General features: G+C 39.8%; 8 protein-coding genes and 1 pseudogene across 18 annotated transcripts in view; 6 read left to right on the top strand and 3 right to left on the bottom strand.

The window, feature by feature from the left end:
• The window catches only part of EPB41L4B (erythrocyte membrane protein band 4.1 like 4B), a 122,409-nt gene extending 108,766 nt beyond the window's left edge, over positions 1-13,643 (top strand). For 2 of the 4 annotated variants that reach the window (XM_036903323.2, XM_036903322.2), the window contains exons 23-26: positions 2,505-2,621; positions 4,983-5,051; positions 9,698-9,843; positions 11,017-13,643. In XM_036903323.2, the coding sequence (XP_036759218.2) occupies positions 2,505-2,621; positions 4,983-5,051; positions 9,698-9,843; positions 11,017-11,086 (402 nt within the window). In that variant the 3' untranslated portion in view covers positions 11,087-13,643. The remainder of the gene's footprint in view (positions 1-2,504; positions 2,622-4,982; positions 5,052-9,697; positions 9,844-11,016) is intronic. The other 2 variants (XM_036903325.2, XM_036903324.2) reach the window with 1 other exon arrangement.
• A 3,757-nt stretch (positions 13,644-17,400) lies between these two features.
• On the top strand, positions 17,401-37,432 carry FRRS1L (ferric chelate reductase 1 like). Of its 2 annotated transcripts, none has more exons than XM_036903321.2 (5): positions 17,401-17,765; positions 28,413-28,497; positions 30,244-30,382; positions 32,973-33,219; positions 37,294-37,432. In XM_036903321.2, exons 1-5 carry the CDS (start codon positions 17,528-17,530, stop codon positions 37,296-37,298), a joined length of 714 nt encoding a protein of 237 aa, XP_036759216.2. In that variant the 5' UTR covers positions 17,401-17,527; the 3' UTR covers positions 37,299-37,432. The 2 variants fall into 2 exon arrangements, with proteins under 2 accessions (XP_036759216.2, XP_036759215.2); XM_036903320.2 differs by having other exon boundaries at positions 17,402-17,765; positions 35,822-37,432.
• Positions 37,433-46,340: 8,908 nt separating this feature from the next.
• TMEM245 (transmembrane protein 245) lies at positions 46,341-148,311 on the top strand. 2 transcript variants are annotated; one of them, XM_036903317.2, is made up of 18 exons: positions 46,341-46,981; positions 54,300-54,417; positions 55,964-56,065; positions 73,227-73,343; positions 75,679-75,894; positions 78,233-78,402; positions 81,182-81,205; positions 85,840-85,944; positions 90,983-91,065; positions 95,976-96,066; positions 97,151-97,249; positions 99,224-99,355; positions 102,923-103,045; positions 103,172-103,317; positions 123,475-123,575; positions 124,940-125,114; positions 127,426-127,620; positions 143,287-148,311. In XM_036903317.2, exons 1-18 carry the CDS (start codon positions 46,385-46,387, stop codon positions 143,330-143,332), a joined length of 2,640 nt encoding a protein of 879 aa, XP_036759212.1. In that variant the 5' UTR covers positions 46,341-46,384; the 3' UTR covers positions 143,333-148,311. The 2 variants fall into 2 exon arrangements, with proteins under 2 accessions (XP_036759212.1, XP_036759213.1); XM_036903318.2 differs by lacking the exon at positions 81,182-81,205 and having other exon boundaries at positions 46,342-46,981.
• Positions 134,142-135,950, bottom strand: LOC118921517 (eukaryotic translation initiation factor 3 subunit J-like; annotated as a pseudogene).
• Positions 148,312-149,506: 1,195 nt separating the features above from the next.
• On the top strand, positions 149,507-201,261 carry CTNNAL1 (catenin alpha like 1). 3 transcript variants are annotated; one of them, XM_057498911.1, is made up of 19 exons: positions 149,508-149,760; positions 161,022-161,211; positions 166,347-166,534; positions 168,120-168,239; positions 172,348-172,437; positions 173,453-173,623; positions 176,570-176,731; positions 178,821-178,907; positions 182,058-182,216; positions 184,862-184,954; positions 186,285-186,435; positions 191,346-191,383; positions 193,164-193,214; positions 193,302-193,456; positions 196,942-196,990; positions 199,805-199,861; positions 200,003-200,116; positions 200,795-200,878; positions 201,008-201,261. In XM_057498911.1, the coding sequence occupies exons 1-19, from the start codon at positions 149,620-149,622 to the stop codon at positions 201,071-201,073; spliced, it is 2,166 nt and encodes a 721-aa protein (XP_057354894.1). In that variant the 5' UTR covers positions 149,508-149,619; the 3' UTR covers positions 201,074-201,261. The 3 variants fall into 3 exon arrangements, 2 of the variants coding, with proteins under 2 accessions (XP_057354894.1, XP_036759210.2); XM_036903315.2 differs by having other exon boundaries at positions 149,509-149,760; positions 176,531-176,731; XR_005028365.2 differs by lacking the exons at positions 200,003-200,116; positions 200,795-200,878; positions 201,008-201,261 and adding an exon at positions 195,282-195,531 and having other exon boundaries at positions 149,507-149,760; positions 176,531-176,731.
• A 1,282-nt stretch (positions 201,262-202,543) lies between these two features.
• On the bottom strand, positions 202,544-208,496 carry ABITRAM (actin binding transcription modulator). 2 transcript variants are annotated; one of them, XM_036903316.2, is made up of 6 exons: positions 208,212-208,496; positions 206,990-207,041; positions 206,268-206,397; positions 204,066-204,142; positions 203,918-203,987; positions 202,544-203,824 (listed from the first exon to the last, which is right to left on the bottom strand). In XM_036903316.2, the coding sequence occupies exons 1-6, from the start codon at positions 208,438-208,440 to the stop codon at positions 203,687-203,689; spliced, it is 696 nt and encodes a 231-aa protein (XP_036759211.2). In that variant the 5' UTR covers positions 208,441-208,496; the 3' UTR covers positions 202,544-203,686. The 2 variants fall into 2 exon arrangements, with proteins under 2 accessions (XP_036759211.2, XP_057354895.1); XM_057498912.1 differs by having other exon boundaries at positions 203,918-203,978.
• A 92-nt stretch (positions 208,497-208,588) lies between these two features.
• On the top strand, positions 208,589-260,058 carry ELP1 (elongator acetyltransferase complex subunit 1). 3 transcript variants are annotated; one of them, XM_057498910.1, is made up of 37 exons: positions 208,589-208,810; positions 212,127-212,289; positions 213,057-213,209; positions 213,401-213,482; positions 221,259-221,339; positions 222,030-222,115; positions 223,501-223,597; positions 223,951-224,041; positions 225,114-225,237; positions 226,112-226,205; positions 228,646-228,876; positions 229,738-229,908; positions 230,698-230,797; positions 232,457-232,639; positions 234,700-234,806; positions 235,131-235,234; positions 236,396-236,449; positions 236,534-236,639; positions 237,531-237,646; positions 237,996-238,069; positions 238,790-238,868; positions 238,966-239,045; positions 240,272-240,409; positions 240,518-240,603; positions 240,946-241,094; positions 242,684-242,807; positions 243,724-243,821; positions 245,242-245,443; positions 247,538-247,599; positions 250,030-250,092; positions 250,477-250,537; positions 251,900-252,013; positions 252,501-252,612; positions 253,737-253,864; positions 254,320-254,474; positions 256,513-256,588; positions 259,419-260,058. In XM_057498910.1, exons 2-37 carry the CDS (start codon positions 212,140-212,142, stop codon positions 259,484-259,486), a joined length of 3,999 nt encoding a protein of 1,332 aa, XP_057354893.1. In that variant the 5' UTR covers positions 208,589-208,810; positions 212,127-212,139; the 3' UTR covers positions 259,487-260,058. The 3 variants fall into 3 exon arrangements, with proteins under 3 accessions (XP_057354893.1, XP_057354892.1, XP_036759209.2); XM_057498909.1 differs by having other exon boundaries at positions 208,589-208,857; XM_036903314.2 differs by lacking the exon at positions 208,589-208,810 and adding an exon at positions 209,134-209,213.
• A 3,707-nt stretch (positions 260,059-263,765) lies between these two features.
• On the bottom strand, positions 263,766-266,326 carry ACTL7A (actin like 7A). Its single transcript, XM_036903269.2, has one exon. It carries the CDS (start codon positions 265,906-265,908, stop codon positions 264,589-264,591), a length of 1,320 nt encoding a protein of 439 aa, XP_036759164.1. The 5' UTR covers positions 265,909-266,326; the 3' UTR covers positions 263,766-264,588.
• Positions 266,327-271,174: 4,848 nt separating this feature from the next.
• ACTL7B (actin like 7B) lies at positions 271,175-272,957 on the top strand. The gene has a single exon (XM_036903268.2). It carries the CDS (start codon positions 271,685-271,687, stop codon positions 272,936-272,938), a length of 1,254 nt encoding a protein of 417 aa, XP_036759163.2. The 5' UTR covers positions 271,175-271,684; the 3' UTR covers positions 272,939-272,957.
• Positions 272,958-288,358: the final 15,401 nt, after the last annotated feature.

Here is a 288,358-nt window from a genome sequence, read left to right as displayed (position 1 = left end):
CAGAACCCCAGTCTATTCTGCACCAGTGAATGTTGGTCACAAGCTCACATGTCAGGGAGGAGACTGGCATGGCCAAAGAAGGCTGTGTAGGGTACAGAATAGGCCCAGGGTTGGGTGTCAGAAGGACTGGTTTCTAACTCTCTTAGTAACTTAGTTTTTAATTGGAACCTCATTCTATTAGGAGGACTAACTCTTAATCTCAAGTCAAATTAGGGTACCTCTTCCATCTCCCTGGGGGCACATTCATATTCTCCCGGGTACAGGGGAACAAAGGGAAGTCTAGTTAGTTCATGATGTCATCTGTTTGGCTGATGTATCTGAGGTTACTCCTTTTTGGGTGGATGGAAATAACTGTCTGCTAGGATGTGAATCCCTGTTTGCTGGCATACCACACAGCCATTCTACCCTGGGACCTGCCTGCTCTTCAGTCCCTGTTCCCCAGCCTTAGTGCACAGAGGAGGGCCACAGGGCCCCTTTGCTCAGTACTCCCTCCTGTCTACCCCTCTGTCCTTTCCCTCTGACTTTTCTCCTCTAGCCTCAGACTGGCACCTTCTTCTCTTATGTGAATGACAAAGAAGCCTTACACATTTTCATCATCATTTGTCTATGCCAAAAATCTTTCTTTTCCCCAAAGAGTCAGATTTTAAAATTCAAAAGCCAAATAGCTTAGCAGAACCTAGTTGCCTACACATGGAAAAGACCCAAGGAGGAAAGGAAATACCTGGAGAAAAAAAAAAGGCATTTCAATGTAGTGCCCTACTATATGTGTTATCTTACTTATTGTTCACTTACAAAGAGTCAAGAGTACGGGAGCCCCAGGGATGTTCTTGTGTTTAAATCCGCTCTAATGCATATTTAGAAAGGTCAGAAATGCTTGTAGGATGGATCAACATTTCTTTACTATACAAGTCCAATGATGGGCAAAAGCGTAAGTCATTTATCATAACCTTCAAATAAGACACTGGTGGTTACTATACCTTTTGGCCTCTAGGCAGTATGTCCATGTTTTTGGCCATTTATGCCAACTTTCATTTTCTTCAAAAGCACACGTTGAGTGTGTGCTGTTATCTGAAAAGGCAAAGGCCCCGTGGCCTGGGATCCCTGGTACAGCTGGTTCTGGCTGGGGCAGTGTTGAGAACCGAGGGCAGGCCAGAGCCAACTTCTCACAGGTCTTGGATACCAACTTGTGGAGTGTTGGATTCAACCTGAGGATGACGGGATGGTCGGGGTATTTTAAGTAGGCTGGTAAAACTTCACTTCAGGTGACTAATATGGATGGACTCCCTTGTTTCTGAAGAAAGGATTCAGAAAGAATCAATAAGAGACTCTAGAACCATGGAGTTAGACTTTACACATGCAATTTTTCTGCATCTCCCAAATTTGAATAGTAAAACAAGCCTGTTGTGGAGACCAATGTGAGATAATGGTTGTAAAAGCCCTTTGGAAGTTGTCCAGGACTGAACAATGGTGAAAAGGATGGAGTTAGATTAATTTGGAGACAGAAAAGAGGCCTGCACATTTCTTGATTATTTTTCAATACAACTTACCCAGAGGCTGTCCTTTATTCATTATGTCAGGATGTTACCAACTATTTAAAGATACTCTTGAACTAAAAGAGGCATGTATTTATTCTTTGGAGTGCATGGTTCCTCCCGGAAGCCCAAACTCACCCTGCTAGTGACCCCTCTGTGAGCATTCTCTCTTTGCCATCCATACCCTCACTGTACAAGCTGTTGGACCTGGTCGAGGAACCCAGTATCCCAAGTGACATGGCATTTGCCCCAAAGCTTGCAATCTGCCAGCTAAAGCAGCAAGGTACCCCCGTGGCAAGATGAAATGCCAAGGCCTGGAGGAGGGGGATGTTTGGGGCTAGAGTGTTTTCTGAGCACAGACAACAGCACCATGACAGACTGAATCCTAAACTCCGTGTTCCTCCTCGCTGATAGAGCTCCTTCCTGGAGCACTGTTGGACATCTATTCACTTATACACCATAACATGGGTCTTAATTGAGGAGAATACAGGAGGCCACCAGGCATGGAAGACAGGTGCCCTCAAGTGTGGGGCCATTCCTCATATTGCCCCCAGGGACGACATCAGTAATCCATCATCTCTTCCTGGCTTGGCCTGGGCCATGCTTCCAGTTCTGTCGCTGCGAGCCAGGGAGCCGCTGCCGGTCCTGTGCCGCTGGTGCGGGACATGGCGCCTGCCTGCCAACCCCGGGAATGGGGTTTTGATGTGTGTCATTCTGCTCAGACAGCAGAGGAGACAACTGAGTGCCAGAGAGGAGGAGAGAAGGCAGAGAGGAGGGAGGAGGGAGGGCTGAGAAGCCAGTTGGCCAGAGGCGAGAAGGAGGCTGCGGGTGAGGCTGGTTGAGAGCAGTCTGGAGTTGACAGATCCTCTTGCACTGTGCTATCTTTCTCTCCTTCCCGCTCCCTTATCTCCTCTTCCTCCTCCCCTTCTCTCACCACCTCCTCTTCCCCTTCTCTCCTCTCCGTGTGAGCAGGCAGAGCCCGCCAGCGCCCCCCACTGTGCCCACTCTCGCTGTTCTCCTCCACTCTCTCTCCCCATGAAGGAAGAGACCACTGGAGTTTGCATGCACCCTCCAATCAAAACGAGGCTGGTAGGTACCCTGGCAGGGAGAGGGGCCTGGCCAAGAGAGGTGAGGTGGGCAGGAGCCACCAGGCGGCGGCCTGGGCAGGCAGGACCACCGGACCTCTGGCAGCGCCGGCGGACAGGTGCTCTCACTCCAGGTTGGATGCAGTTTGGAGACCAGCCAGCCCTGGGCAAACTGGGACACATGGCTGCGGTCCTGCCCCTTCGTCATTTAGGTCTCAAAAACCAGGAAGAGTTTGCTTTTTACCTAGAGCTTTGATGAACATACATGCTTTTCCCAGAGAGAAAATCTTAGTTGCATTTCCATCTACAATAAAAACTTTTTGAAAAGTTGTCTTTTCCTGCTATTTATCAAGATAGCAATATGAGTATTAATTTGAAAGGAATCACCCATAATCCTAATCTAGCCCAATATTTTTTTTCATTTTTGCCTGTTTGCTTCTAATATTTATTCATACTCTTTAATAATTTTGCATAGTTAAATCATAGTACCCATATCTCCTGTTTTGCTCTTTTCACTTAATGTTGGATTGCTTCTATCTCGTTCTTGTTCCCACATTCTGTACGACTGTTTATATTCCATCAAGTGGACGGTCTACCATTTACCTAACAAATTCTTTACTGCAGGATTACATGATTTGTTTCCAATGTGTCACTATTCGAGGGAACGCATATAGCTTTTGTGTCGGGTATTTTATTTTTTTAGGCTAGACTTTGCTGGATTCTATATTGAGATTCTAAAGTAATTGCACCAAGTGACAGCATACTGAGAAGAATGAATATTCTTTACCACATCCCAGCAACCCTGAGTATAACTATTGGAAGACTTTTTTTCTTATTTAGAGCAGGTATAAAATAATTCTTTCAAGTTGCCAACTTTCATATTTCTTTAACTGCAATAATAAACCTCTCTTCCTCTCTACCTCCTGATGGTCTGAGAGTCTTAACAGGATGTTACTTCTCACTTTGCTCTTGGTCTCAGACACCAGGTGAAATCACAAGGCTTCCCCTACCCCCGAGTCCTCTCTCTGTGTTGCAGGCAGCCACTGCCAGCAACCTCAATTGGCACCTGAGACTTAAGACAATTTGGAGGCCCATTCTGGGAATTTGGAGACGTTTAAAGAGGCTGAAGGGAGTTTGGGAAGGGGGGCAGGTTCGGACTGGACATCTCAGTATGCACTGCCAGGACATTGTTATTCTCTGATTTTTTAAAATCTACTCTCATTCAGAAAACCTCAGGAGATTTGGGTCTGGTCTGATGTGTTCTTGTTCATCCCTAACTTACCTCCCTCCCCCACTGTTGGAATACCTCAAGGGCATTAAGTAGCTATCCCAGGGTCATAGGCAAGACCCTGTGACACACAAAAGGAGCCACCGATGGGCCATGCTCACCTCAGTGTCTCGGCTGCAGCCCTCAGGCAGCCAGTGACATGGTGTGTGTTCACCAGCTGGTGTGCAAGCAGTTTCTGTGCCCACGGGGTCGCAGGCAAAGCTAGTGCCAGAGTCATCGAGCCCAGGCCTGCTGGCAGACTTTTGGGCCAGCCTAAAGAAGCAAGTCCCCCATTCCCTAGGGCCTCAAGGAAGCCAAAGACAAAATGACCAGAGAGAAAGAAATGGAAGCAAAGGTTCTTCAGGGCCACCCACCACTACCTGCTCAGGCTGAATACACCCTATTGCGGCCGAGGCCCTGTGCTGCAGCTGCTCCCAGCACTGGGGGCTTCTGAATCCTGTGCCTTCTGTTCCCGAAGGCCACAGGGGCAGGATTCACACATGCTTCCATGGGTTCCCCCTGAGGTTTCCTTCTGTTGCCCAGAGCTTACAGGGAATCCAACAACTAAAGTGAACAGATGGAATAATTTCTGGCCTGATTAGTCCAGACTTCTTGGCACTCTGTTGGCTGTGGTTACTATGTCCCAGGGTGTGACCTCTCTGCAGCCTCTAGGCCATCCCCGCAGCTGGGGAGAAGCCAGTAGCAGACACCCCAGGCAGGGCTGGCCTGCCTTAGGGGCCACCAGATCACAGCCTTTTGTGCATCAGGCCATAGATAGGGCCCAGCATGCCTGGGAGGCCCCAGCAGACCCCAAGAAGGGAGTACTAGGGCGAAGTAAGTGTGGGGTGCCCTACAAGCACAAGACTCCAGCCTGTGCCCCCTGCTGAGGCCTGGTCCTACAATACCATGACAGGCGCAGACATAGCCACTGGCCACAGTCCTGAGGGACCGTCTGTGTGTTTTCCTTACACAAACCATGAAGGCCCTGCATGGGACACCCTGAATCTTTCAGGTCGGTTTGAAAAGTACACTGCCAAAGACTTCAAAGCTTTGTTTTCTAATCTGAAAGTAACTCTCTTGTCTTTCTCTTTTTTGAAGATAAAAACATTCCCAGCTGATACAGTGACCCCGTTTCCTGACCCTTTCGTTACAGGGCCACAGTTTACTGTAAGTAGATCCAGAAAACAGACCTGTGTTTTAAAACATTGTCCCCATGTGGCGTGCTTTTCTGTGGAATGCCAGACGGCAGTGCTGGCAGCTTCTTTTGATCCCTGTGGCTTCGGAGAGGTTGGGAAGGAGCTGGGATTTGGGGCCTGCATTTTTTACTTATTTTATTGAGGTGAGCTTCACATAACATAAAATTAACCATTTTAAAGTGACATTTAGTACTGTTAGTGTCATGGAACTACTACCTCTATCTAGTTTCAAGATTTTTTCATCACTTCCAAAGGAAACCTCACACCCATTAAGCAGTTGCTTGCCATGTCTGCCTCCTTCCGACCCCGGCAGCCACCAATCCGTTCTGTCTCTGTGGATTTAGCTAGCTTGGATACTTCATATAAATGGAATCGTATAATATGTGACCTTTTGTGTCTGGTTTCTTTTACATATCAAGTGCTTTTGAGGCTCTTGCATGTGTAGCAGGTGTCAGTACTTCATTTCTTTTTATGGGGCAGTGATAGTCCATTGTACACAGACACTACAGTATATGGATCTGTTCGTGCACTTAGGGTATTTGGGTGGTTTCCACTTTTTGGCTATTGTGAATAATGCTGCCATGAACATGTGTGTACATGTGTTTGAGTCCTTGTTGTCCAAGTCTTCTGGGTTGGCTCTACATCTCGATAATGGTGTGATCTTAGGTAGGTTGCTTTACCACTCTGAGCATCAGTCTCCTCTTATTTAAAGTGGGAATAATAATAAGAATATCCTCTTAATATCCAGTTGAGATGAGGATCAAAAGGGATCAATAACTTGAAGGTACTTTACCAACCATAGAACATCCCACAAGTGTCAAGTATGATTGTTGTTCCTTAAGGCTGAAGAGGCAGAGTGGTGTAACTAACAGTAGCGGGTAGTCATGACAACCAGCTTCACGTCACCACTTCTCTCAGTGTCACTGGGCAGCTTATTTAAACTCCTTGCAAATGTAGAAATGTTTTTAAACATGTAAATGTTGTAGTTTCCTCATCTGCAAAGCGAGAGAGTTTGACGGTTTTCAGGCCTCTTTTCAGCTGCTCTGCTCAACTCTTTTCTCTAAATGAAAGCTTCTACAGAAGCCCACAGTGTAAATGAGCAGCTGCATGGAAAAGCAGTGGAGAGTCTGGGATTCCCTCTTCTTTTCCCTCACCCTCCTTTCCTCCCAGGGTCAGAATTTGTCATCCCTAGCACCAAGTGACCCCTGCGGCTCCTTCCAAAGGGTTTCTGGCCAATCTGGAGTGCATGGGAGGTGGGCGGGGTGGGCTAGGAGTAGCTCAAAGTACCATATCCTGAGCTGGAGGATGCTGGTCACTACCTGAGGTGGCTTCAGTCACTTGGGGAGGAAGGAAGTGAGTAGTTGCTGATTCATCTCTTCGGGGATGAACAGAGGTAGGAAGGTGTCCAGCAGTCTTGACGGAGGCGAAAACAGATTCTTAGAATAGTCCGTTTCTAGGGGTGTGAGCTGCTTCGAGCACCTGCCTTTAAGAACCAGTGGGGAGACAAAGGGGCTGGGCCGGGCTGTTCAATGCTGCTGCCCTGAATTCCTACCACCCCTGTAGTTTTGCTGGGCATGGCTCTCCAGCTGGAAGCTCCAGCCCCACTTCCGTCAGTTGGCACATGGCGGGCACTCTGGCCTCCTGCCCAGCCTTGGCAGTGCCGTCAGACACACAGGGAAGCCCTTCCTGAAAAGCTGGGGGCTGAGATGGAGCAGGAAGCCAATGTCAGAAACCACACTTGGACTTTTAAGAATTGGCAAGAATGGCTTGAAGGCAGCTAAGCAGGCAGAAGGAACAGCATGAAGCAGAGTCCTGGGGCATGAGGGATCATCCCACATTCAAGGGACTGAAATGAAAGCCAGGGGGGCTTGAATGCAGGGGAGTGCACCATGACAGGAGGAGGCAGAGGAAGGCAGGGACAAGCACAGTAGGGCAAAACCATGCTTGGCCTTCAGGGATTCTGATCCATATCCTAAGAGCAATGGGAATTCTTTGAAGGACTTTAAGCCAGGCAGTGTCAATCACAGGGCAGGTGCATTTGGAAATGATCCCTGTGACAGCAGTGGGACAACAATTGGGTCCAGGCAGAGTGGATTTGGAACAATAATCTAGAAATCTAGGATAGTAGTTCAAAGGAGAGAGGACAAAGCTTGGCCCAGAACAGTTTTGATGGTGGAGGTAGAGAGAAGTGCACAAATCGGGGAGATAGTTATGAGGTGGGGGAGATATTTATGAGGCTGTAATTGGAACTGGATTAGATTAGGGTCAAAATGGCTCTCAGATTTCTGACTTGCAAACCTTGGATGGATAGTAAGTACATTCAGTGAGATAAGGAAATCTGAAAGAAGACTGGATTGGGAGGGATAATAGGTTTGCCTCTGGTCATGATGTATTAGAAATGCCTTGGAAACATCCAGATGGACACAAGGAATGGGCAGTTGGGTATCAAGACACTTGACCTGGCTCAGGGTTGGCCTCTCCACAGGCCTTCAGACCTATTCTGGCCACAGTTATTCAGTTCAGCAGCTGCAGGGTTGTCTGCACAAAACTAGTCTGGTAGTTGATCCAGCATTGTCCTTGGGCCTGGTTTCATCGACTGGGCTCCTTGACGGGTCCTAAGACCAGTTTCTACCTTATGTTAAGGCCTGTTAACTGGGTCTCTGCTTAATACGCAGCTGAGAGCCTTGGTCCTTCTGAGATGAGGGTCTCTGGGTGGCTCTGGTCAGATTTCTGTCTCATGTTCTTCCTAACCTGGGTCGGTTCCTCTGTTATCTGCTAAGTGAAGCTGGCTTTTCTTTTTCACCTTGAGTGCATGTGGTGACGAATACAAGGAATGCTAGTGTAGTTTGATAGCATTGCTTTGACTCACGCCCTGAAGAAGGCCCTGGCACTTTTGCTCACCATTGCCTTTATGCCTTATTTCCCTCTTTTTCCAGAAAGAATAAAAAATGGGCATCAAAAGCCCAACCTCTGTCCCCTTCACTGAAGCAAGAAGCTAACTTCTTACCCAGCTCCTACATCAGGAAAGATGGGCTAAGTCATGCTTTAAAATGACCGTTGAGTTTCCTACTCCTCCTGCGTGACTGTCATGGGTGGGCTGAGGGCTGCGCTCTGTGTAGTCCTCTTCCTGGGTCCTCTCCCAGGCTGAGGGAGCAGCTGCCATCGGGACTAGTCAGAGTGGCAGAGCGGGAGAAAAGAGGCAATAAATCACACACTGGCTCTTAAATCTCTCAGAGGAAACGAAACATGGCACCTCAACCCGCATGTTCTCGGCTAAAGCAAAGCACATGGCCATGCAGGTAGGGAAGTGCCACCTTACCGTGTGCCTGGAAAAAAAGTGAGCCAGAAATTTCTGGTGAACTCACCAACGAGTACTGTGACCCAACATTTGTGAAAGCTCTTTGTGGCAAACATCACGTGCTAGCAACCATAGGATGCTCCTGTTCCCATTGCCAAGTCTTTGGTATTGCTCCATTCCAGGCCAGGTCAGTTCTCCCTCTGGAGGCGTAAAACAAAGAGGGGCTTGTATTTCTTAGCAATAGCCTTTCAGGACCCCTCAAAGATAATTCTCTCCCCACTGTTCAAGCCAGGAGAACCCTTACAGAACTGTAACTGTACTTGGTGTTTTCAGTGGCTTTCCACGTTTCCCCAGGAAGGACAAAGGATATTTTGCTCAGTGGATGATCTCAAAGTATCTTCTTCAGAAAGCCATATGATAGATTTTTCTGAGTTTCAGGACAGGAACTAGCATGAAAAATCAAGTTATAAAATATATAACTAGCATTATCAAAAGGATATAAAATAGAATGTATTCATAGAAGAAATAATACAAGGAAATATACTGACAACAATAGTAAGGGATTATGCAATTTGTTCAATGAGCATATCTTGCTTTGTAGTAAAAAGAACAAATTTTCCTCTCTAAATAAGGCAGTGTACTCTAGACCAGTAGTTCTCAAATTTTACTATGTATCACAGTCATCTGGAGTCTTATAAAAATATAGGTTACTGAACTTCATCCCCAGACATCTGGTTCCAAAGATCTGGGGTGATGTCTGAGAATTTCCATTTTCACGAAGTGTCAAAATAATACTGATGCTGCTAGTCTGGGGTCCATACTTTGCTATTATGGTAAAAAAAACAAAAACCACCAATTATGGAGTCAGCTAATCCTGGTTCTAAATACTGGTTCTTAGCACTTACTGTGTGACCTTGGTAAGATTACTTAACCTCTCTGAGCCTCACTTTCCTTTTCTATAAAATCAGTACTAAGTGCACATTTTTTCACCTCTTAACATCTCTAAAATCAGAATGTTCACTACAATAGTGGGTACAGCAAAGTTTGAATGGCCACATTTTTCTTTCTCTTGTGGCACATGCAAAAATGGTGTATCTTACGATGTTGTCTAACATGATGAAATATCTCTACCTTAAGGAGTATCAAGAAGTAATGTACATATTGGGCAAAGCATAGTATCTGGCATGGAGTAAAATCATTTAATAAATGGCAATTGATTTTAGCCATTATTGAAAAATGGCAGGAACTGTTTGGTAAGGCTTGGGGAGCAGCTGACAGTGTGAAAATGGAACCCAAATTGAGATTGATTTCCTCTGCAGGCAGACTTTAGAGATGGTAAATTGCCATGCTGTCCTGGCCAGTCTTCCCCACTGATTCCAGCAGCAGCCCTGAGGCCTTTGACAGAGACCATCTCCACAGTGCAGACCGTCTACACCACTCGGAAGCCTGTTTCTCTGGCAGCCAGGTGAGCCACATCAGCAGCTACTGGTAGGTAACTCTGGTGACAGGGACACCAGGTCCAGGATTTATCTTCATTGTTTTTGTGACATCTACAAGGTCACAAAATACAATCCTCTTAATCACGCTTTCATTCTCTTATTCTGTAAGTATCTGCTGAAATGTCTACAAAGGCTAGTAGTATTCTAGGTCCTGGGGATGCACAGTGAACAAAAAAGATAAAAGCCCTACCTATATGGAGTTTACAAGTTCATGTTGGGGGAGGAGAGACAGACATTATAATCAAGTGAGTGTGTGTGTGATGGTGACAAGTGCTTGAGAGAAAAATAAAACTGAAGGGCAATAGGGTATGCGGGGATGGCCTCATTGAGGTGCATTTAAGCAAAGACCTGAACACGGTAAGGGAGCAAACTGCAGATACATGGGGAAAGAGTATACCAGGCGGAGGGAACAGCCAGAGCTAAGGCTTCAGAGGTGGAGCATGCCCCGCAAGGTTAACAGAGAGGAAGGGGCTCGTATGAATGATGGGAGAGGAGGCCCGTGGAGTTGCATATTGGGGCCAGATTGTGTAGGGCTTCTTTGGCCATAGTAGAAACTGATTTCTACCCTGAGTGAGATTATTTAAAATCTTGATTTGTGTCTTTGTCTTTAAAGATGTATACTTTAGACAGTGGAGACAGATTCCATAGACAGGCAACTGGGCCTGAGGGCCAAGAAGTCAGAGGCAACCCCTCAAAGCAGCCAGTTTTATTTTATTCAATTTTATTTATTAAAACACAGGGGGACCCCTGGAAGAAAGTGCACATGAAAGCAATTTAAAGTGTGAGTGAAAGAAATCTAAGCCCTGGACACCTGCCCATTCACTTAAAAGCTGAGAGGCTGTTATGCACTAGATCCTGTGCTGGGCTCTGGGGCTTCAGAGATGAATGACATACACACAGTCCGTGCCCGAGGAGTGGTGCCATGAGGAACTCAGTCTGGTGCAGAAACGGATAGGCAGCCAGGCAATTTCAGGTCACTGTAATGCTAGCAAATGTAGGGGTCCCTGGAGGAGCCTGGGAGGGAAAGTCAAGAACGGAGATGCAGAAAGAATCTGGGAGATGACACTGAAACTGAGGCTGCTCATGCCATTTTTTCGAGGGTTTATCTCACAATTTTATCACCTGCTCTTTCTTTTCAGTGCAGAGACACTCCGACAAGAACTGGAGAGAGAGAAAATGATGAAAAGACTGTTGATGACCGAACTGTGAAATTCTCCCCTTGTTGCCTGGAGGATGGCATGGTGCCTTCTGTCCGTTTTCTTTCTTCGGGCTTTGTGTGCTCACCCAGCACGACATACAAATGTGTGCTCTGTTTGCCCGGGCCTCCGGGGGTAGTTGAAGCCAATATCTGGCTTGACCTCTAGTGGAGAAGTTATTTTATGTCTCCTGAGTATTAGAGTTTTTCTACTACTCACTGTAGTTGAGACAGGATTTGGTAAGCCTAAGAGAAGAAAGATGGGGAAACAGGGATTCCTTTTCTGAAGTACCTGTATGTATATATTAATAACCACAGGGCTAATACAGCATGGAATCCTTTGCGATCAATCTCAACCATGTGATTTTGTATGACTGAAACTTGCACCAAGCTTTGACTGTTTGTTAATGAGTCATTTTTAATGAGAGAATAACTCTTTCCTGCTAGTTTTTCATTTACACTAGTAATTCCCCAGATCTTATAAAATCCTTAACATTCATTTTTATTCAGACGTGAGTAGATGAACTAAAAAAAAGAAAGTTGAAAGCACCAGGACTGAAGGTACTTTAGCTTAATCTGAAATACTAGTTTAACTTGTGAATTTCTTGGATACAATATTATTTGTGATAAAATAGGATTTATCATTGAACCCAAAGTAGGAAACTAAAGCTTAACTTGTCTAAAAATCCTTCCAAGGTTAGGATGATTTACTATCAAGATTCGTTTGGGTGTTCCACGAAGGAAAAAATTATTTCTAAAGTTGGTCATGTCCTGTTGATAGAACCTTGACCAGGAAACACTTTGCTCTCTTTTTATATAGTTTCAAGAAATGTGTTTTTAAAATTTTATTATGCACTCCAACTTTGCAGGAATAAAGGAATCCCCTAACCACAAACCTGCCCTTTAAAATGTTTCCCAAGCTTTCTCAATTAATATGCACTCAGTTTTTCATAGCTATGATCAGTGTGTACATACTCTTTGGTTGTACTTCTCCACTTAACATATATCTCCTCTTTTCAACACAGATCCTTCTCTCACCAATTTAAATGTCTTTATAGCCATGTAACATGGTTAACCTCACTTCTCCCCAGTACTAGATATTTGAGTTACATCTAATTTTTCATGCATATAAATAGCACTGCTATGAATGTTTTTGTAAAAAATGCTCCTTCTTTTGGATTCTTCCCATGGGAATATCTCCAAAGAGGGATTAAAGTTTAAAGAGCAAGAAGTATTTTATAGCTCTTGTTTCATATTGCTAGTTTGCTTTCTAGAAAGATCCAGTCTCTGGGTTGGAAGGACCTTAAAGGTGATCTAGTTCAATCCCCCACACCCTCTGATGCTTGAAGCCCTCTACAATTTATGATGCCACCAGCAATGTGTAAGCATTTCTATTTACCAATCGCTCTGCCAGTATTGGGTTTTGACACTTTTATTTATTTTTGCTGATTAATTAGGTGTGTATAGTTCTTGAAAGGTGTTGTTTTGTTTCATTAATTGCTAGCAAGTCTGAGCACATTCCCATGTGATGATTTACCAGCTGTATTTCCTTGTGCGTGAAATGTCCATCCATTTCTTATGACCACTTGTTAAGTGGAATCGAAGTCATATATTTGCATCAGAATTGTATTTTTATGTTGTATTGTATAGTTTGCTCTCCTGTCCCTGTCCTTAAAACTGAATGGTGCCAATAATTTGATACCGATGATTATAAAAAAAGTAATGCCTCAGTTATTACTAGCATTGTTGTAAAATGAGGCATGTAAGCAAAGATAAATAGAGGATTAACCTTTTAAGTGCTGAATCTTATAAATTTTAGTATCTTTTTGAGGGAAATCTTTCTAAAATGTATCACACACTTCCCTGCCTTAGTGAACAGAGGATACTGGAGAGTATTTAACCTTTTCTTGAGGAGTCATGGTCATCATTATAAACACCCACCCCTTTTGTACCTTGGTGCGGTGCAATGATGTCATCAGAAGCTAACAACACGTGTAGGTAGGGCTCAGCTTTGCCTTTCACAGACTATTGAGCTGTTCTCATTGATGGATTTTTTTCTGCTGTCTGCTCTCTTGGTGAAGCCGTCTGGGGCAGTTGTGGTGTCTGGGATCTTTTACCCCCATACTACATGACCCGTGGCTGTACTTTAAAAACAGCGTCAGCCATTCTTTATCTCTTGTGCACAATACAAAATGTTCCTGTACAATACGGGGGAAGATATCCATGTCTGGGGTTGTCATGTCCTCCTCTTCTGACCTGCTTTCTTCACCTCCTGCTCTCAGATGGAAAGCCCCAGGGCAAAGCCGGAGTCTTCCTGGGGAAGCCAGGAAACCATGTATTATGTGTGTGCCGTGGGTGCTTTGCTTCTGAGGAAGGGTGCATGGGCTTTTTGGCTGCTGTTTTCAAGAGGCCCTGAGCCTCCTGCTTCTTCCCCATGTCCCCCTGGGTTCACAGATGTTTCAGGTTGAAGTCACTGGAAGTCTGATCACAAGTCGGCTGTTACTGTATATGAAAACCCAGTACCTTTGGCAGCTCAACTCTAACCAGTAAAATCAAGAGGATTCCATCGTTTCAGCAGTTGTCCTGGTTATTTGCCTGCTTAAGTGTATGATGGGTGTTTGGCATGGTGACCTAAGAAGATGACATTGTGTTGGGTGGATTCATAGAAGCAAAAATGAATTGGTACAATTGTTTCACCTTTTAAAAAGATAATTAAAACCCAAACAACAGCACCATCCAGTCACGCAACACATACCTTATGTCTGGGGTGTGCATCACGGGAGAATCTGCTTGCTGACATAATTATTCCAAAGCAAGGGTTACATACTGAAGCCCACAGACTCATGGTAGGCCTGGGGGGCAGGTTCTGCAAGGAACCTGGGAATCCTGTAGCTCACAGGTGTGTGGATTGTAGATTGCACAGGAGATCCTTATGTTTGAAGAGTTTTAAAGTTAGGTCCTACAGCATTCAGAAGATTCCACCTGAATGCATCCAAAAGTTTATATTCCCCAAAGTAGCACTGGAATATTCTGATGTTTTTCTTTCGTTCACCATCTCAAAGATCACAGCTTTTTAAAAACTTGAAATTCACCATTTTTAACCATTTTAAAGCATCCAATTCAGTAGTTCTTAGTACATTCACAATGTTGTGCAAACATTACCACTGTCTAATTCCAGAACATTTCCATCATTCCAAAAAGAAACTGTATCTACATTCACTGCCAATTTCCCCCTTCCCCTGTCCCCTAACAACTACTAATTTACCTCTGTCTCTGGATTTGTCTATTCTGGACATAGCATATAAATGGAATCATACAGTATATGGTCCCTTGGGTGACTGTTTTCCTTCACTTAACACAGTGTCTTCAAGGTCCATCCATGTAGCATGTATCAGTACTTCATTCCCTTTTATGGCTGAATAATATACCATTGTGGGGATATACCACATTTGTTTTTCCATTCATCCTTTGACAGACATTTGGGTTAATTCCATTTTTTGGCTATTATAAATAATATGAACATTCATGTGCCAGTTTCTGTGTGAACATATGTTTTCAATTTTCTTGGGTAAATAATGAAGACTGGAATAGCTGGGTCATATGGCAATCCCATGTTTAATTTTTGGAGGAATTACCAAGATCACAGTTGTTATTTTGTAAGCAATCAAAAATGAAATCACCTATATGAGGCAGTCAGAAGCATGTGCAGATCTGTTACTGGTCAGATGCTGAGATGCAGCACTGATTTGCGGGACTTTTTATAACAGAAAAAATGTTTTACAGGCATGGCTTTGATAAGAAGAAAGCTGTCTTTTAAAAATGAAAATGAAATTAAACTCAGTTTCATCTCTAAGTTCTTGTTTGAATAGCTGACTCTTGTTCAGCCAGTGGTCTCAGAATGTTCAGGAAAAGTTCTTCCCCACAAAAGAGAAAACCATGGTTTTTCTTGACCATTGAGTGGACTCACATTGCTGGGGAGCAGAGGGCATCTGCAAAACGTGTGATGTAACAAAGAGGGGAAGACGTGCTGAGGGTGGGAACAGGTCTCTGTCCAGGGCTCAAATCTTGTAAGATAACACAAAGAATAAGAAAATCTCCAAACACAATTTAAGTGGGTGGGAGAGAACCTCATGTAAGGAAGCAGCCAAATCAGTAGGGAATTGGAAACCAGAGAAGGCTTTAAGCCCCCTGAGAGGCATGCAGGTTTTGAGTGACCCATGAAAGCTGTAAGTATTCTCTCCAGAAAAATTCTTATATCACATTATTCCAGCACTTCTATAGTCCTCATGCCACCACTGAAGCCTATCTGTGGCCCCCTTTGAGTCCATGGACCCCAGATCCTTGATCATAGATAGATCATTGAAATCCACAAATTACCTACAAGCCTCATTTTAGACCTACAAACCCTCCTCCAACACTCCCACAGGAGCCCCTACAAAAAAACAAACAAACAAAAACACCTGCCTGCTTTTATCAGTCTGATTTACCCGAAGAATGACCTGATTTTCTTTTGCCTTCTATCTGGCACCAACACTATTAATTACAGTAATTAAAAAGAAAGAAGAAAGTAATAGATAACAGCTTGGATTTCCTAACCAGAGAACCAACATTGAAATCAAAAGTCCGGTACTTGCTATTTTTTTGCTGACTGTTGGTCCATTTAAAACTGACCATACCTTTCCTGGTACACAGGAAAAAAAGAAAAGAAAGGAGTTTCAATTTTGAAGAACAAGTCTTTTTTAAGGACTACACTTTAAAGGATTTTCAATTAATTGGCTTTTTTGTATTTTAGAATTTTATGCATTGCAAAGCTATACTTTGTGGGAAGAAGTCTCTTTGTTTTGATTTTTAAAGTAATTATAGTTCATCTTACCTTTTTAAAGCAATAAATCTATTTCCTGCAACATCTGGCATGTTGGGAGACCTAGTGAAGCCCAAGGTTTACATAAACTACACCCCATTCACCTGTCAAGATAAACATGTTTAAATTCCTGTTGGACAACCCAGCACGAGTGTTGGCTAATACCCAGTAGCAAACACCTGACCGATGGGTTTGCACAGCACTTCTCACAATATCCACAGCAGCACCCCCATGCCCATCTCCCCTGGGCCAAAAAACATTGAGATAAGTGGTTGCTTCTTGAACATTTCATAATCTTATGCATATTTATTCATTCCTTTTATACCTTTGAACCCTACTGATCCTTACCTCTACCAGCTTACCTAGTCTATATTGTCATCATAGAGGTCACTGATCACCACCCCACACAGTCTGACTTCTGGGCCTGCATTTGGAACCTCTATGCTTTTCTGCCTCCATAGGTTTCCTTTGTTTATGCAATAAAATAATTTTAAAAAGCAAGCTAAAATGCTGGCTCTGCAATACCAGTGTGGAAGGAATTGTGCCTGTGTTTTCTAACAGGAAACAGCTCAGATGTTTGAATGTGCTATCACTCCAAAGCCATCGTTAGAACAGAACTCAAGGAACCGGCCTGTAGTAAGTGGGATGAATAAGTGGATAGCTGAGTAAACAACAGGAATGAACTGCAAGTGGCAGGAATGGAGTTGAGAAAGTTGAGGATTCAGCGTAGCCATCACACACAGCATGGGCTTGCCAAGGCCTGTCCATGCTTACTGCAGAGAAACAGTAAACCAGGTGCCTAGTTTTGAAGGGGGCAGGTAATGCAAGGGTACCAGCCACTTCTGTTGATTACATACTCCAAAGGTCTGGAAAGGAAGCAGTCTAAAGAACTGGGTTCCAGGATCTCCCTTGGCTGTAAGCATCTCAGTTCACCTATCTATATAGTGGGGATCCTGCTATTTCAACTTCCTTCTGTGATCATCCCGAGAAATAATGGGTACAGTAAGTGCCTTATATAAAGCAAAAAGTAATGGGGCAAGGTTGGGGTTGGGGGTGGCAGGAGGGGACCAGCAATTCTGACAAGGTGTATTCAGGGCAAACCCTCTGGAGGAGCGCTTCTTAAATTTGGGCATGTATTGGGGTCTCCTGGGGAATCTTGTTAAATGCAGGTACTGATTGATGGGTCTGCGGTGGGGCCTGACATTAGTGATACTAACAAGCTTTCTGGGGATGCAGATGCTGCTGGTCCGCAGACCACATTCTGAGTAGCAAGGGCCTAGACCGGCCAAATCTATGTCTGTGGGAGACTCCTGGAGAAAGGTAGGGTCGCTGGGGAGAATGGAAGAAAGCACGCAGAAGGAAGCCGCAAGGAAGGAGCTCCAGCGGGGAGGAGAGGATACGAGGAGAAAGCGGGAGGGCTCCAGTTGGATGGAGGATGCGCAGACCGAGGCCGGGAGGCGGTGTGCGCGGGCGGCTGCGCGGCTGCGCGCGGGGTCGGAAGCGTCGGGCGGCAGTGGCGGCGCAGACCCGGCCCCGCGCCCCCGGCGCCCCCGCTGCGGCCCGAGCGGCCTGGCTGCGGATCCTTGGCGCTGCGATGGCGCGGCCGCCCGGGCAGCGCCCCGGGGCCTGGACGCCGCTGCTTTGGCTGCTGCTGGCGGGGCCCGCCACCTGCGCCGCTAGCCCGGCGGACGACGGCGCGGGCCCGGGGGGCCGGGGACCCCGAGGCCGCGCACGGGGGGACGCGGTCGCCAATGAGGCGGTCTCGCGCCACGACTCCTCCTACGGCACCTTCGCGGGGGAGTTCTACGATCTGCGCTACCTGGCGGAGGAGGGTGAGGCTGCGGGAGGGTGGGGTGGTCGCTGGGGGACCCCGGCGGCGGCGGAGCAGGGGTGGAGGAGGCGGTGTGGTAAGGATGCGAACAGAGGCAGCTCTGGGACAGTCCACTCCGGGATGGGGAGCGCACCACTCAGACACCCGCCGGCCTCCAGGTGGGAGCCGAAGCGCCGACCCTCGCAGCCCGCTATGCAGGCCGGGAGAGGGAGGTGGTCCGCTGTCCTGCGAGGCTCAGGACAGGTGGGGCTTAGCCTAGACTCCCCCAGTTGTCAGCATCTGGCCTCCACCCTCCCTTGCCAGGGGCTTGTAGAGGAGAGAGTGCCATCTGGCCTGGGGTGTGTGAGATAGGGGCAGCTGGTGGGAAGCAGAAATCCCATTAAAGAGATGGTGCCTTATTTCCTCCCTGTCAGTGTTGACCCAAATTTGCAGAGACAGGGGCACAAAAGCTAAGCTGTTTCTGTTCACAACGAGTGGAAACTGGCTTACTGCCTCAGAGATTTGGAAAGTAGTGATTTTCCTTTTCTTCTGCTAAAAAGAATGCTTAAGAATCAAGTTGAGGTTTGAAATAAGTGCTCCAGCAACTGATAAGATACTGCGTATATATATTACTTAGAATTAAGTTGAGCTGCATACAAACTAACAAACATTCAAAGGTTAAAAAATACAGAAGTTCTTCTGTCATGTAAAAAAATCTAGTAGGCAATCCCGAACTGGTAGTGGAGGCTCCATGCTCATCAGAGACACTGGATTTATCTTCTGCTTCTTTGCAATTCTTAGCATGTAACTTCATGGTCCAAAATGACTGCTCGATATCCAGTCATTATATTCGGTTTTCAGACAGTGGGAAAAAGGAAGTGGGAAGGTCACTGACTGCTTTATCAAGAGACTCATAAATCCCATTTAACAATTACACTTATGCTTCATTGAGCACAGCTTTGTCATGTGGTAACACATAGGTGCAAAGGAGGCTTGAAAATGTGGCCTTTTAGTTGGGACGTAATATGCCCAACTAAAAAATTAGAATTGTATTAAGGAAGATGGAGAGAATGGACTTGGGGAAATACATTAGTTGGGTAGAAGCTCAAGTACTGAAACAGAAACCCCCATCGTATAGTTGCTTAAATAGGATAGTTTTTCTCTCACATGTCTGGCTGGTCTGGGCCTGTGGGACAGCTCTGTTCCACAAGGTCATTCAAGGACCCAAGGTCCTTCCATCCTGTTGTGCCATCATCCCCTAAGGTTTTGTCCTCATCTGTGTGGTAGTAGTCAGTTTGTTTCCATGTCTTGTTCAAGCTTGAAGAAAGGAAAAAGAAAGTTCAAGACAAGTAATTACCTTTTAGGCTGGCTGCACAGATTTCTGCAGCTCACATTCCTTTGGCAAGGGCATAATTATGTGACCTAGCTGAAAAGGAGGCTGGGAAATGTAGTCCTCTAGCTGGGCAGCCATGTGGCAAGGGTGGGAGGAGGACAAGCAGAAGCAGAACCTGTCACTCTGAAGAATAAATATTCCAAAGCCCATCTGTTTCTGCAAGCATCTAATACATACTTATTCTGTTCATTGTCAGCCTAGCACACTGCCAGGTGACACAAATGTGGCATATGAGAACTTATATTTTCACTGGGCACATGTATCTACCAAATGGAGAACAAAATCAGATGCTGTATGTCAATTTGTACATACAGAGAGAATGAAGTTAGTTATATTGTCCAGATGGTTTTGTGAACATGAACATCAGGGGACTGTAGCTGTAAGGGAGGCTTTGTAGAGTTGAACCAGGAAGTATGAAAGACTTGGGTGGAGACTGAAGAGGGAGGGCATTTAGGTGAGATGCTACAGGGGCAGCGTGGCCGGCCATATGTGTATAAATGCCCAGTTGTCTGTTTTCCACTCTCACCCATTTTGTACATACAACCTGAAGTCCAGTTCTAACCCTCAAAATTCTGGTGGTTCCAACTTGCTCCTTGGATGAAGCTTCAACTCCTTCATCTGAAATATTCTCTCTGGCTCAACTTCCTTTTACAACCTTGTCTTATTCCTTCTCTTCCCTCACCCTGAGCTTTCACTGTCCATTCTTCTTCTAATCTCTGACAGTTCCAGTGATCTTCAAATGCAAGTCCTGCAACCATCTGGCGGGTGCTAGTGGGGATGTTTCAGGGGTGAGTCTCTCGGGGGCTTGGGCCTGTACGTTAGCCCTGTGGGCCCTGAATAGACTTCCCCAAGATCCTTACAAGTAATTAGTGACATTGTCTTAAAAGGATGGTTCCAGAGAGGGAGAGGCAGAACCAGGAGATGTCCTAGAAGGGTGTCCCACCCAGAAGGCAGAGGAAACGAGGGTGTCAGGAAGCAATGTCCAATGCCATGGTGAGACCCAATAGCATGAAGGCTCAAAATAGTTTATGGATTCTGGAAATGCGAGGTGAAATTTTCTGGAATGAATTCACTGGAGAAGGAAGGAGGGAGCCTGAGTGTTTTTGGAGGAAGTGACAAAGGAAGAGATGTAAATAGTACCTTAAACTATCCTTTCTTTATATCAGTACAAATGGAGTTGTCTTTTTCTAGTGATTGGACCCTTTGTTTCCTCTATGCAGGTATGCCCGTCTTAGGTTCAAAGTAGCCAACAAACTGAGTTTTTAGTGAAGAGATAGCCTAGTAATATGAAATCCAAAAAAGGGAATTAAAATAATGGAGATGGTGATGGAGAGTTCACCGAAACTTTGCGGGAGCCCACTGATGATTACGCACTGTGTCCAGAGACCATTTCTCTAGTGTCCAAGTCAGAGGTTGAACACTGGCTGATTTGGTGTCTCTATAATCACCCTCTAATGTGTTCATTGTTTAAGTTAAATTATGTTTTGGTTTAACAATGCTCTTTTCAGATCCCTTGGGAGTTCCCACTGTCTTAGCCTATACTACTCACACTCAGAGCCCAGGCACAGATGCCACCTGTCTTGGGGAGCCTTCTGCCGCTAGGCAAGGATATTCTCTTACAGCCCATGATTTAATGCTGCCACAACCCTTTTTGTTCTCTGTGGTCAGGAATTTCGATAGGACCTTAGTGCTTGAATCCTACTACTCATGCCTCTTCCTCTTGAAGTTCTCAACCCAGAGTCTATATATTCAGAACAATAGAATATAAAACAGATGACCACATGATTATGGGCAAAGACCCTGTTCTGAGGATTCTCTGAAAAACCTGAGTTGGGTTTTGTTGGCTTGGTTTTAAGACCCAGTCGAAGCCTCCTGGTGCTAAGTTCTGCAGTCCGGGTCTGAAAAGAACACCCTGTGCCTGACCAGCCACAGGGATGTTGGCGACTGGCTTTCCCATGGGGCCGTACCCTGCCTCAGAGGGAAAAGAGGAAACACCATTGATAGTTGCTTATCTTTAAGGTACAGTAATCTGTCTACTTGTAAAATGTGTCCCAGTCAATGAGTTTCTGACCATTGAGTTCTGACCGTAGTTTTTCCTATGTGGGAAAGAGCTGGTACAACAGTGGAGAGAAGGTCAGAGCTTGGGGACAGTTCATTCATCTGCCTGTATTCCTCCTATATTTACCATGAATTACATGTGGATACATAACTCATCACTCTACCAATCTGCAAGTTCTTTAAAGGTAAATAATTTATACTTCGTTTCCTGTGTTGTAGCCTCCATGAATCTAGCCTGATGATAACACCAATTGGAGCTAACATTTAACAAGTGCTTATTGTGTGTGTGCCATGCGCTGTTCTAAGTACCTTATCCATTTTAACTTTAATCCTTAATAGCACCTCTGACTTAGATGCTTCTCTTATCTGCACTTCAGAGTTAATCAAGGAAACTGACCCACAGAAAATTTATGTATCTTAAGTCACATGGCTAGAAAGTAGCAGAGAACTGTGTGGAGTTGTTGATATACTTTATAGATAAGATGATGTGAAGTGTCCACCTTGCAGGAAGTGAGGGGTCCCTGTTGACAGGCACTAGAAAACGCAGTGGGACAGGTGAAATGGGGTTTTTTAATGGGTGAACTTGGGAAGAGGAATTTGAAATTGTTAGGGTAGGCATTTGGAAACTGCAGGTTCCTAGGCAGTAGAGTGCCTCAGTGAAAGCTTTGCTAAATACACATTCACATGTGTGTGGAGTTTTCCATTTTACAAAGTCCCTTGACATTTTTACTTCACAGTATGACTCTGATAAGTAGAAACAATGATTCAGGCCATCCAGATAGAGAAAGAGGCTGATGCAGTAGTTCTTAGAGATCTGAACAGACAATTTCTGGTTAAAACTTCAAGGAATCAAGTACTAAATTGATAGCTGAGGGCTGTGATCCAAGCAATTAATTAGAAGCAAGGAATCAAGTACTAAATTGATAGCTGAGGGCTATGATCCAAGCAATTAATTAGAAGCAATAAATAGCAAGCCAGAAACCATTAACCACCCAGTGGAGTATGGTGAAACAGGCTCAAGGGATTACAAAATAGGAACAGGTAATATCTGTTATTTAGACAAGTATGGAAACTACAAAATGATGTTGAGAAACTGAAAAATCAACCAAGAAAATAAATACCTCCCATGTTATAGAAATATCTGATGGGAGAAGAAATGGCTTTAATCATCCTGCAAAACAGAACAGTTATTGGAAGGGTTTATGGAGCACATATGAGAAGAAAGAAAGATAAGGAAGAAGAAAAAACTTTTTATTGCCCCAAACCAGTATCATTTAATCTAAATCCAAGTTTTTATTTTAGAGAAGAAAAAAATACACCAAAATGGAAGGCGTAGGGAAAGGGAACAAGCCAAACCAAACCAAACAAAAGCAGCCCCAGTAATCAAAAGCAGAGGAACGGCAAGGTCGAGGGGAGAAGGAGAAGCTGGCCACGTCTAGGTGGGAGCTTAGAGGATCATTTATAGCTTTGAACACATTTATTAGAAAAATAAGAAAGATTGACAACAAACGAGCTAAGCATTCAGCTCAAAATGGAAACAAAAAAGAAGGAAATAATACAGATCTGGCTTTAGGAGTAAATGAAATGGAGAACACACACCCAACACGAGTGAGGGTGATCACCCAAACAAAAACTGGCTTTTTGTAATTCTGTAACATACACAAATTTTGGGCAGGATTAATCAAGGGAAAGGGCTGAAGGTGCAAATAGGACACATACAAAATGAGCAAGGGGAGATTTGGCAGGTAGTGGGCTGGCTCCCTCTGCATCTGTCCCTGCCTCCTTGCCCTGACTTCAGAAGCTGGGAGGACTCTCTGAATCCTGAGCGTGATTTTGATTCTGTCAGTTAGATCACGACTCGGGTTCAGAATTAGGTTAAGCGAAGCAAGGGAATGGTAAGAAAGACATCTGTTGCTTTTTTTTCTCTTGCACCTGCTTTATTAAGGTATAATCCATCTACTATACAATTCACCCATTTAAAGTGTACAATTCAGTGGTTTTTAGTACAGTTACAAAGTTGAGCATTCACACTCCCCCACCAAAGAAAGCCTGTAACATTCAGCTATCACGCTATGGTCCCATCATCCCTCTCCCCTCTTCCGCCTCCAGCCCTAGGCAACTGCTAATCTTTGTGACTCAGTGTTTGCCTATTCTGGACCTTTCATGTATATGGGATTATATGACATGTTGTTTTTTGTGACTTTCTTCTTTCACTTAGCAAAATGATTTCGAGGTTCATCCATGTTGTACATAACAGAACTTCATTCTTTTTTATAGCTGAATTATACTCTGTTTATGGATATGCCATACTTTGTTTATCCATTTGTCAATGGATTGACTTTTGGGTTATTTTTGGCTATTATGAATAATGCTGCCATGGACATCTGTTTATGAGTTTTTGTGTGAACATGTATTTTTATCTCTCTTGATATGAATTTACATAGAAAACCAAAAAGAACCAACAAACAGATATAATCAAGAGAATGCAGTAAGGTTGCCATACACAAGGTCGGCATACATAAAGCAAAAGCTCTCTTCTCTAGCAACAAAAAGCTACAGAATGTAAAAGGAAACAAGATGTTATTTAAAATAGCCACAAAATCTGTAGTGTCCAGATTTTGCGTAACAAAGAATGCACTGGTCCTGTATGGAGAAAAATTATAACTATTAAGAGATATAAAAGATACAAATAAATGAGAGCTATACCATGATCTTGGGAGGAATAACTTGGTATCATAAAGATGTCAATTCATCTGTACATTTATAGACAAGAGTCCAGCAGTACTTTGGGAGAGAACTACACAAATTAGAATCTATACTTCACATAGAAAAATCAAGTTCCATGAATTGCTAAGATAGATATTAAGATATGTTGCAAAGCCTGGTAATTAAAATAGTGTGGTCTTAGCTCAGGAACAGTCAGATAAACCAAAACAAAACAGAAGATCTAGAAATAGACCTTTGTTTACATGAGACTTAGTAAATTATTGAGGTGGGTCATAAATACTAGAGAAAAGATTAATTACTTTAGTAAATAGTGTTCAGAAAAATTGATTCGGTGTAGGGAGAAAAAAATTAATTGGGTCCTTAGGGTGGAGGTTAATTCAGACAAGACTCTGAAAAGCACAAACCAAAAGAAGAAAAATTATTTCCTTGACTGCATAAAATTTAAAGATTTTGGTCCAAGGAAGACCATCACAGGAAAAAGTAAGATATGTGGCATACTGGCAGAAAAAAATTACAACATCTGAAATCAACAGTGAATTTCTATCTGGAACACGCACAGATTCCTATGAAAAAGACTGAAAACCAAGTAATGAAACAGCAAAGAACATGGCTATACACATGGAAAGGGAAACCCAAGTGGCTAATACAGATACAAAAAGATGTTTAACCCCACCAGTACTTAGGGGAAATAATGAGAATGTGAGATGAATACCAAGTGCATGGAAGGCTGTGGGATACCAGGAACCTCATGTACTACATGGGAGTATACACTGGTGTTGTCTCTCTGAATACTAATCGCATTCAACTCTGTGGAGTCAGAAATGTGACCCAGCCATTGCTCTCTTCTTGCATATGTCTACAAGAAACATACATAAGGATGTTCATCTCATCATCATTTGAGAGAAGAAACATTGGAGACAATTTAAGTGTCTAAACTGGGAGGATATTTCAGAAAATGTGGTTATGTGCACGTCATGGAATACTAATCAGTCAGGAGTAATAAATAATAGGTTTCTCATTTACATATATGGGTAGATTTCTGAAGGAAAATAATAGGAGAGCCACAGCACTGTGCCATTTATGTAGACTAAAAACATACACAAATCATATATTTTTCAAGTGCACACCTATAAAAATATAAACATATGGACAGTGGATGGTAAGTCAGGGTAGGTCCTTGCTGGTCTGCTCTGCTCAGGTGCTTCCAGACCTTGTACCTGGCTATGGAATGGCCAGTGCAGTGCAGCTGTGGACCCTGTGGTAAGGTGGTACTGTTGGCATAGGGAAAAATTGTGCCTGGTACTTGAACTGTAGATCCAGGTTCTGCTGCAGGCACTTTTGGTTATTTTCTTACAAGGTAGTCATGCAGGAGTTTCAGGACGGTGTTGTCAGGAATATGAGAGGCTTTTTGCAAGAAGGCAGGACATTACCCTGGACAGGCACAATTCCATGACCTTGGAGGAACTAGCAGAGATGAGAAGCTTACCCCCAACTCATGTTGTTTGGTATCCATTGTTACTAACGTGGCCTTTCAGTTTATCACAGTAAGATGTTGTGTCGGAATGCTCATTTTTGTTAAAATTTCCATCCTTTTCAGAAATGTATATACAAAATACACTAGACAAACTAAGATGGGGAGGAAAATGGAGTTAGGGATGGATTTGGAGAAAATATAAGATAGGCTTTATATAGACTGATAGGGGTGTCCCAGAAATCAAGAAATATGAATTTAATTCTGTGCACTTAAAATTAATTCTGTGTACTTAAAAGTTAAAATTCTACAATCAAAAAAATTTTCGCATAAAATTGTACAATGCATGTAAAAGAGATCCTACTGGATAGGCTATTCTCTAGCCTCTGAGATGGTAACTGTTAATAGCTACAGTGTTTACAAATAGGTTGTTATAAATATTCAAGGATTAATCCATTTAATCTATATCCATCAAGATCCAGTCAAAGTGACAGAAGCCATTTTTTAAGGTTTTTTTTTTTAACAGGATGACCTGCCCAGGGAGCTGTTAAAGTAGGTGCTGGGGAAATGGAGAAGCAAACAGGGAGCAGAGAAAGTAACTGCAGGAAGCAGGTACCACCCCTGAAACTGCGGGAGCAAAGTGAAGGGCTTGAGGTTGTGAGAACCTAGAAGCTCAGGCAAGAGACCCCCAGAGCTGCAACCCATCCTCTGAGAATGGGGCTTTCTGCCCATTTGCTGCTGGTTCCTTTGAGTTCATGATGGGGCTGGGACGGAAAAAAGCTGGAAACTCAAACCAACTGCCACTGCAAGGATGAAGCTGAGTTGCTGAGCACTGGCTTGTTGGACAGCAAACAGGAAGAGATGGTCCTCGTTCCCTCCTGCCTCCCAGCCTCCATCTAATGTTAACATTTAGCAGAGCCAAGCCAGCTGGCAACAGAGAAATGTCATTTGTAGAGTACTCAGCCTATCATAAAGCTGGCTTAGAAGACTGGGTTGAGCAGAGAGACAAGAGCTTACATACTGGCATATGGTCCAAGTTTATTTTATATGCCAAATAGGTCTTTTGAATTCAGGGAAAAATTGTAAAAAAATATTGCTCTGCTGATTCTAATGCCAACCCCACTTATTATACTGAAACTCATTTCTGGCACTAATGACCCAGAGTTCAAACAAACCCCGCAAGTTAAAGGGTATTACGGTCCACACGACAAGATTGCTTTCACTTCAGACCCACTGGCTACAAATCCAGGGGCTGCTCAGAAACCCCCTCAGGTTCTGTAACTCATTACAATGTCTCACAGAATTCAGAAAGCACTACACTTAAAATTACAGTTGAATTATACAGGATACAGCTCGGGAAAGCCAATGAAGATGCCCATAGGCTAAGGTGTGTGGGACTCCTGAATGCAGTTTCCGTGCCCTCTCCTCAAGGAATCAGGACATGCCACTCTCCTGGCATATCCGTGTGATCACCAACCAGGAAGCTGCCCTGAGCTTCAGTGTCCAGAATTCTGTTGGGGTTCCAGTACAGAGGCATGGCTGATTTAATCATTGGCTATGTAATTGAACTCAGTCTCCAGCTCCTCACCCCCTCCCTGGAGGTTGAGCTAGCTGAAAGCCCCAAACCTCTAATCACGTGGTGGGTCTAGTTTCTAGTGACCAGCCTCATCCTGAGTCATCTCATCTCCTAGCATAAATTCAGGTGTGATCCCAAAGGGCTCATGAATAACCAAGTCCCTATTGGGAAATTCCAAGGATTTAGAGTCTCCCAGGAACCTGGGACAAAAAACATTCGAATTCTTTATTATACAGCATCTTACACTATGAGAAAAATGTGTTAGTAAATGGATGCCCAAATGCATTTGACAACCCTTTGTCACTCCAAGTTTTAGAAACACGCAGGGTAATAGGAAATTAGTGATAGAAAACTCCTGAGAAGGAAGCTATTTGCCAACAGTAATAAACTGGAGCTTTGTATAAATGAGCTTTGTTCCGAAGCTTGCTCTTATTCGGAGATGATCTTACCCAATTAGTTCTCAGTTCAGTTCACAAGGTTTAATAGTAATAATCCAAAAGTATTAATAATTGGTGTTGATTGAACTGCAAATCTGCTGTATGCAGTGTATTCTAGATGCTGGAGAGTAGTAAGGATGATGGAAGAAGACGGGAACCTGAGACAGGAGCAACATTAGAAGAGATTGTCTTTTTCAATCACACTATAGAATCCTAAAAACATAAGCTGTCATTGTATTCCTGGATAAACATTCTGAGAAAAAAAATGGCCTCAGCATTGTAGTGAGAAGTAAGAGGAAGAACATACATGAAGGTGCTTAACATAGTAGCAATGAACAGTTTCTCTATAGATATTGAGAGTGCCAAGCACAGAATACAAAGTGAATCGCACACGGTTCTTATGTGCATGGAGTTGACAGCGTGGAAGCTGTGTGGTAACCCTTCAATGTGTGGTTTAATGTATTAAGTAATCTTACAGGAACTGATACACAAGTTAAGAGATGATTTGTTTAAAGGATTTAGTGAGATAAGAAAATGTTCTATCCAGCTTTAATGAAAATGGAAGTTCAGAGAAATAGAAAAATCCTTTTATCATTTATAGATATAAATGGAAAACCTCTACTGTCAAATATGTAAAAGTTTCATTGTTAATTTTTTTCCTCTTATAGCATGTAGATTGTACTAAAACTGGTTTTCACACTCCCAGGGGACAGTGGTGAGCCAGTTGTTATATGAAATTACGCCATCTCTCAGGGCCTCAGGTTCCTTGCCTATAAAACGGGGGAAAAGCCACATACTGTCATTTAACAGGTAAAGCTGGGTTCAAAGATGTGTGCCCTACAAGTTCCCTGCATGAGCAGGGTGATTAGGCTCAAAGCCCTTTTCTGAGTCCCTAAACATTCCTAGGTGTGTGTGATAGAAAACAATGAACATACTAAAATGAAAAATATCTCCTCGGAAAAATTGTTACTAGATTTTTCTAACCCTTATTTATTCTCACTGCCCAGGTTACCCTTTCCCTACTGCTCCTCCTGTGGATCCATTTGCCAAAATCAAAGTGGATGATTGTGGAAAAACTAAAGGATGCTTTAGGTGGGTAGATCTGTGAGTTGGATAACTTTTTAGGGCTAAGGTATTGATTTATTTCTCAAGGTATAATTTAAATTGCATGCTTGTACCCCTTCATAATTTCAGCAGGAGTGTGGCCTGTTTCTGATGGCTACCATAGTTTTCCATCTTAAAGGCCTTAAGCTCCAGCATGCAACTAGAATATTCTTCTCTGGTTTTTCATTTATGACTGTGTGCCATTGGCCCAGGTGTAACCTGTTGGCTGTATGAAGAAGAATCACATGACACAGAATATGTCTGTGCTTATTCAGCTGAGGCTGTAGGCAAGACAGGAAATGGTAGATGTGTCTAAGTCTCAATTCCTTTTCAAATGAAGAGTCACGACTTTGTATGATACTAACACGTCATTAAGTACTGATTATTGTGGCAAGCTTGTTATCTCAGCTGTAATGAGTCCCTACACGGTTATTAGTAGGATTCTATTAAGTCATGATGAGCTGGAGCTAGAAAACAGTAATAGGGACAGCAGGCCTCCTGTCTAGGCAGCTCTGCTTTGGTGGAAAGACTCCTTCTCTTTGAGTCTGTTATTTCCTGAAACAAATTGTCCTTGACTAATGATTTTGGTGGCCACTGCACTGAAAGTGCAGAATTTTTTTTTGATTCAGTACTCAAGGTCTAAGGAAAGAAAACAGTATAGGGGTTTCGAGTTTCCTTTGAATTGCAAGGGTATTTCTAAGGAATTTAAAAAATTCAGTAATACTATTATGGCGGAAGATGGCCAGCAATGTATTATTCTCGTGATGCAGAGATATCTTTAAGAAGGGAAGGAATCTTAGTGCTCTGCTGGCTTCATGGTGATTTGTTTCCTGGTCCATTTACTCCTCCTTTAGCTTTCTTTATCCCCTTTCAGCTTTTTCTCCCCTGTTCTGTGATGTCTTAAGCTTACATCTTTTCCTGACTGCTCAGGGTATCTGCCAGCATTATAACACATTCCTTGCCTCTCCCCTTAAAAATCCATACTTTGAAGCCTGTGGCCTGTTCCTTCACATACCTCCCACCTGGCTTAGACTGTCTCACCCATTGCTACAATTTTCTGAAATATACAATTTTCTGTAATATACTATTACATTCTGAAAATAGTATAAAACCATGTTCCTCAGACTAGGGCTTGCCAGTTCTTAAAGGATTCACAAGTCTTTTTCTGAGTCCTTAATTTGTATTTTATTTAAATTTGTATTTTCATTTCAGTGATACTCCTTAAAAAGATTAATGTATGCCTAATCTGATTATCTGGATAACCACTTTATACTGCTCTAGTGTCTGAATTTGTAATTGTATTAGCACCAAATAGTCTGATAGAGCAAAGGCACATTTTTAAAATAAATGATGCATTCATGCTCAGTGAATACCAGATGAGCTTCCTCTAAAGGGATTCAGAAGTAATTCAGCAGTAACTAATATTTGAGCAACTATATATAAATATAATGTGGAGAACACTGGCTGAGAATGGAGGCCCAATTCAAGCTCTGTTGTAGCTCCTGACTGTGCAAGCCCATTGCCATCTCTGGACCTCAGTTTATATGTAGATAAAGAGGAATAGATCATTTCCAAGATCTCTCTTGAGTGGAACTATGGTTTTGAGATCCCAGGTAGCAAAGATCTAACTTGTGTAATTTTGCTTAGCATCCTGCCTGATACATAGGTGGTCTCTTAATGTATTTCGAATGCATAGATGAAGAAGCAGTAATACCGTTTTGATATATCCCGTAGATATGGCAAACCGGGCTGTAATGCAGAGACCTGTGACTACTTCCTTAGCTATCGGATGATAGGGGCTGATGTGGAGTTTGAGCTGAGTGCAGACACAGATGGTTGGGTAGCAGTTGGATTCTCTTCAGACAAGAAAATGGTAAGACACAAATCACAATAGAAGCTGATTTTTCTCTTTAGACTTTAAAGAATGGGCATAGGTTATGTTTCTTTTAGCTACTGTGCCACTTTAAATGAATTTCTGGCATTTGATCATCTTTTCAAAGAAAAGCAAGTAAATTGATCAGTGTAGTGTAATGATTTTGTTAGTTATGGCTCTCTGATTGCAAGGCAAAATAAATTCAAGCTAGCTTAGGCTGACAAGGAAGGGTTGGTTTTGAGAATATAAGATGTCTCGTGGTACCTGTATTCATTAATTATTTCCACAGTAATGCTGCAAGAAGGGCCACCAAGGTGACAGGGCTAATAGCAGTAAGCGTTTATTTCTGGCCTACATGTGTGTGGACTGGCTGGGGCTCAGCCGGGCTTGGCTCCAGTCCATGGATTAGATTTAGGTTTTCTCTAGTCATTCTGGAACCAGCAGCTACCAAGGTCCATGTCCTTTTCATGGCAGAGGCCGAAAGGCAAGAGCCATCCAAGCTTATTTAAAACCTGTGCTCACATCACATCTGCTAACATTTCATTGCCCAAAGTCTCACACAGCCAAGCGCAAAAGGAATGGGCAGGAAGTACACTCTCCCTACCATGAGGCCCTGCGAAGATGTGAATATATTATACTTCTACAGGGGAGAATTGGGTCTAATGATTCCATCTTCTACTGTATGTGAGGCAAAAACACATCTGGACCCCAGAAAAGACTGTGATAGGTAACAGGCAGAGCATCAGGAACCCAGGCAACTGTCTATCTCTGCTGCTCTGTGATGCCTCTGTGGCATTCTTCCCTCTTTCTTCTATAGCCCCATCATTTGCCACTTCACTGTGCCAGGGCGCTTCCCAAACAGCCAGACTTTCTGGCCATGTACCTTTGCACATGCTGCTGCTCTGTCTAGAATACCCTTCTTCTCTTTACAGGGCCTGTTGTGAGGCTCTTGCAAGGAGAGGGCAGCTCAGACAAGGGTTACAGCAGTGGGCATGGTGAGAATGCTTAGATTTGGGGTTTGTTTTTAAGGTAGCACTGACAGGCTGCCCTGGTGGATTGGATATGGGTTGTAGGTGGGTGGAAAGAAGAGACTGGGGTATCAAGTTCAGCAATCAGAGCTCCAGTGGCTTTGTTCTTGAAGAGTTCAATGGAAGAATGAGGTTCTACCAATTCCCATTCCAGGGCAGTAAAACAGTGGGTCCAACTGGTAAGACTGCATGAATATGAATCTACATCACTTACTCCTACTTTAGGGTCAGTGGGAGAAACAGCAGGTGTGTGCCAGCCCAGAAGCTGGCTTACAGTGCAGTTGACCATTTCCTGCCCTGGTTGCATTTTCACTTAAGCTGCCCCTGTTAAGATTAGGGGACTCTGAGGAGGGAGGTTGAGTGAGGAGCATTCAAATTTTATGCTTGACATCTTATTATCTAAAGGCCTTTAAAATACAGGTCTTTCCTATTATCCCAAGAAGAAACACAGATTTAAAAATTTTCAAAACCTGATGTAAAGGAAAAGAACTTGGAACCCCTTTTTAATAGCCTTTAATTTTTTGAAATGGTGAATTACTTTTTTTTTTTTAATTAGACTTTACTTTTTGGAGCAGTTTTAGGTTCACAGAAAATTTAATAGAGGGTACAGAAAATTTCCCTATATACCCCCTGCCCACATATGCATAGTCTTGCCCATTATCAGCATTCCCCCCAGAGTGGTACATTTATTATAACTGATGAACACATTTAACTTTTCTACCTTGTTTTGAAAAAATTTTAGACCTACAGATAAGCTGCAAGGACAGTACAGTATATATGCTTTACCTAGAATCACCAAATGATAACTTTTACAAAATTGTAGTAAAATGTATATAATACTAACTCTACTGTTTTAACCATTTGAAAATGTACAATTTAGTGGTATTAATTACATTTACAATGTGCAGTCATCACTATTTAGTTCGAGAACTTTTTTATGCATGAGAACATTTTGTCATGCTTTATTTTTATTTTATATAACACATGCTTTATACTACTTTTACCACTTAATATTTCATTATTCTTTTGGAAACTTTGGGGATTAAATCAGTTTGTTTACTAAATTCAGGAAGTTTAACCTTGATACAACAGTATTATCAACTATATTGTCTATTCTCAAATGTTGCCAGTTGTCCTGTACTGTGTTTTATAGAAATTTTTGTTTTTTGACTCAGGATTCTATCCAGGAACACTATTAGTTATTATGTATCTTTAGTCTTCCTTATTTTCAAATAATTTCTTAGCCCTTTTTTTTTTTTTTTTGTCTTTTATGACATTGACCCTTTTGAAGATGACAGCCAATTTTCAAGCAGAAATACTAGGTGACTTGTAGTGTATTCTTCTCCAAACATCACGTCAGGAGGCACTTCATGTCAGCTGGTGTGATGCTAACTTTGGTCCCTTGGTTAAAGCTCTTTAATGGCATTTGAAATATTTTTGGGGGGATGGGATTTCAAACAACAGAGGTAATGAAGTATATTTATCTGAGTGAAATTTCTTTCTAGCAGAGAAGTTCGCACCAGACACCCTATGGCCTTTTTCTTTATCATCTCTCATGTTAGGGCGGTGACGATGTCATGGCCTGCGTCCATGATGACAACGGCAGGGTCCGCATACAGCACTTCTATAACGTAGGCCAGTGGGCAAAGGAGATCCAGAGAAATCCTGCCAGAGATGAAGAAGGAATTTTTGAGAACAATCGGGTCACCTGCAGATTTAAACGCCCTGTGAATGTTCCCAGAGATGAAACGATTGTTGATCTGCATTTGAGTTGGTATTATCTGTTTGCCTGGGGTCCAGCCATTCAGGGTAAGCTTACATTTTGGCATCTGGATTAAACACCAGGCACCACTATGCACGTGTTCATTATTTCTTGAGCCAGAGAGTGATACAAACTTTGGATAATATAAAAGAAAAGGGAGATGTGATCCTGCCTTCAGAAGGTTATAGTGGACTTACTATATATTTGGACTTCACATGGGCAAATTATACACATGCAGAGCAAAAACAGTTCGAGATAGTCTGTGATGCTTCATATGGGCTGTGATTAATACAATGTTCTCATTTACTCCTTACTGCATCCTTGAGAGAGAGGGGTATCATCACCTTCATTTCAGAGAGATTAAGGAATTTGTGCAAGGCCATACAGCTAACTAATGGGAGAACTAAAATTCGATCTTGGGTCTGTCTGACTCCAAAGTCAGTGAGTAGGCTTAGTTCTTGTGCTCTAAATACAAAAAAAACTGAACAGGAAAGGGATTCTGGAGACTTTTCTAGGGATGGACAGCAAGCATTTCTTAAGTGCTCACTTTATGGCTGTCTTGGCCATCACACAGCCCCCAAATTTTCCTATCATTGAGCCCACTGCACCCCAATTTTTAATGTTTAAAGGAATTGCTGGCTTTCTCGTTAAAATGCAGTTTCAGTAGGTCTGGGCTGGGGCCTGAGATTCTGTATTTCTAATAAGTTTCCTAGTGATGCTGGTCCGTTGATGGGTGGCAAGGCTTTTCACCATTTCCCCAACAAAGACCTTTTAGAGGCTGTTAAAATCAAGTTACAGTGTATCTTCAGCAATCCTCCTGGTTGGTCAGCCTGGTGGCCTGAGAATGGAAGTGAACTGTTTGCAGTCTGGTAATTGCATCTTTCTTTACTGTGTGCTCATCAGCATTCTGTTGCCTAATCTGGTTTTTTTTCTTCAGATTGTTTGCACTGATTGGCCCAGAGATTTCATACCTTTTGTTGCCTGTTTATAATTGGGAAAACATTTGGACACCTCCAGATTTGTGATCCCTTTCCCATTTGCTTATTTCCCAGTTTACCACCAATGGATCTGCAATGATATCTTCCAGTACTTTCAGTATGCTGGGAAATAAATTCTTTCTCAGCCTGGAGAAATGAACTCATTTAAAATGATGGGATTTGAAGTCTAAAATTTTGGATTTGAGAGTTGGTTCTGTCTGTTGGTAGCTGTATTTAGCCTTTTTCTAAATTTTGAACTCTTAACTTCTTTGTATATAAAAAAGGGATGATGATAATACCAACTTCAGAGGATTATTGTAAGGAATAAATGAAAGCAAGTATTTGCAATTGCTTTACAGATTGGAAAGTGCTGTACTTCAGAAGGCCATCTTCTTACATATATGGCACAATCGTCTAGCATTCCAAGCCCTCCCCAAGTCTGATCCTGCTTTGCCCCCGTAAGCCTCTCAGGAATTCTGTTCTTCTCACCATCTCTGAACAAGACAGAAACATTCCTACCCCATATATATAGGATTGTGCTGTTCCTGTTTTTTTGGACACCCTTCTAATGTCTCTCCATTGATCAAATCCTGTTCCTCTAAAGGTCTCTCAAAGGGGATAAACTTTGAGTCAAGATATGAAGGGAATATGGGATTAGATTTTCTAAGGATGTCATGAACTGGAGGTATATGATTAAGCCTAGTCCATGAAGGTGACCAGTGAGTGAGGTTAGGTAGGAGAGGTGAGTGAGATTGGTTGAGAAAAATCTCCACGCCAGCCTGAGGAATTTGATTCGTGCTAACAGGAGCCGGTACAGACACTGGAGCAGGGAGTTAACAGGTCATATTCAGCAGGGCTTCCCGGCAAATATAATACCTTAAAAATACTCTGAGCCATATTTCCAAGGAGACCTTTTCACTGAACTCATGTACCTTAGTTTTCCTAACCCATTTCAGATGGAGTATTCAGGAGGTTAGGCAGTCCTAATCAACTTCAGCTTATTAAGCATTCCTTAGGCACAGCCTTTCTCTCTTTTCACGTTAGCCAGGTAAAAAAAAAGTGTCCAGCCCCTCTGTTCTCTACACTATTCCATCCCACTCTGCCAGACAGACAACAGACACACACACAGCATACACCATACACTCTCGTCCAGCCTGCACACACTACCACTTACGTGCCACAGACAATTTGAGAGGCTTCCATCTATGAGCCAGTCTAGTGTGGTCAGGAGTTGTTGATGATCCACATACAAAAGATATATTTGAGGGAAAAAAAATCAGTAGCTCTTGCTGTTTGAAATCAAAATACAATTTTCCATTTTGTAGTCATAAGGTAAAACTCATCAGAGACCTTGCAAGTAGGCATTCATACAATACTTTGAAGCAGTCTTAATTAAAATTGGGGTGCCATGGAGAAAAAAACAGTGTTGTTCTGGTAGGGGGTGTGCAGATTCATGAGAACATCTTTTTGGATAAATTTAGCTAATTTTCACATTTGTCATATGTACAATTACAGAGACTGTAATGTACAATTACAGATTCCAGATCTTCATAATCACTGCTTAGGTATTCAACACTAAAGACTTTTGTTTAGTTTCTCTGTTGTTTGCATATATCCTTTTTAAAATGTGCTTTTCTCTATTGCCCCCTTCGTTTTTCTTTCTTCCTTAAAGGCTCTATCACCCGACACGACATAGACTCACCACCGACTTCAGAGCGTGTTGTCAGTATTTACAAATATGAAGACATTTTTATGCCGTCCGCTGCCTATCAGACCTTCTCCTCTCCGTTTTGTTTGCTCCTCATTGTCGCCCTGACCTTCTACTTATTGATGGGAACCCCTTAACCACAGCTGCAAAGCCAACAAATTAAATGGATTAGAAAGTCTTTACTATAATATATTTTTAAAGAATATGCAGTATAATTTTAGCTTCTATTATTTAAAAAAGACTCATATGATTTCAGCTTTTGGGGAGAAAGGACAAGCTTCTTTTTTAATCAAAGAGGATTGTTTAGTGATGACTCCTTACTTTTGGAAAGTACTTAAAACTTTTCTAAGCACTTTCAAATGTTCTCTCACTTGAACATTCACATCATTGAGTTGGGATGAGGAAAATTATTACTGCCATCTGAATGGGATTTGAGACCCAGGAAAGCTGCTGTTTCGTGATCCAAATGCCATGTAGCCTTCACTACATGTTAGATAACACAGAGCAAGTCAGGGAAAGAGCTAGGCATAGAGGTCATGTTCCTAAGCAACCTTTACTCTCTCAACTACAGCTCAAGAGAGTGACTTGGAGTATTAACTAAAGAGAACTTCCCTGGGTGGCCCTAGTTCAGAGGCAGCCATTCAGGCAGAAGAACTTTCAAATTCCCATAAATGCTTTTGGATATTTACACAGCTGATGGGGAGATTACAATAATAGAAAAATGGTTCATATTTATTTGAACTTTCTTCTCAGTGAGTAGCTCTGAGAAAACATTTTTATTACTGTTTGTAAAGGTTAGAAACATAACTGTGAGTGTTCCTGAAGATGTAAAATTATATTAATGCTAAAAAATATGAGCATTTTTAGCAGTTAGAATATAGACTTTTCTACCACTATGTTTTGATAAATTAAGGTATTCATTTGCTGTTACAGCTATTTCTATTGTCAGAGTCCACATACACAAAGTATGAATACATATTATAATAGGAAAATCATCTTAATAAAAATCTAAGGCATTTTGATAATAAATTAACATTTTTGAAGATTGTTTTGAGTGGAAACTTTAAAGACAAGATTGTTTGTTTTAATTAGAGAGTGGGAAATGACCTGCAAAGGGAATGCGCCTAGAATATCCATTCACAATGTTTAGACTTATAAATTGGCCTGTCAGTAAGCATAATTTATAATAATGCCTTGACTCAATGCATTTCCTTTTTTCAAAAGAGCCCAGATGTTCCTTTGTTCCAAATGTCTGTGCTAACAGCGCATTTAGAGGAAAGGAGTCTGAGTGTAGTTAAACTGCTGAACTCCATTGCACAGTTCTGGAGTCCTCTGGCTTGCCCCCGTTGCTTTAAAGTTGGATCCAATTTTGTGGTTTTTGTGATTAAACAACTCTGAAGACTGATTTCTCATACCATCCTCAAAATTCATGGCAGGGTGAAAGTCTGCCTGTGGGGAGAGCCTTTAAAGTCTTCTGGAGCTGCACAAAAACAAGGAAAACATCTAGATTCTGTGACATTGTGCAGTTTACCAAGCGCATCCAAGGAATGTAGGAGAAATAAGACGGTGAGAGGTGAAATGACATCAAGTGAGCCGTGGAACGAGGTGAATTCAAACTCAAGTCACCTGGTGCAAGTGTGTGGCCCCACCTGACTACCCTCACCTCATAACTAAGCCCACTGGGAACAACTGAGTATGGCCTCTGCCTCACCTTCTGTGCTATAGTGATTGTTTAGTAGTGAGGATGCTGAGTGTGCAGGCACCCATGTTGTAAATAAGAAGGCAAATATTTCACTCTGTGTATGTATGTTGTTTCCTCTATAAATAGGTTAAAGCTGAAGAGACACTGGCTAGCCTCTGTAGCTGGCCCTGAAGGAATGAATTAACAGCTTTTCCTTCTGCTTACATTTCAAGTCAAGCTAATTACTTAATGAACTGTTCTACTTTGTTGACCAGTTTTGCATATCTGAGCGTAGAATTTACCATGACTTCCCATTACCTTTAGGGAGAAATGCATACCATTTTGAGTACGTCCAGTATCATTTTTGCCACTGCTCCTCACTTGTTGTGTCCCAGCAAAACAACTGCCTGCAGTTCTTCAGACCTGCTCTCTCATCTCTCATGTTCCCTGTGTCCAAACATTTTCCACTTCCTGTTCTTGCTGAACATACTTATCTTTCAGGTCACAACTTAGATAATTCTTCTGACCCTCTGGACTAGGTAGGTTTGGGTCCCCGCCCAGTGCTCCCATAGCACCCTGCGCTTCCCTGTCATATTACTCATCACACTTTACTGTGCTGCCGCCTCCTCTCTGCTAATGCCCTAAAGCAGGGACCATTTCTTGTTACTCATCATCGTACCAGATACCTACAAGGTACTCAGTAAACATTTGTTGAATGAATGAATAAATGAAACTATACTTCTATGGTGAGTTTGTGTGATTCAGAAGGCTTATATTTCAAATTGCCAGACTGGCCAATATTTTTATATTCTATTCGTGATCAAACTATAAATCGTGCCTGTAGCAATATTGAAATTTGTCCTTTGGAACACAAACAGGTCATTTGTCACATCTGTTTTGCCCTGCAGTGAACCTTAATTGACAGTAACTTTTTTTTTTAACAATAATCATTGGTTGGAAAGAGTTCAGAGAACAGGGATGCAGAATGGCATTTGGCCATCACCTCAGAGAATCATCAGTTTATAGACATGCTGAAGTTAAAACTCTGTGGACTTCAATTTCATTCACTCTTACCTAATATTAGAATAAACTTTTATCTTTTTTTGTTTTCTAGCATAGTACCTGGCACAGGGGAGTGCCTAACCAGTGCTTTTGTAAAATGCCTGAAGAGAATAATAATGCTAGGTAAATATACTTAGGTGCTGTTCTAAGCACTTTACATGGATTAACTCATGAAAGCCTCACAACCACCATTGGAAGTAGATTCTATCAACCTGATTTTACAGTGAAGAAAACTGAGGCTTGTCATTTGGCATAAATTACCAGTGCTGGCAAGGACTTTAGAGACCATTTAAATCGAATGCACTTCCTTTATAAGGGAAGCTGAGGCCTAGGGAAGTGATAAGATTTTCTACATATTCATGCCTTGTGCACACTCATCAAAGCATTTATTAAATGGAACCCACTATCCACACTCAAATTAGGAATGTGTTTTTATACCTCTTTACTAATTTACAAGGAATGAGAGGACTTATATTTGGGGGAAAAGATACATTTTACTTTCATCTTTCTTCTCTTCTTGAAAACATTTAGGTTCTTCATTTTTACCAAGCATTTAGTGCTTTGAATATAATAATATGCAGATTGGACAAGACTGGAAGAATGTATTTGTCTTAGTTGATTTTTAGAAGTGACTTGCCCAAAACCCACTGGAGCCCAGTGCCCTTCTAATTGCTCCACCAGAGTTTCAGAGATGAATTTACAAATACAATTTCAGACAAAATGCAGGAGCCATATTTAATGATCCTAAGTTGGCTTTTGTCATTCAGGAAATCAGAAAGTTTGGACAACTGAGGGATGAATTTCCATTCCAGATGGCTTTTATTACTATTTCTGTAACTAAGTTTACTGTCTATATTCAGGAGTTTGGGCTTAGGAGATACTTCTACTGAGTTGGTCATTCTCAGCTCTAGTGTGGGGGTCAGCAAACTTTTTCTGTAAGGGGCCCGGTGGTAGCTATTTTAGGCTTCGCAGTCTCTGTTCCAGCTCGTCAACTCTGTGGCAGTACAGGCAGAGCTGGTTAAGCAACAGTTGTATTTTACCTAAGCTGTGGCATTGGTGAAGGACTTCTACTGTTGAATTGCTCTTCATGGTGGAGACTACAATGTTTCAGAGTCATTTATTTCCCTGTAGACATTTTTTAAAGTGTTAGCAAAATCTGTTACATCCATGGGGGTATTTTACACATGTGACTATAGGTTTGAGAACCCTGCAATAGGCCAAGTGCTATAATGCATATAGTTTGTTGTATATAATTATATCTTTTTGTTTTCCAAACAGAACTGGTTATGTTTAGTGAACAGTTTATTTTCAGTGTGCTTGCTTGTATATATGTTTGTACATACATGACAAGGTCTGTGTGTGTTTATACATAAATGCCTATATACACATCCCATGACTATGTGAAAGTGTCAGGATTATTTCTGTTTCTGATCTCTTGAATACTTCAAAACCCAAGAGATAAAACATTGTGCGTATTACAGGCAAAACTATCCTTGAGTTTATAGTAATTTAGAATGTAGAAAGGATTCCGGGATCTTTTCGTAAGTTTTGCCACCTCTACTCAAATTTACATGAATCGTTGAGAATGTATAACATATCATCTGTTGAGCCTGACTTTTCTATACTGTTACTTCAGGAGCTAAGACTAGTATTAACTGAGTAAATGGCATGTTGATATAACCTATACATGTTTTGCATTTAGATTCTTTATTCAGTTATTCAATTATTTAGTTTCAAATTAGACTTCGTTTTTATATTTATAAATGACTTGAGTATAAGTACCTTTTCATAAAAATAGTGGCTATGCGGATGTGATTTTAAATATATCTGGAGACTGAAAATTGAAGTGAGTCATCAAGCTCTTTGGGATTTTTCACTTAAAATATCCTGATGCTTGACTGTTTTCAGCTTTCCCCCTGGATATTTGCTAATTGGTGAAGAGCTGTTCAGTCCCATTCTCCCAGCGAGGAGGCAGTTCCCTAGGGTGTGGGGCACTGTCTGCTGTAGTTGTGGCATTCACGCAGCTCACTAAAGCAGTTACCGTTTCATCACACACAACGTCCTGGCCACCTGGAAGAATGAATGCAGCTTCTCCACATGCCTTATTCCCACAGATGTGCTGATATGCTGGAACAATCTGGCTCCAGGAGTATTAACATACTTTTTTGAGACTGTCTACAAAATACTATTTTGTAAAAACTATGCCTTTAAATAGACATTGATAGGTTATATTTGTTTTATAGTAATTGTGTACCTAATGTTCAATTGTGATTGATTTTGAGATTTATGTGTATTTATAAGCTTGTCTTACATGAATTTTTACTCCAAGATGTGTGGTACCTTACTAATAAAGACATGGGTTTCTATTTATGTGAAGTAATTGTAGCAGTATTCCTAGATGCTACCTAAATGATTGTTCTATCCATTTGCCATCACAAATACTTTTATCTTTAGAGGATTGTGTTATAGTTAGAAAATGTTACCTAGATTAAAACTTTAAAATATAAATTCTCAACACGGTTTGACAAATCTTCCTGTTGATGTAATTAAAATTAGTTTATAATTCCTTATTGCTTTGCTCTGGTACATTTTTGGTTTCCCATTGGTATTGCATCCTTTCATTAGTAAACTCTCCCTGAATTTATAGGTCTTGGAGAAAATGACATCCTGTTGTATCTGACAAAGAGGTAAATTATGTTGCAGTAGCCAGGTAAAAATCCTTGTAGTAAAATAATTTGCAGAATAAATCTGTATTTATAGCATCAGCTTAATACCTTTATCAAATAGGTGATGGATGCCTGTAATCCCATTTAAAGTGTAATAGTTGGTTAATAGTGCATAACTAGCTCTAGGCATTTCAGTTATGAGCATCATTGGTAACTAAATCATACATTAAGAATAGAGTTTAGTTGTAGAGCCTTATGAATCATCAGTGGGGCATGGAAATTTCAGAATGTAGTAGCTGAACTGCTGGTATTACTGGGGTTAGGTTGAGAAGCTCAAGGAATGTCATGTTAAGAATTAGGCATTACCACATTCTGTGGTATAGGCTTTAATCCTCACACCCTCTCCCCCCTCCCCAAAAGACCTAAAATATTTTGAGATTTTTTGGTAATCCAAGCGTTTCCTGTGGATTTTTTTTTTTTCAGTATTCTCAGTGGGTAGCCCAGCTGTTAGATCCAACCCTGGCTTGTATTTGGCTTAGAAATTTCTTAGGGCTCAGTCCCAAGTGCAAGGGGCAGGGGATAAACTATAAGAAGAGATGGTGAAGTAGAGTACATATGAAGTCACCTGCATCCAGGAGGTCAAGAAGCTCTAAGCGGTTGTTCATTCCTTCATTCCTTCATTCCTTCAATAAATACTATTGAGGAATCATATGCCAATTCCTGTGCTAGACACTACACATGGAGGAATCCAGAAAGAACAGCTGACTTCTGTCCCTGAAAGGCTCACACCTTAGTTGGAGAGGTGGGCACATAGACACCATGAATATCCTTTTTGGTGACTGCAGTGGTAAGGAAATGCTCAGGTGTGGTGCAAACCTAGAGTAGGGACCCCTCACCCGAGCTGGGGCAAGCAGGAAAGTAGGCAGTAGTACCAAAGCTGAATCTTAAGAAAGGGGTAGGAGTAAGGCCAGCAAAGGGTGTGAAGAAGCATCTCCAAGAAAGAACGACCCCAGCAGATATCAGCAGGATGTGTTAGGGACCCAGTGCCATTTGAGAAAGTTTGGATTAGTTTCCTACTGCTTCTGTAACCAATGGCCATAAATTTAGTGGTTTAAGACAACAGAAGTATATTCTCTTGCAGCTCTGGAGGCCAGAAACCTAAACTGAATCTTATGAAGCTAAAATCAAGGTGTTGCCCAGGCTGGTTTCTTCTGGCAACTCCAGGGGAGCGGATCCTTCCTTGCCTTTTCCAGCTTCTGGTAGCTGTGGGCATTCCTTGGCTTGTGGCCTCATTACTCCAACCTCTCTGCCTACTTGCTCAGATCACTTCTCCTCTTCTGGAGTCTGTAACTCCCTCTCTCCTCTAACAAAAATACTTGTGATTACATTTAGGCCCTACCTGTATAATTCACACAAATCTCCCCATCTCAAAATCCCTAGTTTAATCATATCTACCAAGTGCCTTTTACCGTGAAAGTTAGCACACTTGGCAGGTTGTAGAGATCGGGACTAGGCTATGCTTGAGGGCTGTTGTTCTTTCCACCACAAAGCTGGAGGATAAAGGATGAGGCAGGGAGTGAGAAGAGGTGAGCCAGCGTCATTATGGCCACATCACAGAGGACTTTCGAAGTCCTGGTAAAGAGATTGGATACCTTCCCGTGGGGTAAGGAGGCTTTGAAGGGTGAGACTGTATTTCAGATCCCATTGGCTTCAACGCAGAGAACTAATTGGAGTAGAGCAAGAGCGCCGCCCTAGAGGCTGCAGTGGCATCAGTGGGGTGCCAAGAGTGTACAGATACATTAGCACTCAGGATTCAAAACCAGATGGACTTGATTCTCAAAAATAATTAATTTACAAATAAAAAGGGATTAGTCTGGCCAATTTGAAATACATCCACCATCTTCTGGTTTTCATTCCAGCTCTGATTTCCAGCAGAAGGCTGCTTGTTTATATACATGGGGTAGCTCACCCTTAGTCTGAGTATATTGCTGGGGGTAGAGCCACGCCAGGGGCAGGCTAAGAATTCCAAATACTGATCCCTAACTCTCAAACTTCAGCTGTTCCAGATAAAATGGAAATCACTCCTGTGAAGATGAGGAGCCACCAGCGAGTGATGGTGCTTAACGCCAGCTGCTTTATGGACAGGCACTTGGGCTTTCAGCACTTAATTGTTAACCACAAAATCCACGTTGCAGATGCCCATCCTCCCTTCCAGCTTCCTTCCTGCTCTAGAAGAGGAAGGGGAGATACTTGTTTGCAGACTTGAAAAAAAAGTTGTCTCTCAATTTTGTTTTTTCCCAAAATGACTCAAAAAGAATTCAGTGGTTGATTAGCAATATCTGCCATGGACTCAGGAAAGAAAGGTGGTAACTTACATTTGCCATGTGAATGCATGTCTGTTTGATTACATTTTCACATGGTCTATCCTGCTCTGTAAATACCACTCTATACATGAAATGCACACTATCGTAAGCACAAAGCAGGTGCTCAGTACAACTCAGTAAATATTTGTGGAGAATTTGGAGAACTCTAAGAAGACACAATGCCCTGGAGAATCTTTTCCTGCCTATGTTTGTTTTTGTCTCTGGCTATTATCTTGGTATCTGGGGAGTCTGTGGGCATCAAGTGTACTTAGTAGCTGCCTCTTTGGCTTCTCTAGGACGATATGCAGAGTCACCCTGAGAGTCACTATCAGGTTCTCACCATGTCCCAGGCACTGTGCTGCTGCTTTAGACATTCTCGTTTCATCCTCATAGCCACTAATGATGTAAGTATTCTCATTTTATAAACCAGAAAGCTGTTCTGTTGCAAAGAAATGTAAACCCCAACTAAAATTGGCTTAAATTATTCAGAAATTCATTGGTTCATGCAACAGCAAGGCCAAAGGCAGTGTGGTCCCAGGGTCAACTTGATCCACCCCTCTGAGTCCATTTCATCTCCACTGCATCCCAGATGTCCATGGAGGCTGCTTTTCCTTGAGACCATTGGTGGGAGTTGCCTTGTGGAGTCAAAGAAAACCCAAGTAGCCTCACATTTTGGAGATGCCCAAAAGCACATGCCCTGTGAGCTAGAGATTGGTGTGGACTATGTGTGTCCCTCACAAATTTAGTTTATGGGTCCCACATCCCAGTATTTTGATTTTTCTCTGATCTCAATCATATGAACTCCTAGCAGAAATATCCACAGCATTTCATACCATTTCTTGCAGGAAATACTATTTCTAACAGGTTTTTTTGAAAAGATACCACTCATTCATTCACTCGCTCAGCAAATGCTTACTGAACTTCTACTCTGTACTGAGAATGTCCTGTGCTGTGTCACATGCTGGGGACACAGAGTGAAGCAAACCCAGATAAACCACTGACTTTGACCACAGTGTGGTAAGTGAAATTAGAGAAGGGTGAGCAGAATCCTGTGGGAACCCAGACTTATAGTTCGTTTCTAGTGCTTCAGCCCTCACTTGTACTAGAGGTCCATTCTTGACTATAAATTCTGTCAGACTTGTCAGTTCTATTGCTTTGGCCATTTAGAACAGTTCTGAAATGTTCAGCAATTTTGCTTTTCTTTGAGACTTGGAAGCAGAGCACCATGACAGGGTATTTTTAATTTGCTGAGCTGGGGCCCCAACACAGCTTAGGCAACATTACTCCTGCCCATCATATTCAATGCGTACATATGTCAGTCTCTGTTTGTAAATATTTTTGTTATGTAACATGACAGCTTTCATTTTGCAACTAGATAAAGAGAGCTGGTCTTTGGTTAGAAGACAGGTGTGGTTGGTGATTAATACTATGTCTTTGGGTGTATGTGAGGTACCCAGTTTGGGATTCCCTAGAAATTATTGAGGACTTTTTGGGAGGGAGGCTGAGGCCTTGTTATATAAATGGAAGCTTGGGTCAGTATAAAATGGGCACAGAAAGCAAATGTGACCATAATTTATAATCATAACCTCAGCAGCCCTACACAAAGTAAAGAAGCAAAGCAAACTGTAACAAAATATTTGCAGAGTCAAAGTCCATAGACCACTTGAAAAACAAGGACTATGACCTGAAACCTCAGAAGCACATGAAAAGCAATTACTTTTTATTTTACTTTTTAAAAAACTGAGTCCTCTTGTCTCCTAATCTTAGTAAGCAAACGTTTCTTCATCTGAAACTGGATTATGATACCTGTTCTGTCTACTTTGGAAAATAAACAAAAATTATGTTGAAATTAATACAAAAATGTACTGAAAACAGAAAAGGGATAACGTGCAGGGATTTCTCCCTTCCTTTCTCTCTTTCCCTTGCATTCCCCCTCCCTCCTACCTCTTTCTGTCCTTCTTTGTTCAAAAAAGATCTGAGCCTCTGATTTAGGGTTTTTGTCATTGCTCGCACAATGACACCTACATCAACCATTGTCAACAGGAGCTACACATTACAGTCCTCTGAGAAGCTGTAAAGGCTCCTTTGTTAGATCAAATAGCATGGCAGGTAAGACAATAGACTTAGGAGCTAGACTGCTTTGAATCCTGCCTCTGTCACTTACTAGCTATGCGACCTTGGCAAAGTCCTTAATTTCTCTGGGCCTTAGTTTTCCTCCTGGTAAAGGGATAGTAACACCACATTATTTGTAGGGTAGTTCTAAAAGAGTTAATGAGAATGGGGCACTTAGAATAGGGCCTGCCGTATGCTAATTGCTATTTAAAATCCTGCCAAATACACCAGAGCACTCTAAGTGTTTATTAAATAAATCAGAAACACAGGATGTGGAGAGTCGGCCTTCCCTAAGTACTCCCCCACTGGGCTTCAGTCTGTGAGTGTAGTGTCTCTTTGGGATTCCACCTCCCGAAACGTCGACAGTAGCCAAGGGATGAAAAGAGCTTTTTTTTTTCCTTCTGGAAGATGTTGGGCCGAAACCTGTTACCTGGGTCCTCCAGGGACCAATGAGCGAAAGGAGGCCGGCGCGAAGGACCGCTCCTCTTACTTTCCGGGAGTTGTAGTTCCGCAAAGGCCCTGTAGGCGCTAGGAGGCCGGCCGGGAACTACAGCGCCCACAATGCCGCGCGCCGCCCTCCCAGCCTCCCCGGCTTCCCAGGGTCGCCTTCGGCGGCGGCGGCGGCGGCGGCCATTGAAACGCCATGGCCGACGGCGGCGGCAGTGGCCGTGCTGGTGCGCGTAGTCCGCGGAGCTCCCCTGGCCGGGCGCCGCCGGTCCCGCGCGCGACTGGGCCGGGCGGCGGCGGTGTTGGCGGCTGCGGGGAGACACCGCGGGCGGCGGCGCTGGCGCTGCGCTTCGACAAGCCCATCAAGCAGGCCTTCTACAACACCGGGGCCGTGCTGTTCGTGTGCCTGTGCTGCGGCGCCGCCGTGCTTGTCTACTTCATCCTGGAGGCCTTCCTGCGGCCCCTGCTGTGGGCCGTGCTGTGCGGCACCTTCCTGCACCCCTTCAAGAACTCGCTGACGCGCCTGGGCCGCCACTGGCTGCAGCGCCTGCACCGCGCACACACGCCCATCGTGCTGGCCGCGCTGCTGCTTCCGCTGTGCTTCGCGGACTACGGCGTGGAGGCCCTGGGCGAGCAGGCGCTGCGCCGCCGCCGCCTGCTGCTGTTACTCGGCGCCGGCGGTCCGCTTCTCTACGGCCTCTACAGCCTCGGCAGCTACCTGGGCGTGCAGGTGCTGCTGGCGCACGCCGGCGCGCTCATCTGCCGCGGGCTGGACTACTTCAGCAGCCTGTGGGTGAGTGAGGGGCCGCGCCTGGGTTCCTTTGTGGTCCCGCAGGGGCTTGCAGTACCTTTCACCACTCCCCTAGTTCTCTGGGCTGCGGTCCTGCAGCTCCGGCTACCTGTGCAAGGCTCACCAAAAGGTACACCTGCGTGTGTGTCCGTTACCTCCTTCCATCCCATGCACCCTAAGAACTTGGCACACTTCCTTCCAAAGAGATGGCCGGTGTGGTTTGAAATCGCCCCCTTACCCCGCGTCCCCAGCCTAGTTGGGGGGACATATCCTCTGGTTGGGAATTGTTTGGCTTTGCACGTAGGGGCTCTAGACCATCAGCAGATGGAGTTGAATTTACACCTGGTCAGAGAGAAGGGTTGCCCTGGTCATGTTCATTTCTGTTTACGTGGGACTTCTTTGGCTGTCAGAACTGGAAGGGACCTTAAAGATCCTAGTCCAGCCTGTCATCTGCAGATAGAAGAGGTGACTTACCAGGCCAGGGCTAGTTAGGAACCAGTTAGGACTGGTTGAATTAAGTTTCTCAGGTTCTAAAAACTTTCACAGGCTGGTGGTGCCTCTCACTCAGTTCAGGTGGTCTGAATAAACGTTGTGCTAGGCAGTGGATGCTCAGTGGCCTGGGCCTCTTCCTGGCCACGTTCTACTTCTTGGGGATTACTTCTCTTGTGCAGGGACTGCAGTACCACACTACATCTCCTCCTGCATCGATTACTTAAGTAGACTGGGTGAGGGAGAAGTAGATTTATGATTTTTGGATCACCCTGAGGTTATTCTTAGAAAATCAGGGAGCTTTAGAATTGGAAGGGATTTCAAAGATAATATAGTCACACATTTCCTAATTTAGACCAGACTGTAGAGCAGTTAATTATCCAAATACTTAACTGGGGACTGTTAAAAACAAGTGGGTATTTAATGCATAAGAATGCTAGTTTGTCAGTAAACAGCACCATTTAAAAATAATTTTATTCATTTTGTCAGTATTCAGTGGACCTTTACATAAAGTTGCAAAATAACTCTTATCTGTCAAGCAGGGTTTTGATTTGCCCACGTTATTGGTAGAGTGCTGATTTATCCCAGAACTCCTTTCTCCTCTTCTATCAATAAACCTGTTCAAGTGAAAAGGTGACGGAGCATATAGTTAGGTACTGGGCTTTGTGAAGGATTTAAAAGGATAAGATGCAGGCTGTGTCTTCAAGGTGCATATAATTATATGTGAGCCTATTCTCATGGAAATGACAGACATGCAAATAAATTCATTATCCACCAACTATGGGCCAGCAAGGTATTGGGGAGCACCTCTATAATGTTGGGATGCTGCCTGTGTGTGCTAATGCTAGGTGATCAGACAGAAGCCTTGGCTTCCAAAAAGCCTGGTCTGTTTGAATTGTGGTAGGAAGGAGGGATATGGAATGACCTTTCAACTCTTGGAGCTTGCTGGATTGGTTAGGTGGTAGTAATGCTAGAATTTATCCACTTTTTACTGCCGGATGCCTGCCACTCTTCAGGAGAGGCTTTTGAGGCCCAGAAAATGTGACTGTCCCAGGGTCACATAGCTTGTGAACAAATACGCAATTCACAGTTGTGGGGTATGCAGTTTCTCCTTTACCATGTTGTTTCTCAATCCAGTTAAATTGAACTTATATAGAAGGCAAAATCTATATGCTGTTAAGAAATATAAATACAGTGACATGATTCCTATTCTCAAGAAATTCAGTCTTGTTAAAGTCGGACATCTGCAGTTTTTGCTAACGTTTTTGACTGTTGAAACTGTAATTTAGTGTAAATTACTGTAGGCAAGACCAGGTAGCATATCTACCAAAATGTAGGAAACTAGAAAATAAAGGTCTAATATATATGAATAATGTATTTTCATACGAGGGTAAGATGATGGGTAAATTGCCTTAATCTGATTAGTGGAAAGCGTAGCATTTCTGCCTGTTATTCTTAGTGAAAAGAGATGAGATGAGTGCTTTTGAAGAAGTGCTCACATCTCAGTGTATGTAGCTTTGAATACTTTTTATTGAAGGTAAACCCTCATTTCTGTATGGGTTGTGGATGAGCAGAAGAGCCAATACATTAGACTACAAGTGGGAAGGAAGGTCAAGCCAATGAGTCATTTTTAAAAGGCTTGAGACTCACCTTTTTGGCTAAAGTGTTGGGGCAAGGGAAAAGAGGTTTAAAAAAAAATTGCAGGAGGGATGCTGTGAGTTAATAGGAGTAGTAGTGGTAGAGGGGTAAATTCAAAGAGCAGATCCCTCAGGTTGATCTGAGTTAGAAACAAGGTTTGCAGTTGTGTTTTTTTGAATCAGCACTTGTGGTGGGTGGTTGGATGGGGGTGAGGTGCTCCTGGGGAGCAGAAACCTGAAGTTCTCAACTCTCAACCAAAAGTGCTGATTAATGCCTGACTTGACATGAAAGTAGGTCATGTGACTGGACAAGGGGCAGTAGACTTTTCTATCTGCTGTTTTGCTTTTGTGAGCCCAAGCAGCAGTTGCTTCTTACAGAAAGAGTATGCTTTCTACACAGCTTGTACATTTGAGCCTTCTGCTGAAGAGAGGTAGAGGTGGGAGGGGCAGAGAGAAGAGTTACATTTAAGCAAATTTACATTTTGGAGAGCTGACAGTTCATACATTTAAGATCCAACTCTTGAACACCATGTGCCAGGCACTGGATTAGGTACTTTTGTACCTGTTAATTCATTCTCACAACAATCCTGTGGAGTTGGAGGGATTTCATAGGTGAGAAGACTGATTTCAAGATCTGTTCTTTCTGTCAAGAAGTGGTATTCAGATCTGTCAGCAATTTAAGCCCCTTTGTCATCAAAACTCTTTGTAGTAACCTTGATAAGGATTTTTAAAAAGTTTTTCCCAATGGGTTGCGTTAAAATTTTTTTTAGTTTATTTTTTTTTAATGTAAATGGATTTTAGTTATTAGGAAAAAACCAGAATAATATCAGGATTGGGCTAAACCACACATGTTCCCTCAGAGATGTCTAGATTATCATCATCTAGAAACCTTAGTCATCTCTTTTCTTCTCTTTTTTGTTCAGTTATTTACAAGTTCTGCCCAGTTTTCCTTTGTCTTCAGTACCTGTATTTTCCTTTGTTACCACTATATCTTCCAGTTCAGTTCCTCTCATGTCGGTCACTCCAGTCTCCTAACGCTCCATCCTGCTTACATGTGAAAGGCTTATCATTTATTGTATGAACAATTCTTTTAAATAGTTTCAAATATGTTAGAATAATGTACTGACTTAGTAAATTATTTCTAAACACGTAAAAAGAAATCATCTGTTGCACCAAGCTGACATGTGACTCAGCCCTTGGGGTCCTTGGCATGGTATAGTGTTGTCAAGATAAAACTGAAAAGTTGATGGTGCCTCCCCTATCTCCGCCATTTTTCTTTGCTCTTTTTGATTTTCCTCTCCTTGTTCAGATTTGTTAGAAAATTTGAAGACCATTTACAGTTTCTGCAGTAGTAATAGATTTGTTTTCTCCATGGTCTCTGATCCCGCTGTTGCCATTTTACTTTATAAAGAAGCATGAGGTGGAAAGAATAGTGGCTGAAAGATGAGAAGACTAAATTCTAAATGGAGCTCCGTCACAGGCCTCTTCTCTGGGCTACGCAACCCCAGCTCTAGGGAGTGTGGGCTTGGCTTGGACAATTTCTAAGGTTCCTTGATGTTCAGTTTTACAGATACCAAGAGTTTGGCAGTTCTTTCCAAAAGACTCTTAGAAGGTGACGTTAGTCAGCCGACCAGGCCTACTCTATTCCACTTCTGAACACTTTCTAGGTGTGTTTTGCTTGCCTGGCAATGGTAAGGACGGTTTCCAGTGTTTAAGGTCTTTTTCAGTGGAAGACTTAGATTTATAAAAGATTCTTGACTCTATGTTATAGCCACATTACAGAGATAACAATTTTCGATTTTAAATAAAGTTGTTCTAAAGGAGAATGCGGCATTTGAAGTGTTGTTGTCCAGCAGACTGTGGTGAGGGCTGGGGCTCCCTACCTTGGGAAGTTCTCTCTGTAAAATACTTAGGGAATTTTTTTTTTTTTTTTTTGGTGTCAGTAATCTACAATTACGTGAGGAACATTATATTTACTAGGCTCCCCCCTTCACCAAGTCCCCCCCACAAATCTCATTTCAGTCGCTGTCCATCAGTGTAGTAAGATGCTGTAGAATCACTACTTGTCTTCTCTGTGTTGCACAGCCCTCCCCGTGCCTCCCCCAACATTATACATGCTAATCGTAATCCCTTAGAGAACTCTTTTGCAAAAACATGCAACAGAAGCAAGCCATGTTTTTCCAGCTAATGCCTAGATGACAATAAATAAAGCAGAGACACAGTCTAAAAGGCAAAGTTCATTTATGTTTTATACATTTAATATTATATTTAATCAGAAAAGTTAATGTGGTTAATAAGGTAAAGGAAAAGGTGATTTTTTTGTTAGTTTGCTTTACTTGTAGTGCTAAATAAGTGTTGCCAGTTTTCATGCAGTTTTATATAGTACTTAGCACACATTGGTGCTTTAAAAGAAATACTGAGTGTATATTTTGTAAAGGACTTGTTTTAAATAACTGAAGATTGGGAAAGTATGCCCTCCTATATGTAAACTGTGACTCATTGATTTATGGCTGGAAGAAAATTCACACTTGAACAGATTGGCTCAGAGGCTAAATATCTCTCTTAGCAAAAGAAATAAACTCTTAACAGCATACTTTTAGGAATCCATACTGGAAATTATGTGTGAAATTTGAAGTGCAGAGTTTTATTTTCAGTAACTTATTTTAAAGAATATTTGGTGATTTAAAAAACTGACTCAAGTAAACATGCTTTTTATATTAAAAACAGTTTAAGCAGCAAAGAAGTTCATATGGGAAAAGTGAATTGTCTCTTTTCTCTGCCACCTTTCCCACTGTATACATGTTACTGTTGGTGTTTATGAATAGTCTTCTAAATTTATTTCTGTGCATATGTGGACATACAGAACTTTTGTTTTTTAAAATAGAAATGGTGTAACATACATAAATTTCTGTATTTTGCCCTTTCACTTGTAATTGTATAGTGGATGTCATTCCTTGTTAGCATTTATAGAAACACTTATTTCTTTTCTATAGTATAGAAACTTTTTTTTTTCTAGATGCGTTTTAGAAATTGTTCCTAACAGATTATTTTAGCTTTGAATTTGTATTAGGATAATCTGATAAACATTCTTAAACATTGGTAATTGTATAATTATAATGGTAATACAAACTCTGAAGTGTTTTTAATAAATGGTCATACCTTTTGAACTAATAATATTTTGTGAATCTTTTCTGAAGAAGCACTTAAGAATACTGAAAAAAAAATCCATAAGCCTAAAGAGTTTTTTTTTAAGTTAAAAACATTACTACTTATGAAGATGATAATATTCTTAGGAGAAGATTCAGTACTTGAAGAAAAGCACAAAGCAGCAGATTATCCCCTGAAATCCATCCAGAGATAATATTTTTTAAATATTTTGGTGAATATATTTTCACCATTATAAATTTGCACATGCATGAATTTATGCTGTGTCGTTTAATGTAGATATTCATCATGCCTTTTGCAAGTCTGAATAATTCCATTTTTGGAAATACCATTATTGAAAGTGATATCATTAGTCCCCTATAAAGTGACATTTAAGTCGTTATTTTTAAATTGCTGCAGTGAATATTTCTCTATCTATCTGCGCAGTGTGGAGTGCTTTTGTAAATGAAATTCCTGGAAGTGGAATTGGGGAGTATATTTAACCGGCAATGATTTTAAACTGAAAAGAGATTAGCTGGGAGTTTTCAGGTTTACTTGGTGAAATGCATGCTTCTCTTTAGAACACGAGTTTCCCTTAAAAAATCTGAAGTATGCAGTCTCATTTTTTTCTCCTTGCAGTTTTACTAATTCCATATAAGTCCACATAAGAAATGAAACTTGGAAATTGGTTTAAAAGTATCATAGGCTTAAAAATCTGAGAGTATTATGTACCTCTTGCAATCCTCTAGTTCACCTCTTACTGAGGAAGACTCTCCTGCTTTGTCATCCTTGACTTCTGGTCATCTTTTGCTCATTTTTAGAGATGGTAGCTTACTCTATTTTTAGACAGCTATAGTTTTAGACATTTTCAGTAGTATAGTTTAATGGTTGCATAACATTTTATTGAGTGAATCATCCCTGGTTAACCACTTCCCAGTTGTTGAACTTTTGGTTTATAAACTTTTCACTCTTCTAAATTATACCCTGATAAGCTTCTTTATACTTAAGCCTTTTTCAGAATTTATTATTATTTAGTGAGGTTCCAAAGCTGAATTCTCAAGTCAGAAGCTATAAACATTTTTAAGACCTGAAGACTAATTTTATTGATATGACCAAAATAAAGTAGGAGGTAGTTTTTTTCTGGCTTTTGTCATAATTGTATTAGTTCCTTTTTCTTTATTCTCTGAATTAGAAATTTTTTTGTTACAATTTGCTCTGAATTTTTTTGTTATAATTTGCTCTTTTTTTTTCTCAAGGTTCACATTATTTTAACAAGTTTTTGGTGCTCACATTTGTTCTGGATTATGTATCCCTGCCATCTTTTGTAAGTGATATTTGAAAGACTTTTTCTATGTAAGCTGTGCTGATACTTCGGAAGTTTTAGTGTAGGGACTGCTGAGGAGGGAACCCTGGCTGATTCTGTTTTCAAGTCTTGCTGTTTCTTCTTCTAGTGATACTTTTTTCAGCTACACTTCAACTGTGCATATTACTCTGGACTAGATTCTAGCCATCTGAAACCTAGATTATTTCAGTAGGCTGCCTTCCTTCCAGCTTTTAAAAAATTCATTTCATGGTGATGAGCATAGTTCATAGGCTGTAATGGAGTTTTTAAACTGATCCTTTTCAGGAAGCTTTCCATGTTCTTTTTTTTCCTTTTCTAAACATTGATCTATAGAAAAAGCATTAAGAATTCCACAAGATTAATTTCTTAATTTAAGTCCATGGCTTAAAAATTGAATCTTTTATTTTAGGTGTCTTTATGCATATGACAGTTTTTGAAACTTTAACATATCTTAAATTAAAACTATATTTATGTGTTATTAAAAATATTTAAATTCCACTACATGGGATTTCAAATGCCTGTTTATTTCAAAATTTGGTTTATCTAAACAGAAGAGGAAAATCTATACACAATCATTTTAGCACCATCAATCTTCATCTTATCTGTGTTGTATCTCTCATGCGATATAGATGCTGGAAAATTTTGTATAATTGTATGTTTATTTTCATGTGTATATATTTTACAACTGTCTATATTTCATTTATTTAAGATCTGGACGTTGGTAGTTGGCTATGTGTTGACTGTTTCATTCAAGTGGAATGCAAGCACTGAACGCTACTTGAGAGCAATTTCAATTCCTGTCTGGATTATATTGCTTTTTCACTTAGGTGGGTCCCTTTTTCTAAGAAAGTCTAGCTAAGGTCAGCAGAGGCTGACACTGAATCAAAGTGAATTTTTTGTATATTATATGTTGCATTTAAAATTCTTTGAAATGATCTTTAGGAAATGTACTGCTTTAATCTTTAATGAAACTGTAATGCCTTAAAATGGTTATCTTTTAGATCCGTTGAGTGTTCATTTTCAAAAAGGTCTTTTGAAAATAAAAAGTATATTAAAGTATACTTTCTAACTCTTATAAAATATCTTATACTTTTTATACCTTAAAAAGTAGAGCACACTTGGAATATCTTGGCCATTTCTGAGTGTCAGACTTGAGGAGACAGTCAAGAAAGATAAGAGGTGCTCACAATCATGTGTGAGAAACAGTTACAGGAACCAGGGGTGTTTACTCAGTATAAGAGAAGGAGATGGGGCTACAAGGGTGAGGATGGGATAAGGAGGATATAAATACGGAAGTGTGTTTCATGTACTTGAAGGATCGTCCTGTGAAAGTGATTTAAACAGATCTCTAGCCACGAGGGAGAGATGTCAGAGCAAGTAGCGGCAGGGAGACAAAAATCTGTTCAAGGACGGTCAGTGTCAGAGCTGCTCCAAGGAATGAGTTCCCTGTTATGGGAGACTCTTCACTGTTAGCTGAGTGGCTGCTAGGATGCTGTAGAGTGATTTTTCAGGGACTCTCTTTTCTCCAAATCTTGTCTATGGAAACATTAAGTTCTAATTTAAAAAACAAAATTCAGTAACCCAGAGCAGTACGTGGTCTATTTAAAGTAGTTTTTAGAGCTTCTTACTGTTACAAATAAAATAAAATCCAGAGTTGATTGAAAATATGTCTTTACTTAGAGTCTGATGTGGAACCGAGTATTTGCTTGCTGACTGGGAATGTTAAAAGACTTTATCAGCAAGATCTTCTAATGTCTGATGTGACTCATTTTAAATTGGGGGAAGGTAGAAGAGGGAGGCTGGCAGGTATGTCCTTGAGATTCTAGACCTAGTCAGGGAAATGCAAATACCTGTGGGTAGGGACCTGATCTTTGGCCTTGTTAGCATTTGTTAGTGTTCTTGTCCTTGTTCACTGAGGGTACAAAGGAGCTTTTTGCTGTGTTCTTTTGGGCTATTTCACCCTTTCTTGAGAGAGAGAGTTTACACCCAGTGTTATTTCCAGGAATCCAGTTCAGGTTCCATGACTTTAGGTTCTAAGTCCAAGTCAGGTCATTCTGGGTTTAAATGGGGGATTTGAGTTGGGGATGGTCTTAAATTTTGGATGTGCTTTAGAACAGATTCCTCAAGTGATGCAAGCCATTAAAGGTTGTCTGGGACACACTCAGTCCTGTAGACTAGGGGCCTCTGAGAGAAACCCTGAATTGAGGTTTCATCTGTTTGTTTGATGGCCTTTTAAAAAGTTTTTTGTCCTGTGAAACGATTTTGTTATTAACATATATGCCAGATTGTTCTGTTAGTGTACTAAACCTAGTTTTTTAAAGACAGTGCTAGATTTTTATTTCACTAAAAATGTTAACTCTTAATAATTTGCAGCATCCCTGGCTGGCTCATGGAGAATTCCAGTATTCCTGGTTATTGTTTTCCTGATATCTGTGGGCACCCTCTATGAAAAACACAATGGAAAAGAGTCTTCTGGTAAGAAATAGGGCATTCTGTTAATACTACTTTTATGAAGTATTTGGGAGAGTAGCTTTATTAAAAATGCTACAATGAAACATTTAAATCTGAACAGAAAATAAATTTATTTAAAATATTTTAGGTTGTTAGACTGTGCCTCACCTCTCCCCTCTTTTTTTTGCATTTTTTTATTCAGCTGTAATTCATATAACATAAACCATTAACATTTTAATGTGGCGTTTAGTATAGTCACAGTGTTGTGCAACCATTTACTTCCATCTAGTTCCAGGACGTTTTCCTCACCCAAAAGGGAACCTTGTAACCAGTAAGCAGTTAACCATAAAATTAGGTTATTTGAGATCTTTATTTTTTTCTTAATGTAGGCATTTATCACTATAAACTGCCCTCATGGAACTGATTTTGCATCCCATGAATTTTGATATGTTGTGTTCCCATTTTCTTTGGCTCAAGATAAGGTTTGATTTCCCTTTTGATTTCTTCTTTGACACATTAGTTAATCAGAAGTGTGTTGTTAACTTTCTACATATTTGAATTATACAGTTTTTTGTTGCTTATGTTTGTGGTATCCTGTCTAACAAACCAGTGCCAAATCCAAGGTCATGAATATTTAGCCCTATTGAGCTTGTATCCTGCAACTTTGCTGAATTTATTGGCTTTAATAGTTTTTTTTGTGTGGTTTCGGTAGGATTTTGCATATGTAAGATCTGCAAATAGAAATACTTTACTTCTTTCTTTCTAATCTGGATGCTGTTTATCCCTTTTTCTTGCCTGATTGCTCTGGCTAGAACTTCCAGTATAATGTTGAATACACCATGTTCTTTTAAGTTACTTTTGAGATACTCTGGTTGCAAGTGACCTATACCCACAGTTTGTTAAAGATGAGGTTTCTAAGAGTTGTAAGGGGAGGTGGGCAAGTGGTCAGATATCGTAATGGTCCTCAGATCATCAGACTGGACTACAGTTATCCAGCCATTCAAACAGCTGTGAGTGAAGAGGTAAATCTGAAGGGACACAGTTTCTAGAGTGACTGATGTATGTTCTTTGCTTCTTTCTAATGTTTATACGTAAACCAAAAGACTAAATTACTAGTTGCAACATATTTTTAAAAGAAAAAAATTAATTTCTCAAATGAGTTTGTTATAGTTGAGTTAGAAAATGCAGAGAAACAAACAAAAAATCACTCAAAATCCCACTGCCTACCAAAATGAAGGCTTCTATGACTTCAGACTTCTTAAAACACAAGAAACCTGGATCATAGTGAACATTCTCTTTTGTAACTTGCATTTTAAACTCAATTATGTCATGACCTCCTTTCAGTGTCAATGTACTTCTGCAAAATTGTTTTTATCAACCTCATTTTATGCTAATCACAGGGCTATTTGTGGTACTCTGATGTATTTGTACAGCTACCTATGGAAGTTTTTAAAAATTAAGTTGCTTTTTGTTATTTGGTAAGTAAATAATGTTTGACAATTGTAAGAAATCTTCTGTTCATAAATACTTAGAATTTATAAACAACTACCTGAAACAAAGAAACCTTAATTACTTATCTCTCTGACAGTGGAAAATAGGAAAGATTTTATTTTATTTATTTTTTAATTAATTTTTTATTTTTTGGTATAATTAATCTGCTGTTACATGAGGAACATTATGTTTACTAGACTTCCCCCCACCACAAACCCCATTACAGTCACTGTCCATCAGCGTAATAAGATGCTGTAGAATCACTACTTGTCTTCTCTGTGTTGCACGGCCCTCCCCGTGGCCACCCCCCCACATTATACATGCTATATATGCTATTCGTAATGCCCCTGAAAAGATTTTATTTTTTATTTTGCTGTTTTAAGTTTTCTTTGCTCAGCCTGTTTTTCTCATCACAATTTGTTAGACACTGTGCTTATATATCAGACTACTAGAAGTCAGCTTCCTATTTGACAACTACTGTAGAAAGCTTGGTTGTTTCCACTTGTACCTTTGGTTAGCATTATCTCCTTTTCCCCCCTTTCTCCAAATAGTAGTGATTCAAATAACTCTGCTTATCTCTCACTCTGTACCCCAGGACAGTTTACCTCTTATTTATTTATTTATTTTTATTTGACATATAACACTATATTTCAAGTGTACAACATAATGATTCAATATTTGTATATATTGAAATGATTATATGTCTAGTTAATCTTATGTAGTTACAAATGTTTTTTTTTCTTGTGACAAGGACTTTAAAGATTTACATTCTTAGCAGCATTCAAATATGCAGTACAGTGTTACTAACTATTGTCACCATGCTATACATTATATCCCCATGACTTACTTATTTTATAACTAGAAGTTTGTACCTTTTGACCCCCTTCACCCATTTTGCTCCCCCCTCCAACCTTCTGATCTGGCAACCACACATATATTCTCTGTATCTGTGAGCTTGGTTTTGTTATTTGTTTTTACACAATTCCGCATAAAAGTGAGATCATATGGTACTTGTCTTTCTTTGATTTACTTCACTTGTGCGTCCATCCCTGTTGTTGCAAATGGCAAGTTTTTATCCTTTTTTTCTGAATAATATTCTGTTGTATATATATGTATACACCACGTTTTCTTACCCACTGATGGATAATTAGGTTGTTTCCATTTCTTGAATATTGTAAATAATGCTGCAGTGAACATGGGGGGTACATACATCTTTTTGAGTTAGTGTTTTTATTTTTTCATGTAAATATCCTCAAGTGAATTTTGGGATCTTGTGGTTATTTTATTTTTAATTTTTTGAGGACAGTTTTCTCCTTCTGACTGCTTTTGTCCAAGGCCAAGTAAGTGTTTTGTTGCAGGTATATGATGATGTAAGTCTAAACCAGGGGTTTCAGGTGGGTTTTCTCTTGGGTGTAAATTTTGCCCAGCTTTTGAGGCAGCCTAGGAAGCTGTGAAGACAAGAATTCTAGGACCAGATTTTGACGTTGGGGAAAAAGGTGTTCATGTTTGATTATTATTATGAGCCATTAACCCAGGATAATAGTGTGTGGGCATGCAAACCAGATTTCTGGTGTTTGTATTTGTATTTGTATTCTAGACTATTACAAGGCAGGAAGTCACAGAGTAAATGTTGAAAGCAGCTTTGGAAACATTTGTTTTCCTTGTTTCCTAACTCTTATTCCATCCTACTTCAGAATAAATTATTCTTGATCTAGAATTCTTTCATGAACTTCTAGTCTGGATAGTCCTCATCATAAAATAAACTTTAAACATTTTTTTCTGAATTTCTGAATATTTTTTTTCCTCTTGCTCCTTACTCAGCAGTTTTCTCTTAGACCTTGGGAGCTCTTGTGTGGTAATTCTCTGGAACTCCAAGATAATGTAGGGGAACAAATATTGAGTGTCTACCATGCTTTTAAATTCTTTCTTAATCCACCAACAAATAAAAAAATCCCTAAACCTTACACAATAGGTATCTCCATTTTGTGGATGAAGACATTTAATTTCAGAGGTTAACTGTCTTGCCCATAATCACACCGGATGACTGGTGGAGCCAAGATTTAAACCCAGCTCCTTGACCTTAAACCCAGCATTCTCCCTTCACCAGGCTCTTTGAAGGAGGAGCAGTCATCCTGCAAAAGTACTGACTGCCCACCCCTCTCCCACTCAGTTGTACATGTCTGCTCAGTTCTCTACATTGGTCCTGTTGGCTCACACAAATGCAGGACCTAGCTTCTGTGCCTCCTGGATCCTGGACATCTCATTGACTAGAAACCTGTACCCCAGCTTTGGTGTGTTCCCTTGGCCTATGAGAAAGAGGAACAGTAGCATTTGTTGCAACAGTAATATGGGAGAGGCCCTGTTAGGCTCTTTGATCATGCTATCTTATTTAAATTTTCTTAGTAGCCCAGTAAGATTGGTATTATACTTATTTTGTAGATGAAAATACTTAGGCTTAGAGAGCCATTTACTCTGAATATGAGAAGTGCTTGTTCAAAAGCTAGGTGAACAAGCACCAGATGTATCTTTTATAGCTTAGACACCCAGCCTGAGGAAGTATGGGCAAGTACAAGTGGGTCTGTTCCTTTTAACATTGGTAATTGTTTATAAATGATCAGAAATACCTTTGCAGGGAAGGTGTGTAATCATTTTGCGATAACATGCAGTATGAGTGAACAAGTTTGGTTCAGTTAAGCCTAAATTGGAAAGAGAAAAGGAACAAAATTAATCTCTTTATTATTTATCTCCCACTCCCCAGTTCTGACACTGTCAGTTAAACTGGCCTAGAGAAATTCCTGCTTGTCCGAATCTCAAGCCCTTGTTACTGATCGGTAGTACAGTGAAGTGATACTGGAAGCCACTGTGGAGGTGTATTTTCCACATTAGTAATGCAAACCGAAGCCTTCTTCAAAGGGAACTTTGCATGCTGGGGAGATTAAACTTGGTATGTAGGGCCTCCTTCCAGTAAGCATCTTTGGATGTATTTCTGGGAACAGCCTCTAACCCTGTGGAAGAGAACAAGTAGAACAAGTATCTCCTTATGTAGACTGGTTTCAAAATAAATTTTCGCTGATTATTAAAAAGTTATTCTGCCCATTTTTGAGTTAGCCATATTAACGTAACTGAATATGTGCTGCTGTTTATGTGTCTGACTCTGAATTTCTGTCCCCTAGTGTTAGACTGCTAATGTCACTGGCCTGTTTGTTTAGACTTGTGTAGATCCCTGTTGTTTGAGCCTCCACCTAATGCTGGCCCTGGCCCAGGTAGATTGACACTTGAGACCTTGGATGCTCTTTCCTTTTTTGTTTATAATTCTTGGGTTCCAAGATTATGTTCCCTTGTCTATGTGCCTATTTTTAGCCGGGCTTTTTTTCCAGTACCATGACTTTGCCTAGGTAGGTTCTCAATCCTGGCATTCTTCTGTCTAGTTTATCATCTCTCTGCCAGAAGTTCTTGCAGTTTTAGAAGTGCAGGAAGATAGCACTAAGATAGAGATTGTTTAAATGCCTATCTTTTGATAAGTAAGAGTAGTTGCCAAATCTTATGTTCATAATTTTCAAATACTCTTTGTTGACTTTCTCTGTGTGCTATTTTTTTTATTCCTGTGTCAGGACGTCTCAGGCACTTAAAATATGCGGAATCATTTGTGTATTATCTAAGTTGATACTGCATAGTTTTCATTGATTTAGCTGTGATGCATAGAATATTTACTGCATAGTTTAGTGACATCAGCAATGTGGAGAAAGTCTTTAAGCCATAGTTGTGAAGGTTTAAGTTACTGGTCTTAAGTTTTCCTCAAGTCTTTCAGTGCCTACTGTATGAAGATACTTTACATAGCTCTGTGGGGAGATGGGAAACTGTGTGCTAAGGGGGTTAGACTTAGGAAAATAGCTATAATATAAAGTAGGAAGGGGATGAGGTACAAATACTATAATGAGATACAAAAACTGTAAGCCTAAGCTTATAGTTTAAACTATGAAAGCCAATAGTTTTGATTCAGAGGATGATGATGATAGCTAACATTTATTCAACAAATCCTACATTGCAGGTGTTGTTCTAATCATCTTACATGTATTAACTTAATTCTCACATGAGATAGGAATTAATTTAAGCCTTGTTTTACACATGAGACTAAAGCACCTAGATCATAAGCTTCTTGCTCATGGTCGTTCAACTAGTAAGTAGTAGACCCAGGACTTAAACCGGGGTAATCTTGTTTCCTCACTGTGCTCCCAACCACTGAATTGTACTGCTTCTGTGTGTAGTGAATATGAGACCTTCTGTTCTCCCTCTGCTCCCTCGTGTCTCTCCACACTTCTCATTGCACCCTGTGTTCTGGCCTTACTGGATTTCTTAGAGTTCTTTCAGTAGCACACATTGCTTTTTCTTGCCTTTGTGTCTTTGTGTCTGCTCTTTTGTCTTCCTGGAAAACCGTTCTACCTTGCCCTCTAAGACACGAGCCTCTCCCTTCCTCCTGGAGATAGACTTGCTCTGTCTTTTTTTAATCGGCCTAATTTATTTAAATGGATTTAAAAGATGGTGCTTTCAAGCATTCTTGTCAAATAGCACCTTTGGAAATCCTTCCCAAACCTCCCAAACATGTATTAGGTTTCAATGCTCTGTGCTTCCCAAATATTCTACACTTTCCTTTACGTTAGCTCTTAATATACTGAATCATAACTGAGAGTTTAAGTATTAGACTGAGCTTGAGGCTTGGGTCTTAGTGTCATATCTCAGCATCTAGCCTACTCATTTGTTTGATGAGTGAATGTTTAGTGGGAGTTTAGAAATGCAAGTCAAAATGCAGCTGAACTGAAAGTCCGTATTTGTGGAACTGTAAAATGATCTTGTTTTAGAGCTACTTAAAAACCATCAAGGGACCGACTTTTCAGACTCTCAAAGATGAGTTTCCACTTGATTAAATTACTTGTGAAGAGTTTGGTTTATTCAGGACCCTTGACTAGTCTTTAATCTTATATGAGAGAGTACTTAGTTTTTTTGAATTTTTACTGGAAGTGGGTTTTTTTGTTTGTTTGTTTTGTTTTTCTTTTCTACGCTGCTGTCCCAGGTCATTATTCATTAAGTGTTTCCAATCTTTGCTCTTAAGTGGAGCTTAAGAAATCTTGTGGGTGCATAAGAAGCTAAGTCCCATCTGGTCTCTGGTGTAGTCAGTTTGTTTTTGAAATGAAATATTTATCTGGAAGTCTAAAAAGAACTTCAATATGTCCAAACTCTTCTTCCATTTCCCCTACATGGTTATCTACATGGTATTCCCCTATGGTTATCTGTCTAACCATAATCTGGAAATTTTGGGGTCATCTGTGATACCTTCATCTCCTTCATTCCCTTATTGGTTCATCACCCAGTCTGGACCACTTTGAGTACTCCAGGTCTCTTAAATTCAGCCACTTTCCCAACATTTCCCCTGTTAACCCTGCAGACCACACTATAATCATGTCTTGCCTGAAGTATTGCATAACTTAAATCCCTGTACCCACTCTTGGTCCCCTCCAATCTATTCGTGGTCAAATAGCAAGAATTACCCTTTCCTATCTCAAAATTGATAATTAATTTACAGAGTGGAGATGTGGGTATGGTTATAAAAGGGCAACGAGAAAATCCTGCAGTGATGAAACTGTATTTTATGTGCATGCTGACATCCTGATTGTGATGCCGTGCTACAGTTTGGCAGTGGTTACTAATGTTACCAATGGGGGAAAGTGAATAAAGGGTACATGGGATCTCTATGTATTATTTCGTACAACTGCATGTGAAGCCACAGTTATCTCATATTTGTAATATCTGTAATAAAGTTTCGTTACAAAAACCACTGTTACCTTTTTAAAACTAAGTGCTTTCCTATTCCTTTTAAGATAAACACTAAAGTCCTCTTTATGGTCTTCTTCGACTTGGCATCACCTGTCTTACTGTGTCCAGCCTTGTTTATTCAGCACCAGTTCCTGCTACCTGACTGTCCCAGACACACCTCCGGTCACTGTCTTTAACATGCCAGGTTCTCAGGTTCTTTATTTACAGTCTTCCTACTCACTTCCTTCTGCCCAAAATATTATTCTTTCGGTTAATTCCTACTCATCCTTTGTATATCAGCTTTATTTCATTTCTTAAAGAGAAGCCTTTCCTGATTGTCCAGACTCAGATTTCTTCTGTTAAGAGCTCATGAAATAACTAGTATGTTGCCTTTATAGCAGTCATTACAGTTCGTGTACATTTATATTTGTGTAGTTCTTTAATTCGTATCTGTCTCTTTCACTAGAATGCATGGGGACAGAGTCTTGTGTTTTAGCCCCAGCATCTAATACAGTAAGTAATGGGAGCATGTAAGACATTAAAGGCCCTGTCTTTCTCTCTCAGCCCTTATTCTCTCTTACTGGCATCTAAGAAACACCTTAGATACTCAGACCAGAAGAATAGGTCCCAATCTAGATATGTTGTTCTTTTCTTCTTTCTTTTCTTTTTTTTTTGTAGATAATTATTTTTTACTGAAGGGTAGTTGACACACAGTATTACATTACATTAGTTTCAGGTGTTCAACACAGTGATTCAACATTTATATACATGATAATTCCAGGTACCAGCTATCACCATACCAAGTTGTTACCATATTTTGACTATATTCCTTATGCTATACATTACATCCCGGTTACTTATTTCTTTTACAATTGGAAGTGTGTACTTTTTTGTTGTTGTTGTGAGGGCATCTCTCATATTTATTGATCAAATGGTTGTTAACAACAATAAAATTCTGTATAGGGGAGTCAATGCCTAATGCACAATCATTAATCCACCCCAAGCCTAATTTTCATCAGTCTCCAATCTTCTGAAGCATAACGAACAAGTTCTTACATGGAGAACAAATTCTTACATATTGAATAAGTTACATGGTGAGCAGTACAAGGGCAGTCATCAGAGAAACTTTTGGTTTTGCTCATGCATTATGAACTATAAACAGTCAGTTCAAATATGAATACTCATTTGATTTTTATACTTGATTTATATGTGGATACCACATTTCTCTCTTTATTATTATTATTTTTAATAAAATGCTGAAGTGGTAGGTAGATACAAGATAAAGGTAGAAAACATAGTTTAGTGTTGTAAGAGAGCAAATGTAGATGATCAGGTGTGTGCCTGTAGACTATGTGTTAATCCAAGCTAGACAAGAGCAATAAAACATCCACGTATGCAGAAGATTTCTCTCAGAACAGGGGGGTGAGGTTCTAAGCCTCACCTCTGTTGATCCCCAATTTCTCACCTGATGGCCCCCCTGCGACTGTGCCTGTCTTAGGTTGTTCCTCCCTTGAGGAATCTTACCCGTCTCTGGCTAACCAGTCATCTTCCGGGGCCATACAGGGAAATGTAAAGTTGGTAAGTGAGAGAGAAGCCTTATTGTTTGAAAAAGTTAGCTTTTTACTTCTTTGCATATTTATGCCCTGTGGCTTCTATGCCCAGCATTTGTCTTGAGGTATCTTTACCACTTGGAAGAATTATGATACTCGGTAAATTTGATATGAGGCACGAATTCTATTTAAGGGTTGCAATTAGGAAGGAAGAAGAAAAGCTATAGAAGTAGCAGGCGGAAGAAAACATGGGAAGATTGATTATTTCTTTGACATATCTTCTTGTAGAGTAACTTCAGCATGTATAGGTTTTAAACTACTAATTAAATTGTGCACACACATTAACATAATAGGAGTATAGTTACATAACTAAAGCATACCTGTAATTACCAGCCATCTCCAGTGAAACCAAGAAAACCAGTTAGGCACCTTAGGCATTTGTGAAAACTTATGTATGATATGGTGGATATTGTCCAACTGAACTTGAACAGTCTGAGAGAAATCAGACAAATTAAAACAACCCATTCCTGGGGACTGTTCACATCCCATATGTTCTTTCAACAGTAAATAGTCTGTAGTTTTAAGATTTTGGAGTGCTGTAATTTGCACTTCTCTTAATTCTTGGTTGAGTTCCAACAGTATAGATCCAGTCAAATTTGTTGTTTTACTGTATGCACAGGCCAGCTTAGATATCTCCTTCATCATTCCCATGGCAAGTCCAGGAGCTGGTGGGATGAGTGCATCTACAGCTGTAGCAGTGCGTGGATCTTTGTTGGGGTTTTTTGATGATCATCTTCTGGCATGAGTCTTCCAGAGAGTGCTGATGTTGGAAGTTCTTTTTCATATTGTATCTTAGTTCATTTTCGGGGTAGCCCAATTAGGCTTTGATCCTCTGTATAAACACAAACAGACCCTTTGCCTACAATTTTTTTTTTTTTTTTAAATAATTATTTTTTATTGAAGGGTAGTTGACACACAGTATTACATTACATGAGTTTCAAGTGTACAACACAGTGGTAGAACATTTATATACATAATTCTAGGTTCCAGCTATCACCCTACCAGGCTGTTACAATATCTTGACTATATTCCTTATGCTATACCTTACATCCCGGTTACTAATTTATTTTACCATTGGAAGTCTGTCCTTTTTTTTTTTTTTGTGAGGGCATCTCTCATATTTATTGATCAAATGGTTGTTAACGACAATAAAATTCTGTATAGGGGAGTCAATGCTCAATGCACAATCATTATTCCACCCCAAGCCTAATTTTTGTCAGTCTCCAATCTTCTGAGGCATAACAAACAAGTTTTTACATGTAGAACAAATTCTTACATAATGAATAAGTTACATAGTGAACAGTACAAGGGCAGTCATCACAGAAACTTTCGGTTTTGCTCATGCATTATGAACTATAAACAGTCAGTTCAAATATGAATACTCATTTGGTTTTTATACTTGATTTATATGTGGATACCACATTTCTCTCTTTATTATTATTATTTTTAATAAAATGCTGAAGTGGTAGGTAGATACAAGATAAAGGTAGAAAACATAGTTTAGTGTTGTAAGAGAGCACATGTAGATGATCAGGTGTGTGCCTGTAGACTATGTGTTAATCCAAGCTAGACCAGGGCAATAAAACATCCACGTATGCAGAAGATTTCTCTCAGAACGGGGGGGTGAGGTTCTAAGCCTCACCTCTGTTGATCCCCAATTTCTCACCTGATGGCCCCCCTGCGACTGTGCCTGTCTTAGGTTGTTCCTCCCTTGAGGAATCTTACCCGTCTCTGGCTAACCAGTCATCTTCCGGGGCCATACAGGGAAATGTGAAGTTGGTAAGTGAGAGAGAAGCCTTATTGTTTGAAAAGGTTAGCTTTTTACTTCTTTGCATATTTATGCCCTGTGGCTTCTATGCCCAGCATTTGTCTTGAGGTATCTTTACCACTTGGAAGAATTATGATACTCGGTAAATTTGATATGAGGCACGAATTCTATTTAAGGGTTGTAATTAGGAAGGAAGAAGAAAAGCTATAGAAGTAGCAGGCGGAAGAAAACATGGGAAGATTGATTATTTCTTTGATATATCTTCTTGTAGAGTAACTTCAGCATGTATAGGTTTTAAGCTACTACTTAAATTGCACACACACATTAACATAATAGGAGTATAGTTACATAACCAAAGCATATCTGTAATTACCAGCCATCTGCAGTGAAACCAAGAAAACCAGTTAGGCACCTTAGGCATTTGTGAAAACTTATCTATGATATGGTGGATATTGTCCAAATGAACTTGAACAGTCTGAGAGAAATCAGACAAATTAAAACAACCCATTCCTGGGGACTGTTCACATGCCATATGTTCTTTTAACAATAAATAGTTTGTAGTTGTAAGACTTTGGAGCGCTACAATTTGCACTTCTCCAAATTCTTGGTTGAGTTCCAACAGTATAGATCCAGTCCAATTTTGTTGTTTTACTGTATGCACAGCCCAGCTTAGATATCTCCTTCCTCATTCCCATGGCAGGTCCAGGAACTGGTGGGATGAGTGCATCTACAGCTGTAGCAGTGCGTGGATCTTTGTTGGGGTTTTTTGATGATCATCTTCTGGCATGAGTCTTCCAGAGGGTGCAGATGTTGGAAGTTCTTTTTCATATCGTATCTTAGTTCATTTTCGGGGTAGCCCAATTAGGCTTTGATCCTCTGTATAAACACAAACAGACCCTTTGCCTACACTTTTATATGCCCTTTATACCCTTGTGTAGAACTCGTTGGAGGTTACCACACAGGAACTGCCCTTTTTTTTTTTTTTTTTTTTGCTATCACTAATCTACACTTACATGACGAATATTATGTTTACTAGGCTCTCCCCTATACCAGGTCCCCCCTATAAACCCCTTTACAGTCACTGTCCATCAGCATAGCAAATGTTGTAGAATCACTACTTGCCTTCTCTGTGTTGTACAGCCTTCCCCTTTCTCCCACCCCCCCATGCATCCTAATCTTAATACTCCCCTTCTTCTCCCCACCCCTTATCCCTCCCTACCCAGCCATCCTCCCCAGTCCCTTTCCCTTTGGTACCTGTTAATCCATTCTTGAGTTCTGTGATTCTGCTGCTGTTTTGTTCCTTCAGTTTTTCCTTTGTTCTTATATTCCACAGATGAGTGAAATCATTTGGTATTTCTCTTTCTCTGCTTGGCTTGTTTCACTGAGCATAATACCCTCCACCTCCATCCATGTTGCTGCAAATGGTTGGATTTGCCCTTTTCTTATGGCTGAGTAGTATTCCATTGTGTATATGTACCACATCTTCTTTATCCATTCATCTATCGATGGACATTTAGGTTGCTTCCAATTCTTGGCTATTGTAAATAGTGCTGCGATAAACATAGGGGTGCACTGATCATTCTCATACTTGATTGCTGCATTCTTAGGGTAAATTCCTAGGAGTGCAATTCCTGGGTCAAATGGTAAGTCTGTTTTGAGCATTTTGATGTACCTCCATACTGCTTTCCACAATGGTTGAACTAACTTACATTCCCACCAGCAGTGTAGGAGGGTTCCTCTTTCTCCACAGCCTCGCCAACATTTGTTGTTGTTTGTCTTTTGGATGGCAGCCATCCTTACTGGTGTGAGGTGATACCTCATTGTAGTTTTAATTTGCATTTCTCTGATAATTAGCGACATGGAGCATCTTTTCATGTGTCTGTTGGCCATCTGTATTATCTGTATTTCTTTTTTGGAGAACTGTCTGTTCAGTTCCTCTGCCCATTTTTTAATTGGGTTATTTGTTTTTTGTTTGTTGAGGCGTGTGAGCTCCTTATATATTCTGGACGTCAAGCCTTTATCGGATGTGTCATTTTCAAATACATTCTCCCGTAATGTAGGGATCCTTCTTGTTCTATTGATGGTGTCTTTTGCTGTACAGAAGCTTTTCAGCTTAATATAGTCCCACTTACTCATTTTTGCTGTTGTTTTCCTTGCCCGGGGAGATATGTTCAAGAAGAGGTCACTCATGTTTATGTCTAAGAGGTTTTTGCCTATGTTTTCTTCCAAGAGTTTAATGGTTTCATGACTTACGTTCAGGTCTTTGCTCCCTTTTGAGTTTACTTTTGTATATGGGGTTAGACAATGGTCCAGTTTCATTCTCCTACATGTAGCTGTCCAGTTTTGCCAGCACCATCTGTTGAAGAGACTGTCATTTCGCCATTGTATGTCCATAGCTCCTTTATCAAATATTAATTGACCATATATGTCTGGGTTAATGTCTGGATTCTCTAGTCTGTTCCATTGGTCTGTGGCTCTGTTCTTGTGCCAGTACCAAATTGTCTTGATTACTATGGCTTTATAGTAGAGCTTGAAGTTGGGGAGTGAGATCCCCCCTACTTTATTCTTCTTTCTCAGGATTGCTTTGGCTATTCGGGGTCTTTGGTGTTTCCATATGAATTTTTGAATTATTTGTTCCAGTTCATTGAAGAATGTTGCTGGTAGTTTCATAGGGATTGCATCAAATCTGTATATTGCTTTGGGCAGGATGGCCATTTTGACGATATTAATTCTTCCTAGCCACGAGCATGGGATGAGTTTCCATCTGTTAGTGTCCCCTTTAATTTCTCTTAAGAGTGACTTGTAGTTTTCAGAGTATAAGTCTTTCACTTCTTTGGTTAGGTTTATTCCTAGGTATTTTATTTTTTTTGATGCAATTGTGAATGGAGTTGTTTTCCTGATTTCTCTTTCTGTTGGTTCATTGCTAGTGTATAGGAAAGCCACAGATTTCTGTGTGTTGATTTTGTATCCTGCAACTTTGCTGTATTCCGATATCAGTTCTAATAGTTTTTGGGGTGGAGTCTTTAGGGTTTTTTATGTACAGTATCATGTCATCTGCAAATAGTGACAGTTTAAGTTCCTCTTTACCAATCTGGATTCCTTGTATTTTTTTGTTTTGTCTGATTGCCGTGGCTAGGACCTCCAGTACTATGTTAAATAACACTGGGGAGAGTGGGCATCCCTGTCTAGTTCCCGGTCTCAGAGGAAATGCTTTCAGCTTCTCGCTGTTCAATATAGTGTTGCCTGTGGGTTTATCATAGATAGCCTTTATTATGTTGAGGTACTTGCCCTCTATTCCCATTTTGCTGAGAGTTTTTATCATGAATGGATGTTGAGAAATCTGATGTTAGCCTGATGGGTTTTCCTTTATAGGTGACCTTTTTCTCTCTAGCTGCCTTTAAAACTCCTTGTCCTTGATCTTTGCCATTTTAATTATTATGTGTCTCGGTGTTGTCCTCCCTGGATCCTTTCTGTTGGGGGTTCTGTTTATTTCCGTGGTCTGTTCGATTATTTCCTCCCCCAGTTTGGGGAAGTTTTCAGCAATTATTTCTTCCAAGATACTTTCCATCCCTTTTCCTCTCTCTTCTTCTGGTACCCCTATAATACGGATATTGTTCCTTTTGGATTGGTCACACAGTTCTCTTAATATTGTTTCATTCCTGGAGATCCTTTTATCTCTCTCTATATCAGCTTCTATGCGTTCCTGTTCTCTGGTTTCAATTCCATCAGTGGCCTCTTGCATCCTATCCATTCTGCTTATAAACCCTTCCAGAGTTTGTTTTCATTTCTGTAATCTCCTTTCTGGCATCTGTGATCTCCCTCCGGACTTCATCCCATATCTCTTGCATATTTCTCTGCATCTCTGTCAGCATGTTTATGATTTTTATTTTGAATTCTTTGTCAGGAAGACTGGTTAGGTCTGTCTCCTTCTCTGGTGTTGTCTCTGTGATCTTTGTCTGCCTGTAGCTTTGCCTTTTCATGGTGATAGGAATAGTCTGCAGAGCTGGGACGAGTGACGGCTGGAAGGACTTCCCTTCTTGTTGGTTTGTGGCCCTCCTCTCCTGGGAGAACAGCGACCTCTAGTGGCTTATGCTGGGCAGCTGTGCGCAGACAGGGTTTCTGCTTCCTGCCCGGCTGCTATGGAGTTTATCTCCGCTGTTGCTGTGGGCGTGGCCTGGCTCAGGCAGCTTCTCCAAAATGGTGGATTCCTGTTGGAGGGGGAGTGGCCTGGAGGGTATTTATCTCCAGAAGGGGCCTCCGAGCTCCCGGCAGCCCAGGGGTTAGGGTGCCCAGAGATCCCGGATTCCCTACCTCTGGATTAAGTGTCCCGCCCTGCCCCTTTAAGACTTCCAAAAAGCACCCGTCAAAACAAAACAACGACCAGAAAAAAAAAAAAATTTGTAAAATTAAAAAAATAAAAAAATAAAATAAAAAATGGCCGCTCGTTTTTCTTCATTCTCCGGCGCCAGCCTCATGCATCTGCTCACCGGTCTTGCTGTCCTGTTTCCCTAGTATTGGGGTCCCTACCCCTTTAAGACTTCCAAAAAGCGCTTGCCAAAACAAAACAGAAAAAAAAAATGGTCGCTCGCTTTTCTTATGTCCTCTGGTGCCAGGCCTCTGGTACCCGCTCACTGTTCTTGCTGCCCTGTTTCCGTAGTATCCAGGCCCCCCTGCGCATGCACTGTGTCTGCGCTGTGGCCCGGATGGCTGGGGCTGGGTGTTCGGCAGCCCTGGGCTCCGTCTCCCTCCCGCTCTGCCTACTCTTCTCCCGCCGGGAGCTGGGGGGAGGGGTGCTCGGGTCCCGTGGGGCCGGGGCTTGTATCTTACCCCCTTTACGAGGCACTGGGTTCTCGCAGGTGTGGTTTTGGTCTGGATGGTGTCCTGTGTCTTCTGGTCTTTATTCTAGGAAGAGTTGTCTTTGTTATATTTTCATAGATATATGTGGTTTTGGGAGGAGATTTCCGCTGCTCTACTCACATCGCCATCTTGACTCCTTCAACCTGTTCTTTTCTTAGATTGCCTAAAAATAAACTTTCAGGTCACAGAAGCATTGATTGGAAGAGGGAGAGCATATGGTTGAGCACAGTGAGTATTCTTAATCCTGATGACCGAATCTACCAACGAGCCATCTCAGGCCCTAGTCTACCTATGTCTGGAAATGGCCAGCCTTGGATTTGTTGAGTAGTTGGACTTCATTTAGAGCCAAAATTCATTGGCTTTCTGAAGGGTCATGGCTTTTGTCACTGGCCTGGCAGAATTCTGTGTTGACATACTGAGTATTGGCCTACGAGAGTAAGGCCCAGCCATATGAATGAGAGTGTTTGATTTGGTGACCAGGAATGTGTAGTGTTCTTAGTTGTGGACAGTGGAATCCTTGCTAGCTAGTCCAAATAAAAAAGAGGTATTGGTTAACATACAGATTTTTGGAGAGACTGTACAGTTAAGCTTAGACGCAACCAAGGCAGAAGCAGTGCAACCAGAAGTTGTCAGTGACAGTAAAGGAATGTTGGAGCAGAAGTGTCATGGCTGCTGACCCCTGCCACAAAGTTAGAGATCAGCCAGCAGAATCTCTGGAACTTCTGCCAAGTTCCTACAGGAAAATCCTGCCTCCGTGATTCTGTTTGACATGAGAGGTATGTGGCTTCCAAATTAGAGTGAGTTACTTCAGTTTTAATAAGTCTTGCATAGTGTGCCTGCTTGGTAGAAATTGCATTACATGTGGGGCTTTAGCTGCAAGGGAGCTCAAAAAATACAGTCTTTAGCTTTCCATTTTTGGGTACAGGAAGGCGTGCTAGAACCTGGTATTGTGTGAGCTCGTCTTTGTTATCTGCTGTAGCAGATTAAAAGCTGATCATTACGTACAGACCTCATTGGCCAGTAGAAGTTTTGAGTATAGTGGAAATAATTAAGCTTGGTGTGTTACCTGTTAGGAACTTAACATGGGAACGTATAACATGAAACATAAAATCTTTTAGATTTTAAAGTGGTAGATTTTGCCTGTGTTTGTGTACTTTATAGATCTCTGTGGTTTTGCATGATACCAATATATTTGCATATTCATTCATGGAATGTTTGAGAGCACCACATGTGGCCTGTCCCATATGATACTAAGAGCTAGTATTATAAAGGTGAGAAAGACAGTCAGTAGCAGGAAGGTCACAGACTTGGTGTGGTAGTGTTTTTCAATAGAGATGTGCATTAAAATTGTGAAGTTGAAAACTGTAAGTGTGGGATTCTACATGTATATGTCCACTGTCTGCCACTTGTGCCAGTGTGAAGGTCCTAAATGTGAGAGATACGCAGAGTTCGGACACTTCTGTGTTTAGCAGACTTCCCTGTTGATTATTAAACATTCTCCCTTGGTGAAGAACCACTGGTCCAGTGGGTCAGTAAAACCATTTTGTTTTATTGCTGTTGAAAACTTAGGACTATGTTTCATTTGCAGCAGTTATTTCCCACTTGGTTCATTTACTTTAAAAAGGTCTAAAAATGTGTGCTTGTTTTACAGGAGCAGAATTACCAGGGCAGGTTATCTCCATGGCAGCTTCTACTCTAGCAACATTGGCCATCTCTATCACAGGGTATGAATCAGCCACTGAAGACCAGCCATCAGCCCAACCTGCAGGTGAGTGACTTCATGAAGGCATGCCTTCAAAGTCATTCTGGAAAATGAAATATACATAGATGAAATGAAGAAGGATGCATCACAAAATGCTGCGTACTCGGTCCTTCATTTTTCTCTCTGATTCCTATTTTTACATGTTTTCCCCCCCTCATCTTTGTCCTCATGTATCACTTTTTAAAATACATTTAGTTATTTACCTTCTGGGGTTTCTTACCTTGATTCTTTTCCTTTAAAAATTCTTTTCTGATTTTTCTTTTGCAATTCTCTTTCATTATCCTTTCAGATTTTCCTTTTCTTGGTCTCCCATTTACTTTTATCCATATTACCCCCCCATCCCACTTAATCTTTTTTTAATTTTCCATTTCTTATACAACTGTCAGTTCTCTTCCATTGTTCTATTTTGCTCTTTTTGTTGCTTTTTTGTTACTGTTCTTTTTATCCAGCTCTTTCTTTCAGCATTTATTTTCCATCTTCTAGTTATCCTTTTCTCTGACATTTCTTGCTTTTCTTAAAGTTTGCTTTGCCTGCCTCATGTTGTAAATATATTGACCCTTTCCCATAAAGCAGACCCCTCTAGTTGTCCTGGATTGATGAGCCTGTGATATCCAGCTGGTAGATTTATATCAGCTTTAAAGTCACACTGTACCCACAGGGAGTTCAGGAATTTAAAAGACCATCTCTATGCCAAGAGGTCCATTAGGGGCAGAGGATTTGGAGTTAAAGAATATTTTTGGTGAGCTCTTCTTGAAGAACTGACTTTAGGAATGTCTTGAAGGGGAAGGGATTTGGGGTAGTAGGAGCACTTCAGCTAAGAAAAAGGCATTTGAGATAGTGGGAACACTTTCTTGAACATTGAATCATGTTTTCAGTGTGGAGGAAGGATGATATTTTAGTTACAGACCTATTACCTTTCTAAATAAATGCCACATCTACCAATATGAAGTTCCCAAATTAGGAAGACACTCAGAGAACAAAGTCAAACACAAGGATACTACAACTATCTTGGGCTTTAGCCCCAAACCTTGGGTAGAATGTTCTGGTAATACAGGCTGACTTACCATGGTGTTAGTTATATCAGTAGTAAAAATTTACCCACTGCTAAACATTTCACATTAAAAGAAACACTAAAGATATGATGATAGAGCACTCAGAGGGCTACCATGTTGTTGTTCATGAAATTATCAAATAATATAAAGAAGGCACTCTTTCAACAAATATTTATGAGCACCTATTTATTATATGTCAGGTACTATTCTATGTGCTAGTAGTTGAGTGGAGGGAGAGCAAGCAGACAAGGTTTTAGCTCTCTTGGAGCTGACACTCAGCTGAAGGGAGGAGGTGGAAAAGGGTAAGTGGAACATGATAAGACAATGTAAAACTGGGGGCAGAGAGGGGGTTGGGATTATGGGTGTTTTTGTTTCTTTTCTCTTTTTCCTACTCTTTATGAAATACAATAAACTTTTAGTAACTTTTTATGTGAGGCAAAATGCAAGTTTTAGGATTATTAATTTTCATCATCATGGTATATATACTGAATAATAATGCTTTAAGAGTTATATAATTTCTGACGTATATTATGTTTTGCTAAAACTAGGAAATAGAAATAATATAACCCTGTAGTAAAATGTAACATAGTAGTTGCATTGTTAGAAAAAAGTGCCTTAAGTGAAATAATTCAGTATCATTTTCTTTATTTGAAAATCCTCACCCCCAGCAATATGTCATTGTTTTATCTCATTCTAAGGGTAAGACATGTTTCAAAGCCCCGAGTTCTTTTTAAGAGCAGTTGGCTTCATTTTAGGTGAAATGACACTGAAAGGTCATACTGTGTCAAAAAAACCATATGAATACATCTAATATAAAGTTATATTGAAAGATAAATTTTTAAATATGGAAATTCTGTATTTGTTGCTTTTGTATGGTTTGAATAATTTTCTTTTTTTGCTGTGTATATATAATTGGTAATTATAATTCTCAACTATTGTCATGTTTTTTGAGTGATAAATATGTATAAATAAATGATATATTTAAGTTACAAAAAACTTGAACAGTATGAAGTATGTAAGGTAAAGAATAAAAGCATTCCCCATGTCAGTCCCACCCCATGTTTATTTTTCCTAGGTTCAAATACTATCAGCAGTGTACTTCTCCACACATTTTTCGTTGTGTACACAAACATATATCCAGATCTTTTTTTTTCACTCAATGTAATCGTGTCAGTACATTTTGAGGGCTTAAGATAGAGTAGCCTAGCGAATTGCTCTGTATTACTGATGACTCTATATTACTAATATAAACTAATAAGGTAGGTGATATTTTTTCTTTCCCTCTTCAGAAACCCTGGACAGAGGAGAACCACCCCCAACACTGTCCTCATCTTCAGCTTCCGCCCCTTCACCCACTCTGGGCAGACAAAGGCCTGAAATTGGAACATTTCTCAGAAAGAAGAAAACCAGTGATATCTACTTTGTGTCTCTTGTTTGGGCCATCGTTGGCGTCCAGATCTGGTTGAACCTGTGGATTGTGCAGTTGCTGCCCGTGCCTATTGCAGGTAATAAGTTAATTAGGATCTAGTGTTTGAAGACATTTTTTTCTTCAACTTCTGTATTTCAAAATCTGAGATAATTTTACTGTCTTCTAAATAGTCGTATGTTTGCATTTAAACAATAAACATTTTAGAAACTTACCACTTTCATACTTCCTTACTATTTCACTTTTAAGCCTGAGCTTATATTGAGCCTCATAATTTTGTGTGGTGTTAGAGACTGATAGTTCCATGTGGAGTGTTGACTCTTCAGCTGTCCATGATTGTGTGGAAGAGAATGTTAAGAACAATCTGGATTTTGGGGTTTATGACTGAAATTTGAGAGCTGCTTTTGTGAAGTGCAGTTTACACTGAATTTTTTATTCAAAGGAAATGTAGGTTTTGAGAAATATGTGTAAAATCTTGATTTTTCTTTTGTTTGGCAGAAAATTAAATTACTTGAGTATATATTATATTAGAATGGAATCTTATGCTTTCCAAAATCATTAAACTAGGTCTTTGCACCTGAATACCATAGTATTTTAAGACCTACCTCTGTTGTGTTGACTCTAAAACTGTCTTCCAAGACTGGCAAGAATAAAGAAGAGTTTTCTTCAACCCTGGTGCATTATAGATGAGTCTTTTGATACTTCACTGATTGTTTGGGCTTTCCTTTTACTGCAGTCATAGTCCATGCCAAATTTGTTAGGTCCTCAGTTGATCGCAGGGTTCCGCCATCCTGAATTTGATGAGTCCTTGTCTCTTCTGTCAAGGTTTTTCACCGTTGATTTAAATATAATCTGATTTTTGGAAACCTCTTTTCCACCAAGATTTAGGAGTCTAAACTTACTAGACCATTTACTTTCTAGATCATTAGTTTTTAAACTAACTTATCATCCTCATTAAATTGGACAGTTAATTAAATAGTTTCTATTTTTTAAAAATATTTGTTATGACCAGAACATGGTGTACTGCCTGCCCTTAGGGGACAGGGAAGGGAAGTGGTTGAAGTTTGAACCTGCTTCTTGCATCCTGAAACAGAGCCATTGGGCAGTTGGAACAAAATACAGTTGTAATCAAGTCACAGAGTATATATCATAGCCATTCTTTATGTTCAGCATTTTATACAAATGCTTAGTGAAACAATTTACATTGCTTTTCTGGATTGTTCCATACTTTTTTGGTTTTACCAGATGGTTTCTTTTATGCTGGCAGATCATTTATCAGGTGTTTTTGAAAGTCCCTTTTCCCTAAAGTTTGTTAGCTGGAGTTACACTTGTCCTTGTCATTTCTTAATCTTCAGACCATCTTCGGAAGTTGACATGGCCTGTGAACAGGTGGCTCCCAAAAGGTTCTCTACAGCCTATACTTCTCCTTGGCTTATTCTATAGACTAAAGGAGCTTTCTTTGGACCTTGGTAGAGATTTAAAAATGCTAATGAAGGAATTGCTGAACTGGTATCTAACACTGAGCTCATGGTTCAGAATAATAAACTGTGAACCATTAGATTAGTCCACAGCTAAGGACACAAATCCCTAGAGTTAGGGAAATTGTAGTGGTTGGGATCCAGTCACCCAGGGTTCAAACATCAAGGTAATCCTCACAGATAACACTGCCTTCTAGTCCCACCACCTTCTTAGTTGGCCTTAAATAGGAAGCTTAACTGCACTGTCCCATTGCCGAGGGGTGTATTCATACTGTGGCCTGTGAGTGGTCCCTACTGAAGCTGTGTAGTGACCAGCCTCTGAGGCCATTTGTAACAGCCCTGCTTGCACCCACGTTGCTTCTCTCCTGAACCCTGGTAAAAGATTCAGATGTAGAGAGCAGCAACAAATAGGGAGATAGGAACACAAATGAAAATGTAACCCTGGTGGTGGTATAGAAATCATGATGCCATATGGAATACCTTATTTTTTCTGGTCACTAAACATCAAACACCTAAGGATGAGAACAAAACTTGGTAAGAGCAGCTGTAATAACCAAGGAGATTAAGGCACATTGGGGTTAGTACTCTTTACCCTAGAAGGATGAGGTGTGAGGGGTCAGTATTGTAGTCTCTGAAATCTTCATGATCCAAGTATAGTATGTTTATATGGGCTATTGCCCTGACTCCTTCAGGGTCCAGACTTCCCAAAGGAGGTAGTATATGGACAGGAGGGAACTGTATGAAAAGTTATCCCAATTCCATCAGTTTGGAATACCTTGAACTTTGTTTCCTCTTCCCTCCTTTTTTTAAAAAACTTATGTTTATTTTAATACTAGGTTTGCTGTTTCAGAAAAGTCACATGAAATTAAGGGGCCTTTTCATATTGTAATTTTGTAATCTCTATTTTGTTTACATTTGTATCTCTTTTCTTTTTTATAGTCTGGATACTCAAAAAGCTGGTTATTCACTTTGGAGTTGTGAACTTCCTGGAGAAACGCTGCTGTGTGTGGTGGCAGGTTATAGAGCACTTCTTGAAGGAGCGGCAGGAAGCCCTAGCACCAGGGCCAATTATTGGGCTTGGAAAATTCTTGCTGAAAGTTGATAGCAAGGTATTGTATTTTAAGAACTTGGGTTGTTTTAATGTCATTTATGTATTTCATTGTCTAAAATATTCCACTTCATTGTATTTAGTGTTTATACTGTTGTTTGCTAACACATTTACTATCTAATTCTATGATGAAATTTAAAGTTTAGTATTAAAGTTTGTATAAGGATAGGATAGATTTAGTTTAATTAAGTATTGTGCAAGGAATTTTCCCTCTTAAAAATGGGAGGAGAGGATCTTATGGAACACCTAATTCAACCCCCTTGTTTTATAAGGACCAAATTGAAATCCAGAGGGGTTAAGTGACTTGCCTAAAATTATATAGCCAAGTGATGGCTCAGTTCAGTGACTATTTTTGGAGTAATTCCCACATGTCAGATATTGTGCTAAGTCCTAGGGAAAGTCAGATGAATCACAGAAAACTAGATGCAGAAGGTCTTCTTAGTGGAGAGACAACAATTCATTAACATTCAGAGGCAGTGGTTAGATTCATAGGCTTATAGTGGTTAAGAGCATGGGCTTTGAGTCCAAACTGGTTTGAGATCTCATTTCTACTACTTATAAGCTGTGTGAGCTTGGATGAATTTCTTATGCTTTCTGTGCCTTGGTTTCCTTATCAATACAATGAATATAATAGCATCTACCTCATAGACTGTTTATGAGGTGTAAATGAGTTAATATATGTATAATTCCTAGCTTAGGGCCTGGCACACAGTAAGCTCAATGTGACTGTTAGCTGCTGTTACAATTTGTGGAGGAAAAGTATATACGGGAAACAGTGGTGGTCTGAGCAAGAAATGACTCACCATTGGTGAGGCAGCTGGAGAAGGGGAGGTTTTGTGTCGGTGGTGCAGCACAGAGCAGATTTTGAAGTAGTTTATTATGTAGACATGGCAAGAAGAGCAGTTGGACGCAAGGGCACAGAGACTGTCACAGCATGAGTTCTTAGGGAACCCAAAGAAAAGGACCATGGCTGAGAGGTGTGAAATGGACTGGTGGGAGGTAAGGCTGAAGAGGCAGGTGAGACTGGATCAAGGAGTGATCCATGCGTGCTGTGCTGTGCGAGCTGGGCTTTGCCACAGAGGCTAGTGACTGTTCCCTGTAACACGTCCATCCATGACTTAGGGTCGAGAAATGTTAGGTGAAACTAATGTACATATAGATGAGAATAATAATTGGAGTTCCTCTGAGGAGGAAGGATGGTAATTCAATCTTTTAAACTCATAATAAAATCTCCTGGTCAGAGGAGGTGCAGGGGATACATTTTCTGATGAGTTGCCTGTCTTCCAGAGTGTTTATCAGTTTTAAGTCCCACCAGGGCAACATAGGATGCCTATTTCCTTGAGCTTTTGCCATTTTTTTTCAACTTTTTGAATAAGAAAGGATCTAGGATTTCTCACAAAATTTCAACATATTATTGCAACTCCTTGGTGTTGGGGTGAAGCTTTATCTTACTACTGCACATTCAGTGCTTCAAACTATTTAAAAATGGTAATTCTTATTTTAGTAATTTGCTAATTTCTTTGTGCTATCACTGTCAGAAGGAATAGAAACTAAACTCTATTTTCTACATTCCCATGTGCTTGTATTTGGAACCCTTCATTTAGGACAACTCTTCAGCTGTGTCAGTTGAAGTTCGAGGGGCATCAGAAGGTATTTGTTATGGAATAGCCTTGTACAAATGTGTCATTTTTAATCTAATTTTTATGCCGGTCTGTCCTTAAGGAAGAGAGATGATAAAATGAATAAAACTAGCATTTTCTGCTATGTATTACAATACATATCAGACAGAATAAATGGCTATCATAAACTTATTTTTCTATTGATGCCAAAATTACATTTTTTCTAGTGTAATAGTATATTTGGGCTGCTCCATTGGGAAATAATCTAATTTTCATGTTTATATTAAATTTTAATTGATTGGACCAGTGGTTTTGAAATTTCCCATCTACAGGAATTGTTTGCAGTATGTGTCGAAACATGAATTGGGTGCACTTTAGGGAAAACTGCAAAGAACATTTACAGTCACTCTGATGAAATTAAATTATGCTTTTTAGCTGCCACTCTTTTTTTGATCACTAATAATGCCTTATGATCCTATGTTTACCCATTTTTATATAATGTGTCCACTAGCTAGCATTAGTTATCATAATGCTAACTATTGGGAGGTTTAGATGAGGTAATATTTATACAAAAAAAAACCCAGGATGTTATTTGCAGTAGAAAAACGTGTGCCTGAAAAATTGGGGTAGAAGGAAACTGTACCAAATAGTAGCAGAACCTCCACTATGTCTGCTTTTTGGCTATGTGTTCACTGTTGCGAATAAGCACTGAAATGTTTTAGTCTTTTAAAAATGTGAAATAATGCTATAAAGCTGCAACTACAAAGTTCAGTGAAGATGTAATATGTGAACATGAATTAATTTATACAAGGACTGAAAGTCCTTTCAGTGCGTAGTAAGTGAAAGAATCTTAATTATTACTCTGATCTTTGAATTAGGTGTGACCAAGCCTACAAGCATTCAGGTTATTTTATGTATTTTTAATTGTTAACCTGCCAGGAAAACTTGTGGTTATCGTTGGATATCTTGAATACTGCATTCACTTGATTTTAAAACTTGTTAATGAATTACAGTTTTTTTTCCTAGTTTTTCCTTTGGGGTAATTTCCTCCTCATGGCTCTCAATGATTTTCTTTTCTTTTCTTTCATACTATTATTGCATTCTCTGATGATATTACACTGTTCTTACCTTCTCTTTCTCATCTTACTTCCTATCCTCAAGCTCTGGCACTGGCTAAATAAGAAGGTAAATGAACATATGGATGTTAGTTTTTACTATTGAATTCTGTAACTTCTCCCTATATCTCTGTTCTCATTCTGTTTCTGTCCATATGTCAAACTAAGTTTTTGTTCTTAAAGGTCTAATTATAAGCTATGGAAGGTCGTGAAGCATTAATACTGTCACAGTTACAATTTGCTAAAAACCCAAGGCTATTTATTCAGGATATGGATGTTATATCCTTGCTTAAGTTCTGTCTTATAGTCCTTTTGTCCACCGTGATTTCCATTACTTTTCAACTCTATAATGTGGCCCAGCCGGATACTGTAGTCTCCTCTGATGTGTGATAGACATTAGGCAATAATTACTGAAAAGGAAAGAGAATTCTTTATTACTATTTTTTCTATAAATGACACAGGACTTTTTAAAAAAGATAGATCTCAAATATTTGTATGATTCCATTGGTTAATAATTTTATATATTGTCTTTATTTACAGCAGTATTCCAGAATTTTATTTTTAACTTAAAAGAAGTTTGTCGTCATAGCCTGTGACATCTAATTTCATGTGTTTCCTAAGAATGAGGTTGTATCTATAGTAAATGCATCACAATTGGCATGGAATTATAATAGGTTCATTTTTAATAACTTCAGTACAGGATAATCCAGGTATATTAGGAGTTCTATACCTCTGACATATAGCCCACATGGAGTAGTTCTAGACTTAAGTTCATTAAATCCCTAGGAAAGATAATAAGAGATGACATCATTTATGTATACTGTGTTTAAACACAGTAAGACTCTAAAAATTTTCAGTGGAAATATAAGTCTTTAAGAAAGATGTGGTACTTCTTGGAAATGGTTCAAAATGAAACTTTTGAGTGCAGAGATTAGGATTTCATTCTTTTTGTTGAAGTAGAAGAAAGGAGGGATTTTTGACAGTGCTTAAAGTTTTAAACTTCAGATTGAAAATAAACAGTGTGTAAAATAAATCTACACACATCACTCCCCATGCCCCCTCCCCCCATTTCCCCCTACAGTTGTGTATACCTCCATTGTCTACAAAACTGATATGATTAAATGAGTTCAGTCCTTGGCAGATGATAGTGATAGCACATTTTCTTAATTTTGATGAGTGTGGCTGGCTTTTTATTATATTTCTCCAATGTATGTGCATTGAAATGAAATTGTCCTCAAGAGGTGAGAGGGAAAGGAGAGATAAAGTCATTAGATGCAATTTGATTTAGCTTTTGGTGATTAAATGAGTTAGATTACCTAATTTATAGGCCTAATTCATAGCTGACTAGTTATGAGTTAGTTTTAAAAGATTCTTGGGAGATCAAGTAACTTTTTCCTTTTGTGTAGAGCACCCTAAGTGCTGAGAGTGTGTGCTCCAGGAAAACAAATAAGTTGAGGTTCATTTTACTACATTGTATCCAAGGTCAGAAAAATTGCAGCACTGGGTATTTGGTATTCCAGGTGAAGTGGAGTGAATTAGGAAACTAATTTCAAACCGGGGAGGGTGAGAGAGGACATGTCTGTGGTTCACTGAAATGTAACCTATCTCTCAAGGCTGCTTTTATTTCTTAGTATTGATTATTTATTTGCATTAAGACCAGAATTTGGTTAAAAAAGCAACAACAAAAAAATTCCCTACAGGCCCAAAGTAATGAAATAGAAAACTAAGTAGTGGAATGATACATTCTTAATTACTTGATAAGTAAGGCCAGTCAGTTTAGAAGTTTCAGAGTGCATGCCCTTCATTCACACTTGAAGCATTCAGAATGTCATTTCATTTAAAAATTACTCCTCTTCTTTTTTTAAGAAAATAATAAAGCTTAAAAATTAAAATAATTTCTCACAGCATGGAAGGAAGACTGGGGAACATCCTATGGACTGTGTGATTTCCACAAGCAAGACAGTGATGTGGTTTCCTTTTCCCAATACTGAACACGGGGACAGAATCAGCCTTGGGCCAGCACCTCTGGCATTTCCCTAGGAATTCTCCATTCCCTTCCCCTTCCTCTCTCCATGTTTCTCATTCAGTTTGTTTCCGTGTTGAATCTTGTTCGGTTCACTCCCGGGGCTCTTTTCCTCATCTAAGTTTTCTATCCTTTTTGTTTTTTCTTCTCTGTTGGGCCTTAATTCTCTGCAACAACTCTCTCCTCCCCACATTTTTTCTCTTCTTCTCTTGACTTTTTTTCTCTCTGTTTATTCTTTAAAAGTCTTTCTCTCTCTTTTCCACTCCTCTCTCTTTTGCTGTCACTTTAGCCTTAATGTGACTACGACCCCCATACCCAACTTTTTTAGCGTACATATTGAGCATCTAAATGACTGTACTTTAAACTTTCACTGAAACATCTACCCCTCACTGTTATCCCTTGAATATAAAATTTTATTTAAGTGACTCCTAGGTGTGGATCTTTCCAGCTTTAGGTATATATGGCTTATGATAGGAAAATTCTACCCTGCTGTAAAAACATAAAGTTTGATTTTGTAATGTTGATGTACATAATATGTTTGTGAATATTCTGTTTTATATGTTAAAGATACCAGGCATAAATACTCATACTTTCTAAGTAGAATGTTACTTATACTAAAAAATATTTTAAGGATATGATTTTTCAAGAAAAAAATTGACACTCTCAAGTTATTTTCAGAAATTGTAATTTGTATTATTAAGAATACAAATCTGGTCTGAATTCTGAAATACATGCTTGTCTATTCAAGTGTATGTTAACTGAGCTTTTAACCACGGTCCTGCACTCTTAGGTTTTGGAGATAGAAAGAGGAGTAATACAACACCAACTCTTTTACAAAAGAAACTGTCTCAAGAACTAGGTGTTGAGCTCGTTACTGATTGTGAAATTTTGCAGTTTCATTGATTTTAGAACTTACATTCCAAATATGGTGTCTGACCTTCCATATCTTAGAAACCTGTTAATACGTTTTTTAATCTCTGCATTGTCTCCGATGCTTTGGTAGCATGGACTGAAAATTAACTCTTCTGTTTGAAGCTGTGTTTGTCAAGGTAAAAGATAAACTTTCTATCTGTTGAGTTCAGTGTAACATTGATCTCTTACTGCCAGTATTCTTCATGAAAGATAAGGGGGATTCAAGCTTGCAAGCATTAAGTGGAAAATAAATGTTTTAGGATTCCTGTTGTTTTCTTAGTCACCTTCTGTGCTCTTGGATGTTTAATTCACTGTTTGGAGAGCATAGTTCATGTCTGAATTAAGAATAATTTACTCAGCTGTGCCATAGCTGCTGTTGGAGTTGAGGGATACAATGTGGTTTTCAGCAGTCATCAGTCTAATCTGATGGCATTTTTGAAATGTTAAATGGTAGCTTTGCATGGCAGGAATTCTAAAATTTATCAAAATTATGTATTTTGAGGAAAAAACAAATGAGGGATTATTTGTGATTGTGAAAGGCGAGAGAAGTTATACTCAAAATAAAATGTCAGGCAGCATTTATGGAGAGCATAATTTTAATAATTAAGGAATAACCACTACATTAATGATTATATATAGTCAATTATAATTTGTCATAAAGCTTATGTTTTAAAAAGAGTAGAAATCTCAAGATCTCAAGGGGAAAATCAGATTTTTAAAGTATTATATTATGTAATATTTCAAATATAAAAAAGAACACACCTGTGCCTATTCTCCAGCTTGATAAAACTACCTATATAATTGAAGCCCATTTTGTTCCTCCCCCTGATTGTGCATCCACCTCCCAACCGTTGTCCCAGGGTAGCTCTTCTCTGAATCTGGTATTTATCATTACCTTAACATTAGAGTTTTATTACTACGGTTTCTTTAACCCTGTCTCCACCCATACCATCCACAGGGATTCCCAGGCTATCTCCCCACCATCTCTAGGGGCAGCCTGCTCAAGCATCCCACCCATGAAGACAGATTTTGGATTCAGAGGCCCTGCTGACTACGCCAGGTGTAGCTCCAGGGGAAAAGCATGTTCCCAGCCCTGGGGCAAATAAACCTGTGAAACCACAATCAGTCAAGGGGAAAGAACCTTTTGTTTGAAGGCCTGGCTCTTGCTCTGTCTTGCCTCTCCACCCACCCCTTGTAAACACCTATTGATGTGGAAATGGACTAAGGCCAGGCCAAAGATTCTGGAAATACTTCAGTTTTAACCAAAGCCCTAAAGACATCAAAGGGAAAAGTGTTTTGACTGTAATTCCTATTTTAATTTGCTCCTATTTTATCTGTATAGTTTAGGACATACCTGTTTTTATAAGAGGCATACTTTTTCTAAAGTCATCTATATTTGCTAATTAACAAATTCTATGAGATTTGAGGACAGCTAATAGCTTGTCATTATTTTGTTTAAAATACTTAGCAGATTATAATTTGAAATGTAAATATACCAAAGTATGAGAATTCATTCAAACATAGATACAGGTTATGTTCAAATTGACTGCCTTTAATTAGATAAAACAATAATAAAGTCTGTGTAACAAAACAACAGTAATTAATACCATTAGTTAATTTTCTGAAGTTGCACATAGCTTTCATTGCTTTAATCATTATGCCATAGTTTGCTTTGCAATGCTGATATCCTGTTTTGTCTTCATGATATTTGAATACCTTTGTGTTTTTATTAAGTTGTGTTTGAAAGGTAATTCTCTTTTTCATTGCAGATGATCATCTGGTTGGAGAAGATGTTAGACAAAATAATTAGCATTTTCATCATATTTTTGTTAGTGATAGGAACCCTTCTATTAGCCCTACTGCTGACTGCAAAGGTAAAGTATAATAATTACTATTACCATTAATAAACTTGATTGTTAAAATTGTAGTATGTATAAGAATCTAGGAGAAGCAGGTGTGGAAAATGTTACTTTACTTAAAAATGTATAACAGTTAAAGAATTTATGGTTTTGTATTCATTTTGTTGTGAATTTGGCTAGTTTATTTTTTCAGTGTGCATTTTTATTCATTGTCATAAAAATCCTAAGGGGTAAATGCAGATTAAGAAATTGAGATACTGAGGAACAAGTAAGTGGCTGCTTCTTTCAATAGGAGGTCTATGATTTGGTCTTATTACCCCTAATCTAGCTGGTTCCCTGTTTATTAGATCAGAATTTCTTGATTAGCTTTCTCCCCTCTTGTTTCATTGGTCCTTCTGCTGATTTACCATAGGTTCTTTATTCTCACTTTCCTGGTCCTTTCAACTTAAATTTTTCCTCCTTAGTTTGGACTGCTATAACAGAATACCATAGATTGGGTGGCTTAAACAAGAAACATTTTTTTCTCACAGTTTTGGAGGCTTGAAGTACCAGATCAAGATGCCTGCATGGTCAAGTTCTTGGTAAATGCTATCTTTCTAGTTTATAGATGGCCATTTTCTCCTTCTAGCCTCACATGGTGGACAGACAGATCATTTCTCTTGTGTTTCTTCTTTTGAGGGCACTAATCCCATCATGACAGTTTCACCCTCATGACCTAATTATTTCCCAGAGGTCCTACCTCTTACTAGTCATCACATTGAAGGTTAGGATTTTAACACATGAATTTTGGGAGGATACAAACATTCTGTCCTAACACCCATCTTTCATCAAAGAAAATCATTCTTTAAAGTATAGCTAAAATTTTCACTATAGTGATGTCACTTACTAACTTGTTTTTTTACTTTTATAGTGTATCTTATTCTTTATTTTATCTGAATTCACTGAATCACATATCCCAGATTTTGATAGGTTGTTTTCCAGGAATTGTGAAACTTACATGAAATCATGTATATGAAAAATTTCATACAGTGCTGTAGAGTATGATAATTGTTATTAAGAGATAATTCAATATGAATCAGTTTACTAAAGGATTGCATTGTTTCTTGCTGTGTGACTTCATGTGGAATTCCTGTTGTCATTCTCACCCTGAATATGCCCTTAGTCTTACCATTTGCTCCCAAATAAGCCTCTCTCTCCATACTTTTGTTTCAGTTCCTATACAGTTATTATCTGTTTTTTGGATATTAATCATGTATAGTCATCTTAAATAGACTGTACAGACAAGCTTAGGGACCTTTCTTTGTTTTTGTCCTGTTTCACCTACACCTGGCACATTCTTATCTCTCATTCTAGTTCTTAGAGAAACCTTTTACTAATATGGTCTTCCATTTCCTTTCTCTTTTTCTTCTCCTGCTCTTCTATTCTACTTTCCCTTCTTCGTTCCTTTGCATAGAGTCTGTCCATTTCAGTTATGTTCATCTTTCAAGTTCTTTTTCTTTGTTCAAACCATTCTTCAGTGAGATTCTGCTTTCCTGAACTTTTATAACATGTACTGAGCCACTTCTCTGCGGTCTAAGACTCATGTAAACTGACCTTTCAAAGGAAACTTATTGGTCATCTAGTTCATTTTCCCAGCCAGTAAAGAGATGGATCATCCTTTAAAATACCATGACAGTAACCACTTAAATGTCTAATAGACATCTCAGATACAGTGTGTTAGAAACTGAGTTCTAGACCTTCCCGTGCTTGTCTGCCCTTCTCATAGGCGTCCCATTTTAGTAAATGACAACTTCATTTTACTTGCTCAGGTGAAAAGCCTTGGGGGTCAACCTGCCTACTTTGTTTCTTTTGTACCCAGTTTGTTAGAAAATTCTTCTTGGCTCCTTATTGGAAGTACAGGGTGCGGGTGTCATGTTAAGTCCTCTTTATAGAAAGCAAGAATAAAACAGTATAAAATTATTTTAAAAAAGAACACCGTATTAGGGCATTGGAAAATGACCAGTTAGGCAAACAAATTGAGAAGTATTTGTTATGAAAAACTGTTACTGCTTCTGATAGAAAATAGGTAGTTTGTGACTTTCTTGCTTGGAGTTATTCTCATCCTGCCTAGTTTAGGCAGCAAAAGCCTGCAGCTTTTCCTGTGGTAGGTGGTGGACCTGGTTTGGGGCTGGCAAGAGAGCAGCTGTAAATAAAAGGGAGAGATTCTGGAAGCAAGAGAGGCTTAGAAGGGCTGAGATTAACAAAACCACACATATAGACTGGTGTATGGGAGACCCGAAGGAGCCCTGTGACTGTTGAAGGCCTGGGGAGATTTGCAGATTTGTTGTGCCTTTGATTACATTTCTCAACTCACACATCTCAGACTGTAGTAGATAAAGTGTCCTAATGTGATGTATCTGAAAATAAATTCTACCAAAATCATTTGCTGACTGCTAAGCTATGCAGGTTCAGGGGAAACCCTAGTCTTTAAGAAATAAGTAACACTGAGCAGAACATTAGTGACAGGGTAGGCAGATTTTGCAGTTTGGTTACAAATAAGTAAATTGCTTACTGAAACAAAATGACAGCCTTCAAAAGAACAAAACAATCCAGAGTTGCTACAACACACTTTAAAAAGTGCCTAATTTATAATCTAAAATTACTAGACATACAAAGAAACTGAAAAGAGTGACTCAGGGCTTTAAAAAAAAGTCACATAAGTGTACACTTAGTGACCCAGATACTGGATTTAGCTGATGAAAGACTTAAAAGCAGCTAGTATAAACATGTTCAAAGAATTAAAGGCAATTATGCTAATAATGAGTGAACAAATGCAGATGTTCAGCAGAGAAATGGAGACCATAAAACAACCAAATAGAAATTCTAGGGCAGAAAAGAACAATGACAAATGAAAAATTCACTAGATAGCCTCAACAGCAGATTTGAGATCCTGGAAAAAAAAAAAAAGTGAATCTGAAGAAAGATGAGTAGGAAGTATCTCATCTGAAGAACAAAGATTTTTAAATGTTCGGATGAGCAGAGCCTCAGAGGTCTGTGGGGAAATATCAAAGTTTCTAATTGTTATGTGACTGGAATCCTAGGAGATGAGGAGAGAAATAGAAAAAAGTGGAAACAATATTTAAAGAAATAATGGTAAAAAACTTCCCAAGTTTGATGAAAAACATTACCAGATTAAGAAGCTCAACAAACTGTGTAGAAAAAATACACCCAAACGCAAAACCAACCTAGACACACCAGTCAAACTGCTGAAAACCAAAGAGAGAAAATCTTGAAAGAAGCAAGAGAAAAATTATACATCATACACAAGAGAACAACAAACAAAACAATCAGTGACTCAATTCCCATATAAACAGTGAATACCAGCAGACATGGTATGATGTATTTGAAGTTTTGAGGGAAAAACAATAATCAGTCAACCAAGAATTTTATAATCACTGAAACTATTCTTTAAAAATAAAGGCAAAATAAAAACATTTCTAGATAAACTAAAACTGAGGATTTGTAATAGTAGGCCTGCACTGTAAAGACCGTTAAAGGAATTCCTTCAGACTGAAGAGAAATGACTCCAGAAATAACTTTTATCCAAAGGGAGGAATGAAGAGTACTTGTAAATACATGGGAATATATAAAAGTTATATTTTTTCCCCCTCCTCAGTTTATTTAAACATATGATTACTTAAAGAAAAATTATAACACTGTATTGCAGAGTTTACAATATACATAGATGAACTCTATACATATAACCATAGCACAAAGAAGAAGACTGGGAATGGAACCATACTGGTATGAAGTTCCTGTAAGTATTTTACTGGCAATAAGTCAATATTCATGAAGTAGACTGTGGTAACTTAAAGGTGTGACAAGTTCAAGATAAATAGCAACCAGTAAATATCACCAATTTTAGAGGAACTAAAACAGTATAGTAAAAAAAAATTGGTTGACACAAAAGAAGACAATGAAAGAGGAACAGTAGAGACCTACTAGACCTAAATCCAGTCATATTAATTCATATATTAAATGTGAGGTAATTGAGAGAATAGACGGAAAATTAGTGAGGACATAAAGCCTTGAAAAATACTTAATTTTTTAAATAAGTTTGATCTAATTGACAACGAGCAGACTCATATTCAGGTAAACATGGAATAATCACTGTAATAAACCATATGTTTAATATGCTTAATAAATGTAAAAATAATAAAATCACATAGAGTATGTTCTATGATACTGGTTTGTTACTTTTTTATCCCTCATTTTTTTGGTACTGGGCAAGGTAAATTAAATTCTGAGATGCAGTTTCAGCTGGCTTTTTTTTTTTTAACTCAGAAACCTTACTTAGTTGATTGCTTGCCTGTATGTCTCACACGGCTTTATAATTCTATAAGGCCATGTAGTGTCAGTATTGCTTACATATGCTGTGTACAGTTAACCCTTGAACAATACATGTTTGAACCTTGTGGGTCGTATACATGGATTTTTTTCAATAAACATGTTGAAAAGTTTTGGAGATTTGCAACAAATGGAAAAAACATTTTCTTTTCTCGAATTTACTATATTGTAAGACTGCAATATATAATATATGTAACATCCAAAATATGTGTTTTCTGGCTGTTTATGTTATTAGTAAGGCTTCTGGTGAACACTAGACTGTATTGTAAAGTTCTGGGGGAGTCAAAAATTACATGCAGATTTTTGGTTGTGCAGGAGGTTGGCACCCTTAACCTCCACATTGTACATACACACAAACACACGTGAACTAGATATATATTGTATATATGTGTATTTATATAAATCTATTAATGCATTTTTTTCCTTAAGTAAATTGTTAAGCTTCTTGAATGCAGGAAGCTATTATGTACTCTTTATTTCCTACAGTGTGTGTCTTAAGGACTTTATGTATAGCATCTGTTCAGTGTCGGTTTCTAAGTTAATTGAAACTAAGATGTATAATTATTGGACTCTAAAAACATTGTTCCAATAATAGTGTAGAAAGTAAGTGTTAAATGGGGTTTATTTTTTAATTGAGATTTCATTTCTCTCCTTATTTGTATTACAGGTACATCAAGAGAGTGTACACATGATTGAAGTTACAAGCAATTTGATTAATGAAACTCTAGGAAATCACCCTGAATGGGCAAAGTAAGAATATTGTTTTGGTAAAAATAGGGATGGGTGACCTAAATTAAGTATCTATATGCATGAAATGAACTTTGTTGATGTAGCTACTTTGGAAGACAAAAGATAGGGTTTGCCAAAACTTTGATGAATGTTATTTTTGCATATGAATAGCATATAATGGGGTATGGTTGGGGGGAGTGCTTAAGATTTGGGGAACAGTTGTGGTAAACAACTTTATATTTGAGTTGAGATTTGGACTTGACAACAGTTTATGTTCTACAAAGCACTTCCATCTGTGTTGTTAGTGCTCCCACAGTGGCTGAGGTGGCTGAAGAGATTAACCACATTTTACAGATGTGGAAACAATATCAAAGGCTAAGGAATTTGAGATAATCCCCCACTGGCAGAGTCAGCAGTGTTCTCATATTGTGTCATTTTGAAGGCATGGTTGGCAAACTGGTGGAGGGGAAATCTGGCCACTTGTTTTCATAAAGTTTTATTGGAACACACCCACATCCATTCATTTACGTATTGTCTATGGCTGTTTTGGGGTTTCAAGGGCAAACAGAATAGAGTAGTTGTGACACAGATTATATGTCCTGAAAAGCCTAAGATATTTGTTGTCTGGCCCTTTATAGAAAACATTTGCCAACCCCTGTCTTAGAATTATCTTTCTGTGCTTCATTAATTTGGCTTCTCTGAGATGGGTTTTATTTCTTTGTGGGGAATGTGTAGCAGAGCTGTGCTATTCAGTCAGTTGAACTTGGTACATGCATGGCCTCCTTTTTTACTAACCCTAAGGTAGTCACTAATTTAGGTTGGGAAATACCCTGCCAGTTTTAGGATTGTAAATTGAGATTGAACTTGGTTTTCTCCCGTGACTTGACTTTATTCCATCATATAAAACCTCTTAGGACATTTCTTGGACTTGGCTTAGAATCATATTTGAATATACTTAAAAAGACTTCTTTCAGAATACATTTCTACCCACTTATCTCCTGTTACCTAGAGTTTATTCAATGTGCTTATCCTCAGTATTTCTGGTTATAAATTGTATATCCACTCAAGGGAATAATACTTAAGTAAAAATGAGCTATCAGTACATGCAACAGCCTGGATAGATCTCAGAAGAATTATGCCAAGTGAAAGAAGTCAAGCAAACAAAGAGTCCACAGAATATGATTCCATTTATGTTAAGTTCTAGAGAATGAAAACTAATCTTTAGTGAGGGAAAAATCAGTGATTGGTTGTGGATAGGGTGGACTACAGGAAGGAAATGCAGAGAGGTGCAAGGAAGCTTGAGAGTGATGGATATGTTTATTATCTTGATTAAGGATAGAATAAACAGCATAATTAGAAAGTCATTCTATAACAGTCTTTCCCTCTGCACTGTGGAGAAAAGTACAAGCCTTGAGCCTTTCCACCCATTAAATGCTAGAATAAACCAGGGAAAGGTGATGAAGCCCGTAACTGTGGACAGTTGTAGCAGGAGTAAGCAGGATGGACAGATACTAAGATCTTAAGGGAGATTTGGTAATCAGTTGGATATAGGAGAAAGAAATCTAGCATGACTCCTGTTCTAGCTTTGGGAGTGAATGGATGATGGTGGATTCACCAAGAAAGGAAATAGAAAAGCAGATGATGTGAAAAAGTACTTCACTTTTTAACCTGTTGAGTTTGAGGTGCCTGTGTAAGTAGAGGCATCTAGTAGTCCACTGGCTATGCTGGTGCAGTTCTGGAGTGAAGGTAAAAAACTGGCAGCCTTCGTATCACAAGGTCTCCTTTTCTTTGTGGTCATTTTACTGTGGTGGAATTGAGTCCAGAGCCCTTCTGTACCATGACTTGTCCTTTGAAAACTGTACTTTCAATTGTAATAGCACTGTATCTGCTACTGTATTGATGGCACACACTTTTGGGGAGCCCTGAATCAGAGTAGTTTAAAAAGTTGGTCATTTTCCTGTTGTGTCATTTAATTTTGAAATGCAGATTCACAGGGATTTGCAAAGAAATATACATGTTTCATGGACTCCTCACCCCACCTCTAATGTTGTCACCTTACATAACTAATATGATAACAAAACTGACATTTCACTAGTTTACACACACTCATGTGTGTGTGTGTGTGTGTGTGTGTGTATGTGTGTGTATGTGTATGTTCTCTGCAATTTTATCATGTATAGCTTCCTGTAAGGTAGCAACACTATCAAGAGACAGAACCATTCCATCACCAGATGGTCCCTCATGCCACTTCTTTACTGCCACACCTATTCTTTACTTCCTCCTTCAACATATTCTTAACCCTTGGCAGCCATTAATCTTTTCTCCATATCTGTAATATTGTTGTTTCATGAATGATATATAAATCAAATTGTACAGTATGCAGTCTGGTGAGGCTGGCTTTTTTTCACTTAGTCTAATTCCCTTGAAATCCATTTCAGATGTTGTATGTATCAGTAGTTTGTCCTTTTTATTGCTGGGTAATATTCCATGCAGGAAGGGTTTTTTAAAACTGTTTACACTTTGGTGAATTGGGAAAGGTCTTATTCTTTTGCAGCAGATGAGTGGAGCCAGCAAGAATTGGTAATAATGGTTTCTTGCATCTTCCTTGCATCTTCATGCCCTGAAGATGGCAGTTGGCCTTGTGGGACTTGTGGCCTTGTGGAACTTAATGTGGGTACTCCTAGTGGAGGAGATTCAGTTAAGAATTGATCAGATATACTTCCTTCCAGTGTGTGCACATTTTATATGCCCTGTATCGGTATCTCAGCTTCCCGTGACTGTGCTTGGTGGATAAATTAGAAAGATTTAGGATAGGATCATCCTAGCAGAGCTTCAGAGAAAATAAAGTTGAAGTTGGAGCACATCTTAATTCTTGTTTGGACAATTCTTTTAGTTTGGAGCCCATTTTCTACTTTCTATTGACTCATCTTGAGCCTGTTGATTCTTATGACCCTCATTAGGAGATGGCATTAAAATGGTATTGAATGTGACTTAGCCCTTCTCTTACTTGGGAGGAAGCTAATAGGCGAAGCTAGGTTGTTTTTAATTGGGACTGTTCTCTTGGTAGGTCATATTGTGACAAAGTAACCTTTACCCTGGAAGAGTAGACCAGTCCAAATTGTAGGAATTTGGTTTCACCTGGGGGATCACTCTTGACCTAGGATAGGAGAGTTAGTGATTGGCTGAAGTCATGAATACCTAAGGAAGGAGCTCAGTTTACAGGCACTGGTTGGTGTCAAGATGGAGGCACATCCAGTTTGTCCCAGCCTAGGTTGCTCCAGTTTTTCTAATCCCTCATCTCCTAGTGGACATTCGTGAAGAGGTCTGAACTGAGCCAAAGCCTTTGACTTGGCTGCATGACAGCTCTTATCTATTGCTCTTAGGACCGCTGAGTCAGTCATTGGTGAAGTGTTTCCATGGCAGCCAGCAAGACTTTTTTCTGGCCTAATAAGTGTTTGTTAGTTATTAATCTGTCCAGATCCTCTGTGAATCCTCATACTTTTGAATAACTCTGTAGGTTGTAATTTTTCCCATAAAATATAGTGCCATATAAGAGAAAATATTTAGCATTCCCTTCAAACTACCAATGAATCTATCTGGAGTAATTAAATTTATCCCAGATCACATCTAGAGATCCATATTTCCTGTTCATATCCTTACACTGTCAGATTATTACATTTGTAAGCATCTCTAAAGCTTTGTCCTATTTGCTGAGAAATACTTGAACTGAGAATTTACCAAATGTTTCACAAATACTTTATTTGGAGTGTAGGATGAACTGGTTAATATTAAAGATTCAAACCATTACCAATTTGACATTCCACTTACTAATTTATCCAAAATGTCTTTTTTTCTAGTTAAAACCATCACTTTCTTAGGCATCATTACTTTCATGGCGGTCAGTGACAGGTGGCTTTTTCTTTTTGACTCACACACACACACACACACACACAAGCAAGTTATCACTTCTGACTTGCTATATAAATTACTAAAAGTATATAAAGCTGTTGTGAGCTGAGGATGTTACACATTTGACAACTCAGTAGTTATTTGACTTTTTCTCATAAGCCAGCATTGTAGCATGTGTCATATTTAGGCGTCAGGAAAGTGGTTAGTTACTGCCTGCCATGGCCTTTTAGCACCACTCATGAATGGTTGAAATCAGAACCATTAGATTTGTGAATGTCAGCATCTTTAGTATACAGTATTGTGAGGTACAATTTAGAGAATATGTGAAGTTATTTTTTCCTTTGGAAAACTCTGAGCTTATATGGCTGGAACTCTGCTTAGGAGTTCCTCGCATCTTAAAGAAAAAGATCTGCAGTGGTAAAAAATATTGAAAACAGTGATTCACCCTCTTAATTTTCTTGTTTTCTTCCTCAGTTCTTCACTTCCTTAGATCAGTGGTTGTCAAATTTTACCGTGCATCACAATCACCTGCAGGGGCTTGTTAAGGTACCGATTGCTAGGCCCAGTGCAGAGTTCCTTTGTTAGTAGGTCTGGGATTGGGCCCAAGAATTTGCATTTCTAACAGGTTTCCAGGCAGCTTTGATGCTGCTGCTCCATGGACCACCCTTTGAGAACCAGTGAACCAATGTCCCAGATGCTGATTATTCCAGAACCACTTCCCCTGGTGCTGAATAAGGCAGGTGACCCAGGACATGTATGGACAGAGAAACTAGGCAGAGCAGAAAGAAAGGGAGGTTGTGGGGAAAGTAGGTCTAAAAGCTAAGGAAAGCTTGAAGGGAAATCCCAAATGTTAGAGTTAGGGCAGTTAGGCCTGGAGGTCAAGAGCTTCATGCGATGCATTTCTATCTGTATGATTACTGATTAGCTGTTAGTGATGGTTTAAATATATGAGTTGCAAGAGTTAATGGCATGGTATACTGAAACTCTACTAACTTTCCATTTTTTTCTCTATTTTAAATTAGTTGGCTTCCCGAGGCTCAGGTAGTCCAAAGAGCCCTCAATTCTGCGGCTAACAATGTGTATCAGTATGGACGAGAATGGATAACCCACAAGGTAAGGGAACAGCTGGTCTTTCTGGCTTTTTCTTTGTAGGGTCTTCATTGGTAGTGGCTTCCAGCTTTGATAAAGTATAAATGGTGATTCTGTTTAGAACAATTTCCATTTTAAAATAGGCTTAAATCTACAAGTCAACCAACGTACAATGAAGTTAAACCTTCTAGGTGATTGAACTGAATAGTACTACTAGCCTGAGCAATCTAAGAGTTGGTTATATGCTTGTTCAAGATAGACCTGATTTCATTATTTATGCATTAGGATGGAATGATCACTAAGCTTGGGTGGTCAAATAAGACTATGAGGAGATAAAGTGTTAGGGCATATTAAATTTTATTGCCTGCTGGTAACTGCTTGGCAGTTTCCAATTTGTTCTATTTAATCTTTCTAAGAAACCTGCAATGGTCTGAATTATTTTGCCTGCTCTACATACAAGGAAACAGACTTAGCAAGGCTAAGTAAATTCCTAATGGTCATGTAGTAAATTGTGGTGCTTGGTTGCAAACTGAAGACTAATTTCAAATCTCTTGCTCTTTCTACTGTCTCTAAGTTATATTGTCTCAGTGTACTTGGTTCCCACAAACCCTGCAGCCACTCTCATCACTCGTAACTCTGAGACCTGAGATCTTTTAGCAAACTAAGGGAAATACGTGTATTTATAGCTAAGATCTTAAAATTGTATTTAAAGTTTTGTGACAATTCTTATAAAAGTGATAAATATAACATTAAATTTCTTATAATGTATGGGCACTTGGGCCTCATTCAACAGATTTTCCTCTGGGCAGATAAGAGTAGATAAGTCAGTAGTCATGGATTCATTTGTAGCATTCTCTTATAACCTGAAGTGGTTCTTTTAGATATCCTAGAATAGAGAAAAGAAAAAAACAAAAAGACAAGAAAGGCAAGGAAATTTACTGGGAATATTGAACAGCAGAGTTTAAGAAAAGATCATAATGTGCCTAGAGGCAGTTAAATAGTCCTGAATACTTTGGCTTGATTTGGAATAAATGTGACCCAGCATGTATTCATTTTACTGGAGTGTTGACTGAAATTTTAAACTGGATTATATTTGTGTTTCTTCCAGCTTCATAAAATCCTGGGAGATAAGGTGAACAATACTGCTGTAATTGAAAAGCAAGTATTAGAACTTTGGGACCGACTCTATCATTCTTGGTTTGTAAAGGTAAGTTATTAAAGTATTTCATGTGTAAACAAATAAAGTCCTTTTATAGACTCATTGCCTAGATAGGATTGTATTAACTTTGGAATTTCATTTTAAGAAGTTTTTAAGCTACGAGATCTTAAATGCCAGGTCATTAAAAGTCCGTTCGAGTTGATGGTTAACCTGCATGGCAGAACCCACTAGTCCCTCTGGTATATCTGTATTCCATCCTCTAATCATTATCACGCGCAGCATCTCATCCTCTAAATTTCATCTAGACCAGCTCTGTGCAATAGAAATGTAATGTAAGCCACATACATAATGTTAATTTTTCTAGTGGCCACATTAAAAATGAAAAATAAACAAATGAAATTAATTTTAATAATATAGTTTACTTAACCCAATATACCCAGTATATTATCATTTCAATATGTAATCAACAGAAAAAATTTTGAGATATTTTATGTCCTTTTTCTCCCCCCATACTAAGTCTTGAAAATCTGGTGTGTATTTTATACTAACAGCACACCTCAGTTTTTGGACTAGCCACATTTTAAGTGCTCAGGAGCTACATGTGTCCAGTGGCTACTGTTGTATATATAGCCCTAGACATAAGAGCTTTTTTTCTTTGAGGAAGGGAAAAAAGGTCCAAGACTTTGTAAAATCTCCCTTTGAAATCAGTCTTGTATGTTACTTGTGCTGATACACTCTTACTTCAGAATTTATGATGGGAAAAAATCCCATTTTTCATCAATGTTGATTTTGAAAGCTGCAGGCCATGCTGTCAGGGGGGTTGGCAGGGCCTGTGGGTCATCAGGAGCTGTGCTACGGAAGATGACCATCCAGTGGGGAAGGAGGGAGTAGGCGGGGCAGAGTTGGTGGTGATTTTACCCAGGGTTGATGTAAGGAAAAGAGGAGCATATATAAATCTCTTAATGTGGGGTACAGGGAAGAGGAACATTACTTTAAATTTGAATTGTTCCTTGGTGACCTATTTTGTTTGTGTACTTTTGCCCTGGGGATAAGTTCAGGGAACAGTATTGGTTTTTGTGAGTTTGAAAGACTGGGACTTAAAATTAATTGGGGAGCATCTAGATAAGTACCTGCTGAAGAACCAGATCATTGAGAAGGTCTGTTTCCTCTGTTAACTCTAGGACTTCTGCTTCCAAATAAACAGCTTTTACTGTTCCTTACCCACTTTGAGTTTCATTTTATGGTCCAGGGAGGTCAGTGTTTTAAAAGCATAGATTTATAAGTGGTGAGTATACTGCTTTCTTTACCCTATTACTGGGACCTGTTGTCTTCCATTTTATAATGAAGATTGATACCACTATGCTGTTAGCAAAAGTGTGAGTGTGCAAATAAATACATGCAAAATGTTAAGAACCTACCTCTATGAATTTCAACCTCAGTGGTCTTTTTGTTTATTTATATTGCTTTCAATTTATTTATTCCTGCATTCTTGCCAATGTAATTTTCTCCCCATTCTTGTTTCTTTTTCATATTCTTTTTTATTTCCCGTTTTATTGAGATATAGTTGACATGTAATATTGTATTAGTTTTAGGTGTACTTTTTCATATTCTTCTCTCCTGTTTCTCTCTTTATCTTTTAATGAAGAAATAAGGCAGATGAGGAAAGAGGGGGAAAAAGCAAAAAATGAGAGACCCAAAAAAAGAGAGAGGGGCTAAAAAGGATAAAAAAAGGTGACAGTAAATGCTCTGTTGATGTGCAGTGGTATATATTGAAGAATAAATTGTGGTCACAGATGTGTTTAGCAGGGATGCACTTAAGCTAGGCTAAGACATGGTGTCTAGAATGTAAGCAGAAAAATATTACAGGTCTTCAGGTGGAGTTCTTAGTTGATTTCTTAAGCAATGCAAAGTTTTTACCTTTGAGTAACTGGTAAGTGTTCAAATTGACAAAAAATAAGCTACTTAGACTTTGTATTATAAGTTAAGGTGGAGATTTCATATCTGAACTATTTTATTCCGTAGAATATAACACATTCTGGACGGCACAAAGGACATAAGATGCATATAAGTCGTCAGAATAGCTGGCTGGGAGACATCCTGGACTGGCAGGATATTGCTTCCTTTGTTCACGAGAACATTGAGACGTTTCTTTCGGTAAGAAATAGCAGTTATAGTTAAACTGTACTTAGAAATAAAAAAACTCTAAATCTCAGTTTTCTTTATACACTTAGAGGCCTTTAGTTACCCTGTTTTAAATGCTGCGATATTGACAGTTTTGAGAATGCTGACTGCTGTAGAAAGATGCCAAAAATCATGCACATCAGGTGTGGCACCACTGGTGCCTCTGCTATGGTTGAAGAATAACTGAGAGATGCTGAATCAGGAAGCCTATGGGCAGTGCTGGGGTTCTCAGATTCTGCAGTAGACATCTTTGTTCCCTTAGGCTGATCAGAATGTCCCCAGTTGGACCATTTGAAGGGGAACTGCCTTTCTCGTCGCGAAGCCTTTGGCAGATGGAAATATGGTTCCACTTAAATTATTAGAGAGACTGAATGTGTAAAGGCTTAGCCTGTTATCTTTCCTTGCCCCCCATCCACCATCCACCTCTGCCTTGTTTTCCAAAGACAGAGGCAGTAATAACAGCTTGCCTTGTTGCTGAGTATTAATGACCACTCTTCGTTCCTTAGCATGCTTTTTGTGGTATCTTGCCATGTGGCTTTTCACAGAATTGAGAACTTTCTTGTGAATAAACTTATGACTCTTATCAAGTTTTAACAAAAGTTAAGGTTTGGAATGGTAGGGTTTTTTTTTAAATTTAGTTTTTATCAAATAATTGATGACTATAGTTGAGATGTCAAAAATGCTTTAATATTTTTAATAACAAAATATCATTGCTCTACTTTTTGCTTTTCCATTTCAGTCTCATTCTCCAGAAATGTCTGTAGACAAATGTTTTTAGCTTTATTTATGGGTATTTATTTACCTCTAAATTTCTAAAATAATGTTTATGCTGTTCTTTCTTGGTTTTTCAAATTTAGGCATTATCTTTTGGCTTCCTAATGTGGAAGATGAAGATAAAGATGTGACTTTTTTCCAAGTGTCTCAGTGCTTTCTTATTCTTTCCTTGGGGTTTTCTTACAACTCCTTTGGTTCTTACCCCCATCCCTGCACTCACACTTCCCTTCCTCCATTCACCTCATACAGCTATAACAGCTTGGAATTAAATGTAGAAATTTATGTCTTCTACTTCTAAAGATTTTTTGAATTTTATGTTTTCGATAATCCCTTCCCTCTGTTTTCTCTAGTCCAGTAGCTCTCAAACTTTTTGGTTTGAAGACTTCAAGGACCTTATAGTTATGTGGGTTCTATTGATACTTATTGTATTGGCAGTTAAAATTGAGGGATTTTTAAGTATCAGTTCACTAAAAGGTAACATGTTAACATAAAGAACATAATTTTTGTGTCTGAAAACCATTTTCCAAAACAAGTGATTTAGTGAGTTTTTCTTTTACATTTTTGCAAATCTCTTTAATATCTGGATTCTTATAATTGTTATTACATTCAATTTGATGGAATATGTTGTTTTGATGGAAGTATATGAGAAAAGTCCAACCTCACATACACATGTAGGTCAAAGAGGGGAGTCTTTTAATAGCCTTTTCAGATAACTGGCTATTCTTGTTTTGGTACTACACCAAAACACGTATTTCTTAAAGGTTAGTTGCAGTGTCAGATTTGAAACTCTATCACTGAACTTTTTGTGCTCCCTTATATTAAAGTCCATTGATCTGTCTTGGCTAGGAATGGATCTTTTACCCTTACATGCTTTTGTAATATGCACTGATCCTTTGGAATATTGGTTCATTGGTTTCTGTTCATCATCTAAATATTGACACATTTTGTTGTTCACCATAAAAATACCACACTCTTCAATATTACTGTCTATCTCATCAGAAAAATATGTTAAGCTGTCAAGGCCAACCCTTGATTGAATTTTTATTTCTGCCATTAGACTTTTTTTATACTCTGGATCTTCCTCCCTGATCACCTTGGGTGCACAGGAAGGTCACTTGGTTGTTGTTAGACACTACCAGTCTACAATTAGTGTATTCAGTTAATTTCTTAAGAGTTACCACAGGGCATTTCCTATCAGTGTGACCCAGAAACTATTTAAACATTTTTTTGATAAAAATTCCAAAATGACTACAGCCCCCAAAAGAATGTTTGTCAAAATCACAAGTAAGGGCATTGTTGGTTTGTTTCTTGGAATCAGTGGCATTATTCATTCATTCTTTATCCCACAAGGTCAAACAGTTAGTCATGCATATTTTTGTAGGCATTGTGAAGCATTTTCACGATTTTATGTAAGGAGTTACTGTAAATGAAACCAATTTGCCAAAGGTCTCTTAGGAAGGCTGAGCTGAGGTTTGCAAGAAATGCCGAGGACAACAAAATATGCCTTTATAAATGGTACATTTGAAGTAGGAAAGGAATGGATAGGCCTTTCATAGAACAGATGGTGTAATGAACTTAGGATAGAAAACAGAACTGCTGTTTTGGAAAGGGCACCAAAATAAAATCAGACATCAGGCGTTCTGGTCCCAGCTCTAGTTCCCCTCATTAGCTCTGTGCCCTTGAGCAAGGTTTTAAAATCTCTAAGCCTCAGTTTATATAGCTTTAAAATAAAGGTGATATTATCTGTGTTGCTTGCCTCACAGCATTGCTGTGAGATTTATGAGAATGTTTTGAAAACTGTCGTGGAAGCTGTTCTTTGGATCATCTTCTACGTTTTTCATGAAGAGGAAGGATGGTCCCCTGGGGAATAGAACAGACATTATCATGAAAGAATTTAAATTCATGAAGGGACAGGAAATGAAAACATGTATGTGTGCTACAGATACTGTACATCTTCTTTTAGTACTACTTAACATAAACTAATAACCATTCTAATATTGAGTTCTAGTAAATTTGCAGGGGATGGATCAAATGAACTCAGTGGGTCTTGATAGAAGGATCATCCTCTCAAGGAAAGATTTTTAGCTGCAGAGCTCTGCCCTTTACTCTGTTCATTTCTTTTACTGTGATTTTAGTGAAGTCATTTAATGATGCTTTTGTATTTGTAGGTGTATCTAAGTTGGCTGAATGATTAGATAAATTAGATGAAACTAATGTCTGTCCAATATTATTTGGAGTAGATTCACCATAATTAGCCATTTTCCTTACTAATCATCACTCAGATGTTATCAGGTTATTATTTTTTCATTTAAAATAATACAGTTGACCCTTTGACAGTGCAGGGATTAGGGGTGCCAACACCCCCACACAGTCAAAAATCCATGTAAAACTTTTGACTCTCCAAAAATATAACTATTAATACTCTACTGTTGACCTGAAGCCTTACCAGTAACATAGTTGATTAACTCTTGTTTTATTTGTTATAGGTACTGTATACTGTATTCTTACAATAAAGAAAACTACAGGAAAGAAAATGTTTTTTCAAATTATCAACAAATCTACAAAATACTTACCAATACATTTATTGAAAAAAGTCCACGTATCAGTGGACCCACACAGCTCAAATCCATGTTGTTCCAGGGCAGCTGTACTCAGTTCTTGTCTGTTCAGTTTATGGTACTAAAACACTATGTTAAAAGCATACTAGGCATTGGTAGAAATTCTTTCCTGAGGATTAGTTCTGATTCAGCTTTCCCTCTTCATCAGATCTTAGAGTCTCTATGGATTGTTATGAGCCGGAACGTGAGCCTGCTTTTCACCACTGTCACTACTCTCCTGACCATCCTCTTCTACAGTGGGACTGCCCTTCTCAATTTTGTGCTGTCTCTGGTATGTACATAATAGATGAGTACATGTCACATTTCCTTCTGTAGTAAAGCATATTCTTGGTTCCATCTGTGTTTCCTGTAGTTTCCCAATGTGATTTTTTAGGAGATACTGTCCTTTGTTTTGCAGATAATTTTCCTGACCACACTATTTTATCTGTTAAGTTCCAGTGATGAGTACTACAAGCCAGTGAAGTGGGTGATAAGCCTGACACCACTATCTCAGCCAGGGCCTTCTTCTAATATTATCGGCCAGTCTGTGGAAGAAGCGATCAGGTAGGGATAAGATTGATAGTCTTCTTTTTTCCTTCAGAAACTGCTTTCCACGAGAAGCCCATTTTCTGTCTTGAGTTGTCCTAGTAACATTCAGTGCTGAACTAGTGATGGACAGTGGTCTTTTCAAAATTTGTTGTCTCCTTTGAAGAGGATAATATGAGTAGTGCAAATGTTGATAGGAAAAAATCTGAATAGTTTTAACATCCTACTTTCAATCTTGTGGTTTACAAATATTTAATGGCCTGTCTCCATCAGCTTTCAATCTACAGGCTCTTGCTCTGGCTCCTATTGTCATATAACTCGCTTGGGAGAACCCCACTCCTGTACCACACCTCCACTCTGAATCCTCCTCCTGTTATCAGGAATGCTACTTTGCTCAGGGAGCGGAGTAGATGGCCTTTCTGTTTCTTCCTCTCTCTCTCTGCAACCAGGCTGTACCCTATGTAGAGAGTGGAAATGCAAAGATTTTGGTTATGTCCAAGTCATAGGCTCTGTGCACATTACAAGTTCTGGCCGGAAACTTCCATCATATCTTCTGGGGTTCATGTAGTTCAGGCTTGGTTTCTGAATGAGATGATTCTTCAACTTCTATTGGCTCCTGCCCCTTTTTTCTTTTTCTCCATCAATATTTCGAGTAGAGAAAGGTCTTTTTCAGTCTAGGTCTATCTTAGCTCCTTCCCCAACCCTTGTTCCTCATTGCTTTTAACTCATTAATATGACTTTACTACATTTTTACTTCTTGAATAGCTATTCAAATTAAATCCTTATGTTATCCATTAGAGCTTCCTTTTCAATAGTTGTTAGCCAGGTAGGTTTAAGCTTCTCTTGAATAGTGAATCTTAGGCATTTGTGTCCAACGTTCTTTTAAGAAATACCATTTCTTTTTTTTTTTTTTTTTAAATAATTATTTTTTATTGAAGGGTAGTTGACGCACAGTATTACATTACATTAGTTTCAAGTGAACAACACAGTGGTAGAACATTTATATACACAATTCTAGGTTCCAGCTATCACCCTACCAAGCTGTTACAATATCTTGACTATATTCCTTATGCTATACATTACATCCCGGTTACTAATTTATTTTACCATTGGAAGTCTGTCCTTTTTTTTTTTTTTTTTTTTTTTTTTTGTGAGGGCATCTCTCATATTTATTGATCAAATGGTTGTTAACGACAATAAAATTCTGTATAGGGGAGTCAATGCTCAATGCACAATCATTAATCCACCCCAAGCCTAATTTTCATCAGTCTCCAATCTTCTGAGGCATAACAAACAAGTTCTTACATGTACAACAAATTCTTACATAATGAATAAGTTACATAGTGAACAGTACAAGGGCAGTCATCACAGAAACTTTCGGTTTTGCTCATGCATTATGAACTCTAAACAGTCAGTTCAAATATGAATACTCATTTGGTTTTTATACTTGATTTATATGTGGATACCACATTTCTCTCTTTATTATTATTATTTTTAATAAAATGCTGAAGTGGTAGGTAGATACAAGATAAAGGTAGAAAACATAGTTTAGTGTTGTAAGAGAGCAAATGTAGATGATCAGGTGTGTGCCTGTAGACTACGTGTTAATCCAAGCTAGACAAGGGCAATAAAACATCCACGTATGCAGAAGATTTCTCTCAGAACAGGGGGGGTGAGGTTCTAAGCCTCACCTCTGTTGATCCCCAGTTTCTCACCTGATGACCCCCCTGCGACTGTGCCTGTCTTAGGTTGTTCCTCCCTTGAGGAATCTTACCCGTCTCTGGCTAACCAGTCATCTTCCGGGGCCATACAGGGAAATGTGAAGTTGGTAAGTGAGAGGGAAGCCTTATTGTTTGAAAAGGTTAGCTTTTTACTTCTTTGCATATTTATGCCCTGTGGCTTCTATGCCCAGCATTTGTCTTGAGGTATCTTTACCACTTGGAAGAATTATGATACTCGGTAAATTCGATATGAGGCACGAATTCTATTTAAGGGTTGTAATTAGGAAGGAAGAAGAAAAGCTATAGAAGTAGCAGGCGGAAGAAAACCTGGGAAGATTGATTATTTCTTTGACATATCTTCTTGTAGAGTAACTTCAGCATGTATAGGTTTTAAGCTACTACTTAAATTGCGCACACACATTAACATAATAGGAGTATAGTTACATAACCAAAGCATATCTGTAATTACCAGCCATCTCCAGTGAAACCAAGAAAACCAGTTAGGCACCTTAGGCATTTGTGAAAACTTATGTATGATATGGTGGATATTGTCCAACTGAACTTGAACAGTCTGAGAGAAATCAGACAAATTAAAACAACCCATTCCTGGGGACTGTTCACATCCCATATGTTCTTTTAACAGTAAATAGTCTGTAGTTGTAAGATTTTGGAGCGCTACAATTTGCACTTCTCCAAATTCTTGGTTGAGTTCCAACAGTATAGATCCAGTCAAATTTGTTGTTTTACTGTATGCACAGGCCAGCTTAGATATCTCCTTCCTCATTCCCATGGTAAGTCCAGAAACTGGTGGGATGAGTGCATCTACAGGTGTAGCAGTGCGTGGATCTTTGTTGGGGTTTTTTGATGATCATCTTCTGGCATGAGTCTTCCAGAGGGTGCAGATGTTGGAAGTTCTTTTTCATATCGTATCTTAGTTCATTTTCGGGGTAGCCCAATTAGGCTTTGATCCTCTGTATAAACACAAACAGACCCTTTGCCTACACTTTTATATGCCCTTTATACCCTTGTGTGGAACTCGTTGGAGGTTACCACACAGGAACTGCCCTTTTTTTTTTTTTTTTTGCTTTGTTTTTGGTATCACTAATCTACACTTACATGATGAATATTATGTTTACTAGGCTCTCCCCTATACCAGGTCTCCCCTATAAACCCCTTTACAGTCACTGCCCATCAGCATAGCAAAATGTTGTAGAATCACTACTTGCCTTCTCTGTGTTGTACAGCCCTCCCTTTTCTCCTACCCCCCCATGCATGTTAATCTTAATACCCCCCTACTTCTCCCCCCCTTATCCCTCCCTACCCACCCATCCTCCCCAGTCCCTTTCCCTTTGGTACCTGTTAGTCCATTCTTGAGTTCTGTGATTCTGCTGCTGTTTTGTTCCTTCAGTTTTTCCTTTGTTCTTATATTCCACAGATGAGTGAAATCATTTGGTATTTCTCTTTCTCTGCTTGGCTTGTTTCACTGAGCATAATACCCTCCAGCTCCATCCATGTTGCTGCAAATGATTGGATTTGCCCTTTTCTTATGGCTGAGTAGTATTCCATTGTGTATATGTACCACATCTTCTTTATCCATTCATCTATCGATAGACATTTAGGTTGCTTCCAATTCTTGGCTATTGTAAATAGTGCTGCAATAAACATAGGGGTGCATCTGTCTTTCTCAAACTTGATTGCTGCGTTCTTAGGGTAAATTCCTAGGAGTGGAATTCCTGGGTCAAATGGTAAGTCTGTTTTGAGCATTTTGATGTACCTCCATACTGCTTTCCACAATGGTTGAACTAACTTACATTCCCACCAGCAGTGTAGGAGGGTTCCCCTTTCTCCACAGCCTCGCCAACATTTGTTGTTGTTTGTCTTTTGGATGGCAGCCATCCTTACTGGTGTGAGGTGATACCTCATTGTAGTTTTAATTTGCATTTCTCTGATAATTAGCGATGTGGAGCATCTTTTCATGTGTCTGTTGGCCATCTGTATTTCTTTTTTGGAGAACTGTCTGTTCAGTTCCTCTGCCCATTTTTTAATTGGGTTATTTGTTTTTTGTTTGTTGAGGCGTGTGAGCTCCTTATATATTCTGGACGTCAAGCCTTTATCGGATGTGTCATTTTCAAATATATTCTCCCATACTGTAGGGATCCTTCTTGTTCTATTGATGGTGTCTTTTGCTGTACAGAAGCTTTTCAGCTTAATATAGTCCCACTTACTCATTTTTGCTGTTGTTTTCCTTGCCCGGGGAGATATGTTCAAGAAGAGGTCACTCATGTTTATGTCTAAGAGGTTTTCGCCTATGTTTTCTTCCAAGAGTTTAATGGTTTCATGGCTTACATTCAGGTCTTTGATCCATTTTGAGTTTACTTTTGTATACGGGGTTAGACAATGGTCCAGTTTCATTCTCCTACATGTAGCTGTCCAGTTTTGCCAGCACCACCTGTTGAAGAGACTGTCATTTCGCCATTGTATGTCCATGGCTCCTTTATCAAATATTAATTGACCACATATGTCTGGGTTAATGTCTAGATTCTCTAGTCTGTTCCATTGGTCTGTGGCTCTGCTCTTGTGCCAGTACCAAATTGTCTTGATTACTATGGCTTTATAGTAGAGCTTGAAGTTGGGGAGTGAGATCCCCCCTACTTTATTCTTCTTTCTCAGGATTGCTTTGGCTATTCGGGGTCTTTGGTGTTTCCATATGAATTTTTGAATTATTTGTTCCAGTTCATTGAAGAATGTTGCTGGTAGTTTCATAGGGATTGCATCAAATCTGTATATTGCTTTGGGCAGGATGGCCATTTTGACGATATTAATTCTTCCTAGCCACGAGCATGGGATGAGTTTCCATCTGTTAGTGTCCCCTTTAATTTCTCTTAAGAGTGACTTGTAGTTTTCAGAGTATAAGTCTTTCACTTCTTTGGTTAGGTTTATTCCTAGGTATTTAATTTTTTTTGATGCAATTGTGAATGGAGTTGTTTTCCTGATTTCTCTTTCTGTTGGTTCATTGTTAGTATATAGGAAAGCCACAGATTTCTGTGTGTTGATTTTGTATCCTGCAACTTTGCTGTATTCCGATATCAGTTCTAGTAGTTTTGGGGTGGAGTCTTTAGGGTTTTTTATGTATAGTATCATGTCATCTGCAAATAGTGACAGTTTAAGTTCCTCTTTACCAATCTGGATTCCTTGTATTTCTTTGTTGTGTCTGATTGCCGTGGCTAGGACCTCCAGTACTATGTTAAATAACAGTGGAGAGAGTGGGCATCCCTGTCTAGTTCCCGATCTCAGAGGAAATGCTTTCAGCTTCTCGCTGTTCAATATAATGTTGGCTGTGGGTTTATCATAGATGGCCTTTATTATGTTGAGGTACTTGCCCTCTATTCCCATTTTGCTGAGAGTTTTTAACATGAATGGATGTTGAACTTTGTCAAATGCTTTTTCAGCATCTATGGAGATGATCATGTGGTTTTTGTCTTTCTTTTTGTTGATGTGGTGGCTGATGTTGATGGACTTTCGAATGTTGTATCATCCTTGCATCCCTGGGATGAATCCCACTTGGTCATGGTGTATGATCCTTTTGATGTATTTTTGAATTCGGTTTGCTAATATTTTGTTGAGTATTTTTGCATCTACGTTCATCAGGGATATTGGTCTGTAGTTTTCTTTTTTGGTGGGGTCTTTGCCTGGTTTTGGTATTCGGGTGATGTTAGCTTCATAGAGTGAGTTTGGGAGTATCCCCTCCTCCTCTATTTTTTGGAAAACTTTAAGGAGAATGGGTATTATGTCTTCCCTGTATGTCTGATAAAATTCCGAGGTAAATCCATCTGGCCCGGGGGTTTTGTTCTTTGGTAGTTTTTTGATTACCGCTTCAATTTCGTTGCTGGTAATTGGTCTGTTTAGATTTTCTGTTTCTTCCTGGGTCAATCTTGGAAGGTTATATTTTTCTAGGAAGTTGTCCATTTCTCCTAGGTTTCCCAGCTTGTTAGCATATAGGTTTTCATAGTATTCTCCAATAATTCTTTGCATTTCCGTGGGTTCCGTCGTGATTTTTCCTTTCTCGTTTCTGATACTGTTGATTTGTGTTGACTCTCTTTTCTTCTTAATAAGTCTGGCTAGAGGCTTATCTATTTTGTTTATTTTCTTGAAGAACCAGCTCTTGGTTTCATTGATTTTTGCTATTGTTTTATTCTTCTCAATTTTATTTATTTCTTCTCTGATCTTTATTATGTCCCTCCTTCTGCTGACCTTAGGCCTCATCTGTTCTTCTTTTTCCAATTTCGATAATTGTGACATTAGACCATTCATTTGGGATTGCTCTTCCTTTTTTAAATATGCTTGGATTGCTATATACTTTCATCTTAAGACTGCTTTTGCTGTGTCCCACAGAAGTTGGGGCTTAGTGTTGTTGTTGTCATTTGTTTCCATATATTGCTGGATCTCCATTTTGATTTGGTCATTGATCCATTGATTATTTAGGAGCGTGTTGTTAAGCCTCCATGTGTTTGTGAGCCTCTTTGCTTTCTTTGTACAGTTTATTTCTAGTGTTATGCCTTTGTGGTCTGAAAAGTTGGTTGGTAGGATTTCAATCTTTTGGAATTTTCTGAGGCTCTTTTTGTGGCCTAGTATGTGGTCTATTCTGGAGAATGTTCCATGTGCACTTGAGAAGAATGTATATCCTGCTGCTTTTGGATGTAGAGTTCTATAGATGTCTATTAGGTCCATCTGCTCTACTGTGTTGTTCAGTGCTTCCGTGTCCTTACTTATTTTCTGCCCAGTGGATCTATCCTTTGGGGTGAGTGGTGTGTTGAAGTCTCCTAGAATGAATGCATTGCAGTCTATATCCCCCTTTAGTTCTGTTAGTATTTGTTTCACATATGCTGGTGCTCCTGTGTTGGGTGCATATATATTTAGAATGGTTATATCCTCTTGTTGGACTGAGCCCTTTATCATTATGTAGTGTCCTTCTTTATCTCTTGTTACTTTCTTTGCTTTGAAGTCTATTTTGTCTGATATTAGTACTGCAACCCCTGCTTTCTTCTCACTGTTGTTTGCTTGAAATATGTTTTTCCATCCCTTGACTTTTAGTCTGTACATGTCTTTGGGTTTGAGGTGAGTTTCTTGTAAGCAGCATATAGATGGGTCTTGCTTTTTTATCCATTCTGTTACTCTGTGTCTTTTGATTGGTGCATTCAACCCATTAACATTTAGGGTGACTATTGAAAGATATGTACTTATTGCCATTGCAGGCTTTAAATTCGTGGTTACCAAAGGTTCAAGGTTAGCCTCTTTAGTATCTTACTGCCTAACTTAGCTCGCTTATTGAGCTGTTATATACACTGTCTGGAGATTCTTTTCTTCTCTCCCTTCTTGTTCCTCCTCCTCGATTCTTCATATGTTGGGTGTTTTGTGCTGTGCTCTTTCTAGGAGTGCTCCCATCTAGAGCAGTCCCTGTAAGATGTTCTGTAGAGGTGGTTTATGGAAAGCAAATTCCCTCAGCTTTTGTTTGTCTGGGAATTGTTTAATCCCACCGTCATATTTGAATGATAGTCGTGCTTGATACAGTATCCTTGGTTCAAGGCCCTTCTGTTTCATTGTATTAAATATATCATGCCATTCTCTTCTGGCCTGTAGGGTTTCTTTTGAGAAATCTGACGTTAGCCTGATGGGTTTCCCTTTATAGGTGACCTTTTTCTCTCTAGCTGCCTTTAAAACTCTTTCTTTGTCCTTGATCTTTGCCATTTTAATTATTATGTGTCTTGGTGTTCTTCTTCTTGGATCCTTTCTGTTGGGGGTACTGTGTTTTTCCGTGGTCTGTTCGATTACTTCCTCCCCCAGTGTGGGGAAGTTTTCAGCAATTATTTCTTCTAAGATACTTTCCATCTCTTTTCCTCTCTCTTCTTCTTCTGGGACCCCTGTAATACTGATATTGTTCCTTTTGGATTGGTCACACAGTTCTCTTAATATTGTTTCATTCCTGGAGATCCTTTTGTCTCTCTCTGTGTCAGCGTCTATGCGTTCCTGTTCTCTGATTTCAATTCCATCAATGGCCTCTTGCATTCTATCCATTCTGCTTATAAACCCTTCCAGAGTTTGTTTCATTTCTGCGATCTCCTTTCTGGCATCTGTGATCTCCTTCCGGACTTCATCCCATTTCTCTTGCGTATTTCTCTGCATCTCTGTCAGCATGTTTATGATTCTTATTTTGAATTCTTTTTCAGGGAGACTGGTTAGGTCTGTCTCCTTCTCTGGTGTTGTCTCTGTGATCTTTGTCTGCATGTAGCTTTGCCTTTTCATGGTGATAGGAATAGTCTGCAGAACTGGGACGAGTGTCGGCTGGAAGGACTTCCTTTCTTGTTGGTTTGTGGCCCTCCTCTCCTGGGAGAACAGCGGCCTCTAGTGGCTTGTGCTGCGCAGCTGCGCGCAGACAGGGTTTCTGCTTCCTGCCCGGCTGCTATGGAGTTAATCTCTGCTGTTGCTGTGGGCGTGGCCTGGCTCAGGCAACTACTCCAAAATGGTGGAGTCGCGTTGGAGCAGGAGCTGCTGGGAGGCTATTTTTCTCCGTAAGGGGCCTCCCTGCTCCCTGCAGCCCAGGGGTTAGGGTGCCCAGAGATCCCGGATTCCCTACCTCTGGATTAAGTGACCCGCCCTGCCCTTTTAAGAATTCCAAAAAGCACCCGCCAAAACAAAATTACGCCCACCAAAAAAAAAAAAGAAAAAATAATTTTTAAATTAAAAAAAAAAAAAAAAAAAGGTGGTCGTTCGTTTTTCTTTATTCTCCGGTGCCAGCCTCAGGCCTCTGCTCACCGGTCTCTCTGCCCTGTTTCCCTAGTATTGGGGTCCCTATCCCTTTAAGACTTCCAAAAAGCGCTCGCCAAAACAAAACAGCAAAAAAGCAAAAAAAAAAAAATGTTCGCGCGCTTTTCTTATGTCCTCTGTCGCCCAGCCTCCAGTGCCTGCTCACTGTTCTTGCTGCCCTGTTTTCCTAGTATCGAGCGCCCTGCACTCTGGCCCGGATGGCTGGGGCTGGGTGTTCGGCAGTCCTGGGCTCCGTCTCCCTCCCGCTCCGCCTGCTCTTCTCCCGCCAGGAGCTGGGGGGAGGGGCGCTCAGCTCCCGCCGGGCCGGGGCTTGCATCTTACCCCCTTCGCGAGGCGCTGGGCTCTCTCAGGCGCGGATGTGGTCTGGATACCGTCCTGCGTCCTCTGGTCCCCATTCTAGGAAGGGCTGTCTTTGTTATATTTTCATAGATACATGTTGTTTTGGGAGGAGATTTCCGCTGCTCTACTCACGCCGCCATCTTCCGCCCCCTCCGAAATACCATTTCTTATAACTACACTTCCACAGAAATCTTGATTTGACCTGGTAATTCTTTCTGACTGAACTTGGTTTTATTTTTAACTGCATTCATGTAACAGTTGGTGAGGATACCACTCTGATCTTTGGGAAATCCTTAGTTACATTCAAATGTATACATGTTCCAAAAATATATTCTTTCTGGAAGCTTTGGTATGTTTTCTCTCTTTTTGCTACTAGCAAGGCCTGGATAAAGTCATTATCACTATCTTGCTTCATGTATAAGCAATATCTTGTTTTACTAAACATCAAATGGAATATAAAAATGCTCTTATTCCCTGTGGTGCCCTTGGGTATCCATGTGGGACCTTCCATGTAAAGATTCCAAGTTTGTGAGTTTATTGTCTAAAGTAACAGCTTTCAGGTTGAAGCTGTCTTCAGGGAAGACACTTACTGGCTTTAGCATCCCTTCTATGCCTGTATGACCACTGGTTATCATATTTATTGAATAAATAAAATGATGAAAATTCTAGCAGTAGATTAACTTTAGTTTATCTGAATGACATCTGTGTGACTCAAAAAGTTTATGCAAATGCTCTACCAAAAAAGAAAAATAACTTTCTACCTTCCCAGTAGGATAAACTGAATCAACCATATCAAAAGCTGACGGACTCCTCTAGTCACTGTGACTTAAGCCAAGTCTTACAGAGAAAGACCTCATCTATAAAGAACTCTAAGAAAGATGATACTTTTCCTAACGTAACCTTTATTAGCACTGACTTTTATTCTCACAAAAGCTTTTCCATTTTCAAGTCACAGTTCTTTAATTTTCTGCTTTATCTTAGAGTGAGCCACTTGATGACCATCTTCTATATGTGTATCGAGTCACGTTTTTTTCATACCACATATGCCCCCTCTTTGTTTTAATGTCATACTTAACTTTTAATATCGTGGTTGCTAGGAACTGTAAGCAGAGCTGTGATTTGCACCTAGGTCCAGCTATATCCTTCTGGTATACCATGATGCCTTCTAGGAGGAGTTGGTTGGGGCAGGAGATCATGAGTTAAATTTGCAGCACTGTTAAGACTATTCAAATGAACACAAGCAACTAGTAGCAAAAAATACAGGTCTTCAGCTCAGGAGGGAATTTGAGGTTAGAAAGAATGTGGTGATCTACAGAGATATGAGGAAGTATGTCTTTTTACAAATTAGATTTACCTTATCTTCTTAGGATTGTAAACACTAATTAGGCACTGTAACAGTAGTCCATGTCTTGGTTCTAAAATACACTGGTACAAAAACGATTCATTTTACCATCATTTTACTATTTTGTCAAAATGTTTTGACAATCTTTAGTGTCAGAACTATAATGCTAATGGTTCTCAAAACAAATTTTTGTGAGTCTGAAAGATATGGTACAGACTAGATAGCTTATAATAGCCTTGGCCATTTTTCTAACCACAGCTATATCAAATTATATAAATTAAAGATTGTAATACAAAGTGATTTTTAGCAGTCTAAGTGTTTTTTATCTATTTCTTTACTGGGTCAAATTCAAGACTTAAAACGTGCAGGTTTTACATAGATGCCTCCAAAGAATCATCTCATATATATGTATAAGATAGCAGTGAGTTCTAGTTCTAAGAGCCCTTGTCAGATTTTTCATTTTGAAGGATTGCATTCAAGATGGAATATATTTCTTCATGGAGAAAGATTTTAAAAGGAAAAGCATTAACAAATAATTATGAAAATATTACAATGTCCTGAGTGCAGTTTAAGTCTGCAGATTATCAGTGATAACGTATTTTATAAGCAATCATTAATCACTATCAGTGTTGTAGTTAAGTGGATATCATTGAACTATTTTATATGATCCATTAGTAAGTTAAAAATAGGGTTGAAATAACTGCATGACCCAACAGTGAGTGTCCGTTTTCCAAGCTTTGTCTAAGGAGATACGTGACTACTTTATGATCACTGTATCATTGAATTCTGAGCCTTAGTTATTATTTTCAATTGTAAGTAAGTGTTCTATATTGAATACATTTGTGATTGGGTTTCATTTCATGAATTTTTGAGTTAGTGGCATGCATCCCTTATCCCAAATCGTTTTCCTCCCCTTAGAGCATGTTGTGTCCTGAATGTGTGCATTACACCCTTCTTCCCCGATGCTCCCATTCTGCTTGCTCTGGTGGAGATATTGCACATTACTAAGTTGCATGTTGTCACGGCCTCAGTGCAATTTAGTGTGTGTGATATTTTCACATGAGTGCATGCACACGGGTATGGCTCTTGCTTGTGGGATTACAGCTTTTCAGTGCCAGTGGGTGGGAGTCATGAATTAGATGGCAGAATGTATGTACTGTGAGATTTTCATTTGGAAAGTGAACATGCTTCCCACCTGGACCCCCCCATTTTTTGAGAATTAAAAATATTTGGGTTAAGAAAACCCAGTCCTTATGTTTTCTACCTTTATCTTGCATCTACCTACCACTTCAGCATTTTATTAAATAATAATATGAGAGAAATGTGGGATTCACATATAAATCAAGTATAAAAATCAAACAAATATTCACATTTGACCTGATTGTTTATAGTTCATAATGTGTGATCAAAACCGAAAGTTTCTGTGATGACTGCCCTTGCACTGTTCACCATGTAAGAACTTATTCACTATGTAAGAATTTGTTCACCATGTAAGAACGTGTTTGTTATGCTTCAGAAGATTGGAGACTGTTGAGAATTAGGCTTGGGGTTGATTAATGATTGTGCATTGAGTCCCCTATATAGAATTTTATTGTTGTTAACAACCATTTGATCAATAAATATGAGAGATGCCCAAAAAAAAAAAAAACCCCAGTCTTGATTATTTAGTAACTCATTATTTCCATTTTTTACTTTAAGCAAATTACATATTCATTAGAAAGAAATTATCATGGATTTAAGGTTATAAACATCATTTAAAATGTGTAAGGAAGAGTTTAAAACTGTAAGAAAATGTGTTTTCATTTATTTGAAGAGATAACTCCTAACGTGGTAGTAGAGAGGCAGAATCTCTTTGGCATATCTGGGAAAATTTAATTAGCTAGAATTCTTAACCAAGTCAGTACATATAATAACCTTTTTAACCTCCTTGATTAAAGATTGGTATAATAAACCCAAACCTTTAAGCTTCCAAGGGAAATTACTTTAACAAATGTTGTCTTGTATTTAGTTTTTCATTGTGATACTTTAAAAATTGCCAAATTCATTTTTAATAGCCTTAGAGTAGAACTACTGTTGGGATACAAATGTTTGTTGTGTGCCTGTATAATTGAAACAGCCCTGTGTTAATTTTTTATTTAGCATTACAGTAAGCACCCATGATCAGTAAGCACTGTCAAAGACAAAACCATGTATTATTTATTAATGATACAAAAATACTGAGTCAGTGTTAGCACTGCCAAGGACTCCAGATGATTTAATATGATGCCACTATTGTTAGCTTCTCTGTGTGACTCACTGTTATTTCCAGGGGTGGTGGAAGGCTTCTGTGGATGCGCTCCTTTTGCCCCTCAGCAGCATTTTAGATGTGTGTGCACAGTGTGACCATTCCTCTCTGGAATGGGGAATGTGGTGTCAGCCAGGCCTCTGTACATTTTACTGTGGAGCTGTGGGGTCTCTGGAGCAGATGAACCAGGAAATGGAGGGAGATACAACATTTTAAGAGAGGTTAAGTAATAATGAAGGGAGCTGGGGGATACTTTCCCCGATTGGTAATATTGTATGCCATGTCTCTGGAAGTTGGCCTGTCCTCTACTAGCTCACCTTCTACTTGCGGCACAGCATATTGCAGTGAGGGTAGCACACTGGTAAGGTAATACCTGCTGTTGTTTCCTGGGAGATTGATAATCTGATAGTCTTCTGTTTGATCTTTGGAAAGAAGAGAGGGCAGACCCAGTATAAGGAAATGTTGAAAGTAGGCAGAATTTGACTTTGGACTCTTTACTCTCCTTTTCTTTCTTCTTCCTTTGGCTTGTGCTTGCTGCTTGTCTGCTGTCTAGGGCCTTGTGTGGTATGACGGCAGAGAGCTTCTTGACTCTGGTTTATCATTCTCCCAACCCTTCTCCTTGCTTCAAATCTTACTCCATTAAAAGCAGATCACTTGACCAAATCCTGAGTTGCCTAGTGGTCATGCAGTTTAGAGTCAAGTTCACCAGTCCAATCGGTATGGAACATAGTCTTCCTTCACTCTGATTCAATCCTCTTTTGACTGGAAGAACATTTGCTTGTACTTGGTCTTCTGAGACCTCTCTTTTCAACTTCAAAATTATTGGTATTGTTCTCTAACTACATTTCCTGGTTTTCCAGCACTCTGCAATGGAAGAGAATCAAATTCAGAAGAATCTGGAGACTCTTTTCCTTCCCTCTTTTGGTAGGACTGGTGAACTCAGTGTCTGTCACTCAGTTTAGAAAGTAACAAAAAATAATCTTTTGGTCAGAAATGAGAGAGGGTTGATAGCTGACAAAACCATTAGGAAGCTTGTGAAAGAGTAACAGTTTCATCTTCTAGTTGATAAAGGATGAAGACAGAACTGGTTAAGAATTAAAATGCTAACCAGTCATTGGAAATTAGTTCAGACCCCTGGTGCAGAGGAGTTAGATATATAGTTGGGTAAATGAGGCATAGACATATACACCTTTAGTGCCATACAATAAAAATACACAGTAGTGTTATTTAGGGAAAAACTAAGATCCAAAAAAATTGCTGATTGTATGTGAACTTGGGACCTTTATTCATAGAGTGGATGCTTAGGTGGGGCCTACCTGGGTTAGATGCGCTAAGGGCTGTGCCTTCCAGTAGAGGGGAATCCTGCCCTCTTAACCATCTTTCGCAGGGCAGAGGAACTTTACAGTTCCTGAGTGAGGGAAGGTCTCTGAGTGAGGAATGGCCTTGTTAGAAAGGTGGAACCTCTGGCTTAGTGGCTATCAGTCAGTCTCAACCATTAAGCTCAATCAGACCTGCCAAAAGAGGGAAGGAAAAGAGTCTCCAGATTCTTCTGAATTTGATTCTCTTCGATTGCGGAGTGCTAGAAAACCAGGAAATGTAGTTAGAGAACAATACCAATAATTTTGAGGTTGAAAAGAGTGGTCTCAGCAGACCAAGTACAAGCAAATGTTCTTCCAGTCAAAAGAGGATTGAATTAGAGTGAAGGAAGACTATGTTCCATTACCTATTGGACTGGTGAACTTGAAGGTTTTCTGTAAATTTCTACAGTAGATGCTGGGTCATGTGGCTGTACACAGTTACAAAGGGAAAGGTAACTTCCAATAGCACCATGGATTCACCCAGTGCAAGTCATATAACCACCCTTAGAAAATGTCAGAAGTTAGAGCTTTTTTTGATTTTTACAGGATATTTGATGAAGTGTATCATAATGTCTTTCTTTGACAGCAAGATAGGAGAATGCTCCCTAAATCTGAGTGTCTAAAAAGCATTGATTAATGGGTTGATATCAGTGAGTGTATGAAATGAGAGAATGACCTTTCTCTGGTATGATTGTAAGGAGTGTTCTTGCATAGATTAAACTAAAGATTTCTGGTATCGTATTCAAACTGTGTTGTGCATGCCATTAGTTATGTGCCACATAAAGTTTTGATTACCAGAGTGGATTATTCCTAGCAGTCTCTAAATTTCAGGTTCCAAAGAACCTGAGATGAGTGATTATATATTTAGTACTTTGGATTATTGCCCATGTAGCCTGATCAGTACCTTACAATTTAAGATAATTGATCTGAAACTTTGTGGTTTGCTAGTTCCACTCTCAGCATTGCTGTCATACTCTTCATTAGCACAAAACAGAGATCAGAATACTTCCAAAAACTGGAAGGAGAAAAGAGAAACTTACTCTGTGTGTTATATTTAGCCTTACTACAATGCTAATTGGTGATGATACAATTCTGTAATAGCACCCACTTAACTGAATACTTACTATGCACCAGGCACTAAGCTTAGCACTTCGATTGCTTTATTCTTCACAACAACACTGTGATAATAGTGAATGCTATTATCTCTATTTTACAACCAAGGAAAGTGAAGCTCAGAGAACTTTTATGATTTTCAAGATCATGCCACTAATAAGTACAGAACGAGAGTTCCAAAGCAGTTGGTGACAGAACTAGAACTATCTCAGGTCTCAGGACTCCCATTTTTCTTCTTTCTACTGAATCCAGGCCTGTTACTTCTCCTTCCTTAGCATTTCTCACTTATTTGTCAGATTTTTGTTTCCTTCTCACCACTGGTCTTTCAGTTCCCACTGTTCTATCTTTTAGCAGTCTCCTAACTACTGGGCCCTTGGCCTCCAGCCTCATCTCTTCTTTCAGTCCATCCTCTACCTTAATATTGCTGAGCACCTCTGAGCCAAGCACTGAATTACATGTTTTGCATGTTATTTCATTGATTCCCTGTTAGTTCCCCTCATTCATCCAAAAAAGAGACCTCTGGCCAGAAATCAAGTAAATCTTTTAAACTGGGAGTGTAGTTCAGTTCAGTTTAAAAGAAGAAGAAGAAAAGCTCAAAATGGGGACCTGAGTAATTCCAGGTAAAAAGGCAGGAATGACCCTCTTGAAATTGTTGGATCGGTGTGCTAGGTAGATTACTCCGGTGGCTGATTCCCAATCTGGGCAACCAACTTACTGCAAGCTGAGACCCTGGGTGCTAGGGGGACACAGGAATTCTGTGCTGTACCAACAATGCTTGGGCACACACACTGAGCACCATACCTGGCTTGTCTCGGCTCTCTGTTACTTGGCCCACCTCCCCCATCCTCATGTTCTCTTTCTGTTTTCTAGAACACTTCACTCTGATAGAATGGGTAGGACCCTGGTTTGTCTCAAGATGGATATACTGAGTCTCAGTCCCTTTTGGAAATGGTCAGCTAGCTATTATCAAATTACCCTATCACCTCGGCCCTCCTTTTGAACCACTTTTTTGCTTTTTCTTCTTTTTTAAAGAAAAGTGCATACTGTACTCCCAGTTAGTAGATTTATCTGATTTTTGGCCAGGAGTCACTTTTCTGCATGGATTAGGGGACCCAGCAGTGAGTGTATCAATGGAATAACACGTGCAAAGCACTAACATGGTGATTGGCACATTGTGGGTTGTGTTAGTTTCAATTGGTGCTGTAACAAATTGCCATAAACTTAGTGGCTTAAATGACATAGGTTTTATTATCAAATAGTTCTAGAGGTCAGAAGTCCTGCAGTCAAGCTGTTACTATGGCTGTGTTCTTTCTGGAAGCTTGAGGGGAGAATCTGGTTCCTTGCTGTTCCTAGCTTCTAGCAGCTGCCCCTCACTCATCCCTTGGCTCAAGGCCTCTTCCTCCATCTTCAAATATCTCTCTTTCTGACCTCACCTGCTGTCCTCATGTCTCCTTCCCTAAATTTGACTCCTCTACCTTCCTGTTTAAAAAAAAAAATTTTTTTTAAGATAAAATTCATACACATAAAATTTACCATTTGACCATTTTAAAGTGTGTAATCCAGTGGTTTTACTATACTCACAATTTGTGCAGCTATCGCTACTTTTTTTTTTATTAAGGTATCATTGATATACAATGAAGGTTTCACATGAGCAACATTGTGGTTACTACATTCACCCATATTATCGAGTCCTCCCCTACACCCCATTGTAGTCACTGTTCATCAGCGTAGTAAGATGCTATAGAGTCACTACTTATTATCTCTGTGCTATACTGCCTTCCCGGTGACCCCCGTACATTATGTGCCATCACCACTCTCTTATAAGGACTTTTCTGATTACATTGGATCTACCTAGTAATCAGGATAATTGCCCTATCTCAAGATTCTTAATTTAATCACGTGCAAAGTCCTGTTTGCCATGTAAGGTAACATTTTCACAGGTTCTGGACATTAGGATGTTGACATTGTTGTGGGGCTATTATTTAGACTACCACATGAGTACTTAGCAATTGTTAGTGTCAATTACCTTGCCTTCTCAATTCAGATACACTGGAAGTGTTCTTGAGGTACGAACTTCTAGAGTCTTACTCATCCTCAGAACTTTCTGAGCACTGATCAAGTATATGACCTTAAGATATATGGTAACTACAGTACCTCCAGTAATAGCCACTGTTTATTGGGCACTTAGTGTGCACTGGGTCGTTACTAGGGGCTTCAGGTGCATGTCATTTTGTTTTTTATGAGTGAATTGCTCTTCCTGCCAGTGTCCACTCATATAATAGTGTTAAGTAGGAAGTTTAGCCTCATACCTTGAGGAGTTATGTGATATAGCAGGCAGTTATTGTGCACTGATTGTCCATGGACTGTCGATTTGCTCTGAACTGAGAGATCAAAGCAATTGCTAGTATTTCTCATAAAGTTACAAGATATATAACTCAGGTATCCTAGGTATTTACTGAAGAGCAATGCAAGCATATATCCACACAGACTGGGCTCAAATGTTCATAGCAACATTTGTTCACAATAACTCTTACCTGGGAATAGCCCAAAGCCCATCAGCTGGTGAATGGATAAATTATCCATATAATCAGAACTCAGCAATTAAAAAGGAACAAACTACTGATAGACTCAACAAGATGGATGAATCTCTAAAATATTGTATGAGGAGGAGGTGAAAGAAAGCAGTCACATAATAATGTATGAATTTACTTGGCACAATTGAACTGTATACTTCAAAGGGCTAAATGATAAATTTCGTGTTTTATATTCATGTATAACTTCATGTATATTTTACTATAGTTTTTAAGAAGCTATATGTGTAGTTACATGTGATTCTGTTCATATTAAATTCTAGAAAACACAGAACCATACTGACAGAAAGCATATCCCGTGGTTGTCAGAGACCAGGATTCAGGGAGGCACAGACTGTAATAGGGCATGAGGGAACTTCTTGGGGTGATGGAAATGTTCTATATCTTGATTATAGGGGTGGCTATACAACTAACTGTATGCATTTGTCAAAACTTAGCTGAATTACACACTTACAGGTGAGTTTTATTGTTTGTAAGTTATAGTTCAATAAAGCTAATACAAAAAGAGAACTAATGTGTAGGAATTTAAGGTAGTTAAAAAATTCTGTCTCTTAGTAAGCTGTTAGATGATTTTTCTCTGCTGTTTTGTAAAACTTATGTACCAGATCATAAGGTAGAAGGTAATATATTACCTTTTCATCACTCGCTGGGTTCCGTGAAAGTGTTTGGTAACTGCAAACAGTATGTAATGCACTTAAGGTCCACGAAGTTATACCTTAAAGTTACTTTAGTGAGAAGGTACATTACAAATAATTAATATTCCCAGCGGTAGAAGAAAGAAGACAGTGTGTGTTTCCTACAAGTGGTCATTTTTGGATTGAGCTTTACCTACTTACCACCCAGACGGGTCACTCTGTTATAACTTAAAAATTATGGGATAACAAGGTTAATGAAAGCACCATGTCCATATCTTTTCTCACTGATTTCCCCAGTTCTAGTCAAATTCTCATTTTTTCTTAGGCTTTATTTGTATTAGTCTCCCTGGGGTATTTGACCTTATCATTCCTCCTCAAAATCTCCTTCTCCCTTGGTCTCTGGGAATATACTACACTCCAGTGATATTCTTCCCATTACAGAAATGATTTCATTCTCTTTGGCTGGCATATCATTGTCTTAAGGTCCCTTATGAGAACCTTTGCCTTTTGAGATATCTTATCCTTTCCTAAGAATAGTCTATTCTAGTGCATCTCAAATCTTTTGCCCCCAGTTCTCTCTTAAGCCTTGTTCTTATTTCCAGCTACCTCCAGGGTATTTTCATTGTTCCTATTTCTTACCATTGCCAAACTAAATGTGTTCCCTTTACTTCCGTGTGCTCTCACATCCTTGGCTTTTCCATGTCTTTGAGACACTGCCATCTTTTCCCCCTCAGGTTTAAAACCTGAAACTCTGTTTTCTTTTTCCTCCATCTCCTCTATTCAGTTACTGTTCAGGTCTTTTCTGTTTCCTGTGAGCTGTCTCCCTTCCTGTCAGACTTTTTGTTTGTGCTTTAACCAGGGTCCTTATTTTCAGAGGTCAACATGGTACCCATAAGACATAGTTGAGTGAAAGCTGCTGGTCAGGATGCCAAAGAAGGTTTCCCAGTTTGGGGAGCCACTCTGTCACTAAATCCACATCTCGGAACCCTATTGAATGCCTGGGTCACTAGGTTCCAGAGCTTGGCTTTGCTCTTATGGTACACCTCTTGGGGTGCTTTTGGAAAGCTGGGTGTTTCCTTTTGTGGCATCTTTGCTGCCAGTGTCTGCTTTTTCAATTACAGACAGCTTTTCCTTTCCTTGTGAGTATGTGAGGTGCTTCTCCTGTGCCCCACAGAATCCTGGGTTTTGTAATTTTGTGGTACCTTGGGTTTGCTGCCTCTGTGTTCTCTCTGAATGGTTCCTTCTTTCTCCTCCTTACGTAGTACCCCCTTACTCTTCCAACTGAAAAGCAAAACTGAGGGACAGGAGGGTGCAGATTTCCATGTACTGCATTCCTGTGAATCACTAAATATGTGTGTCTGCATTTACCCCTCTTACATTTTCCTCTGAGTTTCCTTAGGAGTCAGTCAGATCTTTTCATAAATCCTCTCCCAAAGGCCTGCATTCTTTGACAGCATTCGTACAAGTTACTTTAGGATTGGTAGCATAGTTGAAGAAATGTGGGAAATTTTTGTTAACAGGAGAGGAGAAACTGATGAAGTACAAGTTATATTGTCTTTCACTTGGTTTTCCCAAAGGGGAGGGCTGGCCATAGCCTGGATTTCTTGGAGTTTAACTGTATCCTCAGAAAGAAGATATTCACAGTTAATTTCTTTCCATTTATTTTGAGGGTGAAAGATCTGCTTTAGAAATGAAAAATTGGTGAATTATTTCAGTGACTAGAATATTTTAAGATGTTTTATTTCAGTTACCTTTCATCAGAGAGAAATTTAGTAAACATATTTCAGGGTTTTGAAATGAGGTCTCTGTTTTCTCTGAAATGAAATGAAAACAGCATTCTCGGTCTGTTGTTAAAATTGAAGCTATTATCAGATTTGGAATCAAGTAGCCAGAAGCCTAGAGATACTGATTTTGTGACTCACAATATGATACTATTTATTTACATTCCCTTTTATATTTGGGCCTTGTAGAGGGGTGTTTGATGCTTCCCTCAAAATGGCTGGCTTCTATGGATTGTACACCTGGCTGACTCACACTATATTTGGCATCAATATCGTCTTCATACCATCAGGTAAGTAATTGTATCATAATTTCCATTGTCCTCTATTTAAGGAAAGTTAAGCCATTTTATATACATTGGAAATATATTCTTCAAGTTTAAAGTACTAAATTTTGTGGTCTAATATAACTCAGATTAGGAGCAAGAATATGATTTGTAATGTTTACTTAATGCTGTAACCTAGTAGCTAGAACAATACCCAACTCTTAGAAAGCACTGCATAAGCATCTGTTAAATGAATGACTGTCCTAACACTTAGCACAACACCTAGCACAAAATTGGCACTCAGAAAATGTTCGAATTGACCTGATTGGAAGGGAGCAATGACATGGCCAAATAGCTTTGTCCCATGAGGGATACTGTCCCGGGGGCAATATAAATGCTTCTGAGGGCATATACGCTGTCTCCATACCTCTTAATTTCTGTTCTGATAATGCCCTAATTCCATAACGATTCCTTCTTGAGTACCAAGATGGTTTAATGACCATCTTTTACTTTTTCTTCAACATTGTCTCTGCTCCTCTCCTTACACTTTTTCTTCTTCTGTGGCTGCTTGTCTTCCTGACTATATCTGCCTTCCATGTTTACCTCTACCACCACTTTTCCCCTTTTGTGCATGCCCCCTTTCTTTACATTCCCAAGGTCATTCATGTTCTTTTTCTGCTTCAGAGCCCACTAAGCCATGCCCTGACATGCAAGCAGCCCAAGAGCATGTGCAGGTTGTTTCATAATATCCTGTGAGGCAGGTAGGGTAGGTAGTATTCCTTGTGTATAGGTGAGAAACCAAAGTTTTCCAAGGTCACATACCTGGTTAATGGTAGGACCAGAACTAGAATCCACATCTACTTGACTCCTACTCTGGAGTGGGAGCCAGATGGCGAAAGAGTGGACATAGTGCTCTGGAAGGGGGTGAGCTTTGAGTAAGGTCCTTCAACTAGCAAGGCTCTTACACATTTCATTATTTTATTGGAAAGAAGCAATGTAAAGAACAGTACATTCATATCTGAGGTTTAGAAACTTAATTTCTGATTTAATTTTGAACTCAGTACAAATTTTAACCAATGCTCTACAGTGACATTATAGGACTGTATATTTACTAACCACTGATTGAGGATAACAACTGGAACACTAAAATTTTGTTGCTTAAGAACAAATATATGAAGTAGACACACACTTAAGAAATAAGTCAGGTTTTAAGATATTAGACCTTAACTAGCAAATTCAGTTAAATGGTGCATATCATTCACTTAACATTTGAGTTTGTATTTGTTTAAGTTGTTTTGATGGAAATTTTTAAGTAGGAGGAGCTTATGCCTAATTAGGTTCTGCCATTTTGAGGATGTTAAGTTGCTTTTCATCTTTTAATCTTCACCCAGCGTTAGCAGCAATTCTTGGTGCAGTGCCCTTCCTGGGGACGTACTGGGCAGCAGTACCTGCAGTTCTAGACCTGTGGCTTACCCAGGGCTTAGGATGCAAAGCCATCTTACTGTTGATTTTCCATCTCTTGCCAACATACTTTGTAGATACTGCCATCTATTCTGATATATCAGGGTAAGTCTCCCCCAGAACTTCTGAAGTTGCTGGTGAATCATATTCAGTGATTTAGGTGGCCTTCTTAATGAGGGCTTGGGTATTTTTCTTTTGAAGATGGAAGAAAGGAAAGGTGGTAAGGTTTCTTGGTGAATTTGTCTTTTGGGTTCCCACTGATACAGGTAAAGTTTAATATAATAAATACTGTTTACAAGTATTACTGTTTATTACTATATAAATATTATTTACTATAAATATAGTAAATCTAATACAGTAAACTATATATATAAATATTTATTATAAATAAATTAATGCTGTTTGCAAATATTACTGTTTTATTACTATATAAATATTGTTTACAACATATGACTTAAACCAAATTGTGCATAATCTTCTGATTTACTGATATTTAAGAAAGAAATAGTACCAGATCTATGTAAAATATTTTAAGTATAGTAACAAGTTAGTGGTTATTTTTAGAACTTCTTTGCTTTTGGAGAAAGACAGTATCAGGTTGTATGTCTGATATTTCCACATAAAACTAAATCTCATCAAATTAATGTCTGATAATCAGAACTCTCTTACTTAAGGTATTATAGTATGGTTCTATGATGAATATAGGTTAAATTTAAGGTAGAAGCCAAACTTTGGCCATATAATATAATAAATAAATACTTGTTTATTTTTATGGGTTTTAGTATCTCTTTTAGAAATTACATTAAGTAAATCAAGCCAATTCTCATTTAGTCACACATCCATATTCACACTGGTTACTAGACTCTAGGATGTGACTAAATGTTTAGTTTTGATCATCTGCTCAAACAGAATATGGCCTACTGAAACTATCTTAATACAAATCAAACTCACCATACAAAAAAGGTAGATGAGAGCTAAGTTTATAAAAAGAGTACCTGTTAGTTAATTTGAAGTTATGTAGAGATAAATTGTATGCCACCTTGTTTTCTCCCTTGTAAGTTAAAGTAGAAAACAAATGATATAGAATGACTCTGAAGCCCCAAAGTTTGAAAGCAAAAAAAGCAACTGTGAGCAAGCCTGAGGGGAACTTTTATGCCTGAAACTTGGGAGAATTAAAAGGAATATGGTCAGAGTATGGTCAACTAATGTTTTAACAGTTGAAATTTAAAAAGAAAGAGTATTTAGATGATTTATAATTGTTTCCATTTCACTTAACTTTGCTATAATTTTGTATTAAGTTTTCTAGCTTGAATTCAAGATTTATATAGGATTTTATCTTAATACCCTATTTAACCAGCATCATTAGGAAATGAAAGATTTTGTGTAAGTTGTTTGTTTTTAATGAGTTAAGCTTTTTTAAAAACACTCCCACACTTTTTTGAAGCTTTAAGCATTTTTGATAGGAAATTTCCTTAAATGTATTGTTTAGGAAGAAAGCTTACTTACATAGCATACATAGAATACTTCCCAAATACATTTTTGGAATAAGAAAAGCAAATAAATTATGAATATAATGTGTTTGGTTCCTGAAGACTGACTCAGTTTAAATATTATTGACTATTAATAAAATAGAGAACATCCATCCAAGGTGTTTAGGTATTTGCTTCCCCAAAAATTGTTTCAGTCATGTGTGCTTAAGAATTAGAAACAAACAGAACGTGCCTTATTTCCAAGTCCCTCTTATGTCAGTGATCGTTTGTCAGTGATTATCAGTGTGCTGTGCTCAAATAATCTATCTATTTTATTCCAGTTAATGTAATGATACTGTGATAAGCTGGAGGGCAATTATGAACTCTCCTATGAAATAAAAATCTTGGGCTTTGTGACAAATACTTTCCTGACAAGGCCTTTCATCATTACCCATGTTAAAAACTGTATTTTAGGAGGTTTTCAGAAGTCCAACCTATAAGTAACAGGATTGCTGTTGTATTGCTGTTGTCTTATGAAAAGCATAATTAATTGAATTATATGCTAAATTGTGTCCAGTTAATTATTATTAATGGAGGTAAACTTAGGTGGCTTGTGTAACCAGTCCTAAGCCAACATTAACCTACTTCAGGTAGCCCTGTGATGGTTGAAAGAGACCTGTTAGCAATCTGACTTCACTCTGTTAGTTGTTAGATCTATAAAAAGGCAGATGTTACACATGTTACACAGGCAATAAAATTCCTGCATCTCAGTATTATTATAATCAATGTTCAGTTATCTGTATTGAGGTAATCTAAAGAAAGCTGGTAATTTCAGTCAAAGGCCTGGTATATTAAAGGTGAACACTATGTTAGAGGATGTGTTTCGGATTTACTGTAAGGTTTATGTTTGTTAAAAGTCATGAGCTAATCTGTGTGCTCTGTTCCAGTGGTGGCCATCCTTACCTGACGGGCTTGGCAGTGGCTGGTGGAGCATACTACTTGGGCCTAGAAGGAGCAATCATTGGGCCCATACTTCTCTGCATACTTGTGGTTGCTTCCAATATCTATAGTGCCATGCTGGTGAGTCCCACGAATTCAGTGCCCACGCCAAGCCAGACCCCGTGGCCTGTTCAGACTCAGCGGTGAGTTAAAGCAGGATGATCATGAACTGTGTGTGAAATTGAACTACCCTGTCTGTCTGTATTTTTTTTACCTCAGTAGTCTGTCAGGATACAAATATTTCAGTACCCATGCTCTGCTGAAGATAGTAGAAGACACTAAATAAATAGACATAATTTGTTTGTAGACTTTCAGGTTTCAGATACCAGGGAAATTTAAAAACTAAATTGGGTCAGAATTGTTAGTCATGAAAGACCAAAAAAAATATTAAAGACCAAAAATAAAAAATATTAAAGACCATTTTAGGGTGTGGTATGGTAGATCATAGGAGTCTAAAAAAGTAAAACAACCTAATGCAGTGCATGAGTCTATGATAGGAACCTGGATTAGGGACAGGAAAAATCTATGAAGAACATTTGTGGAACAGTTAGAGAGGTTTGAGTATGGACCATATATTAAATAATATGATTATATCAATGTTAAATTTTTTAGGTATGATAATTATGTTTTGGGTATGTAGCAAAATACTTAGGGGTGAGATGTCACTATGTCTGCAATTTGTTTCAAATATTTTAGCTAGAAACTGAGAGGAGAAAGTGTGTGCAGCAAAATGTTAACAGTTGGTGAACCTAGATACAGGACATGTGATTGTTAATTGTACTAGTCTTTTGGTTTTTCTGTAGGGTCATACTTTCTCAAAATAAAAAAATGGTAAAAAATTTTTGAGTGCAACAGAACAGAGTTAGTTATTCCTTGTTATTTTGCAAGTATAGACATTGAAATCATTATTGCTGTCATCTGTTATCACCAACATTTAATAAAATAAATAATTAAAAATTTTTTCCTAATTATGTCATAATTCTTAAACTTTAAATAAGTTTTATTCATATGTCTTACATGTGGTGAAATACACATCTTAAATGTACAACTAGCTGATGATTTCATATACCTAACACCCATGTAAGTATTACCCATTTAAGATATAGAATATTTCCATTACTTAGAAGGCTTCTCCATACTCCCTCTCAATCTGCTCTAATTATCTGACCTCTGTCACTTTAGGTTAGTTTTGCTAATTTTTTAACTTAATATAAAAGGCATCATATAGTAAGCATTCTCTAGTTGGACCTCTTTTGCTCAAAAAGGTATTTGTGAGATCTACATATACATTGCTGTATAATATTTCAGTGTATGAATATACCCCAATTTTTTCATTGTAGTATTGATGAATTTGAGTAGTTCCTAGTTTCTGACTCTTATAAGTCAAGCTGCTGTGACCTTTCTTGTACATGTCTTATGGTGGACATGTGTACTTAATTTCAGTTGAGTATCTACCAAGAAGTGGAATGGGTGGGCATATATAACTGATTTAACTTGTAAAACAGTTTTTCTGTGTGGTTGTACCAGAAATTATATTTTAACACCAGAAAAGTAGAAGGACTTTTAGCAGCAAAAAGGTAAGAAGTCTCAGAATAAAGTATTTCCCCTTTCTAGAAACTATACTACATTATCTTTATTATTATCAATTGGAAAACAAGTTTTTCCTGCTATTGAATCTACCAGTATAATTGAGTAGTCATTAACAAGTTGATTCTGAAAATGTATTTAATTAAACTACTTTATATTTTTATTTAAAGTCTTTTAGAACCATGGTTCCTGCTTATTTTAAGTGTTACACTCTGTGAAGAAAGACATGGCCCCTTAACTCAAAACAATAGGGTGAAGTTCTGAGTTAGACTTAGTTGGTTAGAGAGCCATTTTATCTAAAGCAAAGCACTTGATGGCTGGGAAAAATCAGTCTACTTAAAACAAAAAAAAAGGAGAGATACTTAGGTGGTTTTAACAAAGGCTTCACCATTTTGAAGGTGGTGACACTGTGATATCCTTTTCTGCCTTTACCTCTTACAGGCAGGTACATGAGTACCTGAGAAGCCAGTGGAGAGTTACTTGAAAGCCAACAGAGAACACTTGCTAACTAGATACCCTACTTAACTTCTTAGGTGTCCAGACAAGAAACAAAAAGTAAATTGATCAATATTTTGCTGTTATTTTAGAAAAAACTTTTAAGGCTTCCAAGTTAGTAAAGCAAAAGTTCATTTTTAAGGTGAAACCAAAGAAACTAATACAAATTCTAATAGAGGCAAATGACCTCTTTCCCTCTCATCCCCTTCTGACAGTAGAATGTTGTGAGTTAGGTGGTATGGGGTGTTCATCTTCTGAAGTTGCCCTGAGCTCTTCTGATCTGCTCCTGTATGTGCTATTCTTTTGCCAGATTCTGTACAGCTGCCATTCTCCCACATCTCCCTGGGTTAGGGTCCTTATTTCCCAAATAGTTTTCCTTCTCGATTTTTTCCCCTCTTTTTGTTGGGACACATCCACCTGTAGAGTTTTGGGAAAGAATAAATACATGGGAATTAAATTTGGGGGGATGAGGCACATCTGAAAAGTCTTTGCTAAAGTCGTATTTTATTTCTTGCCTAAGTAGAGAATTCTGTTTGAAATTTTTTTCTGTTCAGACTTTATATCTTCATTGTGTTTCATGGTGGTGGTTAAAAGTCTGAAGCCATCCTGGTTCCCAGTTCTTTGTAATTTAACTGTTTGAAACCTATTGTGTCTTCTTTGCTTTGCTTTTTTGTTGTGATTGACACTTCATATGACCTTTAAAACTGGAAACTTACATTCTATAGTTCTGGAATTTTTCTTGAATTATTTCATTAATAATTTTCTTCTTGCTCTTTTAGAAACTTCTTTTATTCTGATGCTGACCCTTTCATCTCCTTTTCTTATCTTTTCTCTACTGTTTTTCCATTTCTCTGTCTTTTGCCTCCATTTGCTGGGCTATTTCTTCAACTTGATCCATAGAGGTTTCCATTTCTGATACCATGATTTTTCAGTCTGGTTTATTGAAGTATTACTTAATAAAATTTACCTTTTTTAGCATAGAGATATGTATTGGTTTTCTATGATGCATAACAAGTTACCACTAACTTAGTGACTTAAAACAACATACATTAATATATTAAAGTTTCCATGGGTTAGGAACCCAGGCACAGTTTAGCTGGGTCTTCCGCTTAGGGTCTGACAGGGTTGTGGTCAAGGTGTCATTTGGGGCTGAGGTTTTCTCTGCAGGTTGGGTTTTTCTTCCAAGCTTGTATCATATTGTTGGCAGAATTCATTTTCTTACAGTTGTAGAACTAAGGCTTGCATCTCCTAAAGGCTGTCTCTCCCCCTAGACAGTTCTTAACATGGCTTTTTGCTGCTTCAAGGCCAGCAGGAGTGTCTTTTCTGACTTCTGTCTCCAACCACTAACACCCTTTTGTAAAGGGCTCAACTGATTAGGCCTGATCTGCCAAGCATACACTCCTTTGAGTTAATGTCAACTGATTAAGGGCCTTAATTACATCTGCAAAATCCCTGCACCTTTGCCACATTAACACAACATAATCATGATGCCAGATCTCATATATTTTTGGCTATGGGTTCATATTAAGAGTGAGACACTCAGGCACTGTGGGTGGGTTATTATGTGTATTTCCATTATATAATCTGGCAAGGTCATTGTTTTATGCATCCCTTGATGTCAGTGTTTTTTGGTTCCCCTTTTGGGCTGGTAAATTCCTCAGAGAAGATCTTTCCGTCTGCCTTAGAGGTTGGTGGCCTCCCAGAATGCTGGGAGCCATGGGGGAAAAGGGAGTAGACAGTGTTCAAGATGTAAACATTTTTGTAATTTCCCAGTGTCAGTATATACTGTCTACCCTCCTCTCTGCCTGCTGTCCCCTAGGACCAGAGACCTTTTGTTTACCTTCTCTGGGGGATAAAGTCTAATTTTTTGCCAACTGTCATGTCAGTTGCTTGGCCAGGCGGAGGTGGCTGGGGATTTTGGAGCGGTGGGACCTTACTGGTTTTTAAGTAGAGCATATTCTTCTGGGCTTAGCCCACCGTAACACCACTTCCAGGCTTCCTTGATACCACCGTTTTGTGACCAGTTGGGGGATTTTGCTGCACAAATCAGATTGTTATCTGGCTCTTTCCACTACTGGTTTAGGAGCAGCTTTTTAGGGTATGCTGGGTTATACCATAAAAGCAGTTGTCCATCTGCTTTCCATCTTATAAGTTTGTGCTCTTACCCTATAGTCTCTCGCTCTCCTATTTTTCAGGTGAGTTTATGCCTCTAAAAAATAGTTTTACTGATACTCTAATGGACTTCTGAGAGGGTGTGTCCAGTATATCACTCTTTAGTGGGAAGTCTAAGTGACCTCTCAAATAGAAATTAACACAACCGCTGCTGGCATTTATTGAGTCTTGGTATATGACAAGTTCTGTGATGAAACTTTACATGTGTTGTTTTATGTAATCTGTCCAGTGTTTTCATATGAGTTAATGAACTATTGATTTCTATGATTTATAGATGAGGAAGTCGAGGCTTAGACAGGTTAATTTGCCTGTGGTCACATAGCTAGAAAGCAGGTGAGCTGGTGTTTCAACTAATGATCTTTCTTTTCCTTCTCTAACCATCTCTTCCCTTCCACAAGAGAGAACATTCTCGTGTTCCCTACCTCAGGAATGTTATCGTACACTTACTTGTGCCAGTGTGTAGTCATCCTCATTTTGTCCCATCTCCTTGTTCATGATCTTTACCAAGTCCTGTCATTTTTACCTCAGATCTGTCCTCATCTTTTTTTATTATTAAATTAGTTGCTTTATAAAACAGTGAAGATGTCATAATTGTTAACATAACAATTTACCAAACTGTAACTGGTGCAGTTTGCTGAACATATTTTATAAAGGGAAGTAAATGCCAAAATCCTGTTAAAGTTACTCCACTGCAGCCTAGGAGAACAAAGGAGATTTATTTCTCAGATACTTAAAGGAGACAAAGAAAACAGGTAGAGTTTCCCCTAGCCAACCTGAAGTACTCCATCAGTAGAACAGTCTGATAAATATAACTAGACAGTCTATGCTGCATTCAAGAGATTCCACAACTTGTAGTGCAATAATGGAGAGGTTTACCTTCTTCAGCTAAAAAGTTGGAGGGTTTGGTCATTTGATTTTAAGTATCAAACTAGTGCTTTTCAGCCACGCTATCTTCACTCTGAGCAGTCTTCTTTACAGTGTATTTTTAATATCCTCACGCTCAACTTTAAGACAAAGCAATTTTAATACTAGGTGCACACCACATGCCCTTGCTGCAAAATGCTTTTCTTCTCTCTGTTGTTTGCCTGAAATATGTTTTTCCATCCCTTGACTTTTAGTCTGTGCATGTCTTTGGGTTTGAGGTGAGTTTCTTGTAAGCAGCATATAGATGGGTCTTGCTTTTAATCCATTCTGTTACTCTGTGTCTTTTGATTGGTGCATTCAGTCCATTTACATTTAGGGTTACTATTGAAAGATATGTACTTATTGCCATTGCAGGCTTTAGATTCGTGGTTACCAAAGGTTCAAGGTTAGCTTCTTTAGTATCTTACTGCCTAACTTAGCTTGCTTCAAAGACACTTTCTATCCCTTTCTCTCTCTCTTCTTCTTCTGGTACCCCTATAATACAGATATTGTTCCTTTTGGATAGGTCACACAGTTCTCTTAATATTGTTTCATTCCTGGAGATCCTTTTGTCTCTCTCTATGTCAGCTTCTATGCATTCCTGTTCTCTGGTTTATGTTCCATCAATGGCCTCTTGCATCTTATCCATTCTGCTTATGAATCCTTCCAGAGTTTGTTTCATTTCTGTAATCTCCCTCCAGACTTCATCCCTTAGCTCTTGTATATTTCTCTGCATCTCTGTCAGCATGTTTATGATTTTTATTTTGAATTCTTTTTCAGGAAGACTGGTTAGGTCTGTGTCTCCTCAGGTGTTGTCTCTGTGATCTTTGTCTGCCTCAAATTTTGCCTTTTCATGGCAATAGATAGTTTGCAGAGCTGGCACGAGTGACGGCTGGAAGAACTTCCCTTCTTGTTGATTTGTGGCCTTCCTCTCCTGGGAGAACAGCGACCTCTAGTGGCTTGTGCTGGGCAGCTGCGTGCAGACGGGGCTTCTGATTCTTGCCCAGACGCTGTGGTGTCTATCTCCGCTGTTGCTGTGGGCGTGGCCTGTCTCGGGCTGCTGCTCCGATATGGTGGAGCTGTGTTGGAGGGGGAAACGGCCGGGAGGCTGTTTATCTCCATGAGGGGCCACTGAGCTGCCCTGCTATCCAGGGGTTTAGGGTGTCCGGAGTTTCCTGTTGCTAGACTAAGTGTCCCAGGACGCTTCTGTCCGGCTGTGGGGTCCCTGTCCCTTTAAGACTTCCAAAAAGCACTAGCTTTTCTTTGTCCCTGGGGCGCAGGCTGCAGGGACCCACTCAGTGGTCTTACTGTCCTGTTTCCCTAGTATCCAGGACCCCACGCATGCACTGTGTCTGCGGTCCAGTGTGGATGGCTGGGGCTGGCTATTTAGCAGTCCTGGGCTCCCTCTCCCTCCCCGCTCCGACTCCTCTCCTCCCGCCCGGAGCTGGGGGGAGGGGCGCTCGGGTCCCGCCAGGCCAGGGCTTGTATCTTACCCCCTTCACTGGGTTCTCGCAGGTGTGGATGTGGTCTGGATGTTGTCCTGTGTCTTCTGGCCTCTCTTTTAGGAAGAGTTGTCTTTGTTGTATTTTCAAAAATGTATGTGGTTTTGGGAGGAGATTTCCACTGCTCTACTCGCCACCATCTTGGCTCCGCCCCCAAAATGCTTTTCTTGACAAGTTATGAAGTAGGTCAAGGAGGTATGGTTAAGGCTGTATTACTGAATGGTGCTAGTAAATACTGCACAAATTTTTTGTCATGTTGCAACCTTTGTTTCCAATTTAGTGACTGCTCTTGTGGAATCAGCAACAATGACAACATTATTAGGTTTGTTTTTTTTAGCTAGATTTAGTAGCAACTGAGGTTCCCAATTTTAACCCCTTGGCAGCAGGATCCAAGTTCCCTCATTCGCACATTAGCACCTAAGTGTCAAAGGGTTAAATAACCAGCACAAAAGATACTGCACTTCTGATTGTAGCATTTGGCAGAACTGAAAGGAAAGGAAGTTGTGCTACATGTTGAAGGGATTGTGGGCAACAGAAAGAAGGTACCAGAAGATAAAATGTCACATGAAGTCTTCATAGTCTTGTACATATCCTCTGTCATAACCACCATAATCTGCCAGATCGTCCTGCATGGTGGCCTTTAAACCCACTCTGGGAACCACACCTTTCTTCTTATTTTTGGCTTTGCTTTGCTTTTCTTGCTTCTGTTTTTCACTGCAAAGCACAGTCAGTGAATTGGTAATCTTTTTCAAGTCATCAATTTCCAATGAAATACATACATCTCGAACTAAAGCCTCCAAAAAACTGGCATAATATAATGACTTTTTATATTGTGTAGTTTTGTCTTTTAGTAACTTTCCAAATTCTGTGAAGTTCATCTCTTGAAGATGGGTTCATAGCATCTATTCCACAAACTGTATTCTTAACACCAAAAGTTTCTTTTGCTAATTCAAGGTTTGACTCTTCCTGTAAATTCTTTAGCCGCAGTTTATCTGCTAATTGTTCTTCTGGTGTTAGTACTTCTGGTTCTTCAGCTCCTTCTAACCTCTTTTAAATATCATCTTGCCTTTTCTTCTGTTGCCATTCTTTCTCTTTTATCTTCTCTGCTATTTTTTTCTTTTCTGAAACTTTTACTTTTGGTTTTACTTATACTTCCTCTTTTTTTTGTCATCATCATCATCCCAGCTTCCTTGACATCCTCGTCCTTGCCTTCCCAGGTGCCCTCGCCCGTGGGGCTGCCACCCCCCACCTTCCGCACTGGGTCTGCCCCTGTCCTCATCTTTTTATCTCCAGTGCCATCCAGTGCTGTCTCAGTCTTTTAACTGGTCTGCCAACCTCTGCTCTTACTGTTCTCCTGCTCATTCTCTATGCTGCGGCTGATGTGTTCTTTTCAAAATGCAGGCATATCAGATTGTGACACTTTAACCAAAAATGTCCTCCCCATTGGTTTTAGGAGGAAGATCAAAATCCTTGAAGTGGCTTGCAGGGCCCTGTATGATGTGATCTGTGCCTGAAACATTCCTCTTGCCCTCTGAGCTGCAGCCATCAGGCTTTTTTGTCAGGGCCTCAGACCAAGTCTAAGGGTCCATTCAAATTTTGAGTCTTCATACATGCTGCTTTCTCTATCTGGATAGCCTCTCCCCAACCCCCTCCTCCCATCTTTCCATGCTTAATTAACTCCTAATCATTCTTCAGATCTTAACTCAAATGTCAGTTCATCAGAGAAGTCTTTTCCTACCCCCAAGATTAGGTTACATCCTTCTTGCTGGTTTAATGCTTCTATGGATAGCACCTTATACCTTTCCTTTAGTGCAATTTTTATTTATATACTTGATGATTTGTCTTTTTTTTTTTTTGGTATCATTAATCTACAATTACATGAAGAACATTATGCTTACTAGGCTCCCCCCTTCACTAAGCTCCCCCCACATACCCCTTCACAGTCACTGTCCATCAGTGTAGTAAGATGCTGTAAAATCACTACTTGTCTTCTCTGTGTTGCACAGCCCTCCCCGTGCCCCCCCGCCCACTATACATGCTAATTGTAATGCCCTCTTTCTTCTTCCCCGCCCTTATCCCTCCGTTCCCACCCATCCTCTGCAGTCCCTTTCCCTTTGCTAACTGTTAGTCCATTCTTGGGTTCTGTGATTCTGCTGCTGTTTTGTTCCTTCAGTTTTCCTTTGTTCTTATACTCCACTTAGGAGTGAAATCGTTTGGTACTTGTCTTTCTCCACCTGGCTTATTTCACTGAGCATAATACCCTCTAGCTCCATCCATGTTGTTGCAAATGGTAGGATCTGTTTTTTTCTTATGGCTGAGTAATATTCCATTGTGTATATGTACCACATCTTCTTTATCCATTCATCTACTGATGGACATTTAGGTTGCTTCCATATCTTGGCTATTGTAAATAGTGCAGTGATAAACATAGGGGTGCATCTGTCTTTTTCAAACTGAAGTGCTGCATTCTTAGGATAAATTCCTAGAAGTGGAATTCCTGGGTCAAATGGTATTTCTATTTTGAGCATTTTGAGGGACCTCCATACTGCTTTCCACAATGGTTGAACTAATTTACATTCCCACCAGCAGTGTTGGAGGGTTCCCCTTTCTCCACAACCTCGCCAACATTTGTTGTTGTTTGTCTTTTGGATGATGGTGATCCTTACTGGTGTGAGGTGATATCTCATTGTGGTTTTAATTTGCATTTCTCTGATGACAAGCAATGTGGAGCATGTTTTCATGTGTCTGTTGGCCATCTGGATTTCTTCTTTGGAGAAATGTCTGTTCAGCTCCTCTGCCCATTTTTTAATTGGATTATTTGCTTTTTGTTTATTGAGGTGTGTGAGCTCTTTATATATTTTGGATGTCAATCCTTTATCGGATCTGTCATTTATGAATATATTCTCCCATACTGTAGGATACTTTTTGTTCTATTGATGGTGTCCTTTGCCGTACAGAAGCTTTTTAGCTTGCTATAGTCCCACTTGTTCATTTTTGCTTTTGTTTCCCTTGCCCAGGGAGATATGTTCATGAAGAAGTCACTCATGTTTATGTCCATGAGATTTTTGCCTATGATTTTTTCTAAGAGTTTTATGGTTTCATGACTTACATTCAGGTCTTTGATCCATTTCAAATTTACGTTTGTGTATGGGGTTAGACAGTGATCCAGGCTTATTCTCTTACATGTAGCTGTCCAGTTTTGCCAGCACCATCTGTTGAAGAGACTGTCATTTCCCCACTGTATGTCCATCGCTTCTTTATCGTATATTAATTGACCATATATGTTTGGGTTAATGTTTGGAGTCTCTATTCTGTTCCATTGGTCTGTGGCTCTGTTCTTGTGCCAGTACCAAATTGTCTTGATTACTGTGGCTTGTAGTAGAGCTTGAAGTTGGGGAGTGAGATCCCCCCACTTTATTCTTCCTTCTCAGGATTGCTTTGGCTATTCAGGGTCTTTGGCAGTTCCATATGAATTTTTGAACTATTTGTTCCAGTTCATTGAAGAGTGCTGTTGGTAATTTGATAGGGATTGCTTAGAATCTGTATATTGCTTTGGGCAGGATGGCCATTTTGATGATATTAATTCTTCCTTGCCAGGAGCATGGGATGAGTTTCCATTTGTTAGTGTCCTCTTTAATTTCTCTTAAGAGTGTCTTGTAGTTTTCAGGGTATAGGTCTTTCACTTCCTTGGTTAGGTTTATTCCTAGGTATTTTATTCTTTTTGATGCTATTGTGAATGGAATTATTTTCCTGATTTCTCTTTCTATTAGTTCATTGTTAGTGTATAGGAGAGCCACAGATTTCTGTGTGTTAATTTTGTATCCTGCGGCTTTGCTGAATTCCCATATTAGTTCTAGTAGTTTTGGAGTGGAGTCTTTAGGGTTTTTTATGTATAATATCATGTCATCTGCAAATAGTGACAGTTTGACTTCTTCTTTACCAATCTGGATTCCTTGTATTTCTTTGTTTTGTCTAATTTCTGTGGCTAGGACCTCTAGTACTACGTTGAATAACAGTGGGGAGAGTGGGCATCCCTGTCTTGTTCCCGATCTCAGAGGAAAAGCTTTCAGCCTCTCGCTATTCAGTATGATGTTAGCTGTGGGTTTATCATATATGTGATTTGTCTTTTCTGTTCCCACTTGACTGTGGTTGCCCTTACTGTGGGGCAGGGGTGCAGGCAGGGATGTCAATTTTAGTTACTGCTCTGTCTATAGCACCTGTCAACAGTGTTTTGTACTTGGAATCCAGGATCAGTTTTTAGTTGTAGGAATGAATAGGTTGTGTGGGAATCATCTGTATGGAGGCATAGGCTATAGAGGGGTTGGCTTATCTTAGGAACTTTTTATGTTATTACAGTGCAATAGTAAAAGCGAATGTTTGCATTTCTTGAGGCAGACATAGCCACCTGTGATATTGCAGATGTAGGCACTGGTGTCTAAAAAGGCTATTTCTCTTCACTACCATCTATCTTCAGATGGATAACCAACTGTGCATTTAAGGACAAATGAAGGAGGGCAGACTCCATTTCTCTGATTTTCATTGTTAGTAGTGGTAAATGCAGTATTTGATGAGGGTGAATGTCATGGACAGAGCACAGCATAGGGCTCCCAACTACTTTGGCCTCAATTCAGTAATCAGAACAAATCACTTCATTTTTTTCTGTATTAATACTGGGGCTGTTGGAGGTATGGGGAAAGGGCAGAAATGCTCCTTCAATCATGCATCTTAGAGTACTTGTTTTTTAGCAGGATATTCAGATTTGATTTGATATACTTATTTTACTTCTACCAAAAACTGAGCAGCCATCTCTGAATATTAAAGCTCAGAAGAATCTGTAAGGAGGAAATAGGAGCATATCCCATGAGCTACTCTGGGAATACTGTCCTCTGTATTATAAAGTTTTCCTTTGCCTTCTGTCACATCTTGACAGCACCAAAGATGACAGGACCGAAGGAATGTGGTCCTTTAGGAACTCAGCTTTATCTTCCTCTAGGGGAAGAGTTGTTAGTAACTAATTGCTATTTTTAGAAGCATTATTTTAACCTGGTTGTATATTTCATAATTTATTATCCAAAGTTTAATTAAAAATGAGTATCTTATAAAATAAGTTATTTAGTAGTTAAGGTTTAACACATCTTTATAAAGCAAGTTCTTTTTTTACTTGACTTTGCAAAATGTGTTACAAAGATGTTCTCTAAAAAACATCACCACTCCTGCAGACCTTTACATTATTAGCCCTAATGTCAGTTGCACAGTTCTCATTATCCCAATGTAGAATAATGAGAGGATAAAAGAGAAAACTGGAGTTGGGAAGGGATCTGTATTCAAGTTGCCTTCGGTTGACTTCTGCCTTTCCTTTGATTCTGTTACTTAAAAATTTCCCAAATCTGTTCATTGCTTGTGTTCCCAGTGGCATGACCCACTGCTGGGATTACTTCAACATCGTCTTTGCCGGTCCCAGCTTGTAGTCTTTCCTCTAATCTCTTCTCCATAGGGCAGCCACTTTGATTTTTCTGAAACAAATGTCATGGCTCCCTGCTGATTATGTAAAATTCTCACAGTGGCTTCTCCTGGCCTTCAAGAGGGAGTTGAAACTTTTAAGTTGGCCCATCAGACTTTTCATGCCTGCTTTCTGTCTACATCTGCAGGTCTTCCTGCCATATGTTTTATTTTCTAGCCATATTGAACTTGTTTTAATTCCCTAAAGTCGGTGTCATCTTTGCACATTTTCTCCTCTGCAGAGAGTACTGCCCACTTTGTAGCATCGTGCCCTATACTTAAAGTACTCTCCTGAGAAGCACTGTTGGAACTCTTTTTAGACTAGGTAAGATGTCCCTGCTATGTGTCTTCATAGCATCTTGCACTTCTCCTATTGGAACTTAATGCATATTATATAAATATGTGTCTAACTAATTGTCTCTCCCACTAGCTGATATGCATTCTGAAGGTAGACTGTGTCTAACTTGTTTACCACCCTTTTTATCTTCCTAGCATGGTGTTTTGCACATAGAAAGTGCTTACTTAAAATCTGATGAACTCGAAGATGAATGAAACAAAAGCAGATTAAATAAAGAGTTTTGCACTATATCCTTGAGGCTGATAAAAGAGGATAGGACATCAGTTAGTTAAATTAGTCAGTTAAAGCTTTTTATTTTTAAATGTCCAAAATTTATTTTGCATCTCAGGGAGGCAGGGAGTCAACAGCTCTTGAGTGGCCAAGTCAGAAGAGATTTAAACATTTATAAAAATGAATTTTTAAAAATCTCATTGAAACTTTGGAGGATGCAGATTCCAAAATGTTTTCAAGCAGCAAGGGATTGAAAATGAAGAGATCACACTGCACAGTCCCCATTGGTATTAAAGGAATTATAAAACGTTAACAGCAGTCCTCTGTCCCTGAGCCACACACGTGGTCTTTCTGCATTGCTTGTTCTTAAATGAGAAATTCTACCACTGCAGTTCTTAGGAGCATAATAATCTGTATGGTTGGGAGAGCACACTGTATTTAGATGATTTAGTTAGGACATTTACAATTTTTAGAAATATTATCAATGCAGTGTTCGTCATTTGTTTCTTCCTAATCTAGACAGTTCCAGTTTTATGAGTCCTGTGGACTAGTCAGCACTGTGCCTCTTGTTAATGCCAAAAAGAGATTATTTCTGTATCTCTGCATTATAGAGTTTGTGTTCCAGAAGATAATTAGAGGTTTGTTTAAGATCAATGTTACTTCTGTAAGGTTTACACACACCCATACCCCTCCTTTACCACCCTAAACATCTAGAGAAGATAAAATGTTGGAAAGCTCTTAGTAACTGTTTTCTCAGCTTGCTTTGGTTTGTTTTCTTTCTTCTGACTGCTTTTGAAGGCTTTTTTGGCCTGGAGGCAGAGTCAAATAGTAGGTATGAATTTCAAGGTTACAGCTAAGCTTACTTGTCAACAGAAAGCAGTCACCAGGCCAACCACAGACTTAATCTTACTTCATGCATCTTTGCCCTGAGGTAGAAATTCTCATTCGTAATTTAGAGGAATTGAATAGTTAGAGATTCAAACTTGGAGTTATCTTAGAAATTTGAAAAGATGTCAGAGGATGAATTTAGAAAAATCTGTTGGGTGTTAGAAAATGCTTTTTAACATCAGCCAGTTTTTGGTGATTGGTTTTAGAGATTTCCCAGTGCTTCCCAGAACTGAGTGCTACCTGAATTCATATTGTCTGAGACAACTTGCAGCCAACTTTGCCTGTTCACAAATGTAAAAACACAAATTTAGGTGACACTGTGAAAAATAAAAATACAAATTAATAGATATCTAGAGTGATGGTTCTGGGGGAAAGACATGATTTTGCTCCTCTCGGGACATTTGGCAGTGTCTAGAGACATTTTGATTGGTACACCTCTAATGGATGTTGTTAAACATGTTGCATCTAATGCAAAGAAAGTCAGTGTTGCTGTTGAGAAACCCTGATTTGATAGTCATATAGATAGATACTGATAACATAAAATGCGTGTGTGTGTGTGTGTGTATGTATAAATCTTCGTTTGGAGGGATTCTTCTCAGTGTAAAAATACTTAAGGAAACAAAATTCATTCCAATTCTTTGCCCTATTAGCAAATATTGAGCATAGTGGGCTTGGCCACGCACACATAAACCCTGGCAAAGCCACAGGAGCCATAGCCAGGAGCTTACCCGTTCCTGAAAGCTGCTCCTTCGGAAGTAGAGCAGTGCTAGTTAGTGTCATGCTTCAGAGCTACAAGAGGTTAGGGCACCATCCAGTGAAAGGGCCATGAGGCAGCTAAGCATCTCTGAATGTAATCTCGCTTCTGTAACATTTTACCTGTCCTGTCTTGTCACTGAAGTATTTCGGATATTGCGCTAAAGGGTTAATCTCTAATTTATCTCTGCTCTGCCTAGCTAACCTCCTCTATATTTGCATGACCTGAAAACTGAGAAGACAAAGGACTAAGACAAAAGGAGTATGAGAGGTGGCATAAGTGTGGAATTACATCTGGAGTTCAGATTATTTGCTTTATGAATATGAATTTTTAGATGATTTTTACCTGATGAAACTTTGTGTTTTGTTTCAACAACTGTGAGCTGTTCCATGAAGTTTTGTAATGTTTTCCTTATAGTCTATTTTAGGTTTGTTTTTAATGGGAAAAGTTGAGTAATTTGTTTACAATAACCAACAGTTGGTTATAGGTATGAAAATAAAATGGGCTTTATTTAACATACACCATAGTATAATGAAGTGCTACAAATTAATATAATAAGACTTGAAGACATTAAAATTATTTTGAAAAATGCAACCATTTTTTAAAGCTCAGCTGTTTTTCTGTGTTCCAAATTGGTGATACTATTGTAAAGGAGCAAGGTAACATATCTAAAATGATGGTAATAAATGTGTGCTTCACGTCTGTAGCATTTAAGATAGATTTGGTGGTATATAACCAAAACAAAAATCTAAAACCCATTATCAACAGATGTCAAAATAACAGTGACTTAAATGAGCTAGAAGTTTATCTCTTGGGTGAAAGAAGCCCGGAGGTAAGCAGTCCAGGGCCACAAACATCCATGCCCATCCTCCCTGCATCCTGCTGCCTTGGTATGAGACCTTCTCATCTACAATGAGTGCTTGAGTTCAAAGTCATCCATAAACTCTGACCTGGCCATTTGGCTGCCAACATAGATACAGATCTGACTGGGTGATGTCATCCTATCTCAGGCTTGTATATTATGTAGCAAAGGCAAGCTAGCTACTACAGTCCTGATGTAGGCACCTCAGATATGCAGCAGACCACCTCTATCTAACCCACATATTACTTAGCCATATGGCCATACATAGTTTCAGGGGCATCCGGGGGAAATAGTCTTTTGGATGGGGGCCAGTGAACCCAGCAAAAAACTGGAGTTCTTGTTACCAGAGAATGAGAGACATCTAGCAGACTTTGAAACAATAATAGGTGAAAATATTAAGAAAAAGTGGTGGCTATGTAACTTCATTAAGGCTCTCAGATTATGAAATAAAATACTGTTGTATGGCAATTAATTACTGATTGGAAGCTGTTTTTCTTTTCATTTTTAATATTTCTGTGGTTTTATCCTCCCCCATCTTTTCCAAAAGCAAAGCTAATCATTCTCTTTTCTTCTTAATAGGACTTGCCATGACATTTCTGAAGATCTGAAATCTTCAGTAGACTGATGTGGTTTCCAGCATGGTGATTTCTATAGGAAGTTCAATGTTGATAGTGAGTTCAGCTCAGCTGTGGCCTTCTATTCTTTCAGCTGTGCCTAGCAAGCAGAGCCCAGGAAAGGAGCAGAAGCCTCCTGGCCTTCCACACAGAATGTCTGGACAAGAGAAAACTTGCTGTGGGCTGCTTTGCATTTTAAAGCACAGCTGTCGAGCTAAAAAATGTGGTTTGCTCACTTAACTGTTACTAAGATGGCTTGAAAAGTTTCACTTTATACACTGGTACCATGGCTTGAAATTTCCCACTTAGGTTATCTATATTATTATAATAAGTATTTATAAAGTTTAAGAGCCCTAAACATACCTGCCTGTTGAAAGTATGTACAATACAAATTTCTCCTGCTTTAAGAAATTTGTTCTTAAACTTTTCTATGACAGTCATTTTTCAGTGAAGAGGTTTTCACTTTTGAGTGTATAGTTGCTTGAGCAAAGAAAATGAGTCTTCAACCCTTCTCCTACAATGTATGGTCCTCCCTGTAAAGAACAACTCTTAGTGTTAGGGTAGGGTGGTTTATTTGAAGTTCAGTTAGTTGTGTATTACAACCATGGGAGACACAGAAAGACAAGCTCTTCCTCTTCCCTTTTCTTCTCCCTCCATCCGCCATTGTACTACTGCCAAATTTCTAAAACTTGGCTGACTGAATTGAAGTTAAATACTTATTAAGCTGCTATTAATGGTAACAATAGTTTGTTCTTTCTGAATGTTTTAAGTGAAAAATCTCAGGTATAGCAGTACTTCGATTTGTTAAATGTATTCCTATTTCACTATTTGGAATTCTGCCAAATAGTTACTTATTAGCTGTAGGATTTTATATTTGTGTAGTGTTTGTCCATCATTTAGCACAGTGCCTTGCACATAAGACTCTAGGTGAATGCTTGTTAAATTGTGACTTTTTAAATATCTCACATACCATAATAACCAGCATAGTGTTTTACATTTTACAGTCATGTGCACATATTACTTCACAACCACTTCACATCAGCTTTCATATAGTTTTATATTATTTTACAACAGTTTCACACAGGTGGGGAAGCTATGGTCAGAGAAGTGACTGACTCCAGTCATAAAGTTTAGTAAAGATTTGACCTCAAATCTTTCTGACTCCATAGTCTGCAAACTCTGTTACATTATAGTGTTTCTACTAATATGCAGTTTCCCAGTGCTGTGAGATAGGTGTCCTTTAGAATAGATTTGTCCTACAGTTAATGACAGGGCTGGGACTAGAACCCAGCTTTTAACTTTGTACCTTTTCCACTGTAGAGAATAATCAGCAGGCTCTTTCTCTGCCTCTAAGGGAATATGGAGGAGAAACCATTCTTAAATATCAAAGATTGCCTTTTTGGAAAACTAAAAAAAGTAGAAATCACTAAGATGTGTAATTAATGTTAATTAGCTTAAATTTATTTTGATATTAAGAAAAACTCCATTTAGAAAAGAGTCTACCATGAATGAGGTCTTTACATAGTAGCCTACATACGGATCTAATTTTTTCTATCCTTCAACAGTTATAATCTGATATTCCACTAAGTACTATATTTGGCCATTAATTCATTCATTTCTGTGTCATTCTTTCATTCATTCATTCAGTAAAACATTTGTTAAGAGTTTGCCAAATGCTAGGTTCCAGCCAGCTACTTGTACAGGATGCTGTAGGGACAACTCATGAGCTTTCTCTCACCTTAAATCTTAGCCAGATTATGTGTATTGGCTAAAATAAAAAGTTGTTCATTAAAAAGGTTAAAAAAAGAGTCAGACTTTTGTTAATTGTATACTGGTAAGTTTACAGCTATAATTAGCACATACTCATAAGACACAAATATACACAGGATTATTGTGCATATATGAGTTATGTTCTTCCAAAGTGCTTTTAGCTATATAAAGTGATACTGCAAAAATTAAACTTGAGCTAATGTATTAGCTGTTGCTAGTCATATTAGTATGAATACCAGGTTCTTTGAGGGAAACTCTGAGCCCTAAGAGAATAGTTTAGAGCTGCCAAAATTTAGCACTGATGTAATATCACCCTGAAATATCAGGAGCAGAGGTGCCCCCAGAGTGCTATATAGTTCTGATCAAGAAATTTGAAATTCCCAAGTATTCCAGCAACCCACATAAGGACTTGGGAGGTTGACAAGCTGGGGAAGGTCTAGGATCCTAGTCTTGGGACTTCTAGACTTCCTAGGACTTGGAAGGTCTACCAGCTGGGGGAGGTCAGAGAGGTCTTCTAGAACCCTCAAAAACAGAGAAACATGCCCCCTCCAATATAGTGAGATTTTTCAGAATTTTCACAGTGCACAGAGATCAACTGGCATGAAAAGGTAGGCATCCTAAGCTCAAGTTTCAAAGATAACCTGCCCTCAGATTCTCAGAATTTGACTTGGAAAGAGGAAGTTACTTTAGGGACAGATAGTGTATTGATGAACTATAAGCATCTTCAGTAAAGACCATGTACAGAAATCCTATCACAATGTTATACATTTTATAGCTTTATTTAAGATTAGTTTTAAGTTCACATTCACTATTCATTTGTAAACTGACTGGGGATATGGGCAGAGGAGATAAAAGCTCCTCATTCAGATGTGCTTCTCTCTTTTCTGAGAGAATAAGGCATGGGATTTTCAGCATAAACTCATGTCATATAAATCTTGCTTCAGTTCCAAAATTCCTGGCACACTCTGTTCCTGGACGTGATCTCTGTCAGACTGCCTTAGATACCAGTCTTAACTTATTTTTAAATTTGCAAGGATTCCTAACACCGTGTCCTGTTAGAGGTGGTTAGCTGGCAGAGTTTTCTCTTGACTTCTGTGACTGGTGTAGATTGTTAACAGTGGAAGAAAACCCAAGAAGTGTTATGGAAATGCTGTATTTAAGCTCAGTAGCCTTTGGAAATACTTGTTTATTCCAGCTAAAGTGCTTTTAAAGAGCTTGCACATGAGGTCCTCTGGCTAAGCCTGGTCTTAACATGAACCCATTGTGACTCATCAGGACTTACTAGTACCTCTAGTTCCTACTTTGATTGTATTTAGCACTTGAGGATCTGTCAGTACTGGGCAAGAAATATTTAGAAATTTCAGGCCATAAGGGGTTACATTAGAGCAGAATAATTTTAGGTAAGCTAACCAGAGCTTTCAACCTCAAGGTTTATAGGAAAAACCCCTTAAGAACTTCTCATTCTCTGGTTCTGACCAGGAGTCTCCCCTTACCAAGAGGTTTACATTTTACAGTAGAAATAGCCTCTGGCAACATGCTTCCAAATGCTAGTTCCAGCTAAGAACAGGTAACCTTTTCTTTTAATTTCTTGTCCTTATACATTTGCCATCAAAATATATTCATTTCATTAACTTACTGAGGACTTGCAAAAAATACACAATATATCTGGAACCACTAAGCAATTACTTTTTGGTAGTTTAAAAATAATAAAAATTGTACATGAAGATGTTCTGTTTGCCTATGAGTCATAAAAATTCTGTGCTAGAATGGGCCTTATATAATCAGTTGATCCTGTCATTTTCTAGAGAAGGAAACAAATCCATAGGTTAAAGTGGCTTTTTTTTAACACACATAGCCAGTTAGTAATAGAATACAGGGTGGAATACAATTCTTTTTCCTCTCAGTCCATTGTTCTGTTTCTCTTCCCTTTCCCTCATAGTTGAGCAGTTTTTGGGAAAATGTGTTCCTTATAGCTCTAGTTGCAAGGATGTTATTATATGTGATAAGAGAACAAAAGTGTGTATATGGTGGGAGGGTACTCCATGGTCAGTTAAAACTGAGGAATGTTGAGCTTTCCTTGAGCCTTCTAAGGATAACATGCTATTATATATTGGGATTTATAAGGGCATAAAGACTGTGTTACTGTGTTTATTTTACCTTAAACTGCACACCCCTCCTCCTTTTCTCAGAGCATCTCAAAGAACTACTGACTCTTGGGAAGCATTGCTCTCAAGTAAGTTTACAGCTCTCTTGAGAAGACATCCTTCATGGAAATTCTGAATGGTATATCAATTACCGTGGTACCATGTAAACCATAATAAATCTCAAAGTTTAGTGAGATACTAGAAAGAAAATATTTGCTGTTCAGAACTATACATAAAGTATAGAGATTCTTTTCCACCTATGGTATATAAAATCAATATTTGTGTTTAGTTTTGCAGGTTTTTCAAGGATCAGTTAATGTGCAAATACAGTGGTGATATATCCATAGTACATCTGAATAATGCTTTTGTATGCCACTTTATAGTTTTCAGACTGCTTTCATCACAACCCCATGAGATAGGCAGGTGTTAAGTATTACCAGATGAAGCACTGGTGGCTGAGAGAGAGGTTTTTTTTTTTTTTTTTTTTTTGTGTGTGTGTGTGTGTGTGTGTGTGTGTGTGATTTTTCCTTTACGTTCATGCCACAAAATGATGGAGCCAGAATTCCATTGCAGAACTTCTGACTCCAAGTCCAGAGTTCTTTACTCCATACCTGGTTTCTTATTTTTCTTCTGGCTTTATATTTTACAATGAAAGGTGTGGAAACAAATCTTAAAGTAGTACTATTTTGGCTTATTATCAAATACTCTTTCTTTTTTTTATTGCAGTGACCCCAAAAGTGTAACTCTCATTCTAGTTATCCTAAAGAAAACCTTACTTTTCTCCTCTGAGTGCCACTTGTTTAGGTGACTGGAGTGTATTTCACATACCATTTCATTTTGAAACCAAGGTTGAATATTTACTTGTAATTGCTTAGGTAACTTTTGGAGTTGTATCGTCTCTTCATTCCCAGGTAAGGTAGAGATGGATTGAAAGCAAAAAAAGAGTATTCAAATACAGTATACTCCATTATTACACAAATGCTGTTTCTTAGCTTTAACTTGCTTTGACGACCTACTGAAGTAACTTCTTTGTAAATGTAAAATATATTTTGAAATAAAATTGAGTGTTGAATGAATCAACTACTAAACTTTGTCTTATTTCTGTTGAGAAATTTGATTTTTTGAGAAGTCAGAAATCAACAGATACTTTCCTCTTGTCTCTTAGGCCTTTTATCTTGCCTTTATTCTTTCACATCAGTGCTTATACTGAATGTTATCAATCTGACATGGATGGAGAAATGGTCCTGAAAAAAGTGTAAGGGTGGACTAGCCAGCCTCAGATTCTTTTCTACTCTGATCAGTTTCTTTTTGGCAGATAATCCAGTTCACTAAATATTTCTTCATGCTTCTCATTGCTTAAACCTATTGCTTAATTGCTTAAGCCTAGGAGCCCTTCACAAGGTGTGTGCTTCTGACAATCTCCCTTTGGCTATGCTCCCCGAACATCTAAGGTAAAAGGTGTTTGGCTCTCCTTCCCATCAAAATCACACCGGGGCTCTGTAATTCTTAGCCTTACCCTTGAGTTTAGTCAGAAATAAACACCAATCTTTGCAGTCAATGAACAGCTGTTAAGAAACTGCTGCGTGCTAGGCACTAGGGGAAAGTAATTCTGAAAAGAAGTTTTCAAAAAGTAGTGGTGTTGAACACAGCCTTGAAAGCGAAATCACATTCTTCTTGCCAAGTACCCAGATACTCCCTAAACGATTGCATTATCAAATACATTCTTAGTCCAGCTCTGACTGTGAGAAAGACATAGAAAAGCAGGGTGGGAGGGGAAATGGGACCTACTGGAGAGACTGTACCAGTAGAATTCGTCGCAGGGTAGAAACCACCCGCTACGGCCTGGACTCTGCACCCTCCCTACCAATCTGTTTCACCCAGCTCAGCACCCAGAAATTGTCGCGGGATTTCGGGAGAATGGGAAGCTTTGCTGCGGCCGGTTCTTGTCCTGGTGGGAGGCCATGTGGCCGTGGGAGGCCCTCAGATATACGTTTCTCTGTTCTAGAGGGGGCGGGACTTGCTTGGAACTCACAAGAAAGTGGCCTGAAGTGAGAGGCGCGACGCGGAATGGGTACCGGAGGCGGGGCAGTGCCGGAGCCGTGCCGGGGCGGACTAGCCTGGAGCGCGTGGGGCGGGGCAGAGGCGTGCGAAGGGCGGGGCCGCGTGGGGACCGCGGAGCGGGCCGGAGCCGTGCCGGGGCGGACTAACCTGGAGCGCGGGGGGGCGGGGTAGGGGCGTGAGGTAGGCGGGGCCCATGGGGGCGTGGCCTCGGGCGGCGCGGGTGTAGAGCTGCGGCCGCGGCCCCGGGCGGGCGGGCAGGCAGGCTGGCTGGCTGGCGGGCCCGCAGTGGCGTGGCTTCTGTGCTGCGCGACGGGCTGAGGGTGATGGCCGCCCCTCCGGGTCCCGCCGGCGTTGGCGGCGCTGGGGCAGCGCACGGCTCCGGCCCGCCGGGCTTTGCCTTCGACTCGGGACTCGAGATAAGAACTCGCTCGGTGGAGCAGACGCTGCTCCCTCTGGTTTCTCAGGTAAAGTAGCACTCATCGCTGCCCCTCGTCTCCCTCCGGCCGCGGCCCGAGATGGCGGCGGCCGCTCGCACGGCCGGAGCCCGGCAGGAGGCAGCTGCTGCCCCATGTTCGGCACCGGGTCTGCGGCGTCGGTGTTGGACCGCCTGTCTGTGGCTTGAGAACGGGCCTCGGCGTGGGCGGCGGGAGTCTGGTCCATCCGTGGTGCGGCGGCGAGGCCGAGAGGGCTGAGCGGCAGAGGAGGCTGCGGGGCTGGGAGCCTAGTGTCCACGCGAGCGCCCGACCGGCAGGTGCGCGGCCGCACAGGACCCGCCTGGCAGCTGAGGCTCCGGCAGCCCCTGGCTCAGCGAGGTCCCTCCGCGAGGTGGGAGGCCGAGCCAAGGTCTTCGGAGGCAGAGAGGACCCCCGCGGGGGCCCCGCTGGCACTTAGGGGTCCTCCTCGTTGTCACTCTTTAACGCACTGCGAGCACACGTTTGCATCCCAGTCTCAGTCCAGACTGTTGGTCACTATGGCGGGGGCACTCCTGCCGGCCTCCGAGTCCAGCGTGCTCTCCTTGCGCCCTTTGTCCCTTTCTCCTGCGGTGCGTCGGCTCACCCGTCTCTCATTCACCCCGGGCCGCCCTGCCCCTTCTTCACCTGCCTGCTCACTGAAGTCGGCTTTTGTCCGGCCTCGGTAGAGTGATGTGCAGGACTGATAGTTATCCGGATACGCATCTTTTTGCCAAATCCCTTATGGGATGAATGCCTTATTTGTTGGTCCTAACAGAAGTCTGGAGTCAGCTAACTGACGCGCTTAGTTTTAGAGAAGTTTTTGTTATTGTGAGCCTAGTTATACGTAGCCCGAGGGCTAGAATTCCTCACCGAGATCTCTTGTACTGTGCCAAACACTGCGGGGAGTGAAGAATTCTGTGCCTTCAGGAGCGCGTTGTCAATGTGTGACTCACAACTAGACGGTAAGGTCTTGATGACTCATGCCAGTATTGCCAAGACTTTAGAGGTAGAAGGAATCTTAAAGGTTATCTGACTCTAAATTAAAAATGCTTTCTTAGAGCATCCTTGACACCTGGTTACCAGTCTCCTGCTTAAACATGTTCAGTGGAGAGCCTGTAGCTGTTCCATAGAATTGTACATGCTATATGTTCTCCATCCCAGCCATGCAAATATTTGAAAACAGTAGTCACGCATGGCCCTCCATTGCTGTAATGCTGATTAAATAGCTACATTTTCTTCACCTGTGCTCATTGTAGCCTAGCTAACAGAACAATGAATAAATACGCTGGACCCTCTCCCCACCTTCCCTTCCATGTCTGTTGACACTGATCAGTGGGAAGTGGTGCTAGGATTGGTTAGAATGTCTGCAGTGCCCCTTTCCTCCAAACGAATGCCACTACCATCACCACCAGTACAACCACACCCCCAAAATGAAAAAATACTGGAGTAGTTTTAAGAGAGAGAGAGAGAGAGAGAGAGTGGTGGAATTGAAGTTGGCAGTATTTTATCCATTTATTTAACAATGTGTATATGATGCTCACTATGTGCTAGGGCATGCTCTAAACACTTTATAAATATTAACTCATTTAATTCTTGGAACAACCTTATGAGGATATACATATTTACTCTCATTATATGGATGAGGAAAACTCAGACATAGTAAAGTTGAGTAACTTGTTATGGGACTTCTGGCTGTAAATGTCAAACTGGGATTAGAACCCAGGTGTCTTGGCTCCAGAGGCATATGCTGCATTCTGTCTAGAGATTAGAAAGCAGTGATGAGGTCAGCTAGTAGTAGGTACAGAAAAGAGATTGCAATGGAAAAACAAATTGGAAGGTTGTTACAATCTGGAGAAATAGTGACTTTTCACAGTATCAGTTCTAAAAATGTATCAGTCCTACAGCTCTGCATTGTTTAATTCTGGGGTAAAAGGGTGGAGAGAGTAAGAGAGTAAAGGAGGAAGCCTGTGAAGAGCTACTGAGAGTGAATTAGAAGTCAGTGAAGTAGGGGAAAATAGCAGCTTTTCTTTCTTCTCTGTTACAGACTGATTCAGAGCCATAACTGAGGTTCTGCATCCCACACATTATATATCCACAGCTATATATTTGGCACAATACCATAACTGATATTTCTAATGATTGACTGTACTCAACAAAAAAAGAAATTTGCTTAAATCTAGAAATGTATAAAACAGGCCAAAATACTGTTAACAAAGCAGGATAAAGTATAGAGTACATTGTAGAATGATTTTTAAGTTTCAAGGAGTATTAAGAGATTAAAACTGAAGGTTTCTAGGAAATGCATTTCCAGGAGTCCCATTTTCTAATGTTGCTTCATTATTATCCAACTCATGTTTCACCATCATATCCACAAGAGTATTTTAAGCAAGCACTTGTTGTGTGCTTTTGCTGCTCTTTGAGGGACTTATATTCTAGTTCGAAGACAGGACACATACAGAATAGCACATGCCAAGTGTCAAGTAAACATCATCAATAGTAAATGACTTAAGAGGTCAGAGAAGGCATGGATGAGTCAGGAACTATGCCAGAGGAGATAGGGTTTTGAGGTGAATGAATAGGACTAGCATTGTGCAACGTAGTGACTTTTAAGCAGATAGTTTCTACTCTGGAATCATCTAACCTCTTATGACCCTCCAAGTAAAAAGTTCTGTTATGGTATTTTGAGTCATTGAGGTTGATAAACATTTGTAATCTTGGAAAAATTGGTTCTATGTATTGAATGACATATACAAAGTTGCATTTAAGTTATTTTCCTTGAGGATATCATACATTCAGAGTTTTTAAATTTAATAAACCCATGAAGTAGGGACCCAAATCAATATATAAAATATTGATAATGCCCCCACAAAAGTCTGGGGTTACTGAATTTAGGAATGCAATGTTGAATAAGTATTGCAAAAATGTGTGTAATTTTCTACATTCACATATTAGAAAAGGTATATGTTCTTATCAGTAGTTGCAGGAAAAGCATTCAGTGTAACTTTTAATTATGATAAAAAGCACTTAGCAAACCAATAATAGAATAAAACTTCCTTAACCTGATAGAGTGCCAATAGAAAACCTACAATTAACATTATAGCAATGAGTCAAATCTGAAACAAATGTTTCCTTTAAAACCAGAAACAAGAGGAGGGATGCCTACTATCACAGTTTTTATTCAGTGCTGTACTGAAAATTCTAACCAGTGCAACAAAACAAGAAGAAGTGAAAGATACAAAGAAAGGAAAGGAAAAATCAAAACTCTCATTGTGATATAATTACCTACATAGGAAACTTAAATCTACAATTAATTATAAAAATTAGGAGGTTTAGTAAGTTCACTGAATGTAGGATACTAAAATCAACTGCATTTCTGTACATTAATAACAAAAAAGTGATTCTAAAAAAATGCCATTTAGAATAAAATGACAGCAAAAAATTAAGTTCCTAGGAATAGATATATGAATAGCAAAAGAGATGCCAAATTTAATAGAGAAATTTTAGAAAATTTTATTGAAAGCCAAAGTAGATCTAAATAAATGGGAGAGAAGTACATGTTGGCTTGAGAAGACTATATTGGCTTGATATTAGAAACATACCAATTCTCCCTATTAATCTGTACATTTAATGCAATTCCAGTGAAAATTTCAATAAGGATTTTTTAGAAGAATTTGATACGAGTAACTCTAACATTTATATGAAAGAGCGAAGAGCCAAGAATAGCCAGAAGAGAAACAAGCTGGGTGGACTTGCTCGCCAGATCTCAAGGCTTAGCATAAAGCTACAATAAGTAAGACAACGTGGATATAAGAACAGAGATGAACAAATAAACCAGTGAAATAGGATAGAGTACGCATCCACACATACATGGAAACTTGATAAATCACAGAATTGACAATGCTGGTCAGTGAAGAAACGAAGAACTTTTTAAAAACTGAGGCTAGGACAATTGTTTATCTAATAGAAACATATTAAACTAGATCCTTGTTTCACACCATATACAAAAATCAATTCCAGATGGATTAAAGACATTGATAGGAAAGTAAAAACTTTTAACACTTTTAGGAAAAAAATACAGGGCAATACCTTCACCACCATCCTTCCCTCATGGTGGGAAGGATTTTTTAATATTCCAGAGTACAAACTCTAAGTAAAGATTGATTAATTTGATTCCATTAAAATGATGAACCTGTTTATCAAAATTGAAAGGATAAGCCATAAAGTGGGAGAAGATGATTACAACACAAATCAACAAATAATTGGTAGTACCCAGAATAAATAAAGGGCCCCAGTGAATCAAAGATAAAAAGATTACCCATAAAAACTGGTAAAGCAAATAGTCATCTTGCAGCAGAGGAGATGGCTAAATGATATTTATAAAGATGTTCAATTTCACTAGCAATCAGTGGGCACACACTGAAACCACAGTGCTAACGAGTGTTGCTGAGGCATGTGGTGCTGATGGGAATGTCAATAGTATAACCATTTGGAAAACAGTTAGATGTAATCTATTGGAGTTGTAGGTGGGTATTACCTGTGGCCCAGCCATTCCACTCCTCAATCCATACCTCCAGAGAAACTCTTGCCTGTGTGTTAGGAGACATGGATTGGAATGTTCATAGTCTTTTTACTTCTAATGGCTCCAGACTGGAAACATATCTTTTAACAGTAGGATTTTAAAATAAATTATGCTGTGTTCACACAATGAGATACTATGCAGCAGTGAAATAAATGAACCACAGCTATAATTATCAATATGGGTGAATCTCAAACACATTATGTTGAGTGAAAAAAAATTAAAGGTTCCAAAGCGGGCAAAATGAAACCATATATCCTTTGGGGATATAACATATGTGCAGTAGTTATATTAAGGGAGTGATGAGCACAAAATCAGAATAGTAGTTTTGTCCAGGGAGAGAGAAGGGGGTGATGTAGAAAAAGGGCAAACAGGACACACAGCATGTCAGCGGTATTGGTAATGTTCTCTTCAGCTTTGTTATAGGTACGTGTATCTGCCTTTCATTTCTTTAAACTGTACATATATATGTTATATACACTCATTTGTTATTTATTTTCTAATTCAGACAATTTTTTTAAAAAAGCCCTGGGCTAAGTCCCAACTTAGCCCCACCTAGTTGCACCTTAGAGCACATGCAGAGCAACTCCCCACCTTTTTAAATAATCACTTTATTCTTCCCATCAAAACTCCCACTCCTGGTCTTGTAATGTTTTTATCCAAGAACGGGAAGAAGGGTATCTGCCACATAGCCCCACCCTAGTGTGGAATGTTATTCTACCACCCACTAGTCTTTTCCTGTCTATGATAGATTTAATTCACCATTGTACAGGCCCTTTAAATTTTTAAGGTAGCTCAACTCATCTTCCCATTTTTCTACATTGTTCTGGGAGCTTTTCAGGATCCTTGTCCCACTAAATTGGGGATGAATAGAGTATATACAAGACCTTCTTTCACTAATTTTTATATGTAAATATATGTGTATTTTTAATCGCAAAGATAAAACACATAAGTGGTATACAAAGTAAGTAAAAGTGCCCTTTTTTCTGCTGCTTTTTTCAAGCACCTCCCATGACTTGGTGTGTTTGCTTCCATATTAATTTCTGTATCTGAGTAGCTGATTTTTTTAATCTAATAATTTTGAGACTTTACTAATGGTCATGCAAGTTAAGCCCAGAGATGAACTTCTCTGTTCCAGGCTGGCTCTTACTTTTTAGGTCCCAGGGAATTCATGCTTTGTTCTTTTACCTGGGCTATTGCCATTTTTTTTTTCTTCTTGGTCTTCACTTGCTTTCTTTCATCCCTACAAAATAAGTAAGTAAATTAAGAAAATCCATTTCAATCAAGAGATTATTATCAGTTATTCTAGAAAATAAGAATAACATTACACACATGAGGAAAGACCAGAGAATGAAGAAATGTAAATTGTTCACTATATATCAGACACTATACTAAGTACTTTATTTATATTTACCAATTTATTCCCCCACAACAACCTTGTGAGATGGGTCTATTATTCTGTTTGTACAGGTAAGAACACTGAGTCACAAAAAGGTTGGATAACTCGCCACATAGTCACATGACAGAGCTAGATTTCAGACCCAGGCAAAGTGAAGCCAGAGTCATGCTCTTGACTGCTAGAATATACTTTGTTGGTGATCGATACTTCTTCACATCCTTTGCTGGAAGGTATCAAATAAGCCCTAGTTCTTTTATTCCACAGCAGAGTTCTTCAATATGTCAGATTCTCTTTCTTCCCCAGGGGTTGCCTTCTCTGCTCGCTTTTCAGTTCATTCAGGTGTTCTGTAGACAGGTGTCAGGGCAACTCCAGGTTGTGACTCCCAATTTAATATGTCTCCTATTTTTGCAGAGTAACAGTTAAAATTTTATTTGGCATGTTATAATTACAAGGCACTTTCACCAGTTGTCTTTCTGTTGATCCTTAACGTAATCTTGGGAGGAAAGCGGCAGTGTAGTGGCTACGAGTGTAGGCAATTTATTGGCTTTGTGACCTTGGGCAAATTTTTAACCTCTTTAAATTTCAGGTTCTTTATGTAAAATGAGGGTAAAAATAGTATCCACCTCATAGAGATGTAAGTATTAAATTAATTAATACATGTAAAACATAGTGCCTACTACTGTTGTGCTTAATGTTAAATGTTAATTAGTCTTATTTTTGGCACATGATAAGGAAATCAAAGTTTGATGTCAATTTTGTAAGACTGTGTTTATGTATATGTATAAAACAAGACTGAAAAGACGTCTAAATGCTCATGGGGTAGTGTGATTGTGGGTGATTTTAATTTTGCTAGGTTTTGCTCTATTTCCTATATATATACATATTTTAACAACCAACATGTATAACTTTTTGAAACTCCCCTGAAAAAAGTTAGAAAGTAGTTTTTAGGACATAAGTAGACCTTTTAATGAGGAATTTTATAAGTTGACTTAGTTCCACTAAATGTCAGTTTTAAGTACATATCCGTATTTGGATTAAACATTTTGCAGACTGCTTTGAGTAAGAGGAAGACAGCCACACCTAATTATGCACTGGGGAGGATGCAATAGTGAAAATAAAATGTGTATTTCAGAACTGAAAAATAGTTGGTATTTTAGCCTAATTGCAGATCTTTTCTTTATAATTGAAAATTTTAAATTTTATGTAAATAAAGGATTTAATAAACCTAACTTAAAACTCCTTTTCATTTTCCAGAGTGGTTGTTTGGGATAATCAGTGGTGGTCAAGTCCTTTATTTTCTAGGTGGTACTAAGAGTTCCTTATGGTCTATCAGGTGTAGAGAAGGACTTAACTAGTACTAATAGGATTCATATTTTTTCTCTGCTTCACAGTGCTATGATCCATAGTCATCCTCAAAATCAACCATGACAACTCTTCTTTGATGTGCTTATCTAATGGGCTTTTAGGTAATATTTTATTTTGAAAAAGTGTTATCCCTCTAAAAACAAACAAACAAACAAAAAACATCTACTGAAGAAGAGTACTGGGTGGGCTTTGGTGTCAGAAAAACTTGGGTTCAAATTCTAAACTAGGTCATTTCTTAGCTGTGTGTACCAAGTACTTATTCACTCAGCTTCAATTTTCTTATTCTTAATAAAACCTAATGATTAGATAAGAGAACTAATAGTAATATACCTTAAAAAGCTTATAAACTATGTTAAGCAATACTTGCCTCAGTTCATTTAATCTGCTTGTCAATGTTATAAGACAGAGAAAGCAGTATGGCTAAGTGGTTAAGAGGCTAGACTCTGGAGTCAGAATCTGGACTTAAATCTTAATTCTCCTTTCTCTTTGGTGTACAATTCTCTTACTCTCCTGATGTCCAGTTTCCTCAGTTGTAAAGTGGGGATCTGTCAGTACCTATTTCATTGGGATTTTGTGAGGCATTATGGAGTTGTATTTAAAAGTATGGCCTCTGTCAGCATTACCCAAAATCAGATAAGGACACTATAAGGAAAGAAAACTACAGGCCAATATCCCTGATGAATATAGATGCAAAAATTTTCAACAAATTAAACCATATTCAATAGCATATTAAAAGGATCATACACCATGATCAAGTGAGATTTATCCCTGGGATGCAAGGATGGTTTGATATATCCAAGTCAATAAATGTGAATGCACCACATTAATAAAATTAAAGATAAAAATTGTACAATCATTACAATAAATGCAGAAAAAGCTTTGACAGAATTCATGATAAAAACTATCAACAAATTTGAGTATAGAAAGAATATACCTCCATCGCTAATCATCAGGGAAATGCAAATTAAAACCACAATGAGATATCACCTCACACCAGTTATAATGGCCAACATCCAAAAGACAAGGAATAACAAATGCTGGTGAGGATGCGGAGAAAGGGGAACCCTCCTACACTGTTGGTGGGAATGTAAATTAGTTCAACCATTGTGGAAAGCAGTATGGAGGTTCCTCAAAAAGCTAAAAATAGAAATACCATTTGATCCAGGAATTCCACTCGTAGGAATTTACCCAAAGAAAACAAGACCACAGATTCAAAAAGACATATGCACCCCTATGTTTATCACAGCACTATTTACAATAGCCAAGACATGGAAGCAACCATGGAAGCAACCTAAGTGTCCATCAGTTGGTGAATGGATAAAGAAGATGTGGTACATATACACAGTGGAATATTATCCATCCATAAGAAGAAAACAAATCCTACCATTTGCAACAATGTGGATGGACCTAGAGGGTATTATCCTCCGTGAAATAAGCCAGGTGGAGCAGGACAAGTACCAAGTGATTTCCCTCATTTGTGGAGTATAACAAAGCAAAACTGAAGGAACAAATCAGCAGCAGACTCACAGACTCCAAGAAGGGACTATCAGTAATCCAAGGAAAGTGGGTGGGGAGGGCAGGTGGGCAGGGAGGGAGAAGGGGATTAAGGGACATTATGATTAGCACACATAATGTAGGGAGGTCACAGGGAAGGCAGTATAGCCCAGAGAAGACAAGTAGTAACTCCATAACATCTTACTATGCTGATGGACAGTGACTGTAATTGGGTATGTGGGGGGGACTTGATAATATGGGTGAATGTAGTAACCACATTGATTTTTCATGTGAAACCTTCATAAGAGTGTATATCAATAATGCCTTAATAAACAATTTTTAAAAATTGAGCAAAATAAAATTAAGATGTTGACTGAGTCCACAGTAATCTGAAGGCTGGGCTCGGGCCAGATAATCTGTTCCCATATTCACGCAGCTCCCTGTTAGCAGGAGGCCTCAGTTTTTTACTGTCTTTTGGTCAGAGGCCTCAGTTTCTGACCATATGGGTCTCTCCATATGGTTGCTTGAATGTTCTCCATGAAGTAATAGCTAGTTTTCTTTCAGTGTTTGATCCCAGAGAGAGTGGGATGCAAGTCACAATGTGCTTTGTGGCCAACTGTCAGAAGTGTGTCATTGTTTCCACATAATTTTATTCATTAGAACACAGTCAACTAAGTTCATCCCAAATGTAGGGGGCAAAAAATGAGGTTCCACCTCTTGAAAGGAAAAATATCAAAGAATTTGTGGACACATTTTAAAAGGACTTTTCCTACTTAAAAACCCTTCAGTGGCTTCCTGTCACACTTAGAATAAAATACAAACCCTTTACTTCTATTCAAAGCCTTACATAGCTGGTCCCTGCCCACCCATTAGTTATAGGTTTTATCCTTGCCATTTGGCCACTGTTCTTAAACTGTTTTTGGCCTTCCCTCATTCTTAAGGGACCCCTGGCCCCTTTTTCTCTTCTTCTTCTTCTTCTTTTTTTTTTTTTTAACAATTTTTCTCCTCCCTAAAATGCTTGATACCTTGATGTTTGCCAGCCTGGTTACTTGATGCCCTTTAGATCCCAGCTTAAATATCACTTCCACGTAGAAGGAAGATCAACTAATCTCATGTAACTACGTAGATACTTTCTATCACATTATCCTATTTTAATATTTTACATAGCATTTATATTAAATTTTGCTTGTTTACCTACTTATGTGATTATTGTATCCTCCCTCCCCCCACTAGAATGTAAGGTCCATGGAAGTATGAGCATTTTCTTTCTTGTTTATTGCTGTTTCATCATTGCCTAGAATTTTTATTTGGCATATGATAGGTGTGCAACAAATTCACCTCGTATGGTTGAATTATTGTTATTTTGACAGACTGTAAACCAGTGGGGGTGGTATTGTGTTAGTATTGTTCACTGACACATCCTGAGGACTTGGCATCTAGGATATATTCAAAATTGAAAAACAGTATTACAGATGAAACTTATTTAGAGAGATTAAGTAAATTTCCCTAGGTCATTTAGCTATGGCAAAGTTGTAATGGCAGACAAGGCTCGAACCCAGGCCTTCCTGATTCTAAACTACTAACATCATAACATATAAACATAACATCAAAACATTGGCACATACTAGTTGCTCAAAGTCATTCCCTACCTCTTCTCTTAATTCTCTATTCTGGTCTTCGTTAATATACTTATATGAATCATTTCATTTTATACTCAGTGGACATCTACTATTTGGGGTCTACATTCTTCATGTAACATTCTTTAAATATTTTTATACGTCAGTATAGTTCATGTACTAATTTTCTAGGACATTTTGAGAACTTGTATTTGTTTCAATCAGCTTGTCACTTTTTATATTTTATTTCAGGGCTTGGAATCAAGTTAAAACTCTTGGTATTTCATTTACTTTGAGTCTATAACAAAATAGATTACAGTGTTTTATAGGTGTCTAGTTAGTTAAGGAAACACATACAGCACACATACCATTTGTAGAACCTGTGAACTGCACTGGGCTGTGAAGTGGGGTGCCAGGTGAAGAACATGCTGCCCTGCATTTTATTATGGCAGCTCAAGTCCTAGTAGAGGAAATGAGACCGGAAGTGCTTTGGTGTTCTCTGGATTCTGTGGATATAAATGATCCATCCACTCCTGTCTTTAAGATTTGTTGAAATAGCTGGAGAGTTTCTGGAACTGTATGCCCCAGATAACTGCCCTCAGGTAAACTCGGAATTGTTATCAATGGAAACATGTCCTGAGGAGGGATGCAGGACGCGATGCTTTTCTGGTCGTCTCTGGGTTGAAGTGTTAAAGCTATCAGTTTAGCTTATTAGGCTAGACTGGTATGCTGGCATTAGTTTTTTTGGCCTTCATGGTATAGCTCTTTAAAAAAAAGGTACTGAGATAAAATTTAAGTAACTTGCTTCTATCTCTTTTTTTAGATCACCACACTTATTAATCATAAAGATAACACCAAGAAGTCTGATAAAACTCTGCAAGCAATTCAGCGTGTAGGACAAGCCGTCAACTTGGCAGTTGGAAGATTTGTTAAAGTAGGAGAAGCTATAGCCAATGAAAACCGGGATTTGAAAGAAGAAATAAATATTGCCTGTATTGAAGCTAAACAAGCAGGTATGTGGATATTGATATTGATGCCTGTTGTACCAATTTTGTTGCTTTGGGTATGATGACAAATTATTGTCACATTTTTGGTAAAGATGTGCACTGTGCTTTAGCTCTGTCGTTACAGATGCCTAGGAAATTATAGGTCTGGATTAGCTTCCAGGAATATTGAACTTCTCTTGGCTCAAGTCCTAAATCAGAAGCATTGAATTATTTCACTTGGCAGAATAGTAGTCTGCTATCCTTGCCATTAGCCATTGAAGTGGGAGAGATTAGAGGAATGTGAGGCAGGGACTGTGCCCTTAAGGAACATATTAGCCCACTTGTCACCATCTAGGAAATGGAAATGAAAATTAGTGCCCTCCTATACTCTACAGCAGACAAAGCATAGTGTCTTCAAATTTCATGATGTCCCACTTCTCTATAGCTAGTGGCACAGAAGCTAGAAAGAATCTGAGGTGTTTTGATGGATACAGAGAGTTCAATTTTGTTGAAGTATCGTTTATCCATTTATTGTTTCAGTTAATATTTACTGTGTGCTGGCTATATACCAGACATTCTTCTAGGCCATAGGATATAACTGTGTGCAAGTCAGTCAAAATCTGCCCTCATGGAGCTTGTGTTCTAGTGAGGAGACCATAAACTATGAATAAACCTATATAATGTCATGTAGTGACAGTTATCCATGAAGAAAATAAGGCAAAGTAAGGACTAGGAGACCAGTGGAGGTATATTTTACAGATGGCAGGGTTTTTCAGCTTTGATGCTATTGACATTTTGGGCTGGATAATTATTTGTTGATAATTCTTTGTTGAGTGTGGGGGCTCTCCGTGCATTTTTGAGTGTGGAGCAGAATCCCTTGTTTCTACCTATTAGTTGCTGGATCTCCTCTTCCCCCACTTTGACAACCAAAAGTGTCTCCAGACACTACTAAATGTCCTTTGAGGGATCAAAATATTAAGAACTACTGAGAGGGGGTTGGGAAGACTTCTAAGGAGCTAACGTTGGAGCCAGAACTGCAGTGAAATGGGGTCCCAGCTATGGTAATATCTGGCAGAAGGGCATGGCAAGAAGAGAGAAAACAGGTTGGCTTTCCAGGAAAAGACAGGAATTTTGGACTGTGTTCTAAGGGTAATGGGGGTCTAGTGGAAGGTTTTGTGCAGGGTGATGGCATAACCTCATTTATATTTTAAGAAGGCCACTGGTGGCTCCTGTATGGTGAATAGATTTTATGAGGTATGAGGGTGAAATCAAAGAGAGCAGTTAGGAGGCTGCTGGTTCAGGTGGTAGATAATGGTGACATAGACCAGGTGATAACATTCAGTTATACTGTCGAAGTGGAGCTGATATGATTTACTGACAGTTTGGATGTGGGATGGAGTGGAAAGAAGAGTTATGGACAACTCAAAGTTTGGAGTATGAACCATGAAGTAGATGATGGTGCTATTATTTGCTGAGATGGTCAACTCTGAAGGAGGAGCAGGTGTGTTTGGAGGGTCTTCATGGGGGCAAGGGAGTGGGTGAGATAAAGCCAGGTAAATATGGAGGCCAACCAGATCATACATGGTCCTGTATATTATATGAATGACTTAAGGATTAATCTGTAGATGATAGGTTGAGGAATTTTGAGTCAAATGAAAGACAGCTTTGTGTTAGAAATCTTTTGGTAGTATGGAAGGAATGAATGAAAGGATTGATTGAGAAGTTGAGACTGATGGCAGAGAGATTAATATGGAAGCTTTTCCAATAAACCAGGCTAAACAAGGCAGTCTCTGATGGATATAAAGAGCAGGAAGAGTGAACAGAATATTCACTAAGGTGTTTCAGTAGCTAGAACTTGGTTATTAATTAAAGGAAAGGGACGATTCTGAGTTGACTATTGGTTTGTAGCTATAGAGAATAAGTTTTGTGTGGGGCAGGGGGGCTGGCCTTATTTTGTTCATGATTTATATTTCACCTACATTTTAAAAAGGATGTGAAATAGTTTACAATAAAAAATACATGTTTTATAAGGCCAAAGAGACAAAAATAAACATACTAGAAACATTGGCCAACATTGTTACTTTAATTAAGCATGGAATTTATCTTTGTGTTTCCTCTAAGGCAAGGCAGAAATGTAGGAAATTAAGGGTTATATAATTCTCATTGTTTGTGGAGAGGAAGCAAAACAGCTTGTCAAGGGGAGAGCCACTTTTTCCCCCAGAACTAAATTACTGTGTGCTTATATAACACATATTACATAATGCAATGGACAATTCAACAGCAAATGTAGAGGTGGCATCCTTCGTATCACTATGTCTTATAGCAACTCTTAATTAAAGCAAGAGTAGGGATTTTTTAATGAAAGGGCAACCCAAGTCCTATGCATCTTCTTGGCTCTGTAGCATGTCATTCTGCCCAGTGTAGGGTGAGAAAAGAGGATGGCACACTCACCACCATCCCATGGATTGTGTGCTCTGCAAGTACTGTAAGCCCAGGCAGCTCCTACTGGAGCCTTTTGGAAATCTGATGTCTGATATCATGGGCTCCACATGTCTCCTCATTTGAAATGGCTTTTCCCTTCTTGAGAACTGCCTCTTATAGTTGCTCAGGTAAGAAATGGCCTTTCCCTTCTTGAGAACTGCCTCTTACAGTTGCTCAGGTAAGAAATGGCCTTTCCCTTCTTGAGAACTGCCTCTTATAGTTGCTCAGGTAAGAGAATGAATCTAGAAATCCAGGTGCCTCCTGGATTTGTGTAATATGGAAGCTCTGTTTTCTCTAACATGTACAGATTAAGATTTAAATCACTCCTAAAGTATTTCTAGCTCACTCACAACTTCTCTGCTTGAAAATTTAATATTCATTTAAGGGAAATAATATAAAGTAGTGATACAAAACAAAAACAAAAACTAGGGCTTTGGAGTCAGATTGCCTGAATTTCAGTCCTAACTCTTCTACTTGGTAAAAGTGTGATATTGGACAAGCTATTAAATTTATTTAAACCTCGCTTTTCTCATCTATACAATGGGAATAATTTTAGTGTTTATAGAGATATTTTGATATAATTCATGTATATGTTTAGCACATAGAAAGTACTTGATAGATATTAGGTGGCATTGTAATTATTTTTTATTTTTCTTTCCCTGTGTTGAACTCTTACATTATATTCTTACTTTAAAAATATATATAATTGACATACAATGTTGTATTAGTTTCAGGTGTAGAACATAATGATTTCTATATATTGGGAAATGATCACCATAATAAGTATAGTTGACATCCATCACCAAAAATAGTTATAAATTTTTTTCTTGTGACTTTTCTAAGATTTATTCTCTCAGCAATACATTATTAAACACAGTCGCCATGCTGTACATCACATCCCTATGACTTACTTATTTTATAACTGGAGGTTTGTACCTTTTGACTCCACCCATTTGGTCTACCCACACCACGTTTTTACTTTTTTACTTGGATGCTGGTCAAGTTTTATATTTTATGTGGGAGCTCAATAAATATGTATTATTTGACTGACTTCAGATGTTTGCATTAATACATAATACTAACTAGTTACATAAACAAGTTAAAAACAACAGCTATGAAACTATAAGATGACTGTGACTTTTCAGGACACTAATTTTTGAACAGTCTGCACTTTGACCAACTTATAATATTGAGGAAGCATTTGACCTTGTTGCTGGAGCTAACCAAATGTTACTATCCCACGTATTTATGAGTTACATGCCAGGGGTTTAGTCAGAAAAAAGAAAGGTTAAATAATGCCATATGTGCAGGCTCCTATGTAATATCCTTGATGACTGGAAGCCACAGGAAAAAAATAACATTTTCCAAAGGTACAGAGGAAACTTTTTTATCCTTTCACGTAATGCAAACTAGTATTTTTAACTCCTGTCCCTTTCTGCATGAATTAAGGTTTAATTCTAACCTGTTTTTTTCTCTGTATATTTTGCTGTATAGATTCTGTATTAGTTACTTATTGCTGAGTGGCGTGACCAGCTGGTTCTGGGTCAGTGTCCCTCAGGAGGTTGTACTCAACAGGTCTGCTAGGGCTTCAGTTAGTTACCTGAAGGCATGACTGGACTGCAGGGTCTGCTTCCCAGCTCCCTGTCTTGATTGTCGGCAGTTGTACAGCATGGTAGCTGGCTTCCTTCAGAGAGAGAGCAGCAAGAGAGCTACCTCAGTGTCTTTAATAACCTAATCCTGGAGATGACCTACCATCCCTTCTGTCATACTTGGTATGATGTGGGAGGAGACAATACAGGGATGTAAATACCAGAGGGTGGGTATCATTGGGAGCCACTAGACTTCATCTGTTAGTAGAGCATCAGCTATTATCATGATATGTAACCAATTCATATCTAGTGTCTTATCTTTTGAGTTTTCCTGTGTTCAGATAGCAGGAGTGAAGAAGAGACTTTTTCAAGAGGGTTGGGATTTCACTTGATAGAATGGTTTGTGCTGGTCATCATAAAAAGTACAAATTCAGGCAGCAAGCCCTGAGGGTCAGCCTGGGGTTTGAGTTCTCAGGAAAGATGCTTTTCTTAGAGTCCAGGCTGATCAACATGTGAACTTGCTTATTGTTTCCCTTTGCCTATGGATGATTCTTCTAGGCTCCTTCTCACTGAGGATGCCTCCTGTTGGGGCTTAAGCCTAGTTCTCTCTCCCTGGGTGTCCATAAAACCCAAGCCCCTTCAGGTTGTGGAGATGGAGAGTAACCCCCTAGTGGCCCCTCTTCCTCCGCACCCTTAGCCAAAGCCTTGGCAGCTGCTTACTGCTCTGCTTCTAGGTTCTTTTCTGGTTATTGGTCCCTGGGATTCCTCGCGCTTGGTCTTGTGGAGCAGGAGGCTTTTTAGATCATGTAGTGTGCCGTACCACTGGAAACTAACATTATGATCCTTTTCAAACTTTGTGAAGGCAGTCAGTTTTTCACAGTTCTTAAAGGTGAGCCATTATTTTGTCAACAGAGAGCTTTATATGATAATTCTTGTGCTCATCAAGAAGCTGTTTCTTGTTCCAGAAATAAGACTCCAAAGCCAGTGTCTGCGCATTGAGTCCATGACCTTGAAGATTAGAGAGAAGTCTGAATTTTAATTTAAGTTTTTCTTATTCCCAATTTCACTTTCCCCCCTTGCCTTTCTTGTTAGGAGAAACAATCGCAGCACTCACAGATGTCAGCAGCTTGAATTGTCCAGAATCTGATGGCCAGATCACAATTTTTACAGACAGAGCAGGAGTTATAAAGGCTGCACGATTACTTCTTTCTTCAGTGACAAAAGTGTTGCTGCTGGCAGATCGAGTAGTCATCAAGCAGATAATAACATCCAGAAATAAGGTACTTGTCGTTCTGGTGTCTCTATACTGCATCTCTCGGGGTTGTTCAAGAAGTGTTTTTTAGGCTAATTGCAGGTAATTTGTCAGGGGTTGTCTATTTTTAATTGGTTATAGTTTGGCCTATAGTTTAAAGTGGTGTTTCTTCTGGACCTGTAAGTCCTAAATGATGTGTGTACCAGAACTGCTCTTTTGAATGCAAATAATGTTTCTTCTTAGAAAACCATCATCTGTTTGTTGAGGCTTATTGGTGAAAGTTTTTCTTGTGTACAGATTTGGGAAGAAAAGCTGACCACCTTAACAATGTGTAGTAGAAATGTGGTTGATAAAAACAATGAATTCCTCTGTATCTTTCTTTTCCCCAAGTCAGTGGGTAATAATTTATATGCTTAAGAAAAAATTCAGTCATCTGCAAGTACAGTCATCCATACTACAAAATTTCTGAATGGAGTCCCTAAATATTACTGAACCATCACAAAACTTAGAATATATCTTTAAACTCTTCTAGTTTAGAACTCTTACAGCCTCTCAGATAACTGTCATGCCCCTCCGTCATCCTGGGACCCAGGGTGTGTACAGCCGTTTCTTTCCCTGGATAATTTCCTGGGCAGGAGGAGGGAGGGGATTGTCCCAGTAGCATTCAAGGACAAATCTACCTGAAGGGTGCTGAATGAATCAAAAAGTGTAATTTTAAAGAGAGAAAGAAACTGGAGGAACAGATCAGGCAGTGCTAGAGGAATTCAAAAACCTTCTCTTTGACAGATGGAGTTTCTGTTCAGTGGTGGCGCTCTGCTTTATCTGTGTTGGTCGCCTGGATTTCCTGAGTTGTCGGGGCAGATTAACATGCCAACATCCATCATAGCCTCATTAAAAATAAGTAAACACAGGATATCTGTGTTTTCTTTACCTAACTTTGAGTAAAACAAATCTAGTACTGTTATTTTAGAGAAAAGTATTTGAAAATATGTTTCACATCTATTTACTTTATTTCCAATGTCAAAAAACACATAACATGGTTTGTTGGCTCTACTACAAGTTCATGCTTTTTATTCACTCCTGACTGCCCAAAGCTTCTTGCCAATTCCTGACTGATCCAAACTGTTTTCTTGCACTTAAAGTTCCAAACCTCCCTTTCCATTCCTCACCCTGCCGATGACCTTCCTTCCACTTCCCTGAGAAGAACAGAGTCCCCCCAGGTCTGGTTCACTGAACTTTAAAGCTTCTGTGTATTGTCTTTTATCCTCACTCCTTTCCTGGTTCTCTGAAGACTTGATGACCTTGGTCTGGCCTTTTCCCACCTTCTTCAGACTTTGCTATATGTAAATGATCTCTTCTCTTATATATTTAGTCATTTTTTCCTTTTAATTTCTAAGTAAGCCAAGTCTTCTTGTAAAAACAAATCATTCCCTAGATGATCCTAACTTTTGAATCTGCTGCTACTTCTTTCAGTGCCTCCTTCCCTGTCTTCTCTGACTTCTCCTTCTCAGCTCGCTCTCAGGATTTAAAATTTCTTTTTTCCTCTCTCTACTCAGCCTTGACATCTCAGTCTCTCACATCTAAATCTGATAATAAAATATTCTGTTTTGCAGGTTCTTGCAACTATGGAAAGACTAGAGAAAGTGAATAGCTTTCAAGAGTTTGTTCAAATATTCAGTCAATTTGGAAATGAAATGGTGGAGTTTGCACATCTTACTGGGGATAGACAAAATGTATGTATTTGCCACATATTAAAATCTTCAAATACACATATACTTTCCACTTTGGATGGAGTTGTGATCTTTGTGATCATTTGGGTTAGTTTCTTTGCATATTAAATCTATAATCTTGGCATTGAAAGCCTTTTATAAATAAGCCAGGATAAAGTAAGTAAATCTATATGACTTTTGTTTTTTTCCATAATGGAAAAAGGTAAATATGTTCCCACCTCATACACTGGGAAAGGTCATGCTTGTTTTTAAGGCCCAGTACTAATGTTTCCTCTTTTGTGAAACTTTGCATTTGACTCTCCTACCAGGGCTCAGGCAAATAAACTGAATCATTATCTATATTCTTAGAAGTATTTTGTTATATATCTCTGTTACTCTTTTTGTAACTTGTTATATATAATTTTGTTGTTGTGTCTTTATGTAACTATTCTGCATTATATTAATAGAAATAACCCAAGCCATTACTTATTTGCATTGGCTATGTGTTAGCTATTTAATATACATGATCTCATTTAATTCTGAAAACATCCCTATTAGGTATGTATTGTTATTACTGATTCACACATGAGGAAACTGAACCTGGGAGAATAATAAACCTTCCCAAGATCACTCTTCCAGCAGATTGAACTCAGTTATGTCTGATTTTAGATTCTGTTATTGGGGTATTTATGCATGAGTCCATCTTGTCAGCAGGTTATATATATAAGAATTAGCCTTGTCTTTGGTATAGTCCTATAGACTATTGTGTTGGGCATGAACTTTCCTGGTTGTAGCTGGCGTTGGAAAATGTCAGCCTAGAAAGTGACAGGCTGGATAATGCGCTTCACTTAGTGCTTCTTGGACCATCTGGGTTTATGGAGGCCCTTGTTTTGTTCTGTGGTCTAGCCCTCTAAAAGACTGAAATGTCATTTTCAGTTATTTGCTATCATCATACAATGTATGGTTGTTGTGTATGGCTTACAAGTGTTATGTATGGCATACACACTTGATGTGTTGTCAACCAGACCCATAGGTTATTTTGCAAAAAGTCCTGTCCAGTATGTTAAAGACAATAGGATTGGATAGAAATTTAAGAATTGACCTCAACCATTATTTTTGACAGATATTCAAGATGGATGATAGTCACATGTAGGACACAGTCCTTTGGGATGTGACTGTGACCTGAATTCGCTTTTGGGTTATGCATAGTTTCTTATGTACTAGATGTAATTTCATTTCTTTCTTTCCTATTACTGAAAGCCATATTGGGATGCAAATGACAGAGAGTGATAATCTTATAGGGATAACTTTGAATCTACCCTAATTTACTAAAACAAATCATTCTTAAACTTTAGGTCTTTGTTATTTATAAGAAAGGGCTTTCACACAATTCACAAATGAAAAAAGACAGACTAATGTGACAGGTGAAAATTTTATGTAATTCAAATTTAAGTGTCCATAAGCAAAGTTTTATTGGAACAAAACTATGTTAATTTGTTTATGTGTTGTCTAGGGCAGTCTTCACATTACAATGGCAGTATTAAGTAGTTGTTCCGTATAATCTAGAAAGCCTAGAAAATTTATTGTCTGGCCTTTTGTTGAAAAGTTTTCTGACCTCTGATTCAGGTGGTCATAACTAAATTATTATGAGGATATTTGGTCCTAGATTTGATAAGCAGTATGGGTTACCCTCTGTAATAGCACATATTCTATTAAGGGCTCTATGAAGAGAAACAAAAAGAAAAAAATTAAAAACATAGTGCCTGCTTCAGAGTTCATAATCTCACTGGGGAAAAATATATACCCAAGAAACATCTTAAGAACATTTCAGAGCAACATTGGTTAAGTTTAGGGCAAACAACTCATACTGAGATGACTAAGCATTTAGAAGGGATTAATCAGACATGGTTCCTAAAAGAGTTGACTTCTGAGCATCTATCCTGAAGGAAATAATAGCCTGTAAGTCCTCCATAAATAAGTAACTTTTTTTTTGGTATCATTAATCTACAATTACATGAGGAATATTATGTTTACTAGACTCTCCCCATCACCAAGTCCCTTCACAAACCCCAGTACAGTCACTGTCCATCAGCATAGTAAGATGCTGTAGAATCACTACTTGTCTTTGTGTTGCAAAGCTCTCCCCGTGCACCCCCCGACATTATACATGCTAATCGTAATGCTCCCTTTCTCCCCCAACCCTTATCCCTTCCTTCTCACCCATTCTCCCAGTCCCTTTCCCTTTGGTAACTGTTAGTCCCTTCTTGGGTTCTGTGATTCTGCTGCTGTTTTGTTCCTTCAGCTTTTTCTTTGTTTTTATACTCCACATATGAGTGAAATCATTTGGTACTTGTCTTTCTCCGCCTGGCTTATTTCACTGAGCATAATGCCCTCTAGCTCCATCCATGTTGTTACAAATGGTAGGATTTGTTTTCTTCTTATGGTGAATAATATTCCATTGTGTATATGTACCACATCTTCTTTTTCCATTCATCTACTGATGGACACTTAGGTTGCTTCCATTTCTTGACTATTGTAAATAGTGCTGTGGTAAACATAGGGGTACATATGTCTTTTTCAAACTGGGCTGCTGCATTCTTAAGGTAAATTCCTAGAAGTGGAATTCCTGGGTCAAATGGTATTTCTATTTTGAGCATTTTGAGGAACCTCCATACTGCTTTCCACAATGGTTGAACTAGTTTACATTTCCACCAGCAGTCTAGGAGGGTTCCCCTTTCTCCACAACCTCACCAACATTTGTTGTTGTTTGTCTTTTGGATGGTGGTGATCCTTGCTGATGTGAGGTGATATCTCATTGTGGTTTCAATTTGCATTTCTTTGATGACTAGCGATGTGGAGCATGTTTTCATGTGTCTGTTGGCCTCTGAATTTCTTCTTTGGAGAACTGTCTGTTCAGCTCCTCTGACCATTTTTTAATTGTATTATTTGCTTTTTGTTTGTTGAGGTACATGAGCTCTTTATATATTTTGGATGTCAACCCTTTATCGGATCTGTCTTTATGAATATATTCCCCCTTACTGTAGGATGCCTTTTTGTTCTATTGATGGTGTCCTTCACTGTACAGAAGCTGTTCAGCTTGATATAGTCCCACTTGTTCATTTTTGCTTTTGTTTCCCTTGCCTGGGGAGATATGTTTATGAAGAAGGCGCTCATGTTTATGTCCAAGAGATTTTTGCCTATGTTTTTTTCTAAAAGTTTTATGGTTTCATGACTTACATTCAGGTCTTTGATCCATTTGGAATTTACTTTTGTGTATGGAGATAGACAATGATCTAGTTTCATTCTCTTACATGTAGCTGTCCAGTTCTGCCAATACCAGCTGTTGAAGAGGCTGTCATTTCCCCATTGTATGTCCATGGCTCCTTTATTGTATATTAATTGACTGTATATGTTTGGGTTAATATCTGGACTCTCTCTTCTGTTCCACTGGTCTGTGGGTCTGTTCTTGTGCCAGTACCAAATTGTCTTGATTACTGTAGCCTTGTAGTAGAGCTTGGAGTTAGGAAGCGAGATGCCCCCTGCTTTATTCTTCCTTCTCAGGATTGCTTTGGCTATTCGGGGTCTTTTTTGGTTCCATATGAATTTTAAAACTATTTGTTCCAGTTTGTTGAAGAATGTTGTTGGTATTTTGATAGGCATTGCATTGAATCTGTAGATTACTGTAGGCAGGATGGCCATTTTGACGATTTTAATTCTTCCTAGCCAAGAGTATGTAATGAGTTTCCATTTGTTAGTGTCCTCTTTAATTTCTCTTAAATAAGTAACTTTTAATTAAGTAAAGCATAGGATTGTTGTTCCTGGTTGGGAGTAAACTGTGTGCACATGGGCACGAGAGCGTCAGGTGTGCAGGTCACCAGAGTGGGGGCCACATGGCAGTGTCCCACTTGTCCTCAGTTGCTGTTTCTGCCATCCTTATTAAGGGCAGCTGTTTCTTTCCATTCTGTTATGTTGATGTATTTAAACTGAAGTAGTGACATTTTATAAAATTTGGAGTTTTTCCTCACCTTGTCACTTTTAAACAATGCTATGGAATTGCTAAATAAATGAATTTTCAAGAAATTGGATTCTTTACATATTCTTAGACTGCTCAGTGATTTTGTTTAATTTTTAGGATTTGAAAGATGAAAAGAAAAAGGCAAAAATGGCAGCAGCTAGGGCAGTTCTTGAAAAGTGTACAATGATGCTTCTGACAGCTTCAAAGGTAAGAACATTTTTGTCTTAACTGTGCTGTAAATTAATTGGAAAACCTGATTAAGTGCATCTGATTTATATATTTTACATTTTAAAAAAGATCAAAGTGATAAATTGGAATATAGGCTGTAATAATCAAATCTCAATTATTCTTTAGCAAGAATGTTAACTTCTTCCCCCAGTTCTAAAGAGCCATTAATCTATGAGTCAGCTGTAATTGAGCAACTGAGCAGACAATGGTGTATTAGGTGCTGTGAATCAAGGCTTGATTCACATGGTCGCTGCCTGCAGGTCTTACCAGTCTCACTGGGGAGCCAGCACACATGCTCTAGAGAAAGCTAGGCAAGTTAGAATCTGCTAAGTAACAGTGGAGTAGTAGGTCAGCCATTAGTTTGTTTACTCTGTAAATTCATACCTCTAATTCCTTATTCTACTGCTAACAAAATTGTCAATCAAACACTTATAATTCCAAATAGCAGTTGATTGGCAAATTTGTACAATTCAGGAATGAACAAATGAAAGTTCAGAATTGCCTTTTGTTCCCGGAGTATTTACTTTATGCTAGAATCCATGAGGCCACAAAACCAGAATTCACTGGAGCCCACTTGGAAGGCACTGTTCTTAGCTAGGCCCTTGAGTAGTTTTTCATTCACATCGTTTTTTAAAAGTCTAGGATGTATCCAGAGTCATATAACATCTGTTCCTTTTCTCTCATTCTTTTTTAGTTCTTGTGCATGTAAGGCAACATTTTAAAATGGTTTTATTATGATGAAGATATAGGTTTTTTAAAGTAAACTTACTGAAGTCTAAAGATAAAGTTTTGCACTCTGCCTTTCTCCTTTAACCTGCTATCACTTTTTACTCATCCTGCTTCCACTTTTAGTGAGGAGATCAGCTGGGTGAGCCAGGGACCCAGGAGACTTTGGTAAAGAACCATTTTTATTAGCATGACATGTTCTCTGTAAGAATTTGTATATTATGATACTGGTCATATCTTAAAATAAAATTTTTCAATTATTTTGAAGACATGTCTCAGGCATCCCAACTGCGAATCAGCCCATAAAAACAAAGAAGGAGTATTCAACCGAATGAAAGTGGCATTGGATAAGGTGATTGTAATTGTGACTGACAGCAAACCAAGTGGAGAGACTGATACTTCATCTGTCAGTATTTTTACTGGAATTAAAGAATTCAAGGTAAGAATAGAGAGAATATATTTTGATTCTTTTCTTTCCATTTCACAGGAGCATCATGATGTGTAGTATCCATAGTTTTGTATAATATTTTAGAATAGATGCTACAGAAAAACAGGTATTTCTCTTTAAAACAATGCCACTATGTACAAACTTAATATTCAGTGACATTTGGCTTGGTATGGTTTATACAGAAAACATGGGTCTTGGTTCATAATAGCTACTCTGGCCCTGTTTCGCTATATGGTTTAACTGTAGCGTCCTGTCCTCTGTTTAGAAAGGCATTCTCTTCCCAGCCTTTTGATCATTGCCATACCATCCGTGGATGATGACAGACAGCATATCATTTCTGCTGGTGTTCCTGCTCCTCCCTGTGCTATAGGGTTGATACTTTGAGACAGTAGAATTATAATAATATTAATGATGATTATACTTTTAAATGGAACACTAATATGTGCTAACATTTATTGAACACTGCCTCTGTGCCCCCTGTCTGAGCCCCATTCTGAGTGCCTTAATGTATGTATATGTATAATCCTCACACGAACTATTGTTATCACACTGTCAGGAGTCTGAGAAACAGAGATGAAGTGACTTGCCAGGGAGGAAGTGCCGCAGTTTGGATTTGAGACTGGGCAGTCTCACTCGGCACCTCCACCGTTTCAGGCAGAGCTTCTCATCAGGCATCAGAGAGATGGTGAAGCTCCTTTTTGGGTGCTAGCGGTGTCTGAGGAGGGCTCTAGGAACTCATGTAGTGTAAGCCCCTCATTTCACAGATGAGAAAACTGGGGCCCTCAGAGGTTATCGAGTATGCTGAGGGTTACCATCCCTCTAAAAAGCAGGGCTGTGACAAGGATGGCATTCTTTCCATCTTATTGCACTTTGACTTCAGTTCTGTGGAGGTCTAAGTAGGAATATGAGGTGAAGTAAAGTAATGGAAAGGACAGTTATTTTGGGAGCCATTCTCTTAATAAGTATCTCTTTTAACCTCTAACTTCCCTTCTAAATGGGTATTATTAGACCCATGTTTCTGAGGAAGAAAGCTAATAAGTAGTGGAACACTTCTTTAGAACCAGGACACTCTAATCCCAGAGTCCATGACCTTTCAGTTTATAGCTCTCGGATTGTTTATCCGCTGCCAGCCCGACCTGAAATCTCTCCCTGGGGGAAAGAAGCTACAAGGACCAGCCATTCTCTTAGAGTTTTTCCTGCTGAAAGGGATCCCAGAGATTTTTGTCTAATCCCCTCTGATAAGAAAGGCTAGGTGCCAGATGTCTTGTCAAGGGTCAAAGGATAATTAGGGAAACAAGTAGGGTTAGAGCGCCGGGTCTTCGCCTCTTGACACTGCATGTCTGGTTGCAGGCCTGCTCGAGTCAGTGTAGCATCTGTGGCCACTGCCGACTGTGCCAGGTGCCACCCTTTCCCCACCAGGCCCTCGGAGGCAGAGCTGTTGGGGACAGGCTCAGTCTCACTGTCAGGGGCTATCCTTTTGGCATCTCAGCTTCTTTCTGATGAAGAGTCTAATCTATAGACAGAAACTGGAGACTTTACTGCACTTGGCACTGTGAATATATGGGCAAATCTTATGAAACCATATAAATGAATAGACTTCAAAAAAAAGCAACCAAAGAATGTTTACTAAGTTGCTGTTTAAAAATAGATGTATGTTCTTTCAAGAAGGAAAATAAAAAACCTTAACATAAATGGTGTGTGGTCAACATGATTGATTTTTAGGTTGTAATTCTGTTTAAATTCTCTAAGTCTCAGATCCTCATAGTCAGTTCTGTACCTCACTTTTATCCATGTTCTTTCTAAGCTTAAAAAAAAGTCTTGTCAACCTAGGATGGGTGATTATTGGAAACAACCTGGGCCAAGAGGAGAAGGGGATGCGAGCACTCTCCTATGGCCTCTTGACCTTGCCAAATCTGGGTCATGTTAAAATGGGTTATAAGTAAGGGTTAACTTAAAATAATATTTTTGAAAGGACTTTAAAGTGCTAATCAAGCTTAAGCTATCCTTATCAGCACACTCACTGTGACTACAATCATGATCATCACCATGTATTGCCTCCTGGTCCAAGTTGTTTCTGTGACGGATTTCATGGACTAGAGGTCAAACATGGTTGAAGTGGTACAGTGTAATTTAGAAAGCTGAGAGGAGAAAGATTGCATCAATGAGCATGTGTCCATTACACATCGGGGAACTCTAAGCATGGGATGAGTGAAGAGAAAGGTTGTTTGGGAACTTGGAGGATGAGACAGATTTAGTATGATAGATAAAAAACAGTCCCTAGAGGATTTTTTTACTATGCAATAGAAGTTTGGGATTAATTTTATAAGTGTGAGGAACCAATTAGAGGGAGGTGGTAAGATCAGAAGCCTTACATTTCAGAAAGATTAAACATTCCCTGGGGAATGTTTAGGTCAGAGAGGTACTGTTGGGGAGAGTTTTGCTGAATTAATGAGGAAAAAAACTGGTGTCTTTCCAGTCCTTCTTATACCCCTCAGCCTCCATACCCTTCCCCCTGGGCTCAACACCTTCATATTTGGAAGTAACATCTTCCAGGACTTTGCTGTGGCATTTTTTCGGATGCAAATCCTGTACCCGGAGGCTGGTTCATTTTCTATGGGTTGCTACGTGATAATTCTTTCTGCCTTTGTTTTGCTGATCTCATAGGCATATTATATTAACAGCTATTGGATGAATCTCTGCATGGCCACTAGTGACTCTTGAGCAATGTATCCTACTGGGTTAGCGGAGAAGGTGGTCATCACTGGAGGCTGTATTTCTATCTGAGCCCTTAAGCAGGGAAAGAAATTGTTAGCGTCTTCCTGGACACCATTGGAAATTTTAGCCCATTTGGTTAGGTGAGAATATTGACTCTTGGATGTATATCCTTTTTGTTCTCAGATGAATATTGAAACTCTTCAGGACAATCTTTATTTTCAGTCAAAAGGGAATCTTTCTGCAGCACTGGCCGCCATCTTGGAGCGCACAGAGGACTTCACTGATTCAGCCTACACCAGCCACGAGCACAGGGAGCGCATCTTGGACCTGTCAGCCCAGGCGAGAATGGAAGTGCAGCAGTTAATTTCTGTGTGGATTCAAGCTGTAAGAACTTTTTTTCATCAAAGTAAATCTTATATAATATATAGCTTTTCCTTAAGGTTCTGAGAATTGTGGTCCAAAATGGAACAAAGAAGTCTCTTTCTTTTTCTCCCTCCTGCCTGGCCAGAGTATTCCTCCCATCCAGCACTCTCTGTACTTGACATTTCTAGGCCTGTTGTTGTCATCCTGGCCAGTCTGGATTCTGTGCCACCATCACTATCACTAGTTTACTCTGTTGTCCCCATTCTTCCACCAAACTCACCTCTGGAGACTTCTTCCTCAGAATGCTTCTTCAGAGTGAAGAGCAGAGGAATAGACCCCCACCTAGATGTTCTTGGGACCTGAGTCTTGCTTTCAGAGCCATTCACATGTACACAGTTCTTAACTCTGAGGACAGCTGATTTAAAAAATTTATTGAGGTCTAGATGCAGTGAAGACAAGGTAGTTCCACCTGGATGGCAAAAGATTTTTCACCCCTGCACAAATTCCTGGTCTAAGATTGTTGAGCAGCCAACTAACGGCCTTGTATAGGCTGTCCTGTGCTTAACACGTTGGAGTTTATTTAGGCAAGAATGGTAAAGACTGACAGAAGTGGACAGTGCAGGAAGTGTGTACCCAGTCTCTTCTAGAGGGCAGATTACAGAATGGAAAGATAGAGGTCTGAGGCATGTCTCTGGCACCATTTATTATTCCTTAGACCTAGGGTATGTCAACAAAGTATTTAACATGGTTCACAACATACCACATGGATAGAACAAACATGAAGTCATGAAAAAAGCTTTGGCAGTAAAGATGAAGGGTGAATATGGCTGCGAGTGTACTGAACAAGGCAGCGTTTACTTCCTTGTAAAGAGATTGATCGTGAAAGAAGAAGAGATAGAAATCAGATTCTCTTCACATTCTCCCCTTGACAGCACAACATTGCAAATGCTCATATTAACAGGGTAACTTAATAACTTCACATAGAGTAGAGTGGTGCCAGGGATAAAAGCTGTATTTTGTGTTTAGTTTGAATTGTTTATGTGATATTGAATCTTGAGTATAGGTTGATTCAGTGTTACATTTTAAACCCAACATTCAGTATGACGAGTTTCTGTGAGGAAATGCTCTCTGTGTTGGGAATCTGAGTGTATCAGTACTTATATTTACAATTAGCACTTTTTCCATTTTTCACAAGCACTCAGTCTCTGATTCTGCACGCCACTTGTATTGATCATTTATTCTTTTTTTTTTCCCCACCAGTTGTTACTGACTGCCTTTTATATGCCAGGCAGCAGAAATCTAAACATGAATATGATAGAATATTTGTCTGCAGGAATTTGCAGTGTAGAAAAATGTGGGAAGGGGTGAGACAAGTACAAAAAGCTTTGTAAGTGTCATAAGAGAAGGTACAGACCATGTGTTGAGAGGACTTGAAGGAGAGTGAATTTGTATTTAGAGCAATCAAGAAAGCTTCGTGAAGATACTCACATTAACTTTGATTTATTTATCCAAAGAACTGAATACCTACTACCTTCCATTTGCTGTGCCAGGTATTATGAATTCAGAGGTGAGCAAAATAAATGTGATCCCATCCTTTATGGAGCTTACCATGGCCTAGTGAGGGAGATAGGCTTTGAACAAAAGAAACCAACAAACGTAAATATACAATTGTAAACTAGGATGATTACTTAGAAACAAGATTAGAGTGGGTAGGAAGGGGGTCTAATTTAGATTGAGTGATCAGAGAAGGCCTTTCTGAGGATGTTTACATAGGCATTGAAGATGACTAGGATTTTAATTTTTAACTAAGGCTAAGAGTGAAGAGCATTCTGGGCAGAAGATAATAGATTAGTTTTAGATGTAATAAATTTATTTTAAAAATTATGTTTTAAAAATCCATGTGTTTATACTTAGAGTGGGAAAATATAACAAACTAAAATTCTGTTTTCCAATTCCAAATTAACCATGAACAGGTGAATTTTAAAAATCTTCTTTTATAATTCACAGAATAATATTAAAATTTTATTATAACTTACAGTTGAAGTAAAATTGGAATTATCAGATAAAAAAGACAAGGTAACACTACATATATACTTTTTAAAATTTTTAGCAAAGCAGGAAAACAAAAAGTGTCGCTGAGGAACTGGAACTCACTATATTGAAAATCAGTCACAGCCTCAATGAACTTAAGAAAGAAGTAAGTATAGTTTGAAATATAACCTCTTTTAATTCTTTGCTAATTTTCATGTTGTATGGTATGTATGAAATGCATTAGTATTAGTATGTCCACATGCCCAGAAAATGTTTTTAAGTTTTCCTTTGACCTTTACTTTGAAGCCACTGTCTTATTAGTATCATCATTCTCAAAGCTTGTACACAAATGTTCATAGAAGCTTTATTTATAATGGACAAAAAACTGGAAATAATCTAAATTTCCATGAACGGGAATTGATAAATGAATTTTGGTATAATTATAGCAAATACTGTTCAGCAATAAAAGGAACAGAATTGACACGTAATACTATGGATGAATCACTAAAATGTTACACTGAGTGAAAAGTGAGACACAAAAGAGTGTGTGCGTGTGTGTGTGTATGTGTGTATAATTTCATTTAGAAGAAATTCTAGAAAAGGCAAAACTGATTTATAGTAACAGAAACCAGATCAATGGCTGACTGGGGTCAAAAGTTTGGGAATATTTACCACACAGGGGAATGGGAGAACTTTTTGGGGTAATAGAAATGTTGTAAATATTGATTGTGGTGGTAGTTTGTAGGTGTAAATGTTTGTGTCAAAACTTATCAAACTGTTCCTTTGGTACGTTTTGTTATATATATACTATAACCTTGATAAAGTTGATTTTTAACAATATTATTTTGATTGAGAAGGTTGCCTGTTCAATGAATGAAAACTTGGTCATCCCATGATTGATTTGGTTACTCTCAGGTAATTGAAGGTCACTTAAAGTCAGAGGTTTGCAAACTATGACCAGGCTGTGTGTTTTTGTAAATAAAGTTTCTGGAGACATATCTCTGCCCATTTACTTATATGTTGTCTGCTGTTTTTCATCACAATGGCAGAATTGGGTAGTTGCAATAGAGATTGTGTGGCCTGAAAAGCCTAAATATTTACTTCTGGCCTTTTACAGAATAACTTTGCCAATCCTTGCTTTAGATCATAAAACACAATCTTGCTTCAAAAATGAGAATATTCACTCACTCCAATATACTAATCAGTCTCCCTATCTTCATTCAGTTGTGGGGCTTCTCCTTTGCTCTCCATTCCCCCAGCCCCTCGTAGGGCTTTAGAGGAAGGTGGAGCCTCAGGTCTCTTTTTCATGCCCTTCCTCCCCCATTATCTAGCTTCTGTTCCTGATCTTTGCCAGGTGTGGCACAGGGCAGGAAGGGAGGTAGGGGGGTGGAAAGTCCTTAGTGACTGGTGCCCTGAGCTTTGGGCTCAGTGGATGTTTATAGCTGCTCTTTCTCTCTCGTGGACACTTTAGAGTGTTTTTCAGAAGTTCTGTTGTCCCCTCCACCCCTGTATTGCAATCCCACATCACCTGCTTCCTCCACTTTGGGGTGTACCTGGAGGTGGACTCACAGCACCCATCAGCTCCCCAAAAAGATCCTCCTCACAAAACCTCTCTTCTCCCTTATCTCTAATTTCTTTATTCTTTTATATTTTTGAAGTATGTCAAGGACTCAAGAGAATTAAATTGGTTTTTGGATGTTTCTTTTATGAATTATATAAATGATGGTTTGTTTCACCTCTAACGTGATACTGACCTTCATTTTAACATCCTGTTAAACATAAAAGGATTTGCTTTTCTGTGGTTTAAAAAAGCCTGCCCATTTTTTACAGCCTATTCAATTTTACATTAATTATTGTTAAAACATGACTATCAGTAAAAGCCTAAAATCCTTTGGTGGTAAATTGAGTGGTTTTCCACAAGCTTCATTTTCCTTACCTCTGAAATGGGTATAACAGTATCAATTTAGGAGAATTTTTTTGAAGATTAAGGGAGATAATGCCTATTAAGCCTCTGTCAGTACATTGCACAAAGCAGGAACTTCATGTTTATTCACATTTCTTCCTGTAGGGTCGTTAATAAGTTGACTCCATAGCCATTTAAAAATTTACGTGATCTTGGGCAAGTCACCCAGTCTCTGAGGACCTGTTTCATAGTCTAAAATAAAAAGCTGGCCTTAGATAGTCTTTAAAGCCCAGATGGTTAAACAAAATCTTTTTAAATTCTTACATGGAATTTAGTTTCCAAAGGAAAGTGCATTTTAATGTCTTTGTTTCTGAGTGTAGTTATTCTCACTTGATTACATGAATGCAGAGTACTCTATTGTTAGTTTTGTAGAAAGTCCTGTAAGTTGAATTGACATTGGATTACTTCCAGGAAAAAAAAAACTACTTATTCAAATAGGCTTAATTCAAAGTCAGATTTTCCATAGTAGAGTATTATTAAAAATGATCTTTTTTCTGGAGAACTCCCAAAATAACCTGTCTCATTTTTTAAAAAATCAGGATAAGGAAAAGATTTTATAACTAATAGTACCCAAAGATACCCAGTGAGAGTATGCTATGTTTAAAATCCATTCTACCCAAAGTCAAATAAAACCTTGGGGCTTTTGTTACCATTTTATTTATTTTTTTCTCCTGTGACCCAAGAGTTGGAGAATAAAGTTCTGGATAGCAGCTGTAGCACAGACTGTAACCCCCTGAGGAAAGGGGTTGTGTCCTCCTTGTCATGTACGTCTAGCCTCTAGTATAGTGCCTGCCATCATGTAAGTATTTAATAAAGTTTTGCGAAATACCTGATTTGAATTATATCATATATTTGAAATAAATGATTGAATTTCACATCGATGCTTTTTCAAAAGTCTGTTAAAGAACTTAGTAATGATCGTGAACTGCTGTTTGCTTTTCCTCTTAGTATCCTGAATGCCATACTCTTAATACTGCTGTTTTCCTCACTAACTTTAGGAGTAGCAGAAGCAGTTTTTGAGTAAGAGAGAAGCTGTGTGGGAAAGAACGGGTTGATATGTAGGAATCAAAAGGGGCACTGCTCTCCACTCAGTGACCAGTTCATATTCTACAAACGGCATCCCTGCCAGTACCGGGGGACTCAAGGGTGTCGTGGATCTCCCTGCTGTCCTCGGGGAGACCTGAAAGCCTCCCAGCGCTTCCCCACTACTGTTACCACGGGCCCGCAGTGGATCAAGTGGGACTGCCTTGAGTTGGCTACTCTTGAGTTTTTAAAGTGCTGTTGGGGAGCTTGGTCACAAAACCTTATTGTTTGTTGTCTTTTTTTTATTCCTTTGACCCCCCACATGTGTAGCTTCATAATACAGCAACTCAGCTGGCAGCAGATCTGTTAAAATACCATGCTGATCATGTGGTTCTGAAAGCATTAAAACTTACTGGGGTAGAAGGAAATTTAGAAGGTTTGGCTGAACATTCCTGTAAACTCTCTCAACAGAAAGAGCAGCTCGTTGAGGTGAGTAGTAGGTTTGCTTGTTAAAAAATTGTGGTTTCATGATAGATATGCTATCATCAGGGAATAATAACACAAATACAGTTTTTGGTTAACTTAAATGAGCTTTTTCTCCCTCACCTTTGGAATTTTAAAGATATGTTTATCTGTTTCATTCTTACAACACTCTGGCCTCTAAAACAAAAACAAAAAGTGCTGGCATCCACAAATGCTCTTAATCTTCTAGTCCCTATTCTCTCAGAGAGATTAGACCTTGGAGTTGAGCAAAGGAGATATGACCTGTTTCTCTTTAAATCAGTGGTTTCTCCACAGGAAAGAGATGGCACACTCACATTAGGATAATTTAAAGAAGGTTTAGTAAAGGCGCTACTTACAGTAGCATAGACAGGGTGCGGGGAAAACCAGGGGAGTAACTGGGATCAGTGACAGCAGAGCTGGTACCACTCCTAGGTGCAGATTAAGTGGGGGGAGGGAGTGGCTGCTGGAAACTGGAAGAACATAGAGGCTCTCAGAGAGTCGCCTTGAGAGACTGGGATTTCAGGATTAGACACAGAGACACTCCAATGCGACCCTGCAGGGAAAGAGCACCAGAATAGAGGCCCTTACTCTCTTCATCCCTGCGGGTCTACTGCTGGGGCTCCCATTGGCCAAACAACTGTAGACCACACAGGTCAGTCTCCCAGGCAAAAAGCAGGCTTGAGAAGGATGGAGAGTGGATCTGGGGGGACAAAGAGAAGACACTCAGCACAGTATTTCTTCTTGAACCCTTCTCTTTTTGCCTAAATCTCTGTTATGTGATACTTAGGCTTCACCTGCCACTTGTTATAATTCCACTTATTAGTTGCTTGCTATTCTAAACCTACCTATTGAAAATGTCAGATATCTGCTAGTAAATACTGTATATACTGAACTCATGTGTACCTTGTACATATAAGGTATGCCCAACATGTATATGAGTGTGCAGATCTGAACTATTTAGCTGTCTTCATGTTATCTAATATACTCTGCTCTCCAAATCTAAAAGACCAGCGGTTAGAAGGAACCTTTAGACTAATTAATTCTATTAGTTTCCTCTTCTCTACTCATTTATATCAGAAAACTGCTAGTGAGTATTCCTTTTTTAATTAAGGTATCATTGATATACAATCTTATGAAGGTTGTGCATGAGCAACATTGTGGTTTCAACATTGACCCATATTATCAAGTCCTCCCCCAACCCCATTGCATTCACTGTCCATTAGCGTAGTAAGATGCTATAAAGTCATTACCTGTCTTCTCCATGCTGTACTGCCTTCCCCATGATCTAGCTATATTGTGGTTGCTAATCGTAGTGCCCCTTAATCCCCTTCTCTCTCCCTCCCTCCCCACCATCCCCAACCCCTTCCCTTTCCTAACCACTAGTCCCTTCTTGGAGTCTGTGAGTCTGCAGCTGTTTTGTTCCTTCAGTTTTGCTTTGTTGTTATACTCCACAAATGAGTATAATCATTTGGTACTTGACTTACTCTGCCTGGCTTTTTTAACTGAGCATAATGGCCCCTAGCTCCATTCATGTTGTTGCAAATGGTAGGATTTGTTTGCTAGTAATCATTCTTAAATGACTATAGATATATCTCCATTTTAAAGTAGATTTGATGCTTATGTATTTTTTAAAAATATAATTGACATTTAACATTGTATGAGTTTAAGATATATAACATAATGATCCTATATATATATATATATATATATATATATATATATATATATATATATAGTGAGATGCATACCACCATAATCATCACCTTAAGTTTAGTTAATATCCATTACCTCACATACAGAAATTTTTTTCCCTTCTAATAAGAACTTTTAAGATCTATGCTCTTAGCAACTTCCAGATTAAAAAAACAGTATTGTTAACTGTGGTTATCTTACACATTACATCCCCAGAACTTATCTTATTACTGGAGATTTGAACCTTTTGACCACCTTCACTCAATTCCCCTAGGCCACCCCCGACTGCTCCCACCCCTACTCTTCTGCTTATAAACCAAATATTATGATGATAAACAAACTTGCTAATTATAGGAATCCTGTAGTAAGTCTTTTTTAAAAGTGAAAGTTTTTTTTCTAATTTTGTGTTTTAAGCCTCAAAATTTTCAATAATTTTTTCTGGTATAGGATCTCTACTTATTATCTCAGTCTTGCCAAATCAAGTGTTATCTCCAGTGAAAGACGTTAATTAATTGACCACGAGAGAAATTGTTGTTTGTTGATAGGAAAAATGTGTAGCTTGTAGTACTGTGACATAGGGTTAGCTGAGAGACCTTGGGCAACTTCTCTGAGCTGTTTCTTCAAACATAAAATGTGTGGGCGCTATGAGATCCTCTCAAAGACTCCTCCTCATTCTAAAATACTGTGACCACCTTGCTGTCATCAGATAGGAAGCAGTAATATGCTACAGCCTTATTTATTCCTAGAAAATCTGTTGGTCTCCAATATAGTAGTATAATAATCTGCTTAGTAATGTACAACTTTTTGAATAAATAAGGTTTGCTTTAAAATTTTAATACATTTTATATGTAAAGTTTTATTTTCTTTATTAATTATAAAGTTATGTATTGTGAAGAACGAGAGTGTGAAAGTTGAACTATAGAAATGTTTTCTCATAGACCTGTCGACTGTTGCGTCATGTATCTGGGACAGAACCTCTTGAAATAACCTGTCTCCATGCAGAGGAGACATTTCAGGTGACTGGCCAACAGGTATGATCAATAGCAGATTTTTCCTTCTATATTACGTCTTGTCTGAATGTCATTACAAATTGTGTGGAAGGAAATTGTAAATGGTTCTACATAAGTAGAGGCCAACTCTACTGAGAGAAACAATAGTGGAATATTCATTGGTAGTGTGCCGGCACATAGCTGATATTTCACTGGGCTGTCTGGTCATCTGCCAAACTAGAGCTTTTTCCATTTAACTGATGCTCTGGTTTATATCTATTTTAAATGAAGCTGTTTCCAGTGCAGGTTGTTAAAACACATTTGAAAAGTAAGCTACCACTATTGTAACCAATGATAAAAGTATTCACACATTTTGACACAGTAATTCCTACAGACATAAGGAAATAAAAAAAAAAAACTAAAATGATGTTTGTTACAACATTACTTATGGTAAGTTTCAGTTGGAAGCAAAATAACCATCTTAAGTTAGGCAAATAATACATTATGACTTCAAAATAGTAATTATGATAGCTATCATTAGCAACATTGCAGAATGTTTTGTTAAAATATTATGTGATAAAAGTAGAATACAGATTTGTATGTATACTAAAATTGCTCTGAATAAGATGTACATATATAAGAAAATGACTATAGGAATATGCAGAAATGAAAATTCTTGTGCTTGTTTGAGAGAATTGTGTTATTTTTTTCTGAATTCTCTGCAATATTTCTTTGTCTTCATAATTTTCAAAGGCAATTTAGAAATTGGTATCTCATTTAATACTGTCCCTGTCAAATTAATATAAGAAAAAAAGCGAGAGACAGAATTTCCTTTCTTTTTTAGGTCTAAATAATAAAATACAGCTTACCAGGTGTTCTTGTTTCATTTATCATGGTCACCAAAAAGGACTTACTCCAGATTGCAATAGTGGATGGTAGATGTCAAACCCCTGGATTTATATATAGGTGAGAACAGTGAAAGTGGCAGAGAGACCACCACTACTGCCACCAGCCTACTACACCATCCCTTCTACTACAGTGCACAGTGTACTCTTTGTAGTCTGAGCATAATTCTGAATTATGCTATAGAAATAGTTTTGTTGAAACAGTTTTCCTTGAATAAAGATGATTGTTCCCTGAATAAAGTTGTGTACGTAATAATGCATACTGTTTATTTCTATATCTGATTATAAGAAACAGTAAGTTTTGTTCTACTATGTATCTCCACATTGCCCAACATGGGGCTTATATGTGTAAATTACTTCATAGTTGTTTAGTGAGTTGATTTGAACAGTACAGACTTGAGCTTGGTTTCCAGTGTGTTTCTGAGAGCTAAGATTGAAATTCACACCTGTGTATATTATTTCATTAGATAATTTCTGCTGCTGAAACATTGACATTGCATCCATCTAGTAAAATTGCTAAAGAAAACCTAGATGTATTTTGTGAAGCTTGGGAATCCCAAATTAGTGACATGTCAACACTGCTCAGAGAAATCAGTGATATCTTTGAAGGAAGACGAGGTGAGATCAATGTCCACATATTGAAATACATTATTATTATAATGTAACTCAATTCAATGTCAAACTTCAGATGTAAAATGAATCATCTTGTTTTAACCTGACTGGGTTATTTTTATAGTAAAATATCTTCCACAGAAAAATTATGAAAATATTATTTGTTCTTTATTTTAGTATCTAAGCAGTAAAATTTGTTGTACAATAGTGTCATAGATTTCTTTGAATTAATATTCTAATTTTCTTATTGAAATCAAGTCATTTTATGTTTCTTCTAAAGTGTTTTTTAGTTTTAGTAAAATATCTTTTCTGTAATACAGTCATTCTCTGATATAAATTCTACCAACTTCATAATGAAATGAACGTAGTTATTTGATTTCTGAATTGCTTTCCTTCCACTTGGATGGGAATCTCTTTCCTTGATGACTACATTATCATGGAATATTTCCTGTTGGGGGTAACTTCATTGGTATTTCTACAACATGTAGAATAGCTCCATACAATGTGCAGGAAGGCATAATTTTTACTCTATTTTAATGTCAACTGGGAGTTTTGTTTATTTCCCATTGTACTGTGTGTCCTGTTACTTATGTTTGTGTTTTATATATTTTTTCTTTTTGAATGACTTCCATTATTGTCAAGCATGCTTGTTTTTTTTAAAATAAAATGTCATTTAAAATCACAAAAACATCAAATTACATATTTTTACTGAATTGAACATTTAAACACTTCATATTTTAAAAAATACCATTTAGGATAATTGCTGATCTGCTTAAAAACCAGGAAATAATAGACTTTGTAGATACTACATAATTTGTAAAGTATAATAAATGTTTACAATGCTTTTGTGTTCAAAGATTTCTGTGATAGTCTAAATGGCATATCATGTTGATGCTTTGATAAAGTATGTATAATTATATGGATTTTTATGTGAGGTAAGTTTCATATATTAAAAGGTAAAGTGATGTAATTGATCTACCCTTAAAGAAGAATGGTCATTTAGCCACAGGGCTTGTGTAGGAAATGAAGAGAAATGGCCTTTTTGTCTTTCATAGCACTAGCATCCACTACAGACAGACGAGAGTTGAAATAGGAAAATCCTACCCTTGTGTCGGACTACTTGGTCACTTTGGTTTCTTTTACTTTCAAGCTGAATATAACGCAAGTAATGTTTTCTTCAGGTCCGGGTAGCTTACCCTACAAAAATCAGTATTTCCTTGACTTCCTCAGGGCTGAACAGAAATTCCTCTTTAGGTGGGAAACTGCTGCCTTGCTTCAGGGGGGTATCCATGGTTTAAGTGGTAAAGTATCTCACTGTTCAGAAAGCATCCTTACATGGGATTAATTGAGGTAGAGTTGGTTGATATTATAGTGCCTTTCTTTGTTCTGACTTTTATCATGAAGTTTATAAAAATAGCTTTTTCCACAAAGAAGTCCAACTCTGGGTTAGCTTTTATTGACTGGACTGAGTCCAGGGTCACAGTGTTGCTCTTCCTGTTCTGTATGGTTATTATGACAAGCCTACCCATTATCTTGCACCTGCCCACTGTTTTCATAAAAGGACAGAGTGTATTCTTCAGATCCTGGCTTCTCTTTGCTACTGTTTTAACTCTTGTTATAACTATTACTGAAAGGCCTTTGCTGTATTCTAGTCACCTTAGTTCTGCTCTGCGTATCTTGACTCTCATGCCTGGGAAAATTATCAGATATGTTTGCAAGTATCATTTCAGCAACCAGTTAAATAGCAAACAACATGCTAAGCCATGAGGAAGAGCCTTTAGTGTTCTCATACTTGATTCAGTCTGAGAGCTAGGCCATTGCCCCCCTTCCCCTTCCCCTGAGCCGCACAGATTTCATAATAGGACTTTTGTGATTATTTGAAGAACTTAAACATCAATATTTGTCTTCCTGCCTTTCTGCCTTTATCCAATCTGCTTTCTTACCCAAATCTCCAGGGAGGCCATGGTCTTTGTAATGGGAGAGACCAGATCCGAGAAAGACTCCACTGATTTAAGAAGAACTTTACAAGTAATATTGGTAGGATCTAGTGACTAATTGAATATAGATAGAAGGGAGAGTTCTAGGATGACAACCGGGTTTGGGTAAGAATACTGTAATCCTATTCTTGAGTCAGCTAATAATCCGCCTCTCCTTCAGTAGTTAGGGATTCACTCAAGTGGGTCTAGGGACATGAACTTTTTTCTGATCGTGTCATACAGAGCTCCTCCCAGAACCAAAACAGCTGATTGTAAGAACTTCTTATACGGAATAATATAGCACATCTTCAGTGAAATAATGAGGCTTTTCTGTCCTTGGGGAATTAGCTTTATTTTATAGACATACAGAAAAGCTGTGGATATAGAAAATGAGAGCAGCACCTCTCAGGTTTTCATAAGAAATCATGTTGGTGCATCCATAAGGTGTGGGCTTTTTGAGCGTAGTTTATCTGGAGGTGTAAACTCACAAGTAAAGATGGCACAATTGTGGTGTAGATTTAGGAAGTATTGAACAAAGGATCTAGGGAGTATTACCTATGATACCCTATGAAGACAGTGCTTTGAAAATAACTGTAAATCAAATATCTGTACCAAGTATATTTTCCCCAAATACTTATGGTTTTCCAATTACTTCTATTGTTTATAATATGTTTTCATTAGAGATAGAAATTATTTATTCATGCTGCCTCTTTAATTTGATATAATAGCTAAACATAATTGAATTAGTAAGTTTTTGCTCTGCTTAGAATCATTGACAATAATTAGACTTGTATGGAGAAAACAACTATGCAGTTAATTATAAAATGATTCAGATTCACCATTTTTGTTATTTTTAGCAACTTAGTTGGTTTTTCTTTCCTTTTCTTTCTTTTTTTCCGCTATTATTATCAACTTACTTGATTTATTGGGAGGAAGAAAGGACAACCTTACCTGCATAGCATTGGAGAAAAACTGTCTAAAGAATGATCAATTTTGTAATTGTCCTCAAATTTGTAAACCATTCTGAGTCCAGCTGAAAGATGGGAATAGAGAGCAAAACAAAGTACCTATAAGAGGTCAAAAGGATTGGAACTGCCAGGTGCTTGATTAGTGAGTGGTAACCGTAGCAAATCAGATGGTATACGACTCTCTTGCCATGGCATTTACTTCTCCCTACCTTCTGATTTCTCTAACTCTGTTTTAATTTAGAGAAATAAGAGATACTGAAACAGTTGGCTTTTTCCCTTTTGTAGAGTAAATGTCAACATTTCAGGACCACGGGCACTATGGAGGAACATAAGGGTAGATAATACAAGATTGCTCACCAAGCTGATTATTCCTAAGTAATGATTATGCCCTCTTCTATAGCTTATTAAGAGCACTTTTTAGGGATATTAGGGACAGGATTCAGACTTTGAATTAAGATAGGTGGTGGATTTTGAGGTTCTGAGCAATCTGAAGACTGGTTTCTATTAATCTTGCAACTAAATCAGGCACTTTTTACATCACGGCTAGGAGACAAAGCATGGGAATTTAAGTTTTTCTCCCTTTTAAGTTTATTTTTCTCTCACAATTTTTGAGATCAGAAAACCATTAATAAAATTCACTTACATTTCTGACATTACAAAGAAATGATTTGAATCATAAAGCTATTCCCAAGTACCAATGGCTGACCCTTAATAGTAGTTCATCTTCTAGGTCAGCAATGTTCAATAGAAATATAATGCAAGCCACATATGTAATTTAAAATTTTCTAGGTGGCACAAGAAAAAAAGAAATAGATACAATTCATTTTAATATTTTAAATTTAATCCCATGTATCCAAAATATTATTTCAGTTTATAATCAGCACTACAAAATTATTGAGATCTTTTACATTTTTCTCTTTGTATTAAGTCTTCGAAATCCTGTGTGTATTTTACATTTGCAGCACATCTCATTTCAGATGGCCATGTTTCAGTTGCTCAAGAGTCCCATGTGCTAATGGATTCTGTATTCAACAGCACAGTTCTACATGAGAATTTAAATATGTTATGAACAGGTTCACCCTGTCTGTGTAATAGTCACTCTAGAAGAAAGCAAGTGATTTAGTGCTCTTACATGATATTTACTTTTATTAAGTGGAACCGTGTAAAATTGCTGTTTTGTATTTCAAAACAAAATGTGGTTGAATAGCAGCGATTTCATATGGTTTCACCTAACATAGCTGAACACACTTCCTTTCCTTGAAATTAAGAAGTGGTTAACATTCAAGTCTTATCTCGAATTTTTTCCCCAGGTATAACAAACTAGCTTTAAAGAAACTCTATCGTCCATTGTTACTTGACTTTATACATGATCTTGAAGCTAGAAAGATGAAAGCACAGAGATGAAGCAGGCATTGCACACCTCCTTCCTTTCCTTAATTGCCATGCTTCCTGCCATGTGTTAAGTCATAGACAAGAGACTGTTATTTGCCTTATTTTGTATTCCTGTCTTGTACACTGGAATTGTCCTCTTCCCTGACTAGGAGAATCCACTATGAGGCTAGGTATACATGGTTTGGTCTAGTCCTTATAGAAAAGGAAGCAAGCACTAATAATTGGTCCTGATGAAAGAAGGGGCTGGTTTCATTAGGGGCAAGATGCTGTAAGAGAATTCATTCTGAAAGAAGCTGCTTGTGAATATAAGTCAATGTCAGTGAGATATTTTGCCTTTTTGCCATTATGTTTGGGGAGGGAGAGATGGTCCAATGTAGGTGCCTTAGAGAGGCAACTCTTGACAGTCTTCATATTCACTGGTCAAATTACAATTTTATTTCTGAAACGTGTAGTTAATTAACAGACTAAATATCAAAACTGATGCACTAATATTCTTGCTTAGTAATATGTTAAAAGTTAAATGAGTAATAGAAGATATGCTAATAGAAAATTTGTTTTAAATTATGTGTATTATTTGTAGGAGAGAAGTATGGCTACCTTTCACTTCCAAAATCAATGGTAAGTAGAAGAGTTTTGTATATTTCAGAATGTTTTTATAAGAATTCAAATTACAAATTTGAAAAGGTAACTGATGCATCTGACTGCATTCCATTCCAAGATAGTGTCCACTAGATGGCAAGCTTGGTTACTAAACTAAGATGGTTTAGTAACATTTGCTAAGATGGTTTCTGTACCTTTTCAGGCAGCTCCCTTTGGATCTTCATTAAATACTTTAATAATACCAATTTGTAAAAGTGAAAATAAAGAAAACACAACTAAATTTAGAACAGTAAGATGAAGTGTAAAATTCTAAATAAAACCTAAAAACCTTCGGGGTATTTTTAACTTTCTTGAATGATTTATTAATTGCTTTATAGTCTACTAGACTAAGGAAGAAGATAAAAATGATGTGACTATACAAGTAGAAGCCAGTCAGAGAGATCATCGATCATCTCCATTTATTTTCTAAAGAACATAGAACATAATGAACTGTTCTAATGAACTTAAGAACATAATGTATTTGTGTGTATGTAACTTTATGGTTTCCCTATATTTACCTTCTGTTATCGTCTCCTATTTCTTCTATAGTAAGCAGCTTTAGAAAATCTCAAAAAAGGCTAAGTTAAATGAGCAAAAAAAACCTGTGAGATAGAAAAAAGGGAAAAGTTGAGGCTTTTCTGTTCTGCAGTGACATTTGGGACAGAATAGCTGGTCAATAACACGTCATGGTAATAATAAGGAAAACAAAAGAAGAGGAGATACACATATACCTCTAAGGTATTGGTGATGGTCTGCTTCTTAAGCTAAGCAGGCACATAAGAGCTTTGTTTTGTTATTTTATAATTTGTATTTTGTGTACATGTACTCAAGGTGTGTATGTATGTGTATTTATAGTTTAAATAAAGGTTTCTTTTAAAAAACACAAAGGCTGCCTGTGCTTCCTGGCTGCTCTATCTCCACTAGCCCCAGCTATTCTGGAACTCCTGCCCCAACTAAGGGAGCTCCCACCAGATGTCAGAGTGACAGGAATGCCTAACCTGGGCTGCCGTCTCCTGAGAGCTTCTGATATATTTTTCAAGGAAACATTGCTATTGATAAGTTAAGCAAACTTTCTGTTCTTTAAGTAAATAGGCATCTGTGGGCTAGCCTGGTAACTTTTAATAGTGTACAGTGGTTTCTCCTTTCCGAGGGAAACTATTCTGAGGTCCAAATAACTTACACTGAAACAAACTTGCTGTTTCAAAAATAGGGGCCCATCAAACATGTTGGTTCAAATATTAAATGCAAATTCTAAATATAATCTGCTCAACCTGAGATACAGGATTAGGAATCGGGATGTCAATGAAACTAGGGTGCTGAAATTTAGCCCTCAAAGGGCAAATTGGCTAAAGGAACTGAATTTCAGAGACATAATATTAGGAGCATATGAAAAACTACATATAGTGGCTAGTTGTATTACATTATTTCATAAGAATAATTCAACAGAAGGGCTAGGAAGATTTAGGGGTATAACAACTAGACTCTTGAGAAGACTGCAGAAATCTTTTAAGTCCTACTAGGGCACTGATCTACTTTCACTGGCCTCAGATTTCTAACTGTCTGTTCAAAGCTGAGCTTCCACACTAGTAGAATATTTGCAATTAGTTGTTTGCTTTAACTTAATAGTTTAAATACATACTGAATGAGCTTAAATTAAAATTTTATTATAGGTACTTTGTTGTGCTTTCTGTTATTGTTGTATTCCCTCACAATAAACTGTACTGCTTTTAAAGATATCTTAATATTTTTGTTGTTGCAGAAAAATAATGGAAACCTGAAATCATTAAAGCCAGACAAGCCTAATTCTGAGGTGAGGCCTTTGCGATAGACTTACTTCTAACCTTACCTTTCACATCAGTAATGAAAAAGCTGTGTGACTGAAATGTATGTTTTATAGGAGCAAGGCAAGATAGTAAAGCTTGGTCTTAAGCTGGGTTTACTCACCTCTGATGCCAACTGCGAGATCAAAAAGTGGGAGGATCAGGAGAATGAGATTGTTCGGTATGGACGGAACATGTCCAGTATGGCCTATTCTCTGTATTTATTTACAAGGTAAATTGTACTTACATTTGATCTTTTAAAACCAGTTTAATCAGGTGTAAAGAAAAAGTGCCATGTTGATGGATTAAAGTCAGTTTTGAATATATGATAAAAAGACTTATAAGTAGTTCTTAGGATGAATGCAACAAGAAAGCATTTATTTAATTAGGATTTAAATTTATAAGGGATCCTCTTCTAGGTTTGTGTTCTATTCTTTTTGTAATTTTGAAATAATTTTGCATTTTGCTTTTTATCATTTTACATATCAGTGTCTCTCCCAGCCAGCATCAGTAAACTTAGAAAACATGCCTTTTAAATCTTTATACAAATGATTAGACACAGGTCAAAGAATAGAGCCATAAGTCCTACCACCTCAGTAGGGTGCTACTTCTCCATGAGTCATCATTTATTATGTTGCAGAGAATGTCCCTAACTTTACTATTATATAATACACATTCTCTGTCATGTCCACCTTATGAGACTCTTGATCAAATGGTTTGTTGAAGTCACTGTTGATCACATTCCATAATCTTCCATTATAATATCCATACACATGGTATAATGATTCCAGGTTGCTAAACATTCATCAGTTACCTGCTCAGTAATCTGTTCTAGAATTTTCGCAAAGAATGACTTTAAATTTTTCATTGATTTTTCTGAAAATTTTTTCATTTTTGGAAACTTGGAAAATACTTGGTATCTCCAATGTAGGATCCTTTCATTACTTGTTTTGATTTTGCAGATAGCAGTGGTTCACACCTGCCAGTTTAAGTATTCTAGAATGTAATCCATTTGGTCTAGAGTGATAAGTTCATTAAAGTAGGTAGGATCCTACAACTATGTGGGCCTTGAGTCTCAGTAAATAGCACCCTTCTTCCTACCCAAGTTCTGAACGAAATGAAAAAATAAGCAAAAGAATAGGAATATGCGGACCTATGACACTTACACTGATATAGCTGATATTGAATAATGTAGTTTATATCTACAGCCATTAGGCTTTTAAAAATGATCTCGTGAATTAAGAAATCTAGAGGGACAGGATATGTCTCTTAGAATGCCTGAAAGAGCAGGTATCTCCCAAAGGCAATTTTACCTCCAAAAGGAAGTAAAGAAAAAGGAGAAAATAAAGGGGTAAATGCCCAATTAATTTTTGTGAGGTCACCAGAAGGACTGCAAAGATAAATACCTGTCCACACTCTCCTACAGGGTGGAATAAGAGAGGAAGCAGAGGGAAGTGAGGGGTGTTGTACTAGTGAAGACTCCTTCATGTGGAACTGGATTAGGAGTGGGGAAGAAGCGGTCATTTCCTCTTGACGTCTTCTAACCTTCTCAGGATGGTCATTCTCCTGGAGGGAAATGGAGAAATGATAGGAGCTGAGTAAAGCTGCCTGTGTTTAGCGGTCATTGTTAGTACCTTACCGTGTATCCCGTCGTTGCCCACCTTTCCTCTTCGGTGGTTTCCTTCCTTTGTTCTTAGCTGTTTTTAGCAAGCATCTCTGAGGATTCACCTCTTTTCTTAGTTCCTGTCTTTTAAAACTCTGATGCGTCAAGTATGGAAAAGAAAGTAAAATGAAACTCCTTGTTTACCCACAGCAAATGTGGACAGATTAACTGAAATAATAAAGATTTTTACTTTTGGCTAGAATCATGCTAGTTATCTCACCGTGATAAAAATCAGCAGATCTTAAAATATTTCTTTTTGACTGATTAAAAACTGGAGAAATACATTATTACCTAATGGTATGTATGTAGTTTGATATAAAAAACCTTCTCTAGGATTCATCAGTAGGATTTTTTTTGAACAGTTTGTAACTGTCCCTTTTATTTCTTATTTCAGAATATCCCAGGATGCTATGGTCAGCATTTTTTGTTTCAGAGTCAGAATAGTGGATTTTGCTAAGGGCTGACATGCATGCCATGGAGACTAGGAAGCATGAAGGGCTGCAGTCTGAGGAGTGGGAACAACTAAAGCTCCGTGGAATGGGAATTGTTACTAGAATGTGTTATTGGACAGGCATGCTGAAGTTCAGGAAAAGAAAATGGGTTTTCTGTGATGGATAATATCTTAAGCCCTTTTGCAAATCTTGGTAATATACTTATGGTAAAATCTCAAGCTGGCTTTGTTTTCTACCTATACTGTCAGTAAACCCATTTTTCCCCCAATATTTTTTTGTTTTCCTTTAAAAACTGTGGTTTACCAACCTCATCTAGTAGCTTCTTTCTGAGACCCATCTGCTAGCCTTCACAGTACCCAGTTTTGTAGTTTTCCTGGGCAATTTTACAGCTTTTCCTCTGGCTATTGTTTAAGGTTATCTTAACAATTTATATAATTTCCTCATAACATATATAATAATTGGTATTTCTTTTTAAGGTTGTCTTAGCAATTTATATATAGTAATTCATATTTTTTAATAATTTGTAAATTTAAGATTTTCTAGTGCCCTATAGTTTAAAACAATTTCAAAATTACCAGGGCTTAGTAGTTTTTAAAATGGTTTCTGCCTCGTTTCATTTTATCTTTACAACAATTTGTTAGAGAACAGGAATAATTTTTTCACATCTCATAGCTGTTAAGGGGCAGAACTGGCTGCTACTGGGTTTCAGATACTCTGAGTCATGCTGTATCCACTGGTCTTCTTAGCTCATTCCGTTGTTCTCTTTGTCACAGTTCACTTTTCCTTTGCAAAGGTTTTAATATTTCTTGGTAGTTTTCAATCTGATATTCTGTAATCATTTTTTAATTAAAAATTTAATCAAATAGTTGACTTACAACATTATATTATTTTCAGGTGTATAACACAGTGATATGACAATTATATACATTATGAAATGTGCACTGTTAGTGTTGTTACCATCGGTCACCATACAAAGTTATTACAATATCATTGTATTCCCTATGCTGTATCTTTCATCCCCATGACTTATTTATTTTATAACTGGAACTTTGCTCCTCTTTATCTCCTTCACCTATTTCACCTAAATATTCCCTAATTTTCCAATGAGAATGGTAGCCCAAATATTATTTTTAGAGACTCAGAATTGAAACTTAAATGACGTGCCTCATAAAGTTGGATATCTGAGTTCCAAAGTTAGAATTACAGATGAGAATTTCCTGACTTTTGGTCTGGTCCTCTTCCCATATGTAACAAAGGCCTTTGGTTAAAATATTAGTAAATCTTATATATTTAGTTTATGAAGAAAAATGAAAAAGTGTCAACAGGAAAAATAAAACAACATAATGTTTTTAATTTCTTTAACATTATAAATTAACATATATAATAATTGCTTGAAATGTTGTAAAGTGTCCTATGAAGCATAATTATGTATATTAAAGTGGCTTTAAGTATAAAGTCACAATATTATTAGTCTATTAAATATTATTCTTCAAAATTTGGAATCTATAATAAACAAAATGCTCCTTTAAAATTTTACTATTATAAAGCCAGCTCCCAGGCCGTAACTTTTTCTTGCCTCTTTAATAATTCATTTTATTTCAGAGGAGAGGGGCCACTGAAAACTTCCCAGGATTTAATTAATCAACTTGAGGTATGTTTTATTTCCATTTTATGCTATCACTTTAATTCTGGGCTAAAAGCAGGTGATAACTGGTTTTCTTAATGATTCACTGTATCATGTTTTTGTGCTTACCAGTACACATACATTTACCATAGAGAAGTAGAAAAGCAGAAAAGGGGAGGGCTTGCAGTAGCATTTTGTGGGGGTTTTTGGTTATCTTGTTGGAAAAAACTCAGATATTATTAGGATAAAGCAGATTGGGCTTTGTTGATAATCAATAGATTCAATAATAAGTTTCCCAAATAGGTGAAAATATCCTGTCAGGAGGTGTATATCCCTTATGCTTCCCTGAATGCTAGAAAGACTTTTTGGCCTGTTCAGTACTGAATTGGATGAGTGATATTAATTAAATGAGAACAACACATAAGCAGCATCTGTCATAGGCTTGAGACCACGAGAGGGTACTCAGTACAAATTAATTTCCTTCTTTCCTTCCACATTCCTGATGATTTGGGGCATTCAAGGAGAGACAGATACACTAACATCTTGTGCCCCTGTGTGGCTAATGGAAACTCCTAGGGGGCCATCTCTAGTTCTCTTCCCTTAGTTAGAGACTCTAGATTTGCAAGTGGGTTGCAAAATTACTATGTTATTTTCCCCTCTCAGTTAGTCTGTTTGCCTCTCTAGAACCAAGGGCATTCTTGGATTTGAAATTTGACATTTCTGTCTTTTTATCACCTTTATAGTTTTTTTTGGCATCCCCCTGTGCTCCACCTGAGCCTCTTGAGTAAAGACATTTCAGCTTGAGAGGGTGATTGTCAATAGCATCAGAAGAATTATAGAAAATATTTCTTTTGGATTTTTTTGTAAAGTCGACTATAAATGAGCTATTTCCCTTAAAACAGTTGAAATAAATTCTGGATCCATTTTGTTCAGCTAGGCTCATAGCCATTATAAGTCACATTGCACCATAGTGGGTATTTCACTGCAAAAGATCCACTATCCACCAATGTGAGCCTGTGTGAGCTCATTCATTAAGCCAATGTCTGTTGAATTGTCTACTAACTGTGATGAACACAGAATGTTCATCAGATGTTTATTGAGTTTCTACTGTGTGTCAGACCCTGGGGATAAGAGCTCTGTGGAGAAAAGTGACCAAAATAAAGTCCCTTCTGCCGTGGAGCTTACACACTAGTGGGAGGAGATAGACAATTGAAAGTTCAGTATACAATGCCCATGTATATATATTTAGAGATAAAATCATGTTGGATGAGAAGAGAGAGGTGATGGAAGGGTGGTCAGAAAAGACCTCTCTAAGGAGGTAATAATCAAGTAGATATTAGTTAGTGAGCTGGATGGACGTCTGGGTAAATTTTTTTTCAGGTAAACAAGTGCAAAGTCCCTGAGGTGTTGGGGTAGGCTGGAGGTGTCTGCAGAATACTGAGGTGGCAAGTGTGGATGGAATGGAGGAAAGCAGAAGGAAAGTGGTTAATATATGACATCTCTGTAGCCATGGGGAGAGCTTTGACTTTTTTTTGTCCAAGTATGATAGAAAACCCACCAAGGGTTTTGAGAAGCAGTGGCATGATCTGATGTAGTTTTAAAGGGTTTTTGGCTTGATGAACAGGTTAAATGGTAGTGCCATTTATTGAGATAGGGAGCACTGAGGGAGAACACCAGATTTAGAGTGGAAATCAAACATTTTGTTTTGCTTAAGCAGGATATAAAAAACTGATGTTGGGATAGTTCAGCAATTCTGAGTGAGATTTGGGAGTCATCAGCTTTAAAGTGGTTTTAAAACCAGGATACTCTATAAATAGACAGACTTGCATCTTGCCCCCAATGGGTGTTTGCAGGCTAGAAGGGAAGGGAAGGTGACTAAGACAGAAAATAGTAACATGGAATGATGAGGAACGTATGGGTAAGTAGGTTATTCTAATTGGTTAGGATCTACGTGTAAAACTCATTGGTTTCCCTTTTCAAGGCTAGGAAAGGATGCAGAGGATCATTTGACCTTGAGATTGTGTTCATCCAATGACAGCATGGTATTAAGGCTATTGGATAGAGGGCTAAAGGTAGCCCTGAAATGATTGCTTTCTTCTTCACATACTTATGTAATTTATTACCAAGATATGTTAACTTTTCTTCCCAAATGAATCTCAAATTTGCCCCATTCTCCTCATTCTTATTGTTGCCCCTAAAGTTAAGTCTTCATTCCTTTCTCCCCTGGTGTCTCTCACTCTAAAATATTGTTACCATTTAAAAATAATAATCCTAAATATTCCTATTTTATCTGTCCTACCTTATTTTTCACTGTTCTTTCCCATCATCCTGGTCTCTTCACTAAATTGTAAGGTGCATGGTGAATAGCCAAAAACCAGTATGAATTGGTCCTCTTAAAGGCTGATTAAGAAATGAGTTTGGGTGACAGATTTTATATTACTTAGCTATAAGCAGAAAGTTCTAACCCTTTTGACCTCATGCTCTAAGACTCATCACCCTTTTATTATTGGGGATATTATGAAATGACCTCCAGATCCCAGACATAATCCATATGGTTAAATATTACAGGTCTGTGTGATCTACCAAAGTAATTGGAGGTGTCCACACATAGAGAAGCCTCTCCATGGATTGATTCTGCATCAGGTCTGGGGCATATCTTTTTGAATACAGTTAAATGCTTGTGTTTTCCTGGGTCCAAGAAAAACATTAGCAGTTCCATGACAGACCTTTTATATTTAGGTTTTAGTTTTAAAATCCTATATGAAAATTAGCCATGAGTATTTCTTACCAGCTATCTATATGATATACATCTAAACTAGTGGTGTTTTTCCTTTCCACCAGGTTTTTGCTGAAGAGGGCTTAAAGCTTGCTTCAAGTGTACAAGTTTTCTCAAAACAGGTAATGAAAGTCTACCTGCTTGGTGCTGGTGGTGGTGTCATGAATACCCACTTCAAGGGTATATTATTAAGGTATAAAGGTATTTAAGGTTTAAAAGATGTTTTTGTTTGAGTTATTACAACTTTCTAAATTATATTTCAGCTGAAAGATGATGATAAGCTTATGCTTCTCCTGGAAATAAACAAGCTAATTCCTCTATGCCACCAGCTCCAGACAATAACTAAGACATCTTTGCAGAATCAAGTGTTTCTGAAGGTAAAAGGGAGGGTGGATTATTCAGAGAGATACTTGAGAAACTTTCACGTATCTTTATCAGGTTAGCTTCCAGCCCCCTTTCCTCAAATAAAGTATTAAATCCATGGAAGGGAAATATATTTCTATTTTTCATGTCTTGACTGCAGGACTCACTGATTATCTATAGTTATAATTGGCCCTAGGGAGCAGTGGGTTCACCAAATACAATAGCTTTCTGGACCTGATTAATCCCATAGCACTGAACAGTTACCCTTAAATCCCAGTGTCACCCCATGTCTAACCAGGGCACAGAATCTGCAGAGTAGGGACTCCCACTGTTTGTGTTGGGGAATTTGAGCTTATGCCAACGCAGCAGAGTGTGAAGAATTGCAAAGTAGGCAGATCACTGCCCACTATCTGGAGTGCTCTGAGCAGCCCCTAAACAAGCTGAAATGGAACAGGTCAATTTTCCACACTTTCTTCCTGGGGTTCCATGAAATAGGCATGAGACCTGGGCAGCAATCCCTGCGTTTGTGTTCTGGGGCCTCAAGTTGTCTTGGGAGCCATAATCTATATACTTACTGAGACCTCTTAGAACTCTATAATGGAGAGATTTTATTATTTTAAAGCTAAATAAATGATAAAGTCTTCTGAAGTACCCTTTGTAGAATTTGATTTGCTTGCTTCCTGTCACTATAGGTTGATAAGTGTATTATAAAGACAAGATCTATGATGGCTGTTTTGGTTCAACTTCTCTCACTTTGCTATAAATTGCTGAAAAAGGTAAGATAGTTTTTCTATCCTAAACTCAAATTTTAAAAACTAAAAGGAAAATGCAAAAGAGAATTGTTGCTATTTAATTTTGTAATTTTTGAGGGTAAAGCAAAAACTAATTATCTTAACTCTTTCCAGCTTCAGATGGAAAACAACAGATGGGCCTCAGTTACAAGTAAAGACTCCGTGGATGGTAAAACTTGAGAAGCTTTGGGGTCAGATCTCTGGAACAGCATGTGGCAAAGCTGATATTTTTAGAAAGCAAATGATCCTTTGTATTTTCAAAAATTCAACAGTTTTATAAAGAAAACAGTAATGAAATCTTAATTTTCCGATCATGAAACTTACTGTGAAGCTTTTTGACACTAATAAATGCCATGGTAGTTACTAGATTTCTAATTGCAGTATCATTTAAAAATGGGACTTTGTCACTAATAATGTTCTTTAAAAGTCAAACCAAATGCCCCAGCTGTCTTAATGACAGTTTAATCCAAAGAAGCCATTCTGGATATGTTCACTTTTGGTGTGTATTACCTTAATTTCCTATTTTAAAAAATGTCAGCTTATCATCTAGAACAGTTTTCAGCAGAAAATGTACCATAGTCTGTGTGAACACAGGGTTTTCCTTACGTGTGAACTCTTCTTCAATCCCTCAGTCTACCATGACGGGGCTTCTTACTGTCCTGTCACAGATCATGCATGCTAGTAGAACACGTTTGTTCTCTAACGAGTGTTTCACATAGCACAAGCTATGCATTGTCCCTCCCCACTTCCCAGAAGCAGGGTCACGGAGCTCACTCCGCAGAATCTGGAGGAACTCACTAGGAAGTGGTGTTACTTCTTGTTCTAGCATAGCTGGCCTATCTGCCCCGAGTATTAGCTAGAATCCTACTGGCTTAAAATATAATTTTGAACTACCTTCAGGAGTGACTGATGGAATGTAAGTTATGACAGAGAATGATGAAGCTGCTTAAAATAAATTCCGAGTAACAATATATTTTAAATATATGTCTTTGGAACATTCATTATAAAGCATTTCTTTAGTTTTTTTAATGTTAGGGTTGCAAGTTTTCCTTGTTTTTGATTTGGGGTGGGTTATAGATTCTGTCCTTATGATATAGTACAGTTAACTTTTAGTCTCATTTGATAGCGCTTCTATCCCAATGCTTTGAAATTCACTTTGAAATCTACCAGAACATGTCAGTTGCCAAGTGGCAGTAGTTACATAAGCTTGTCTGATTATTATCTGCGTCAGCCATCGCAATATTCACATGATCCTGAAGAACCACTGTACTACCAGTTGGCTAGTCAATTTCTTACCGAAGGGAACTTGAACTTACTGTAGGCCTAGGGGATACACCCAGCTTGGTTAATGACCTCAGTTCTGTAAAAATCAAGCATGACTTTCATTCCCTGAAACCAAAATATTTTTAAATTACAATAGCAATAATGGGAGAATGATGTGCGGTAATGTTGTATGTAAAATAGGTATGTTTTACTATCTTTAGTATCTTTGTTTTATGACATCTTCAGGAATCATTGTTAGTACTTGAAATGGGGATCTGTTGGCTTGTGCTTATGTGTTCAGCTCATAGCAACATCAGTGTAGATGACTGTAGGGTTACTACCTATTTATGTCTGGTAGGTATATTTAGGAGACAGTCATGCTGGCACTCAAATTACAAGTTTTTATTGTGAGTGAAAAATAATTTTTAAGTTTTATTTGCAAAGTACTTTTATATATCTGAAATGAGAATATTCTCTTATTCAACTCTAAGTGGAGGTGAGGGAGGACTGACATGACTTTGACAGCATAAGAGGATAGAGAGCCAAAGGAATTTACACATGGAATTTCTTCTGCATTAAATAACTGTTTTATTTAAAAACAGATTTAAATGTGTTTCAGCCCTTAAGGAAAAAACTATTTTAACACACCTTTTATTTAAAATTCAATGGAAATAAGTATAAATATTAAACCATACATTCACATTTTTTATTTTTAAATGAGAAAGCTTTTGTCTATTGAAAGACATCTGTTATCTATGAATTATAGTAACTTCTGAGAAACTTTTTGCTGGTTACCCTGTAACTATTATTGCAATTACCAGTAACACTGCATTATAATACTTCCATGTGTTAGGAGAGCCCTTTGTTTTTCTCAAAGCCTTTTAATGCATCTCTCATTTAAGAAGCAAGTTACAGTTCTACTCCGTTTCAGAGAGGAAGACCATCCCAGTGGCCTAAGGAGCAGAGAAAGTACACTCTGCTTCTCCCCTACAGCTCAGGAGCAAGAGGAGCTGACACAGGAGGGGTGGGATTACAGTTTTTGGTACTGTCACATTGAAGCCAGATTGGGAAGGCCAGGTTTTTTTTTTTTGGCTTAACTTCAGATGATGGAAAATTGGGACAAAAACAATAACCATGCCTTACCATTCACACAGAGGTATGTGAAAATGTAGTACTGCTAATAGGTTACAGGATCATGGGGAAATTATTTTCACTTTGCTACTTAAAACTTTTCTTTCCAAATTTTCCTCAAAGTTTTGTTTGTTTTTAATCAGAAAAAACATCCCTTCCTTGCCAGTTGTCAGAAAGAGAAAGAAAAAGAACAGAGAGTATGTGTGCAAGGCAGACCTGGGAGGCTGAAGACAAAATGGGAACCGAGGCTTGTTATACAAGACAGAGGGAAAACTAGGTTAAGTTTTAAGATCAGGTCTCTCTTCAGAGGCTCACATATGCAGGTTCTTCTTTAGGGAACTGATCAGTTGGGCCTGATAAGGATAAGACCTCTGTGTTGCTTTTACTCCACTTCCATCTTCATGATGTAGCTGTTGTGGCATTAATGCGTTTCACCATGACTTCTTCATACTGTTTTTGTGTCAGTAACCCTTCTGTTATGCTCTTACTTTCTTTAAATTTGGGCAACACAACTGCAATGTAGCCTTCAGTGGACGGCTAGAAAGGAAGCAGAATATTTAGTACTACCAAATGACAAAAATCAGATAAAAAGTATGTGGATGGGAATCATACTTCCCCCTCCTCTTTTACCTTCTCTTGAAGAATAGATGGCTTATGGAGAATGTTTTCATTCACTTCCATCAACCGTCCTCTAACACAGCTATGAAAAAAAGAATTGTTTTGAAGAAAAATATGACCTACTTTGTTTCTCCTACATTGTGGTTAAAAAGTAACTCACCTAGATATGGTGTATTCTTCTCCATCTGAGCAGTAAATCTTACACAGAGGTGCAAGTTCTGTTAGAAACTGTGCCCCCTGATAATAAAAGGGAAGAAGTAATTAATTAATGTACATTTTTACTTTCCTCTGAGAGGCAGTGATTATAACAAGATTATTTCTGGAACAAGTGTTTTAAATAAAAATAACAAGTACAGAAAAAACATCCATTTATTCAAGTGTTTATATAATAAGTGCCCATCATAGTCTCTAGGGGAAGCTAGTCTTCCAAGGTACCATCATAGTCTCTAGGGGAAGAAGCCTGACTAACACATATGTGATAATAGGTAATTTAGTTTAAAGACTAAGAATATATTTTATTGGGGGGGGGGGCGGAGCCAAGATGGTGGCGTGAGTAGAGCAGCGGAAATCTCCTCCCAAAACCATATATATTTTTGAAAATACAACAAATACAACTATTCCTAAAAGAGAGACCAGAAAAATATATTTTATCAACTTTAAATGAGAAAGCTAGATATAACCAGGTGTAAAGATTTTTCAAAAGTGTAGGAAAACCCATCAATAAGCAATAATACAAAATTCATTATGATAGTATGACAGTAATGTACAAAGTTAGCTTCATTAAGTTTCCCATCTTATTTCATATTAGGACTTAATAGATAAAGGACCCTCTATTAGAGTCAATCACTAAGACCTTTTTGAAGAAGGGATTTAAAAGTTACTTTAAAAAAATGCACTTTGAGGAAAATTTGGAAAACAGAAAAGTTTTAAGTAACAAATAAGAATAATTTACCTATTATCCTATAACTCAGAAGTAAATACATTTTGACATGTATCAGTTTGGATGCTATGGCATGGTTATTGTTGAATGTAGATACCATATGGATGTATCTGGGGAGGTTCTGACAAATACCTATAAGGAGGCTCATGGGAAACTGATGCAGGCATGTCTCATGTATTGCTCCTCTTCTTTCTAGAATTTTTCCTACAGTGAACATAGGCATTAGAGGTCAAGATGGTATTCTTTATGACCTCTTTACCACTCAAAACATCATTAGACAGCATTGAGAGGTTACCACACTGGCTTCACTCTTCTGCATGTAGGTACTTCATTTCAAAATACTACTAAGTCCAATTCTCCACTTTGGGAGGAGGGGCTTGGGATCTGTCCCAGAAGGTTTGACTACCCCTAGGCCTGTACCAGAAGAGAAGTGTTGAACCCCTTTATATCACTTCCCTTGGGAGAATAGATGGTTGGCAGTGATGAGATCCAATTAGACTTATGTGTAGTGGGTTTCATATGCAGTTCCTTCTCTGTTCTTTAATAGTAACAGTAAGGTTACTACTTTGAACAAAATTTATCACAGGAACTTCACAAGCACTAACTGTTATTCTTGTAATTTGTAGACCTTATCTTTTAAGAAAAGTTCATGCTTTTCTAAGTCTATGTGTTTCATAAGTGAGGTAAAAATCATGAATTATAAGGCATATTACTAGGGGATTTCAGGCCTACATGGTGTATAGGACCTAGTCATCCATTGAAAATTTCTTATCCAGTGGGTATGTCAGGATACTTTAGTATGCCACTGAATTAGCCTCGGTGTGACTCTCTTTAATGTGTCCATCCTGTCTAGAGTTGTAGAGGGTACAGGGTAGAGATGACATTTTGTACAACCAAGTATTGTGTAGAGGTAAAGAGGGTAGCTAGGTGTGTATTAAAATGGCAATGATTGAGTAATGAAAAATGGTGAAGAGCAAATACTGTATTATTTTTCAGACTAATCTTTTTTTTCACTACCTCAGAATATACATATATTTTTCTTTTAAATTTACATGTAAAAATATATAGTAAAGAAGAGTTGGTCACCTAAATTTTATAGAACTCAAGATACTGGTTTAATAAGACTTAAAAAGGACAGAATATCTTGTTATGTTGGTACTAGAGTTGTCCTTTCAAAGGCCTACCTTCTCCATCCTCCATTTTGGGGATGATAAGGATGGTGGACCCTTATCAGAACCTAATATGACAGATCCTATGCCTTCTGAAATACCTCATTTTTTTGGTCTTAGAATTTCTTTATTCTTAAAATCATCCCAAACTGCCAGGGAATAATGCTGAGCATTCACCACTGGATTTTAAGACTGACTGGGTCTGTCATTACTGTGATATTGAGGATTTAAGTAGAGAATTATAGGAACATACCCGCTTAAATTTCCCAGAGACCTTGTTCTGAAGTCTGCTACAGTTGGTACTGATTTGATAGGAAATGCTTTTAATTGTTTTTCCACTTTGAAGAACTGGATGAGATCCTGCCAAAGTGATGACACATATTCTACAAGGAGCAAAAATTAATCCTGTGTTACTGCTTGGTGATATTTTTCCTTCTATAACCAGTATTCCTACTGGTACAAGAATACCTGAATTGACATTTGTTTAGTTTAACTATCATTTCCTCCCATTCTCCTCTGGCTACTATTGAGCTTAACCATAGAAGAGAACACAATAATAAAAGAGATATCAACAGGACTGAATTTTCTTCCAATATAAAGGAAGAGTGCCAGAGGTCTTTAGGTGGCACTGAGGCAGAAGAGAGAGAAGTAAGGCACACAGGTATGTAAAGGGTATCACCCAGGCCTCTACCAAAGCCCTATCCGTGGGCTCTGGCAATTCGGTGTGGTGAGGCACAGGCCAACTACTTAAGGTGGTGGGTGTGGTCCTTCACTTGATGTCTGGGTAATCAACTTTATTTGTTTAGAGTGAGTAGGTATTGAAAGGCTTATTCTGGTCAATCAAACTCATACAATAAATACCATTTCAAGAAAGTGGAAGAAAATCATTTAATAAACATTTGTTCAATCCAAGACCATACCAGGCTTCAATACCAGAAAACAAAAAAGATAATTTAAAATTCCCAATTTGCTTACCGGTTAGAGTGCTGTAGTATACAGTGGTCTTCACAGGGTTTTCCTTTGACATCTAGAAGAAAAAATGAGTCTTGTTGGTTGTTGAGTCAGTATTTACTACCACTATGTAGTACTTTTTTTAGTTCATAGAAATAGTTATGAAGATTGAACATATAATGATGACTGGTATCTCTTCATTACTCAGGAAGATATACCTAAAGGCTTCCTATAAAATATTTAAAGGGACCTGACCCAGATCATTCATTCATTGTTAGAGATTATTAACTGCTTTATCCTCACTTTAAAATGAGGATTTTACACTCATTTCTACTAGAAAAAATGCCATTAGCAAAGCATTCTTTATATAATATAGTAGCATATGTTTTCTTGGTCGATATTAGTGCCAATTCTTCCTGGTTCATGTCCCAGACTTCTTTTTTTTTTTATTAAAGTATCGTTGAATCTTATGTTGGTTTCAGATATACAACACAGTTGTCCGGGACTATCCTAATGTAGTTCTGATAGTCTCAGATCCTGGAAACTCCTCAGTCCTGGGTAAAACAGAACGGTTGGTCACCCTAAATGTGGCTAATAAAACATATGCCACAATATTTTAAGAAAGGAGTACACCTATTATCCCTGAATTAAAGGGATTAGAGGTTAAAGGGATTGAAGTAGGGGTTAGAGGGGGGGTCCCCAACGATGCTACCACCCCTGGTATTTACTGGTTACACAAAGTAGTACAATAGAATATCGACATATCAATGGCAAATGTGTAATAGTGGGGGGACTTCTCTTTAAGTAAAACCGTTAATTCTTAATCCTCTATTCTAACCCACCTCTTCTCTCCATCCCTATTGCTTCTACCTTAGTTTGGACCTGATCATTTCAATCATCCTATCTATCACACTCTCTATAGGATTGAGCCCCTCTAGTCCTTCCAGGCACTCAAGGAGATTGCAACCCAGCCCCTGCCTACCCCAGGGGCTTCACCCTAGGCTACCATCTTCCCGCAAGCAACCACCCTCGAACCCGCGCTGCACTCGTCAGCCCCAGAATGCGCTCTACTGTATTTCATGCCGCCATGCCTTTCAAATGCCATTCCCTTGGTGTGCAAGGGAAGGAACTTAAGATTCCAGCTCCTTCTGATGTGGGGAGAACTTGCGTTGTTTATGATCTGCCACCATAGTCCCGGCAGCATCAGGCCAATACGGTCGAGGACAGACCATCATTCCCCACTTACCAGCCTTGTACCAGCGAGTGAAGTAACGATCCACGAGCGAAGGCACCCCCGGCTCTACTGCCACAAGCTCGGTAGTCATGGCGACCACGGGTGTCACCTCTTTCCCACGCCCGCCGGGACGGATGCACTTCCTTCCCGCCGGCATGGGAGGACTGTACTTCCGGTGCGAGGTCCGCGGCCTGCGCACGCGCGATGCTCTCCTAGGTCCGCAGGCTCCGCCCACTAGCATCAATTACCCTATTTTGGTGTGCGACGTCAAAGTGGGAATCAAATACGATTGGCTTGCGGGAGGGACGGGGCGGCAGTCAGCTCCTCACCACTACCTTGCTGACGCTACGAGAAGGCAGGCCACGCCTCCGATGCCTCGTGATGTCACTTCCGCGCCGCTGGGCGCGTGTCAGTCCTAACCAGCTAGTGCGTCACTGTCTGTGCTGCAGCCTTACTCTCACGCTTCAGCCCCTACTCCCGGGGTCGAGCCGGCCCTGAGGTCCGGCGAGCTCCCCCAAGCTTCAGCGCGCACCCCCAGAGCACAGGAGCTTCGGATAGAGAGGGGTTCGTGCGCAATCCCCGGCTCCGGGAGGCCGGCTGCGCGTGGCGGGGTAGGAGGGCGGACGCCCGCTGTTTGGGTTCTCGGAGAGCAGCGCAGGTGAGCGTTCTAGCGACTCACCCGGACTGGGGACAGGGGACCAGTCCCTGTCTGCCACGGGGTGTCCTAGCGGAGGGGATCCCCGGGCGTGCAGCTTCTGTGAGCTGCAGGCCGGGGAGTGGAGTACCGGTGACCGCCTCTGCCCTCAAGCTTAAGTGTCTTTGCTGTATAGAATTGCCACCTACTCCACCCGCGGCCGCCCGGGGATTCTTCGGCGCGCGGCTGTAAGTGCGCTTCCCAAGCCGCACTTTCACCCAGCCTCTGGATTCCTTCTAGAATTGGACAATACCGCTGAACCAGTTAATGCACCAATTAAAGCGAAGCAGTTAATGCACTATAGAAGGCGACTTTGAGAGGTTTGGATACTGTGTTTCAGGCTTCTTCTCGCGCCTGCGACTTACTCGTGCAGATATTGTTCCCTGTGCTGCTCCATCTAATGTGGTAATATTAACGTGGCCTACCTTCCCATTAAGCTGTGTCCTCCGTGGAGGCATTGACTGTCAGAGTTATCTCTTGTCTTTTGATCCTGGCACTTAGTAAGTGCTTACTAGGTGTTTAACGCAGGCTGCAAACCGGATTGTAGGATTGATTAGATACTGAGTAAAGCATTCATATTGTATATTAATAGCCGCGGAACTAACCAGTAAATAGTTGAACATGAAAGTGTGAGCAAAAAGAAGGCAAAGACAGTTTTCAGTTTGGGGGGCAAAGAATAGAAATGATATGTCTCCAGCTACGGGAAACTCATTGGGAGAATAACAGCAAGTATTTCGTTTTCCAGGTTGCATCCGATGTGCTTGTGAGACATACTTGTAATAACATCAGGAGGTTGAAAATGTGGGGCTTAGTGTTCAGTTTGGGGAGGGTCAGGGTTAGATATTTAGGTCTAATCGACGTATTAGTAATCTGCCAGGTACTTGTAGTTATGGGCATGATAATTAGCAAGAGGTGGATGGATGAAGGAGCGAGGGAAGAAGATGAAGGAGTTATCAGAGACTTCAGGGAGGATCCAGGATTGATCTATAGGGTGGAGATCTTTAGCACATTTAAAGGCTGAGAAAAATTGAATCATTGAGGGTGAGGGAGTTGGAGATCACAGATGTGAAAGAAAGGGTTTGAATAAGCAGAAGTCCTAGGGGAGTTTGGAGGGCATTAGCCTGGAAAAGGAGTGGGGACGCTTTTGAGCAGATAAGGGGATAAGGATGATGGGTGTGAAAATTTAGCGAAGTTAATTTTGCATCTGGGAAGGTTGGGATGGGGGCAGGTGAGTGATGAGCTGACCTGCTGGTGATCTTGTGAGCTCAGCAATATGAGTGCTCAAGTTGTTTGCTAAGTTTGACAGTCAGCATCCAGGTAGGAGAGTAGAAACCACTCAATATTTCAACAGAATTGAATATGAATAATTGGTTAAGTAGCTATTGGAGGAACGAAAGAGTGAAAGAACAATAAAGCTGATTATTATAAACTGATAGAAGTAGGTACAAAACTTAGCTGGGGGTTGGGTTCAAAACAGGGATGGACGTCATGACCTAACCTCAGAGGGAGCCGCTGTAAAGCCTCTGAGACTCTAGTGGTGATACCTCCAGAGTGCAGAGGAGGAGCCCTGTGTGCTGGACTACAGCTCTCTGGAGAGGGGACTGCCTGGTTAGTGCCGGTGTCCCTGGGGGTGGGGGTGATGAGGCCGGTCCTGGGAATGCTAGAGCGAGGACCAAGGGTCCCTGCAAGGATGACCGCCCATTGCTGGGGTGACAGTGACTGGAATACCAAGGGAACAGGAAAAAGCAACTCCTTTCAGCTCCTTTTGTCTTTATCTTTCTAATTCTTACCTGGGATGCTTGGACCCCAGGGTTCCACAAATTGTTAGTGACTATAATCCAAATTTACAGGGAAGGATATGAAGACATTTTGATGCTTTGATCAAAGCGAAGGTAACAGCATGATTATTATTAGATAAACCAGCATAAAGGACAGCCTGGCTCCTTGTTGCCTCTCTGATCTCACCTCCCCTCTAGCCAGACATTCTCCCATCTCAAATCATCCATGCTTCCAGATCTATGTCGGTAATCTTTATGATTCTTTATGATGTTTAAAGGCGAAAGATAGGTAATTTTTATATCCTTTGGGAAACCCAAAACTTTCTATATAGAATTGGTTGTAAATTTAAAACCTGCATGGTATAATACTGGTTCACATAATTTCCAGAAGTTCTTGCATGTACATGTCATCAGAGCTTACAGAACTGTTGTCTGCCTTGATTCTCTTCCTCGCGCCTACCTGCATGGCCTTGCTTTCCTCTTAACCCACATTATATGTTGTATCATCATATTACACTCACCATTATCTGCTATGTAGATAAGGAGGAACTCATCTGTATTCTTTCATTGTCATATGTATGAAGTACAAGATGAGAATACACCTTGAATAGAGGTAACAATAAAGCCAGTGTGGTCTGTGTAACTGCCACCCCGACACAAGTCAGGGACTTACAATTATAAACTTTAATGGGATCTGAATGCAAATATCCAGCACATCAACATTTACTTTTTTTTCCCCTAAGATAATGTTATCTTAAGTGAATCTGATTTTGTCAGACCAAAGTCAGTTTCCTGTGTATCATTTTTTTCCTCGCCTTTTCTTCCTGCACTGGTAAGCACCAAGCCGGGCAGTGGTGTGGTGTGAAGTAGTTATTTGAGCTCCTTACTTCTTGGTCACCATTTTGAAGAAAACTGTTGTAATTTTAGTGTTCTCTTTTCCTCCTAATAACAGTGAATACTTTATTTCTATTTTTGATTTCAATTTTTTAATAACATATTAAAGCCAGCTTATAAATCAGCATATCTGGTGATATTAAAGTCATTCTATTCCATATTTTCATATGGGTTTTTATATTATTTTCTAAACCTGTCATGTTACAAAGATATCTTTATGTGCAAAAATAAAATGTTTTCCCATTCAGTTTGTTCTTTTCGACTTTCCTCAGAAATAACTGATGATAAGTCTTTTTTGAAGGAAAGCTCTGAAGCTGAGAATCTTGCCTCTCTGAAAGAGTAAGAATGTAACAGATTTCAGAACCTCAATTTTAGACCATAGCTAACACGGTTAGGTAGCTGTCACGCATCTCTATGGGAGCAGATTAGGTCTTCTGTTTTCTTGGTTATTCTAACTACTGCATCCCTGTCTCCTGAGTCATTTGCTTATATGTGTGTCAGTTATCACTATCAAGCTGCTCTTGGTGCTTCATCAAGGGATATTGGTACTTTTTCCTCCAGGAATTGCTTCATCATGAGAAATCTAAAGTTACTTCGGACCCTGGAGTTCAGGGATATTCAGGCTCCGGGGAAACCTCAGTGCTTCTCTCTCCGCACTGAACAGGGGACAGTGCTCATTGGCTCAGAATGTGGACTGATAGAAGTAGACCCTGTCACAAGAGAAGTAAGTCACTGATGGAGAATGCTGGCGCTTGGCATGACCCTTGACTTGTCTTTTTCCAGACTTGCTTCCCCCAGATAGTCTTTAAGTCTTACTCAATTCCTATCCCCCTTAAATGAATGTTCCCTTTGCTTTATATTGATGTCATGTCAGACCTGACTTAAATAGTAACCTACCTTTAACTCTGCTTCTGTTTTAAATCTCTTACCTTATGTTTTGTGTAAGTGACCTACTTTTTACCCTTCCTACCATGTAAACAATATTTATAAGTGGTTCTCAACGGAAAATGCAAATACAAATTGCCTGTAGAGCTTTTTAAAACTGTTTTTCCCCCTCTGTCTCCTATCAACAAATGAGAATCTTCACTGCTGGATCCTGAGCATATATATATATTTAAAAGCTCTTTGGCTTAATTCTGGTATCTTCCTTTTATTAAATTTTGCTAGTAATGTATCTTAGGTGAGTATGTTCTCAGTCCCTTTTATAGAAAACAATAGTTATTAGCTTCATGTTCTATTGGACATTTCTTAAGAAACCAGGCTTCTTGCTTTTGTTTAGCGTGTGTTTGGCAAAAAGGTCACATTAATTCTTTTTCTTGTTAAGGACAAGAAGGTTGTGATAGTTCTTGAAGGTTTGGATTTTAATGTAGAAAAAAAAATCTTTGAAAGCTTGTATCTTATAAAAGAAATATTTAAAATATTTTATTTTTGGAAACATTAATTGTTCTTGAAAGTAGATGGGCTTAATCTGCTTATGTGTTTTGGTGAAAGGTGAAAAATGAAATTCCTTTAGTGGCAGAAGGCTTTCTCCCAGAGGACGGAAGTGGCTGCATAGTTGGTACCCAGGCCCTGTTGGACCAGGAGTCCGTGTGTGTGGCCACGGCCTCCGGAGACATCATTCTCTGCAATCTCAGCACACACCAGGTAGGTGGAAGAGCCCAGTAAGTCGGGAGGTGTTCAAACAAGTCACTTGTTTGTAAAAAATCAGGAGCCATAACACTTAATCATTTTGCAAATTAATCTTTGCGTTATATATTTCTTTACAAAAAGTCACTGGCATGGCTTTAGCTGTATTTCAGGATTCTTCTAAAACTCAGTTTTATCTACTGACACAGCTGGAATGTGTTGGGAGTGTGAGCAGTGGTATCTCTGTCATGAGTTGGAGTCCTGACCAAGAGCTGGTGCTTCTTGCTACAGGTAAGCTTACTACTGGCCCCTATATTATAAAACGTGATTCATGATATCTACAAGGCTTAACTTTGAGGAGCTTAGGTTTCAGAAAATTTCTCTGAATTTATAATCTAGAGGGAACATGTTCTTTTGACTTAAGTTTTACCTCTTCATACAGTTGACCCTTGTGCAACACAACGTGGGTTTGAACCACATGGGTCCACTTGTACACAGATTTTTTTCAATAAATATAATGGAACATTTTTTGGAGATTTGCAGCAATTTGAGAAAACATTTTCTCTAGCTTACTTTATTGTAAGAATAGAGTATATAATACATAAAACATCCAAAACGTGTTAATCAACTGTTTTATGTTATCAGTAAAACTTCCGACCAACAGTAAGCTATTAGTAGTTCTCAGTTTGGGGGGACTCAAAAGTTGTATGCAGATTTTCCACTGTGCTCCTAGCCATTGCATTGTTCAAAGGTCAACTGGATATTATTTTTAAAAGTTGACTCGTGTGACTTTTCAATCATTGGAAATGGGAAACAAAGTTATGAAACCTGGTGAGACTACTAAGTCCACAGTTGTAGTTAAAAATGTCAGCAATATTTATTTCAACCTATTTTAAGAGGAAGAGTTGCTATATAACAGATTCTAAAAACTGCTCTTACAACTCTTTTAAGAACTTGTACAAGCTCTTAAAAAGCTCACTGCTGGGGATCATGGGAAGATGGCGGCGTGAGTAGTTCAGAGGAAATCTCCTCCGCAAAACATATATATTTATGAAAATACAATAAATACAACTAGTCCTAAAAGACACACCTGTGGATGCAGTACAACAGCCAGGATACATCTACATCTGCGAGAACTCAGCATCACATGAAGGGGGTAAGATACAAGCCGCTGCCAGGCGGGACCCGAATGCTCCCCGACCCCAAAACCCGGCGGGAAGAAAGGAGTCGGAACAGGGAGGGAGTGAAAGCCCAAGACTGCTAAAAAACCAGCTCTAGAAATCCACACCCGGAACGCAGACACAAGGTGCATGGGGTGCTGGATATTAGAGAAACGGAAAAGCAAAACCTGTGGGCAGGTCCCCGCAACTGGTGCCCCTGAGACAAAAGAAAAGCAAGTGCTTTCTGCAAGTCTTAAAGAGACAGGGACCCCATAGCTGGATGAAGTTGTCCTGGCACAATAAGCCAGCAGCTGGGAATCCCGGGGAAACTTAGGCACCCTAAGCCCTGGGAAGGCAGTGCAGCTCTGAAGCCCCTCATGGCACTAACCAGCCTGCCAGTCGTTCCTCCAACTGGCGCGGACCCTGCCACACCAGCCCAGTAGCGGGAGAGTGGCAGCGCGTGCCGGGGATGGCGGCGCCGGAAGGGACCGAGAGCAGATCTGTGCGCCAGCGGCACCAGAGGGGACCAGGAGGTTTGTGTGAGCCCGCAGGGGCGCCACTGAACAGCCCGGGTGCGGATCACGCGCACCTGCGGCAGGGGAGTCAGAGGAGCCCGGTAGAGGCCCGCGTGCACCTGCAGCGGAGCCAGAGGGAGCAGGCACGCTCCCATTAGCCAACCCAAATCCCAGCCCAAGGCACAGCCGCCCACGCCAGACCCAAAGGCTGCTGCTGGCACAGAGCTGCCCGGCAGGGTCGCTGCTAGCACGGAGGAGTGCACCTGGCATGCCTGCCACTCCCCTCAGGGCTCAGTGCTGCTCTGACGGACACCCCGCCCACAGCAGCATAGGGGACTAACCCGGTGGCTGCTCCAGGAGTGCGGGTAACTGTCACAGGCAGCGGAGAAGGACAAGGCATCCAGCAAACAGGAAAGGACTTTCTTCTCCCAGCTGACACACCCACAACCTGCCTACAGCCACTGCTATCACCATGAAAAGGCAAAAAAATTTGGTCCAGTCCAACACCTGGTTCAAACAACACCTGAGAAAGGATCTGCAGAGGCAGACCTAACCAGTCTCCCTGAAAAAGAATTCAAAATAAAAATCATAAACATGCTGACAGAGCTGCAGAGAAATGTGTAAGAGCTAAGGGATGAAGTCCAAAGGGAGATTACAGACGTCCGGAGGGAGATCACAGACGTCTGGAGGAAGATTACAGAAGTGAAACGAACTCTGGAAGGATTTATAAGCAGAATGGATAAGATGCAAGAGGCCATTGATGGAATAGAAACCAGAGAACAGGAACGCATAGAAGCTGATGCAGAGAGAGAGAAAAGGATCTCCAGGAATTAAACAATATTAAGAGAACTGTGTGACCAATCCAAAAGGAACAATATCCGCATTATAGGGGTACCAGAAGAAGAAGAGAGAGGAAAAGGGATGGAAAGTGTCTTTGAAGAAATAATTGCTGAGAACTTCCCCAAACTGGGGGAGGAAATAGTTGCTCAGACTATAGAGGCACACAGAACTCCCAAGAGACGGGACCCAAAAAGGACAACACCAAGACACATAATAATTAAAATGGCAAAGATCAAGGACAAGGACAGAGTATTAAAGGCAGCCAGAGAGAGAAAAAAAGGTCACCTACAAAGGAAAACCCATCAGGCTATCATCAGACTTCTCAATAGAAACCCTTCAGGCCAGAAGAGAATGGCATGATATATTTAATGCAATGAAACAGAAGGTCCTTGAACCAAGGATACTGTATCCAGCACGATTATCATTTAAATATGAAGGAGGGGTTAAACAATTCCCAGACAAGCAAAAGTTGAGAGAATTTGCCTCCCACAAACCACCTCTACAGGGTATCTTAGAGGGACTGCTCTAGGTGGGAGTACTCCTAAAAAGAGCACAGAACAAAACACCCAACATATGAAGAATGGAGGAGGAGGAAAAAGAAGGGAAAGAAATAATCATCAGACTGTGTTTATAACAGCTCAATAAGCGAGTGAGGTCAGACAGGAAGGTAGTAAACAAGCTAACCTTGAACCTTTGGTAACCACAAATCTAAAGCCTGCAATGGCAATAAGTACATATCTTTCAATAATCACCTTAAATGTAAATGGACTGAATGCACCAGTCAAAAGACACAGAGTAATAGAATGGATAAAAAAACAAGACCCATCTATATGCTGCTTACAAGAGACTCACCTCAAACCCAAAGACATGCACAGATTAAAAGTCAAGGGATGGAGAAAGATATTTCATGCAAACAACAGTGAGAAGAAAGCAGGTGTTGCAATACTAGTATCAGACAAAATAGACTTCAAAATAAAGAAAGTAACAAGAGATAAAGAAGGACACTACATAATGATAAAGGGGTCAGTCCAACAAGAGGATATAACCATTATAAATATATACGCACCCAACACAGGAGCACCAGCATATGTGAAAAAAATACTAACAAAATTAAAGGAGGAAATAGAATGCACTGCATTCATTTTGGGAGACTTTAACACACCACTCACTCCAAAGGACAGATCCACCAGACAGAAAATAAGTAAGGACACAGAGGCACTGAACAACACACTAGAACAGACGGACCTGAAAGACATCTATAGAACTCTACATCCAAAAGCAACAGGATACACATTCTTCTCAAGTGCCCATGGAACATTCTCCAGAATAGACCACATACTAGGCCACAAAAAGAACCTCAGTAAATTCCCAAAGATTGAAATCCTACCAACCAACTTTTCAGACCACAAAGGTATAAAACTAGAAATAAATTGTACAAAGAAAGCAAAAAGGCTCACAAACACATGGAGGCTTAACAACATGCTCCTAAATAATCAATGGATCAATGACCAAATTAAAATGGAGATCCAGCAATATATGGAAACAAATGACAACAACAACACAAAGCCCCAACTTCTGTGGGACACAGCAAAAGCAGTCTTAAGAGGAAAGTATATAGCAATCCAGGCATATTTAAAGAAGGAAGAACAATCCCAGATGAATGGTCTAATGTCACAATTATCGAAATTCGAAAAAGAAGAACAAATGAGGCCTAAGGTCAGCAGACGGAGGGACATAATAAAGATCAGAGAAGAAATAAATAAAATTGAGAAGAATAAAACAATAGAAAAAATCAATGAAACCAAGAGCTGGTTCTTCAAGAAAATAAACAAAATAGATAAGCCTCTAGCCAGACTTATTAAGAGGAAAAGAGAGTCAACACACATCAACAGAATCAGAAACGAGAAAGGAAAAATCACGACGGACCCCACAGAAATAAAAATAATTATTAGAGACTACTGTGAAAACCTATATGCTAACAAGCTGGAAAACCTAGGAGAAATGGACAACTTCCTAGAAAAATACAACCTTCCAAGACTGACCCAGAAAGAAACAGAAAATCTAAACAGACCAATTACGAGCAAAGAAATTGAAGCGGTAATCAAAAAACTACCCAAGAACAAAACCCCCGGGCCAGATGTATTTACCTAGAAATTTTATCAGACATACAGAGAAGACATAACATCCATTCTCCTTAAAGTTTTCCAAAAAATAGAAGAGGAGGGAATACTCCCAAACTCATTCTATGAAGCCAACATCACGCTAATACCAAAACCAGGCAAAGACCCCACCAAAAAAGAAAACTACAGACCAATATCCCTGATGAACGTAGATGCAAAAATACTCAACAAAATTTTAGCAAACCGAATACAAAACTACATCAAAAGGATCATACACCATGACCAAGTGGGATTCATCCCAGGGATGCAAGGATGGTACAACATTCGAAAGTACATCAACATCATCCACCACATCAACAAAAAGAAGGACAAAAACCACATGATCATCTCCATAGATGCTGAAAAAGCATTCGACAAAGTTCAACATCCATTCATGATAATAACTCTCAACAAAATGGGCATAGAGGGCAAGTACCTCAACATAATAAAGGCCATATATGATAAACCCACAGCTAACATCATACTGAACAGTGAGAGGATGAAAGCTTTTCCTCTGAGATCAGGAACAAGACAGGGATGCCCACTCTCCCCACTGTTATTCAACGTGGTACTGGAGGTCCTAGCCACAGCAATCAGACAAAACAAAGAAATACAAGGAATCCAGATTGGTAAAGAAGAAGTCAAACTGTCACTATTTGCAGGTGACATGATATTGTACATAAAAAACCCTAAAGACTCCACTGCAAAACTACTAGAACTAATATCGGAATTCAGCAAAGTTGCAGGATACAAAATCAACACACAGAAATCTGTAGCTTTCCTAAACACTAGCAATGAACTAATAGAAAGAGAAATCAGGAAAACAATTCCATTCACGATAGCATCAAAAAGAATAAAATACCTAGGAATAAACCTAACCAAGGAAGTGAAAGACCTATACCCTGAAAACTACAAGACACTCTTAAGAGAAATTAAAGAGGACACTAACAAATGGAAACTCATCCCATGCTCTTGGCTAGGAAGAATTAATATCATCAAAATGGCCATCCTGTCCAAAGCAATAACAGATTCGATGCAATCCCTATCAAATTACCAAATGAACTGGAACAAATAGTTCAAAAATTCATATGGAACCACCAAAGACCCTGAATAGCCAAAGCAGTCCTGAGAAGGAAGAATAAAGTGGGGGGATCTTGCTCCCCAACTTCAAGCTCTACTACAAAGCCACAGTAATCAAGACAATTTGGTACTGGCACAAGAACAGAGCCACAGACCAGTGGAACAGAATAGAGACTCCAGACATTAACCCAAACATATATGGCCAATTAATATACGATAAAGGAGCCATGGACATACAACGGGGAAATGACAGTCTCTTCAACAGATGGTGCTGGCAAAACTGGACAGCTACATCTAAGAGAATGAAACTGGATCACTGTCTAACCCCATACACAAAAGTGAACTCCAAATGGATCAAAGACCTGAATGTAAGTCATGAAACCATAAAACTTTTAGAAAAAAACATAGGCAAAAATCTCATGGACATAAACACGAGTGACTTCTTCATTAACATATCTCCCCGGGCAAGGGAAACAAGGGCAAAAATGAACAAGTGGGACTCTATCAAGCTAAAAACCTTCTGTACAGCAAAGCACACCATCAATAGAACAAAAAGGTATCCTACAGTATGGGAGAATATATTCATAAATGACAGATCCAATAAAGGATTGACATCCAAAATATATAAAGAGCTCACACGCCTCAACAAACAAAAAGCAAATAATCCAATTAAAAAATGGGCAGAGGAGCTGAACAGACAGTTCTCTAAAGAAGAAATCCAGATGGCCAACAGGCACATGAAAAGATGCTCCACATTGCTAATCATCAGAGAAATGCAAATTAAAACCACCATGAGATATCACCTCACACCAGTAAGGATCGCCATCATTGAAAAGACAAACAACAACAAATGTTGGTGAGGTTGTGGAGAAAGGGGAACCCTCCTACACTGCTGGTGGGAATGTAAACTAGTTCAACCATTGTGGAAAGCAGTATGGAGGTTCCTCAAAATGCTCAAAATAGAAATACCATTTGACCCAGGAATTCCACTTCTAGGACTTTACCCTAAGAATGCAGCAGCCCAGTTTGAAAAAGACAGATGCACCCCTATGTTTATCACTGCACTTTTTACAATAGCCAAGATATGGAAGCAACCTAAATGTCCATCAGTAGATGAATGGATAAAGAAGATGTGTTACATATACACAATGGAATATTACTCAGCCATAAGAAAAAAACAGATCCTACCATTTGCAACATCATGGATGGAGCTAGAGGGTATTATGCTCAGTGAAATAAGCCAGGCGGAGAAAGACAAGTACCAAATGTTTTCACTTATCTGTGGAATATAAGAACAAAGGAAAACTGAAGAAACAAAACAGCAGCAGAATCACAGAACCCAAGAATGGACTAATAGTTACCAAAGGGAAAGGAACTGGGGAGGATGGGTGGGAAGGGAGGGATAAGGGTGGGGAAAAGAAAGAGGGCATTACAATTAGCATGTATAGTGCATGGGGGGCACGGGGAGGGCTGTGCAACACAGAGGAGACAAGTAGTGATTTTATAGCATCTTACTACGCAGATGGACAGTAACTGTAAAGGAGCATGTTGGGGGGACTTGGTGAAGGGGGGAGCCTAGTAAACAATGTTCTTCATGTAATTGTAGATTAATGATATCAAAAAAAAAGAAAACTCTAGCATTCCTGTCAAGAAAAGAAAGGAAAATGGAGGGTTTTAAGAATGGTTTTAATCAATTATAGGGACTCATTTTGTCTTTGTTAAGGAAATTTGATCAGAGGAATTAGAGGCCACTGATATAATAACATTGATGACCCAGGTAATAATCACTGACTTCTTTAGATGGGGCACCTTCCTCATCTGTGAAATGCACATGTGGCCACTAAAAGATGAGTCCCTTCCAGTGTTGCTTGGTGATAAAAGTTGCATGTTTTTAATGTTTATTTAAAAATACAAGTAAAAACTGTAAAAAAAAAAAAACTCACTGCTTTTTTTCCTTTAAATTTCACTTCAGATGAGTTTCTGCAAACTAGCATCCCTAATGAGGTATATATATTTGAAAAGATATCTTGGTGGCTAAAGTGTTAAAGTTAGTGCAAGAGGGCTACACAAACGTTTATGTTGGTTTTATATACACAAAGGGCCAAGAATAAGCACCAGGTGACTTACCCAGTCAAAGCTTTAAAAAAAAAATTTTTTTTTTAATGAGAATGAAAACATTTTGAATGAATTCTGTCTGCCCTGTTCTGACCATAAACTCCACTCCAGCTCTGTAGCTTCTCATGCCCTAGGTACTTATGGAATGGCAAATTTGTTACATGAAAACAAAATCACTCTTTTTTATGCCCTTCCAAGGTCAGCAGACCCTAATCATGATGACAGAAGACTTTGAGCCAATCATGGAACAGCAAATCCATCAGGATGATTTTGGTGAAAGTGAGTAGAGCTATGAAACATTGTGTGATCTGAAATTCCTTTTGGATTTGATCATTTTCTTGCATGCTAAAGGAACTGTGAAGCTTAAACCTCCATTCATTACAGGTTGGTAGCTTAGTTCCTGATCTTAAAACGTATGTCTCTGGTGCCTCTCCAGTTCTGAGATTCGGCTTTGTCAGTGGCCTGGGGAGCAGAAATCAGTGCTTGAGGGTTTAAATTTTGACCTCTGCCACTAGAGGGTCTCAGTCTCTGTCTATGTGAGGGGTTGAATTCCACAATCTACAGTCTGTTTGGATATATTTAGTTGATAGAACACTTATAATCAGAATTTTATTCCCAGCTCTTGTTTTGAATTTTATGTTTTGTTATCCATGAACATATCTTGTAAATTCTTCATGTTTCATTCTTCTTGATTGTAAAGTTGGGATTGCTAACTTCATGAAAGGAATTTAGAATATAAATAAGATGGCAATAAAGTGCTTTCCAAAATAAGGGCACTTCAGATTCTTCAGAAATCACTGGTGCTGTAATATGGAACATAGGTTTCTGCTGGTCAGTTTATTGAGAGTTCTTAGAGGACCCAAGTAATTGCCAGTGACTAACTTAATGAAGAACAGCAAGTTAACTGTTTTATTTCATTTCATTTAGCTTATTGGTTGTCTTGCATATTCTCGATCAATTTTTCTCTAGGCAAGTTTATCACTGTTGGATGGGGCAGGAAGGAGACCCAGTTCCATGGCTCAGAAGGCAGACAAGCAGCCTTTCAGATACAAATGGTAAGGTTGGTCTGATGGGTAAAGAGCCCTGACTGGAACAATAGAAGTTTTGTCACCCACCAGGAACTTAGGTGTCCAGTTCGAGGCTAATAATGGACAGATCTCTTCTGCTTTAGTAAAAATTGAAACTGTTCAAAGCCTTCAGGGAATGAGTCATCCTAGAAAGATCCTTTTTTCTTTTTTTATTGTCAAGTTGTTTTGTCTTTCAAGTGTTCCTTCAGTACAGAAAATAATTATAACAATATTCAGTGTAAAAAAGAAATTGTCACAGATGGAAATGAGCACTCTATATGCCTTCCTGATACCCTTCTCTTCCTCCCCAGAAGGATCTGCTGTCCTACATTCAGTGTTGCTCATTCACAGGCATGTTTTTATAATTTTCCTACATAAGAATATATTACTTTTTTGAGTTTTTTCTTTCGAATGAAACTCTTAGTTTTTCTTCTTTCTGGATACATTTTGAAGATAGAGCTACAGGATTTATTGGTAATCGATCAGATGTGGGGTGTGAGAAAAGAAGATGAGGCCAAGATTTCTATATCCTATGTAGAAATTTCCATAAGCTCCCCTTCTAGTACAGATGAATCAATAATGCAGTGCTTGCCATTTACATTTTCTGTCTTTAATTATTTCTAGCTAATTCCACGTAACTCATATTTCATCTCTTAACCCTTCACTGGAGGAAGTTTGTGTTGTCTACCTAGGGGGGTTTCAGTGAGAATAAATGTTAGTCTGCTGTGTATTTCCCATTGGGCAGGTAGTGGTGCTAGCGCCAATCTGACGTAGTCTGTCACTGGGTCGTGATGATGGCTGCTCAGGTGGTCGTTGTGCCCACCCTGCCAGCTGGTGTTCATGGCCTTCAGGATTGAGATGCAAGTGGCAGTGGAGACCTTTCTTCCTCTCGCAGAATGAGGAACTTTTCCGTTTTGCCATCATCGTTGCTGGCTTTCTTACCTCTCGCTCTTCCTCCCCAGCTTTCCCTCATCTTCTCAACTCTTCTGTGTGCTGTTGTGAAACTTATACAATAAGTGAATAACCAGTACTCTGCCCTCTTATAGTTGGACAACAGAGCATTTATTTCCTTAATTACCTGACCAGTTCCTCAGTTCATTATCTTTAATATGTAGAAATATAAAGGTCGTTGCCTCTGTTGCTCTGTTTGGAGGCCACTTTTTTAATGCTTGAAAAAGGGTTTTGTTTTGTTTTGTTTTCTCAATGGTTTCTGGGTCTAAGAGGCCCTTCAAGAAGGGGTCTTGAGGCTTCTGTGAAGCTGGTTTTCTAGATAGCTTAAACCTCATAGAAAAGATTCCACTTTAATTGTCTGAAGCTATTTCATTCTGGGCCCTGCAGTTCCCCAGTAAGGTTTTGTTCCTTCTCCTCTTTAGCATGAGTCTGCTTTGCCCTGGGATGACCATAGGCCACAAGTTACCTGGCGTGGTGATGGACAGTTTTTTGCTGTGAGTGTTGTTTGCCCAGAGACAGGTATGGACATAAATTGCAGTTAATCAAAAAATTTTATCTTACTAAATTCAGGAAAGTTTTCTTCCTTTTGTTTGGAAGATTTTTTTCTTTAATTACGCATACAAGGAAAGATGTTTTAGATGTTAGATGAATTTAGAACTAAGAACTAGAAGAGTTCGTTGAGGCCATCTGGTCCAGCCTCCTACCTGCTGGGTATACATTCTTAACAAGATTGATCTAATTGGCTTTGTAAAACCATGATAGTTTTATTAAAAAGGAAGGTGTTTGAAAAATTCTGACTTGACAAGATTTATGATGTTTTCGGTTTGTGTGCGTGTGTGTGTGTGTGTTTTCTAACTCTCACTACTGTGCAGGAGCTCGGAAGGTCAGAGTCTGGAACCGAGAGTTTGTTTTACAGTCAACCAGTGAGCCTGTGGCAGGACTGGGACCAGCTATGGCTTGGAAGTAAGTGGGAGAAGAAACCTGGGAACTTCTTCCTCAGAGAATGTCTTGAAACTGGGGTAGGGCACTAGGGTGTACTGTTGCGTATTTAACACAAAAGGTATTTATGTAACACAAAGGGATATTAATTTTTTTCTCATTGCCCACACACCTGTGTATTTCTTTTTCTCTTTTTCCTTTTTTTTTTTTAAGTATTCTGAAGTCTGAATTCAATTTGCATAGTAGATTCTGAGCTTCTTCACAGATCTCACCATTCTAAGGCTCATCCATCTTACTGGTTGTGAACAGGGCCTAGATGAAGCCACTGAGAAAAACAGAAGATGGGAGGTTGCAGTCTGCAAAGCTCTGTGGGGCAGTGGAGTGTTGGTGGAACTAGGAAAAGGACTTTCTTCCTCTGCATAGACTCCCGCGTGGGTTAGATTCAGGCCTGATTCCCCTCTTGGCCCAGTACCCTTGTGCAGCCTGCCTGGGTATGTGACTGTCCCGAATATCCTTAGAAGAAATATCCCTCTGTCTTCAGGAGCATCTGTTATATGTAAAACCTCTAGGTCTCTAGGTTTTAGGCATCTTATTTCCCACCAGTATTTGAGTGGCAATTGGATGGCAGCACAGAGAGAGAAATGTCTTTAAAACGCCAGAGACAGATGAAAGATGAAGTGATTGAAATGTTTTCAGTAGGTTGAGGAGTCAAAAAAAATACCTGCGTGAGCATGGAATATTTGTTGAAATATTGTAATTGAAGGAAAATAGGTTATGGTTTTATAGGACATTTGGAATGTTTTAAAAAACTTATTATTTTTTTTTAATTCCCCCAAGTGCAGTCTAAATTTGTATGGCTTTGTGGGCAAATACAGCCTTTGTGCAGATGAGGAAAAGGCACTGTGTCCTCTGGGCAGGTGAAGTCCCACACTAGGGTGAACCACTTGCCAGGAGGCACATGTGATTTAAAACTTCCTTGGGTGAAGACTTTCTCTCTTTTTTTTTTTTGCTGGAAAGATCATTCTTCTAAGTTTTGTCTTGTTCTGAGCCAGCTGGCTGTGCTCTTGGTGATTCTAAATCCTGGGTTTGCTTTAAGGCCCTCAGGCAGTTTGATTGCATCTACACAAGAGAAACCCAACCAGCAGGATGTTGTGTTTTTTGAGAAAAATGGACTTCTCCATGGACATTTTACACTTCCTTTCCTCAAAGATGAGGTTAAGGTAGGTTCCTGAGGTGTTGCACCATCAAATTTAGGGGACCTTCCACAGCTGTAGAGAAGGTTCATATTTGATGTGGGTGTGTAAATAGAAGCTCCAGAGCAGATAGTAATAAAAATGGTGGCTTCTTACAACTGACTTTTTTTTCAGTGAAAGAGTGGTTGTTTTTTTAAAGGAGATTTTGCAAAGAAGAACTGGCATCTTTTCTCCACAGACACAAAATAAAAATGTTAATTTTTATTGTTTATTTTACCAAATCATAATTTCTCCAGCGATAAAGATACTTTTCATTTATAACATTTAAACCTTAAGCAACTTGTGTATCATTAGGACCTTTACTGAAGCAGAAATACATCAAATAACAGTCTTTAATTATGTAAAAATTTAAGCCTAAGTTAAAATTAAATTTAAATTTAAAGTTGAAAGTAAAAGTTGCAAAATTATGTTCGTCTGTCTAACCACTCTCTGGCCTACACACACATACATGTTTATTTCCTGGAGTTTTAATTCTAGAAATCATGTTTTCAGTACTCATTTCTAACAGTTAAGAAAGCCTTTTATTTTTGGCATAGCTATAATTCCATTATTACACCTTAGAAAGTTAGTAATAATTCCTTAGTATTATTTAATTCATCTAAAAATGTCACCTTGCATTTGGTTGTTAAGTCTATTTAAGTCGTTAAGCATAATGCATTTTTTAAAAGTCCTCTGCATGTAACGTTATACAGATTTGCTTAATGACCCTGCAGGTTAGTAATTTATAGCTAGGCATCAGCTAAAGTAGAGGGATTATTTGGTTTTTGGGAGCAGGGAATTCAGCTCTTGTAAAGAAGTAAATACATAGTTAAAGGGTGGTGACATCTTTTTTCCCTACTAGGTAAATGACCTGCTCTGGAATGTAGATTCCACCGTGCTTGCAGTTTGGCTGGAAGACCTTCAGAGGGAAGAAAATTCCACTCTAAAAACCTATGGTAAGACAGTTCTTAATGTAGCAGCATTATGCCCCATAAAATGTAGTTGAAAGCAGTAGACTGTGGAGTTATCAGTCACTTCTACTTAGTCCTGAGGTGGAGTCAGAGAGAACTGAGCGGGTGGTTAGGTTTTGATACCTAATGGATTTCAGTGATGTATCTATCAGTCAGAGTTCTCTAGAGAAACAGAGTCAAGGCAGGCTGGCAGGTTGGAAATCCAGTTGAGACTTGTGCTCGAGTCCAAAATTTGTGGGACATGCCAGTAGTCTGAAAACTCAGGCAAGATTCTATGTTATGGTCTTGAGGCACAATTCCTTTTTCTCTGGGAAATCTCAGGCTTTGCTCTTAAAGCCATAAACTCCTAAGATGAGACCTGGCCACAATATGGAAGATAATCTGCCATACTTAAAGTCAACTGGTTGTAAAGGTTAATCACATCCACAAAATAACTTCCCGGCAACATCTAGACTAGTGTTTGATCAAACAGCTCTACTGCATAGCCTAGCCAAGGTGACGTATAGCATTACCCATCACGAGTCATCAGTACAGTGGAGGGTCAGAAACAAAATGCTAGCCAAAGGAAGACTGTGGAAGGGAAGAGAAATGTGGTTAAATATAAGCAAGAATCTTCCCTAGAGCTTTTAAATCATAAGTCACATTATAAATATGTATTTTTCAGTATATATGTAATATGTAGAAACATTAGCAAATAAAAATGAGAAGAAAAAAAGTTATCCCATAATTCTATCACTCAGTAATAATCACTATTAAAATTTTCTTGTCTTCCAGATTTTAGTTGTATGTCTCAGTATAGCTATGATCTCATTTTTGTTAAATCTGTAGGTAGGATACATGCAGTTTTGTAACTTGTTTTTATACATGTCAAAGACATGATTCCATTTCAGATCTCCATCTACATCATTTAAAATTGATGTATAATACTCACTTGTGCTATAGTTTACTAAATCCCATGCTGTGAGACATTTAGTTTTGTAATTTTTCATCGTCAATAGCAATGCACTGAACATTTTTGTCCATACATTTTTTCACTTGATTATTTTCTAAGTGGCTTTTGAACTCTTTAATTGATAGCACTTTTTCTTTAGTTGAAATGTTAGTAAGAAGCCCATTGATTCATTTTTGCATTTGACACAGTAGTTCTAAGCCCTGGCTATACCTTTAGAAAAAAATGCTCTCATCTTAGGCCTCACATCAGAGTTGGATTCAGGGTGTTGGAGCAGTGACTATGCATCAGTATTTAATAGAATAAAAATCTCCCAGGTAATTTTTTTACTGTTCAGCCAGAGTTAACTGATTAACTAGGGTGTCAAGGGCTGGCACTGTGATGTGCTCAGGATAAAAGTGTTGCGTGAGAATGGCCACAATGTCCTCACAGACTCATAGTGAGGTAGGAGTATTATAACAGCCTGGTTAGAGAACTAGGTTAGATTTGCTGTTGATAGCTAAGTTAAGAATTAATGAACAGTGAAATGTTTAAAGAAAAAAATTTCCTTACTATAAATAAGATCTTCATTTAGGTATCTCATCTCTTTATTTAGGGTTCATTTTGACATGATTAAGTAGTTTTTTTCCAGCTTTGTCAAGATATAACATATATATACATATAACATTATGTAAGTTCCAGGTGTGAATGTGATGATTTAATAGATGTATGTATTATGAAATGATTTCCGCAAAAAGGTTAGTTAACACATACTTCATGTAATTCCCATTGTTGTTGTTTTGGTGAGAGCATTTAAGATCTCCCATTGCAGCTTTCAGGTATACAGCACAGTGTGGTTAACTGTAGTCACTGGGCTGTACATCAGGTCCCCAGAACTTACTTCACACCTAAAAGTTTGTGCTCTTTGGCCAACATCTCCCCATTTCCTCCACCCCCCAGATTAAGTCTTATTCTTTTAATAGATATTGGGAGGGATAATTGGAGGCAAGTCTGCCTTGGACAGCTGAGTCCAAACCATAGTTAATACAAGGTAGCCTGGACATAATTGTAGGTAAAGCACCTGGAGGAAAATTATAAGCATCTTAAGCCTAGTACCACATAATGATGCCAGTCTAGTGCTCCTGGATTGAGAATTTTAATACTTTTAATCTAATTGCTAGATCTTCTTTATGAATCTTTATAAAAGTGCACTAAAGCACTGTCTTGTCCTAGTAGCCTTCCATTCTCATGATCATAAAGTTTGAAGGTAGAGGCAAAAATGAGCATGTGTACTTTTAACCTTACTGATGCATGACATTTTACCCCCACAGAAATCTTCTTTTTAACAATTATTCGTGTTAATATTATCCTTCTAATGAAGAGGCTGAGCAGGAAGGGCCATTTGAAAAAGATGCGATTACTCCATACCCCTCTAATAAGTGGTATGAAGTCTGGTCTTCCTGCCTCTGATGGCCTGCCTTTCATTTCCCCTTGCAGTTCAGCTCTGGACTGTTGGGAACTATCATTGGTATCTCAAGCAAAGTCTGCCCTTCAATGCCTGTGGGAAGAGCAGGATTGTGTCTCTGATGTGGGACCCCGTGATCCCGTACCGGCTGCATGTTCTCTGTCGAGGCTGGCATTACCTCTGCTATGACTGGCACTGGACAACGCACCGTAGTTCAGGAGACAGTTCAAGTGACATGGCCAATGTGGCTGTCATTGATGGAAGTAAGGAGCTGGAAAATGTCCGTGAGCCTGCACGGGGTCCTGAGGCCAGGGCCTGCAGATGTGGTGATTTGACTAAAACTGTTTTGGTTGTTCGGTTTCTTTTTACTTATTTGTTGTTTTGGTTTTGATGAGCTGGGAATGCCCTTACGTGGGGTTTTTGATATAATACTTATTAATTATATACCTCTCCAATATGTTCAGCTCAAGTCACAGTCATCTGTCTAGCGTGAGGATGGGTTGGTGTTTTTTAGTTAGATTGAGAGATTTTGTTTGGTGAGGGGGAGGAAATTGGGGTGAGTAGTCGTCACCCGAATAGACAGTTTACCTATTGCTGATAACACAAAGGAAAACTTGCTTCAAAGATTGTAATGTGAGTTGGTATACTAATTTATATGCTAAATAGAGGTCATAATACTGATTTTATAATCATATATTCTGTATGTAGGACTTAATCAGACTGCCTTCTTATCAAATCCTTGCATGAGGAAGTGCTTTCAGTATTTTGAAGGGAATCATTACCTTAGTTTAGGCTGGCTTGGTTGGAGGATTAGGTTTAAAGCTAGAACTCTGACCTCCTGGCCTTCTAGGCCTGGTTCCTGGCACCCAAGACCTCCAAACCCAGAGGTGGACTGCTCTGGGCTTGGAGATGACGGTAGCCGGTTACAGACAGAGCTCTGACACTTAATATTCCCTTCTACACAGTGTTTAAACTTATTCATAATAAAAATGCCAAAAATTATATGTAAAAATTACTGTGTGTTTTCTTCCAATGTTGTTAGTGGTACTGTGCCATTCAGATGCCTTATTTTACTAATTGAACATCCGTGTGTCCAAGCCTCCTTCTCGTTCTCTCACACGCAGGCAGGGTATTGGTGACAGTCTTCCGGCAGAGTGTTGTGCCTCCTCCTATGTGCACCTACCGATTGCTGCTTCCTCACCCTGTGAATCAAGTTGCATTCTCTGCACACCCTGAAAAGAGCAATGACCTTGCTGTTCTAGATGCCAGTAACCAGATTTCTGTTTATAAATGTGGTATGTTCAAAACTGTTACCAAGTGTTCAGAATCAAGTCCTCCCTACACAAAAGCAAATTATAGTTTGGTGTTGCCTTAGCTCTTACGTTTCTAAAACTTTTGGGGTTTATAATTAATATCATTATCATTATGATATTTAGTTGGCTTGTGGTTTCTTTTGGTGGGAGTGTTTTAATCCTACTTTGGTTTATAAGAACAATTCCTTTTGCTGTATTGAACTTGAAGAGTCAGTTATTTAAGAATAATATTCAATCCTGGAAATGATTTAGTATCTTGTTTTGTCTTTAACATGTTTTACAGTTTTCATTGCCTTTGCACATTCTTCAGCTCATCTCACAGCCTTCCTAGGAGCTGTATCAGAGATGGGGTTTTCCTGTTTGATAGATGAGGGAACAGAAAACCAGAGGGTTTGCAGTTTGCTTGAGCAAGAATGGACAAGGACCTCAGCTTGGGTGTGCCACCTTCTGGTCCAGTTGTCCTTCCACAGTCCCACTGGTGTCAGTTTCTAGTTGCTTTCCTGATGTTCTAGAAGAACCAGAAATTTATTTTTATTTGTGTTCTCTGGTCATGGCGCAAGGCACTGATAGCCTTGTTTTCAAATTAGTTTTGAATTCTCAGCCTGAAAGATAGCAGAGATTAAAGAAAGGTTGAGATAGCTTAGTTTCTAGATTGCTTTATTTGTAAAGTGGATTACCTTCTAGAACCCATTAAATGCAGGACCCTTACACTTAGACCCAGGAAAAGTGCTTGTAGCTTACTATGATAGGCTTTTAATTTTTGTTTTCTAGGTGATAGTCTACATGTAGACCCTACAGTGAAACTGGGAGCTGTGGGTGGAAATGGATTTAAAGTTTCTCTTAGAACACCTCATCTGGAAAAGAGATACAAGTAGGTTGTTCTTAATTATCTTGGACCTCTGGAAACAGAAGCAGGCAGCATGGAGTCCTAAATTCAGCCAACCGTTATTAGCCTGTGCCTCAGAACAGAACAGGACATAGAACACCTGGGCCCTGGTTTTTCAGCGTGGCTGGGATGCCAGTTACCTGTATATCTGAATGCCATGTATGAGGTGGGCAGCAGTGGAGGGCGTGTTGTAAGCTGGCCTGGAACTCATTCCCTCCAACAGGCTTTGGTTCTCCAGGGAAAACCATTTGGTAAAGATGGATATGAGGATGAGAGGCAGTTTCATTTGCTTACCTACATGAAGATGTGTCATTGTTAACATACTGCTGACATAATGCAATCTCTTTGTTTCTACCCACATTCCAGAACTTTTGATTGCTATGTTTTGAGGAAGTCAGAATGTATTTTCCCATTGAAACAATATTATAAATGATTGGGTATAATTGAATACCTCAGGTACACTACACGTATTGTAAAATGATCCTAAAGCCAAATAATTAATGATAATGTCACTGGTGAGAATCCAGGGTTTCATTCTGTTCTATTTGATAAGCTCATATTCTTAATTACTACACTACTCTGCTTCCTGGGAGCATTTATTCCAAAATTAATAGTAATGAACTGAATAGAACAAATAACTGAATTTAATAAATAATAAGTTCCCTAAATACATGTAATGTATTTAGTATGTATATACAGGTTTCCAACATGTATGATTTGGGGGCAGTCTATAATGCTTAGTAGTTTTTGAAGAACATTTACATGGGTTATTGCATTTCATGCACCTGAAATCACTAGAGGACAGATTTAAGGCAAACTTGAAAGTGAGGCCATTTAGAATCTAGTTCATTTTTTTAAAACTGAGAGGCTAGCTCTAAGTCATTTACAGAAGATTTCATGAAGAACATGAATTCTTGGTCCTCAAGAGATTTAGGGTTGGCAAGAAAGGGTTGGGAACAGGGAGTTTGGTGGGCAGAAGGCTGTCAGGGAGAAGCAGAGAGGAATGCGCTCGCTCGGGGCTGAGTGCGGTGGAGACTGAGGCTGGGGGGAGCTGGCTGCATGGGCAGACCAGGCTGCGGACACAGCTTCTTCAGTGTGCACGGAGGGTTGGCCTCTTGAGCTGCAAGGCAGGAAGTAGCAATTACCAGCTCCTACAATGAGGGAGCAAAAACATGCTCTCCGCCAGTGTGTAAATGCTGCAGGAGGAAGGCGTTAGAGAGAGAGAGCTCTTGGTCACTTTGATGTGGATGCTTAGGGAAGTACCCATTCTACCGAGGCCCACATATCTGCTGCGGACTGGTTTGAACGTTCGTAAGTGGTGACAGTGGGAAACCTCTGACGTTTATTAGGGTGGAGCCTAGGGCAGGTAGTTTTCTTGTGTAGTCAGTTTCCTGAAGTGTTCTCTTCAAATCTAAGGGTCCCAGAATATAAGAAACTTGATTTTAAATAAGTAGAAAACATATTCTATGCCAGGCAAACTTTATTTTTGGGTTTCCTAGTATTTGGCATTACTTCGGGTTCAGTGCCCCTAAGTAATCAGGAGTTAACTCTATGCAAGGTGGTTTGTTTTTCTTTCATTCAGGAATATCTCTGTGCTAATAAAGTTTTATTCATGTGTTGGGTTTTCTTCAATATTTAAAACAGAATTCAATTCGAGAACAGTGAAGACCAAGAAGTAAACCCACTGAAGCTCAGCCTTCTCACCTGGATCCAAGAAGATGTTTTCGTGGCTGTAAGCCACAGTCGGTCCAGCCCCCAGTCAGTCATTCACCGCCTGGCTGCGGCCCCTCCTGAGACAGATGGCGAGCAGGGATGGCTCAGTGTTAGGTATCAGCACTCTTCCCTGTATTCCGTGTATTAACAAGCAGATGGAGCAATGCTTATGTCTTTTATGAGCATAGGACTTGTTTTTGGCTTGCAGTGAGCAGAAGGGTTAAGTCTAGTTTGAGTCATGTCAAAATACAGACTGCAAGGAGTGAAAAACAGGACAGATACCAATAGATGGTCAAACATTTCTAAAATAACTTAAAAATTTTGATTCAGCATATACTTACATTCCAGCAGGGCAATTGTTAGTCCATGAGAATTAGCCACTCTACTTGCCCTTGTTAGTTATTGCAGTCAACTACAAGAATCTGTATATTTGCACTTCATTTTGATGTGATGACTTTGAAATGCTTCTTCCCGCCTCTTCTATACATTGGTCTGCATTTGACTATACATTTCACTACATTTACTACTAGAAGGTTTCCTCTTTTTTTTTTTTTTTCTTGCTAAAATTTTACTGCTTCCTGGCCCTGGCTTCCGGAGTCCTGACTGCGTCTTTGTCATGTAACAACAGGCTTCGGCTAATGAGTGCTGTTCCCTGTGGTGTAAGCCCTGCTGTGTAGTAGTCAGCATTGTCTAGACAGCTCTGAGAAATCCTTGGTTTCCCATCAGTAAAACTTGGCACCATAGGCATACACTGATGTTAATCCCCAGGTTCACTTGTAATTAGAGGTCTACTGGTTAGGTTTAAGTTCTGAAAACCCTTGTTGCAAAAGTAGGAACCTTTCCTTATTATATACCATAAACACAATTGTAATCTTAGACTCATACTGCTTCATTTTTTGAAAAGCTTTTTGTGATGGTGTCTGGATATAGAATATGTTCTAGCTACATGCAATGCCTAAAGTTAGGCAGGGGCTTATGTTTGAAAAGCAGAGAAATTTGTATTAGAAATGCCTCCGTTATGCAAGCTTCTACCTTTCTAAATTTGAAATTCTTTATCATTAGTTTGTAGAAGGAAAAGCTAGTTGCAGTGATCTCATTTGCTGTAAAGGAAAAAGGAGGTCATTTAAAATATATTTCTTCTGCTTTGACTTTGGCCTCTCAAAAACGACTATTTTTTCATACAAAATACTAATGTCTTTTAGGAATGTAAAGCCTGTCAATCAGCTTATGGCTCTTAATAGCTTACATTTCCTATAGCTTGTGCTTTGTAAAAGGTACTCATCTAACTTCTTTACCTATATCAACTCACTTAATTCTCACAATACCTCTTTGAAGTATGTACGATTAGCATCCTCATTTTATAGCTAAGACAGCTAGTGCACAGAGCAGTTAAATAACCTGCCTGAGATCAAGCAGGTGCAGCCAGGGTCCAGTTTCAGCTAGTCCAGCTCCAGTCTGTTCGCTTAACTCATTCATGGATAATTTATCCTCACAAAATTTGGGCATTTGGGTTTTCCTGTAGATTGGTTAAAAACTCTTTGAATAAATATTAGCACTGGCACTATTTGCTTTTATCCCTACTTCTCCCACTTCCTTTATGACATGTCTACTCTGTTCAGTGACTCAGGGAAAAAGAGAATGGCAATAACAGATTCCCCACTTCCCATTAATGAAGACCTTCGGATTTCCATGACTCAATATAGCAATAGGAGATACTGAGTGTGCTCATTTTCCTACAGATTCACTGCTTTATTTAATGTATTTTTAAGAATGCAGATACGATGTTGGTGCCATGCATGTCTAATGAAGGCAGTAAATTGTAGTAAGTTGCAGTAAGATGCTGCTGGACGTTTTGACTTGACAATGTAGATACTGGCCTATTGGCATTGTGGAAAATAGTGTCACGTGACAGGTAACTGCTTTATCTGGACTTCGACTTGGCAATAGTTTATCAGTGTGTATATATGTGCGTTTAAGTATATGTACAGTATTGTATGTGTGTATATATATATTTATGTATATATGTACTATGTGTATATTATATTGAAATAGGCAGTGCAACACCAAAGGGAAATGGCTTGCTTCTGTTTTGCAAAATCAGCTAAATGTTACTATTTTTCAAGATAAATGGTCTGTTCACATCGTTTCCTCCCTTTTTCTTTACTTTTTGTTAGTTCATCTGTGGCAGTGGATGGGGTCATAATCAGTCTGTGTTGCAATTCCAAGACCAAGTCCATAGCATTGCAGCTGGCTGGTGGCCAGATACTTAAGTACCTTTGGGGTGAGTATCAGAATGTTAGGGAAGCATGTTTATGACTTGTATAGATGTTTAATTCTTGAGAACATGTACTTGTGAGTACCTTTTCAGTGCTGGTTGATTGTTAGGTCTTTTAACTACCCTGGGAAACCCTAAGCTATAGAGTGGAATTGATAGGTGTTTTCTACCTCTAGTTTCTCTTATGATGACCTGGAGTACTTTTAAGTTTCTGAATATATTTGGAAAATGACTGGAATCGCATGTTCAGTGCTTTAGTGAGTATTGGTGTGAGGGTTTTTTGTAAAGAGCAAACCAGCTCTTTGTAAACCTTATTTGTCAATCCTGCAGAGTCACCCTCTCTGGCTGCTGAACCATGGAAGAACCGTGGTGGGTTTCCCATTCGATTTCCTTATCCATGCATACAGACTGAACTGGCCGTGATTGGAGGGGAGGTAAGTGAACATAGGACAGGAAAACTTAGCAAGAGCAGTGACCCAGGGACTCATGGCATTAGGTAGAATGAACGTGGGCTTGGCAGACAGACCTTGAGTCTCCGCCAAATCTCTAGGCAACAATGAGAAGTTAGCCACTTTCCTGAGACTCAGTTTCTTCATCTGTGAAATGAGATTAAGAGATTGTCTGTCATGTAGTAGTTGGTAGTAGTACTTCCTTTCCTTGGAGGTATAAATTCAAAATAGAAAAATGGAATTGGCGGACTTTTATCCCCAGTTTTACAGAACATTCAAAGTTAGCTTTATTAAATGCCTGTTGGAGACAGCAGAAATATAATCTCAAAAATAGTATTCAGTAGGTTGTCATTCATCAAATATTAGAATGCCTATAGTTGTGACAGGTGGTAGGATACAGAGGTTATAAAATGTAACAGCTGACTAATCCCTGTTCTTCTGGAATTTGTGATCTGTCTATATAGCTGTGATTTTCCCTTGTGATAGGAACATAAAGTGAGCGGAGTATAATGGTAGAGAATAGTGAGGTGTGTAGGAGCCAGTTAGAGGATGGGAGCTATGAGGATGGGGAGGCCTACTTTTGTGGTCCAGGAAAGCCTCTAATGGTCGTGGTATATGTGCAGAGATGTGAAGGAAAAAAAGCTCTACCCCAAGAAAGGGAGAGTGTTGGGGAGAAGGAACCGTACACACCTTGAGCTTGGAAAGAGCTCAGCTCACCTTATTCAAGGAACTGAATGGCAGCAGTGTGGCTGGACTTTAGTGATAGACCATAGGAAGGAGTGTGGATTTCTTTATATGGCAAAGACTGGAAAATTGTGATTTTAATCAGAAAGTAACATGATCTTCACAGTATGAAAGGTTACTCTGGCTGCCTGGTGGAGAGTGGAAACGACTGTTGGAGTGGAGGTAGTGAGGGGCAGAAAGAATATATTTGAGATACACATACTAGAAATGACAGGGCTTGCTCCCAGATAAGATGGCATGATACTCCACTTGGCACTGGATCAACCAACATCTTAGGTATCTACATTCAGTCCTGGTGGCAAAGACTTGGGAAATCACAGGGCACTAGAACTATGTAACAGAAAAGTTAGGTTTAATTAGTTTGGTTAGAATTGTTTCTAATTTCAGTTTGTTTATTTGCAGGAATGTGTTCTTGGTCTGACTGACAGATGTCGCTTTTTCGTCAATGACACTGAGGTACCAAGGCTTGGTTTGGTGCTGGATCCTTCCTCGTGTTGACTCCAAGCAATAAAGCTAATTTTCTCCCTTGCTTTATTGTAGGTTGCTTCCAATATCACATCCTTTGCAACATATGATGAGTTTTTATTGTTGACGACCCATTCCCATGTCTGCCAGTGTTTTTGCCTGAGAGATGCTTCACTTAAAAGTAAGTTTTTTTTCAGTTCAGTGTATAAATAGAAAATAGTTCCTCTATAGTGTATAAAATAAAAAATAGAAAATATCTTTGGCCCTTTTAAGTCTTGGTGACTTTTTAGTTTGTTACCTACTTTGGCTTTTTGTCATGGAGTCCTAGACTGGAGAAACCTTTAGAGTTCATTTACTTAGCCCGTAATCCCAACATATCTGAGGGAAATACTCTACACCAGTTAGCAAGGACTTCAGAGAAGGGAGGTCCTTCCTTAAATAGAGCTTCCTAAAGTTAAAAAAAATTTTTCAGGACATTTTATTAAATAGCTAATCCAGTATCTTACTTTGTGTTACCATGTAGATACAAACTGGCAGTATGCTCTAACTTCTTTGCAATCTGCCTTTCTCATGTGGACACTGCACTGTGCATGTGAAGGACTCCCATCTTGTGGTTTGTAGGAAACTGGCTCTTTTTTTTTTTGTCATCCACATAACCCTGCTGGGTGAGTGTGAGTGTGTGTGTGTGTTATTATAAAAAACTACATTTATTTTTTTGCTTCTAACTTGGAAAGAGAGGGTTTTTCACAGATTGCATTATAGTGTACTGGTAATGCTAAAAACAGAGAAGCTGCTCAGTCCTCCCTGTGTTTTTCAAGTCAGTTGAGAAGTTCTGTATGGGAGGATGCACATGAGGGCTCTCAGAGAGGGCGTGTTCCGTATGAGATTGTTGATCAGGAAGGTTAACGATCTTGAGGTTGAGTGGGAGAGCAAACGAACCTTGTTGTTAATTGCCTTCTTCTATTTTGGAAAACATGCTTTCAGAGAACATGTTTTCAGTTTCAGCTGCAGTTAATGGAGAGTGGCTTGTCATGGCAGTGATTCTTGAGGCTTAGTGAGTTGGTGTCTTTAGCATTGCAGGCAGGTCTGAGCAGCCACCATGTTTCTAACGGGGAATCTCTGCGGAAGGTGGAGAGGGGTTCACGCATCGTCACTGTTGTGACCCAAGACACAAAGCTTGTATTACAGGTAAGTTGATTTTTGTGCTGTTTCTGATTGTCATTAGGCAGTCAATACTGAACACCATTGTTGCTGATTGCATTCTCTTATCCTTTATGACATATTGTTACAAGGCATACCTTGCTGGGTCCTGTTAGCATTATACAAAGGAGTGTTCATAGAGGTTCTTCCTAGTAAGGCAAAAAAGAATTTTCTATGGAAAGTCAAAATAAGTATTGAACACAACTGGATTCTGCCAGAAGTGTGCTTATTTTACAGTGTTGTGCTAGTTCTGTATAGTTAATGTAAAGTTGTATATCCTGGATATTTAAATTTTTTCTCTTTGATTAAAAATATTATTTGCTTTATTTATTTTAAGATGCCAAGGGGAAACTTAGAAGTTGTTCATCATCGAGCCCTAGTCTTAGCTCAGATTCGGAAGTGGTTGGACAAGTAAGTATATGTACATGACTACTGACCTTGTTACGACTTCTGTGTGAAGACAGTAGTATTGTATTAAAAATTTTTTTAATGTAAGTCTGAAAAATCTGCAGTATGGATGTCTTCAGTCAGATTCTCAGAGGCTTTTTCCACACTTTGATTTTAATAGTGTGTGGTGTAATAGATATCCTAGCAGAAAGAACTGTGAGGCTCATCACCAGGACAGGGCTTCCTAGCCTGGAGGGATCCGTCTGGGCTCTGGATGGCCTGTGAATCCAGGAAAACTGCACCACACTGTGTGTGTATTTATCCAGGAGAAGGCCCAAGGCTTTCAGTACGGAGAGGCCTAGGACCCAAAAATGTCTGAGCCACTATTAATGAAGGAAATGTTCCATTGTCTGAATCTGTTTTGGGTAAACTTTGTATTAGAATGACCTTTGTTAACATTTTGTTAATGAAGACCTAAGTTGATGATTCTCTGTCCTGTGTATGAGGGGATGTAGTCCTCAGACTGCCACGATGACTAAGTCATACCTTTTTAAGAAAATATGTGAATCTGGTACCCAGTTTTTTCATTCTGTGATTTCACAGGGGAAATCCAGTAGTAATCGTTTGGTGTTTGGGCTGTAATGTAATTATAACTGGTTTGTATCATACTGAAAACATGCTGGATCCATGTGCTATACACTTTTTGTGAAATGCCCTTTCTGTCCATTTTCTGTCTCTTCACAGACTTATGTTTAAAGAAGCATTTGAATGCATGAGAAAACTGAGAATTAATCTCAATCTGATGCATGATCATAACCCTCAGGTAACTTTCTAAATCTGATATTTACCTCAGCTTTCTTGACACTTGAGCTAATGTGATCAGAACTAAAATGTTTTGACCTTATTTTTTTTCTGGGTAGGTCTTCCTTGAAAATGTGGAAACCTTTGTAAGACAGATTGATTCTGTAAATCACATTAACTTGTTTTTCACAGAATTAAAGTAAGTATTTTGAACAATTCATGAGTATCATATCCTTATTTTTATCTAGTTTAGGAAATCAAACATAGATAGCTAGAGGAGGAAAATGACTTACTATTCACTATTTTTTTTTTTTAAATCACTGTAACTCATAGATGCCACATGTACTGGATTTTTGCTCTTTCCCCTTCTTTATAGAAATAGTCTATTTAAAACTAAGACTTTAAAACATGTCATTCACAATTACTGTTTGGCTTTAGTTTTAGGTGTACATATAAACCAATTTGTCTTATGAGATTGAAGTTAAGTGGCATCTTTTTCTGTGATGATTTTTTCCCCCAATTTAACAAGAAATTTTAAATACACCAAACACTTGAGAGAATTGTCCAGTGAGGATCTTGTACCACGACAGTTCATGTTTTCGTCTATTTGGTTTATCACTGTATACCATCTATTCATCCATCATTCGCCCTTTTGTTAGACAAATTTCAAGTTAATTGTAGACATTAGTCCACTTTATGTGTCAATATTTTACCTTGCATAACATTAACTATAGCACATTCCTTGTGTATGGGTTCCCCCCCAGCAGGTCAGAGTCATCTGTGGTGAAATGCACAGATCATAAGTGTACCGTTCAATGAGTTTTGATAAATACATGCTTCAATGTAACCCAAACCTCTATCAAGATAGAGGACATTTCCTTTGTCTCAGAAAGTTCCTCCAAATCCCTTCTCAAAACCGTCTCTGTTCCCACCCGCTAGGCAACTACTGTTCCGAATTTTTCACCACAGATCAATTTTGTCTTTTCAAGAATGTTATGTAAATGGAATCATAATAGCATTTACTCTTCTGTGAAAATTAAGCTTTCACTCAGCATATTGTCTTGAGATTCATCTGTGTTTTTGCGTGTGTCACGGGTTCATTCATGTTTGTTGCTCAGTGGTATGTATGCCACAGTGTAGACCTGCTGGTTCATTTGTCCATTCCCCTGTGGATGGACACCTGGACTGCACCCAGTTTGAGGCAAACATAGATAAAACATCTATGATCATTGCTGCGTAAGTCTTTTGTGGACGTGTTTTCATTTCTCAGTAAGTCCCTTCATTTTTCACCTAATATGAATATAATTAAGCCATCTTCCAAAAGTCATTTTTACTTATTATCTCATCAGCACACCTGGGTATATGTTAGTAATTCGATAGCTGGGACACATGTTCGGTTAGTGATCTTTTAATGACTGTTCTTAGGGAGGAAGATGTCACGAAGACCATGTACCCCCCACCAGTTAACAGCGCTGTCCAGCTGTTGAAGGGTTCTCATGGGAAAAACATAGACCTAATTTGTGACGCTGTGAGAACAGCCATGGAGAACATCGATCCTCACAAGTACGTGTGCCGTCATTAGCAGGCGTCTTTGAGTGACAGAAGTGCATTGCTGTCCTTCCTCAGTTTGTTCATCCTCCCCGTTCTGGTGCTCTTCACCTACCACCGCAGGTACTGCCTGTCTATACTCACTGCTCACGTGAAGAAAACAACCCCAGAACTGGAAATTGTGCTGCAGAAGGTACACGAGCTCCAAGGTAGAGACCCCTTCCCAGAGTGCTTATGGGGCCTTCACTCCTACCAGTGTTCCAGCCTTTGGAGATTGACTGGCCACATTGCAGAGTTAACATGTGGCTTTTTGGTTGCCGTTTTAAGACCCGGGTCAGTTTTTCTTAGGCGCTGCCCTAAGCATGCACAAAGCATGCACAAAAGAGTCAAAAGTATATATTCATCTGGTGTCCACATCTAGGACCCCAGATGGTCAGGATAGGAAAGGTCAGGACAGGAAAGTTTATTACTGTTTTTTGATTATGTTGCTGGCCGTGTGGGTGTCTTCCCTAAGTGCCTTTGTTCTGTTCTGCTCTCTTACACGCTGACAGGGCGTGCTCCGCTGGCCCCGGATGCTGTGAGTGCGGAAGTGGCCCTCAAGTACCTGCTACTTCTGGTAGATGTTGATGAACTGTACGATCATTCTCTTGGCACCTATGACTTTGATTTGGTCCTCATGGTAGCTGAGAAGTCACAGAAGGTTTGTGTGGAGTTACTACTTTGTTATCTTTTAGGTTCTTGTTAAGTGCGGTATCTTGACTGATACTAATGCTGAGAGAACAGGCCTGAGGGCAGATCTGAGTCTTTGGGACCCATGCTTCTAAGCCTCATTCTCTCTCATACTTCTAGGCTTATCCAAGTGTTATGATTGCTAGGTTGAGCAAGTGAAATAAAATTACTTGGTTGTTTTTAAGATCATGGGCATATGTGTTAGCAAATTCTCCTCTTATAAAGGAAATACAATGAACAATTCATTCTCTAATTCACTTTGTCATGTAGCTTTTTTTCCCAGTAGAAAGTGGGAATAGAGAGAATAGAGAGTTTTGGGGTCTCTTGTCCCCCCTAGCGTGCTACAGTCAAAAAGTCTGAGCACCACTGGTCTGCACATTTTTTTTTATCTCAGTTGCATCCCCTTTCATTCTTCTCTTTGCTCCTGCCAGAGTGATATTTCCAAAAAGGGAATTTTGATCCTTCACTCTTTTGCTTAAAATCCTTCATGGACTCCCCATTGCTCCTAGGAGAAAGTTCAGAAGCCGCACTATTGCTTAAAAACCCTTCCATGGTTGGGTCTCTGTGTGTCTCTCTGGTCTCAGATATTTCCCTGTTTCCTCAGCCTGGGGAGGAAAGGCAGTGCATTTGCCTCCTGCCAGCCGCCACTTACCTTCACAGGTAGCTTTACTTCTGTCTCCCACATGCCCATGGGCTTCCACCACTGGTGCCTTCCCCACTCATCTGCTCCCTCTCACTCACCGGGGTCAAAGGGTGCCAAGGCATCTGCTGCGGGAGGTGGGTAGGGACTGAATGAGATGGCCCTCACAGGTGCTGCACCGCACCTGGCGCTTCCCCCCTGCATACCAGTCTATCTCCTCTACTAGATGATAAGTTTCCTGAGGTGAAGGCTTTCCTGCATTCTTTGTATGTAAAGGATTCTTACTAAATGTTTGTTAACTGAACACTTTGGCCTGTAGTTATCCTCTCCATCATAGGCGTGAGCGCTTAATTATTTCCTGTTTTGGTTCTTTTTCCTGTGTTCTGTGTATTTATTCTGTCTGCCCAGTGAAACTGCATTAAGAACAGGAAGCATCGCTACTTGAAAAACAAAACAGTTTTCTTACAGGGCATGGCACAGACCTGGAAGTGATCAGTGCCAATAAAAATCTGGTTGAGAGAGCCTCAGAGTTTGGTGTCCAGCTCAGTTTAATTTGACCTTTGTTTTAACACTTGGTCTATAAACGGAGAGCATGAAATGCCATAAAAACAGCTCTAAGTGCGATGCCTAGCACTTTTAGGAGAAACTTGGATGCATTTGTTGAATGTCTTCTAGATGGGAACTCTTTTTCTATTAGCCTATGAAATAAGTGGCTGTTGTGAGACTGAGGTAAGTTTGAGTTATTACTCGCTTTTACCAAAACTTGTTCTATATAGTTTTATTTTTACATTATATATAGCATATATTAATATTGCTCATATTTTTAAAATTATGTAGCTTTGGATATATTGTTATGTATTTTTATTTTTATAATTATACATAATCACAGACAATAAAGTTCTATTTTTTTCTTTTTTTAGGATCCCAAAGAATATCTTCCATTTCTTAATACACTTAAGAAAATGGAAACTAATTATCAGCGCTTCACCATAGACAAATACTTGAGACGGTATGAGAAAGCCATTGGCCACCTCAGCAGATGTGGTAAGTGTGAGGATTAGTGTGTTTATTTCTACTTCAAATCTTCTTTTGGACTGGGCAAAGAATAAATTAAAATAAAATGTGCGTTTAGACATAGATTGATTTCAGTTTCCATTCCTGAAAATTTTAACAATTATATATGTGCACCTTATTTTATCGTATGCTCTACAAAGCTGAGGATAAAGCAAATGACTTTTAATGAACTGGAGGGGCTCCCTAACTAAAAAATAGAGCAGATCCTTTTTGGGTTGAGAATGATCACTAACTATATTTATTTCAGTGTCTCAAAAATCAAAATTGGTTGATAATTCATTCTTCTCATGGTATTTGCAAACACTGAGGGGAATCTGGCTTGTCTAGAGTGAGCGGCAGTGCCCACTGGCAGTGCCCTGGATCACGTAGCTTAATTGGAAGTGATGGAGTAGACCAGGTATAGTGCCAGCTCTGCTTCCCCGCTGTCCCTGTCCCGAGTGCAGTTCTAGCTTTAGCAGTGGTGGCTCTTTCCTGAGCGCTGAGACAGGCAAGGAAGTCACCTGGCGTGGTAGTAAGCTTTCTGGGAGAATCTGATTGAGCTGGGCTCAGATAGGACTCGGGCTTCTGTGTGCTTAATAAGCTCTCCCGGGGATTCTTATTAAGGAGGTTGTGAAAACACTGGGTTGGCTGGTCATGTATCAGGGGTAATGTGAAAAGAATTTTAGATAGGACTCTGATCGCAGTTAGTGGTTCTTAAGTACCTCACATTTGCAGTGGTGCTCATTAAAATTAAAATTCCTGCATTCTATTCTCTAGACACTCCGATGATGCAGGTTCTAGGAAGGTCCCCTACTGATTGCATTTCGGGACCACTGGCATAAATGAAACCTATTATGCTTCCAAAGTCTTAATTTAATCTGGTGGTATATGATTCTTATGCCTGCAGGGCCCGAGTATTTCCCAGAATGCTTAAACTTAATAAAAGATAAAAACTTGTATAACGAAGCTCTGAAGTTGTATCCACGAGACTCACAGCAGTATAAGGTGGGTGCTGGGGGAAAGGAGGCTCTCCTGACTTTGCTTTGCATGTTAGTTGGAAAGGGATGAGGTTCCTGAGTCCTTAACTCCATTCTTGATTTCAAGGTTCATCATCAAATGGATTAGACCCATCCTGAATTTCTTACCTGGGAGAATGGCCCTCTGAGGAAATTGCTCAGGCCAGAAACCTAGGAGTTGCCCCTGATTCCTCAGGGACATACCACAGCAGCTCCCACAGGGGGTTGCCTGCTTCCAGCCCAGGCTCTCTGCTGCCTGATGGACCACCCTGATGAGTGCAGACCTTTCCCATAGATTTCAAGACAAGTGGATAGTTTGGTTGGTTTAAACATCTTTTTGGCTTTTCTTACATGCCAGATACCTTTGCTAAATGTATATGCTTCTTGTAACAACCTGATGGGATAAACAAATGAGGAAACAACTCTCCCAAGGGGCTGGAGTCTGAAGCAGCCGCCCTGGGATGCGGAGCCCAGGCTGTCTGATCGTGAAGATTCGCCACCACTTAACTCATGCCGTCGTCACCATCATTTTCAGTTCAGCTGCAAATTGCCTGTCCTCCTATGATCTGGCCCCTGCCTGATTCTTTAGCATCTGCTTCCTCTGCCAGCCCTCTGCCTTTCCTGTTCTTTAGCCCCACCTGTCCTTCAAAACTGCCAGGGTTCCTCTGCCAGAAGCCGTTCCTGGATGAGGCACCAAACGCCGAGCTCCCAGAGCACCTGGTTGTGGCGCTTACTGAACTGCTTTATCTCCTGCCAGGCTGTGGGTTCCTTAAGGGCAGGGACTCTATGTTATGTTCTGTCTGTGTCCCTGCCTAACACTGAGCCTGACAAACAGAGAATGTAGCCAGTGGCTGCCTCTTTGCTCTCATGTCTTTGCTGTGCTCTCTGTACTCTAGTCACAAGCCTTCTTGTTATTTCTGCCTGTCTTCCATGCACATTCCCTCCAGATGGCCATAGCGCCTTCCATGCTTTCTCCTTCACATGGCTTATTCTCCTCCCAGCCCTCGGAAGTAGCATTCCCATTGCTATCTGTCCTTGTATCACTATCTGCCGGTATGGCATAGACCATATTATGTTTATTATAAGTACATTCTCTCTCACCACAAGAGCACCAGGAACTTGATGGTGATTCTTCATGTTTGTTTTTTTTGCTTTTTTTTACATTACTATATTATTGTATATATACAATATATACTGCTCTAAATAGTACTCAGGGATTATGTGAGTGAATACATGGCACATCGTCAGTAAGATTTTGAGTGGAAGATTGGTTGAATTCACTGAAGAACCACAGGATTTTCCTAAGTAATCAAAGAGTGTCAAGAGTAGTGACTGAGGCAGCCTATCTTAGAGATTTAAAGTATGACTGTGACTTTTCCTGACTGACCCAACACCTTCTGTTGTCACAGGATATCAGCATTGCCTATGGGGAGCACCTGATGCAGGAGCACCTCTATGAGCTAGGGGGGCTTGTGTTTGCCCGCTGTGGCGCCCATGAAAACGCTCTCAATGCCTTTCTGGCTTGTGGCAGCTGGCAGCAAGCTCTCTGCATGGCCGCCCAGCTTAGCCTGACCGAAGACCAGCTGGCAGGCCTTGGCAGAACTCTGGCAGGTAAACACAGTCATTTGGGATTCTCCAAAAGAGAACTTCTAAAGGTTTTTGTTTGTTTCTTTGACAATTTTGCGAAGTAATTTAGGGCAGCATATCTTGAGACAATCTCATGTTCACTGATAAAAATTAACTTGGAGTGGTTTGTCAAGTAAAGGTTAAACTACTGTAACAAGAGTCCCAAAATGCATAATAACGACAGCAGGTCATTTCTCTCTCATGTAAAGTCTGAGAAGTCCCTCCACTGCATGGCTTTGCATCTCTCTGGCTGATAGATGGCTGTAGCCCGATTTTCACTGTATCTGAATTCCAGGCCTTGGGAAGGGGAAAAGTGATAGTCACTTACCTTTCAGTTGGAAACGACCTAGAAGTTACATTGTCACTTCTACTCCATCTCATTCATTGAAACATGCATTGTATGGCCACACCTAGTACAGTGTACCTGGGTAGCCATGTGCCCTACAAAAAGGTAAATATGAATTTTAGTGGGGGGACCATTCAGCTACAGACATTAGGTCATTAGGAACCATAATAGCAATTTTCAGAAATGAGGTGAAACAAAAAGTCAAAGCATGAGCATTCTGAAAGCAAGGGCGACTATCGGCTACAGAGTCTGGGGGCCGCCTGAACCAGAGCGGGGGCTCTGCTGACTTCTCAGAGGAGAGGAAAGGTCGAGGACTGCCTGGAGGAGGAGGTGAATAGGGTGTCTGACCCTCTCAACTGTGCTTGAAGTGGTTGAATGATGTCTTTTCCCCTTGCCCTTTTAAGAAAAGGGCCAAATTGAAAATATTGTTAAGGTCTCAAAAACAGAAATGCAGTCCTGAAAAAATTCTAGATTATATCCTGTTAAATGACTGCTCATATCTGTGTTAGTTGCATTACTTTTTTTTCCCTTGGGATTATAAAAATGTAAGATTATCACTTTTCTTTCTCTGACATTTTCTGGTTAGTAGATGTGTAGGTTCTTTAACAAACCTCACTATCTGAGTGAACTCTCCTTACAGGTGCTGAGAATTCCTTTTAGAGAGTTCATTCTGGCTCCATTGTTACTTCTGCTTTAGAAATTTATGTTAATTGGTAGTTTATACCTTCTAGCTCTGTTCTTAAGATCTGTTATCTTCTCTTATGTTCTTTATAACCCTAATCTTGCTATTTGTCATGGCTTATGGTGGAGTATCCCTAGTTCTCTCAGATGTTTAGTAAAATAAGGTAATGAAGGCAGTGGTAAAAGAATTTTGAAAAATACTGTAAGGGGAATCACTCATGTGCACATTTAACTGAGGCAACTTAACACGCCAGCAAAAGAAAGAAAGAAAGTTATAAAACAGAGATGCTCTGCCTGAATTTGTCAGTGATAAAATGCCCTGGAGTTAGCATGAGAGGAGAGACATGAATCTGCCAGTCCCTCAGTTGACTTCAGGTTCTTTGTGCCTCTCATGGTATGACTATCTCAACTGTCCTGAGAGTGATTCCAGGATCTGACGACGCTGCATGACCCCAGGCGTAAGCCAACTGCCTCCATCTTAGTGCTCAGCCAGGGAATCCACAATCTCTTCCTGGTGGAGGGAAACATGGATTAGTGAGAGCTGCTACGTCAGTTTCACATGGGGGCTTTGTAAGCATATTTCATGGCTAGTTTTGACTGTACATGATTTTCACATCCTATGCTAATTTAGATTGTAACTGCCATTTAACATAGGACTCCGTGGTATTCCTATTTCCCTCATAGAAGTTCACAAAGTATATAGTTTGATACATAATAAAGACAGATTAATGAAGCATTTCTGCAGACGAATCTATTTAACTTTGTTTTACCCAATGCTTCACAGACTTACTTGACCCAAGAATGGTTTTTTGGTACTGCCTTTTATTATTCCAGGGACCCGTCTTAGGGAACACTTTTGAAAATGCTGTTTTAAACTAGTTCAATTAGAACGTATGCTTTGTAGAGCTCAATCTCTATAACTTGTAGGAGACCATTTTGATTTAAATAGTACCACCAAAAACCAAAATCCATTTCAACTTGAGTTTTGGTAATACTGTTCTTTGCAAGCCAGCTGTGGTCAAATGCTTATTGTTACCTTGTTATCTTTGCAGGAAAGCTACTTGAGCAGAGGAAGCACGTTGACGCAGCCACTGTTTTGGAACAGTATGCCCAGGTAAACTCAGTTCCTTCCTTCTTAAACCCCCCAGACAAGCCAGAACTTCTCGGTTGTACCTTACTGATCATGAAAGTTAAAGGCACTGTGGGCAATTAGGAAGTCCAGAGATACTATTTGCCATACAGGTCTTCCATCTTGCTGACATGGAAATCTGAGTTCAGTATACCTCTAAAGAATTTCAAGTTCTGTGAGTTAGAATACCAAAGAACTCTACTATAATAGGCACTAGCTGTTTGACCTTGGAAGAAAGTACTAAATTAAATTTCAAGGTAGTTGTACTTTTTATATTAACTTGCCAAAGTGGGAACAGTGAGAAAGGACTCTTCTAACACAAAGTGACTGGACTTCAGACACTTCTTTGGCTTTTACTCCTATTCTCTCTGTTGGAGATGACCCTTTACCTCAGGCAGTTTGATGAGTTTAAGTTTTCCAGCAGATTATAAATAAGTTTATCAGTTTTTATGGAATTATATAATTTATTGTGATAAATGGCAGTGACACTGGTCACAGACTAACAAGACACAGGTGTTCAGTTGACGCTAGGGAGTACTGCCCTCTAGAGGTTTGGCCTCAGATGAAGGAGTGTTTTTACAGTTGTTACTAGTGGGCACATTTGCATAATATAGCTGCGCTTTTAAAATACATCTTACCATCTTTCATGTGGTAAGGGTGAGTGAAAGACAGTCACTAAAATTTGATATCATTAGATCCTGGCAAAAAAAGAGGTTGGATGAAAATGTAAACTAGTTCAACCATTGTGGAAAGCAATATGGAGGTTCCTTAAAAAACTAAAAATAGAAATACCATTTGACCCAGGAATTCCACTTCCTAGGAATTTACCCAAAGAAAACAACTTCTCAGATTCAAAAAGACAGATGCACCCCTATGTTTATTGCAGCACTATTTACAGTAGCCAAGATATGGGCCTAAGTGTCCGTCAGTTGGTGAATGGATTAAGATGTGGTACATATACACAATGGAATACTATTCAGCCATAAGAAAGAAACAAATCCTATTTTCAACAACATGGATGGAGCTAGAGGGTATTATGCTCAGTGAAATAAGTCAGGCAGAGAAAGACAAATACTAAATGATTTCCCTCATTGGTGAAGTATAACAGTGAAACAAAACTGAAGGAACAAAATAGCAGCAGACTCACAGACTCAAAGAAGAGACTAGTGGTTATCAAGAGGGAGGGGTGGAGGAGGGTGGGCGGGGAGGGAGGGAAGGAGATGGGGATCGTGGGGTATTGTGATTGGTGCACATGGTGTGTGTGGTGTCACGGGAAGACAGTGTAGCTCAGAGAAGACATAGGAACTCTGGCATCTTACTACACTGATGGACAGTGACTGCAATGGAATATGGGGGGGGGGGACTCGATAATAAGGGTGAATGTAATAACCACAGCGGTTTGACCTTGGAATAAAGTCCTAAATTAAAGTTCAAGGTAGTTGTACTTTTTATATTAACTTGCCAAAGTGAGAACAGTGTTTTTCGTGTGAAACCTTCATAGGAGTGTAAATCAGTGATACCTTAATAAAAAAAAAGAAGTTGAATGACTGAGTTGAAAACATCAATGAATAAAATGTACATAATAAAGAGGCTAGAGTAGAAATTTATACCACCTAAGATGCTTAATTAAATGGATAACATTACACCATCTTTTTTCTTTATAAATGAAGAATAACTCATATATTTTTGTATACTTTATATATAATTACCTTTACCAATTTTAACAGTTGGATGAGTTTTGACAAATGTTTACATTGTGTAGCCACCACTACAATCATAACAGAACTTTTTAACGCCCAAAGAGTTCTCTGCTTCCCATTTTGCGATTAATTTTTCTCCCTCTACTCCCAGCCTCTGTCAGTCACTGATCTGCTTTCTGTCATGATGGCTTTGCTTTTCTAGAATTGCATATAAATGAAAACCATCTGGTGTGAGTCTTTTTCTGTCTGGCTTCTTTCACTTATTTTTCAGTTTCTTGTAGGTTTGAAGTTTTCAATATAAAAAGAGGAAAAAAACATTGGAAGAGAAAAAGAAGTTTAAAGATTACTATTTTAGTCTACCATTATTCACAGTGTGCCCTTGTTAATTCTGGAGCCCACCTAAACTTGATGAATCAAACTTGGTAGTGCAGCTGGGGCAGTGGGCATTTCTAATGGACCTCTGTGATGGTTTTGCTGCTCAAGGATGTACCATGTGCTTTGTGATTATTTCCAGAATCTACACATCTCCATTGTCTTCTGCATTTGTATTTATTGAGCATGTACTCCAGCCAGACAGGATGCTAAGAGCTGGGACTGTAAGGGATAGGCTGGAAAGGCGGGAAGAGGCTGCTCTGTAGGCAGTTTTGCAGTTTGTTGTGGTGTCTGGCACGCTTGCTCCACTAACCTGTTTAATTCCATAATGTTTCCTTGTCAGGATTATGAAGAAGCTGTGCTCTTGCTGTTAGAAGGAGCTGCCTGGGAAGAAGCTCTGAGACTGGTAGGAGAACGCTAGAGGCCCCACCTGTGTTAGGGCCTAAGCAGAGCGAGAGTGCAGGGGAGGCAGGGTCAGCTGGAGTCCTTTGTCTTCTGAGTCTAGTGAGATGAGGTAGAAACAGTTCAGATTCCCAGTCAAACGATATGCAGTTTTTATAAAACTGTTTTAAAAATGTATTCTTGATGTTTGAAATGAGTCCTGTATATATTAAATATTACTGTCTTTTACTAAAGTGAATTGAATTTTCATTGGCTGCCTTGTAGGAGGCCTGCTCCCCTGGAAAAATATCCTGGTCGCCTCTGAAAGTGACCCATTTCTTTCCAAGTATCTTAACTCTCCAGTGACTTGAAATTTTCCCGCCTAAAATTACTGTGTTTTTCCTTTTAGGTACACAAATATAACAGACTGGATATCATAGAAAGCAACATAAAGCCTTCCGTTTTAGAAGGTGAGGGTTGCACTTGAGATAGATTTCATCTGGAAGTACAGAGTCGAGGAAGAGAGATTAGAGAATAGGCCCTTTACTTCATGAGTCATGTGAAGGTGATCGGAATTCACCACTGGGTGTAATATTTAATTCTGACCAGGATTTTTAAGTACACTAAATTGTTAAATGGTAGCACATCAAATATTTGAATGTTAGAAACATGATACGATATAATTAAGAATCTTTTGTTTTTCAGAATAGTTGATAAACTTGAATATAAACTACGTATTAGGCAATAGTATTTTGTCAATGGTCAGTTTCCTACACTTAGTAATTGTGTTGTGGTTATATAAGATAATATCCTTATTTTTGAGCATGAGATGCTGACATATCTAAGAAGGAAGGATCATACCTGCAACTTGCTCTTAAAAGGTTCCACAAAAATAGTAGTTGGGTGTATAAGTGGAGAGAAACAGAGGAAGCCAAAAATATAGCAAAATGTTAATAATTGATAAATCTAGGTAAAGGGTATGTGTGTATACATTGAGCTATTGCAACTTTCATGTAGGCTTGACATTTTTTCAAAATAAAAACATGAAAAATAAAAAGAACCTTTGCAAGTGAAGTTGGTAGTTGTCAGAAAAAGATGTGTTACCAGTTCTAGAATACTTTGGCAGTCGCTGTGATACCTTAAAAACAAAGTGGAAAAAAAAGGACATCAGTTTGACTTGTAGGAATCTTTGGGATTGTGGGATGATTTTAAACCCCACCTTTTTAAACACAGTCTACCCTGTAAATCATACCTGGCCTTTCTGACATAAACTTGTATTCACATTTTTACCCTGTCTTCTCCCTCCTCCTTATCCTAAATAAAACTGTTGGAGGGTTCTTTTTGTATCTTTCACTTTAGGTACCCCTTTCTGGATACTGAAAGCAAGCTTCCTGGCCCAACAGCAATCCATCTAGCCAGCTTTTACATGAATTTTCTCCACTGTTGAAAAATGCTGGCAGTTCATCTGCTGAAGTCTAACACCGGTGTTCAGGAAGCATTGCATTGACTTTCCTCCTTTTTTGTTAACAGCTCCCTGTGCATTCCTTTTATTTGCCAGTCCTCTCTTAGGTTAGATACCAAGACCTTGTTCAGATGATTGTCAGCTTAGTGGGAAGGTATTCTAGAGGATGTTACATGAATTCTAAGATTGGAAATCTCTATCTCTAGTTCATTCTCCTGAAACAATGCAGGTTAATTCTCATTAAGGAAAAAATCTTGCTTGGAAAACCTAGTAACCTGTCTCATTAAATTCCAACTCCCTCACTAGCCCCCCACTAGTTTTTTTCCCTTTGCTTAAACATGCTCAAATTACTTCCCATCTGTACCCCCAGCCCAGAAAAATTATATGGCATTTCTGGACTCTCAGACAGCCACATTCAGTCGCCATAAAAATCGTTTATTAGTGGTTCGGGAGCTGAAGGAACAAGCCCAGCAGAGGAATCTTGGTGAGTGTCTGCATGAAGACACGGGTGCCTGGTGTGGTTGGGGGGTGAGCTGCTTACTGTGCCTCCTGCCAAGTGATTACAGTGCCAGGGATGGGTCTGAGGCCTCTGAACCCCCTCAAGGCTGTGGGTGTCTGTAATTGTGTGTGTTTGGAGGCTGGGGGCAGGACCAAGTAGAAACGGGAAGAGCTCTGCCAAACATTCCCTCCACCACCACCAAACAGTGCAGCTGAGTAACATGTTTTACAAAACCAGCCTCCTGGTTTCCAAAGGTTTCTTTGCTTTAGAAAAAAAAGAAAGAAGAAAGAAATATGCTGCTAGTGTACAGTAATAAGACCTACTTAATGTTACTTTGTTTCATTTTGGATCAACTTTATAATAATTTCCATGCACCCTCTGATGTGCCTTGGTTAACTGTAGTCCACTTACCCCACTGAAGGGAAGCCCACATTAGCAAGTTTTCATTCTGCATCTGGTCCTTCTTTTCTAGATGATGAGGTACCCCAGGGTCAAGAGTCAGACCTCTTCTCTGAAACTAGCAGTGTGATGAGTAGCAGTGACATGAGTGGCAAATACTCCCATAGTAACTCCAGGATATCAGCGTATGTATCTTGTTTATTCAGCACATTGGTCATGCCCTGGGTATACGGAGAAAGTACAAGGACCATAGGTCGGGTTTTCACCAAGGCAGTGCAGTGGGGAGGACATTCCTCAAGGTTATGTGGAGGTTGTGCAGGGACTTTCCCAACATATCTAAGAGGCTAGACTTGGTATTGAAATGTTTTTTTCTGCAGCTTTGTGGCCTGTGCGTTTGTGCTTTGCCCACAAGGCCCTTACCCTGGGTTCTCAATTTTTATGACATCTGATTGTATTCATTTAACCAATAATAACTTATTATAATGTGTAGGTACCAAAAAAATTAAAAGGTTATACAGAAAAAAGATTTTTAGCTTCTTCAGTTAAAAATCAGGGTTGAAAGAGGTTGTAAATATAAAATAAGTCATCATGCTTTTACCCAGTGTAGCGATTGGTCAGAAGTATTTACTGAACCACCCACATGTTCACTGTAGTGGATGTTACCAAACCTTTCAAGGAAATAGGAGTTATAAGGGCTTATAGTCATCCTAGAGAAAGAGAAAACATGCAAGATTGTGTATTTAGACTGAATTGTGCTTTAGGAGTTCAGAGAACTCTGAGATTATGTGGGGAGATGAGAAACTGCAAGAAAGATAATTTGAAATGGGTTTTTAAGAGCTGGGGTTAGAGAGTCCCAGATAAAACAAGTGGTGTAAAGCCTCTGAGGAAAGAATGTGGGATGCATGTGTACTTTACTATATTCAAATTCTAATCTGCTGTGTCTGTCTCCTTTAAATTTTATCTTGTTGCTTTTAAATTAGCTTTTTATTACAAAATTCAAGTTGGTGGTTCTGCTCATCATTGTTCTAGCTCTTAACAGATGTGACCTCACTTTACTCTGTATTTTAATGAAAACTTTAAGGCCAAGCATCACTTTTTAGGGTTTTCCTTACAACTGCCTACCTGTAAGACTCGCCCCCCCTAATTGTGTTTAGTGTATCACTTTAATACCTTGTCACCGTTTTCCCCCATATACGAAAACCATGTGTAGACTCTATTTTCCCAGAAAGTTGGTGGTCATCAGGTACATTCATTGTAATGTGTCCAGCACAGAGAGCCCCTCTGACAACATCTTCATAACTGCTAACAGGCGGTCTTCGAAGAATCGCCGCAAAGCAGAGCGGAAGAGGCACAGCCTCAAAGAAGGGAGTCCGCTGGAGAGTCAGGCCCTTTTGGAAGCACTAAGTGAAGCAGTACAGGGCACGGAAAACCTGAAAGGTATGTGAATCAATCCTGATGATTCTTGCCTCCAAAGTAGTAAATGGACAGCGACAGAGTTTAGTAGGTAATTAGATACCATTTTCCCAACTTGAGCTTAGATGAAAACTTTCAGCAGGAAGCTGCATCTCAGGGCACATTCCTGAAGCAGCACTTCTCAGCCAGTGACCTGGAAGCTTTGCTCTGTGGCATCCATCTACTTGGGCAGAGAGAATAGCACTGAAACCCGGATAAAGGATTGTGGAGACACTCCGTTCTGCGTGGGCCCCGCTCTGCTGGTTTCTCTTTTTGTAGTAGATATTTTGAGTTATTCTAGAATTTGGGAAGAAAGAAGAGTGTGGGAGATGGCAACTGTAGTATGGTATTATTTTTTGCTTGGGAAAGAAGCTGTGTTATGATTCTAGAAATGGAGCTGGGGACACAACTTACCACCTTCCCAAATTTCTTCTCTCTAGATGAAATATACCATATTTTAAAGGTTCTCTTTCTCTTTGAGTTTGATGAGCATGGAAGGGCATTACAGAAGGCCTTTGAAGATACGCTGCAGCTAATGGAAAGGTCAATTCCAGAAATCTGGCCTCTCACCCACCAGCAGAATCCATCTATACCTGTAAGTTTTCCTCAAAGACAGAATATGCAGGTTTTCATCGTTTTCACAGGTTGTTTCATTCACCCAGTCTCTTTAAAGTCAAAGCAAAAGATTTTCTTCTCCTTAAAACATAATATACTATAGTTCAGTGATCTTAGGCTCACTTTTAGGCTGTCAGGAAGAGGATCTTCTATTTGTGCAGCGACTAGTGCACCTTGGCCTAAGTGGTTTGCTTTTATTTCTCCTTCACACATGAAACAGCTGGAGAAGATGGGAAAGTCAGATGGTTGCCCACAGCCTTCAGTGAAGTTGGGGTGGGGAGGGCGTAGCCAGGACCAGAACTGGCCTCTCACCTGCCTCTTCAGCCTTATGAATGGGATCAGAGTTCTTTTAAAGTAACCTAGACAATTACTTTTCCTTTTGTTTTATAGAAAATATGGTTTGTCACTTCTACTATGTTGTTATGACGAGCTTTGCTAATTATGTTTAAGGCTGTGTCCCATGAAGAATTCTGTTTGCCATCTATTGTATATACCTCTGCTCAATCTGTCACACCTCAGGTCTGTTGTTAAGAGTTTTGATTTTGATTCAGAAAGGCTGGTATATCAGGCAGGGCCCATTAAGGAAAAGATAAACCACAGCTATTATTTTCTCAGAGAGAAATTTATGTATGTGACTGGTTAAACAAGCATTAGAGGACTGAAAAGGCAAAAGGGGAATACCGAGAAGGAACTCTGAGAAGTAGCGTGTACCCCTAGGCTGAGGGGACAAAGGGAGAGTTTGGGATTATCAGAATTTAGAAGCCTGAGGGTGGAGCCCTGCTGAGCTGGTTCTTGACCCTTTGAGAAGGGGGCACCAGCCAGCTGGTGCCGGTATTTTGGAGTGGGCGTGAAGAGGCCAGTGCCAAGTGTATAGAAATGAACAGAAACTGGAATCAACAGCCGCTGCTGGGGTAGAGAGCCACTGGTGAGTGACAGCAAGCGAAGGAGCCTATTCCTTCGTCCTCCAGCCTTGCAGCATCCCCTGGTGTCTGCTGCCAGCAGAGCGTAAGGGAGCCAGTGGGCCAAGGAGGGTGGGTTTGTCTGGTTCCAGACCCAGCACCACAAGCAGTGTATGGAAGGGCGGGCTTGGAGCGGAGAGAGAGGTTGGGATTCATGCAGCTCACTGGTCAGAAGCACATAAGCTTACTGGGCCTCACTTCCTCAGTTGTGAATGGGGATGACACTTCCCTGTATACTTGACTAGAATGTTTTGAAGGTTAGATAAGAGGATAGATTTAAAAGCATTTTACACCAAAAAATAAGAGACATTAAGAATCAGTACCTCACAAATACTTGGATTTACTATGCCCTCCCCTACCTTCTTCTGTTCACATCATATTAACTTCTAAGACACCAACTTTTTGAGTCTTCTTGGGAAAATGACCAGGAAGATTGTGTTTTTGCTTTGGTTGGTAAAATACTGAATTGGCAATGGCATGGGTGCAGGATCCTGTGAGGCGTGGGGCGGTGCTTTGAGCGTGTGTCATTGCTGCTGAGAGTGTGCCACCAAGAGGGTGTGTGCAGAGCCGAGCGAGGGCAAGCAGAGGGCCTGGTGTGCGCCTGCCGAGGCTTGTGCAGGGCGGGACCTGCCAGGAAGGCTTTGTTCTGCCTTGTACATGTGTGCAGACTTTGCATCTTATTCCATGATATGCACATACTTGTTTTAATAGAGAAATTCCCATAAATCTTTGAGCACAGTTTGATGTTCTGTATATTCTATAGCCTGTTGTATTATATCCCCTCCCCTCAGGGCTTGCTCAGTTAGAAAGGACCAGGCATGTATCACCGAGATTTTCTCTCCCCACCCCTCCATCATTACTCTGTGCTGGTGGAGAGAAGACTTAGAGGTCTGAGTTGAGAACAGAGAAACTGGCAAATTAAAATCACATAGGAATAGAGAATTACTGTGATACTGTAATTAGAAGTGATAGCTATTTACTGCTGGTAGAAATTTCCTTATTTGCAGTCATCAGAAGTATAAAATAATCTTTGCTGATAACAGTCTACTTTCTACTTAGGTTCTGGGGCCCCATTCTACTGCAAATAGTATCATGGCCTCTTATCAACAACAGAAGACTTCCATTCCTGTTCTTGGTTAGTATTTTTTTCCCCTCCATGTTATTACAGTACTAAGCAGAAAGACTGGCTTTCAATAAGTGTTGAGAAGGTCAGCAGTTTAAGCAGAGATTGGGTGTTGACTACAATTTTCCCTCAATTCTCAGACTACGTGTTTAGTGACATCAGTTTAATGCTTCTAGTGTTGGGAACCTGGAGGGCAGGAAATCCAGCGTGACATGAAACATCTGATGTTTTAAAGAACTGTCCTGACGTAGACTTGTCAGTACAAAGGCGCACACTCATCCAGACAGGCACATCACAAGTTTGAGTCTCAGCAGGTTAATTTACATATACATTTTCAAGATCCTTCTGAGTCATCATTTTTGGCTATTGGCTGTTAAGCATTGCATTTGGGAGACATTTTTATAATCCTTGCTTAAGAGCTGAAGCTTTTTTATTATCTTTAGGATTAATAATAAAACTTGAAAGCAAATCCAAAGACTGTTAGCATTTTATCTGCATTCCTATTTAATTATATCTAGAATATTTTGTTTGTTTGTTTGTTGGGGGATATAATTCTCAATTGGATTACATATCCCTCAAAGTTAAAAGCCAGAACAGCTTTTCTTTTTCAGAGTTGGCTAGAAACATGGTAGATCAGTTTGGTGCCCTTTACGTAGATCAATCAAGCATACCAACCTCTTTTACTTAGAAAAGTTAGTGGTATGTTCTAAAATAATCAGCAGTTTTTACTATTATTACTTGTATTTTCTAGCATGTGACAGGCAACATGCTGAAATTTTTTCATTTAAATGCTGTATTAGCATTTAATGACATTAGAAATAGCCTTTGGGAGTTAATTAAGTTTAACTTTACAGCTTTTGTTGCTACCAAGACTAAATTAACTACCTCCCATCCCAGCTAAGCTGATACATCCAGACAGTAACTACTGTACCCCTAGCTCCCTTTCTTCCTTGAGGCTGGCAAGCTGCTTTTGGTATCAGTCCCAAAACACACACTTTTGAGTTGCTAAAAATTCATCTTAGACCTGAGGCTGTTTGGTAATTGTTTACTTTGTGCTGTGTTCAATCCAGGTGTGATTTCTGTCCCTATTTGCTCCGTTTTCTTCATTGATGGCTGATGCTGGCCTTCAGGTCAAGCCCAGCACCTTTCCCTGGGGTAGTCTAGATGGCTTAATCAAAGAGCACTTCCATTTTCCTATTGAGCCTTGAAGACTCTTACTCCCCAGCTAACAGTAGTAGTCAAGTACACTCACACGTCCTCACAGGTGGGATCAGTGACTTGGTGGGGTGTCTTCTCTGATTTTCATGTTTATGAGGTCACACAGTATTGTGCAGATCAAGTACAAGTCTTGCAAAAATGTCAGATTTCATAAAATGGATTAAATGTTATCAGAAGTGCTTGAATCATAGCTGAGTTGTACTTCTTACAATTAATAACAAAAGAAGTGCTGCAAATGTGAATGATTTGACCATCAAAAGATTAAGAGAAATCCTTAGAAAAATAGATGGAGCCCTCAAATGTTCCTGTGCAAACTACTCTTTGTGCTATAAAATTCACCTGGAAATTCAAGCTGGAAAATGTGAATTGCGTCAAATCCTGCTGTGACAGTTTGTCACAACAATTGCTTTCCTGCCAAAAAGTCAATACTTGACATTTATTCATAATTAAGCCTAGGAATAAAATATAGTTGTAGTTATGCCTATTAAAAAAAGAATACTTCATTTTCATAACTTATTTCTTTTTTAAAGAAAATTTTCATTTTAATCACTATTCAACATGAAATGATAGGCCTTGTTGACTGAATTTATTTAAGTAGCCTTTTCCATATTCATTGTTCTTAAATAAGCAAAACCTCCTGTGGTCTTTTTGTCTGTGTACTGTTTTGTTTGGGAGAGTGGAGAGCAGTAGTTGTATGTGAAATTATAAAATTGATAGGATTAGTAGAGAAAAATCTGGATTGTACTGAAAAGTATGTCAAAGAAAATGACAATTTAATCATCTCTAGCTGTGTGTATGCATACATGTATTTATGTATAATATGAAAATCATGTTTTTAAAAAACATTTTATCTTGAGCACTTTTCTCATATTAAATATTCTTGGAAATAATTTTAATGTTTGTATGACACATTTGCAGATGTACTATTGGAAGTTTATGAATAATTTTGAGAAAAAATATATATACATATTTTCTCATACCTCTCATTGTATATATGATTCCTACTTGGATAAGAGACTCAATAAATCTGAGTGAAATACAGTCTAGGAGTTTTACCTAAGGTGACAATTTTCCCAAACACTCCTCTCCCTTCTCCCCCCCATTTACTTTTTTTTTTTTAAGTAGGGATATTTTTACTGACCAGTGTGTTCACAGAGTTTTTTTTATCATAAGTATTTTCTGCCATTGACTTTATTTACTGAATGCATGTGGCCACATATTTTTTTCTTATAATTGAGGCAAATTTTGCAGAAAGTGAAATATACAGATCTTAGGTATATGGTTTAATAAGAGTTAATAAATCTATATAGCCTCATAACCACTACCACCATCCCCTCTCATTTAAAATTAAGAACATTCTTCCATGTTTAATCACTCAGTGGGCATTTTTCCTTCTACCCTCTCTCATGTGCCCAAAGATGAAATGGAATTCTTCTTGGGGCAGGACTCCAAACTGTTTGCTCTGACCACAAGGTTGCAGTGGGAATAGAAACATTAACTCTGGTTTGGATGGTTTGTCTTGTAGCTGCAAAGCCCAGTCGCCTAGTTTTCACCTAACGTTACTGCCTCAGCTCCCAGCAACAAGGAAGTGTGTCTCTCACAATTTCCTTTTCCTTTCTTCTAGATGCTGACCTTTTTATACCGCCAAAGATTAACAAAAGAACTCAGTGGAAACTGAGCCTTCTGGAGTGACGCTGACCCCTGTTAGGAGGGCTGTGGCAAAGAAGGCCGTTTTCCTCCTCCTCCCCACTCCTCGAGGCCTGGCTGCTAGGACCTGGGAAGAGTGACACGGTGATCTGCCGTAGCATTGCAGAGAGCTGCTCTGTGCAGCACACACGAAGCAATCCTGTTTTATTTTATTTTGCTTATAATTTTAATCATTAGTAAAACTTTAAGCTTTAACTAATATAGCATCATTTTGTAAGGATTACTGTTCTTTATTTAGTGTTGTTTGAGAGCCTATTTCTGGTATTTATGGTAATCAGGAGATAGGGTTTCCTTCCCAGCTGCATGTCTGATTCATATTGGAACCTTACATAAATCACATAAATGATGTGTGCCTGAGTTAACTGGGAATAACGTTTCATAACTTCTACCTCAAAAGTGTGAAGAAAAGTAAAATAATGTTTTTAAAATTATTTTACCTTCCTGGAGGCATTATATATAATCAATATGGCTGTTAGTGCTATTAACGTCTTTGTCAAATTTGATCACTTAAATGACTTCTTCGCCTTGAACTAAAGCAGAATAAAAAGCTAAAAACATCCTTTGAAATTCTAAGTTTTCCTGTGCTGACAGCTGTTGTTATGTAGTATCTTAGCAGGTCACATGCTTCTAGTTTTAACTGTGTGGAGCCTCCTGTCCCTACTGTGTTCGTCGGGACGCTTTTACTGCCTGTGAATTTTCTGCTGGAGTTAGCAGTGTCAGAACAGGAACAGGGGATCATTTCTGAACAGCGTCATGCACGTTTGCTCTGGTGAGCAGTGTGCATCATACGGCATGTGCACTTGAGTTACTCCCATGTCTCCAAATTTTGCTGTTTTGAACTAAAATGTTTTTGCAGTATCTAGGTCATTTATTTTTCTTTATAGTGCTTAACTGACCTCTGTCTTTAGTTATTTTCTTTGGCAGAAATTTCTCTCTTTGGTAAGTCTAGAAAAAGCTCAGTTCCTTTTGACAACAGTTTTGTGGCTGATTTCTTGGATAAAGTTAAAATTTTCTTCCTTGCTTTTAATACCAGATCCAGATCGTCCTTCCTGTACATAAACTAAAAGGAAACACTGCTTTGGATCCTCAGAGAATAGATACACCCAGAATTGTAATTAAAGACTTCCGCTACTATGGCAAAGTGTAAACAGTAGAATTAGAATCTAGGTGTGTTCACTGTATAATTCGACTTTTCTGTGTGTCTGAAATTTTTCACAAAGTAACAGAAAAGAAAGGAGGTATATCCTGCTTGGGAGAAATCTGCTTTTTGACTCCTGCACATAATGGATTTGCTACAATTAAGTGCCCAACATTGAAAGGCCGGTAGTGCTTTGTGACTGCTTTTTGGCATGGGTAAATGACCACGATAACTTATTTGACATTTTATATGTTACAGTGCTTCTGCTGTGGTTAATAGTAAAGGGATCTGTGCTGATGGATTGGAAGTAGAAGTAAATGGGTCTGTTGTTAACAGTGTGATTTGTCATGGATGTTCAGTTTCCTTAAAATAACGTGTTGAAGCAGCAAGGAAGAATTTGCATGAATACAAATTACTGTCATCTCATGCGATCAAAATGGGATTTTGTTCATTTGGAGAAGAAACCGTCAGGAGCAGACCTTCCAAGTTGGAGGTAAAATCGAGGAAGAATTCATGGGGGAAAATGTGTATGGGAAAAGGAGAAACTCCTAGGAGTGATGAATGCTTAATTTTGGGGAAAGATTCCATCAGTTCCAGAACAGAGTATATAATTCTCCCCCTCAGTCTGTGCTCAGCCCCAGAGCCAGGCCGGGCTGCAGTTGGCTGGGGGCCTCCGTGGTTTTTGCTGGCTCCAGTGGGTCCGCTTTGCTCAGATGCACTGGATCCCAAGAGGGAACTTGCAGATTAATAAATTAATTTTCTTCATATACACACACATGCACACATTTGGGAGATTTTTCATAGCCATAGTTGAAGAGGGTGTTTTAAAGAATAAAACTGATGATTCATAGTAATTTAAGGTGACTACAAATTGGGGAAGTCAAATTAGCTTTTTTCCCTCCTCCTGTACTAGCCTATGAACTTACATGCCTCACTAGAAGCACCACCTGGGCAAGTCCTTGAGAGTCTCTGGTTGTCCTTTTCTTGTTGTATTATTAGTAATGGGCTGAGGGGTAACATCTGAGAAGCTGTCTTTTGCTGTGGCTGATACTAAAGCAACCCATGCTGATGAATTGGAAATAGAAGTAAATGTGTCTATTGATAATGGAGTGCCTTTTCATGGCCATTCAGTTTCCTTAAACTAATGTATTGAGGCAGCAAGGAATAATGTGTTAATAGACACAAATATCCAAGAGGTAGACAAGCCAAAGCTCCCGCAGGGATGTTTGGTCCGCTGAAAGCCTGCTCCCGTCCCCATGTCCTCTGCTCCCTGTACCCGGCCTGTGCCTCGGGCCTGTGGCAGGCACTCCACTGTTACTTTACAGGCTGCGGGGTCTCAGGCTTTAAGACCAACAGGTGTCTGCCTGGTATACAGGAAAGAACAAGGCCAAAGCTTCACCCATCTTTGTGTCCCTGGACAAAGACATTGAAACTTAATTCTTGCTGTCTTCCAACACTGTGTGCGCTTTGGGCTAAATTGACTTTCTCAACCTTGTTACTATTAATGTTTGGGGTCATATCCTCCTTTGTTGTGGGGGGCTGTCCTGTGCATTGCAGATCTCTGGCCGCTAACCACTAGATGCCAGTACTACATATCCCCCACTCTGTTATATGAGAACCAAAACTTCTTCAGACATTGTCAGATGTACCCTGGGGGTCAAAATTGCCCTCAGTTGAGAACCGCTGGACTAAGATGACTTCCACATACTTACTACAACTCTTCATATTTTTTTCTATTTTTGTGAGGAGGATCCTTTTTTTCTATAAGGGCAATTGTATAAGGACCAAGTGAGAGAATTCCTAAAAGTGTTTTGAAGGAGATTGCACAGTTGTTCAGCCTTATGTTGGTATTTTTAATTTTAAGATGCAGTATAATGTTTAGTTGTAGGATGGCCTGCAGATTCCTGTCCTTCAGAACCACCTCCCTTGCTCCCCATCAAGACTCTCACCTTTTGGGGTTCACAGACCTTTAAGGGATGTGAAGGTAGTATATTTCCAAATGATTGGTTTTCTCTGTAAATAATTTATTTCATGCATTTAAAAAATGTATTTTCTCATACATGTATTTGTTTTATGCATTTTAAGTATTTGTGTTTTATTTCTTATATTTAAAAATATTAATCTGAGGAGGGGTCTATACATTGTACCACACTGTTAAAGAAATCCAAAAGTTAAGTAACTGAACTTCATCCTGCCCATCCATGAATGTTCATGAGGTGTTGACAGAGTGGTGTGGGTAGAAACTGAGGTGAACGACCTACCTTTGTCTCAGGTCAGTGTCCCCAACTTGTAGCTGATCCCCTGATACTCCAGGGTGAGGCTTACTCATCCTTGCTAAACTGAAAGAACTCCAGATGCCTTCTGGGGCACTGTCTGCTTCCCCACTCCAGCTTGCTGGTACCAGCCAGCCATGCTTACTCACGTGGCTTAGGTCCAGGGTCAGGCATTTAGGTCTTTCATGGCTGTCTGGGCAAACCTGGGGGCTCTGAGGGTGGCTCTGTAGGGCTTCTCCCTGGCAATGGTGGAGATGCCGTAACTCTCCTGTGAGTGCTCGGATCTGTGCCTTTAGGAGTATGTGTGGCTAAGGACCATAGTAAGACTTGGGCTCCTGTACAAGATGTAGACTTCTACAAGATAATTCATGCTAGCTTTTGTGATCACCTCCTGGAAGCTAGACAGTGGTATTTGGGTGTTTATCTCTGATGTTTACATCAGGTGTGTGATGTAGGCATTTGTATTAACTTTAGAGTTAATTCAAGTCACATAGCTAGGTGGTAGCAAAATAGGGTTTCAAACCACAGAATCCAAAGCCCATGTTCTTCCCACTATTTTATGCTGCCTGCTAGTGTTGTTCAGATGCTGAGCTTTGGAGATAGGGCAGAGAATGTATTGGGGAGTATTCTAAAAAGTGTGTGCTCTAACTACAAACTGCCTATAGGAATGCCATAGATTGTGTTGGGCCCCAGAAGGGCCTCCCTGGTTATGTGGGTCTGTATATTCCTTCCAGCTCCTCATCTGGTTTAGAATGACCAGCATAGGGCAGCCTCCCGCAAACCCACACTGGTAGCCTCTTTCCCGAACTCATCCCAAATTCCAACTCTTTATACCATGAAGGCTGATGAAGAATCCGGTGAGGTGAGAGATAAGCAGCTGCTGCTTGGAGTGTCTAGAGAATGACTGTGGCTTGTATCCTCACGACCAGAGTGCTGATAACCCAGGATAAACCTGACCCCGGTTTTAAAAAGGGGAAATCCATATAGCACTTGTTCTCTGAAGAGTTGCCCTTTTGAGAGAGATATGCATACCTTGCTCATAATATGCCAGGTTTCAGAAGCCAGTCACCATGATGGTTTGATAAGAACTGGTATTGAGACATAAGTGACTATTGGGACTAAAAGTACAGTTAGGGCAGGAGTCAGACACCTCTGTTACTCTTCCCAAGCCTTGAGAGTTGCTAATGAAATACAAAGTGTACTCTGCTGCTGTGTGGAGATCAACCCTACAGCATACTTCTCTTGGTGTTCATTGAAAGGGACCTTCTTATATGCCCCAACAGCATTTACTCTATAATCTTACCTTTATCACACTACCTATTCTGAGCAGATTTTAATAATACAGTAGTTCTAACATGGGATATACACAAAATAAGGGACAGAAAAATTTGAGCTAGTTTCTTCCAAGGGTGTTTAAGCAGTCAACATGTAATGCATGACTTTTTTGTCTGTCTCCCCTCTCCTGGCTTTTGTTTTGGCAAATGTGTATTTTAAGGCAGATCCTGCATATATGAAGTTGTTCTCATTAAGTCAGGGAGTAGAGAAGTACTCTGGAGGGTAACATGAGGATTGTTTAATACTATAGGAGTGAACTGTGGGGCAGCTCCCTATGTGCACAATGGGCTCTCACGGAGCAACGTTGATGTGTGGCACCACAGCGACCATGTGTCATCAGTTCAAAAGCACCTTCTGTAGAGGAAGAAAGGCCCATATTCCTCGTACTCAAAGCGTTGGACCCACAGTGGTTGGAAGCCCTGAAGTGATGCCAGGATGGAGCCACCCGTCCACACGGCAGTGTCTCTTTCCGGCAACACATTTACCTGGGGGGTGTCATTGGGACACATGCTGCTCAGTTCCTTCTGCAGACGGTCAGGGAAACCACTTAGCATGGTGCTCCCTCCGCAGAGCAGGATGTTCCCCATGAGGTCCCGTTTGAGGGCGACGTCGCACTTGTTAAGGCAGGACATTGTCTGAGTGTGGAGCCCCAGCTGCATGGATTTGATCAGAGAAGGCTTGAAAAACATTTCTGAGCAGAGGAACCTTTCCTGGCATAGATGTAGCTCTTGTCCATCTGGCAGAGTGTACAGGATCGTATGCTCAGTAGGTGGGAGTTTCTTCTCTTCAGTGGGGTCCAGGGCCACAAAGCAGCATTTCTTCTTGATGTCCTCCACAATGTCCATCTGGTCCTCTGTGAAGTGTTTCCCCAAACTGTTCATCAGGCCCATCAAATAGGCTGTCAGGTCAGATCCCGCATAGTCCAGCCGTCCGGTGATGCTGGGCAAAGGATAGCCCTCGTAGATGGGGACTACATAGGACACGCCGTGGCCAACCTCCACCACCAGGCCGGAGGTCCGTCCGTAGGAGTACATGGACAGGCGGGACTGGTAGGCGATGTGCATTGCAGGAGTGCTGAAGGTTTCAAACAGCATTTCAGCATACTTCTCTCTGTTGGTGTATGGGCTCAGGGGTGGGTCTGAGACCAGCACTGCGTGCTCCTCTGGGGCAATCTTCATCTCTTGGTGGAAGAGATAGTCCCAGATATCCTGCACTGAATCCCAGTCCACGATGATGCCATGTCGCAGAGGATTAATTAGTTTGAGACGAACCCCTGGATTAACAAGCTCCTTCCCCACAAATGTCTCCTTGCGATTGTCCCCAGTTTTGGCGGTCTCCATGTACGGCTTGCCCACTGTTGATGAGATATTATGGGTGGGCTTTGGGAGCCCTGCAAAGCCACATTTACAGTAGCCTGTGCCAAGATCTACAACCACTGCTTTGGTCGCTGGCTTGGACAGCGCCCTGACAACTGTTGACCCAGTAGGTTCTTGTGGCCCTGAGCAGCTGCGGCGGACCCACACGGCCCGCTTAGCTGGGCCATCCTGTAAGGAGGCAGTCTGGAGGCCCTGTGTCTGCAGGGAGGCCTGTCCACCCACCCTCTCGGCAGGCTCCTCCCCTGTGGTCACCACCTGTGGAGCCCCCATGCCGTCAAGAGCCATCCTGCCCTCGGGAAGGTCCTTGGTCCCACCAGCTCCAGGGCCTGAGAGGCTTAAATCAGAGGGCAGTTTGAGAATTTACCCAATGATGACATCACTGATTATGACATAAGCCTGCCACCTGGGGCTTTCTGGATACTGGGAGCCTTTGTCCCATGTTAGGGTAGATTTGGTGTAGTATTTGGAGGTGACTTAATGTTTTTCTAAATTTTGTATTAAACCTGATTTATCCAATCAAATAACACTTACTGAGTGCTTGCTATGTGTAAGGCAGTTGGGAATACAAGGCAGCAGTAGGAAAAACCAACAACAAAAATCTGTGCCCTTGTAGAGTTTACTTTCTAGTCAGCAGGGTCTGGGGAGAGACTGATGATAACCAACATAAATATATGTTAGGAGATGTTAAGGGCAAAAGAAAAAAAGGAGGGCAGGGGGTTGGGGAGGGTGGCCTCCTGAGTGTGCCTGAGCAGGGATCCCTGAGATGGGGACACGTGGGTGAAGACCCGAGGAGGGGAGGGAGGGTGCTATGGGTATAGGAGCAGAAGGTGCAGACGGCTGGGGATGGGCCTGTGACTGATGGCGTCAGCAAAGTACAGTCTGCAGCCTGCTTTTATAAATACGCTGTGCCGAATTGTTTATGTACTGTCTATGGCTGCTTTTATGTTGCAACTGCAGAGTCGAGTCACTGGAACAAAGACTGGCCCATCAGGGTGAAAATAGATATTGACTCTCCGGCTCTCCACTGATAAAGGTTGCCAACCCCCACGTTAGAGAATCCCAAGAAAACCAGTGGGACCGGAGTGGAGAGAGCAAGGAAAAGCACATGAGCTGGGAGAAGAGGGTTGGGGAAGGCGAGCATCTCATGCTGGGCCTCATGGGCCATTGCTAGGACTTTGGCTCTGACTGTGTGAGGCCAGAAGTCAGTAGAGAATTTTGAACAGAGAGCTGATGTCATCTGATTTAGATCTTGGCAGGACCAATTGCTGCTGTCGTGACTGTGCCAAGCACTTCTGTCTTGTCCTTAGGACAACCTGCAGAGCAATTACTTTTGGACACATATTTACTACACTCCTTTGTCTAGTTGTTGGGTCAGCAATAAAATATTAGACCCTGCAGAGTCCCACTGATGCCTACCTCATCCAAGGATATCCAGCCAGCTGTGGCCAAGTTCTCCTGACTACAGTTTCTTCCCAGGGGTGTGCTGTGGGCACATTTTAATGGGACCTGACATGTCTCTGAGGCTGCTCGGCCACCACTTCAGGCTGGGCATGTTGCTAGCACCTGCTATCCTCCGGCTCCCAGAACCCAACCTTATGTTATCAGCCCTGTGCTCTTTATACAAGTGGTGGGCCCTATAGTGGTGGGGTTTCTCCTCTAAGGAGGTTATGGGGTTGCTCTTGGCTCCTTGTAAGGTATGAAAGAAGAAACAGAAGAGGGCTGAGTCCAGTTTCAAGGGCCTTGTTAATGCCTGATGTGCACAGCCAAGTTGTCATCTCAAAAACAAAATCTCAGGTTATTGGTTCAATGGGTAGAGGATGAAGTGGTGTTGAATTCTGAAAGCATAGGGAAGTACTTTTCTTTAGGCATGGCTGCCTGAAAAATAATTGCCTCTGCTATTCCTGGCGTTTGCGTGGCTGACTTAGATCATTTATTTCAAAAGAACTTACATGATAAAACAAGGGTACATTTAATTTAGGATCATCCGTTTTCCTTCTCCTCAACTCTCCTCATGAATTCTGAGAAATCCGCAGCTGCTTAGCTCATTTTCACTGCCCTGGATTCCTGTAAGAGCATGTATTAGTTCCTTATTGCTGCTGTAACAAATTACCACAAAGTAAGGGCTTAAAACATGAAAAGTTACTATATCACAATTCTGGAGGCCAGAAGTCCACAGCCAGTCTTACTGGGTGAAAAATCAGTGTGTCACGGGGCTGCATTCCTCCTGGAGGCTCTAGGGGAGAATCCTTCATCTTCCCCAGTTCCCGGAAGCTGCATACATTCCTTGACTTGTGACCCCTTCCTCCATCTTCAAAGATCTCTCCAACTTCTGCTTCCATTGTTACATTTCCTTGTCAGACTTTGATCCTCCTGTCTGCCTTTTATTAAGACCCTGTGATTACCTTGGGTGCACCCAGATAATCTAGGATAATCTCCTTATCACAAACAACTTAACTCATATCTGTAAAGGCCCTTTTGCCATGAAAAGTAACATTCTCAGGTTCCAGGGATTAAGATGGGGACATTTTGGGGGGCCATTAGTCACTCTCACTTGTGCATCCCACTTCATTAAGACACTCAAAGCCTGACATCCTGTTTCACATTCTCCTCCCCAAGTGCCATGCTATCCCATCCTAGCCCTTTCCATCTTGGAAGCTGGGAGAGGTACTGTGCTAAAGGCCGATCACTCCATCTGGTCTGGAAGACCCACAGGTACAGGGATTCTCAGGGTCCACCCCACATCCTTTAGGCTAAAACCAGTGGCCACTTTGTAGTCCTTTACTTCACCTCTCAGGATTTCACATGCTTGGATGTTCTCCTGTAATGGAAACTTTTTCCCTTAGCTTCCATATTACCTGTTGTGTCTCTTCTGTCCTCTCTGGGTCATCACAGCTGGTTGTATCATTGATGGTAGACTGTAGAGACTGTTGGCAGGCACACTGCACCCCAAACCTCCACTTCCTGGCACATGCAACCCCCCACACTTGTCACTAGCCATCTCCACTTTGTGTGGCCTTGTTGGGGTCTCTGGTGAGGTCCCTCTGGACAGAGATACCCTATACTGCTCAAAAACTGTTTTTGGCTGCATTTTCTCATGGGATCACACCTTCCTCTTCTCCTCTGGCCCAAGACAAAAAATCATGGGATGATCCTACTTGAAAGTAACCCTGAGGCCCTTTGGTTGTTGAAAAAGAAAACTGGAAAGATTAGACCAAGAAGCACATTTCTCTCTGGTTGGCATCTTTGCTTTTAGCTTTGGTTTTTGGGATAGCACCCACCCTTGACCTTTGGAAGAAAGGTGAACCAGGCCCTGTAGTGTTAGCAGCTGTGGAAGTGAAGAAAGCGAATCTAATAAAGAAAAGGCCAGTGTATAGTGTTTCCTCTCATAAATCACCTGGAGTTTTTCTTAAAAATGCAGATTCCTGGATCCCACCTGAGCCTTAACTGAATCTGAATATTTTGAGCCTAGGACTGTTTAGGCCTAGTAATTCACCTCTTCAGTATGGTGACGTTCGAGGGCCCCTGAGTCAGGAACTCCAGCCAAAAAAAAAAATGGTTTCTTGCCAAACAGACACTGCGAGCCTCTTTCCCAAAGCTCAGCCCCCAGTGTGGTGACCCAGGTACTAAGACTGCCCATTTTCCCTCAGAAGGTGGAGATAACTCTACCGAGGGCTCAAATCTGGCTCCAGATCATTTCTTTTTCCTGAGCTCCATATGCCCCGCCTAGGGGCTTCTAGGCAGCTCTAACTCAACATGCCCAAAGTGAACTCTTATCTTCCATTATGCAATTGCTCCTGTCTCTGCGTTCTCTGTTTTTATATGAGGGGGCCCAGCATCCACCTAGTTGCTCAAGACAGAAACCTGGAAGCAGTGGATAAGAATCAAATTGAGGGGGGATATAGCACTATCATAATCCAGATTCAACTAACATTTTGAGTAGTTTGCCAAAGGTCACACAGTTTATAGTAATGAAGCTAGATTTGAACTCAGGTCTTCTGAGACCAGTTCCTTACTCTTCTTCCTACTGTGTACTGTCTTTCCATAAGGAATGGAAGAGTAGTCGTCTTGGGATCCATGAGCATTGCCTTTAAACAGCCCAAGGGTTGTCCCGTGGAAGATCAGCTTGCCCTGCACAACCTCAAAAGTAGACCCAAGACCAATTAATGGATGTCAGTCCAATGTGAGGGCAAGTGTGTTTACTTAGTCGTCCCTACCAGATCAAGTGTCCAGTCCTCAGGTTCTCTGATTTTGTGGTATCACCAGTGGAGCTTGGTGATGCTCATAACTATAATCCTTATAAAATTGTTTCCCAAATAATCCGGTTTTGTAGTGCCCTGTTCCAAGCAACAGTTTGGCAAACAAAAATTCCCATGAGTTCTTCATTAACATTCTTACATGCTCCCCAGCATTTCTTGATCATGTCTTAAAGTCGTTTTTTTTCTTTCCTGTCCTTGTCACCTAATCCCTCAACTACTTCTCTTCTTAATTCTCCCTGGTTATTTGTCTTCCCCTTTTTCTCCCATTGCTTTACCATCAACGCCCTAATCTGTTTTGTTTTGGACTTTGTGTTTTTCCTTTTGAAGGGGATATGGTTTGGAATGGAGGGCCCTACGGGAACCTAATGAATTTATCTGTTCTAGATGACAGGCCATCTTTCTTTGCTTGGGCAAAGGTTAAGAGACTCATCCCTCTCTCTCACTCCCTGCAGGTAATCTAAGGGACCGATGTAACTGTGGTGCTTGAGACTAGAAACGGAGGAGTCAGGGGAGGGCCCCACATGCGAGAGGAAGGGCTCGGATTGGACTGAGCATAGTTGGGAAACCAACCAGTTAGACTGAGTGTTGCCTTCTGAACTTCTCTAGAACCTGTCCCTTCATCTCTTCCCCATATCCCATCTCCAGCTTAGGCCATTTCAAGTATTGCAAGAATTTCTTCAGTGGCTTCCTTCCCAATCTCTTAGTCTTGCCCCTCTACATTATAGCTAAACACAAATCTGAAATTTTCCTAGAAGCCAAATCTGACCACTCCCCTGCTTAACGTCTTCATTAGTTCCCTCTGTTTAATGCATGCTCTACTCCTAGCAGTTGAGGCCCCCCTCGTAGGCTCCATGACCTCTCCAGCCTCATCTGTTTCCCTGAACACCTACCCGGCTGCCTGGCGCTGAGCCTGTGCTCAGGCTGTGCTCTCTGCCTGGGGTGCCTTTCCCTCCTCTTACCAGCTATGTGACAAACACCTACGTATTATTTTTCACTATTTGATTTAAACATCACCTCTTAGAGACCCTGCTGACTCCTCCATCCATTAAGCACTGCCGCCTTTGTGCACCTCTCTTCTCCCTACCACGTCCACCTGTAAACTCTATCCCATCCCTTCTTCTTCCCACCTAGGCTGGGCACTGCTTGTGGCCTGGTTTCTACCATCCATCACTGCAGGCTGCACCAGGCTGGATGCACTACAAACCCCAGTACGTGGGGAATGAAGGGATGAAAGTACTGTCGGGGCCCTCACACACTTAAGGGGACCTGGTGTATTAGAGGTGGATGAACGAGGTTTCAAGTTCAAACACTCCAGGGCTCTTTGCCCTTGGGCAAGTCATTTGAATTCTGAGCCTTGATTTCCTCAGCTGTGCCGGCCTCCCAGGATTCTGTGAAGTGATATTTGTGAATGGCCTGAGCTAAAGAGCCTGGCTCACCGTAGGGTGCAAATATCCTCCTCTCGCCCAAGGAGCAGAGGAGGCCGAGGTGTTAGGTCAGTGAACAGGGGTTAGGAACGGGTCCAAAGGTGCAGGGAGCAGGAACCTCTGCGACCCCACTGTGTGCTTGGCTTTCTGAAACTGTTGGACACCTGCTCTGTCTTGGAGCAAAGAAGAACTAGGCAGGTGGAGGTAGGGGTGACAGAACAAGGGCCCGGCAAAACCGCACCCTCCCTGGGCTGCCAGAATGGACCAGCCCCCAGTGATATCACAATCCGCAGGGGTTGCCAAGGCACTGCTGCAAGTAGATCTTATTTCTCCCTGCGGAGCTCTGGATGTGGATGTGAGAGAGGTGAGCAGCGAAGGCAGATGGGGACGAGGGATAACCTGAGCCCTGTGCCCATGGGCATGACACAGGATGACCCTGGAGAGTCAGGAACACTGCCAGGTCCTAATGCTGGCATCCAGGACACAGGATCGGCTGCTCAGCTGAAGCTGAAGCCCAGGAAGGTGCACAAGATCAAGGCCCTTGTCATCGATCTGGGCTCCCAGTACTGTAAGTGCGGCTATGCTGGAGAGCCGAGGCCCACCTACTTCATCTCCTCCACTGTGGGCAAGCGCTGCTCCGAGGCAGCTGACGCTTGTGGCACCTGCAAGGAGACCTACGTGGGCCACGAGCTGCTCCACGTGGAGGCGCCTCTGAAGCTGATTAACCCACTACAGCACGGCATCGTGGTGGACTGGGACTGTGTCCAGAACATCTGGGAGTACATCTTCCACACGGCCATGAAGATCCTTCCTGAGGAGCACGCTGTGCTGGTCTCCGACCCCCCACTCAGCCCCAGCAGCAACCGGGAGAAGTATGCGGAGCTCATATTTGAGACCTTTGGCATCCCTGCCATGCACGTGACGTCCCAGTCACTGCTCTCCATCTACTCCTATGGCAAGACCTCAGGGCTGGTGGTGGAGAGCGGGCACGGCGTCTCGCATGTGGTGCCCATCTCGGAGGGCGATGTGCTGCCAGGCCTGACCAGCCGCACCGACTATGCCGGGTGCGACCTCACCAACTACCTGCTGCAGCTGCTCAACGAGGCCGGCCACAAGTTCACGGACGACCACCTGCACATCATCGAGCACATCAAGAAGAAGTGCTGCTACTCGGCGCTCATGCCAGAGGAGGAGCGCGGTCTGGCCATGGAGGAGCTGCGTGTGGACTACGAGCTGCCGGATGGCAAGCTCATCACCATCGGTCAGGAGCGCTTCCAGTGCGCCGAGATGCTCTTCAAGCCCACCCTGGTGGGCAGCAGCCAGCCCGGCCTCCCCGCGCTCACGGCTGCCTGCCTGGACCGCTGCCAGGAGGTGGGCTTCAAGGAGGAGATGGCTGCCAACGTGCTGCTCTGTGGTGGCTGCACCATGCTGGACGGCTTTCCCGAGCGCTTCCAGAGGGAGCTGAGCCTCCTCTGCCCCGGGGACAGCCCTGCAGTGCTGGCTGCGCCTGAGAGGAAGACCTCCGTGTGGACCGGCGGCTCCATCCTGGCCTCGCTGCAGGCCTTCCAGCAGCTCTGGGTCAGCAGGGAGGAGTTTGAGGAGCGGGGCAGCGCAGCCATCTACAGCAAGTGCTGAGTGGCGGTGCCCCAGCAGGCAAGGCCCCATGGGCAGGCGGCCACGGGCCACCTGAAACACATTTACAGGATTTCACATAAAATGTAATGCACACAGGCTCTCGTCTAGTGTGATAGCAGAAGGTGGTGGGGAGCTGGGTTTAGGAATATCAGCACCTTTTGCTCTGCTGGGTCAGAAGTAGCAGGCAGGGGTTGGGGGGCCCTCACTGACCCCTCCCTCGCCGCCCCCTTCACGAGGGTGACATCATCTCAGAATCCAGAGTGTAGCTTCCTGTTCCATTATCTCCCTGGAGTTCAAAACCCAATTCATCAAGACTCGCAGGTTGCTCGCTCCCCCGCAGACCAAAGGGGAAGCTGCTTCGGTTCAGAGACCGGCTCGAGTCACATAGCTAAGTAGTGGGTAGGAGACTCGCAACCAGGTGTTTCTGCCCGATGGTCACCTACCCCAGCTTCACCATTGCTTGACTGCCTCGGGCTCCCTCCCTCACCGCTCTTCCTGCCTGTGCTCATCAAAGGGGCAGCCCACAGGTGTGCGTGTCCTGAGTGTGAGGGGCCGTTTCTGCCCATCAGTGGCCCCTCCTCTTGACCCCAGCCCAAATCGCAGCTGTTTTTGCAGAGTCACAAAGCAGAGCCCCTGAATCCAGAGGATGTTGGAGGAACCAGAAGACCCTTTAGAAATCATGTGGTTTTTTTCTCCCTCCCGTGGAGAAGGGGAAACAGAACCAGGAGGGAGGAGGCCATGTCAGTGGGTGAGCCCAGCTCTCCTTTACCAGGTCATGATTATTTCCAGCAGGGCAAAAATGGTTGCTTTAGTTTGGGCTGCTATGACAAAATACCACAGAACAGGTGGATTGGAAATGACAGAAATGTGTTTCTTAGGATTCCAGAGGCTGGAAGTCCAAAATCAGGATTTCAGCAGGTCGGGTTCTGATGAAGGCCCTCTTCTGGGTTGCAGACTGCCGACATCTTGCTGTGTTCTCACCTGGTGGAAGGGATGAGGGATATCTCCAGGGCCTCATACAAAGGCACTGGGCACCTCCCAAAGGTCCCACCTAATACTGTTATGTTGGGCATTAGGTTTTCAACAGATGAATTTGGGGAGGGGGTGCAGAGACAATCATTCAGTCCATTAAGCAATGGTTCCTAATGGTTAGCAACCCTGAAGCACTTACCAAGCATCTGCAATGGGTGAGGCCCAGAGCTGGATACCGAGAATGTCCAGAATGTGGCTCTTCCCTTAGGATCACACACAGCTAGTGGGGGATTCAGAGGAAAGCCATGTTGGTATGGAGACGAGGCTCAAGCCCCGTGTTTCTGGAAGTGAGAAGGTGCAGTTGTGTACTGGAAAGCTGAAGATGGAGAAGGGGTGGGTGTGGTGGCCACTCGGTGGCTTTGGGGTTGAAGGAAAAGCTGTTGAGTCTTGGGGGATTTCAGCTGGTGAATGACTAGAAGAGGGTGGTCCCTGCCTCTGTAACCCCTACCTCTTGATGGGGCACATGACCAGGTGTCAGTGAGATCCAACATTGGTGAGCTGTGTAATATCCTGGGCTACCACATGTTCCCGAACCACCTCTTACCTTAGAGTCCTGACTTGGGGCACTCTGTAAGGCTGCCTCTGTCCTGGGCCCTACAGACTTGGGAAGAGCCCGATTCAGCCTGTCACCTCATGTCTTGCCATCTAGTCCCTCTCCATTGCCCAGAATTCGGCTTCTAGCCTTGAGCTCGAGTCCTCCGGCAGGGCCTTGGTGCTGCGTAGGAACCTGGGCTCTTCCCTTTGGAGAGGGGTTGCAGACTGGAGCCCTGGAGGCTGATGGTGCCAGTAGACACATTTTGTTTGGCCAGCACAGTGTATAAATTTTTTTTTTGAATTTGAATTCTTTTAGTGGGACCTACATTTTTCAGGTTGCCAAAGTCTCTACTAGTCTGGTGTCTTCATACATACCTGCTGCTTAGCCAGCATTCATTTCTACCGCTTGCAACCCAAGAATCCTTGAATAATAGGAACCCTAAGAACCTGATGAGATACAGAGATGAGACGCAGAGGGGAAGGTGAGGTGCTCAAAATCACACAGGCAGTAAGCTAGTGTGGTCCTGAAGATCTCCAGAAATCACACCAGTGTCTACCCACCCCATCTCTTCCTCACTCCCCACATTCTCAGCAACTTCTGTCTCCACAGTCCCAGCTTCCATGCCCTCAATACCTGGGCATCTTCTCCAGAAGCATCCCTTGTGCAGCAGAGGCTGTAAAAGCACTAATCACTTCATCCCTGATGTGAATTTATTTAAGCCAACCAGAGGCACAACAGGAGAGTTAGTCTTGGCAGAAAAATGTGAGTCAGTGACTTCAGCTTAAGATGACGGACTGACCATGTGTGTGTAACCTCCTTCCCCTCCTAAGACTGCTTTAAAGGGACAGTTTACCAAGTCCAGGTTCATGCCACCTGTTGCACAACATGCCAATAAGTTGAGAGACAAGGTGGGGCAAGGAAAGCAACTTTATTTGGAAAGCCAGCAGAACAAGATGAACGACTAATGTCCTAAAAGCACCATAATAACTTAGGGTTGTTTGCAAGGAAAGAATGTTAGGGAAAGGGGGAACAGGAAGAGGAGCAGGTTAGGGAGTGACTGAAGGCTGCAGACACCTGGGCATCAGTGAGGGTCCTAGGAGAGCCTCTGTGTCCTTGGTTAGTGGACTCTTGTCGACCCAGGGCTGGTCACCATGTTGTTAGGACTCCGACAAGGCAATCATTTTTCATACATGTTTCTCTGCCTCCTGGAGGAGGCGAGCTTTGGGGAAGGAACTATTTGCAGAAATCTCAAACTGCAAGCAAGATTCCTTTTGATTATTAGCAAGCCTATGGGCAGGGCTTGCTGATAATGAGCCTAAGCAGAACTGAGCAGAAGCCCTTTCTCTTTTTTTTTTTTTTTTTTGACCCAAAGGTTAAGGCAGCAAAGGAGATAAATACAGTATGAAGGCAGAGATCGACTTTTTCACTCTGTTACAACAGTAGAAGAATATACATGTATAATCCCACTACAAATGAGAAGATGGCAGGGAGAATGCAGAAGGCTAGAGATTTCCGATTCTGGAAGGAAAGTGGACGCAGGGCAGGAAGGCTTCCAGCTGAAGCCTGCAGGGTGCTACCGGTAGAGGAGGGCGACTTCCTCTCCTGCAGAATGAGAAGAGGTTTGGGACTTGGAGATGCCCAAGAGGAGAGGACATGGGAGTGGACTGTGTGAAACAAAATGGGATAGGGGAAGGGATGGTAACCAAGAGTCTCTGCGAATGCAGGTCCCCTTTCCCTCCCCACAGGTAGAGGGGTGAGCAGATGGGCCAGCCTCTGAGTGTGTGTTTCCCATGCAAAAAAAATTGAAGAATTCTCTCCACAAAAGTGGTGCTACTACAGGGAAGACAAGAGCAGCATTTGAAGAGCAGGTGGTGGACCCTACCTGCATCCCCTTGCCTCTTCCACAAAGCAGTAGTTACACCCAGGTCTAGCTAATAATCCCCAGGTGGAACCTACGGTTGACAAACTTCTCTTTCCCCCTCACTCCTTCCCCACAAGGCCCAGCTACTGCATGGGCTTCCCACGTGGCCCAGGACTGACTCCCACTCCAGCCAGAATGGTGGAGCACACGACCTAGGCTGAGCCGATCAGCAGCCATCTGCCTGGCCACAGTGATGGTTGGGGGGTGAGCGTGTGACCTCAGTGCGCCCGTGCTGCGTGAGTTGCAGGCGTTTTGCCTGGAAGGTTGACATGGATGGGTGTGTATGGCCTAGAACTGCTGGGGCAACATTTGTCACCAGAAGGCAGCTCACTTGAAGCTGACCCACCAAGGAGTGCAGAGCTCAGCCCGTGGTCCAAGGTGACCTCCGAATGAAACCTCGGCACCCTCTCCCGTCAGACTTGGCTTCAACTCGCTCAGGTAGAGTGTGCGCTTGCCACTTGCCTCCGAGAGCGTTCTGCTCTTGTTTCCTTCTCAACAATGGTACTCCCCCCGAGAAGTTTGTGTGGGGTACGGGCCAGGGTTGGAGAGGCCTCTTATAATTGAAAAATTAATTTCCCAACAAAAAAGCCACTACACAAGAATTTTTATCAAGGCATTAGAGAATATCAGGTAATGCACTAATGCTGAAATGCAGAAACCTAAGCATGCCTACTGGCCATTGCCCTATATTCTTTAGTTATTTGTCCCCGAGGTTAGACGTGGAGCTCCATAAGGGCAGAAACGTTTGATTTCATCTTTGTTTTCTCAGTGTCCAGGGCAGAGCATGGCACGGTGGTGGTGCCTAGTACATGTCCACTGAAATGACACTCCCTCTCTGTGAGAAGTTGCAAGTACTTTGCCCCATTTTAAAGATGAGGACACTGAGGCTTGGGAGGTTAAGAATCTTGTTCAAGTTCACCCGCCTGTAAATCAGTCTTCTGCTAAATCAGTTTTGTGACTTCAAAATGTCTCTGCCTTTGCATCCTACCTTTCTGCAAAATAACAGTCTCTTTTCCAAGAAAAAAAAAAAAAAAGATGTGTAACAACTGCTTTCAAGTAGTAAACAAATAATGTAATTTCATAACCATCCTAAGATATAAAGTTAGAGTGCCGATCTTTTAGCAAAGAGATGGATTTTGCCTGAGATATCCAGAGACATAAATAAGCAAATATTACAGTGACATCATGTGGTGAAATCCTACTGTAAAGACTGACCAGACCTGCTTAGGCAGCCTGAGCCATCTTCCCCAAGTGGTTATTACTAAGTTTGCCCTGAGAGTTATCTACATATTGTGGGTTTAAACAATTAACTTTATTACAATACAAACTATTAATGCTGTTGTATTTTGATGTAAGGGTTTTTTTTTCCTTTTGGTGGGGGGAATGAGTGGGGGTGATTGATCCAGTATCACATTGGGGAAGAGGGAGTGTGGGGAATTGGTTATGCAGGGAGCTAGCTCTTAATGGCTTGTGAGAGCCCACTGTTAACTATTCAGGAATTTTGCAAGCTAGTTGTCAAACTTTTGGTAGCTCGAAATTGGCTATGGTAGGAGCATTGACCCCCACCACAGAAATTAGCAAGTGTTACAAATCAGGGTCCCCCCCACCTCCCACTCTAACCACAGAGAGCTTGTTTGAGGGAGGAGCAGGGGTGTGTGAGAGAGGGTGTGGGTAGAGGAATCATCTGGGGTGGTAGTGAGTTGCAAAAGTGCAAAAAAAACCCATGTGGATTTCCCCAGCCAGACTTTGAATCAGTAGATCTGGGTCAGCATCTAGGAATCTACAGTTGAAAAGTGCCCCAGGTGATTCTAACGGACGCTCAGTACCAAAGCTGCTCAAAAGAGTGCAGGTCACAAACTAAGCACAATGTAAATATTTAGAAGTCGGTCAGAAGCTCTGGCACAGTGTGGGGCAAGCCCAAGGTTCTCAGTGACTCAGATGCCACTCCTTTGGGTAAGAATGTCTTTCACCATCTACCCAAGCTCATGCCTTCAGGGCACAGCCCGAGTGTCCGTTCCTCCGGGAGTCACTTCCTGATATGCCCAGGCGGGGCGCTCCCTCCCTGTGCTCCTTCACTGCTCTGGCCTCACCCATCTGCCTCAGCTTTTTTTGTCTTTGCACAACTCGGGGGGAAGAAACAAGACTCCTGTCCGTCCTTGCATCCCAGGGTGGGCTTGGGCCTGGCACAAGGAAGCCACTACACACAAAGAATTTTTATTTCTCTGTGAAGGGGGTCATTAACAACAGAGAGCAAAGGTCTTGTCTTGGCCTTATGGTTCTCAACTTTCATTGCTTATTAGAATCACCTGGGAGCTTTAAAAAAATCCTGATGGCAAGGACTGCTGGTTCTGCCATGGCGGAGTAACCTTACTCTCCAAGGTCCTTCTCACAACTGGAAACCCCCGGATACTGACAGAGATGCTGTCCTTGCCCACAGTCCAGCCAGCCTTCTCTGAGCCCTTTCTCAACTGGACACAACCTTGGCCTATGACAGCTTGAACAAACGCTGACACAGTTTCTAGCAGCTCAAGGCCACATACCTAGGGTGACCCTATCTCCCCTTAAAGTGCTTGCCTGAGAAAACTCAGACACCCCCAAATCTACTGTCTGTTCCGGCCAGTCTCCCAGCTCCCTAACTTCAGTAAGTGCCAGTTAAGAAACCCAAGTGGGGTTCAAGTGGACCAGCCCTGCTTCCTGCTTTTTGTACTTTCTCACGTCCCTGACTCTGCTGGGCCGCTCTCACCCCTCTCCCCACGCCTGCATTCTCCCTTACAGTGCTGAGTTACCTCTGTATAAATGGTAATGGAACTCTTTTCCCTCCTATAGTAGTATTTTACTGATTAAAATCTGTCCAGCTTTGTCTTTGATAATGTAACAAGCATAGGAAGACTCCAAAAAATGAAAGATGTGTTCATAGGCAAGTTGTTATTATCTTTGCGAATTAGTTACTATATTAACTATATTTTCTTATTTTTTAAATAAGATCCCCAAATACCAGAGCATTAAGAATACAAAAAATAAGTGTACCTCGGGAGGAAAAATATTTCCCAGCCCAGGGAAAAATACTTTTGAAGCTGAAATCAGCCGAAGGGAGAAATAAAGTGGGAGAAACCCGTTTATTGCTTACACGCAGTTGTCCACTTCTGCTTACCGGTGCCTCTGGCAACCAGGCTGCAAAAAGGGACCCCACCCAACCTCTTCATTCCAGATATGTCCTAGCTCCCCCTTGTAATTACCTATTGATATGGTGATGGACTACTTCTCTCCACCTCTTGGAACACCTATTGATGTGGAGATGCACTAAGGCCAGGGGAGAGATTCTGGAAATGTTGCAGTTTTACCCACAATAAGAAATTATAGCTAATTGTCTCTGTGTCCATCCTTGCATCCCAGGGCAGGCTTGGGTGGATGCCAAATAAACACACAGAAGAAAGCACAGTTAGAATAGATTTCGGTGGGCTGAATGAGTTTATGTCCCACCACCAACTAGCTCCGTGGAAGTGGGTGCCATGCTCAGATTCCCGCAGTGTGTAGTAGTGGTGGTGGTTACAGTGTGGAGCTGCACCTCCATCCCCACTCAGCAGCAGTGAGGGGAACAAGGTGGTGAGAGGTGGGGCTGGTTGGCACTTCCTTTCCTCCTCTTCCTCCTCTGATGATAATGAGATCCAGTGAGGAGCTGACCCTACGCCACCACTTGGAGGCAAATAATTTGTGGATATCTACAAACTGAACCTGAGGTTTATATGGAAAGGCAAAAGTTGCAGAATAGCCAATCCAACACGGGGGAAGAAGAAAAAAGTTGGAAGACTGACACTATCTGACCTTAGCTATAAAGCTACAATGATCAAGACACTGTTGTATTGGTGAAAAAGTAGACATAGGTATCAGTGGAACCATACTGAGAGTTCCAGGGTAGACCCCATGCAAACAGAGTCAACTATTGACAAAAGAGTAAAGACAATTCAATAGGGAAGGGTGGTCTTAATAAATGGATCTAGAACAATTGGAAATCTTTTTGCAAAAAATCAACCAAAACATAGAATTTACCCTTCATAAAAAACTCAAAATGGATCATAGACCTAAATGTAGAATGCAAACCTATAAAATTTCTCGATGGAAGATAACATACAAGAAACCCTACGTTACCTTGGGTTTGATGATGATATTTCTGATACAACACCAACAACTCAATCTATTAAAAAAAAACTTGAGATGATAAGTTGGGCTCTATTAAAATGAAAATCTTCTGCTCTGTGAAAAACACTTAAGAAAATCAAAAGACAAGACATGGAATGGAAAAAAATATTTGCAAAACACATAGTGAAAAGATTTGTATCCAAAGAACTCTTAAAACTCAACAATAAGGAAACAACCCAATTAAAAAATGGGCAAAATATATGAGCAAACACTTCACCAAGGAAGATATACAGATATAAGAATATGAAGAGACACTCATCCTATATAAAAGAGGCAAAATGCTGTATTTACTTTAAAAGGCAATTTGGCAGTTTTTTTCAATGAAGCTAAATATATTCTTACCATAAGATCCAGCAATAACACTCCTAGATATTTACCTGATTGAATTGAAAACTTATGGCCACATAAAAACCTACACATGAATGTTTGTGGCAGCTCTATTCATAATTGCCAAAAATTTGAAGTAACTAAGATGTCTGCAAATAGGTCAAATAGGTTAATGGATAAATTATGGTACATCTATACAATGGAATATCATTCAGCAATTTAAACTACGGACTTTAGTTAATAATGTGTCCGTATTGCTTTATTAATTATAACAAACATGCCACACTAATGCAAAATATAAATAGTAGGGAAAATATATATGGGGAGGTATATGGAAACTTTCTGTACTATGTGCTCAATTTTTCTGTAAATCTTAAACAGTTTTTTTTTTTTTAGATAATTATTTTTTATTGAAGAGTAGTTGACACACAGTTTTACATTACATTAGTTTCAGGTGTACAACATAGTGATTCAACATTTATATACATGACAATTCTAGGTACCAGCTATCACCATACCAAGCTGTTACAATATCTTGACTATATTCCTTATGCTATACATTACATCCTGGTTACTAATTTATTTTACCATTGGAAGTCTGTCCTTTTTTTTTTTTTTTTTTTTTTTTTTTGTGAGGGCATCTCTCATATTTATTGATCAATTGGTTGTTAACGACAATAAAATTCTGTATAGGGGAGTCAATGCTCAATGCACAATCATTATTCCACCCCAAGCCTAATTTTTGTCAGTCTCCAATCTTCTGAGGCATAACAAACAAGTTTTTACATGTAGAACAAATTCTTACATAATGAATAAGTTACATAGTGAACAGTACAAGGGCAGTCATCACAGAAACTTTCGGTTTTGCTCATGCATTATGAACTATAAACAGTCAGTTCAAATATGAATGCTCATTTGGTTTTTATTTTATTTTATTTTATTTTTTTTTTTATTTTTTAATAATTATTTTTTATTGAAGGGTAGTTGACACACAGTATTACATTACATGAGTTTCAAGTGTACAACACAGTGGTAGAACATTTATATACATAATTCTAGGTTCCAGCTATCACCCTACCAGGCTGTTACAATATCTTGACTATATTCCTTATGCTATACATTACATCCCGGTTACTAATTTATTTTACCATTGGAAGTCTGTCCTTTTTTTTTTTTTTTTTTTTTTTTTTTTGTGAGGGCATCTCTCATATTTATTGATCAATTGGTTGTTAACGACAATAAAATTCTGTATAGGGGAGTCAATGCTCAATGCACAATCATTATTCCACCCCAAGCCTAATTTTTGTCAGTCTCCAATCTTCTGAGGCATAACAAACAAGTTTTTACATGTAGAACAAATTCTTACATAATGAATAAGTTACATAGTGAACAGTACAAGGGCAGTCATCACAGAAACTTTCGGTTTTGCTCATGCATTATGAACTATAAACAGTCAGTTCAAATATGAATACTCATTTGGTTTTTATACTTGATTTATATGTGGATACCACATTTCTCTCTTTATTATTATTATTTTTAATAAAATGCTGAAGTGGTAGGTAGATACAAGATAAAGGTAGAAAACATAGTTTAGTGTTGTAAGAGAGCACATGTAGATGATCAGGTGTGTGCCTGTAGACTATGTGTTAATCCAAGCTAGACCAGGGCATTAAAACATCCACGTATGCAGAAGATTTCTCTCAGAACGGGGGGGTGAGGTTCTAAGCCTCACCTCTGTTGATCCCCAATTTCTCACCTGATGGCCCCCCTGCGACTGTGCCTGTCTTAGGTTGTTCCTCCCTTGAGGAATCTTACCCGTCTCTGGCTAACCAGTCATCTTCCGGGGCCATACAGGGAAATGTAAAGTTGGTAAGTGAGAGAGAAGCCTTATTGTTTGAAATGGTTAGCTTTTTATTTCTTTGCATATTTATGCCCTGTAGCTTCTATGCCCAGCATTTGTCTTGAGGTATCTTTACCACTTGGAAGAATTATGATACTCGGTAAATTTGATATGAGGCACGAATTCTATTTAAGGGTTGTAATTAGGAAGGAAGAAGAAAAGCTATAGAAGTAGCAGGCGGCAGAAAACATGGGAAGATTGATTATTTCTTTGACATATCTTCTTGTAGAGTAACTTCAGCATGTATAGGTTTTAAGCTACTACTTAAATTGCACACACACATTAACTTACTAGGAGTATAGTTACATAACCAAAGCATATCTGTAATTACCATCCATCTCCAGTGAAACAAAGAAAACCAGATAGGCACCGTAGCCATTTGTGAAAACTTATCTATGATATGGTGGATATTGTCCAACTGAACTTGAACAGTCTGAGAGAAATCAGACAAATTAAAACAACCCATTCCTGGGGAATGTTCACATCCCTTATGTTCTTTTAACAGTAAATAGTCTGTAGTTGTAAGATTTTGGAGCGCTACAATTTGCACTTCTCCTAATTCTTGGTTGAGTTCCAACAGTATAGATCCAGTCAAATTTGTTGTTTTACTGTATGCACAGGCCAGCTTAGATATCTCCTTCATTCCCATGGCAAGTCCAGGAACTGGTGGGATGAGTGCATCTACAGCTGTAGCAGTGCGTGGATCTTTGTTGGGGTTTTTTGATGATCATCTTCTGGCATGAGTCTTCCAGACAGTGCTGATGTTGGAAGTTCTTTCTCATATCGTATCTTAGTTCATTTTCGGGGTAGCCCAATTAGGCTTTGACCCTCTATATAAACACAAACAGACCCTTTGCCTACACTTTTATATGCCCTTTATACCCTTGTGTAGAAGTCATTGGAGGTTACCACACAGGAACTGCCCCTTTTTTTTTTTTTTGGTATCACTAATCTACACTTAAATGAGGAATATTATGTTTACTAGGCTCTCCCCTATACTAGGTCCCTCCTATAAACTCCTTTACAGTCACTGTCCATCAGCATAGCAAAATGTTGTAGAATCACTACTTGCCTTCTCTGTGTTATACAGCCCTCCCTTTTCTCCTACCCCCCCCATGCATGCTAATCTTAATATCCCCCTTTCCCCCCCCTTATCCCTCCCTACCCACCCATCCTCCCCAGTCCCCTTCCCTTTGGTACCTGTTAGTCCATTCTTGAGTTCTGTGATTCTGGTGCTGTTTTGTTCTTTCAGTTTTCCTTTGTTCTTATATTCCACAGATAAGTGAAATCATTTGGTATTTCTCTTTCTCTGCTTGGCTTGTTTCACTGAGCATAATACCCTCCAGCTCCATCCATGTTGCTGCAAATGGTTGGATTTGCCCTTTTCTTATGGCTGAGTAGTATTCCATTGTGTATATGTACCACATCTTCTTTATCCATTCATCTATCGATGGACATTTAGGTTGCTTCCAATTCTTGGCTATTGTAAATAATGCTGCGATAAACATAGGGGTGCACTGATCTTTCTCATACTTGATTGCTGCATTCTTAGGGTAAATTCCTAGGAGTGCAATTCCTGGGTCAAATGGTATGTCTGTTTTGAGCATTTTGATGTACCTCCATACTGCTTTCCACAATGGTTGAACTAACTTACATTCCCACCAGCAGTGTAGGAGGGTTCCCCTTTCTCCACAGCCTCGCCAACATTTGTTGTTCTCTGTCTTTTGGATGGCAGCCATCCTTACTGGTGTGAGGTGATACCTCATTGTAGTTTTAATTTGCATTTCTCTGATAATTAGCGATGTGGAGCATCTTTTCATGTGTCTGTTGGCCATCTGTATTTCTTTTTTGGAGAACTGTCTGTTCAGTTCCTCTGCCCATTTTTTAATTGGGTTATTTGTTTTTTGTTTGTTGAGGCGTGTGAGCTCTTTATATATTCTGGACGTCAAGCCTTTATCGGATGTGTCATTTTCAAATATATTCTCCCATACTGTAGGGTTCCTTTTTGTTCTATTGATGGTGTCTTTTGCTGTACAGAAGCTTTTCAGCTTAATATAGTCCTACTTGTTCATTTTTGCTGTTGTTTTCCTTGCCCGGGGAGATATGTTCAAGAAGAGGTCACTAATGTTTATGTCTAAGAGGTTTTTGCCTATGTTTTCTTCTAAGAGTTTAATGGTTTCATGACTTACATTCAGGTCTTTGATCCATTTTGAGTTTACTTTTGTATATGGGGTTAGACAATGGTCCAGTTTCATTCTCCTACATGTAGCTGTCCAGTTTTGCCAGCACCATCTGTTGAAGAGACTGTCGTTTCGCCATTGTATGTCCATGGCTCCTTTATCAAATATTAATTGACCATATATGTCTGGGTTAATGTCTGGATTCTCTAGTCTGTTCCATTGGTCTGTGGCTCTGTTCTTGTGCCAGTACCAAATTGTCTTGATTACTATGGCTTTGTAGTAGAGCTTGAAGTTGGGGAATGAGATCCCCCCTACTTTATTCTTCTTTCTCAGGATTGCTTTGGCTATTTGGGGTCTTTGGTGTTTCCATATGAGTTTTTGAATTATTTGTTCCAGTTCACTGAAGAATGTTGCTGGTAGTTTCATAGGGATTGCATCAAATCTGTATATTGCTTTGGGCAGGATGGCCATTTTGACGATATTAATTCTTCCTAGCCACGAACATGGGATGAGTTTCCATCTGTTAGTGTCCCCTTTAATTTCTCTTAAGAATGACTTGTAGTTTTCAGAGTATAAGTCTTTCATCTCTTTGGTTAGGTTTATTCCTAGGTATTTTTTTTTTTATGCAATTGTGAATGGAGTTGTTTTCCTGATTTCTCTTTCTGTTGGTTCATTGTTAGTGTATAGGAAAGCCACAGATTTCTGTGTGTTGATTTTGTATCCTGCAACTTTGCTGTATTCCGATATCAGTTCTAGTAGTTTTGGGGTGGAGTCTTTAGGGTTTTTTATGTACAGTATCATGTCATCTGCAAATAGTGACAGTTTAACTTCTTCTTTACCAATCTGGATTCCTTGTATTTCTTTGTTTTGTCTGATTGCCGTGGCTAGGACCTCCAGTACTATGATAAATAACAGTGGAGAGAGTGGGCATCCCTGTCTAGTTCCCGATCTCAGAGGAAATGCTTTCAGCTTCTCGCTGTTCAATTTAATGTTGGCTGTGGGTTTATCATAGATGGCCTTTATTATGTTGAGGTAGTTACTCTCTATTCCCATTTTGCTGAGAGTTTTTATCATGAATGGATGTTGAACTTTGTCAAATTTTTTTCAACATGTATGGAGATGATCATGTGGTTTTTGTCTTTCTTTTTGTTGATGTGGTGGATGATGTTGATGGACTTTCGAATATTGTACCATCCTTGCATCCCTGATGATTGGGATGCATTCCCATTCATGAATGATGAATCCCACTTGGTCATGGTGTATGATCCTTTTGATGTATTTTTGAATTCGGTTTGCTAGTATTTTGTTGAGTATTTTTGCATCTACGTTCATCAGGGATATTGGTCTGTAGTTTTGTTTTTTGGTGGGGTCTTTGCCTGGTTTTGGTATTAGGGTGATGTTAGCTTCATAGAATGAGTTTGGGAGTATCCCCTCCTCCTCTATTTTTTGGAAAACTTTAAGGAGAATGGGTATTATGTCTTCCCTTTATGTCTGATAAAATTCCGAGGTAAATCCATCTGGCCCGGGGGTTTTGTTCTTTGTTAGTTTTTTGATTACCGCTTCAATTTCGTTGCTGGTAATTGGTCTGTTTAGATTTTCTGTTTCTTTCTGGGTCAGTCTTGGAAGGTCATATTTTTCTAGGAAGTTGTCCATTTCTCCTAGGTTTCTCAGCTTGTTACCATATAGGTTTTCATAGTATTCTCTAATACTTTGTATTTCTGTGGGGTCCGTCGTGATTTTTCCTTTCTCATTTCTGATACTGTTGATTTGTGTTGACTCTCTTTTCTTCTTAATAAGTCTGGCTAGAGGCTTATCTATTTTGTTTATTTTCTTGAAGAACCAGCTCTTGGTTTCATTGATTTTTGCTATTTTTTTATTCTTCTCAATTTTATTTATTTCTTCTCTGATCTTTATTATGTCCCTCCTTCTGCTGACCTTAGGCCTCATCTATTCTTCTTTTTCCAATTTCGATAATTGTGACATTAGACCATTCATTTGGGATTGCTCTTCCTTTTTTAAATATGCTTGGATTGCTATATACTTTCCTCTTAAGACTGCTTTTGCTGTGTCCCACAGAAGTTGGGGCTTAGTGTTGTTGTTGTCATTTGTTTCCATATATTGCTGGATCTCCATTTTAATTTGGTCATTGATCCATTGATTATTTAGGAGCGTGTTGTTAAGCCTCCATGTGTTTGTGAGCCTCTTTGCTTTCTTTGCACAGTTTATTTCTAGTTTTATGCCTTTGTGGTCTGAAAAGTTGGTTGGTAGGATTTCAATCTTTTGGAATTTTATGAGGCTCTTTTTGTGGCCTAGTATGTGGTCTATTCTGGAGAATGTTCCATGTGCACTTGAGAAGAATGTATATCCTGTTGCTTTTGGATGTAGAGTTCTGTAGATGTCTATTAGGTCCATCTGCTCTACTGTGTTGTTCAGTGCTTCTGTGTCCTTACTTATTTTCTGCCCAGTGGATCTATCCTTTGGGATGAGTGGTGTGTTGAAGTCTCCTAGAATGAATGCATTGCAGTCTATTTCCCCCTTTAGTTCTGTTAGTATTTGTTTCACATATGCTGGTGCTCCTGTGTTGGGTGCATATATATTTAGAATGGTTATATCCTCTTGTTGGACTGAGCCCTTTATCATTACGTAGTGTCCTTCTTTATCTCTTGATACTTTCTTTGTTTTGAAGTCTATTTTGTCTGATATTAGTACTGCAACCCCTGCTTTCTTCTCGCTGTTGTTTGCCTGAAATATGTTTTTCCATCCCTTGACTTTTAGTCTGTACATGTCTTTGGGTTTGAGGTGAGTTTCTTGTAAGCAGCATATAGATGGGTCTTGCTTTTTTATCCATTCTGTTACTCTGTGTCTTTTGATTGGTGCATTCAACCCATTAACATTTAGGGTGACTATTGAAAGATATGTACTTATTGCCATTGCAGGCTTTAAATTCATGGTTACCAAAGGTACAAGGTTAGCCTCTTTAGTATCTTAATGCCTAACTTAGCTCGCTTATTGAGCTGTTATATACACTGTCTGGAGATTCTTTTCTTCTCTCCCTTCTTATTCCTCCTCCTCGATTCTTCATATGTTGGGTGTTTTGTGTTGTGCTCTTTCTAGGAGGGCTCCCATCTAGAGCAGTCCCTGTAAGATGTTCTGTAGAGGTGGTTTGTGGAAAGCAAATTCCCTCAGCTTTTGTTTGTCTGGGAATTGTTTAATCCCACCGTCATATTTGAATGATAGTCATGCTGGATACAGTATCCTTGGTTCAAGGCCCTTCTGTTTCATTGTATTAAATATATCATGCCATTCTCTTCTGGCCTGTAGGGTTTCT

This window comes from Manis pentadactyla, chromosome 3 (genome assembly GCF_030020395.1).
Source record: "Manis pentadactyla isolate mManPen7 chromosome 3, mManPen7.hap1, whole genome shotgun sequence".
NCBI lineage: Eukaryota > Metazoa > Chordata > Mammalia > Pholidota > Manidae > Manis > Manis pentadactyla.
The sequence above is the reverse complement of the archived record's forward strand: the minus strand, read 5'-3'. Positions and strand labels throughout refer to the sequence as shown.

What these genes read in the sequence shown, in the direction of transcription:
- ACTL7A (XM_036903269.2), bottom strand. Translation starts at nt 265,908, where the DNA reads ATGGCTCTTGACGGCATGGGGGCTCCACAGGTGGTGACCACAGGGGAG.
- TMEM245 (XM_036903317.2), top strand. Translation starts at nt 46,385, where the DNA reads ATGGCCGACGGCGGCGGCAGTGGCCGTGCTGGTGCGCGTAGTCCGCGG. An exon ending in TATATTGCTTTTTCACTTAG is followed by an intron (nt 54,418 to 55,963) that starts GTGGGTCCCTTT and finishes AATAATTTGCAG; the next exon opens with CATCCCTGGCTGGCTCATGG. An exon ending in TGCTGAAAGTTGATAGCAAG is followed by an intron (nt 78,403 to 81,181) that starts GTATTGTATTTT and finishes CCTATCCTCAAG; the next exon opens with CTCTGGCACTGGCTAAATAA.
- ELP1 (XM_057498910.1), top strand. Translation starts at nt 212,140, where the DNA reads ATGAGAAATCTAAAGTTACTTCGGACCCTGGAGTTCAGGGATATTCAG. An exon ending in TCCTCAAAGATGAGGTTAAG is followed by an intron (nt 225,238 to 226,111) that starts GTAGGTTCCTGA and finishes TTTCCCTACTAG; the next exon opens with GTAAATGACCTGCTCTGGAA. An exon ending in TTGTTTTTCACAGAATTAAA is followed by an intron (nt 239,046 to 240,271) that starts GTAAGTATTTTG and finishes GACTGTTCTTAG; the next exon opens with GGAGGAAGATGTCACGAAGA.
- ACTL7B (XM_036903268.2), top strand. Translation starts at nt 271,685, where the DNA reads ATGGGGACGAGGGATAACCTGAGCCCTGTGCCCATGGGCATGACACAG.
- ABITRAM (XM_036903316.2), bottom strand. Translation starts at nt 208,440, where the DNA reads ATGCTAGTGGGCGGAGCCTGCGGACCTAGGAGAGCATCGCGCGTGCGC. An exon ending in ATACTACAGCACTCTAACCG is followed by an intron (nt 206,398 to 206,989) that starts GTAAGCAAATTG and finishes TGCTCCTTGTAG; the next exon opens with AATATGTGTCATCACTTTGG. An exon ending in TCTCTGGGAAATTTAAGCGG is followed by an intron (nt 204,143 to 206,267) that starts GTATGTTCCTAT and finishes TTTTATTATCAG; the next exon opens with GGGGCACAGTTTCTAACAGA.
- CTNNAL1 (XM_036903315.2), top strand. Translation starts at nt 149,620, where the DNA reads ATGGCCGCCCCTCCGGGTCCCGCCGGCGTTGGCGGCGCTGGGGCAGCG. An exon ending in TGCTCCCTCTGGTTTCTCAG is followed by an intron (nt 149,761 to 161,021) that starts GTAAAGTAGCAC and finishes CTCTTTTTTTAG; the next exon opens with ATCACCACACTTATTAATCA. An exon ending in TTTCTGTGTGGATTCAAGCT is followed by an intron (nt 176,732 to 178,820) that starts GTAAGAACTTTT and finishes TAAAATTTTTAG; the next exon opens with CAAAGCAGGAAAACAAAAAG.
- FRRS1L (XM_036903320.2), top strand. Translation starts at nt 17,528, where the DNA reads ATGGCGCGGCCGCCCGGGCAGCGCCCCGGGGCCTGGACGCCGCTGCTT. An exon ending in GCGCTACCTGGCGGAGGAGG is followed by an intron (nt 17,766 to 28,412) that starts GTGAGGCTGCGG and finishes CTCACTGCCCAG; the next exon opens with GTTACCCTTTCCCTACTGCT. An exon ending in AAAACTAAAGGATGCTTTAG is followed by an intron (nt 28,498 to 30,243) that starts GTGGGTAGATCT and finishes TATATCCCGTAG; the next exon opens with ATATGGCAAACCGGGCTGTA.